Source organism: Emydura macquarii, unplaced genomic scaffold (genome assembly GCF_026122565.2).
Source record: "Emydura macquarii macquarii isolate MOO-44397 ecotype Brisbane River unplaced genomic scaffold, CSIRO-AGI_Emac_v2 contig_3108, whole genome shotgun sequence".
In the NCBI taxonomy this organism is placed as follows: domain Eukaryota; kingdom Metazoa; phylum Chordata; order Testudines; family Chelidae; genus Emydura; species Emydura macquarii.
Window position 1 is genome coordinate 715,377 of NW_027133245.1, and position 203,332 is coordinate 918,708.

General features: G+C 40.3%; 3 protein-coding genes across 7 annotated transcripts; 2 read left to right on the top strand and 1 right to left on the bottom strand.

The window, feature by feature from the left end:
* Positions 1–24,993: 24,993 nt before the first annotated feature.
* LOC137141605 (cyclic nucleotide-binding domain-containing protein 2-like) lies at positions 24,994–99,924 on the bottom strand. Its single transcript, XM_067530543.1, has 17 exons — positions 99,899–99,924; positions 98,427–99,181; positions 93,731–93,842; positions 92,763–92,837; positions 85,913–86,001; positions 81,418–81,580; positions 80,081–80,164; positions 65,571–65,635; positions 45,991–46,068; positions 45,284–45,344; positions 40,486–40,651; positions 39,386–39,450; positions 36,921–37,017; positions 35,635–35,684; positions 30,314–30,373; positions 28,424–28,471; positions 24,994–25,391 (listed from the first exon to the last, which is right to left on the bottom strand). Exons 2-17 carry the CDS (start codon positions 98,600–98,602, stop codon positions 25,164–25,166), a joined length of 1,617 nt encoding a protein of 538 aa, XP_067386644.1. The 5' UTR covers positions 98,603–99,181; positions 99,899–99,924; the 3' UTR covers positions 24,994–25,163.
* Positions 99,925–100,053: 129 nt separating this feature from the next.
* On the top strand, positions 100,054–125,248 carry EXOC1L (exocyst complex component 1 like). The gene is made up of 3 exons (XM_067530551.1): positions 100,054–100,148; positions 119,610–119,740; positions 124,850–125,248. Exons 2-3 carry the CDS (start codon positions 119,639–119,641, stop codon positions 125,111–125,113), a joined length of 366 nt encoding a protein of 121 aa, XP_067386652.1. The 5' UTR covers positions 100,054–100,148; positions 119,610–119,638; the 3' UTR covers positions 125,114–125,248.
* A 15,014-nt stretch (positions 125,249–140,262) lies between these two features.
* EXOC1 (exocyst complex component 1) lies at positions 140,263–195,951 on the top strand. Of its 5 annotated transcripts, XM_067530639.1 has the most exons (20): positions 140,263–140,477; positions 148,923–149,056; positions 150,712–150,842; positions 153,202–153,361; positions 156,490–156,677; positions 158,476–158,703; positions 158,866–158,998; positions 159,187–159,296; positions 160,336–160,389; positions 167,640–167,789; positions 170,823–170,928; positions 179,847–179,891; positions 180,799–180,962; positions 185,136–185,246; positions 187,529–187,605; positions 188,199–188,427; positions 189,651–189,834; positions 192,541–192,740; positions 193,813–194,007; positions 195,251–195,951. In XM_067530639.1, the coding sequence occupies exons 2-20, from the start codon at positions 148,933–148,935 to the stop codon at positions 195,401–195,403; spliced, it is 2,742 nt and encodes a 913-aa protein (XP_067386740.1). In that variant the 5' UTR covers positions 140,263–140,477; positions 148,923–148,932; the 3' UTR covers positions 195,404–195,951. The 5 variants fall into 5 exon arrangements, with proteins under 5 accessions (XP_067386740.1, XP_067386741.1, XP_067386742.1 ...); XM_067530640.1 differs by lacking the exon at positions 179,847–179,891; XM_067530641.1 differs by lacking the exon at positions 160,336–160,389.
* Positions 195,952–203,332: the final 7,381 nt, after the last annotated feature.

Below are 203,332 nucleotides of genomic sequence, written 5' to 3' on the forward strand. Positions count from 1 at the left end.
GTTCTGTTACAACTCATCTTATAACTCTGCTTGCTAGCTGGATGCTATTATATTTGAGTTTGCCTAATAAGGGTATGACATTCTGAGTCTTAACAAATATGTATGTTGAACTTACATGCATAAGACTTGACACAAATCATCATTTATTTAATTACAAACAACAAAACATTTTTAAAAGGTTGCTTGATACTTGCCATTATAATTAAGGTTACATTGGGATGTCTTATAAATCTCTACTACCACATACTGATATCTTCTTAAAAATTCTCCTTTAGGGCTGAAATTGTCCATGCCTCTTCTCAGGCTAGAGGTAAATGGACTTGGAAAGTTAGAGGAAATTCCCTTTCTAAGTGACTGCAGAGGGATATGTCATAGGAGGGGGGTGATAGTGACTCTTCAGTTAAGATTGCCTAATCATTGTAATAATCTATTTTCAATTGCTTATAGCTTTAACATAGTTTAACCATTCAGCCTGAAATGTTAAAGGAAGTAGTGATCCAGAGTAACTTGACTGACATAGCTTCAATTACTCCAGACCTACATCAGTGTAGCTAAGAGCAGAATTTGGCTTAGAGTCTATTGGATAATACAACTGAGGATAACAAAAGAGAAGATGAGAGTTAAATTTGTATAAAAGTCTGAAAATGTTATCCTGGGCTATTTGTGCTTCCAGCTCTTCCTTCATGTTCTCTGCAGCCTCAAGTTCCACTACAGTCACTCAAATAACCTTACAGAGGATCAACAAGCATTGAAGCACAATGTAAAAGAGCTACACTAAATTACACAAGCAAAGAAGAGTTCAAAAAATATCTGTATCGGTGTCAAACATAGTCCTCAGGAGCTCTCTATGCTTCAATATTATCCAGAACCTGTTTCCTATTCGGCATCCTGGAAGACATATGTTTTGCATTCACTGCAAGTGCTCCACTTATCTTAGTATGTGAAAGCTGCTTCCTAGCCTTTATTATGAAACCTTTTATCTACTGGTTGCAATGCACATCAGTTTGCTCGTATTCCTCGGACCCACATTATGGTAAATCCTAATTACAATCATTATTGTAACATTTCCCCCATCTTCTCTCCTGCAGCCAATACTCTAGCTTTGTCCTGGAGGTTAAAAGCCTCATCATTATAGCTCACAATGCCAGGGCTGCCATCATGTCTGTTTGACTATGATCAGCCTCCATTTTTTAAATGGAATCATTTTCTGCCAACACTCACACAGAAGCACAGCCAAAGGGGTGGAGAGGGGGGGAGAGGGAGCTTGTTTTATTTCTGTCTTATCTTAAATCCATTTTTTTTAAAAAAAGCAAACAAACAAGATTGCTTTGTAATAACTATTCTGAGGTCAAACCCGAAAGCCATTTCTTAGTTTTGCCTGAGTAAAAACTATCATTGGCTTATATGCGTGTTTTGCCTGAGTAAGGACTTAAGATTCTGAAATATGGTTTGATCTTGTATGAGTTATGTATATAGCTAACTTAATAAACTGTGTCTTTAAAATATGACTAACCTTATGCTGCAAGGAGCATCTCTTATTGGTAATAAATATTCTACTTCTAATTTAATAGTCACTATAACTCATAAAACTCTTATCCCCTTACAATCAATGTATTTTGATGCATGTTGGTTAAAGCTCCTTCAATTCATTACTTTGCACGTAACTGCAAAAAAAAAAAATCTAAATTATAAACCTCTTCAAACAGGCCCCTGTAAGGCCAGAGATGTAGGTATCTGTATGCCATGCACATGACTTCATTTCCTGGAGGGAACATTTCCTATGGCAACTGGAATTGGTTTTATTCTTTCTCAATCCTTTCACTTGGTCCAAGTGCACAGAGACATAGTCTGGAAGATTATGGGTTCAGCTGCACCTGGCCTTGTGCAGGTGCAAACATGGGAGGTGAGGAGAAGACACAAGGCACCATCTCCCCTATTCCACTGTACAGAGAGCACAATAACTCCCTTATGTCTAGCAGTGACAGAGTCCCCTGAGGTGTTAGGAAGAGATGGGGGTGGGGGAGAGTGACTTAAGGGGTAGGGCCCGCTATAGAGCAGCCAGCAGCCTTAGCACTGTGCAGGGTGGGGAAGAAAGGTGCTCTTGCCATAACCTGACAGAATGATTGAGACAGTACTCCCCTATACTCTCCTCGAGGTATTATGCCTGCACAATGCATCCTATCTCCAGGAGCATTGCCCCCAGCTGAAGCCTGTGCTTTAAAGATGCTAAGGTATTTTAGGGCAGAGTCCTTTACTCTAAGTTGTCCAAGGTAACAAAAGTCCAACTCATCCTATGACATGAAATTGCTTGTAAAAGTTAAAGGCAGAGACTGAATTATCCAAACAAAAATGTCTACAGATACCATCCAATATTGCTAAGATTGTGTTTGATAAGCAAAATGAGAACAGACCCAGAAATTAATGGGACAAAATTGGTGTGTTGAAATTAGGCCCAATTGATGGATAAAAGAACAAGGGAATGGACTATTTCACCCATCATCCTCTTTTGGGGTCCTTAAAAGAGAGACTTTGGGGAGAATCAAACTGATCAGCTAATGGGTAGACTGAAAGGAGTGAGTTTCATCATTATGGCTGCTACACACACCATATCCCAGGACTTTGAGCTTCACTATGACACCACTGGCTCTTTGTCATCCTGAAGAGGAAGACATCCTGACCAGACTGAGCCAGAGAGAGTGAACTGATGACATCACCACTGCCACTTGCTTTGGCTGGATCTCTAACATCACCTGGGATATAAGACTTTAGTTCTTGTTGCTGCTCCTGCCCATGTGTGTCCTTTTCCTTCTCTACCTTATTTCTTCTCTTTCCTTGCTTTCTCTTTTTGCCTTCTATTTAGTCAGAATCTGGCTTAGTTGGCCAACACTGTCTCTTTTGCAAAACTGATGTGAGTTAGTGACCAAAGAGACACCTAAAAACAGTATCCTAAACAGCCAGATGCTGGTACAAAGTATACCAGGTCTTAGAGAGAGAGGTAAGACTGTGTGCTAGGCCAGTGTTTCTCTAGCCCCTTTTCCACTGCCCTTACCCCAGCCCTCCTGGATTACAACCCCTTCCAATACTTCCTCCTGTTCTCCTTTTAGCCTCCAACACCTTCTTCTCTTCCCTCAAATGAGAGCCTTGCAGGAGGGAATCAGATCTGGCTTCCCTCCATATCCCCTGGGTTTCTTCTATACTAGAGCTGCAGTGCAGCTGCAGGCTTCCCTGAGGCAGCAACCATCTTGCACCTCTCACCCAAGTCTACAGCTGACCTTCTGAGGCTCCACAAGGGGGAATGAGAGAGCTAATTAGGCCGGGAAGCACCTGGGCATGATAAAAGGCTGGATAGCTCAGTTAGAGGGAGACTGCTGAGGAGAAAGGAAGCCCCTGAGCAGTAGAGCTCCCAGGACTCTGAACCAGGCAAGAGCTGTGCTCCAGGAGTAAGAAGCCTACATTAGGCAGGAGCCAGGCTCCTGCTGGATGGAGATTGAACTAGGCAGAATCTGTGCTCTAGAGCCAAACAGAAACTGTGCTCCCAGGATAGGAATTTGGGTTAAGCAGAAAGCAAGTTCCTAGGGTAGAGAGACTAAAGGGGGATTCTGGGAACAGATTGCTTCCTGGGGAGCCTACTAGGCCAGGGAGCCTGGAAAAAATACTTCAAGACAGGGGAGGGTTTTAGTGGGAGAGTCATGGTGGGTACACAGCCCAGAGGCCCCTGCCTAGTATTTGGGGTGATCCCTGTAAAAGTCCTCCATGGACCCTAATATCAGAGGGAGACTCCACTCAGGCAGCATCAGGAGACTTGAGGCGATAACTAGCTGAAGCACTTGGCTGGAGGCAAATACTAAACTCAAAACAGATGACAGACAGATTAGGACTGACTGACTGAGTCCCTACCTTAGGAAGCTGAGAGAGAACAATGTCCTGTATGCCTGCAAGGAACACTGCTAAATAAAGGAGATCCTCCAGGCAGGATGCTTTTTAATAACAAAAACTGGTCTGCACGTGTTCATATTCTGGGTGAAAAATCAAGGCAGGACTCACCTGCAGTACCACAACTGACTGCATGGGGATGTGCTGGTGTGTGCTATAATGTTTGAAACTCTGGCCATAGCTAAAATACTAAACAAGCAGACTCGTTTTATTCTAGCTATGATACTGCAGGGTTTTCTGAGTAGTGAGACTAATTTTAAAAATTATATCAAGTTTCAAGAGGCACCATCTACTTCTAGAGCTGCATTGTAAAAGAATTAGACTCCTTAAATCTGTTTCTTCAAGTAGCTGTTGAAAGGGCTCAGTGGAAAAAATTATTTGGCTTTATTTAGTTCTCTCTTCTTGAGTCGTGATGTTATATATAGGGGGATATTAGAGTAGCGTGAGTGTGACTTTTCTTTTGGCCTGTCTCTTACAAAATTGAATCTGTTTTTCAATATTCTATGGCTGTGAAGCACTTTAAAAAATAAATCTGACTTTCTAACCCCAATAGTGCACACGTCATTATATCAAATGTGACGGTAGAGTAGCTTCTAATGGCTATACGTAAAGAATCAGTTTCACTTGCCTTATTCATGGGGCAAAGGCATATTATTCATTCATAATGAAGAAAATTGAATTTCACTCTTCCCTTGGTCTGTCTTTTTCATAAGAAAGTCTGTTTTGCTCTAGTCTTGTCTCCAGGGTGGCAGCAAATTGCTCTTTATTTTAGAGACAGTAAAAAACTAGAAGTTTCATGTATTTCTTAATCAATCAATGTAGATTGAGTGGGTGTCTCCAGCTTATAGCCCTGGGGCTACTTGTTGCCTTTGAGTCTCAAAACTGTGGCCCTTGAGGGCAACTGTGTTTAAAAGAAGACTTTAATGCATTATTGCCAACCCCCAACATTAAAAATTATGAGTTGGGCCCCCAAAAGTCATGAGATGGGCTTAAAATAATGAAACTTTTTTAAAAAAAACATTTTTATTTACCTTCACATTTTCAAGCTTTTCTCTGCAACCATGAAGACTACAAACTTGCTTTGGGTTTTAATGAACGCTGAGATCCTTGCATATGCCCAGGACTTCAGTAGCCAGGGCTTTAAGAAGTACTTCAAATATCACAAGAGTTGGCAGCACTGAGTATGAATTGAAATGTGTTTCCTGAGCCAGGCCCTGTGATTTTTAAATCAGGCTCCACATCACCCCCAACCGGCATTTGCCATCTCCTATAGCTCTGGATTCAGTCTCTAAGGCCCATCCCCACAAAAGGATACAACTATAATATATACAGTTTTCTACTACATGCAATGGTGTTGTCTCTCTAATATCCTGGGACAAAATGGCTACAAGGTGGGTGAGGTAAATATCTTTTATTGGATCAACTTCTGTTAGTGAAAGAAACAAGCTTACATGGAGCTCTTCTTCACGTCTGGGAAATCTACCCAGTAGAATCAATGTGTGGGGTGGGAGCATGTGTGGTCATGTTCCCCTCCCCCCCCCCCGATTTCTGCCAAGGTTTGCTGGCCGGGACCCCTCCCTGTGTGCCAGCTCCTGGAGCTGGCGAGCTGTGGCCACAGGGAGAGGCAGCAGCAAACAGCTGGGAAGTGCAGGGAGGGGTCATTGATGGTAAGAGGGGGGAGGCATGCCTGAGGGAGGATGTGACTCAAATTCTTTGGGACGGGGGAGGGCGAACCTTTAAATTGGGCTCCCCCATTATCAGCAGGTATGAGTCATCTCTAGTACCCAGAGTGTCATGGCTAAATACAAGGTGGAACAGATTGTTTAGCATAAGCAGTTAGCCCATTTCAAGGTACCATTCTAGGTGAAATGACCATTAACACCCCTCCATTCATGGTGAATGTGGGAAGGGGGAGATGGGGTTAGTGAGTTAGTACCTTTAGAGTCAAGACTAGGAACCAGAACTCATGACTCTCAGTCCTACTTTTTAGCTGCTAGGCAGAGTGTCCTCTCAGAAAAGTATAACATAGACAGCTTGAACATCTTAAATAGAGGTGCACTCAAGATCCCAAGCCAGCCTCATAACATCCAAATACTCTCCCTACTACTGGCACAATACATTCAGTGCTCCTGTTTATACTTTAACACTTAATATATGTCCTAAGAGTAGCCTGCACACAAAGTAAAGTAAAAAGCAACCATCATGTGCTGGCTTCAGCTTATTTGATTCAGACCATCTGCTAGGCTAATTAAAGAGAATTGACCTCATTTTATCACAGGTACATTTTCACCTGTTCTATTTGCAAATACCTGGAACTTGTCACTTGTTCAATTTTGGCCCATCCTTCCCCAGATAATATCTACTAGGAAGTTAACACTTCTTTGCCAAGGGTTCTGCTTGTGTATGACCAGAGCCAAAAGAACATTTATTTCATACAGAAACTATTAATAGTATTCAACATGCATATCACACTTCACATTTTTTGAAGAAGTGTACAAAAGCTATGTAATCTTTACAGTCTTACAGGCAATTAAGTATGATTATACTTTACTGTACAGATGGGGAATCTGAGGCAGAGAAGAAAAGAAGCTTGCCCACAGCATTAGAAATTGGGTTCTCCAGATTCTTAACCCTATGCTCATCCCTTCACACCATGCTGCTTCCCTAAAGTAATAAACATACTGTTATACTTCCTTGTCTGGGATGGTTGTTTCTTGCTGTGGGGTATATACAAATTGCTATAAGCCTTTAAAAATTGAAGACATGTATATTCAATCATCTCTTTCTGCTATGTTTTACTGCCCATAAAATCTTTATAATTTAACATGTGATAATTCATTAATAATTTCATTTATGCATAATTTATTCTTAATTTAACAGTAAACTCTCTAGACAAAATCCATATTCAAACTTTTCTTGACAATTTTAAAATACAAGTTTAATACATATGCTAATTTGTTGAGAAGATATGCTATACTTCATTATGAATGAAATTAGTTTTTAATCAAATAAACCCACTCTGAGGTCATGATACACATTTCTTTTTATCTTGACTGTAAGGTATGCAAGCACACAATTTTAAAAAATCCTGGTCCATATGGATAAATTATTTTATTATATATGTACAACATCACTCTCTCTCTCTCACACACACACACACACACACACACACACACACACACACATGACTGTGACAATTATCGAGGTATTGCCCTCCTCTCCATTGCTGGGAAGATTCTTGCTAAGATCTTACTGAATTGTCTGCTTCCTCTTGCAGACAAAATACTTCCAGAGTCCTTGTGTGGCTTTTGACCATGATGAGGCACCACTAACATGATTTTCACAGCTAGGCAGATCCAGAAAAAATGTCAAGAACACAACCAGGAGCTGTATATGTCCTTTATCGATCTGACTAAAGTCTTTGACTCTGTCAACCATGCAGCTTTGTGGAAAATCGTGTCAAAGTTTGGCTGTCCAAGCAAATTTACCACCATTGTAAGACTCCCCCATGACCTCCATCCTGTGCAGTGGCTTTACCTTTGAGCCCTTTGCCATCCAAACTGGCATAAAGCAAGGATGTGTGCTGACACCACTCTCTTGTCCATTTTCCTAGCAGCTATGCAAATGCTTATCCAAGACCGTCTGCCACAGGGCATTGGTATCCAATATCAGACGGACAGCAACCTTTTCAATCTCTCTCACCTCCATGCCAGAACTAAACTACCATAGGCAACAATAACCAAACTTCAGCATGCATATGATTGTGCTGTAGTTGCACACTCAAAGGAGGATCTACAAATAGCCCTTAACTGCTTCTCTGAAACTTACAAAAGCTTAGGGTTAACCCTGAACAACAACAAAACAAAAGTTTTCCACTAGCCTGCTCCCAGTCAATCATCAGACCCAGCAAGGAAGATCCACATTGACAGAAAGGAACTGGAAAATGTAGAACACTTTGCCTACCTTGGCAGCCATCTCTTACAGAGGGCAAACATAGATGTCGAGATTTAGCACAGAATCTACTATGCTAGGCTTGCCTTTGGCAAGACTGTCTTGCTGGGTATTCAACAACCACAACATCAGAACACACACTACACTTTTAGTTTACAAAATGGTAGTAACCCCAACTCTCCTCTACAGCTGCAAGATGTGGGTGACCTACAAAAAACACCTGAAAAACCTGGAATGCCAGCACGAGCACTTTCTCCAGAAGAGCTTCAACATAAAGTGGAAGGATTGCCACACTAATGGCAGTATCCTCACAGATGCCAACATCTTCAGTATTGAAGCCCTGATTATCCAGCATCAGTTGAGGTGGAGTGGGCACCGTGTGCGCATGCCTACCAAAACAATTGCTCTATGCCCAGCTCACAAAAGACGAAAGGAAATGAGGAAGCCAAAAGAAACGCTTTAAAGACACCCTCTAGAAAAGCATAGAGAGATGTGTCATCGACATCGCACACTGGGAGACAGTAGCCCAAAATAGGGCTACTGACAAAGACTTGTCAGAGAAGGAACAACCACTTTTGAGGAACATCACCTTGCCCTGGTCGCAGAAAAATGCCAGAAAAGGACAGACAACTGTCATGCAGCAATCGTGGCCCAACCCTGCTTTGGCAATACCACCTTCAACATCTGCCAACGAGTCTGAGGCTCCAGAACTGGACTCCTCAGTCATCAGAGGACTCGTATAAAATAAAACCTGTGAAAGAGATCATCCTCAACCAACCAGGGATCGCCAACAATGCCATTAAAATTTGAGATGCAGCATCTTAATCCCCTCTCATCTTACTGCAATGATAGATCAATGAAGCATGAGAACATCAAGTCTTTTGTCTTGAATTATGGAGAATTTGGGGTTTCCCTGCAGTTTGTCACAGAAAATAAGCCTTTCTAATGGTTTGATGTAATGTACTAACTTTGTTTTACTACAGTTGTGTTCATTTCCAAAGGGAATAATACATCAGCTGTTATGTATTGTATGTGTGCGCGCGCGCATGCGCACACACACGCACGCACACACACACGCACCCTCCCACCAATTTCTGACCTAAAGAACTCACAATGAAAAGCCCTGATCCTGTAAGTTGTTCTGCATGGATGGACCCAAGTTTATGCAGAAACCCTCTTGATGTCAATGGGGCTCTGTATCAGCATAAATGTCCAGTGGTCCAGCGCAGATAGCAAGATCAGGACCTATGATATCCAAACACTTAACTGAGAAGGTATGGGACCCAAATGAGAACTTTATATTCGCCCCTCTCCAGATCTGAGCAGCCCTGCATTCTGGGAAATATGAGATCCAGATTAAACTGTAGGGGCTATGGCCTCTAATGTTAAGTTTTCACTTTGTAAGCCAGTAATAAAAATGCAGTGTGGTTTCTACCAAAGGTATATTTGGACAGACTAATGGATCTTCAGGTACAGACCCTATGTCTGGAAAAGGCACTGGCGCTTTCAAATGGTGCTAATAAACATCTAATGGGGGCCCCCAGAAAATGAGACCACTAACTCTGGAAGGGTAGGAGGCGGCACAAGTGAATTTTGATGTTCTGGGCTGTTGCCTTCTAGCTCTTTGCAGCCCTACCCTGGTAAGCCAGCACAGAGCTGACAGGCTGTTGGCACCTGTGGGAGAAGAGGCTTGCCAAAGACAGAAACCAGCCTCAAGAATACACAATGTTTGAGAGAAGGTCTAACTCCAATTTCCTTTAGTGTGGTGAGGAGTAACAGTGCAGCAGGCAGCAACATAACCCTCTCCAGCCTGCCATACCGGAAATATTCAGCTTGCCTGCACACTAAATACATCTTCTTCCCCTCAGTTCAAAGGTTCTAGAACTGCATTTTCCAAATCTATTTCTCATTTTTTAGTTCTCTGTTACAGTGTCTAGCTCCTACAATTCAGCATATGCATTGTGTTCATAAACATCATGTAGAAATTCTTTACTTACTGCCCCCTTCCCTGCTTAGCAATCTCAGCAGTACTAGCATTTTTTCCTTTGTTTCCCCAGTAGAATGGGAAAATATTACATATATCCAAACTCTTCTTTTGCATTCCATGCAAACTCACATCATTCAATGAGATTTGCAAAGCATATCAGTCAGGCCAAACTTTGGTTCATACATTGTATTTGTATATCGTATATATGGAGTTAGTTATTCTTTTGACCCATACAGTGTATATTAATACTTCTCTAGGTTCAACCCACTGCAAATTCACATACAATAACTGACTAGTGCTGATATGGTACTAAAAGGATCTCTCATCCCCAGCTGAAACCTTCTTCTCTCAAGGAAAGCTGGAGCATATGTAGTAGATGTGCCTTGCAGTATGCCCAGGTGGTCAATGCACTCATATTTGTTAGATCCGTGGGAAAAAGTAAATGCCATTTTGACTACCCTTCCCCAAACATCCTAGTTTATATGGAAAGTGAACTTGAGCAATCCAGTAGATCTCAAATGGCGTGGTATCACACCAAGGGCTCCTTCCTCAAACCCTCATTCATACAAGTAGTTGCCTTCAGTGGGACTACTCACATGAGAAAAGATTTTTAGGATGGAGCCCCAAGACAGAAGAGGTCTCTAAGCTACTAAGGGACAGCTCTTCAACTGGTGTGAATTGTCATTGCTTTGTCGCAAAGGAACTATGACAATTTATACCATTTGAGAAGCTTCCACCCTCACCACAGGTTTAAACCATGAAGGGTTGTTTAGAATGAAGCTAAGACTTGGAATGCACCTGGAAACCAACTGGCAGCCAATGCAGCCTCTAGTGTTGTGATATGACTTCCGTACACCCTGCTGCTGAGTAAGTGGGCAGATGCATTCTACACGTGCTAAAATTTGGAGTGGTCAAGCACAGATCCAAATTAAACATGGTGCAGTAATCCAGTCTGGAGATGACAAGAGTAGGAATGATTTATATTCCACTTGCAAAGCACAGCTGAAGAAGGCATTTTTGCTTCTGCAGCTATTTAGAAATTGAGAAGCAATCATTGATACAATAGGGCTCCTTTAGTGTATCTGTAGGCGTGTGGCCCGACCCAGCGGGGGGGTGGCAGTTGGTCCTCGGGCCCAGACTCCAAGGAAGGCCACAGCGCCTTAGTCTACAGCGGGAAAAAGCTAGCGATTGGTGAGTCTAGAGCCCCCGGCTTTTCAAGAGGCAGGGCTGACAAGCAGTCTGTTGCCCCCACCCTCAGGCAGAGCAGGGCAGGCAAAGTAGTCATAGCCCCCAGCCTTTGAACAGGCGACAAAGCTCAGTATCCTCTGGCAGGAAGATTCAAAGGAGCCAAGCACTCCCAGGGTGGCTAGGGAAGGGGGGAGATGGATGCAGGCCCAACTGACTCCACTGCGTCCCACCCAGGGCCCTATCAGTGGCAAAGCAGTTTGCCACTGCGTCAGCGGGGCTCCAGCCACAACACGCTGACTGGTTTTCCCACAGAATCAGCCAAACTATATTCGGCTATCCCTTGGCTACTTCCTCCCACCCTGTACCCGGGTACCTGCAGCCAGGGGGTCTTCTTCCGGGTCGCTGGGGTAGACCGCGAGCAGGAGCCCACGAGTCCCTCACTGTCGACTGGTGGCAGGTCTGGAAATGCCTCAGGGTTGGCAGTGGAGGGCAGCTCCTCCAGGTCACAAGGTCCCAGCGGGACCTCCAGTACACCAGGCGCATGCAGCTCCAGTGGGTCCCTGGCAACGGGCAGCTCCTCTAGGTCAGGGCTGGCCTCAGGGGGTTTCTCCCAATAAGTGGTCTCAGGTAGCTCTTCCCAGCTACTAGGGCCTGTCAGCTCTTCCCAGTCGCTAGGGCCCAGCGGCCCGGGCAGGCTTTGGAGGCTCCGGTCGGTGGAGTGCTTGTTCCGCACAGCCGCGGCGCCTGGGTCAAGCCCAGACTGCAGCCTCAGGGAAGGCACATCCTTCTCTGGCAGCAGCCTTCCCCTGACTGAGCTCCTAGGCCAGCCTTTTAAGCTTCCCTTTCCTGTCCTGGCTCCACCCCTCTGCTTCCAGGGTGTTTGCCCAGCAGGGCCTTGTTCTGCCCAGCAGTGGGGTTGCAGCTGTTCCTCAGGCCCAGGCAGAGGAAGGCCACAGCGCCTTGCTACAGTATCTATGAATATATCTATGCCTGTGGACACATATATAGATATATGGTATATAACTGACCCTTGGAATTTTTGTAACCAATCTGGAATGGTTAAAAAAGGTAATTGGATGTCAGTAATTAGAACTGTGCCATTCCCCCATAAGAGAGCTCACAACATCACTGACATCAAAGAGCAGCTGCAGCTAGCCAACATGACAGCTGACTGACCTAACACTTCCTGCTGGGCAAAGGAACGATCATCTTCCATGATGTATTCCTCTGGAAAGACAAGGCAGCTGCTGACCACCCATACTTAGTGCAAAGAGTTGCTACTCATCCAGTGAGATGTCACAACCTGTTAGTGAAAAGAGAGGTTGGACTGGACAGTTACACTTGGGCAGGAGACACAGTTGTCTTGCAGGATCTCACAATCTTCCCCACATATCACTAAGTCTTGGTCTACACTGGCAATGGTGGTTGACAGGAGATATACAAGCTACATAATGTAGCTTGCGTATCTCCTGTCGATATACTTACATTTACGTAGCTTGATGTTTTCACTGTGCTGCGTCAACGGAAGATGCCCTCTTGTTGACGCAGTCTTACTCCTTTCGCAGATGTGGATTAATGGAATCGACCAGAGAGCGCTCTCATATCGACTGAGTGGGTCTGTGTAGATCCATTCTATTGATGCTGCTGCATCGATTCCTGCTGCCGCAACAGTGAAGACATACCCTAAGTCATCAGTGGCTCCCTTTGCATACTCTCACTTATCACATCCATGACAACTGCAACAAAAAGGGGCTCAATGCTGACCCTGATGCAGGCCAACATTTACTGGAAATTCTGTACTGTAGCTCCATTAGTTTTGACTACGGTAATCTTTCCATCATACACATCTTGGATAAAACAGACATATGCTTCTGGCACTTCTCTCCATCACAAACTTTACAAAACTAGCTCTTTTGGTACACCACAATCATACACCTTCTTCAGGTCCACAAAGCCCATATTCAGTTGCCATCTCTTTTCTCTGAACTGCCATGAGGCTTCACAGTGCAAATATGGCATAAATTGTGCTTCTTCCCAGCATGAATTCATACTGACCCTTCTAAATGTTCATCCATTCCACACAGATAATTTTCAGTCATTTTTTCCCATACTTTCATAGCATGTGACATCAGCTAAATTGGGCAATAATTAGCACACTGTAATATCTCCTTTGTGTTTGAAAACGGGCACCACAAAGCTTTTACACCAATTATTTGGCATTTTCCTTTTCTAAGCATGTCATTGAACAAACTTGATGTTTTCCCTTTCCAATAGCTTCACCAAATCCATGAGTACTTCATCTGGCTCAGATGCTTTCTCCTTTTTCATTTTCTAAGTGCCTTTGCCACATTTTCCTCACGTATGCAATCTCTCATGCCCTGGTTTGACTTACATGTTCTTTATTCCTCCCTTTGGTTCTCCTCATTCATCACTTTTTCAAAATAATTACTCCAAACTTTGTTGATTGGTTCATCATTTGTTTGTAATATACCATATTCAGTTATAATGTAAGCCAACTCATTCACATCCTTCATTTGCTCTCGTGCCTTGGCAAGCCTATAGATGGTCTTCTGTCCCAAATATCCTCCGAGTTGGTTATATAGCTAAAAGTATGGCCTATGTTGAGTTGCCATAAAACTTAATTTGGCCTTCTCTTTGCTTCTATGTATACCATCTTATCACTGCTCAAACCATTGGCCTACCATTTTTAACAGATTTTTTAACTTGAGGATTCTACTGTCCAGTCTTCCTTCTTACCCTTTTTGGCGCTCCTAGGACCTCATGTGCTGTTTCCAACAAAATTGACTTTTGTTTGAACCAGTTGTCCTCTATGCATCTTTGTGTGTAGTCAGGAAGTCTATGTATTAATCCTTGTTTGAAGGTTTTTTTTAATCCCATCTTTAAGTTTCCACTACTTAGGCTTCTCCAATGCCCAGGGGTTCAGATGCTTCTGAGGTCTCTGCATTCTGAAGTCATAAGAGGAAGTCTGTACTGTTTCACACTGCACTCGCCAGGTATTACCTTACACATGATTATGTGTGATCTCTTATATTATTAAAAAGAAATCTATTTGGACTTGTGGCCTTGTGATGGAGTTTACAGACTCCACACTAAACCAGAGAAAGGAAAAGAGCAGTACTGGGCTAAGGAGGTCCCACTCCTCAGCAGCTGCAGGGCATGCTCCAGGTGGAGGGATAGTTTAAAATGGCACTGGTAGCCCAGGGGAAGGAGCTACAGGCTGCACCAGGAAGTGAGGCTGACACCTGGAGCTCTGAGAGGAGTGCCTACAGCATTCTTAAGGCTACTCATGAAGAGATAATCCAGATCCCCCCATCTCTTTGGGAGTTTGAAACTCACAACAGAGGGTGAGGAACGAGACATTGTCTCACTGGCAGACTAAGAGGATACTCCTAAATATATGACCAAGCCCCAAATGGAGGAGCCCCATGCCAATTGGAAGTGACCTGGAGGGAATATAACTTGGAGTGGCCCAACAAGTGGTCCAGACACTGTAACATCCCTCTAGGGTCTGGTTGGGACTCAGTAGAGTGGGTGTGCTTGAGTCCCCCTATCTTGCTCCCCCATACCTGTGCTCTGACAGAACCCTAAGGGGTGTGGAATGGACACTCGGGAGGGATTTAGGCCTGCTGCATACAACCCAGTTGGGGCCTTCTGTAGAACAATCAGGCTGGAAAGAACTGTGGAGCTAGCTATCTGACTGACTTGCTACAGTCCTGCACTGGCATAAGTTACGAGATGGTTTTCCCTTTTCTGAGTGTGTATGTTTGCGAATACCAAGTCTAGTGCCAGACAAGTGTGTAGGACCATTTCCTCCTCAGAGGTCCTGTTTCCAATGCCATGCCCTGGACTACTTCATATCCAGCTTTTGCAGTTCCAACATGTGTATTTAGATCTGCTCTGATAATTATCTTCTCATTGGATGGTATGTTTCCAATGAGGCACAACGGCTCCCCAAAAAAATCCTCTTTTACCTTTTGATCCTCTCCTAACTATGGTACATACCCACTTACAATATGGATAGCTCTCTCTTCCCAGCACAGTTTAACACTCATCAGTGGATCTGACCTTCTGGTAACCTGTATCACATGCATTTGCATGGTTTCATCCAGAATAACTCCAACACCATTTCAGGAGGTTGAACGCCCCGAGTAGTAGATTTTGTAACCCTTCACCAGCATCTTCACTTTGCAACCTTTCCTTCTGATCTTTTGTGCACATGCTATATTTACTGTTCCCTTCTTTAAGACCTGACATAGCTCCAAACTTCTTCCAGTTAGTTGTTTCTACAGTCCAACTTGCACTCTCAGCTTCTCTAATTTCAGCCCAGTTACAACAGTGAAGCAAGGCTGTCTGTAGGTTGTTTGTGGGGAATGCCTTCACCCTCTGCGGTACACTTAACATTGACATCAGGTCACATAAGCATATTTATTGGATGAGCTTCATATGTTGGCTGCCAAGCCTGACACCTTTGATTTGAAGTATATTTGAGAATAAGAGTGAAAATGAAATGTTTACAATATCTCTGTATGATAGGATTTTTGACAGGAGAATCTGCCTTTTATTACATATATTCAACAGTAACTGCCTGACTTAAAGCCCATTCAAGTAAAGGAGAACCTTTTCATATACTTCAAAGGGCTTTGGATCAGGCCCTGTTTCTATCCCCATGTACAGTATAGCATTAAGCCTTTTAATTGGTCATTTTAAAGAGCTTTCTTTCTAAACAAGAAGGATTTCCACTTTTTAAAAATGTCCTTCTTCCTTTAATTACTCTCATACGTCTAACTAGCCAGAAAAGATATTCTTTCCAGAGCACAATTACAGATGAGTGGGGAGCACGTATTCACAGGAGTACTTCTCCTGACATTAACAAGACCATTCGTATGAGTACGGGTTGCAGGATTGGTCTCCAAATGTGATAAAAGCCCTGTCTCGTTGTGTACAGACCTGATTCTACACCCAGTAACCACCCTGAGAGCAGGAGGAGACTGTGTGTGGAAGTCACAAGGGAGACTTAAGCACCTAAAATGGCGGTTAGGCATCTAAGTCCAAAATTTAGGAATCTCATAACCCCTGCTCAACTGCCCCCTATGTTTCCACTGGTTAAGTCCCCTACATTTCTGCTGGTGGGCATGTGCACAGCTACCTCAGTCCTGAAACCACTGAGCAACTTGGTGCTTAACTGACACCAGATTCACAAACTAGGAAATCCCCCTTCAATCTTACCTATCAAGCCCAAGTTGGTAGGTATGCTCAGAGCCAACCTTAGAGCCCACCTACAGGGTTGGGTCCCATTCAACAGCCAGATGAGGAGGAATTGTTTTATACCCAATAACCTACTTGTTAGAGCACTCACCTAGCAGGTGAAAGATGCAGGTTTAAATTCCCACTCTGTCTGAGGTGAAGCAGGGACTAGAACCTCAGTTTCCCTCATCCCAGGCAAGCACCCTAACTACTGGGCTATAGAGTCATTCTCTTGCTTTTATTCTGGCTCAATGAATATTAAAGTATTTTATACAGAGTGGAACAGATTCAACAGGAGAGACATCTCAAAATACCTCAGTTAGAGCACGCTTCTGAGAGGTGGGACACCCAAATTCAAGTCATTACTCCACAGCAGGCATAGGGAGAATTTGAACCTGGGTCTCTTATGCCCTGAGTGCTCTAACCACTCTGATATATGGTGTAAGGAGGCTATCACACTCCAGGGTGCAATCCAGACTAGTGAGGGATTGTGTCACCACCTGCCTTGCAAACTCGGGTGGCTCACAATGCTTTGCTGCCGTAGCTTCCAACCTGGACTGCTCACAAACAGCCAAACAGCATGCAGATCTGTGACAGAGTCTCACAGGAATCGTGCTCAGGGGTCCCCTCTCGACACAGCTAGTCAGGATTCTGGTGTTGCAGAGTCTGCCACGGTCCACCCCAGACCTCTACACACCAGTTTAGCCAGCCCCTCAAACTGGCCTCGGAGGGTCAGCCCCCGGCTCCACCGGGAACTCCCCCTGTGGGATCCCCCCTTGGAGGGGTCCTGGGGAGTTCCTCTATGCACCAAAGGGCCAGGCACCCCACCTTGCAGTCAGAAGTGATTCACAGACAGAGTGGAAGTCATAAGGGTTTATCAGTTCTCAGGATCACAGCACAGAAGAATGTTGCTAGCAGCTTAATTAGAGGTTATAGCAGCAACCACCTGTGGAAACTTGGAGCCACACTCAGAGGTCCTGCTCCCCTCGACCCCTCACGGGGCACTGCCCTTCCTTTCTGCCCCTTCAGACAGACCTCCCCTCTCTGCCCCTCCCTATTCCTTTGTCTCCTTCCTGGGCCAAATGTTACAACCTGTTGTATCTGGTTTGACCCAGGAGGGCAGAGGGGGGTCTGCATATGTGAGGCTGGGTGGGGGCATCCACCCTCTAGTGGTCTCTGCAATGATCACACACTAGGTCCCATCACCGAAATACAACACATAAGAAGGGAATACATGGATCACACACCAGGTCCCACCACCGAAATACAGGAGTAGATATGAAAGGAATACATGGGTAACAGATGAGAAAACTGAGGCGCACACTTCGCACTCGGAAAGGCATCCCCACTCAGTCACAAGGTCACACCCTGAGCAGCTGTGAATATCTGCAGCCTGCCAGCAACACGCCAGTATCACTCTTGCTTCCACCAGCGTTGGTTACTACTTGCAGGGTGGCCCCAACACACTCCCAGTTTCAAGTTTTTCCCAAAACATGTGCTCTGCAGCGTCCAGCCCTCTCCTGGGCAGTTTAGCTGTTAAAGGTCCATTGCCCTGTAAGGGGTCAATATACAACAGTTTGCTACTCTAATTGGAGTTACCAAACAGTTCATTTTAAACACAACAGTGGATTAGTTTTGATTAAAAATAAAAAGTGTATTTAATTATGAAGAACTAGATTTTAAGTAAGTATAAGCATAAAACAGTAAAGTCAGTAATGGTTACAAGAGAAATAATGATAAAATGATTTCTAGTAACTAAAATTTAACAAACTAGACTTAATTCAAGGTAAAATCCTTACCACATGTTCCCAGCAACAGAGCTGACCAAATTCTCAGGTTAGAACCCCTTCCAAAGTTCAACAGCTGGTTCCTTTGTCACTGTAGGTGTGAGTGAGAGAGATAGGGGGAGAAAGAAATACCTGCGGTGTTTTTGCCCCTCACTTTTATAGAGAGTTACCACTTTTCCTGAGAGTTACCCCTAGATAAAGTTCCTTCCCACTTTCAGGACAGAGACATGGAGTCTCACGTGAAAGAGGTTCTATGTTATTGTTTGCTAAAATGCTGATCAATCTGTTTCTGTCAGAAAATGTCCACTTGACCGGTGATTGCCAATCAAGTTTGATGACAACTGGCTAGAGGCATTAGCTTGTCCGTTGTCTTTGAGAAACAGGTTTACTTTTACCCCAGACTCGTCTGATAAACACATTTCAGTCAGAATTTCAGCTTATGTTCATAACTTTACACACAATGTTGCTACTTACATTTCACCATGATATTATTGATTAGTGAGCTATTTGTTTTCAAATGATATGTCACAAGGCACATTTGTACAAAGGTTATGACAATAGTGTGTTGGGCATGAATAGGGGCACCACCACCTTCTCAGTTTTTCTTCAAAAAGGACCAACTTGTTTTATGCCCCTAAATCCAGAAGATTCACTGTTGTCTCCCTCCAGCCCAGAGTTAGGCCTTGTCTACACTACAAATGCTTTCCTGGTATAGCTACATCATGTAGCATATGCCAACAAAAGGCGTTTTTCTGTGAGCGTAGCACCACTACCTCCTCAGATTAGCTATTGCAACAGAAGCACTCATATGGTGACGTCCATGCATTTTGGTTGAGGGTTTTGCTGACATAGCAGTGTCAGCTATGGCATGTGTTTTTTCACACCTCTGACTGCGGTAGCTATGCCACTGTGTAGGTTAGACCTGGCCTTAGGGGTATAACTCTCTTTGAAGGGAGGGGCTTAGGCCACTCTGCCCCATCAGCATTTCCGACTGGCTAGCTTAGGCAGCTCCCTGCTCTATCTGCTGGCCTCTGTGAATCCCATGTTTATGTGTAAGTGGAGAAAATGGTGCCGCTGTTGTGGGGAACTTTCCTGCCTTATACCCTACCCCAGTGGAATTGGCTAGTGGAAAGGTCTGAATCCTCAATCCAATTCCCTTTATCAAGACGCCTGCCTGACCTCAAGGACTCCATTTCCACTCTCCCCTGTGGCAGGGTCCTCATACCCCGACAAGGGTGGGCCCAGGATTCTTGTGGGGCTCGACCCCCATTCTTGTCGTGCTCACCTAGGACAGGAGCAAGGTGTCCCAACTCCGGGGCACTCTCTTCGCAATGAATGCTTCCCTGACTCACTGGTCATTGCACACAGCTCAAAGCAAATACAATTTATTAAACAGCAACTAATAAAAAATAAGGAAAAAAGAGGAAAAGTTAAAGGAAAATAAGTAACCCCACCCCATGGGCACAGAGATACCACACACACAGCATCTCTGGGATGTAGGGGAAGCTCAATCTGTTCCTCACGTGTCCCAGGCCCCCTGCCCAGGCCCTGGTGGTGCTGCAGGGATGCAGCGGGTCAGACACTTGCTCTGGTGGTGGCCACATGCCCTCAGGCTCTAAGTGTCAGGACCCTTCTGCCCAGCATCAGCCCTTCCCTTGCCGGGGGTTATGATCCCCCTCCCATTGCCATCTGCAAGACTTCTTGTCTAGTGGCATCTCCCTGGGCTGGGCCCTCTGCCCAGGGCCCCCCTCACTCTTCCCAACTACTCACGGCACTTGGCCCCAGACTACTCCAGCCCCAGCTGCTGCTCTGCCTCCAGCTCAGCTCAGCTCTCTAGACTGCTTCTCTGGTCCCTCTGGCTGCTGCAGCTCTGCTCCCAGCTCCGCTCAAGTTGCTGCTCTTCCCTTAACCTTGCCCCACTCTGGCTCAGGCAGCTCCATCTCCCACAGAGGATAGGACCCCAGGCTTCTGACTCCCTCATTGGTCTGCCTGTCCTGTCAATCTGTCTGACATGGAGGATTAGCCTGTCCCCATTGGCCCTGGGGACTGTCAGTCTCAGGGTCTTGATTTCTCATTAGCCCTCCCCCTTTCTTTTGGTACTGGGAGAGGGCCAACCAAAACCCGCTACTAAGTTTCAGTAAGGGGCCAACAGTCCCTTTATAGATGCACCTAATTGTCCCCATGCATTGTGTGGGGAGCCTGGGCACCTAACTTGGGGTTGAGAATTCCCTTTGGTAGCACGCCATCTAGAAGTTAGATGCTGCAGTGCTCAGCCTCAGTCCCCCTTGTGAATCCCACCCTATGTTAATAACATGCATGCTCTGGATTGTCAGTAGCAGTAGATGAACAGTTCTGCAATTCTGCACTGTGCTTAGGTCTCCTCTTCATAGGAAATTGTGAGGCTGGGAGTAGTCACAGGAGCTTGTGGTGTGCACTCCCTGATTTCAGAACTGCTCTATAACCACTTCTTCTAGCAGTTGTTGCTAAGCATCCTGTGTGCTTTTTCCATGGTAGCTACACATTGAGAGAAAGGCTTTAGAGATGTATATTCAGTTATCAGTCTCTACCTTGAGATTTGTACATATTTCCATTCAGCAACTGCCCTTTCCTTCATTTTTCTAGCTCAAGAAAATAGTTGCTCATATTAGAATACAAACAAACATCTGTATGTGAGGTGAATAAATACAGTCAATTATTTCACTTGTTGGAAGATACAATTAAAAGAAAAACAAGATTGGATAAAGAGTTTGTTTTTTATAGATGCTAGTGATTTTGATTTAATCGTCTTTTCAGAAGAAGCTGCAACCAAAATTACCAGCTGTAAGTTTCCAGATGGAGATAATTCGCTCACAAGGGAATGCCACATGGAAACATAATAAAACAAGAAAATAGTTTTGTGTGGTCCACAACACTGTCAATGGACAGCATAGGCAAGACTGTGCTCTCAGAAAGCATTGAAGTAATAATAGTCTCAGAGCCACAGCTTTGGGATTTCTTTTCTGAGGAAATCCAATAATTCTATACAGGGGCAGTGGAAGCAGTCAGCCAAAACTTGCCTATTGCTTAGGGGAAGAGAAAGAAGGCCAACAAAATGTCACTCATGTAATCAATGTTCAGTTGCAAAACTTTCTAATGGTTGGTTTTAGAGGAGTGATTGGGGAGCAGTGAAGGGCTATATGAGTGGACATTTTATAGCTGAGTAGCATCTTTTCCTAATTTTTTGAGGGGCAGCAGGGGATTCAACATTTCATATCTTTCAATAGATGGATGCTGTATTCTCCTGTGAATGTAATGGTGATTAAATGGTGATTACAATAATCTTGAAAAAACAACAAATGTGTGGGTAGCATTATGCTGCTCCATCACTGTAACAGGGCACTCACCTCTAGAGCACCTTCAAGCAGCAGGGTGTGGTACTACAGTCCTTTTCTCACGTCTGTTGCCCCCTACAGGATACCAGCTAATCTTGGCAGGGTCTTTAGTGGTTTTGCCCTCCAGCCAAATCACAAAGTCCAAATGAATACCTTGGTACTAAAGAGTCTAATAAATAGACAGTCTATTTGCCCTCACTATGGTCTTCAATGCTGGCTCTGGGCCCTTTAAAAACAGCCCTTTGTTCAGGCTGTCAACTAAGCCCCATCCCCTTGTTTATGCCCAATTTATGCCACTTTACCTTTGGCCAGTAGAGGAACCCAGGCCCAACCACCACTCCAGGTTCCAACCCAGGGATCTTATAAACAGTAGCCACATATTCCTTGATTCAGTTCACTGCTATTTCCCTGGGCCTCGTCCTGCCTTTAGCTTCACCCTTATTTCAGGATTAAGGTTGTTCGGTCCTCTCTCACCTAGTAAATCCAGAAATGCAAAATGCAGCCAGAAAACAAGCATTAGCTATCCCTCAAGCATATTTGGCCAGCACCCTTCCTTGTCCCTCTAGTCCCACCCAGCAACTGAACTATGAAGGCCCTGCAGCTCCTTTTATCTGAGCCTGCTGGGCTCTGATTGGCTATCACTAGCCCTTTTAGCCCACGGAGAACCAGAAAGGTGCTCACTTTTCCAAAAGGCAAAAGCAGGACCCATGCAATAGCCCTGCCCCCCTCAGTGGCCCCAACCCTGCTCCTTCTTTTTCCCCCCGAGGCCCCATCCCCTGGCCAGGCCATAAACCAGAGCCAGGTTGTGGTATTAGCAACCCAGGGAGTCTGGGCTGCTCTAGGGAGCCCAGAACCTCCACTGGCCCTCGATGGGAGGCTGGGGGGCTCCAAAGAGGAGGAATGGAGGGGGAAGAATGGCTGAACTTAGCAGAACTTCTCAGGTGTTAAGCTAGCAACAAAGGTTCTGCTATAGTGGTGTCCCCCAGAGATCTGTACTGGGACCGCCTGTTAACATATTCATAAAAGGAGCTCAAAAAAGTGGTAAACAATGAAGTGGCAAAATTTGCAGATGATACAAAACTACTCAAGATAGTTAAGGCCAAAGCAGACTGTGAAGCGTTACAAAGGGATCCCACAAGACTGGATGACTGGACAACAAAATAGCAGATTAAATTCAGTGTTGATAAATGAAAAGTAATGCACATTGGAAAACATTATCCCAACTCTACAAATAAAATGATGGGGTCTAAATTAGCTGTTAACACTCAATAAAGAGATCTTGGAGTCATTAAGGATAGTTCAATGTGCAGCAGCCGTCAAAAAAGCTGACAATGTTGGGAATCATTAGGAAAGGGATAGATAAGAAAACAGAAAATATATTGCCTCTTTATAAATCCATGGTACAGCCACATCTTCAACACTGCATGCTGATCTGGTTGCCCCATCTCAAAAAAGATGTATTGGAATTGGAAAAGGTACAGAAAAGGGCAACAAAAATGATTAGGGGTATGGAACAGCTTCTCTATGAGGAGTGAGTAATAAGACTGGGACTTTTCAGCCTGGCAAAGAGACGACTAAGGGGGGTTATGATAGAGTTCTCTAAAATCATGATTGGTGTGGTGAAAATAAATACGGAACAGTTATTTACTCTCTCTCATAACACAAGAAGTAGGAGTCGCCAAATGAAATTAACAGGCAGCAGGTTTAAAACTAACACAAGGAAGTATTTCTTCACACAATGCACATTCAACCTGTAGAACTCTTTGCTAGCGGATGTTGTGAAGGCCAAGACTATAGCAGGGTAAAAAAGAACTAGATAAGTTAATGAAGGATCCATCCATCCATCAATGGCTATTAGCCAGGATGGGCAGGAATGCAAAACGATGCTCTGAAGTGCCCCTAGCCTCTGTTTGCCAGAAGCTGGGAATGGGCAATGGGATAGATGACCTGTTCTGTTCATTCCCTCCAAAGCACTTGGCATTGACCACTGTCAAAAGACAGAATACTGGGCTAGATGGAACTTTTGCCTGACCCAGTCTGGCTGTTCTTATGTTGTCACTTAGCAACCTTGTGTTTTTCTTGAAGTTAAATGTTTTGATTTTGCCATATATGTCTGAAACTCTTATTTAAATTCTCCACTCTGTATGAGGAGGGTAACTTAAGTAAAGTTTGGGGAATAAATTCATCCCTAATTTAAAGTTGGTACCTACTTACACCAGGGCTACATTTCAGGCCAGTTGCTCTTCCCCCCAGAAACAGCAGTTCTCTAGAGATGGCTTTTACTCCACTCTCTTGATTTCTTCTGCTTCTGTCTCTTCTCTCTTTTTCTGAGTACACTCTTGAATAAGCATAATGCTGTCAGGAGCGCTGAGGGCAGGTGCACTGCAATGACTGTTGCTACACCGTTCAACAGGGTGCAGTGTTTGGCCAGCTTTGTTGGCTGAGATGGAGGGAAAGTTACCCCATGGTGTTTCTATTTCTGCATTTGACCACTGAGCCTGGTGCAATCTTGGTTCTTTACTCTCCTGTCACACAAGGTGAGGACAAGCTCCTTACATCCCTCTCTTGCCCTTCTGCACACTGTCACAGGACTGGGCCAGCTCTAGCAGTGCCATTCCTTTTTCCAGTCATCACAGAGTGCGTCTTTCCTGTGCACAGCAACTGCTGTAGAAAGAGACATGCTCTGAAGCAGAAGACAGTGCCTGCAAAGGCTTTGCAGAGATAAAAATGAATCCCCACAAGGCTGAAGATACAAAAAGGTGCAGGATAAAGAGATTTACTGGCAGCCATACATACTGTATAATACTCAGTAGATATAACACTTGATATGTTCAAAGCACTATACAAATGTTCATTAACTTATCCTCACAATACCTCTGTGAAGTAGATTGTTACGCCCATTTTACAGATGGGGAAACTAAGGCAAGGAAGTGAAATGATTTGCTTAAGACCAAGCAGTGAATTAATCGCAAGCTAAAACTCAGGACTTTCTAAGTCCCAACTCTGTAGTCGGAATCATTCCTTCCCATGACAACAATGGAAAGAAGAAATATAAAGTGTACACCAATACGATGCAGTATTCCTTGTTTTATTCTAGTAAAATTAATATCGGCCTCAGCTCTACCTCTTCTATTGTTCCATCCACTCCTCCTGGTAAACTGGCATCATGAGGTATTTGTCTGCTCCCCGACCTTTGTTTACAGGAGGCTTATAAATGTTTTTACAGTGTAGAAGAAGATTGAAACCTCCATTACAATGTGCTGGCTGTTTGTTTGCGCTGTGGCCATAGCGATGATACTCAGATACTGACTGTGGCCAGAGCAATGAGGCTGGTGGCAGAGCTGGAGTGGTAGAGGAGGAGCTAGGAATGTTGACGTATTATTTTAAAGAGAGGTGTAGGACAAATACAGGTGATTTTAGGCTCTGATCTTCAAGGTCAGCAACTCCCATTGGAGTCTTTGTTGGATCTTAGGATCAGGCCTATAGAACACAGAGACACTTACAGTTCTGTACAATGGAACACATTTTATTTCAAAGGCATGTCACATGTCTGCTCTAGCCTACCTGTATATATTCATGGACCGTACATATTTTCCAGTTAGCACACATTTGAGTAATATCATTATCTCATTCACTAAAAGAAGAAATATCGGGCCATAAGGCAGCTACCACAGACATCCTCTAAAAAGAAAAGTGAGCTGAAGTTGGTCTAGCTTGTCTCTCAAGCTGTTGTCTAACAAGTTTGGTTTTGTAGGTACTCCAAGCTTGGTGCCTTATATAGTTCTCTAGAATCATGCTCTCTGTGGGATAGCTTTTTACCAGCTCAAGAGCCATCTCTCTCGACTTGACAGGTGCTTTGTCTAGAAAAAGTTTTTTGGGAATAAAAATGCACTCTGTTCCTTCACTGATCTGTGGGAAATAAAAACAAACAACAGGGAATAACTGTGTGTTGGTTTCTAGGCAGTACAAAAACTTCATACTGTTATCTCTTCCTGTATCTGCACTGTAAATTATTAATCACAAAGAGTTTTATAAATGCATTTTCATTTATTAGTGCATTCTGTATTTACCTTAATGTATCATATTAGGAATTCTTTCAAACTCAGTTCAGAAAGTTGATAAAGACAACATATAAGAATTGCCCATCCATTAAGTTTCATTTCTGTAACTCACAGATGGAAAAGACCAAACACAGTATTAGCCAAAATATCTTTTCTTCACTTAGAAAATGTAGGGTTTATTTTTATTTTAAGGATCATGAAATCTGAATTCACATTTATGAATTTAGCAATAATTCCATTTAATCCTAGTGTAAACTATTATACTGTGCTCTGCACAGACAGCGATGCTGATTTGGTTGGAGCAATTGCTTGGATTTAAAATGATAGCAGGAAAATCAATATATTCTCTTTCGCTTTTAAGGAAAACCTGTCAGCTTTCAGACCAAATCAGATTTGTTAAGGCAAAATTATATAAGGCTTACAATGAACACTGATGATGACCTTAACTATGGAAAGAATATTATCCCTCCAAAACAAACTACTTAGCATGTGTGTAACACTTTGGTTTTTTAAAGCTCTTGTAGCAGGGTGGCCTACTGGCTGCATTTTCAGAGGGGTTGAGCACCTATCATTCCCAGTGAAGTCATCAGGAGTTGCATGTGCTCAATATCTTTGAAAATCTGGCCATATATTCTATTTATGATTTAATGGCAGTATCTATAAAGCATTGAGAAAGAGTCCCCTGTATACTGGATTCATGAAAAGACATTGTCTTTGCTTTGTTATTTAATTCGCAAACAAGTACCCCAAGTACTGATTTGCTTAACAACATGTTGATAAATACAATAATCACAAGTGAACTTCTGACTGTGACATAATAAAATAATTTGCTCATAACAAAAAAGCTCTACCAGTTCCAGATTGTAAGGATCTTAGTACAATTTTGTGTGTTTATATAAATGTACTGGAAAAAACAATAAAAAATTTACTGGGACAAAAATGATGGGTTTAGAAGCCAATGAGCAAGTGTCCTTGATCGCTGGTAAAATTCAAGCCCTGATTCTACAGCATGGATCATTAGTTGTCTCTGCATAGCTGTGTATGTACAACAGTACAAGGCTCTGAAGAGAGAGCAGAAATGTCAACACTTGCCAAGGAGGATGCAAATTGAGCAATTAAATCACCCCTATCTCTCCTATTCCTAGTTCCTACTTCAGTGTTCAGTCTATTTTCTTTATAGTTTATTCTTTCCCGATTCACGCTAGTTTGAAGAAATGACATTTCTTCGTGTTTACAGCTTTGTTTGAATTCATTGAGCAGCTCTTAGGCTGATGAGGAGAGAAGTATCTGTGGTTCTCTCTTTAGTACATTACTCATCATTAGCTTGTTTGCTAGTTATAAGAATCTGGGGAAAGTTACATGGTGAACACCACTTAGATTTTCTTTTAGAGGACAAGCCTGTGAGCAAAATAAATGTAAAGTCATTGGAAAATGTAAAGGTGAGGGGGAAAAAATAGACAAAGACAGCAAGAAATAAATAAATGTTTGCTCTTTTATAAAAGAGCAATAGAAAGGGAAAGGAGCTTGATATTGTCCCAGCTTCCAAGTGGTCAAAAAGAATTTGGCCTTCTGGGGTGGGTAAATTTCAGGTTGGGAGAGAAATGAGCGGACACAGATTCAAGAAGTTCTTTCCTGGTCTGTTTTTGGGTTTTGTTTTGTTTTTTTTATAATATGCAAAAAGTTCCTGTTAAAATAGTGTATTTGAATGTGATTGTGAGGAATTAGAAAAGTGCACTGTAGGTATCTAGATATTGGAATTTATATGGAAATTATTATGAAGAGTTAATTTGGTGTATGTTCTGATGTGTATGTAGTAAGGTCTGCAAGCTGGAGTTGGTCTGCATAGTAATGTTGGCTTAATGTGCCCTTTTCTTGATTTTTAGTGATTGTGTTGATATCATGGTTCAGTTAAATCCCTACTGGTAAGTTAAAGATTTTTTGGGTGAGATACATTATAAAGAAGCAAAAAGGGGCACAGAGTGGATGTAGCTAAAACTATGTTTTAACCATTTAGCAATCATGCCTTACCCCAGATTGACAACTAGGATAGAGCATATTTTTGGAGTGGTTTGGTCTCACCCAGATGTTTGCCAAAAATATACTGTAATCCAGTTTGGCCAAGACCAAGTTTATATCCTTCTTGAATATGGCTTGTGTAGAGAGGACTTTTTTTCTCTCCTCTCTTTCCCCACATCTTTTATTAAGTGGGATATAATGGTGTACCAGCATGCTATTTTGAAAATTGCAAACTATAATCAGGAATACCTTGGAGAACAAGAGCTGTCACAGGTAGCCAGAAGCCATAGCTTTGTCTATTTCAGTGACCATTGATGCAGATAATGGAGAGGATGAGGACCAACTTCCTCTTTCCCAACCACTGGGCCAGTCAAAGCCATCCTCTCCACATCTGCAAGATCACAAAGAAAGAAAGAAAAGAAAAGAAAGGAAGAGAGAGAGAGAGAGAGCGCACGAGCGAGCCCAGTGGCAAAGCCCACAGAGCACATAAGCAATGCACGCTGATGTCCTCTAGATTTTCTTCTTCTAGTTTTCAGGCTCATTTTTCTTACCAAAACTAACAGAAACATTCAGACTAAGTCCTACTTGGTGAATGGCGATTACCACACAAAACTTAACTGTGAGAGGCTTACAGCTATTGGAAAAGGCTATTTTTTATATTTATTTTAGAACTGAACATGAGCTCAACTCAAACTACAGCAGTTAAGTTTAGGACTGCTAACATTTGTCTAAATACAAATTTTCCACATTTAGAACAGAATGTTCCTACATTTAAATAATATGCTCAGTTGGTTGAAAACAAATAACAAAAAAAATATGAAAAGCAAAAATATTTAACCACCTTCCCCCTCCCGATATTCTTACCAAGCTGAATTGAAGGCCACAAAACTTGTCCATTGTTTCTGCCAAACCCTACAATGATAAAGACCTTTTTTAAAAAGTTAATATGATTTAAAACAGGGCTGAACTATATCACTTTTTCTAAGTGGAAAACATTGCAATTTAATACAGTGCAAGAAAAGTATAAGCCAAATGATCTACTCTCTGATGGAATGTCTACACCAGTGTAGTGGAATATTTCCACTTTTAAAAGTTGTTTTCTTCTCTTTGGTAATCCATGGAGACTTGTCTTGGTTAAGTGATCCCCCTACTTGCTTTCAGAGGAAGGATACAGTCAGTTATACTTCAGTGTGCAAAATAGAGACTGTAATTCAGGAAAGCACTTATGCACACACTTTACTTTTAAAAAGTGCTTTAGGCCCATTGACTTTAATGGGAATTCTTATGTACTTAAAGTTAAGCATATGCTGAAGTGCTCTGCTGAATCAGGACCTATGTATGTTGTGTGCATATATTTAAAAAATATATACATATAGATGTGAATGATCTATGAATGATTTGAAAGTGACCATTAAAATAATTTTAAAATATCCCATGTCTCAGAATAATAATCTCATTCATTTTAGAATAACCACAGTTGAAATTAACTCATTCTGGGTTGGTTGATTTGTTTGTTTTGTGGTGTGGTGGGATATGACAAATTCTTAAAGACCAACATAAATTAATTTTCAGATGACACTGGATCTTATAGAGAGAGGAAATTTGTACCAAATGGTGTGCAAGAGGTCTACCCTGGCATCTCTGGGGACTATCCAATGTGGTCCAGGCACTGCCTGTAGCTCAAGCATTACACAAGGATTGTCGTCAGTGCTAGCCTCTCCAAAGTACACAAGGAGGAGCCACATAGTGTTCAAAACATTACCATTCATTTCTGTCAGTGTTGCCTCGTTGATGTACTCTGTGATATAAAAAGTTCTCAGGCCAATTGAACAGTTAAACAGAAGTTTTTTTCTTATGCCATTCAAAGCATTATAAAGCAGTTTCTCCATATAGATGTGTCTTACCACTTGTTCTTTATCATTGTAATTTTCATAGCAGTACGGGCAGAAATTAAGTGTGATGAGTATTTCACACTTAATTACATCTTTGCCTGGAATGTGTATGGAATGTGAACTTTTAAAAACATATTTAAAACATTTATTTGTTTAAGTTAAAATGAGTTTTGCAAATATTTTGCTAAACTATCCAGTGAATTTTTGTATGGGTTGCCCAAACTCTAAACGTATAATGACTGGTATAAAACAGTGGTTTTCAAACATTTCGTATTGGCGTATTGGCGACCCATTTCATACAGCAGCCTCTGAGTGTGACACCCCCCTTGTAAATTAAAAATACATTGTTTATATTTAATACTATTTAAAATGCTAAATGTATAACCCTATTGTTTAAAATGCATTTCCTTTTCTCACTTAAGACAAACACATTATTGAATTATTGTTATAAGCAGAAAAGTTTTTTTTTAAACAGTTGCTGTTTAATATTGGGGGATGCAAAGAAACTTTGTCGATGTCACTTTTTAACGGCAGACTTAGCCCCCCCATTGCCACCCTTACATCTGAGCTGCTGCTGGCGGCGGCACTGCCTTCAGAGCTGGGTGGCTCACGACCCCCCCCCCTCACATAATTAACTCATGACCTTCTGAGGGATCGAGACCCCCAGTTTGAGAACCCTAGGTATAAAAGCTAAGAGTAAAGAAGGGAATATTAGTGGTTAGAAAAGGGGACTTGGAGTCAGGATTTCTGGGTTCTTTTTCCAGTTCTGCAAATGACTCACTGTGTCACATAGGGAAGGTATTTTTTAAATACACAAACACACACACACAACTTCACAACAGATTTAATCACAGAAACTCACAAAAATGCCACCTTGTTCCAGAGCCCTTATCTTCAGGAACTGTAGAGGTGATGAAGCCACCTGCAGAGAGAAGACTACATGAAACACTGATGACCATTAACTGGAAAGAGGTAAACCAGAGGTAAAATAGGAACATGCTTGACAAAACATCTGAGATTTATTTACACCATTGTAGACTGTATATTGTCAGCATTCTTCAGATGCTGCAGCCCAAATGCATTGCTATGTTAATAAAACCAGAATATTAAATCAAGGGTTACGGCTATGTATGCCTGTGGTGTTTTTAAACAAATGTGGGCCAGATTCACTGCAAACGTAAATCAGCATAGCTCTGAAAATTGTATTGGAGCCATGCTGGTTTACACCAGCCGAAGAGCTGGTGCTGTCTGTGGAGTGTCTGTACGGTACAAACTATATCGTTTATAGTACAAGGTAATCACCAGAGAAACTGATTTCTGTCCCAGAAGCTAAGAACCACTGCAGATAATTTCACAATCACACCAGTATGTAAACCCAATCTTTACAAATCTACACATCAGAGTCACTGTTATGTGCAGAAACCATCAATAGTACATTCTAAATCATTTGGAAAATGACAGCTCTTATTACAACCACTAGTGACAAACTTTCAGCTCAAAAAACATATTCTTAAAACTAAGCCATGAGGCATGTGATTTTCAAAACAGTAGGAGTAGCAATGTCAAATTTTGAAGTATTCTATCAAGTTACAGCAAACTATTCTTCCGGCACAGATTTATGCAATATTTTTAAAAATATCATTTACAAAACTAGCAACATTTCCAAATTTTAATTATATGATATTCCAGTAAGTAGGGTAAGGAAAGGAATATGGACAGAGGAAACACCGTTTTGTAGTATAGAAATAACCATAATGATGTGTCTAAACCCTGTGAAAGTCTTGGGCCCCTTTTCTGCAAAGACTAAACATATAGGTAACCCCATTAAAGTCAATGAAGCTGCTCACATACACAAAATTAAGCACATGTCTAAATATTTGGAAATGGGCTCTGTGTCAAGGAACAACTGTACTGTGATCTGGACACTCAAAGACTGTGCTTGTAATGCAGAGGGGGTTACTAAACTTGCAACATATTTTCTATCGTATCAGGTAAAAAAAAGGAGAGAAAATAACAAGTGCAAAAACTGGGATGGCAGCTTGCCAAGAGTAGTTATTTAAATATCCAGTGAAAGAAAGTTACCAAGAAAATTTGACTAAAGTGATGCAACAAATCCTAAGGAGAAAAGATCATTACAATGTAATTAGAGATTGAGGAGGAAAATTGTGTGCATTTCTTTTAATCATCATAAGTAATAGGAAGGAAATGTCTTGGGAATGAAAGAGAGAAGATTACCAGGAAACAATGATTTTTCATGTGGGAGAAGATGACGGTGCAGTTACTGACCAGACCTACAGCTCTATAAAGAACATTAGCATCACTTTTTAAACCTGGTCTGGGAACAAGATAATAAACTGGACTGACTGAATGCTCAGTATTAATGTTTGCAGGGTGCAGTATTAAAAGAAGAAAAAAATGAAACAGTTAAAATACTTTATGAATTTAGAGACTGGTACAAATATTAAGGTATAGGCTATGTTCCTGAATATATCCTGTAGGATATTAAGAATTTAGGTCCAATTCAGTGAAACACTTAAGTATGTGCTTAAATTAAATGCTTAAATTAAGCACATTTATGTCTATCACTATTAGGCCACACACTTAAGTATGTGGCTAAAATTAAGCATGTGTTTAAGTGAATCGCTGAATCAGGGCTCCTGTGATTAACAAATAATTTGTTGTTTTGTAAATAAAATTATTTTGAGATTATGTTGTGTGCTGATTTATTGCCCTCCCTTATTCTGTTGGTGATCTCCCATTAGGTAAGATCACAGGAAAAATATATGCAAATATGCTATGTTCTTTACAGCACTCTCAAAAGTTTTCCTCCTTTAGGAGATAATCCAGAAAGATATCACAGCAACAGCCAACCTAGGTTTGCACAATTACGTTATCATTGGAAACAGACTTTTCCCCCTCTCTCCAAGAATGCTACCTCTGGGAATGAGAACATTCAAAATAGTGAATAGTTGCAATACCAGTTTGGAGGCAATCATGGTAAAATCCCTGGTTGCTCCAAGCCAAACCTGGCTATATCCAAATCCCACGGATTTGAAATCAATGGAATGACTCCCACTGACTTCACTGGGTTTTGGAACTGACCCTATGGGCTCAAGCCTGTGGGGTAATGAGCACTCTAGCCCCAATCCAGTGAAGAATTTAATCATCAAGGGGGCCAATTACATGCTTAAGGTTAAGCATGTGCTTAAATGCTTTGCTGGATTGGACCTGAATGCTCAGTACTTGAAGAATTGAGCTCTACATGAAAATAATTCCAATTCCTTGCTGAAACAGATCCAAAGATTATTCTGTTAAACTAAAGAGCACCAGACTCTAAATCAGATAATTGATCTTTTAACTATTAGCAAGTGCCTATTCCAAATGAATATTTTTAATTTCACTGTATATTACGTCATCCAATCACAAACCATCGTTTCTATTTAGACCTTGTGAGATAAAATAACAAAATGTGACCCAGTGTAACAACAAACCATGCTGCAATGATATAGAGAAAGCTAGAGGAAAAAGGACATCTTAATACTTCCTAGTCACAACACATTTAGTATAGTTTATATTTTTTCAATTTGAACTTTCTCAAAGGTAGGTTCCGAGATGTACCTTACTATATAGCCATGGGTCAGAGGTTTTTCTACTACTGCCTTATTCATTGCGACTTATTTCTTATCAGACAGGAAAACAGAAAGCCTTTTAGACATGACTACTGTCAAATAAAATCGCTATATTATTTTAATTATTATGATTCCAGTTACACAGAACAATAGACTGACAGACAGCACAATTCACCAGCCTGGAAAAAATGAGTACTATAACAAGATATGTCTACTTAAAATTTTTCAGAAGTATTACTAATAAGATCAATAAGATACATCAAAAGAGAAATAGTCTCACTGTTCTTGGCAATAGTTTGACATGAAGACAGCACCTTCAAAAATAAATTATATTAACATTTAAAACTAATTTTTCCCACTAAATGCCACAGAATTTTCATATATTACTGCACATGGCAAAGTGATGTAATAAATAAAATGGAAACCAATCTGGTCAAATTATTCCTGTATTCATACTGATAAAGACAAATAATTTGAGAACACAGAATGATTAGTGTCTTACTTGCACTGCAGAAAGAAGATACTTAAACTGTGGGATTAACTCACAGCCTCAAATTGGGGGCAGTACCATGAGGGCACAAGACCTCCAAAAGTTCCCAGGAAGTGCAGCCTCTGTGCAATGTGCATTTACCTCCAGGGCTGGCCAGCTGGGTGCATGTCCCATGACTCCACTTCCTCCCCACATCCTTTGGACGGATGATTGATGTTTGAGGTACTATTACAATGCTTTTCTGGGATTTTTTTTTTAAACTGCCTTAAAAATTACACATTTATAAGTAAACATTTTTTTCTAAATAAGAAAAAACCCTATTTTTAACATAACAAATTAGGTGATGTGGTAAAATAGATATTTTACTTCAGAAATTCCCTATATTTTCAGAAATGACTTGAGAAAGCTGCTGTATACTAGGTTGGGAACTGTCAGTCCTCAATTGTAACACTAATTTTGAATTTGAGCACCATAAGACAGCTTTATGATGTGCTAAGCTGTATAATTATGCACTGTCTAGTGAAATGAATCAGAAACTGCTTAACTAAAATCCTTAAAACTTTAAAAAATATTCAGATGGCTAACAAAAATATTTTAATTTCTACTTTAATCTCATTTAGAAGATTCATGGGTCTCTGACATAAGGTTTGAGTCAATGTCACTCAATGTTGTGTTGCCCTTAATGACTGGCACTTTTGACTATTTTTCAAAAGTGGGGTGGTTTCATTTTGAGGGTTTACATGAAACTGAAGTAGGGCACAGGCTCTGTTGTGGCCCTCTGCATGGAATGAATTTCACCAAGTATTAACAATCTCTTTGACTGGAAAACACTTCACAGGACCTTGAGTGAAACTTGGTTAGTAATAAAAAAATAAATAAAAATTAAGTACACATTATAGCTGGGTGACTAATGTTCTGCGAAGTTCATAAGAATTCTTTCCTATGTAAAGTTAGACATGTACTTAAGTCTTTGCTCCATTGGGGCCCACGTAACTGTCTGGGACAGTTCGGTTAAAAATTAACTCCCAAGTTAGGAATTAGAAATGTAAACAATTTTGTATCTACTTAGCCATATATTAATCAAAATCTTTTTCTTGTATGTATGCATTGCATGTAGGATTTAGTTACTCAGACTAGCAAGCTATGTTTATTGCAGGTGCAGGGTTTACAAAATGGGATTTAAAAGATACCTTGTGATGGGTCTCTTACTGACTTGTGCATTGCTTGTGAATGGTTTGTTAAGAGATCTGTTAAGAATTCTGGGTTAAAGTCTGACAAACATCACAGTCATAAAGTAAAATACAGATGGTTACAGAATGATAGTAATAAAGTTAAATATCTGAATTTAACTTACATTGTGCATAATGGATCAAGAAATTATGATTAAATGTGATGAATTCAGTGATCAAGGTATGACTGGAGTGAGGATACCCACATGAATAAAGTTAGGCATATTCTCAAGCTTTTGAAGGATTGGGCCTCATAAGGCATGACTGGCACTTAATAAGGCCCTGTCTTATAAATTCCCAGTTTCAATACTGATAACAAAATTACCTTCCCAGTATAGAACAGAATTAGACACCAATCCCACAAAGATTTATGCACATGCTTAACATTACATACTGTTTGAGTAGCCCCATTCAAGCCAATGGAAATATTGATAGTGCATAAAATTAAGTACATGAATAGGTCTTTGAAGCGTCTTCAATAGGATACTACTTTTTGATAATACTTTAGTTATTGTATCAAATTCAATTATCATTTCATGATACATTGCATGCGTCAACTTACATTAAGATGTTTAACTTTCTTACCATCATACAACCATCTTTTGTTCTACTTTCTTTTATTTATTTTAAAGGTTTTCTTAACCAAAATAAAACTTCAAGATTTGGAAGAAGTCATAAATCCATTTCACAACAAAGAATTGAAGTAAATTTGTAAGAAAGTTTGATATGGTTCACTTATTTTAATTTAATGTTTTTAAAAATGTATTATTCTCACTTTCTCATTTAATGTTAAAAAACCAGATTCAAGAGGAAAAAAATGCTATATTTTACATGCCTTTTGTTTGCTGCCACCTCTCTTCATCTCAGCATCTTTTTCATCTAGACCTTAAAAAAAAAAAAAAAAAAAAGAGAGAAAGAAAAAAAGCTCACAATCATAAATCTACAAAAAAGACTAAAGATATTAGAAAGATGAAGAATATGAAATGTAGAAATAACCTCTAAAGTTCCTAGGTACCTCAGGTGTAGCATAGTAACATATACAGTTGGCTAGCAGGCTCAAGTAAAATCCAATAGTTTAAAAAAAAAAAAAAAAAAAAAAAACTATTTAAGAAGCACCAAGTCAGAGCAGTGAGTGGTTTGTTTTTTGGTTTTTGGTTTTTTTTTGCTTGTTTGTTGTTGGTTTTGTTTGGATTTTTGTAGAATATGCTGTTAAATGATAATCAGCAAAAATACAAAAAGAAGCTCCATTTGTTTTAAGGGTGTCATTCTTATTACATTGCTACGCTATAGCATATTGAAACTCGTTCATAGCATTAAGAGATTCTTGTTATTCTGTTAAAGAAAAGATCAACAACTTTTAGCATGTATAGATAAATGATCAGAGCAAGACTCCATCTACTTTACCAACATATAATCCCAAAGAAGACTGTACAATTTGACTGGTAAAATAAATATTTTAAGAGGCAATCAGATACCCTGGGGAGGAGCACAAGATTATAACAGAATAGAGATAACCAGATTAAGAAGCAGATTATAACAGAATAGAGACAACTCATGACTTTTAAATTCCCTTGTTTTCATAGGTTCTGTGAGTGAATTATTTGTGAACTAGAGATTTTTCAGAATAATTGTTTTAAAATGTGCAGAGTAGAAAACTAGATATCACTATTTTTGTGCAAAGGAATATTTAAAAATACAGAAAGGTACCTTTAGGAAAGGTAGATGACAGCTACAATTGCAGAAGAGAACATTATAACATGCAGGTGTAGAATCTGGATTTTTACTTTCACTATTTCCACAATTCCGACTTAGATTTGCTAACTTAGTATTTAAATTAGTAATTTACAAACTCCTACTTGTTTTTTATTAGTTTGTCTGCAGATATGTAGTAGCTATAAGAAAAAGCTGCTCTAACTCAGAACTTCTCTATATGCTTTTTAGCACTGTTTTGTGTTTTCTGACTAGGGTGACCAGATATCCCGATTTTATAGGGAAAGTCCTGATATTTGAGGCTTTTTTTTATATAGATGTTTATTACCCCCCACTGCCTGTCCCGATTTTTCACACTTGCTATCTGGTCACCCAATTTCTGACACACTTGTCACTTCAGAGAAAGCTTACCTTTTACTAGATTCAAATGCAGTGCCTCATTACTTTTTTGTTCCAGGTCACCAAAGGCCTTTCTGTCCCTGAACGAATAACATGATACTGCAGCTGTCTATTAAATCAATTAAGAAAGATGTTAAAGGAGCATGTTGCTTAAAACACAGGTTCATTTGTTTTAGGAAAGCATCCATCTTCTTAATTAACTTCGCCACTATATTTAATTAACAAGGGTTTAATGACAGCTGGTAAGTTATACATTAATTAACTTAGGAAATGATTCATTTTCTCTGCCTTTTTATAATATACTTGTAATAAAATCAAGTGTGGCATGAGTAATCTAGTTAAAGGCACACCATCATTTCATGCTGTGTAATATTTACAAGTTGAACACCAGGATAAAATCAATACATTAAAGCAGAAATGAGTGAATTATGCTATATATTCAGATGAGTAAGGTATATGAAAAGAAGAGTATTTTATTTTTCTTCTCACAATTTCTATACTTGCTCAGTTCTGAACAGCAGACTTTTCATTGTTAAAGTATTTTTGCATACTCAATGTTATCAAAAAGCATGCTTCCCAACTTACAATATGTTTAAGATATTATTGGATTGCAATTATTTGTTAGTAATTATTCACAACCTGTCTTTCATTTATGTGCACACTGTCGGTGCTATCCAAATAAACAAACAAAAAACAACATCATAATAATAATGGGTTCTTCCATGCTCCCATTATCTAGTTCTACCAGATTGGGCACAAAGGCCCAGATCCACAAAAGTACCTAAGTACATACTCGTGTCCTGTCTTCCAACAATGGCCAATGCCAGGTGCTTCAGAGGGAATGAACAGAACAGGTAATCATCAAGTGATCCATTCCATCACCCATGCTCAGCTTCTGGCAAACAGGAATCCCTGCCCATCTGGCTAATAGCCATTGATGAACCTATCCTCCATGAACCTACCTAGTTCTTTTTTGAAGCTGTTATAGTCCTGGCCTTCATAACATCCTCTGACAAGGACTTCCATAGGTTGACTATGCACTGTGTGAAGAAATACTTCCTATTGTTCGTTTTAAACCTGCTGCCTATTAATTTCATTTGGTGACCCCTAGGTTCTTGTGTTATGAGAAGGAATAAATAACACTTCCTTATTTATCTTTTCCACACCAGCTATGATTTTATAGACCTCTATCATAGCCCCCTTTAATCATCTCTTTTCCAAGCTGAAAACTCTTATTAATCTCTCCTCATATGGGAGGTTTTCCATATCACTAATAATTTTTGTTGCCCTTTTCTGTACCTTTTCCAATTCTGATATACAAGTTTTTTGAGACAGGGCAGCCAGATCTGTACACAGTATTCAAGATGTGGGTGTACCATGGATTTATAAAGAGTCAATACGATATTTTCTGTCTCCTTATCTATCCCTTTCCTAATGATTCCCAACATTCTGCTAGCTTTTTTGACTGCTGCTGCACATTGAGTGGATGTTTTTAGAGAACTATCCACAATGACTCCAAGATCTCTTTCTTGAGTGATAACAGCTAATTTAGACTCCTAACTCCCCACTATAAGTGCTTAAGTCCAAAATTTAGGCACCAGTGAGATCCTCAAAATCCCTGCTTGGTTGATGCCTAGCCCTGTAGGTGCCTAAAATTCCCCAGCACCTGAATTCTCTCTCAATGTCCCCTAGGCTCCTAAATTTCTGCCACTGGGCATGTGCACAATGCATATCTCATGCTTAAGCCCCTGCATGATCTTCAGATGAGGTGAAGATAGGTGGGGCAATGCTTATCTCACATGTGAGGTCCAATCCAGTGGGTGTGCTCAGAGCACATCTACAGGATCAGGCATCACACAAAAATCTATTTAGAAGAAGAAATGCCTTCCTTGTAATTTTTAGCCAACTGGTGAGAGCACTTACCCAGGATGTGGGAGATCCAGATTCAATTTCTATCTATCTGATGGGGAGAAAGATTTGATTAGGGATTTCCCACCTCTGAGGAGGGTGCCCCAACCAGTTGGCTATGGAATATTTTGATGTGGTGTCTCTCCAGTGGTCACTGTTCCACTTTAGATAAGTACTTAAATAGCCAATGAAGCAGGGGGACTGAGCCCTGAGTCTCCCACCCTCCGGTGAGTGCCCTAAACTCCAGACTATAAAATCATTCTCATTCTCTCTGTCCCAATGACGATTTAAATGGGGGAAGTAGAGAAGTTCTGTCAGCAGGTATCTATATTCAAGGGCTTTCATGGGCTTCTTTAAATCGGCTGTTGCAGTGTTTAAAAGATTATGACATCTTGAACTTCAGGGATAAACTATAACAGAGAATCCTCTTCACTGGTACATGCAAAGTTTAAAAGCTTCTGCAAATCTGCACAATAGAAATCTGCACTATAGAAATCTGCACCCACCCTCCTAAGAAATTACCCAGAAAAGGAAAATTCTAAACCAAGAGGTCAAAATGGTTTTCCTACTTGAGGCCTTGGTCTTCTGGGCATCTGGGTAAGAGGAATTCTCTGAGAAGCTGAATAAACAGATCCTAAAATAATCAAATATATTATTTTTTTAACAATAATTTGAGATGTTTAACATAATAGATATTATAGTAAATCCTTGAAACAACATCATTACAAAAGTCAGGGTGACTTAATTTTCTTTTGTTTTATTAATTTAATTCCTGCTCTAGAGAAAGAATTTGACAACAACTCACACATTATGATTCATAGTACTTCATTTGACATTGTTTGCTGGCCTCAGTATAATTTTGCTTTAATGAAAATGGAGATTTTAACAAATAAAATCAAGAGGAAAATAAAAGTAGTTCAAGGTCATTTACATTAGTGTTAGCATGCAAATTATAGCAGTAAGCATTGCCATCGTTTTCTTTCCTTCCCTTCCATGAGGAAATCTAGTCATTCAAGCCAGCATATGAAAAGGATGCCCTCACTTCCAGATACATGATTCTAGGCCATCTAACTAGCTCAGTAAGAACTTGAGGTTTTTAATCAAAATTTGAAGTACTGGCCACCAGTTTTCCCTTCAGAATTCTATAATCCATCCCAGCTCTGTTGAACTGCTAAAGTAACAGCCAATTCTTTTCCTAGACTTAAAAAGATGCTCCTTAGTCGATAGCCCACAAATCCTTGATGCTGTGACACTATTCATCTTTCCTCTCCCATCTTCCAACTCCCTGTGGGTGCTTCAAACCCAAGAATCAAGATGCAAGAGTGCTACTATAAACGAGCTCCCCATGTTACCACAACAGACAGTATGGAATGAACTAATTCATTCTGAATGTTTAGACTTTTTAAAATAACCTTTATTGTAAGGCTATAATATGTTTCCAAACTATATTGTGTGCTGTTGTAATTGCCATGTGTGGAATTTTCAAAGGCACATACATGACTTAGAAACACAAGTCAATGAGACTTGTAGTCCTAAACAGTTTAGGCTCACCTGAAAATCCCACCTCATATTCATAGCACTTTTACACAGAGAAAGAGATTACAATATTCAGAATTGCTGGTTATCTAGTCCCCAAATAAGGGTTAAAGTATTTTACACTACTACCTACCATGACAAAGATGCTTACTTTCCCAAAGTCTTCTAGTCAACTCCTTCTTTTCTTTTAATGATGATATTGTGATAAAATTATTATAAAGAGAGGAGAAATTTTGCATTTCATTGGAGTGGGCACATATTTTCTTTTGATCCAGTTGTGTCACTATAAGACATCGACCCTGGAAATGTATGGAGATTATAATTAGATGGAAATAATATTTAGAGATGTTTGTATTATTCTACATTGCCTAAATAGTCACCATTACTCCTTTGCATGTCGGACCTACAATTTTGTTTTGACAAGGTGCAGAATAAAACATACAGATTAAACCATCATACTGATCGATACTAGTTGACTGATTTAATACAATTGAAAGTTGACTGATTTAATACAATTTTCTGTAATAGAAGCTTTTGCAGAAGAAAATGCATCTACCAAGAATAAAGGGATACATTTTCAAAACACTACACAAGGTTTTCACTACGTGATTCTGTTTGAAGTTTAAATATTACAATAATAATGGGGGTTGTTATGCAACATCTATATGCACCATTTGGAAAATTTACTTCCTTTAAATTACTCAGGTCGTATGTCTGATTCCTCCACAAGTGAGTTTTGCTTGTAAGGAACACAAGTTTGTCAAACTTTCTAAAGCAGCTCCAAACAAGGAAGTGTTCTAAAAAAGTTCACATTGTAAAGGTAACTAAAATGCATTGACTGTTCTACTAAGCACTAAAATTTACCTCTGACTGTTCAAATGAAACATAAGGCAGCTTTTTCAAAATAACTTTCAGCTGTCTAAAACTGTGCTGATGAAGGCCCCAATTCAGGAGAGTACTTAAACATAGTATTAAGTGAGCTATGGCATAACCACTTATTTATACTTGTGCTTCTAGTACTATTCAAAACACTGATCTCCAGTAAAAGATATTAACATTTGTGGAATACAGCACTCTGGAAAAAGTTCTCACTTGATGCAAAGGGTAAATGTGTAAATCACATTACTGTTAATCAGAGTTGCATTTGCAAATCCCCACGATTTGATATAGGAACACATCTCCTAAATATTTCCTAACAAAGTATGATCTCTTTAATTAAATAATTATTGGGGCAAGAATAACAATCCATACAAGTTTTATTAAACCTTTTTTAAGGTTTTTGCCAGCATTTCAAACACAATTACTAAGAATAACAGTCCATACAAGTTTTATTAAATCTTTTTAAAGGTTTTTGCCAGCATTTCAAACACAATTACTTTTACCATTATTTATAAAAACAACTGTTCCAAAATTAGTTTCTCCTAAATTTGGTCACATATTATTGCAGTTTATATCAGGCTTGCTAAACCATCTGTGGGTCCTACTTTGTTTTCCCAAATCCGGCAGGGGAATTTATATATATATTTTCCACGGTATATTTAAAAGCACACCAGTAAATTTGAAATAAAAAGTCTTGATGTACAAGTTCTTACTTTCCACTAGGTTATGCATGACCAATTTATAAGATAGGATCGGAATTCTCCAGCCATAATTGGGATCGGATTTATAGTTTTCACATAACTCAAAGCTCTCTTTCAAATCCTGATCAGCTTTTGTATGTGTTTCCTTTCTAAACTTCCAATTTAGTAATGAACCATAGAAAAGATTAATTAGGTGGCACTCTCAGAGAGCAACATGCAAAACAGTTTGCAGCACATGAGCATTTTTTTAGACTATGTTAATATTTCCTGATTGATTTATGAATTAATCAAAACATGTAGAAAAACAAGCTTTTAGAAGGCAAAACACAGAGCCAGATTGCACCCTTTGATGCTCTGAATGCAGGAGGCCCTCTCTGCAAGGACTTCTCTTTGCCTATCTGGTAGGGGCAGGAATGCTGCTTCCATGATACCATCCCCACTCATTTGTCCCATGCAGATTCCCCTTCACTGTACTCTGAGATTTGCAGTGAGGGAGTAGTAGGCTGGGCTGTAGGAATGCACATCAGCCCTTTGGCAACCTACCCAAAATTTAGAAGGCTATTTTAACCTTTCTACTGAGACCCTTCTGCACTATGGAGGCCTCTTTTAAAGATAATTCCAGTGGCAGAGGGTGGAAACAGAAGTAAGGAAAAAACCACAGTGGGTTGGGAGGATGTTCAGAGGGTCTCCACATGGGTGGACCTGATCTCAAGTGGATCTTGGTGAATGCACATATTCTGGGGCATGTGGAGGGGGCGGGGGAAGTTAATCTCGTCCTCTTTACCACAGTGCAACAGTATGAGGGAAACTCTACAAGATGAACTTCACACAGTATTCTGTCCTCCTTCCACTCCACTGCTGGTGTGTTTCCCCACAAGACAGGCAATTTGGCCTTTAAATTTTTAAAGGTTTATTGTCATGATTTATAAACTAAATAATACTCAGAATTTGTATGGTGCTATGTGTTTTCAAAGCACTGTACAGACATTAACTAATCCTCACAACACCCCTGTGAGATAACTAAGTATTATTATCCCCATTTCACTAAAGCTGAGACAGAAAGGCTAAGTGACATGTGCAAAGCCATGCAGTGAGTCTGTGACAAAGCCTGGAGATGAAATGTGGACTTCCTGATTCCCAAGTCTTTGCTCATTCTGCCAGACTACACTGCTTTAAAATTCTGTTTGAGGAAAGGACTGATCTGCTAATAGAAACACATACATTAAATAGTGTTCCATAAACACGCAATCTTTTTAGGGCAAGGCATTATAAACTGTACTCTCTGAAAACATATCCAAGATTTATAACCTGAGAATATCATTTTCATGTTCTAGATATTTTTACAAGAACTTAACTGCTGGATTTGTACATGAATATTCTGGGCCAAGTTTGCAGCTTCTGTTTTGTGAGTGCACAAAACAAATACTGGCTGAAAATGTGGCCCAATATGACTGAGGTAGATTTAATCGTAACTATCATGACTGAAAAATATCTCAGACATGTAATGGATTGATAACATCTTTCAAAACACTGTTACAAAAAAATAGCATCCCCATGTTGCCTCAGACTAGAATGTGTTGTGTATTTTGTGTCCTGCCTAGCTTGCCGTAGTTAACAGAGGTAGACTATTATGGGATAACTCACCCAGTTCTGCTGGTCTTAGAGTAGGAGAATAAACTCTGCTATGTCTACACTGCAGCACTAATTCGAATTAGTTTAATTCGAATTACAGAAAGCGATTTATAGAAAACGCTGCAGACTGTCCACACTACAGTGTTTGTGCTGGTTTCTTGCGTCCACACTAGCCAGCCTTAATTCGAATTAGAAAGTGCAATGTGGGAAGCTATCCCATAGTGCAACTAACCATAGAGGCTGTTGTGACGAGTGTCATCATCCCAGGATGCAGCGCTGCTTCCCCCACCCTCTTTCCCCACTCCCAAACAAAGAGGAAAAGGATTTTCATGCTGTTTTTTTACTCCCCCGATCGCCATTGCTGCAGGCACATGGAGCCAGCTGAACTATGCTCTCATTTTGACCGTGACAAATACATCGCAGTTTATCCTGGATTACTTTAGAACTATATGCTGTTTGCCTTTTATGCTCCCCCCACCATCCCCTGTATATTGCTTGCCTTTGATTTTGATTCTACAGGTGTATGTAGAATGTAAGATAAATAACAATGGAGGCAGTTAGTATATTAATTCAGTGATACAAATGTTTCCATTTCACTGATGGAAAGCATGATATAATGTATCCACATGTAGCACTGTGAATAAACTCTTAAGAAAGTATCAATTTCCATGATTGGCCACTGAAACAATGTAGCAAAGAATTTCCTCTCACTGCTGGCATTTAAAACGCATTCACCACGCAGGGAAGGGGGTGGGTGGTGAAATCTTTCAAAGGGACAAACTTTAAAGGGCTAAACTTTCAAAGGGACAAATGTTAAAGGGATAAAGTGCAAAGGGCTTGCTGGGCAGTTAAAACGCATTCACCACGCAGGGAAAGAGGGGGTGAAATTTTCAAACCCTTAAAGAGACAAACTGCAAAGGGCTTGTTGTGTGGGGGGGAGGCGGGGGTGATCGCAGCTTGGATTTTAAACCCATTCACCGCAGGAAATGAAGATTTAAATCTTCCCGGGGCTGCTTTGGGGGAGGGTACTGAAATGGGGCATCATGGGATACAGTCTGGAGGCCAATTAATTCGAATTAAGTCCCATTGCATCCACACTCACATTAATGTGAATTAACTGATGTGCTTCAGGCACTAATCCACTTGCAGAGGTGGTTTTATTAATTCGATTTTAAAGGCTCCTTAATTCAAATTAACAATGCGTAAGTGTAGACACGAGAGTAATTAATTCGAATTAAGGGACTTTAATTTGAATTAAGCCACCAGTGTAGACCAGGCCTCAGTCTGTGTGTGTTTACATCTCCCTGTGTTCCTGTCTGCTGGTTTCTCTCTGAGTGCAAGTAACTTCCAAGTATCCAAACATAACAGAATGCATTTACAGTATGTTCCTGATCTTGAGCTCTTTTCTCAAGCAAAACTTCCCATTGAAGTCGAAGAGATGAAAGTGAAAGGAAAGACACTGAGACACTATTGTCTGAATTTGGAATGCAGGGACAGACACACAATGTAAACTAAAAAATGCAAATAGCTCCCTATTGGCTCTATTCAGAGATTACATCCCACAGTTTCATGGCTAGCACAAGTTTTCACATGCATCACACTCACAAAAGTTTTCTTATGTTCAGTTTTATTCCTTAATGTGACCTATAGTTATCTGAGCTTTTACAACAGGAATGATAGAATGTTATTTCTGCCATACGATGTCTTTAACATACTTACCGATTTTACAACTACTAGGAAGTAAGAGTTTAAACTTTCTGGGACAACAGTTGTTCCTGTCCTGAAGACAATAGAAAAATGGAATAGATGTCAATATGTCTACAAACTCCTTCTACAGATATTCTGAAACAAAGGAGACTCAGTGATGCCAATATTCAAAACATTCTCATAGCAGTTCAATACCATGTAAGTGGACAGTGCTGGAGCTCGGGAAACAAGCCAAAAGCTTCAGTGGTTTAACATAAAATGTTTACACAAATACTTTCGTTTCCCTTGCAGTAAAACTTAAAGCTTCACAAGTAGAAAAATACTGTTGTTCCCCTTTTTGTGACAGTGTTAAAAGTTATGTGTTATATATTCTAGCTATGTAGGAAACTACAGTTTTTAGGACCAGATTCTCCATTCACTTAGTCCAGTTTAACTCAGGAGTAGCTCCATGGGAGTCAATGGACTGGATTCTATTCTTAGTTACACCAATGTAAATCCAGAGTAATACAATACAATCAATCTTATTATTAATGTTTATACTGAAGTATGAAGACCACACAAATACAATCAAATGTCTACAAATACAGATCAAAACAAACATTTCTTGAGTTACTAAAATAGGGCTACATTTGCACCTGCCTATAAAATAACTCAACACCATTTATAGGAAAAGTATTCTCTATTCTTATTAAATTTTGTTGTAATTCCCTAACATCAACCTGTAAAATCTGTGTAGGGAGCAGTGAACAAGGAAGTCTATTTCTTCTGCCGACCATGAAGAGAATATTGTGAGTTTCCTGTAGAGAAAAGAAAAAAATATTAGAATTTTTAATAAACTCTTGCTTTATTTCTGGAACTCTCTGATGAAACTGTTTTTTCTCTTGAATTAGAAATGAATCACTTTGTTTAATTGGAACCTTTAGGTGCTACTGTAATAAAATAGTAAATAATACAGAAAACTGTACTTTGCTCAACAACAAAATACATTTAAAAATCTGCACAATAGCTTCCTCCAATGCATACACTTACTCAGTCCAGCTACTTAAACATACCAATATATATTTTGAGGTTTTTCTTTTACAGGTGAGAAAGGAGGTTATTTGTACTGTTTGGTTTTCTAATTACTAGGGAGGCAATCACACATTATAGGTATAATAAGGCCCATACAAGTACCTAGAGAGACACACATTGCTTAAAACTATGGAGGCAGCAGAGGGAGGATGACTTTGATCTTCACCAAATTGACCTGTTCATCCAACACTTTACAGGGTTTCTGGAACTGTGTGCATTAGGGTATGGCCCATGGAGAATAGAATCAGAGCACAGAATTCAACCCAGATTCAGCCTTCATTTAAGCTACAGACTTACAGTAGTGCTGAATTTGGCCTTCCATGTCATGTGTCTCTTCCCCCTGACTAATTCTTAAAATCATGAAGGAAACTATAATGAAATATTTGGTTTCCTACCTACTACGAGAAAACCTGGGAGATCAGAATCAGGATTAGACTCTGGGGACTGGGTTCTCCAGTTTGCCAAGTTCACTTTGCACACCATAAGTGAATTTAAACAGGCTAGAGATTCCCACGGAGAATTACACCAGTGCAGAGGAATCTCTGCCAGTGTAAAGCAGGCAGAGGTGTTTAGCCATCTTCTAAACCAAATGTCCTCTACCCTGGCAAAAGGGGAAAGAGGGCATGTGCCAAGGATGGACTGAGGAGAGAGTGCAGTGAAACTAAGCTCCACAGTGCCTGATCCTTCACTGGCACCCATTAAAGAGCTTACACCAGTGGAAGAAGATAGAGCAGGAGGAGGCCTCGTCTAACTTTCACCAGATTTGGACAGCTGAGGATCCGGGACTTGCAACTGGCTTCCTTCAGCACTCAGTCTACTACATGCAAGTGCAGCTCAAACATAATGGAGAATCAGGGCCTCAGTGTCCTAACCAATAGCTGGAAGTTAAAGCGTGACAAACTCAAATTAAAAATAAGGCACACATTTTTAGCAATTATGATTGCTTGAGTGGATCACTGCAGACTACCTGGCTCTGGGAAGAACAATAAAGGAGTTTGAGATGCAAGTGGTGTTCTCATCCATCCTCCCTCTTGCAGGAAAAGGTCCAGGTAGGGACCATCAAATGACCATCAAATTGCGGAAGTAAATACTTGGTTATGTAGGTGGTGTCGGAGAGAGGGGTTTGGAGCCTTCAACCATGGGATGTTATTCCAGGAAGAAGGATAACAAGGAAGAGACAGGATCCACCTAATGACTAGAGGGAAGAGCATCTTCGCAGACAGGCTGGCTAACCTAGTAAGGAGAGCTTTAAAGTAGGTTCGCCAGAGGACAGGAACCTAAGCCCAGAGGTAAGTGGCAAAGTGGGACACCAGGAGGAAGTGCAAGGAGGAGGGTGCAACAGCGGAGGCCTCCTGATTTGTACTGAGAAAGTAGGGAAATCAGCTAGTTATCTTAGGTGCCTCTACACGAACACAAGAAGCCTGGGAAACAAGCAAGAGGAACTGGAAGTCCTGAAACAGTCAAGGAATTATGATGTGAATGGAATAACTGAGACTTGGTAGGGTAACTCACACAACTAGAGCACTGTCTTGGATGGGTATAAACTGTTCAGGAAGGACAAGCAGGGGAGAAAAGGAGGAGTTGCACTGTATGTAAGAGAGCAATATGATTGCTCAGAGCTCCAGTAGGAAACTGGAGAAAAAACTGTTGAGAGTCTATGGGTTAAATTTAGAGGTGAAAGCAACAAGGGTGATGTCATGGTGGGCATCTGTCATAGACCACCAGACCAGGAGGATGAGGCTTTCTTCAGACAACTAGTGAAAGTTTCCAGATCACAGGTTCTGGTTCTTCTGGGGGACTTCAATCATCCTGACATCTGCTGGGAGAGCAATACAGTAGAGCACACAATCCAGGAAGTTTTTGGAGAATGCTGTAGACAACTTCCTTGTACAAACGCTGGAGGAACCTACTAGAGGTTGTGCTCCTCTTGACCTGCTGCTCACAGACTGAGAATAATTGGTAGGGGAAGCAGAAGTGGGTGGTAACCTAGGCAATAGTGACCACGAGATGGTAGAGTTCAGGATCCTGACAAGAGGAAGAAAGGAGAACAGCAGGATATGGACTCTGGACTTCAGAAAAGCAGACTTTTACTCCCTCAGGGAGCTAATGGGCAGGACCCCCTGGGAGGCTAATATGAGGGGGTGGGAAAGGAGTCCAAGAAAGCTGGCTGTATTTTAAGGAAACCTTATTGAGGGTGCAGGAACAAATCATCCCAATGTAAAGAAAGAATAGCAAATATGGCAGGTGACCAGCTTGACTTAACAAAGAAGCCTTCGGTGAGCTTAAACACAAAAAGGAAGCTTACAAGAAGTGGAAGCTTGGACAGATGACCTGGGAAGAGTATAAAAATACTGCTCAAGCATGTAGGAATGAAATCAGGAAGGCCAAAGCACAATTGGAGTTGCAGCTAGCAAGGGACGTGAAGAGTAACAAGAAAGGTTTCTACGGGTATGTTAGTAACAAGAAGGTGGTCAGGGAAAGTATGCACCCCTTACAGAATGGGGGAGGCAACCTAGTGACAGATGATGTGGAAAAAGCTGAAGTACTCAATGCTTTTTTTGACTCTGTCTTCACAAGGTCAGCTTCCAGACTACTGCACGGGGCATTGCAGAATGGGAAGGAGGTGAGCAGCCCTCAGTGCTAAAAGAACAGGTTCAGGACTATTTAGAAAGACTGGACATACACAAGTCCATGGGGCCGGATGAAATGCATCCGAAGGTGCTGAGGGAGTTGGTTGATGTGATTGCAGAGCCATTGACCATTATCTTTGAAAACTCATGGTGACTGGGGGAGGTCCCGGATGATTGGAAAAAGGAAAATATGGTGCCCATCTTTGAAAAAGGAAAGAAGGAGGAACCAGGGAATTACAGACTAGTCAGTGCCTAGAAAAATTATGGAGCAGGTCCTCAAGGAATCCATTTTGAGGCACTTGGAAGAGAGGAAGATGATCATGAACAGTCAGCATAGATTCACCAAGTCATGCCTAACCAACCTGATTGCCTTCTATGATAAGATGATTGGCTCTGTGGATGTGGGAAAAGCAGAGGATGTAATATATCTTTAGAAAAGCTTTTGATACATTCTTCCACAGTATTCTTATCAGCAAGTTAAAGAAGTATGGGTTGGATGAATGGACTATACGGTGGGTAGAAAGCTGGCTAGATCATCGGGCTTGATTGGTAGTGATCAATAGCTCAATATCTAGTTGGCAGCCGGTAACAAGCAGACTGCCCCAAGAGTCGGTGATGGGGCTGATTTTGTTCAACCTCTTCATTAATGATCTGGAGAATGGGGTGGATTGCACCCTCAGCAAGTTTGCAGATGACACTAAGCTGGGGGGAGTGGTAGATACCATGGAGGGTAGGGATAGGATACAGAGTGACCTAGACAAATTGGAGGATTGGGCCAAAAAAAATCTGATGAGATTAAACAAGGACAAGTACAGAGTCCTGCACTTAGGACGGAAGAATCCCATGCACTGCTACAGACTGGGACTGACTGGCTAGGCAGCAGTTCTTCAGAAAAGGACCTGGGAGGTTACAGTGGACAGGAAGCTGGATATGAGTCAACCATGTGCCCTTATTGCCAAGAAAGCTAATGGCATATTGGGCTACATTAGTAGGAATATTGCCAGCAGATCGAGGGAAATGATTATTCCCTTCTATTCGGCACTGGTGAGGCTACATTTGGAATGTTGTGTCATGTTTTGGACCCCCTACTAAAGAAAGGATGTGGACAAATTGGATAAAGTCCAGCAGAGGGCAACAAAAATGATTAGGGGCTGGAACACAAGACTTATGAGGAGAGGTAACTAGGCTTGTTTAGTCTGCAGAAGAAAAGAATGAAGGAGGGATTTGATGGCAGCCTTTAACTATCTGAAAGGGGGTTCCAGGGAAGATGAAGCTAGGTTGTTCTCAGTGGTAGTAGATGACAGAGCTAGGACCAATGGTCTCAAGTTGCAGTAGGGAAGGTCTAGGTTGGATATTAGGAAAATCTTTTCCACTAGGAGGGTGGTGAAGCACTGGAATGGGTTACCTAGGGAGGTGGTGGAATCTTCATCCTTAGAAGGTTTTAAAGGTGCGGCTTGACAAAGCACTGGCTAGGATGATTTCGTTGGGGTTGGCCTTGCTTTGAGCAGGGGGTTGGACTAGATGACCTCCTGAGGTCCCTTCCAATCCTAATCTTCTATGATTCTATGATGATTAACCATTGGAACAAACTACCAAGGGAAGTGGTAGATTTTCCATCTCTTGAAGTCTTCAAATCTGGACTGGACACCTTTATGGAAAATATGCTTTAGCCACACACATTATTGGGCTCAACACAAGAGTAATTGGGTAAAATTCTATGGTAAAATTCAGGAGGTCAGACCAGATGATCCAATGGTCCCTTCTGGCCTTAAAATATATGAATCTATCAATCAGCCCAAAACTGAAAAGCCTCTTAGATAAACAGAGACAAAAATTACTAATGATTTCTAAAGAAAGCAACAAAATATGAGGACATATTTCAGTGGCTCATCAAAATGCAAAAGGGGGAGAGGGAGTTACAACTATAGTATCATACCCACAAATCTACAGCATACAAGGTTTGCTAGGAAGAAGTGCTTTACGGCTGAATCATTGAGATCACATAAGATGCTTTTAAGGACTAGAGGCAGAGGCCTGAATTCTGTTTTACATGAGTGCCTCTGTACATAGCATAAATTTGTATTGCCAGGGTGGTTCAGAGGGGCCTTAGTGTAAACAAGAATCATACCCAGAGATTTTCCATACTATGGAATTCACTCACGCAACCCATAGGTACTGATCTTAAATGTGCTGCACAAGGCAAATCGTTTTGATCAAGCATTTGCTCAACTATGGATCATCACAAGGAACATTTCTTATGATGCAGGCTGTCTGTTGTGGGCAACTGAATTTAATTTGTTGGTAGTTTTAAACATGCCATATGGCCAGTTGCCAGACTGATTGGTACATAGAATTAAATAAATGATACAAGGTAACCTTTAGCTGGAACTTTTAAATTCTATCCCAAAATTATTTTTCACTGTATAAACAACATCTATTTTTCAAAACCTATCAATTTTACTATAATTAACATATGTAAATGTGTCAGAACAAAATACTAATCAGTTTTCCATATGACCAGTGGATTTCCAGCCAGGCTGCAGTGCCTGGAAATTATACAGTCATAGGATAAATTTAAAGAGATCTGCAGAGGAAGGATCAATGTTCTCATAAGGTGCCTGGTTCAATTTTTTAAAATGTCCAGAAGCCATTAAAAATTTAATTTTTCAGGGCTTCTGTCCTGAGAAACCCAGACATATTTCTGTTATAAATTAAATTGGACACGAGGAAAGCAAGAAAATCTCCTTATAAAGACTAGGCAGATAGGGAATAATGATAGAAATGATGTGACAAATGATTTATGAATTCTAATTTCATGATACATCTGCTGCTAAGCTAAACAAAATTGCATTATAATGCAAAGAGATGACAATTCAATCTGATAACCATTCTGGTGTCATTATTCACAAATGATTTCATACTCAACACACAGACAGCATGTTCTACAATAAAGGAACACAATGGCAACTAATACAGTCAACAGGCATATTCTTGAATTTCCTCAAGGGCTCACTCATATAGTAATTGTTATTATTTGTATTAATATAGCACTCAGGAGCCCCCGTTATCCACCTGGATCCCACTGTGCTGGGCATTGTACAAACACAGAACAAAAAGACAGTTGCTGCCCCAAAAAACTTAAATTGTAAATATAAGACAAGAGACAACACATATGTATCCCATCTGTCTGTATCTAGGTATTAAAATACTGTAGGATAAGCATAAAAAGTTCAGTGATGTTGAAACAGAATCTCCACCCCAAACAGCATGAGGCAAACTTCAAAGGAGAACCAGAGCATACAATGGAGAGTTTGTAATACTCTTTGATGACACTCATTAATACTGGTGCTTTGACTAGACAGAATTTTCAAGGTGGAGTTAAGAAATGGTGCTTACTTGTCTTAATTTTGATTGCATTCGTTGTATTGTTGCTATGTGACTAAATTTAGACTCTGATGACTTGCCTGGGTATGTGAGGGGGATGAGAAAGAAGCCTATAGGATACTTTTTTATACCCCCGGCGCAACAGCTTCTCATAATTTCACTCCCTGCATGGCCCACAAGGAGGTAAGGCTCCTGGGATAGACATTGCACCTATTGGTGGGAGTTTGCAGCACCGAGCCCTGAGATAGAAATGACTAGAAACAATAGGCAGGGATTTAAAATAGCAGATAGGAAAATCAAATAGGGAGATACACACAACGTGGCAATCAGAAAGTATAGATCAAACTAAAAAGACAAAAAAATATGGACAGACTAGGCAAGACAGAAAAAAAGGAAAATAGGAATATGAAAAATAAAACCCTTTGTTACAACATTTTTCCTTTTCCCTCTTTGATTGTATCTTTTGGGTCATGTTCCTGCAAACACCTATGTATGTGAGCATATATACTCATGTGTTTGCAGGGACAAATCCTAAAATAGGAATCTCTTTGGTGCAGGGTCCTGTCTTTTACATACCTGTAAAATCTCTAACATACATTTGGGTGCTTTATAAATTAGAGGATTAATAATAATAATAATACCTAACAACATCAGTTCTCCTAAACTGAAAGGCTAGCCACATTTTCTTAACACAGTCTAAACAATGGGAGAATGGAAAAACTCTTTTTTTGGAAGACGTTTTGGTTACACTAGTGTGACACTGAAAATAACTCAAGGTCTCTCACTATATCTAAATAATCTGAAGACTTTGCACAATATCCAATATATTTTAATAAACTCTCTGGACTGAAATTTGTCTCACATCCCACCCCAAAATATAATGAGTATAAAAATTTTAGTGGCTTCATATGCCTTTGGGTATCAACAATTAATATGATAAAATATATGTAATAAATCAATATTTTTGTCAAGAGCAGAAATGACAATGGAGCACATTCTTTTGGGGCCAGACCCAAAGGCCAACTTGAAATCAGTAGAAAACCTCCAATCAACATCAATAAGTATGTCACACTGATAGTTACCATGCAGACTTTAGGAGGATTTATAATATGCTCAAGTAATCAGTGTCTTTTCAAATGAACTGTGATGCTTGCCCTTGATTGGTGATTAGAATATGGCTATTACTATGCTTGTATATGATAAATGAAAGATTTTAAGTAGTCCCTGAAGTGATACATATCTGTGGCATTTCAAATGAAAAATCAGCTTCTTTAAATTTGCTAAATATGAACTTCCATTAGATTGCAACATCCAAACAAGACATTTTGGTTTAATAGTAAATTAAACATTTTAAAAGTTGTTAAATCCGCACTTTTATGATAAGCATACTTTTAATGCATTTACGTATTAGATATGGCAAATATATTTATCAAATAAAAAATATAAAAGATGTATTACTTAATAGTGGAAGGACTGTAAAGATCTTAATATTATAAGCTTGTATATGGAACCTAATTAACTAACAAATTTAAAAAAATGAACACTAAAATAAATTTAAGATAATAAACTTAGCTTGTGAAAATGCATTAGTATTTTGTTTCTGTGATCATTTACCATGTTCTTTTGAACAATCACTTATAGATAATGCTTATTTTTTGTTTTAAAAATAAAAATGTAAAATAAAAACACTCTCTCTTCATATAACTCCATCAAACGGGTTCATTTAAAAAATTAGAGGAAAAAAGTAGCAAAAAATTTCAGAAACACATGCAAGGTTCCACAAATGCAGATTAAAGGCTTAAATTCTATTATTGACTCACTCTGTTATGAGTATTATTGCTGAGGATATAGTTAATTTACAGGCAATCCTATACTACTAAGAAAAACACTTATGGTGTGAGTTATGCTAAACACCAGTGGTACACAATGAAAAATGCATAGGATAACAAAGGAAGAGGGAAAAAGTGATGGTTTATCAAGAAAAAGGAAGATGGAATCTGAAAAAAGAAAGAAAGTGAAAAACACGGCTAAGAATTTGACTATAATCTGTTTTGTTGAGTAATGACAAATGTTTTCCCACCATGATTAATTGTCCCAACAGAACCACATCTGAGAGAGGCAACACTTGGTGGCTCAAATTGAGTCTATGAAGACAATAGATTTACACCAATGAATTTAGCTCAGTCAGATTAATTCAGGATGAGATTTCAGCTTTAAGTCTGCACTTAAGGTATCTGGAAAAAAAATCCATCTTGCAGAAATTCAAGGATTGGGTGGAAGGAGTATGGATATTTACTTGGATACTGATATTGTCTCAGGACTTAAGTCGGATAAAATGCCCAATTATGGTGACATTTCTTCACCTGTGATCCATAAGTGCTTGTCAAATTTGGAGTCAAGGGGGAATAACATCCAGACCACTGAAAAACTGAGCAGAGACTATCCATAAGCGCTCAGATAAGATGATGGGTGGCAATGTAAAACCCTTAAGGATATGTCTTCATTGCAGAGTTGGCCTGGGCTCTAGCCTCGGTTACCCCAATACCCTTCCATACTCTTCTAACCCAAGCTTGAGTGTGCTTTAAGCCCAAGGTACAGGCATGGCTGAGAATATAGGCTTGAGCTCAGGTTTCACTCCAGCTGTGGCTGGCAACCTATTTACAATGCAGTGTAAATGCAGGCTAATCAAGCCTGGGTTCTGTTAATCTACCAATCCTATTCCACAGTTCCACTTGGGCTGTACAGTCTTGTCTATGTCCTCCTTTCTTCTGCACTAAAAAGTTACCTGTACCTGATCAGCATTTTAACCCCAAGTTTGCCAGCTCATTTTCTGCTGCACTTCCACAGCATTTGAATAGAGATGCCGTCCAAGAAATCCTCCTTCTGTTCTACCCATTAATCCAGAAGCTGACACCAGCCTTCTCATAAAGCTGTGGTGTGAGATCACTAAAGACTTATAATTTGGGGAAGTGTCCCCAAAATGATAATTTTATGTTCAGTGGACAGGAAAGAAATGGAGAGGCAGAGAAGCCAGTCCAGTACACTACAAATCACTTTATGGTTTCCAGACTGATGACATTCTCATTTAAAGTTCTTGCTGCCAAACACTGTTGGCTTTTGCCTTCAGAACTGTCTGGGCTAATAAAGAGTAAGTCCAGTTGGAAGTTATTTAGAAAAAGTATTGTTCTCATGTAACTACTACAGGCAGCAGTTCCACACTAGGGAGGGGAGAGAGCCCCCTGTGAATGAATTCACACAATAGCCAAGTTTTATGCACCGCTAAGAACCATGGGCTGTCCTACCAGAAATCCATCCCAGCATCCAAGCCAGAACAGCACCACTGTGAACTCTGTAACATGGGTCTGGCTTAGGCAGCACTTTGTAATGAGGATACTCTACCCATGCTGGACTAGCCCTGACTAACTTTGCAGAGAAGACAGATCCTAAGATAGACTCAAGTTGGCGTACCTTACGTAATTGGTTTCTTACTAATAAGGGAAGGGAGGTGAGAGGCAGTGGTGGTCTTCATTGTCTTTGTTTCTCCAAGGAAACACTCTTTAAAACAATGAGTAATAGGAGTACCTTTATCAGACAAGGAGGAAAAAATATGGTCAATCACTGCCATTAAAAGATCTAGTCAATCCACTTCTTCCTTAGCAGTAATACAGTCTAGTCCATTTAATACAAATGTTTTTTTCCACATAGCAAATAATTTAGAAGATGCATTTACTTTAGATCTGCCTATCACAATGTATTCCCAGGGTATCCATCACAATAATACCTGAGCACCAATTTACATTAAATGATTGATGATCAATTGACATTAAGTGATTTCCTGTTTAATGTCAATACAAAAATCACTAGCTCCCCGCTCTAAACAGAACTTCAAGTATTTCATGTGATGCCAAAAAATACGCAAGAGATGATCAGCTAGTAGAAGAAGGATTTTATTTTTTTCTTTCGTTTCCCAGGGGGAAAAAATTGGAAAATTCCAGTTAATGAAAAATATACTACTGGCAAACTGTTATGGATAATAAGGTCTGATTGTGCAACCATGGGAGCCGAGAACAAGCCAAAGCATAGAGTTATAACAGACTGAAAACATCTCTTCCTAAGACTGAGCCAGAGAAAATTCAGTGACAGAGACAAATAAATATGCATCCTTGAGGTCCATGGAGTAAAGGAAGTCCTCCAGGAACCAGAAGAGCAGAATAGAATGGAATGGAGGATTCCCAGCTGGAAATAAATCCTGCAAATTTAATTTCTGAAGAGGTTCAAGCCCAGGATGGGCCAAAATCTTTCCAACTTCTTTGAACCAAAACAGACCAGGGACCTACAGATCTCTAGCCTTGCTCCTCCCAAGAGATTATCACAGTAGACTTTAGGAAGTCCCATGCTGGAATTTCCCATTAGGGCTTGCCTATGAGAGAGATCCAAGGCTTGTTTAGGAGAAAATTTTATTAACCAGGCTGTCTCTCTAAATGTAAAAGGAATAGAACAAAGGACAAATTCTAGATGTTTCCTTGTGTAACCTCTCTACCCAGATATCTGAACAAAACCCAGGTGTCTGAGCAAGCTAGTAGGGGCTGTCCTCCTAAGTTTGGGGAGACTAAAAGGAAATTAATCATATCTGTGAGGCTTTTAATTAGTCATATAAGATTTTGGAGAGGCTCTTTTGAGCCTGGGGTAAAGACAAAAAAGTGCTGTGATAGGAGAAGGTGGTGGGTCTGAGTCAGAAGGACCTAGAATGCTGAATGAGATATGTGAGTAAGAACTCTTTGGCTACTTTCTCTAGGACTTCTCCAAATAGCACTCCTCTTTGAAGGAGAAAGCTGCTATAACAAGGCAGTGGTCTCATAAAGGCCAAGCTGAGTCTGGCAGAGCCACTCTGTTATTTCATCTAAGTCCCTTTAATGCAAGATATTCCATGGCTGAAGTCCCCAAGAGAGCATGTGATGTGACTGAGAGCAGGTGACTGAGAACAGGTGCCACAACTCTGTGCTCTGGATATAATCATCTTCGCAGAAGTCAAGCAAAGATATTCCGAACCTATTCTAATGGAGATTGTCCATGTCTCTGTTACAAAAAACAGGCTTGATACATCCTTGGCTCAGGAAGCTCTCTCTTCATATTGACAATATGGTTAAGATTATTGAAAAGATTGCAGCAAGACAATACTCACAGCATCTAGATCAGTGTTTCTCAATGACTGGTCCCTGGACCGGCACTGGTCCCCGAGATTCCCCTGACACAGTATAGGAAGCCTGAGATCTCCCTGACACAGTATAGGAAGGTGGTCCCTGGTATCAAAAAGGTTGAGAAACACTGATCTACATAATTCAGATTTCCTAGAACCTTGCCGTTCTGAATACCAACACCGAGCTGGATGCACTGGTTGACAATCTCCTACAGGCAATTAATTAAGAATAGATGTCCATACTGATATTACTAGGTTTATCAGCTGCACTTGATACTATTGAACACAAAGTGTTATTGACCCATTCCTAGACCTGCAGAGGGAGTGCACAGGATTGCCCTCAAATGCCTTTCCTCTTTTGTCCGAGTTTGAAGAATGTCACATTGGGCAGTTGCTAGTTTTTCCCCAGGGTGCTCTCATGTGGAGTTCTGCAGAATCCCATCATGAGACCCATCTGTTTCTTTCTCTTCCGAGCCAGAAGGTACCATTGTGTACCTTTACCCAGTGCCTGGGTGAGCATAAGTAGGGGTGAGAGTGAGTGGACTAAGGCTCACAGAGGGGCCTGATCCTAAACCCACTGAAGCCAATAGGAGCCTTTCCTCTGATTTTAACATGTTTTGGAGAAGATCTTCAATTTATATTAAACAGAGGGAATATGGGGTTGGGGAATACGGCGAGGATTATGTCTGACCGATTGTTTGAGGCTACTTGTATTTACAATTTGGGAGCCTAGCTAGATTCCCAGTTGCTGATTAGGCAAGACAACTCTCTTTTATTTGTATCAGGCTAGGAAACAGCAACTTTTTTTAGATGTGGACTTCACGATGATTCATGTCCTCATTGCATAAGATTGGACTACTGCAATGTACGCTACTTGCGGCTACATCTTACATCCACCAGATGCTGAATATGTAGCAGCAGCAGCAGTTTGCTGTGTATAATTAGATACAGTTGCTGTCCTCTACTTATATCCACTCATATCAGCAAATAATCTGATGGCAATATACAAAACCCCAGAAGATATAAGAATGTTATTTCCTTGTGAAATCACATGCCGGTGCTAGGAATGTACATACATTTATCCCATTTTTGTAATGATTGTGGTTGGTGGTCCCTCACTTACATGATAGTTTTCCTAACAGGAATTCTTTATGCTCAGCCCTCACACAATAAAATGCAGTAGTATATTTTTCCCTGCTTGAATATTATTTCATTAGCTACTACATAGCACCATCTGGTGGTAATTTTTCTATCTGTAACATAGAATTGTATTTTTCTTAAATAATTTTATTATAAGGCAAAGTTAGAGCTTTATTTGTTAAGAGGTGTGTGATCCAGTAGTTTGATCACAGGCTTTCCCAGGTTCTAATGTTAACCAACACTAATTCCCATTATATCACAGGGCAAGTCATTTCACTTCTCTGCCTCAATTTCCCCACCTGTAAAAAGAGAATACTATTCCTTGTCTACTTTTCACACTGTTGTTGAGAAGATTATTAGACAGTGGGCTAAATTCTATTCTCAGTCTCATTAACATTAATTCAAAGTAACTCAATTGATTTCAAATATTAGGATTTGGACCAATGAACATGAAGCGTGCTCTTTGGATGTTAATTACTTTTACCAAAGGCATAATAATCATCATTTAAAAAAAAAATTAACAGGTAAGTGGCATACCATGGGGAGCTCAGAGCTTGAGGAAAATAGGAAAAAAGAGCTTCCCATCAAAGCATGCTAGTGTTACTTGAATAATAAACTTTAAGTCACAACCATGTAGTCTTAGCTCAGCAACTGTAATCCATGTTGTGGAAGTGTTTCTACTCATCAGTGATGGAAGTGCAAACCCACTTGACCTATTCAGTAGAAGCCCAGTCATGCAACATTCTTCATGATGGGAAATAAATATATGTGGCAGGTGGGGCTGCTCCCTGTGGGTGGCCCTGCTTTGTAATACCCCCTGCAGGTGGCCCATGCTGTAAATGCAGTGTCAGTCTCTCAACATTAAATAACAAACTCAGGATTTGACTCTCTGTGCTTTTAAGTAAAGAAACATAAACCTTAAATGCAAGCCCTTCATTGTAGTGTTTGAACTCAAGGCCCTCACCTGGGCCTCAGTTTCTTGGCTAGCACTGAGGATCTCCTCCTTTGTTCTAGTCTCCCCCAACTCAACCACTGAGATGATAACATGCAAGCAAGTCTTATTTACTGGCTTGCTGACTCTTGATTGGTCAATATGTCCTCCAGGCCCTTCTAGGCCTCTGGAGGACTGTCTTGTTGGTAGCCCAGTTTGAATGGATTTTCCTTGAGTGAGGATGGCGGGGCATCGATGCCTCCACAGGGGGTTGGAGGATGTAGGGAAAGCCTGAAAAACCCTGTTACAAACTACAACAGGAAATCCACTGCTAAGTGAGTAGCTTTTCATTTTGGAACAAAAACAAATAAAAAAAAACGCTTGCCATATTTTTAGGTTCTTCATTCATAGCTCTAAGGAAGTGTCTCCAATTCATCTTCTCATTTAAACTTTTTAAAAGCCATTATGGTTAGACAGACTGCTGGAATGACTATGTATGAGAAGCCTTGCAGCTAATTAACCATGTTTATTAGTTCCTGATTAAAAGAATCAGGAAAAGCAAGATCCACTGAAGAGGAAAGCCTGCAAAGCATTCTATTGCAGTATTCCCTTGGTCTGAGTGCCAGCTGGCAATAAAACAGATTCTGGCTCTGAGAGCACCATGAGCCATGCAAACTCTCCAGACATTTGGTCTTTTTTGGGTTGTTGTTGGGTTTTGCAGAGTTAATTTCATAATGTTAGGGGGAGGGGAGAAATAGGAAGGTTTCAGTACCACTACTAGTGCAAAATTAAAGACAAAGTGTAACTGATTTACTGTCACTCTTACGTATTGCATTGCAGAGCTCCATAGACAAGACATTTGAGACCTCACCACAAACCATTAGCATCACTGACTACATGCATGTAAACACCTCTGGATTAGAGGGTTAGAAATGGGTCAGTAAGCAACAACTTGATCCAAATTCTCTCTCTCTGTTTCTCTTAGCCTCTCTCCTCATTTACAATACACAAAAGAAAAAATATTCCGAAACAGCAACTATACCACTTCTACTGCAAAATTTAAGGAGCACAACACTGAGCTAAATGTACATTGTTTATGTTCTCATATCTTTTGAAACAAAAAATATGAATTGCCCAAATATTTTACAAAAAATATTAAAATCATTAAAAGTATTATCTAAACAGTTCTAGTATGACAAACCATTACAAAAAGCCTTGCTATGTTAGAGTTATTCTTACAAATAAAAATATTTAAGAAAAATTCAGATATGGCAGAAAAATCCCATATATGAGTTTAACATCGCATTTCTAAAAATAACCCAAAGAATGCTTCATATTTTAGCTCAGCAAACCTTGATTATATTCCTAATCACAAAGACACATTATGTACCTTAAATCTTGAAGCAAAAATAACCTAGAAACATGATAATGCGCTACAACATGCCACAGAGGTGCTTAGTTTACTGTCCTGGAGAATCATGGTTCAATTCATAGTCTTGCCAAAATATCAGTTTTCTGAACTCCAACAAGTTTGAAAGGAGGTCAGCCATACTATACAGAAAAGGAAGTTCCAGAAAATGAATCTATGAGAATTGCCAGGAAATAAACTTACTGGATAACTGTATGCATACATTCTGATGAGTTTCAGAGATTTCATAACACTTTTGTACCAACAGCAGCACGATATGGGATAAGGTCCTGGGGAGACACTGGCTGGCGAGGAGCTGTGCCCAAGATCCAACCACCACCATTATCCTCTTGCAGGGGCAAGGCCTCCCTCACACACCTGCTCATGTTTCAAGCAGCGGTGGCACTGGCTAGTATGCTGGGTATGGTGGGTGGAGATGGATCCCAGTCTCAGCTCCATACCAGCCACTGCTGTAGTGCCTCCCCATGGGCAGAACCAAAGCTCTTAATCACTGCGTTGTCAGCACCGCTTCCCATCTTCCTGCCAGCCAGCCATGAATCAATGGCAGCAGCCTGGGCTGGAGAACAGCACTGAGTGAGCCCGGCCCCAATCCCTGCCTCAGGCTGAGCCAGCTAGCACCACGTGGTTCATCTATGCGTTGAGCTGGGCTCTCACTCCTCATCCAGGTGTGTGAGAGAGAGAGAGTCCACAGCATCAACCACCCAGGAATTAGGTGCTGGGTATGTGAACTGAAATTCTGAACCTTTAACAGGAACATAATACTTTTAATCTGCCCTTTTACAAGTTGGAGGCCCCTGGTGGCCAGGGTTGCTAGATTGTTTTGGCAGGTTCAAGTAAAGCCTCATTTACGAGCTTACTCAACCAGAAGTGACAGCATGGAGAATGTCCAAGAGTTTATGTTGAGTCTTATGGATCTCCTCCTGGGGGATTTGGAGGGAGTCATTGATCTTCTTCATAAGCTCCTGGAACTGCTTCAAATCATCCACATACAAGGAGGTAGAAGGGATCACCACCTCATTGGGTGAGGAGGAGGAGATATCTGTGGTGTAGCTTCCTCATCAGCCTTTTTCTCCTGTGATGAAGATGTGGAGGGGCATGCACAGCAGGTGATTGCTGCCTCTGGCACTCCCATGACTGTAGCAGGGTACTCTGGAGAATTGTTGCTGATAAGCAGCCCACAGGTCCCAATATGGCCATTGAAGGAGGCCATATGGAAAAGGAGGGGGTATCCATGATGGGTCATGCCAGGAGGAATGCAGAGTGACTCAAGTCTGTCTGTGTCTTGGGGGTTCTCTCCCAGAAAAGGTGACAGGAGAGGTAGATCTGGGTTGGTAATCACATGCGCCTGAAATGGAAATCTGAGTCAGAGAAGCTATATTCCTCTTAGTCCACGGGAGGGTGAGTCAGGGTGGTGATTAGGCATGTTGTCTGTCCTTTCTAGTGGGCACTGGGAAGCAAGGCTGTGTCGGAGAATGATATGGTACTGGTGACAAATGAGGCTACAAATACCCCAGGAGTATTTTGCACCCATAAGCAGAGGGGACTCAGGTTCATCCAAGACCAAGAAGTCCCTAGAGAATCAAAACTCCTGTGACCTGCTCAGAAACCTGGCAAGGCTTGGCAGTGAGAAATAGTGGTATTGATGAGGACTTTGGCTTCAATGGCAATGGACAGTCAGTTTGTGATTTCATCTTGTGATGCTAGATATCATAGAAGCAGCAGAGGTTGCAGCCAGTACTAGCTTCTTCGACACAGAGTCCTTATAGACCTGAGCACCATGATCCTACCTGGGTGGTACCATGGCTGGTTCAGAATCAAACAATGCTGAGTACCATAGGACTTAGAAGTACCTGAAGCCTTAGATGATGAAGGGCCCTCAGTACCAGGAGAGCTTTGAGCCTCAGCAGTGCCCCTTTTGGTACATGAGATCTCTGGAGCTGCAGGTCTCCAGGGTGATCTAGGCTTCTTGGAACCAGCTTCTCTCTGGGGGGGGGGGGGGGGGTCTGGAGCCCCTCTTTCTGGAAGTCTTGGTGCTATCTTCCATGGTTCTCTCCTGCAAAGGTCTACTGGGTGAGCTGGCTGTGGAGGTCAAGGGGGCACTGTGTTCACTAGAAGACCACTGTACAGGGGGACATTGAGGCCTGGGTCAGAGGCAGGTCGAAGGAAGTGCACCATCATGAGAAGCCCAAGCTTTATCTCCCTGTTCTTTCTAGACCTACTCATAAACCCTGAACACATTTTTACACTTAGATAGGACAAAGGCATCTCCTAAGCAGCCTAAGATAAATTGAGAGTGACTGTCACTAACTGGGTTGGAATCCCAGAAAGTAAGGCAAAGCACGCATCCAGGGATTTAGGCATAAAATAGCCTCCTTCAAAAGGAGGGGGAAGGGGTGTTTCCCGAAAAAGTTCCCCCTCAAAAAAACCTGCTAATATAATAAAAACTACAAAAACAGCTAAAAGGCTAACTAAAACCTAAAACCAACAATAGTTAATCTAGAAAAGCTATCCCCTAAGGTAAACTAAGCAGCGGGAACTGCAAAACACTCCATCTCAGGCAAGGTTGTTGAGAAGGAACTGAGGACAGTTTGTTCAACATGGCTCTATATATCCTTTGTACAGGGCACAAGGACAGCCAGGCTGCATGTATAGACTGAAAAGGCACAGCTATCAAAAGTTTCCAATCAAAAGCACAAAGGGCATATGTGCACCCAAAACAGAGCATCTGTATGGGCAATATCTGAAGAAGAATGGTACAAGGAGAGGGGGAGAACAAATAGAAAAGGCATAATTTATTATGGAAAAAACTGGAAAATAAACAATACTGTCCTAAAACAAATAGGAAGAATAAACATGTTTTGGAAAGACTGGTCACATACCACAACCTACAAAATGAGCATCTGAGAGGGAAGAAGCTTCTATTACCAAAAATGCATTCAAAGCATCAGAGTAAGCCAAAAGATTATACTTATTTTGGAAAGAAATTTTAAAAAATGTTTTCAGACAATGGATGAGCCTATTGACTAAAACCTTCCAGGATTTCAGTTTGGAGCTGCCATTTTATATTCAGTCAAATGAGTTGAAACTGCTGGACAATTCTCCATGTTGCCAAACCAGTGTTTATCATACAATTTCTCAAAGTGTACAATACTAATAGGAAGCCTCTGTACATGCAAGACTATACTGCAGGATCTAGCTGGGGCCTAGTAATGACAATATGAAAAAAAGGCAGACAAATGACATTGCCAGTACATACTCCCTCACACAATTAGCCAAAGTAAATGGTGATTCAAACAGTGGTTTAAGTTACACACATGGGTGGAAGTGGGTCAGAAAGCAATGGGTAGAAGCAAGTGATACTCAAATATGGCCAATTTTGTACACCTAGTGAATACCCAGTTAGTACAGGATAGACTGCTTTATCATTTAAACCCATTAAAGCCTGATCTACATATAAAATGGTATCAGTTTAAGTAAAGGTGTGATTTTAAGGGGATTTAATTAAGCCAATGAAAAACCACATCTGGATATTCTTAATTCAGTTTGCAACTAACTTATATTGGTTTAGCTTGCATTGATAAATTTACAGGCACAAGTTAAACCAAAATAATCAGTTTAAAACCAATATACGTGTAACTACACAAGTTGTACAAGTTTGTACAAGTTTAACTAAATCATTTACAATCCATTTAAATAAACTGAAGCAACGTGTTTGCAGAGCTAACACTTTTTTCCTGATCCACATGCATCCCACTTTAAATCACCCCTGAACCTGGCTCTGTCCCCCATGGAGTAGGCATCAATAGCATGCCTCTCTTTCCTTCTTTTCATTTATTTTGGCATAACTGAAATCAAACTCTCACCTAGGAAGTGCAGATAAAATAGATAAATGATAAGAGGCTAGAAGGGGAGTAGAATGAGTACAGCAAGAAATAGGTATAACAGGAAAACAGCTAACAAGAAGATATAAGATAAAATGGGTCTACTTTTACCCTTCCCTTTTAGCTGATTTTCCTGCTACAGCCCCTTTGTGCTTCTCGTAAAATACATTCATTTTGCATACTCACTGAATACCAATTTGGTGCAGGTTAACTTATATTATCACTTATTCCCATTTTCCAGCCCACTTACACTCTGCATGTAATTTACATCACGTCTTGAGTCATCAATCAATTTATCCCAGACACTTTCATGGGAGCGGTACCAGCTTATACCAGAGATAAATTTAACTCAATATGTGGCTCAGTCGATGAGAATATCAGCACCCTCCTGTCTGTCATTTAGGGCCCAGTCTGTAGCCCCCCGGGAGTCAGTGGAAAGACTCAAATTAGTTCCAGTGAGCTTTAGAACACACTCGGTGCATATAAATGCCAACTAAAAGAAAAAAAGCTAAAATATCTGAGTGTTTTATGAGCTTCATGATTCAGTTGAATTAAATCACATACAATTGAATCCCACAAATCCCCACTACTTCATCTCCAATACCCAGCAGTGACATTTAGGGAAAGAAACTTTACCTTAGAAAGTTACAAGTTGCACGGTATTTTTCATGTAGTAAATCTGCAAGGATGCAATCAAAATCCTACAATAAAAGAGATAAAAAATTGCATCTGAAAACAATATGCAACTGGAAACAAAGTATCAAGAAATCCATTAAATTAGAGACAAACTCAAAATCAGCCGCTAGGCAATCTGCCTCTGCACTCCACCCTGAGGGAAATTTTTCACCTTTGACCTCACAAATATTATTCAATGCACAGCAGCTTGATATGACCAAGGGAATATTTTCCTCATTTAGGTCTAACCTGCCATAAAGGCAGCACCAGTGAGCTATTAATCTGCCAAACACATATTCAACTGTCATTCTGCACCTGCTCAGTCTATTGTGAAGTGCTCCTTGCTACTGTCCATTTTTCCCGGTTAAGAATCCGTGAGCCATGGGAGTAAGGGGTATATTGGGTGTCTCCCAGGATCACTATGAGCATTTCAACATCCCCCATTGGAATCTTCTGGTTTGGAAAGAAAGTCCCTGCTTGCAGCTTTCTGTACAGGCCAGTGTTCCTGAAGATGCATGCATCATGCACCTTCCCTGACCACTGTCAGTGAAATGATCCCACTAATTCACAAGTGCCTGCAAATCATAGAGAAATACCCCCTTTCTATTGCAGTACTCCATCACAAGATGGTCCAGGGTCAAAATTGGGACATGCATCTATTGCCCCGCTGCAGTTAGGGAATCCCACTGTTGCAAAGCCATCCACCATTTCACGCATATTTCCAAGAATCACAGTCCTTTGTAGCAGGATCCAATTAATGGCTCTGCACACTTGCATTAGCACGATCCCAACGGTGGACTTCCCCAACTCCAAACTGATTTGCGAATGACTGCTAGCAGTCTGGAGTTGCCAGCCTTGACACAGTGATCGCCACACGCTTCTTCGCTGAGAGGGCAGCTCTCACTTGGTGTCCTTGTGCCGCAGGGCTGGGGCAAGCTCCACACACAGTTCCAGGAAGGTGGCTTTCCACATCCAAAAATTCTGCAGCCACTACCAGACCTACATAATGATGCAATCTCACCACTCAGTGCTTGTTTCCCAAGCCCAATAAAAATGTTCCACTGTGTGCAGTGAATGCCAAAAGTAATCTGGCATTGTTTCTTTCCATGGTGCACAGCAGGTCAGGCACCTCAGATTCCTGTTCAGATTGGGAGCTCATAACACACTGCCTGAGCAACAGAGGTGTTCATAGCAGTGACCACAACAGTAGAGAGCAGTGCACGATCCATCCTTTCAGGCAGAGATGGTGGGCACACAATAAACAGGGACCACTGAAAAATGGCACAAAATGCAGTTGGAAGCCCATGGAATGATGGGACAGGAAAAAACCTACATCATGGGATGTTGAGCCTGCACCCATGATACACTGTGATCCACTCTGCCTTCCCAGAACACCTAGCTGTAGAAGGTGGCAAGTAGCAATGGGATAGCTATCCATAGTGCACTGCTCTCACTGTTGATGCCAGAGCACCAACTATGTACCCACTCCATCAACAGAAGGAGCATTGTGTGAACATGCACAAGCGATACAATTAGAGTGGTTTATGATTGTCGGCATAACTTGCATCAACAAGTAGTAGTGTAGACATAGCTACAACAATGTAGTGTAGACATAGCCTTAGGCATATGCTTAATCTCCAACAGGACTATTCAAAGTGGGTAAAATTAATCATATGCTTAAATCTTTGGAGGATCAGTGTAAAAAGCCAGAGCACATAAGGACGAGACAAGACATGCACTTTTTTTTATGCTGTACCCACATTGCCAGTTTTCAGATTTTTTATTGACAATGCATAATTGCATCATGAAAGGTGACACAGGAAAGCTGGAGATTTGGGGAACTTGGTGAGGGACTGCTGGGACTTTTGGCATCTGGGGGAATGAAAGGCAATTTGGGATTGTGAGATAAGCATATTAGATGGATATTTTTGTTTAAATGACTAGAAGTGAAACACAAAATACTGAAGAGACAAGGTAAATGAGGTAATATCTTTTATTGGACCAACTTCTGTTGATGGAAGGTACAAACTTTCAAACTACACAGAGCTCTGCTTCTTTGTGGTAGCTTGAAAGATTGTACCTTCCACCAACAGAAGTTGGTCCAATAAAAAATACTGCCACACCCATCTTGTCTCTTTCATATCTTGGGACCAACACAGCTACAACACTGCTGCAAACAAATACAGATCATACTGATATTTAGGTTCCAGAGTTAAACAATTGAGATGAACGGGGCAGTTCACACCTCCTAGGGCTATGTTTTTAAGATTCTCTTCAGACGCACAAATACAGTATTGCATCAGTTTACACATTTCATATTTTCAAGGTGCTAGAAAGTTTTTGAAAATAAATTAAAATGGGGTTTTTTTTAGCACAACTCTGCAGCAAAAGACAGACAACTCCTATGTTCTGCGGTTGTTTAATACATGGGACATACATAAAGTTACCGTACATTAACAAATATATATATATGACCTTTCTGTGCATCTCGCAGTGCATTTTGCATTATCTGTACATTTAGATTATAAACTCCTCAGGAACAGCTGTCTATTGTTCAGCAGTCAGTGCTTAATGATAATAAAACAAACAATATAAATAATACAGCAAGGGAAATCTCAGTAAATCCTCTTGGAACCACATTTCTCTCACTCTCACACACACACACACACACACACACCCCATGAAATGTAATGTAAAGAGTCAATTACTTGCGGTGGAATAATAAAAAAAAATGCATTATTGCAACACACGGCGCTTTACATTTTCAAATGCTGTATAAACATTAAGATCCCCAGACTCCTCTAAATCCAAGAGCCTAGAAGCTACATGAGTCTGCACTCAAACTTTTCTCACCCTTCTTCGATTGGGGTTATGGGAGGTTGCACTGCTGCAGAAGTGGCAAAGGGAGTGATTCACAGATCCAATGAGATCTTGAGGGAGCCATCAGAGGCATGGGCCATCTTCTCAGATGCCCTGTGAATCTGCACTAGCTCTTGGTTACCTATAGTCCGCTGACAGCATGAATCCAATGTTACTTTGGGCTCTTTCGTGCAGCATGGCACCTTAACTCTCCTTTAAGTGGTAAGAAGATCAGTGTGAGACGGGGAACCTACTGAAGAAAATACTGATTCCATCAGCATTAACTTGTGCTAGTTTGCCCATGTGTTTGAGAGTGGCAGAACATAGTTGTGGATGACAACCACCTCCAAAACTTGCTTCCTCCTATCTCATCCCCCTCCCACAGAGCCTACATTCTGCTACATGGCTTCCATGGGATTGAGTGAGACAGCATGCATATTATGGAGCCAACAGCCCCACTACTGCACCCCGTCAAATTCCCCTTTGCTTACATGAAGAGATGGGAGCAATGGATCTTAACTAATTCATCCTCCAACCTCAGTGAAGTAGGGAAGTATTATTCCTATTTTATAGATGATGAAATGGGCACAGAGAGGTTCAGTGATTAGTCTAAGATACAGGGAATCAGTGTTAGAATTTGGCCCTTGCTTGGTCCACTAGAGCATGCTGCTTCTCGTTATCACTTCATTCATAACAACAATCCTGTGCATGCTTTTATCTTTAACATACAGTTGCACTCGCCCTGATTAGCATAACACAGTGGAAACCCACCCTTAATGTTCACTGTTCATATACATTTAAATGAGGGATGTGGTCTATGAACAAGAGTAACAGTTTGTACAAAGGGGAACCAAAACAACTAGAATGGTTTTAATTCACACATTTAGTTGTGTCAGTTCAAGCCTGTGGATGGACACATTTATTCTGGAATAAGACTATCCTTTTCAATTTCCATTATGTCATTTTTGTAAATTGTATTCTGGAGTATGGCTCTCCACAAACAGACATAATTAAAGGTGTGAACTAAAACATGATTTGGTTCCAATTTGTGTGTAAACTAGCACTCCATGCTAGAAATTCCTCAACTCAAAATCTGTCTCAGACTCTAGTTTTCTCTATAATCTTGGGCAAGTCATTTGACCTCTCTTTGTCTCAGCTTCTCCATCTGTATAACAGAGATAAAAATGCCTCAGAAGGACATTGTGAAACTTAATTAGTTTATTCAAAATGCATTAAAAATGAAAAATGCTATATTAGCATGAAGTATTGCTATTATATTTAGGACAGATGCTTGGGTCTTCATATTCAGACTTCATAATCCAAAAAGGCCACAAAATGCAGCATTATGTCGCATTGTAAGTTGTGGCCAACCACAGCATCGATCCTTGTCCACTTGGTTTGTTCTTTCATTCACTCCTTTTTCAAAAAAAAACACAAAACAAAACAAAACAAAAAAACAGACCTAGAGGTGAAAGTACTATAAGTACTTGAACAAAACCCCAAAATAAATCTTTGACTTAAAGACTAAGTGGAAGCTAAATTTTTACTTCTGCCAAACTCAGCCTGTGTGCCAGGTACCAAGACATGCCTTTCGTAAGACAGAATTCTTTACTTTTAAAATGTGCCATAAATTCTATTAGAGAAAGCATAAATAATTAAAGTTAATGCCTGGAAACTGGCAGCAGCTACCGGCATGATGACTCAACCTCTTGGAGCTCCATTCATTATATTCAGCTACAAAAGCTAGAAGTTATAAAATATGCATGAATAAACTCTATTAAGTATTAACACACTACTTCTTTAAATGTTCATTCTGATCCAGGTGGTACCGATAGGGATTCTCTCTCTTCAGGCATCTTTTTACTAATAACCCAAGATTATTGCTGCTGCCTCTAAGGATTAAACAAATTACTGTCTTAAAAATTATAGGACTCTCCCACTTTCTAAGGCACAAAATATAGTTACTGCGATTTCTCCACTGATTAAGAAGTGCTGGACTTGACTGTATAGATTATCTTCTTCATCGTTCTCCTTTAATTTTAAAAATTTTGAGCCAGAGTCTTCAGTCTGCTAAATTGACTCTTATGCAGACCAAACTGAACTAAATATGGCAAGAGAGCTGCACTGGAGAATTCCCCCTTTAAAAGGAAGAACCTTCATAGGCACAAAAAGCTTGCAGAAGCAGCTCCATGACCTGACTCTGGATTTTAGCAATAACCAAGTACCTTCCACGTAAAATTAATAATAATTGAGAAGTCCCTAGTCAACTCAATAGTGCGTCTGGCACTTCTCCCTTTTCAGGGTAAAAATTCTGCTTGGGGTAGGGGTTTTGTTTTTGATTCTTTTAGATTTAATTAATTTACATCTTGTTTTAAGTTGACTTCTTAGAGGAAAAGAAATCCAGACATTAAAGGAAACTCATGCTTTCATGTAACTGATCTGTACAGGTTATATAATAGGCCAGGATTTTCAATTTTGAAAAACTGTGCCATACTTAATTGCTGCCACCAAGGTTTAAAAAGACCTAGTTTTTCTTGGTTTTGAAAACAAATACATTTAAAAAAACATCTCCCAAACATACTATCAGTTTATGTTTTGCTATTATTATCATCCCAAACTTTCAAACCACTTCTCACCTCAGATGTCTCAAAACAGATCTTTTATTAGTCCTTATCCTGTTGGCTACAATTTTTTTCTTTTGATGACAGCTGACATTTGTCTTTGTCTGTCCCATGACAAAATTGCCACAAAGATGGGTATTTAATGCAATGCAAGAGTATTATCCTTTTTGTTAATACATCTATGACTCAATGGTTGTCAGCATATTTCAGATTATATGGGTCTTGTTCACATATTACATATCACACATGGCGTACAGTGTACACATTCTTTACATTTTAAAAACCTTTTTTCTCCAAAAACCAAATAAAGGGCCCAAGTTCACTGAGTGAACCTGCTTGCAAGGTGCTGAGCACTCTCAATCCCCACCAAAGGTAATGAGTTAAAGGTGCTGACTATCTTGCTGAGGGCATTCAACACCTCATTGGATGAGGTCCAAAATGAGGTACAGGAGAAAGGAAAGGAAATTTCTCTCCTGGGGGGAACTCCCTTTTTTACAAAACTCTATGAACAACTCTTCTTACAGCTAATAATATAATCTAAGTCAAATCCCTATATTGTGCATAACAATTCACTTCTTCTGGTAATCACAGCAAAAACCTTGTATCTCACTTAATATCAAGTAATTTTAATAATATTGTGTTTAACCATACCTCAAAGTCTTTGGATCCAAGTACCTTGCCGCAATACTTCCAGCAAAGAAGGAAACTATTTAAAGTGGGGTTCAGTCAGAAAAGTGGTTTTATAAGAATGATACCTTCTTTTCTGACAATACTGGTCCCTTTATATAATCATGTCACATCTGATTATTGGCAAAAATAAGATTTTTCTATGTTTTACTACTATTAGCACAACAGAACTAATACAGCCCAGGAAGAGTGAGTGAGATTTTTTTTCTGACTCCCACTTCTTCAGTACAATTTTTAACTCAATTCCAGTTGAAGAAGAATATAGGATGCATACATCAATTACACTTTAATTATGCTTGGTACACCATAGTAGGGGGCAGGTTTAATGGTAAGGATGTATGAGCCAGAAAGAATGCAATTGGATGTTCAGATTCCCAGGTGAGTTTGCATGACTGGCAGTTAGAATGAACATATTTTTACTTGTAAACTAAGACAGATTCTGCCATCCTAATTTACTAATTTATTTTAATCCAAGAGCAATCCCATTAGAGTCACTAGCGAGGTATTACTAGCGAGTTAGAGTTGCAGAACCAGGCCCATAACAATATTAGCACTGAGATAAAAACATGAGACCCCCGAAAAGCCTTCAGCTACTCTTCCGAATTACACTTTAAACCCATATGACATGGTTAGAGATGAGTTATATGGCATCCGTGACCAATTTTTAGTTAAGTGCCTTTAAGCGATGCTGTATCTGAACGTCTTAAAGAATCCACACCAAGCAGCCATAAAGCGCTGATTAACAGATCACTATAAAATGTATTGCCACAACTTGCTGTCAATTCAATCTAATTATTCCATAGGTCTTATTATTTTTAGAAGCTATAAGAATTACATAATAAAATCTACAGAAGAGTGACTTATTCCCTGACAATGTCCATATGTTTTTTCCACTACAGAATCAGAAATATGAAAACTGGTACTTAAAAGCATCATTTTAAAGGACTAGATATCTTAGAAAATTGATAAGATCTGAAGGCTTTTAGCTAAGTCTTTACCTTAAACGGTGCCCAAATTAAGACAGACTAAAATCTGTTTTCAGCTGATGGTTGTTGGGTGATGTAACCCGGTTGCATAGGTGGCACTCCCCTGTGGCCCTTCAGGGCACAACTTCCCCACTGCAGGTCCATGACAGTCAGATGTCACCCCTCATAGATCGGTGCCTCTGGCTAAGTCACACTGGAGTCATACCCCTTCAAGGATGTTAGAGTTCAAAACAAAAAGGAAAACAGTGAACTAGAAATCAGGGTTGTCTGAGATTCTTCGGCTGGATCCTGCTCTTCTGCTCTAGGCTTGTCTCCATGCAACTAGTCCCTTCTTGTCCATCTTCCTGGGCCTAATTGTCCCAACCACCAAATGGCTCAGTTAGGTAGCAAGCTGTCTTCAGGCATGTCTACATTGCAATTAAAAACCCATGTCCACTGACTCGGGCTCTTGGGGCTCAGGAAAAGAAGCTGTTTAATTGCAGTATAGACATTCAGGCTCAGTCTGGAGCTCGGGATCTGGGACCTCTCAGGCTCTTGGCTGGAATCAAGGCTTCCCTTGTCAAGCAAATAGCAGAGCTCTGCTCTCTTTCCTGGTCAGCCCCAAGCCTCCTCCTTTTAAACTCCCCTCTCCACTCCTGAGAATGGTTGCAGGTGGCAGTGGGGTGGGGTGAACTGGGCCCACAAGTTCTCTTCAGTCCCCTTGATCCAGTGTGGAGTCTATCTGCCCATCACAGGTAACCTATACAAAATGAGTTGGCGGACACAGTCCATTTATTATTGGACAACAACAACCACCACAAAGTTATAACTATACTAATTGGAATCTTTGTTAGCTGTCTTAATTAGGGATGCAATTCACTTTTGCCTCATTTCAAATCCACTTAAACACTGAAATTCAGACTATTTAAAAGAATTACTGGGCTCGTGTTTCATTTGGAACACTTCACTGAAATGACAGTTTTGATAAATGTAAATACCACAAAATCATATAGATTAGCTACACAGGAGTTACATCTAAGATATAGGTGAAATCCTGTGACTTTATTTCTAGTCATCGCATTCGGAGCAAAGTTCAAGTAAACGATACAATGTAAAATACCTCTTCCATACAGGAACAAGACACAACCACACTATAAATTAAGGGTGATATTTTCAAAAGCCCTGCATGATTAAAAACCCTAACTCCCACTTTCACTTCCCACTTAGGCACTTGAGGCCAGATTTTCAAAGATATTTAGGCATCTAAAGATGCAAATAACAATACCCTAACTCTTTACACAGTGCTTTGCATCAATAGATCTCAAAGCACTTTACAAAGGAGATTAGTATGATTATCACTATTTTACAGATGGGGAAATCGAGTCACATAGAGGTGAAGTGATTCTGCCATGGTCACCCAGCAGGTGAGTGGCAGACCTGAAAATAAAACCCAATCCTGGTGAGTCCCAGTCAAGTGCTCTAACTACTGTTCCACTCAGTGGCACCTGAACTGAATAGTAGCTAGGAAGAAATAAATACATAACATGACAGAAATAGTTCTATGATTCTGCTACCATTCAGGTAACAGAATTGTCTGATAAACTATCTATGGTCAGTAGTATATGTACTTAACGACAATGGAGCTATTTTTCATACACACTTTGGGACAGATCCAACTTCCATTGAAGTAAAGGGAAAAAGATTCTCATCTATTTCAATTGGGGGCTCAGGACCTTTAACAGTAATATAACTCTAGTAGATTAGATGTAGAATTAGATTAGAAATCACATATATAGCATAGTCAAATTACAGACATATTCTCTGCCCCACATTGCATAAAACCTAAGACAGAACAAAATGAGAATAAGAAAAAATACCCACCCACCCCCGTCTACACTATATATTTAATTGGATTCTGACATGTTCATCTGAGCCATTTTCAACAAACATGGCTGTGTTGCACTCATACTACAGCATTTCCTCCAACACAATGGTACATCAACTATGTTTGCTGCATCTTCTTGCTTTCATTTTTAAGAAGAGGTGGCTACATATGAGAAGGGATGTATATCTTTATGTTGCCAAAATGAATTGCAGAAGCAAGACTTGGAGCCAATCCCAGCTCTAACCAATGATGGAATGCTATTTGTAGCTGTCTGGACTGAGTGACTGGCTGAGAAATCTTAATTCAACTTCTCCAGATGGAGTTAGTGTTCAACCACCCATATGAGAGCTTCTGTGTCCCCGGACCAGAGAATTCATAGCAGTCTGCAGGTTGGGTCACAGCACCGATCACCACACTCTGGTGGGAAAATCCAGGGTCAATGCAATTGTTTTTAGGTGTATACTGTAAGGCATGCTGCATCATCACCATTGCTAAAGTACCAGAGAAGTCTATGTTTATTGTTTCCGCTCTACTGTTTATTAGCAGTTCCAAAGGTGATAAAATGAAAGCATTTATGAAGAGCCTCCCCCACTTTGCCCTCCAAGTCCCAGGAGCTGATAAGGCTTTTAAAGTATCTTTTTATTTCTTTATTCCATTATTCAATTCCCCTAGGTAGACAGACTCTTATGCAATTTAATCTTCAACCTCTTGCAATATAAAACAGAGGAGCAGAGGCACTGCTAAGTCAAAGATATTAACAACACATAAAAAGGTAGATGGGCAGCTATATATTTCTGTATGTGACTGGCAGGCACTCTGTTTTGAAGGGAACCTGCAAAATTAAAATATGCGTAAATGACTTCACATTGGGTAAGGGGAGGGAGAAACATTCTTTTTAAATGGTTAGACTATTGCTGACTGACATGAAAGTATGACATATTAGACATAGTGCAAAAGTGATAAACACATTATTATAAAATCCCAGAGGGCATTTTCCCTGGCAAAAAACGTGCTGTACCCAGGCCATTCCACTACCTCTGATGTTAGGCCACAACATTCTTGTATTTTGTTAAATTAGGCTCTTTATTAACATTTATTATATCATCATATTACCATATTTTCAGTGATCACAGTATAGCCTCTATAAACTCTGAAACGGAGTCTCTTACAGGGCTGGTAAAAATGAAAACACTAGCTAACGTGTTTCAATTAAAACATTTTTTTGGATATAAACTCCTCTTGTAACTTTAAAAATATTTGTCTCCATGGTGGGGAGTTGCAAAGTAGCTCAAAAAACAGGGAGCTCAGTGGCTTGGGGAACTGATCATTGTCATCCCAACTTGAACAACAACGTTTCTTCAGCCTCACGGCTGGAGTAACAGGCTATTTCAGGACTATTTTTTTAAGTGGTAGGTGGAGGTCCAAGGAAGTGGTGAAATGAACAGTCTGCCCTCAGTGAAAGGTGTTCTCAGTGACATTGTGTACTCCCCACTATTTTCAGGGAGTAAGAGGGGTATCTCTGGGTCAGAGAGACTTTCTAACTAACATATAGCCAGTCAATCCAGAAAGAACTCACCCTCCCTATCTTAAGGACATGGGAGGGAGGTTCATTTGCATTCATTCCCTTTACCCCAATTGTTATTTACAATGATCAGACTGTGCAGACATATTTACTCCTCTGAATGGAGCAGTCTCAAATGGTTGGGAAATGTCTGAACTCATAGCACATAACTGCTTCCAGGAGGTGGGTACTCCCCGCCCTCCCCCATCCCCTTTGAACCAGAAGCAGTCCAGCTCCTTGACAGCTTGGGGCTAAGCCATGGAGGTAATTTGGGCTAAATAAGTTTGATTTCCCCCAAAACACAAACTCTTCAAAGCCAGGAAATGCCAAGTTGCAGGACATTTCTTATCCATCCCTTAATGCTCAAGCAACCTATTTCAACTGACAGTGATAGATGTGCAATTTCACAAGGAGTTTCCTTCTGCCTCCAACAGGTAAATTACATATTAATCTCCTTCACAGTGTAATAAAAAACCCTGTAATTACAACCTCTGTGACATAAGCAAATATTTACTGCTGATATATGTACACAGGTAAAATATGCAGTTTGTGTTATGTCTGTGTGAAGAAGTCAGAGGTCGTAATTAAGTCTGAATGCTTATCCTTGTGTAGCTGTGCAATGAAACCTATTTTAGTAGACTATGAGGAGAGAGTTGCACTTATTGAACGTCCTGTCTCTCATACTCCAGAGACACAGGACATGCCTGACCTCACTCCAGAAGAGCAAAGGTAACACACCTTCTTGAAAGCTTTAAGAGCAGTTTAACCTAGGAAGTGTAAACAGATATATGGAAAACTGGGTTTTGTGTGATACTCTAAAGAGATACTGTGGATAGAGACTAGACACTGCAAATTAAAGACCAGAAGGGCAAGAAGTTGTCCCATCACACCTTCTCTTCCATTTTAGCAGGGTAATGATGAGTGTTTTCCAGAAGAACAAAATATCCATATGGTTTTAAAAAGCAGCCCTGTCATACTGAAGCACATTTCTAAAAAAAGAATGAAACTAGTGGCAGTGGAAAACAACTGTGCTGCTTCTAAGTGAACTGAAACAACAGCAGTGGATAAAATGCTAATTTTAAATGAATAAAATGAAAAGTGCTAGCAGAAGAAATACTGTTGCATTAACATAAACAAATGGTATAAAAGTTAACATTGGGAATAGGAGGAACCCTTCCAGATGCAAAAACGTGGACGACTTTTCTTCTCATATAAGAAACTAAATTTTTGTGCCTGTAAATTGCTGCTAAAACTCATTGAAAATCTTCACTGGCAAACATATAACAACACTGTTTGGGAAACTACATATACACAACAGCACATACTGTTTGCATATCTCCATTAGCACTCAGTTATCCTTTGAAAAAAAGGTCATTGGATTAATAGAACTCTCTCTTTCCTTTTCTATTTTATAAATAATACCATGAATATTATATTCCAATAGAGAAAACCACATCCAGGGCATGATTTTATTTATGGTGTATTTTTGCAGTATAACAGTGCTATTATATTACATTAACTATTCTCACAATTATTGCAGGTAATCAGGGCTTTTGTTGAGTTTTTTAAAAATAAAAGTGCTCACATTAAACCAATATGATCTCTGAGTGCTAAAACATTCAGGATATTTCCTTTAACATTTTCAAATTGAAATGTGTTACACTTGCGTAGCTCTACCATTATTAGGAGCAGGAGAATATCAGACTGATTTATCTTGGCAAATCTCAAAAATTGACTTTTATATAATAAGGATTGACAAAGGCATCTGATAAAAAAAATTCTTTTAACCTTTTTACACGCATCCAGATTTGCTTCTGTAAGAGTAAAACACCACATCATGGTCTTTTTCTCTCTGCTCTTTCCAGTTCATACTGGTAACCACACCAACACCCAAAAGCACTTTTGGGCTAGAGTCTAATGCCACAAAGCTTCCTACAGATAATCTATAATGTTACAGAACAGCCAATGTGTTTCCCTATTCTCCCACCCTCAACAGAGACAAATCAAGGCTGTTATTCAAAGTTCCCTAGAGAAGGACTGAGCAATAAATTCCACAACCCAGCACATCAAGATAGATAAACTACTGTCATCATTACATCAGGAATTCATGGTCTACACAGCTTTAGAAAGCCACTTAAAAGAGGCTTCTAACATTAGGTGATTGCGATCCATCTGTGCCTAGGGTAGCCCACCTGCAAATGCCAAAGTCAGGACAGGCTGCAAAAGGAGAGCAGATTCTCTCAAACTGGTGGCTAACACTGCATTTAGATTTCCCAACTTGTTGCAAACAGTGCTTCTAGTTATCAAGAAGTTTAAAAAAAAAAAAAAAATTTTTTTTACACAGCCCCCTTTTCTGCATTTCAGTCTCTGGCTCCTACTCAGCAACTAGGTCCAGTAAAGAGATAAGTTATTTAAAACTCTATTCCCTTTACCAAAATGTTCTCCTGATCCCAAAGGGCCAGCCATATTGCCAGATCAATATAAGTTTGGATCTTACACAAAACACCACAATGCCAGCCAATCTTTTAGTAACTAAAACTAAAGACAATATAAAAGGAAAGAAACAAATTAGAAGAGAAATGTTAAATGGTAAAAGCAATCAGATACTTACAAGTGACATTGAAGTCCATATAAATCAAATTCCCAGCAGAATTGTGGAGTTGGCAGGTTGTACAGTTCCTCTGGTGTACTTCCAGTACCTGGATGGGCCTCAGTCCTTTGTTTCACAGCTACAGTTGTAAATGAGTTGATTCAGAGGTAAAGCAGGATGAAGACAAGATGGGGATGGTGCAGCTGCCTTTTATAGTCTCTGGTTTGACCCCGTGTGGCTTGTTTCAAACACAAGCCCACAGCACATGGGCAGGGAAAGGCTCTTGCAGTCCCCCTGACCACAGGCATGTCTCTAATCTACATGTCCTGTTCATACATGCCATTCTGGCTTCTGTCCCTGGGCTCATTGTAAAGGTAATGGCCCTCCGTGAATCATCGAGACTGACATCCATCTGCCTAGAGGGTGTAACCCAGTAGCACCTCACAAGTGTTTGGATACAGATATATTACACCCCTCCATAACTTACAGTACCACGATGTTACATGTGCATAAACAAAATCATCATATTTAGCAAATTACAACCTTTCCTATGGTACCTGAAATAGCATATCTAATCTGAATTATTATAACTTTGCAATATTGATATCAGTAGTATTATGACTGGTCATTCATATTCCATATAGCATGACAGTGATCAGGTTGTGAATTAAGACTTACTGCTTCATGAGATTTACCTTGTATATATTTTTAAAATAAAGAGACCCAGAACCAGTAATAAAAAATGTTCTTTATTTATAATCTGTCTCCTAAAAATATTGAAAAACTTCAGCGATAGCCCTAGAGAAGCTTATATGCAAAATTGTGATGCAGCTGCCAATACGAATTTGATCAGATGGCTTTTCTGCTGTAACTTTACGATTCGGTGGTGCATCTGCTGCTATTGCTAGATACGACTTTCAGAGGGGTTCTAATCGAAAACATAAAGAAACCTCTGTAACAAGCCACACTATATATTTCCTAAAAAATAATACTTTGTAACAACTTACCTCAGGTGCCTTTTTTCTTCATCGAAACACTTTGGCTACTGGAACGCTGTTTGCATTATTTTAACACCTAATCATAACATTTTAAAACTATCCTAATACTGTTATTATACAGTCAGAGTTCAGTCCTTATAAATAATTTGTACAACAATTTACAAATGAAATTAAATACCAGAACGTTAATTGTTCATAGATTAATTTTTAAATGGCCATTTTTGTCTTCAAAGATGTGAAATGTATTAAAAGTATTTTAGCAGAGAATAAATTCAATTAAAGAAACCACTTGTTTTTCCAAGTACCTCTTTGTTTATCACTAGAAGTTCCACATCAGATTTACATATAATTGAAGCAGGTCGGTTTATATTAGACAAAAGACAGGTTTCCTGCAAAAACAAAAAAAACAAAAACACAAGAAGCATAATTCTTTTTTCAGCTTTACAGTTTACTTTTATATAAAATTCTTAAAAGTGCATACAGGATTGTACAACTTTTAATTAAAGGTATAAAGATAAATTAATAATAGGACTGGGTGCTTACTCCATCTACTTCCATTGACTAATATATTGCTTTATCTTAACTACACATTGCAATTAATGTCAAATGCACTCTGCTCAAGGACACATTTTAAAGAGCCTGAACATTCTAAAGTAAATTTTGGGAACATAAAATTATTGCAGGTAAAGAAATCAGAGGGCTCTCTAAATGTAAACTACTATCTAAATGGGCATTTCATTTCAAAGGTCTAAATGCTGCCTTCTATGGAAGATGCACACTTGTACTTCAGGACAAAATCCAGCCCAGTGTTTTTAGTGTGCAAAACTAAACAGAGTTACCATCAATTTTATTGTATGTGGTAAAACTCCTTTAAAATGGAAATAGATTTAGTCACATAGGTTCATTTTCCTTTAATCCTGTGAGGCAGGAAGTATGAGACCAGAATTCCCTCATAGCAGCATGTTGCATTGCTACTAGACAGTCTACTGGGCCCATCAAATTCATTTATATTAACAAATGTCTCAGGGCCTGATTGTCCCTTACTGAAAGAAGAGGCTAAAGAGAAGTAAGATAATTTGTGAGATTGTTTCCAGTCTTTCCTACATGCTGTTTCTGGTCTCCAGTGACTGCCTGCCTCCCTTGTCCCAAACAAAACAAAACATGGGAGCCTCGATCAATGGGATGTATTGTGGTGTGGGGCCACAGAAAGATAATAGGACCAGGAGCTGAGTTCTCTCTTTTCCCCACCTCCTTGTCCATGCCCCCCATCTGCCCCAACTTACCCCTTGTTCCTGCACAGATCATAGGATTCATGGAGTACTACTGGGAGAGAATGTTGCTGCAGGTCATCTTCACAGAAGTATGGTCAGGCCATAAGTTATTTAATATTCTAATATGATTTAACAGAAGCTAAAAATACTCATGATATACATTTTGTCTGACATTCACCTTCGGTGAAATTTTTACTACATTACTTTTTAACTTTGTAAATGTTATTAAAAACTTAACAAAAGAGACAAAGGTAATTAGGCATCCAGGTTCCACTGACTTTCCTTTTGTGTCTTTGGAAATACCCCCCTTAAGCATTTTTAACACATATTTTCTTTCAAATTATATTAAAAGTTTAAATGAGAATATTTACCCCTATGAAGTCTCCTTCTTCAGCTTCACCTAATATTTCAGAGGTGAAAGTTTGGGCTTTGAAATTTGCATCACCCCATACAACTTTTAACTTTCCAGATAGTATTAAGTAACATTCACTTGGAACGTGTCCTTGCCTTATAACTATGGTTCCAGCTTCACACCTAGAGAGAGAGAGAATTAAAAACCCAAAGATAAAAGCTATGTTCTGTCAGCAATAAACAATGACTGCTATATGCAAAATGTAAACAGCAAAACACATACATCAGAACATATCCTAGTAGACTGGATGAAAATTATTCCATAATTAGTGCTCCACATTTTCAGTTTTTATTTGGGGAAAAAAAAAATCCGGGGATTTTTTCGGTGTTTATTTTCCAAACATTAAAACCAGGATGAAATCAAGTTAGAAAAATCAGAGGGAAAAAGAAAAACAAAACATACTTTCATAATAGACACATTTTAATAAAATATAATTGAAACTTCTGACGTACAAAGGTATTTTTTGTCTCTCTCAGAGTGAGTAGTTTTTCCAGAAATCCTGGTTTGCAAATTCTCACAATTTTCTTCAAAGTATCCTCACCCATGTTGAACCTCTTGCTGTCTTGGAGGTAGTCCAACTTTGAAAATAAGCACTCTGCATCAATAGATCCAAGAAGTACACTCAAAGCTCTCCATGCCACTTTGTTGAAGTTGGGAAGTGTATCTTGATGACTGTTCCAAAAAGCCAGCACATCCCATTTCACATTGTCAGTTAGGCATGTTCACGTATATAGTAAATCCGCCTTCCAGATTTGAAATTTTATCTTCAGTGGCAAATGGTTGAAACACCCTGGCATAACGGCCATAGTCTGCTACAAATTCATCTTGAGGAAGGGGTGCAGCATCTAAGTGACATTCCAAAAAGAATCTTAAGCACCAAACACTTCGGGTTTAGATTATGGGCTATAGTTGTCTCCCATTTCTCGCTGAGCATTGTGTTGAAGGTTTTGAATGCTTTTTTGGTTCACTCGTATTCTGGGGTCAGAAGCATTTCCAGAAACAGCTGGGTTTTCTCACCATATGTTTCTCCTGCATCTTTTGTGGTCATTTCAGCTAAGATTTTGGTTGTCAGGATCTGGTAAACATCTGTATTGGCAAACATGTTGGCAGTGGTTGGAAAAAACTCCAGTGTTTTCTATGTATCACACGATTCCAACTTTTCAGCAATGAACGTTACCTTGGTGTGCAGGATCTGGTCATTTTTGTTATTTGCCAGTCTTCTTCAGAGTTTCTGCTTTAGAACCAACAAACTCAGGATGATCTAGGAGATACATGAAATGTGCCGATGTATTATTTACATGACAGGCTGAGACGTACGAGCTCTTCCACTGATGTGACACAACAGGAGTAGGTAATTGGCAGTTGGCTCTGCACTCATCTTACACTGTGTAAAATAAAGTCTTCAACTTTTTTCGCATGCTTGAAAATAGCCCCAAATCCAATGATGCAAGATTTCACATCTTTCATTTCTTCTGTAGCAGTACCTGCTGACAACAGATTAACCAGATGAGCAGGATAGGTAATACGTATTCGGTTTTTGATTGAGTTTAATCTCCCGTGCAAACTTAGCCATGTAGGAATCAATAGCTATGTTAGTTGTGGCCAAATTTTCCTAGAGTTAGTTGGTCAGTTATTGCTGTGTCGACAAAAGGGCTGTCAGCAGAGGGGACAAATGTCACATCAGCACAGAACAATGGGGGTTCATTCACTTTGAAATTAAAAAATGAAAACAAAAAGCCAATAAACTGGATGGTCCAAAGTATCAGGATACTCGTCAAAAATCAGACTAGACACCCTGTTTCCATCAATTCACGCCATCAGGTTTAGATACTAACGCATTGTCATTTTCTTTCAGATACTCACGAGTGAGGTTGTCTCCATTAGGAAGAAACTTTTTATGATGCAATGTTAGGTGCACCGTAGGTAAGGCTACTTTACAGTGTTCAGTTTTAACAGGAGCTTTAAATTACTTTGTAAAAATCTCATTGAAATGGCAGAAAACAAATAATAAAATATAAATTTTGAGTTCTACTTGGATTTTTTTCATGGTGGTTTGATGAAAAATGAATTGACAGAATAAATAAGAGGAGTTCCAAATCACCCCTTCTGGTGATTTTTTTGTCATTGAATTGTCTCACTTTCTTTGTATCCCTTTTGCACTCTAAGACACACTGGGACCTGTTCTTTGGCATTATTGTGGCTTCTTATGTGCTGATTCCTGGAGTATAAATTATGCATAGGTAGGGTTTGTCTACGGAGTGTTATATGCCTTTGTAGTCATAATAGAACATACATACATTGAGGAAAACCCACCAATATTTAATCTGGCAACAAATCAGCTGCAGACAAAATTAGAGAGAAAGAGACTCTCCACATACACTTGGAGCCTATGCCAGCTCCAGGAGACCAAGTGTTCAAAACCCACTTCTTATAAGTGTTATTTAAATTCCCATGTATTTTACTACCCCTATTATTGACTACAGCCATGAACCTCTGTCTACAAGACAGTTAAGGAAAAGCTAAATACTCACCCGCATTTTTAAAATAAATTGGAGTTTATGCAAGATCGCTAAAAGCCCAAAACTCTAACATGAGAAATCACAATTTTACCCAGTGCATCACACTGTATTTTAAGTATCAGACTATCCTATCTCTAGCCACTATAAACCCACATTCCTCTCCCAGAGGTAGATACAGAATCCAACATTCCTAATCACCAATATTTTACTGCTGACTAGTAAGTAATTGGGAACGTGTGTTTCTCTTACAACTCAAATAGTCAGAGTCTATGCTACGGATCTGAAGATCAAGAGATTCAGACCAGCAGTAGGATTTCTGTGGGCTGATGGTATGTTTATATTAGTTTCCACAAACTGAAAAGACCACTTTACAACAGATATTGCACCTTAACTATGATAACCTTAAATCATGCTGTTAATCACCAAAATATACGTTTCACATTTGCTGCACATTTTATTTTTGAAACCCACTGGTCGGTGTATGTAGGTGTCCCGCTGTGCCCTGTCCATAATGGATATAAACCTATGACAGTTCTCTACTTGTGAGCCTGGCTCTTTGGCACATTACAAAAACACTTACGCTTTTAGCTCTGGGGTTTATCATTTCAGTCCCTGATGTTGTCCAAGATGACAGCTGTCAGACTTGCAGGTGTCCCATGCTGGTATGTTTAAAGGTTGAAAGGTTTGCTTCAGAATGGCAGGGAAGGAGGAGAGCAATAGGCAGTAACATACTGGTGTAAATAGGCACATGCATTCTGATGCTATCATTGCTCCTGGCTATAACAAAGCTATTTCTATGCCAACTCTATTAAATTTGGCACCGTAAAGCAAAACCTCCTTTGATATCAATTTTATCAACAGATGAGGTCATCTGGATATCACACATTCCATGTAAGTGGGAAGTTATTTTGCCTTATCACTGCTGAGGTCACTGTTAAGGCTCTGAGGTCAAGTGCAAGTTTGATGAAGTTGGGGTACATATTCCTTTTGGCTATCTGTTAGAGATGAAAGTGAAAACCTTATAGAGCAGAATGTGTTAATCAGCAGAGCTGAAGGTGGAAAGACGTGCACAAGTCACGCTACTTAACTTTTTATTTCCACTCTTTTGGGTTGGGGTTTGGGTGGTATGCCCTGCCACACCTTAACTGTCACTAAAGGTAGAGTTTGATAATTATACATATTCCTTTGAACAAAACAGCATGCTTCCAAAAAAATCTTTCTGACACAGGACTGCATGTAAGAACATATTTATAATCTGAAAATGTACATGTTGATGTTGCATAGGTGGAAGGATTTGTTCTCAAATTTTAATGCTGTTCAAACAAAAGTTTAGATTTTATAGAGAGGATTAATATTGTCTCAGGGAGTGGGGGGCAGGGAAGAGCACAAAAGAGGTCTTAAGATATCTCTGAGTCCACGTTTATATTGTTCCATGGTATATTTCACATCAAAAGACCCTGCCTTTCCCTGTTATATCCACACAACAGTGTGATGTTGAGTTCATTACAGGATACATGAGGGCCAAAACATTGAAAGGTGAAGTGGCTTTCTAGGAAGACAGGCAAGACAGGACTTACCACAGGCAGCTGTTAAACTGCTTGGATCCTGGGGAGATCTTTTAATTTAAATAGTTATGTCTTTATTTTTGTATTTTCTTGGGAGAAGTCTTTTGGATTAGCACTTTGATGATCTTGCATTCCACCTGGATTTTTAGATCTGAGGCATGGAAGCTCTCTATTTCAGGACTCTGGTCCAAATCACCATATACCAGAGAAGTATTATATAGCTCTGCTTGTTAATATTTTACTTTAATGAGGTGAGTGTTTCTAAAACATGATTAATATTTAATTCAAAGAATTACAGTTTTGTTGAAAAATGTGCATGTTCTGAACTAGGTTTCTGAAGGAAGCTGTAGCATTTTTCTCTCTTACTTACTCTTGGTAAACTACAGCTTGGCAAAGTTGGAGCTGTGTTTTATCAGGTAAACACTGAAATGTTCTGTTCTTCTTCAGGCATGTTTGTATCTTGAAGAAAAAAAAAAAAAAAAAAAAAAGACAACACACTTTAATTTAATAACAGGCTCAGACATTGCACACCAAAGATGTTGCAAACTACACTGTGGTCAAGACTGAGCTGAGCCCCTACATGTGTGCCCAAGCAGAGGAAGAAGGTAGAAGAATCTTCTATTTCCTTGATCCATGTGCAGGACCCAGGCACAATTGTAGTGCTTGAACTCTGTGCAAGACTAGAACTGATGATGGCTTCCATGGCCCTGCCCCATTTTCCATACCCGCCAGTACAGAGGAGACTGGATGATTTTCCCTCCTTAAGGGTTGTAGAGTAACTGTGCTTTCCTTGCTCTCACTACAGCATCAAGAAGCATTGTGCCTACTTCAGGAACCATGCCTCCCAACAGCTGACCTCCACACCAGCTCCAGTTCAGGGCTTCGAGAGTCAAATGCCACACTCACTGTGGGCACTGAACACCACTAAACTCAGTGGGAGACAGGACCTGTGTGCATGTATATTGAGGACCAAATCTGTGACTGAGAGGATACTGCTAATAGAAAGTCTTCTTAACCTCTTTAAAGTAGGGTCTTGTTCACAAGGAACAAACGAAAAAGTCACTTTTTTTTTTATCCTGTTTCTTGCTGATGCACTGGGCTTTCTCTATATTAAGATTTTCTCAGAACTCCCAGCTCTGTTGTGAATGCCATGATTTAGTAACCACATTATTGTATTACTATTACCATTTCCTTTCCTCGCCGTCTGTTGTCTCAGAATGTGACTCTACTCTCAAGCTTGCCTGATAAATATCGGGCCAAGTTCTGACCTTAGTTACTCTGTATTTACACCACTAGTACCTCCACAAAAGACAACAGAGTTGCTCTGGATTTACACTGCCATAGTTGAGAGCAGAGTTTGGGCCCATGATGTTACTCCAGACTTAATTAATGGGCGCCACATGCACATAACTTACTATACAATTTGGCACTAAGAATGTTCACTGAAAGTCAGAATCTCACTTTCACCAGCACCAGTTAATTTCTCTGAATTAGAATATTTTTCATCTGTATAGCTTTTAACAAATTTGCTATTTTTTTTTTTTGCCATTCTGATATCTAGCAAGTTATGTGATGATCAGGGATCTTAGAAATCCATTTGCCACAGAAGAACACAGAATGTGTGTTTTTAGAGAGACTCTTTAGTTTTTACATTTTGTGAAAAAATAAAAACATATATTAACTAAATTTGACTGAAAGTTAAGGTGACCATGTTTCCCAAAGTGAAAATGAGACACCTCCTGGGGCTGGCCCAAGCTACCCGGGGCCAGGACTGACAGGCTGTGCCTCATTACCTAGCATCACCGCTTGCCCACCCCCAATGTTCCTCTGCGCCCCCCTGGGGAGGGGCAGTCCCCACCTTTCTGGCAAAAATGTGCATTTGTTTACAAGAGCAAAGGGAACAAATGCCTAGTTTTGCCAAAAAAGTCAGGACGCCTGGGACAGGCCTTAAAAAGGAGACTGTCCCGTCCAAAATGGGACGTATGGTCATCCTAGTTCAACTGATACCTACATATATTGTGGCTAGGGAAACTAAAGTTCAGTGTTTAATTTTAGTTGCAGAAAAATGCAGATGTTTATGGTTTTTTAATCAAAGAATTTTGGTTTTTTTATCACAGAAAACTAGGATCCCTGGTTTATCATAAAAAACTATGATACCTGGGATTTGTGGGATAGGACCATTTAATACACAAATCTGGAAGTTTCTAGTTAGGTCAAGTCTGGAAGAGAACCAAGTAAGGTTGGATTATAAATGGATCCCTGTGAAAGGGATCAGAATTCAAAAGTTCCAGTATTCAAGCACTTATAGTAGCTGGTAGCGAATCAGAGAGAAGCAGAAAAGCAACAGTCGGTGGCCACTTCATAGCTGGATTTTGCTGGTTAGCAGCCTCCTGGTAGGAGACCAAATTTAGGCTCAGGGGAGGAGGAAAAGTGAGCCAATACTCTCATAATTCTAATATTAGGAGGGCTAGCGGAGGCAGCAAGCCTCTTGGCTGATTGCTGCTAACCAAACACCTGATGCTGCTGCAGCAGCTTGAATAATGCAAGTAAGAGAGGCACTATGGACACTGTCTCCTCCCAGTCTTTCAAGTCCAGTCTTAGTGTAGGGCAGAAGGATAAGGCTGATGATGATCATGCTCACTATGCTGCCATTCTGCCTTGTGATAGTTCATGAAGCACCCTGTGATTAGTGAATTTCACTCCATCAGTACCTTAAAGAGACGGCAGACTGCCAGTTTTGATACGGGCTTGACAGAAAGAGTAAGACAAGATCAGCTCTGACTGGGTCCTTGAAGAAGGACATAGAGTAGGAAGGACTTGGCAAGATTGGGTTGTCTGTGTAGGAGGAAGAGCTGATAAGATTGTTGCCATCATGGGGAAGTAGAACTGAGGGACAGATGGCTGTCAATATAGGCAGATGGAGGAAAGTGTCTGTCTGGGAAGACTCTAAAAATAAGGGGGATCTTGAAATTTTAGTGGATTGAGGAGCTTTAATCTATCCCTAAGGCCAAGCTATTACTAGAATGCCAGACAATGAACTGGAAGACACTACAGATCCATTGTCAGTCCATTAATGAGGTTTAAACCGTTAGCAGATTTATCAAATTAAGAAAAAATGTTATATTTTATTTTATTATACTGAGAGTAACCAGTGGCTGGCAATGACTCAGATCTGACATATGTTATGTGAAAGGACATGTGAAAGGACTGGTAGCTTCTCAGTCACCTCCATACTGTATAAAGCAAAGTCACATGATTCAGTCTTTCAAAGGGGGAACAAATGTCGATATTGTCAGATGCTTTAGAATGAGCGTTGTGTTCACATAAAAGCTTTTTATATTGGAACAATTAAACAAAAATCTGTGACTTCTAGAAGACCTGTTTATTTTGTAGCTAGTTAACAAAATGACATGTAGGTTTCTTTGTCCATTAGTATGTGAGATATGATTATCCAATTTACTTAGGGATATTAAAAACTTAAAAGTGCATAAAAATATTATCCTTCCCTTGTATCACTCCTTGCCCCCAACCAGTTCCTAAGAAGAAAAAAGTCTCTGAAGTATTATCAAAGTCTAAATAACTACATTTTCCTAATGGAATTTTGTCAAATACAGACATTCATCATCATAGTATCCACGAACTGTTTTCACAGTTCTTTAATTAACAGATTACTGTTAACTCTCACCTTTGGTGTTTGACCTAATCCTAGAACCTTTAGCTATTGCTATCTGTACAAGTCAACATATACACAGCATCAGGATAGAAAAAAGAGAGCACAAGATCACACTTTATGCTGATGAGGCTCTTGTTCTTGTACCTAAACTTGAAGATTTTTATTCCTAACCTATTAAATTTAATTAATGCATTTGGACACCTCTCAGGATATAAAAACAATGGGATAAAACTGGAAATTCTGGGCATAAGTAAACAAGCTCAGAGGGGAATCTATGATAATTGGAATTTTAGCAGCAACCCAAACAGATGAAATATTTAGGGATACTCATTCCCGGTAAAATAGAAAAACTGGTCAAACTTAATTTAGAGCCTATTTAAGTCCAGGTAGTGAGAGTTTGGAACATATGGAGAACCCTTATCCTTTGTGGTAAAATTAATGTCATCAAAATGAATGTGTGCTTCCCTGAATATGGTGTATCCTGAAAGGTCTCCCAGTTTCTATTCCAGAGTTTTATTTTAGGAAAATTAACATTTTCAAAATCTTTCTCTGAGGAGTGGGCAGGAAGACAATACTGGCTTTGTTTAAACTGCAACTCTCAACCACATTTGGAGGCTTCCATTTCCCCAACTTGCAGCAGCACCATACAGACTTATCCGCAGCCAGGCAGGCCTATGACTACAGAGCATAACAGAGCAGATCTCTCCCTGGGCAGCTGGTGGAACAGGAGTTAATCCATCGCCTTCCGTTGGCAGGAACACAGGGTTCAGCCTATTACCATTTTGACTGTAAAATGTCCTAGTACAATATTAGCTATCAGACAACAATGGGCCAGTTTGGCTAGAAAATGTAAATGCCATCCCTTCTCACACATTGATGCTACACTTTGGGGCAACCCATTGCAAGAAACCATTAATGTGGAAAGAGTAGATGGATAAGAAGATAGTTTAGGTATCTTAATTGAGGATCAGTTTTTACCATTCCAAGCACTGCAAAAAGAATACCCCCTACTCAGTGTAGCTGCATGGCGTTACCTGCAACCTAAGCATCTCTCAAAGGACATATTTGGTCTTGATGCACTGGGAGCACCAGAGACTCCTGAATAGTTGTTGACGTAGAGAAAACTTCACAGGTTCACCCAATCATCCGTAGCCTATGACTTCCTGGCCCAAAATATACTCTCTAATTTAGATTGCCTGCAACATGCCTGGAACAAAGATTTGCATATATCCTTGAACTCTAGCCCCTGGGGAAGTACCTTGCAAAAAAATTAAAAACCTCTTCTACAATTACGGCTGATACAGCAGAAAACAGTATTTCATTCACTCTGGTCCCTGCATAGGTTACAGTGCATGGCCTTACCAAAACAGACTGCTGCTGGAGATAAGGGGCTCCCAGAGCCACCCCGGCTCACATTTTTTGGGACTGTCTTAGGACACAATCCTTTTGGCTAGAAGTAGGCAGGAGGATTAACATGACCATGGATAGCGCCTTAAAAATTACTTCCCAGACTGTGATACATCCCATCACCTTGGAAATATTGCAACTTACAGAAAGCTTGGGTCTCTAGAGCAGTGCTTATAGCCAAAGGGCTCAGACTGAAGAGCAGACTGCCTCTAGGGAAGCTTGGCACAGCAGCTTGGCTAACCTGACAGCTGAAGTGCGCCTAATGTTTTGGAGAAGAGGAGCCTCTGGCAAATTTGAAAAGATTTGGTCTGACTTTTTAGAAATCTTTGATTAATTCCTTTCAGATATAAACTGAGATGTTACTCTCCTTTCTCCTCCCCTCCTTTCCTTTCCCTCCCTTTCCATTCCTTTATTTTTGTTTTTGTCTTTTTTTCTTCCCTCCCCTTATTTGATACCAATCACCTAAACTACTGCAATACTTTTGAAGTAGGAAGTGGATCTGATTATCTGAATTTACCTGCATAAGTTTAATAGTGTAGTCCATAGGGCTAGCTTGCCTTTATTATATTATATTAATTATATTATAATATATTATTATTATATTCCAGGGGAGGCCAAACTTATTGACACCCTCCCCTCCCCCTCAAGATCTCCTTCCCCGCTGGGCAGAATCCTCTAGCCCCACCACCCTGCCACAGGGCAGAAACTCTGAGCTTCTCCCACCAGTCTGGTAAGACAGAGAATGGGGAGGCATAGGGGGCTCCGCGAGCTGCATTTTAACTGTAAAAGAGCCGCATGTGGCTCATGAGCCATCATTGGCCATCCCGGTTATATTCACTGTTTTGCATTACATTCAGCAGTAATGCAAGGAACCAACAAGTCTGTATCCTGTAAGACATTAGCTTCAGCAAATTAGCATAAGGCTTGAGGCCTATGAACTTTGAACAGATAAACGGACCAACTGAAAACCCCAAGTATCGGGGAGCTGAAAAAAGAGTGTTTAAGGGGAATTTCTGACTACAGGAACAAGACCCAAACAAAGGGTGTTAAGGCAACAAACTGACATATATAACAGGTACATGAGCTACATACACAAGGGGGCCATTCAATTGTTAACGAATTGACATATATGATAATAAGTTGAGATCATTGATATACTAACGTATAGGAGACGGACACTCCAACATTAGTAAGAAGAGGAAATACAAATAAGGAAAAGGAGAAAAACCCCTACTGAATATGAATCGAACATAATGGCATCAGCGTATTGTATTATAAAAAAGTTACATTACATTGCAACCTAGGGGTAGTAGGAAAAAGAGATATAGCCCTTGGGGGTGCCAGAATGATGGCCACTGGTGATGAGGGGAGGAAGGTGATGAGGAAGATGATGTCTAACATTTCAGGTTGTTCTGCAAGGGATGGTGCGAGTATATGGATGTGCAGATGTACATACCATACTATCTCTATCTATCTTACTGAGTTGGGGTGTTTGTAACTGTGCTAAATGTATTAATAAAACTATTGGTAAATATAGAAGAGTTCCAATTCCATGAGTGTTGCAACTGGGCACATCGGAGTTCCCAACTACGTAATAATTTGAATAATACTGGGCCTGATCTTGGGACAAGAACCTGTTCACACTCAAAGTGATAAATGGGGATTCTTAAATATTCAATATTTTATATAAAATCTATAGATTGGGCTACAATAGCATATAATTTTTGCATAATCAAGTATAACCAGATGGGTCAAGTTTCTCCAGGGTCAGCCATATAAACTGCCAAGATAGTGTGCCTATATTGTAGCCCTGTGATCTGCTGTTCCTTAACACCATAGCAGAGATAGCTGGATGGAGTTTCCTCATGATCTGGAAACTGACGACAGACAGATTAGCCTCAAATATTCCCTACCAAATAGACCAGAGGAGCAATCACAGTTTCAGGTGACACAGTCTATAAATTCAGTGCAATCACTAATTTTGCATGCTGTACTAGCACAATTGTTTTCTTCTTTCTAAATTATATTTGCATACATTATATGGTTATCTACAAAGATAAAATGGCATAAGAAAATCAGCACTGTGTCCTAGTATCACTGGATTAATTATTTATTAAACAAAGCGCTTTATTTTCCTTACCTGACTGAGATCTTGCTGGCTTCTTTCTTTAGGGCAAATATACAACAGACGCTTCAGCTTTTCAAAATCTCTCCTCTACAACAAAAGCAAAAATGTAAATATTAGTCTATGTATTCCTGTTGACTGTATTCTACTTGTCCCCATGGACACTGAATGTACTTTAAATAGAATAAAGGTTTCTACAGTAGTCACAGATATCTATTTGAGTCGTGTATTTATTTTGCTTTTATTTTTGTTCCACAAATGTAGTCTAATACATTTGTAAAACACATAAGCATTAATTAATATAATTCAAAACCACTGTAAAACTCTTAAGAAAATCATTTTATTTGAATGCACTGAAATATGAAAACAACAATTCTAACAATAGCTACATTGTTCTTCGAAGAATTTGGCTGGGTCTTTCATCCTACTTTATTGTTAGTTAGTTATAAGCATGTTCCACTCTGAGCATTCTAATCCCACTGAAATGACTGGGGGGCAAAACCTGTTGAAAACATTCTTTTTTCATCTTTTAGAGGTATTTGTACTGTAGTCTATCTTAAAATACTCATGATAAATATTAGATTTTCAGTTGTTATCTTAAATGAAAAAAGTTTTAGTATACTTAATTAAGCTTTAAGATTTTACAGGAATAAATAACTAATTCTAATTAGACAAAGATATACAGGGTAAAAAAGCTCAACAGTCCCTCATTAGAACTAGTTTAATAATTATAGACGAAGGCCTGATCCTTACATACCCAAATGTCCTGCAGAAATTAATAGGAATTTTTGCCACAAAGAACGCACAGGCACCAAACCTGCAATCTGACCTGCACAGGCAGGTCCTTACACCTATGCAGAGTCCGAGTGAAGTCCATGAGGCTATTCATGGATACCCAAGTCCATGGGCACATCTAAAGGCAGGACTGGGCTCACAGTTACCAATTATGGCAGAGTTATAACATATATATAAAAAATACCAACAAGGTCAGTTGTAGAATAATCGCTGATGTTGAATAGGAGATCACTTCCAAGATGTGTTCGTCTCTTCAGGTGAAATATTGCCCACTGAACAATTGGACTCTTTCCAATATATCTAGACAAAAAACACAGTATACAAAAAGTTTCTTAAATAAATTAAAAATTTATTCTACAGCCTTAAACACTTATGCATCTGCTTAATTTTAAACATATGAGTAGTTTTGTTACTTTGATGGGATTATTCATATGGTTAACGGTTAAGCAGCTTGATACGGACCTAAAAGATCAAGGAAATAAGAGCCATTTCAGGTACGTTCCTAGAACATTTATAGACTCCGTACAATACCTAATTGTATAATGCACGCCAACATGAATTTTCTGCAAGTTTTTCTAAAATATTTTTGTATGTGGCTGGTGTGGTGAGAGCTCCCCCTCCTGTTGCAATATACTTAAAATGTGTTTTGGAAGTATTCATCACATATGCCAGGTTGTTAGTCTAGCCAGAGCAATGAAATAATTTTTTTTTTTTTTTTTTTTAATTATCATCACTTGGCTGTTATCCATTTGGAATATATTGCAAAAACCAAGTAAAGGCTGAACTGGCCCAAATTAGAGGCATTCTTAAGGAGATCAAAACTGACAAATTTGTGGACAAGTATTTCATGATGGACTTGATCATCATTATAAGTGATGTGTTTTACTTTTCAAGAAGATGATCTCTTGTTGACTGAAGTTTTGCAAAACCTATAAAGTGCTATGCTGGAATGAAAAACATTGGTGGCCCTTCTATTCATTTATCCTTAGGAAAAGACAAATTTAACGGTGACAAATTTAAACATTTCTGGATCTCTAGAGGAAAACCAATAGAAAAACCAGATCAATATGCTTGAAGCTGAATCTGGTGTCCATGTATATCAGGCTACAGCAATCATTCATTCACATTGTTTCAATGTTTTGTCTTCATACTGTGGCCTAGTATTTTAAAAACAAGTGTTGCCCATTCATTGCTATATACGCAACTGACATATTATTAAATCACTTTAATCAGATACTGGGAGAGTAGGAAAAGGTGACCTGCATCAGTGATTTCCCTCTGAAATCACATTTAAATACCAACAAATTAACAAAAAACAGCGCACTTGCACATTTAACAAAGCTTTGAATGACCAGGCCACCTGACCTTCAGGATAAATTGCTTTTGATGGAAATATTGTTCTCACTGTCTCAATTTCTGCAGTGCTGTGTTTCCCACAACCAGTGTAATCAAAACAAGCCTATGGATATATACGCACAAAAGCACACTCACAGACTTGATGCATATATGGGCAAATGGCCCAAGTGTACAGGCTTTCCAGCTCCTCATTCTCTAACAGCTTGAAGAGGGGGAATCAAGAAAAAAACCATTTATGGGCAAAGTCACAGTTATCACTAAACAACACAGATAACACTAGTGAAGAATTAGACCAATGCTACTCTGTATGATCAGATCTAGGTTTTAAACCAGATGGACACTGTCCACTAAATTATTTAGATATTTTAACTTTTTAATTTAAACTAAATTATATGGATTTGCTTCTGACTCACATTTCCAGATTATTGGTAGAAACACATTTTAATTTATATTAAAACTCAACCTAGAAGATTAAGTGACAGTCGGATGCACTAAAACCCAAGAGGATGAAAGTTAGAATCCCTGGCACAATCATCCAAACCAGAACAAGCAGAATGCAGAGAAATGCCCCTTGATCAACATACGCAGCAACAATACTTCGTTTTAATTTTCTTGAGAGAAAGAGCCCACAGCTCTGATAAACAAATTTGAAGTCTTAGCTGCCACTGAACAAATAATCATGATTATTTATTTATTTGTATTACCATCGTGCCTAGGAGCCTTAGCAAAAGGACTATGACCCCATTGTGCTAGGCACTTTATAAACTCAGAACAAAAAGACATTCCCTGCCCTAAAGAGCTTACAACCTAAGTATAACACAAGTGATAACAAATGGATGCAAATAGACCAGGGAGTACAAGGAAAAAATGAGACAACATTGGTCAGCATGACGGGAAGTGATCTCAGCATGCCAGCTGCCTAACTGTTGTCAAGTGTTTTGTATACAGTGTTGTTGTAGCAGTATTAATCCCAGGATACTAGAGAGACAAGGTGGGTGAGGCAATATCTTATATCGGGCCAACTTCTCCTGGTGAAAGAGAGAAGCATTCAAGCTTACATAGAGCTCTTCTTCAGACCTGAAGAGCTCTGTGCAAGCTCAAAAGCCTGTCTCTTTCATGAACAGAAGTTGGTCCAATAAAAAAATGTTACCTCACCCATCTTCTCTTGCTACCTTTTTGTAGGCATCAAAGGAGCGTTCTAAGGAGAGATTTGAAGGAGGATAACCAGGTAGATCAAAAACAAAATGTTTGTTGAGCCTGGTCGTTCTTTCAGAAAAGAGGATGCAACTGTGGGTTTGCAAAATAAAATGAGAAAATACTTTAGCACTGCAGTTTTTGTTTTTATGAAAGAAAAGTAATTACAGACTAATTAACAACTTCTATAGAGATGCTAATATGGAGCTTGTTTGGATTTCTTCTTCAGTCTCTATAGCAGTAAGTTTTAAAGGACACTGCCAAATAATTTAGTCCTGAATCTAAATTCCTGGATTTGGTCAAGAGAAATCTCTTATTATCTCAGTATTTGTGAATTTCTCAGCAGCAGAATGATTCATTTTAGCAAAAAAAAAAATTTTTTTTAAATTGGTAGGGCAGAACCTGACAACAGTGGCAACATGTGTTATTCTGGCAGACACGATCATCCCCCAGTTACTCTCGCCTACTGATATTACTAATTAAACGCCAGCAGTGCCTGGCCGTTGTAAGTAATGCTTTTTCAGTTAGCCTAAGTAACTCCATTTTGTCTAGCTGTCCGCAAGTAACCCAGGATTGTAGAAGGGCCCTGTTATCAGCTAAAGAAGAACTGCCCTGCCAGATCCGGATAGTTCCAGTTAGCAGGCAAAGTAAAGTATCAGCAAAATTAAAACAATGAACTAGTACAGGGATCAATCACCTCGTGTGAAATGGTCTTATCTTCTTGTAGCCTTGTAGGTTGCCAAGTATGCTTATGTAGGTTAAGCTACTGCGCATGGGTGTCTTCTGTTTCATGCTTGTATAAAATGTAGTAACAATTATTTTTCAGGGTCTTTGTTCACTGGTCGCCTGTGGCTATGTGACTGACCTTCTGCAGAATAAAATCTTGGAGATTGCCCAGATTCCTGTGTGGGTTTTTTATCTATGCAGGGCAACGAACCAGACTGAAATTTCTCAGCACAATTTGGTGACTCCGCCGGGACTGACTCTGCATGCCAACCACGAGTTCCTGCTCTGGACAACGCCTCAGCCGGCACCGGGTGAGTTCACCCTGAAGGTCTTGAAAGGGGAGTGGAACTCGGTGGAAGGCTGTAAAGCAGTCGAGACCCCTTGAGTCTCGCAGTCTCCAGGAATAACAGGTACCTCTCTTCTTTTTTCTTCTTTGTTGTTCTGTCTGTTATTGTTGTGTGCATATGTTGTCCACGGGGTATGGTTATGAGAAATGCATGCTAGTGTTAAGTAACTAGGATAAGGGCTTGGATCAGATTACCTGACCTGTTCTTAAAGGGACAAAGCCAAGGCTGTGTTAACACAGGGTGAGAGTGGTGTGGTGTGTGAGATGAAAGGATTGTGGACGGGAGAAATGGGAATTGGAGGAAGTAAACCCTCCAGGGATAGTCCCTTAGGGATGTTGTTAGCAGCATGGTCTGCGGGAAAGTTACCAGTACAGAAAGGTATGACCAAGACTCGAGCTAAAGAACTGTGCACAGAATGGCAAAAGTATTATGATAACAGTCCCCAAATGTGGCCTTTGCAGGGTACCTTTGACTATTGTAAACTAAAGCAGTTAAGGGTTAAGTTGGAGAATGTGGCGCCTAGACAGAAGGATTACTGGTACTGTTGGGCGGCTCTTTCTGACAGAGACTGCTTGATAGTAACCATGCCTGTTACCAAGGAAGGAAACCTGCCCCCTATAATCCCGACTTCTTAGTATTGAAAAGCCGGCAAGTAGAGCCCCCTGAACCTTTATACCCCCTTCTGCCGCCTCCACCGCCTTCAGCACTTCCTCTCCCAGAGCCTGCCATAATAGATTTACCAGCGGCTGATAGCACAGCTCCGCCCCGACTGACTCCTGTCCGCCGTTCACTAGAAGCAGGGCTCAGGCAGAATTTCACAGCGCTGAGGAGCAGTTTATTGCTCCGTTAAGAGTGTAAACGCTAAGGACTGAGACATGAGCAGCCGCTCCTGATCGCCTTCTGCCATGAGCCTTTACACAGCGGCCTGGCTTCGTCCTGCAGCACCCTTCCCGCCCTGGGGCGGGTTCAGGGGCCAGTCCTGCTCCCATTGACCTCAATGGCCAACATCCCTTGCACTTAGCAGTGCAAGGCTGAGGCCAAAGGAGGAGCTGCTGCTGCTGTCGCCGAGCTTCCCGCCAATAGTCCCTCAGCGGGGTCCGGCTCGGGGCGGGCTCGGCCGATGGCGCTGGGTTCAGGCGCGGGGGTGGGACCCCGGGCTCGGGGAGCGCAGCAGCCTGCGGCTGGGTCAGGCAGGCGCCCACCGCAGCCTAGGGCCGAGAGCGCAGGCTGAGCCGTGACCCCGGCGCTCGGCCCCAGTTACCTTTTCCGCCACAAAGTCAGTCCGCAGAGATGCGCCAGGGCTCGGGCCGCCCTGCGGAAGCGCCGCCGCGGCTCGCCCGCTCCCTGCGAGCTACAGGCACCGCTCAGCCCGGCCGCCCCTGCGGTCGCCCCGCGCAGCGCACGGGCAGCGCCTGCCTGCCCCGGCACGGAGGCCATGAGCGTCTGGGCGAGCTCGGCGTGGGCGAGCTGCGGGGCCGGGCAGCAGCTGGGCTGGCGATGCTCAGCCAAGTGCTCGCTGCCTCCTCCCTCTCTGCCCCGTCCGGGCTGGGCTCGCTGTGGGTGTTGGGTTAGCACCTGGGAAACGCTCAACGCGGCTGATCATTCATCACGAGCAACTCGGCCGCGTTACACACCGGCTGGGCCAGGGAACCACCCCAGGCAGCACCCTGCCCCCTTAATATTCCGCTTTTACACACGGGAAACCAAGGCACAGAGAAAGGTCCTCCCCAAGTGCCACAGCGAGTCAGTGCAGAGCGGGAACGGAGCCGAGCCGAGCCAGCCTGCCTCTTTGCCCTCAGCCCCTGCCATCCTAGCTGTCGGGGTTTGGTTCATTCCATGTATTCTGTCATGGAACCATGCTGGGCCTGCCCACTAGGGCCCACCTCACAGATCAGTTTGCAGGTTCAAGACAAATTGCCAAAGTGAAGCAGTGTTTAGGTTCGCAGGAGGAAATCACTTCTAATTAGGCCTTGAGTATGCCACCCTTTGACTTTGGTATGTGCAGAAGAAAGATGCCTGTAAATTTCAATGGGAGTTGAATTAGAGTCTAATATTAGAGTTTGAATCTTATTTATATCACACCATAATCGTGCATAGCTCCATACAAAACTCAGGGGGTCCACCCAGATTCTCCACACTGCCTTGCACCTTAGTAGTTATCTACAGATAGGCACAATGGGCATAAAATGCTTTTTGTTCTCATTGCATTTTACATTCACTTTGCACAGATGTAAATAGTTCCACAAAGTACAAAGCAGTGGAAAATCAGGCCCCAAATCTTTCATCCAGCTTTATACTATGATGATGATGGAAAGAAAAACAATTAATGCTATTTTACTCACCTGTAAAAAAAAAAAAGGCGAGAAAACACATACAGGAAAATACTAATTTTACACTTAGGAGCATTTCTTATCTGAGGATTTAAAAGCACATTATAAATATTAATTAAGCCTTATGCTTTCTCTGTGATTTATGTAGTATCTGTAGAAGACGTGAGACCCTGGAGGCATGGAAATCTTCAAAGACTACTATATTGTGACATGCCAAACACTATGGGCACACAGAATACCCTTTTGTGTCAATAAGTGTTTATGTATCTTTATATTCCCATTTTGCTAGATGCATTTCCTGTGGAATCTGGAATCTTTAGGGGGGTTTAATGCAAAGTCCCAATGCCAGTTATGCAGTCTCATACAGTGATAAATTGTTAAACTTAAAGAGTAATATACCCACCTTTGCCTTACTTATGTGAGTAATCCTTTGCAGCTGAGCCTCCTGGGGAAAGGGGCATTGACTGGTTTTACCTGTTTCAGGAGACCTGGGAAAATACAGGCCCCCCAATCTGCATAAAGAGTCATGTGAATTGACTCAGCTCCCTCAAATAGGCAGGAGATTTTATCCAAAGTGGCAAAATCCTGCTGAAAGGGTTTGAAGGACTTTGAAAACCCACTAGGGTCTCCCTGTGGAAGATGAGTGACACATGGTAAGCATAGTGTGTGTATGTGTAGATTATTATTTTATATTTTTTTCTGTAATGCTTTTGTCCTAAATAAATCTATGCTTTCTGGAAGCTGGCTGGTCAATGGTAAACACTGTCCTGTCCTCTGGTAGACAGCCAAATAACAGGTACTGATTGGACTAAGGGCTGACCTGCTGGGATGAGCAGAGTGAATAGTGAGGGAATTGCAACCCTAAAACTCTCCTCTGGATGGAGAGGAATGAGGGTTCCCACCCCTAAAGAGGTGATGGCTAGAGCCTGAAATCTAAAGGAGTATCTTTGAGGAGAACATAAAAGGAGCAATGGTGAAGTTAACTCCAGAACCATGACAGTATCATTCCCATTTTATGAGTTGTAGCCTATGAGCTTGTGTTTGGCAATAGGTGGGTTAGGAGTGGGGGAGAATGTATTAGTAATATGGAATAATAGGTAACAAATAAGTGGGGAAACCACTACAGAAGTGTAGAACTGACAGGAATGTATTAATGTAGCATACAGATAAGGTATTGAGATTAAATAGGGCTGAAATGCATGCTATACAGGCCTCAGACCTGTCAGATATTAGCTTAGCTAGACATGCTTTTGGCATAAAAGAAGTTAAGTCATTAATGACTACATAACCTTGTGAAGTGCTGATGTTTGTGGAAATAAAATAATTGCAAGATCCCAATTAAGACCAGTTCTAATATGTTGGGGATTTTCATTGAAATAAGATGTCAGCAATGTATTAACCACATGCTTCTATGGTGATTGACAGGTGTTAAAGAGTAAAAGAGGAATTGATTGAACCTATGAACATTGGGGCATGCTAAAATTTGTGGGATGTTGAAGTACAAATAAGGGAAAGAGGTGTAAATTTCTCTGCATATTCATAAACCTCAGGGTGTATCAGCATATCCCATAATAAAAAGATGTTAGTGGACTTGTGTGTCGGGGAGACACCTCAAGAGATGCTTAATAACCACCTGATGATCATCCCTAAGAATATTGTTAGTCAGTGAGGCACAGTTATTGTATAACTATGGCAGATTATTAAAACTCCCTGTATGACTGTACTGATCAAATTGAAGAGGGGGCTGTGGGAAGAATAAGAAAGCCACACAACAGAGCTAAATAAAGACACCCCAGGACAAATTTGAAATATATTAGGGAGAACTGTTAGCTTCATGGATCCTGGTTCATTGCTCAAGTCTTGTTTTGCTAAAGCTAGGAGCCTGGACTAAAAAGCCAGAAGCTGCCTAAAGAGACAGGCTGACCGAGACTTTGGGAGGGATTCTAAAGAAGTTGGTTCTTCCCAGATCCAGGGAACTGTAAACGTTAGGGGGAAAAGCAAAATATGCATATAGTCTGTTTCTTTTGTTTAAGATTTTCTCTGAAATGTTGTGGTGCTAAATGATACTTTGCTTTAAGGAAATTCTTTGGTCACTACTTAACACTGTCATTGCTCTCAGAGGGAACAGAACTGCAAGGGCTGAGCCAAAATCAGATTGGTGGAGGTAATCACTTTAGTATAAGGCAGGGGTCCCCAAACGGCGGGGAGTGCCTCTCTAGTGGGGCATGGAGGAATGTTCAGGAGGCTTGGCAGGGCCCAGGCAGCCCGCATGGGGAGCACAGAGGGAGCGCCACCCAGCTGCAGCCCCTTGTACCTGGAGTGGACCCTGGCTCAGCCACAGCCCCAGTGCCTGGCTGCTGGCTTGGCCTCAGCCCTTGGTCATGGCCCGCAACTAGGTGCCCAGCCGCCATCCTGATGCCCAGCCTCAGCCGCTGGGGCCCGATGCGACCCCACACCCAGCCTCAGCCCTTTGCTTCAACTGTAGCACTATTCCCAACCCAGCTCAAGCTGGTTGTGGGGAGACTGGTAAGAGAGGTGTGGTGAAAAAAGTTTGGGGACCACTGGTGTCCGGAGACTGTGACCAAACCCTAGATTGGAATGAGAGAATCACATGATTCCACTCAGAGCCAGGTGACAGTTTGAGACCTGAGAGAGACCTGAAGAGGGGTGCTCTCAGAGAGATCAGGAGGGGTCAGAAGTAACTGAACACTCATTATAACCGGTTATTTTGAAATTGCACCATAAGGGATGGTATTCATTGATTCAGAGAGTTTAAGGCCAGAAGAGACCATTAGCTTATCTAGTCAGAACATTGTATATCACAGGCCATTACATTTCACCCAGTTTTCATCTATTGGGCCCAATAACTGGTATTTGGGCTAAAGCATATCTTCCAGAAAGGCAATAAAATGCATTTTAAGACAGAAGTATTAAATGTGTATTGATCTCCCATATACAATATAGTATATATCATGCATATTACCTCGTTTTATGGTTTCCTGATTCTTTATGAAACTTTTAAAAATGTATTGGATGCCCAATACAAGCTTAGTGTTTAGAGAGTGCTTTGCCCCACATTCATTTATTGATTTTAAATATAATTCATCCGTATTACTCTGAAGTCATTTTTCCATTAATAATTTCACGAGGGAAGAAAATAGTTCCTGTGCCAAGATACATGATTTTTATCTACAGCGCTACAGTAAAAATGTTCATTATTAAAAATTAGAGACTTGTTACTGTATATCTAATAATGTTACCCATGGAAACTGCAAAACAACATACATTTGCCCAAATAAAAGTGTAAGCAAAGGGAAAAAAACGAGGAAAGTTTTAGTTAATTTCATAAACCATTCTAATTTGCTTTGTTTATTTAACGGAATATTAGTGGTCTTCCTTCTCTGTTATATTTTTTCTTTAATGAAAAGTGCCATAAAATTTGAGGTTTACACACAGCAGATGGGAATTTGATCCAAGATTATTTTAAAAGTGGGTGCTTGAACCTAGATTTCCGGCTGCCAGGAGATCAGCACTCACTTAGGTGCTTAAATATAGACATAGGAGCCTAGCTTTAGGCACACATTTTTTTAAATCTTTGTCATAAAAAAATCCCCATGCAGAAAACTTCATGCAACTAAATTTATCTACTTTAAAAAGATAGAGAACTGAGCTGACCATGCCAATATTTGATCCAAGTAATTATCTATGGCTCCAATTCAGCAAAGCATCCCTATTCAGCAACTAACTTAAGCATGTGTTAAAGTTGTTTGCTGAACTGGCACTTACATGCCTAACTTGATTTACTCCAGTAAAGCCCAGTTCTGCAAAGACTACGTACATAATTAGCTCATTTGAGTTCAATGGGGTTCCTCATGTTTGAAGATGAGCATATATGTAAATCTTTTCAGCAGTGAGGCCTAGGTTATGCACTACTTTAATAGATTCCATACACTTGCCATCATCTTGATTAGTCTCTAAAAATGTTTACATGTGGGGAGCAGAGTGGAAGACTTTTGGAAAGGGAAGTGCCACAATAATGTATTTCTTCAGATGTGAGCAAATTTTATTATATTTTTCCTCAATGTACCATATGTGCTCATGTAAAACTTGAATATAGGTATATATACTGACACGCCACAAAATACCCCTATAAAAAGGATTTTTTTAAACTCAGATGTTACATCATAATATAGAAGCCTCTCATTTGTCTTTTAAAGTGTTCTGATTTACCAGAACTGATGAGTTCCTGAGTCAGCCAGCATTTCTGCATCCATAAACCTTGTGATCTTTCCATCACTCTTAACAGGATCTCAAAGGGCATGCTGTACTAAAGCAGATAGCTGAAAACACTCTTAACCAATTGATATCTTCTCCTTCAAGTATTCCCATACTTCTACTTTAGGAATGCATGAAACAAGTTCAAAATTAACTTGTTTAATTGTGATTTCACTACTTGAGCATGAAACAATTTACCTCATTATTTCTTAGATTTCTCAATACATCTAAATTAGTTTATGCTAAACTATAGCTATTAATTATTAATTCAGATTCTAACCGCTTACCATTAAGTAGCCATATAATGGGTTACGGGCTTCTAGAAATGAGTAGGGGAAAGTAGTATGATTGAGAAAATGAATCCATGAATAAATGAGAAGGGAAAAAATTAAATTATGTGACTACGCAGAAATGTGTAGTTTACTGAAGTCCTCTTAAAATTTGTCTGGAGGGCTGAATTGAGCCAGCTTATGGTAGCAGAGCAAATCGGTGGGTTTTTTTTGTTTTGTTTTTTTTTTTAAAGTAAAGATTTCCATCTTGTGCTCCAGAATGTAGCCTTTTAGTTAAAAGAAAGTAGGTCTTTAGCACTTACAGCTGTGAAGAAATCTTTCAAAGTGTAAATTGATGAATTGATGTCTAACTGCATCTGCAGACAGCCTGAAACCAATAGCTATGAGAGAGGTAAAGCCTAATGATGATCACTTAAATGATAAAATGATTGGGTTTTCCCCCCACTTTCAGTATGTAGGGATCCTTTATAGCTTAGACAGATTCTTGAGAATCTTACAATTTATTCTCCTTTCTTTACCCCCAATAGCACTATCTTTCCAGGTAAGGAAAAATGGACAGAAATCTTCAGTCTCATTCAACACTGCTTTCCAAGGGCCTGGAATGTCTTCCCTTAAAGTCAATGGGAGTTTTTCCATTGCCTCCAGTGAGATCAGGGTCAGGTCCTGTATCTGTAGGGATTTAATATTGAACAACACAGGCACTTCATCCTGTCTTGAGCTATGTGCGTTCTCTGTCCCTATCCAATTCAGAGAATAAGAGTCTGGCTGGAAGAACTGATTGTAGGACTCTCACTCCTCCTTAGCAGCACAAAATAATCAATCTCTAGTATATTGGCTTAGGCCAGTGTATGTTTGTTTGTTTGTTTCAAGGTTACTTTTTCCTTAAATTACTAGATTTTTAATGTATATATTAAAAGTAGTAACAATAAGCATTGAAAAAATCTGTTTTTCTTTAGTCCAGAATGAAACATTCCTATTCACAACATATTTTGCTGCTCCATTAGGGCCTTATCAAAACTCCATTGAAGTCAATGCAAGTCTTTTCATTGGCTTAATAGTTTTTGGATCAGGCTCCAAGTAATCAGTTAAATGTATATACTAATGGACATTAGTAAGTCCAAAGAAGCTATATGGACACATCATAAATATCTTTTCTAAAGCTGATGAATTGCTTTTTCCCAGAACAGTGTGTCTGAGAAACCATAAAAGCTTAGAATAGAGACAACATTTTATTCTTTCGGGGCTTGCTTCTGCTCCTGTTAAAGTTAATGGGAGTTTTTGCTGAGCATAATTAACAAATATATACAAAATCAGATAAAGTTTGCAAAATATAAGGCAAGAAAAGAGAACAGAAGTAATTAACACATGGCCACAGGGTTTAAGACATTCTCGTCCTCCACTTCCCTTTTGTCCAGTAACCAGACTAAGTAAGGCACAATCAACTGGATTGTTGATTTTACTGTAAGTTTTCACCCATTGCTGGCTGGTGATGAAAGTGAACTCTGCACGGGAGTAGGAAGTCCAGAAGGTTACATTCTGGGGCAGGGCATATTTATTCAGGCCACCTCTGTTACTCACAACCCCTCTCCATTCTGAGATGTGCTGGTCAATCACTAGAGATCTAAATATCTTCTTAGTATACACAGATGGCTGTCTTCCACTGGCCTGGAACAGAAGATCACACTTCCATTTGGGAACCTCCAGAATATCAATGTTCTCCACAGCTTGTCTGACTGAAAGGACTTAGAAACTAGAGCTCATGACTAGATGCCTTTATAAATCCTTTCCTCCCCCAAAAATGAAGGGGATGTAGCAATTATTTCAGCTGAATTTTGTGTGTGTTTCTTACCCTAACAGCTTTCAGTGCTGCTCCAAAGAAGTCTGATGTGGCCAGTGTTTTTTGGTGTGAATAAAATAAAGCCCATTGATAGAAAGTAATATCTTTTGAGCTTGAATCAAAGCAGCCCCTGTGATACTGTAGAAGATGTATTTTTTTATCGTGGCCAGATGACAGTGTGCTCTTTCACTTTCCTTTCAAGGGCTTTCCACCTCTGCAGAGCAAACACACAGCACCAGGAGGCTGGGGAAACAGAATCCCTACTGCAAGCCAGGGGAAAGCATCCAAGATTAGCTGATGGGAGAGAGTCTAGATAAAATTCCTCAGCAGATGTCCTTCCAGAAGGACAAGACTGAGTATCAGAAGAATAAAGAGGCAAGAAGGGTGGAGAGAGAGAGAGGCTGAAAAGCTCAAGGAAAGAATGACAGATTCATGGAGTATGACTGCAGGTTGAGGGAGGAAGACAGAACAGCAAAAGGAGCTGTTCAAGCGATTACAGCTACCAGATTGCAGACTCCACTGCACCTTCAGCTTCTGCTCCAGCCCAACACCCTGAGTTCCATCCATGCTATCATGTCCTGCAAACTATGCAATCCTTGGACAATTCAGAGGCTGGCTGGATTTGGTCACAAATAATGAACGCTAGCACATGGAACAGAATGCAGATAACTCATGCATTCGTCCCCTCCAGTCTAATCATGAGCCACATGTGTAAAACAAAAGGCCAAGGAGAACAGAGGAACAGGGGAGACCCAGAAATATTTGCACTTTTCACTGTTTTGGCTCAGAGTTTGTTTATTGTATTTTGATGGCAGCTGATCTGTCTTCCTGGTCCATGTAGGTTGGTAGTCCATTGCTGCTGCTGATGATGATATTATTGCAATTCTCATATATGGCTATGCATATGACTCTGATGCATGGAGTCAGCCAGAGAGAGGGCATGGGAAGTCCATATCTATGATGTTTGACGATGCAATGCTGTGGGATGATTATCAAATAATTGTGGCATTGTAGACAAGACATACAAAATCACAGAAAAGTAATAATGGGCGTTTATTAATTGCGGTAATTTGGAAAAGCCAGAGAAGACCTCTTTGTTTAAGAAAAATTTGCTGGAACAGTATAAACATTCAAATATTATGTTATGCCTGCTAATTATTTTGATAACCAGACATTTTGCTGCAACTATATTAGTCATTAATGCATGGAGCTCTCAGACCCCCACATGGTGGGGCTCCCGCTGACAGCCTGAGCCCCAACCGTCCGCCGCCCAGGACTGACAGTGGGAGCCCCGCTATGCACGGGACTGACAACAGGGCTCCTGTCATCAGCCCTGGGCAGCTGGCAGCTGACAAAATTGTAGTGGCAGCCTAATATTGTGCGATCTGCAATATCACAAAGTAAGTAGGGCCTTAGCTATAGGGGTATGGAATAGTGTCCATATGAGGAGAAATTAAAAAGATTGGGGCTGTTCAGCTTCAAAAAGACAATTAAGGAGGGATATTATAAAGGTGTATAAATCAAGAATTGTGTGGAGAAAGTGAATAAGGAGGTGTTGTTTACCTCTTCACATAACACAAGAACCAAGGATCACCCAGTGAAGTGAATAGGTAGAAGATTTTAAAACAAATGAGGAAGTACTTTGTCACACAACACACAGTCAATCTGTAGAACTCGTTGCCAGGGATGTTGTAAAGGCCAAAAGTATAACTGGATTCAAAAAAGAATTAGATGAGTTTATGAAGAACAGGTCTATCAATGGGTATTAGCCAAGAATGGACAGAGGTGCAAGCCCATGCTTTGGGTGTGCCTTAGCCTCTGACTGCCAAAAGCTGGGACTGGACAACAGGGGGTGGATTACTTGACAATTGCCCTGTTCAGTTCATTCCCTCTGAAGCCTCTGGCACTGGCCCCTGTCAGAGACAGGACACTGGGCTAGATGGACCATTGGTGCCCATTTCTGGATGCTACCCATTTCTGGACTGCCATGGTTTCTCTCAAGTGGGTGTTGTGAGGCTAGAAGGCTAAATCAAGCTGAACACAAACCTCCAGGAACATCTGCTTCTTCACATGAAAAATCTGGATCCGCTACTGGTCTTCCCAGTCCACGTGATGATGTGATCCCACCAGTCTCTGCTTGTGGCCCTGCTCCAGAAGCACTGGCCTGCATAAGGGGAATCTGCAGCTAAAGCAACAGGCATGAGTAGCATCAGCTGGTTTGCATCCCCCTCTAAGAAGTGCCTTTGGGAGGTCAAAAAATGTCACTGAAATGTCCACCAGCATGTTGCAGATACGCTCCCTACTTCCCAAAATAGGACAGAGAATGAGACAAAGAAGTTCATCCACTGGTTTGTGATCCATGTTGATGGCTGCAGCTGCTGTGAGCATGCAGGCACAAAATAGCTTGGCTGGATGCGTTTGCAGATTAAAACCACCCAACAACCCTTCCACTCACCTTCTGCAGGACAGACAAACAAGTTCTCCCACGATCCACTATGAACAAAGTCCTAAAGAGCGTGCAGCTGGCTAGGGTGTTAGGATCCCTGGTATGTGATGGTAGATGTCCACAGAAACTGAACTTCTGACTTGGGTCTGCATAGTGCAGTATGGATGCATCAGCAGGGTTGTGAGGCCCATGTTTCCAAGGCAGGGTGGATGCTCAAACATGGGCTTGGAAACACCAAGTCTTCAGACATGGGTCACACAGACCTAAGCTTACTATGCTGTTCAGACATACCCCTTCTAACCCCTAGACACTCTAGCTGAGCTAAAGAATTGTCCATTCAGTTGAGGTTTTTTTTTTGTTTTGTTTTTTTAATATGTTGACAGCTATGCATAGATCCCATCATAAACTGCTACGCTCCACTTCTACAGCAGAGGAAGCAGGCCCAGAGATCCATCCAACCCTGCCTGTTTTGTATAAGGAGTCAGTTAGGCTGGAGGGAAAGAAAAGAATTTTACTGACCATCTCCAAAATCCTAAGGTCTGTTCTGTGCACAGTAGTGTGATTATGAGTAGGGCCTTACCAATTTCACAGCTGTAAAAAATGTGTCACGGACCGTGAAATAAGCCCTTCCCTGTGAAATCTGATCCTCCCGGTGCTGCTGGGAGCGTCCCAGCCAGGGGCCCCCCAGCTGATAGTCCCAGCCGGGCTGGGGCACTCCCATCAGCATGGTGGAGATCACACTCCCTTCTCTGCTGCCTTTAGAACTCAGCTTTGAAGGCAGCACAGACGTGAGGGTTGCAAGCTTGCCACCTCCTATAACATGTTTGTGGCCCCCCGACAACCCCATTTTGGGTCGGGACTCCCACAGTTACAACAACAAGAAATTTCAGATGAAAACATCTGAAGTTGTGAAACTGACCAATTTTCAAATCCTATGGTGGTGAAATTGTCTAGAATGGACCCTGAATTTTCATAGGTCCCTAATTATGATGGACCAGAAGTCTATTAAGTAGAAGGGGGAGGCCAAAAAGCTGTTTTGTAGGCATAGCTCTATATGCTGAGACTGGCTTTGCGATCTACCTCCTCAAAACTATCCTAGAACAATAGGATACAATGCAAGAGAGCAAAATTCAGTGGACGAGAATACCTGGCTGCCTCTTAATAAAACATCGCATATAAAAATCCACTCAGTAAGCCTGTTAATATTGTCAAGGTGGTGTATTTAATGCGGCATTTAAGAATCCATAAAAGCATGTTCCAGAAGTAATTTAATCCCTGTGTTGCTTTTTGATGAAAGAGAGCTGCAAAGAAACTACTCAGTAGTATAACAGAATGAGGTCTTGTGAAATTGGAAAGAGATGGCATGGTGCTTTTCACCACTGCACAGAAGTAAATACATAGAAAAAGATTTATTAAAATATTTTTAATGTTTCTCCCCTTTGAACAGAAATATTTTATCCAACGGTGTTCAGCACTTTCACCCTTTTGAAATGGATCTCCTTCCCCAAAAGGATTTCTAAATACAGAAAATTGAAATGTATATTTCAGTGTAATGAATGTGCCTGACAGGTTTTAATAAACATGAAATAACATAGGAACTGATGAATGTATTGTAATGAGCCTGAAATTTGGCCCAAGTACACTGACATTTGCAAGTTTTAGGCCTGGATTCTGCACAGATGGGCCTGTCTGCCCACACAGTGAGCTGCAGGCTCAGGGCCTTATCTAGCTAGGCTTTTCTAATAAGTCAGTTGCCATGATATTTCAGTACCAAAATAATACTTTTCACTCAAAGAACACAATGGGTATCAAAATATTGATGCATTAAATCTCACTACACAACCGTGAAGTAGATATTATTGCCCTCATTTTACAGCTGGAGAAACTAAGGCACAGAGACATTAATTTTTTTTTTTTTTTTTTTTTTAAGTTTTGCCTACTTTTGAGTCAAAGCCACAAATCCTTCCCTGAGATGCAGGAGGAGGAAGGATACTGCTGGAAATTATATATTATATGCTTAGTTCTGTTGCTCCCTGAATAGGCCAGTAAGAAAAATATGGCTTTGACCCAAAACTAAGAATTTTTTCCTAGTTTTGGCTGAATTTTGCTCAAGTGACACTTAAAGGAACAAGTCAGCCACAGCCACAAAGGTTTTCATTCTATCTGAAAGTGAAATGTAGAGGGCACAAATCCAGGCAATCTGAAACTAAAAGGAAGTTTGCTGTGCCTTCTTCCAAAAGCTTGTGAGTTTTCTTTTTAATATTTAATTATTTTGTTTTTATGGAATTTTATTTTAACTGTTCAGCATCCCGAATGCCTTGGCATTGAATCTGGGCATATATATAAAAATTTCATTTTTTTAAATATTTGAAGCTTTTTCAAAAGATCCATATATGCTTTTTAAAAGGTATTTTGTATCTGTAAACCCATGGCTTTGAAAAGTGTCACAAAAATATTCCCGGCACATTGGATGGTGTGTGCTCCATGTAGTGTAGCTGAGTCAGACAAATAATAGTTTCCTAATGAAGACTCTGGCACTGACTATGAACCGCTGAAACCTCTCATCATGACACTATAAATACAGATGATGATGTCTGAGGCAGCAGAAACTTCAACACTTTCTTGACAGTTAGATGGATTCAAAGGCTGGGCAGAAAGAGTGGGAGGATTGCAAGTTGTTTTTTCACATCATGGCTGCACTCTACAACACCTCTGAATTGTCAGGCTAAAAAACGGTTTCCAATCCAAAAAACAGGAACAGTCAGAAAAGGAATAATAGGTACATCTGCAGAGTCAATCATTTTTTAAACCTTCCCTGAAGTTAGGGGAAAGAAAGTATTGCCATGGTCCACCCAGTGAGCATGTAAACAGCCTATCTAGGGGCTCTTGCTGAATCTGCACCAAGAATTGTAACTGATATTCCATTTGCCCTATATAGCACGGGAGCTCTGTGTGTGCAAAAAGAAGGAATAATCATTGTAAAGTTTCACCATGCAAATCTGTTAGGACTCAGAGAATTTTGTCAGTGTGCAAGACCATGTACTGAACAGACAGCAGCTGCATTTGTAACTTTTAATAAGTTCACTCCACAAAATCTCACCATGTAATATTGCATGTTTATTATGCGTTTGCAAATCCCATATCTGATGGCTTAATCAATATCTCAGATATTTTAAATTCTGCCTGGCGGAGAACAAAGCCATGCAAATTGTCATCTCAGAGCATTTAAAAAAAAATCTATAAACAGCTTCATTATTTGTATAGTGCCAACAAATTTTTTTTGAAACTTTTGACAAGATCTAAACTAAAAAACCGAGGGTTTTTTTTTTAAAGTCAAGGCCTTTTAATAATTTGAAACAAAACCAATGTGTTTATTAATCTTACTATGTAGTATCAGTACCTCCTGCAGTCTTTATGTAGAAAAAAAAGTCTCCCAATTAAATGGGGAGACCTGAGTGCCTTCTCACATTGGTGAGAATCAGAAGTAACTCCCTTGAAGTCAGTGGAGTTATACTGGGGTCAAGCCAATGCAATTGTTTCTGAAAGTAGTATAGCTAAGGGATTTTCAATGGTAAATTCTTCTTCTTATTATTTTATTGATTATTATCATCATCTCATAGTGCCCACATTATGACAGGAGCCATTTTGTGGTCTATGTAAATACATAGAAAGACATAACCCTTACTCAGAGGACTTTCTAGTCTAAACCCTAATTCTGTGCATAGCACCAATGGCAGAGTCTGGGCATAGAACTGGCATACCAACCACAGGAGGATTACTCCCATGAAAGGGCATCCTCAGATGGTCAAGATCCAGTATTCATGGCTCCTACACTAGCCCCATCGCAGCATCCAGCAGAGGGTGGCCAGGGAACTGAGCATCCTTATGCCTTGCTTATCCTGTATCAGCCTTAGGCATCTCTAAGCTATGTCAAGGGACTGGCCTAGCATACAGAAGCCCAGGATCAGGGTGGTACAGAAGTCACCACCTTTGCACTTCTCCCAAGCTATGCTGTGCTTTCCTCAGCTGTAAGCAAGAATCTGGTCTTAAGAATTGTTTTGTTCAAAATTAATCCAGTTTAATGTTTCAAGACAGTCGCATACTAGGAAACCAGGTCATGGATGATCAGGGCTAGTTGTCAGAGCAGGAGTCAGAGTCCAAATGCCAGAGCCAAGATAGAGTCAGAGCCAGAAATCAGAACCAAAGGCAGAACCAGATTATCTGGAGTCAGGAGCAGGGCTAGTTCTGAGGCTGGAACAGGACTAAAACAAAGTCAGGTGGAGGTCAGGGCTAGGTACAGGGCAGAAAGAAGGCAAGCACCAGGAAACAGAGATTCCAGGGTATATGCATTGAACAGCCAGCAAGCTACTGCCACTGCAGAGCTTAAGAACGGGTCGCTAGCTTCCATCAGACAGCCTAGCTTAGAAGGCCTACCTTATATGACCCAGCTTGTTAGGGCTCCTGGAGACTGAGCAGGTGCAGTTACTGGGCCTTATTCCTGACACAGCAGAAATATATCTGTAGACTGAAGACACACAAATATTTTTTCAGAAATGTGGAACCAACAAAATGCAGATCAAACCTAAACAATTCAAATGTCCTGGTTGGTTGTTGTATCTTTCCTCCTTACCCCATGCTTAGCTGGCTTATTGTTAAAGTACACACACACACTAGTTTTACACTAGGATAACTTAATTGGAGTTACTCCCACTTTACACCAGAGGAAGCAAGAACAGAATTAGGCTTGGAGAATGTTAGATCCTGCAAGTTAGGGGCTGCATCTTATTTCATATCTGTGAACCACCAAGTATATCTGTCATGCTATAGAATATTAATAATAAAAACAAAACTATTTTTGGAAAATATTCTTCAGATTCATAACATATCTGCAAGATCCTCATTGCAGGAGGCCAGAGGCAAAAATCAGAGGGGTTACTACAGATTTATATTTATACTAAGTGAGATCAGACTCTGGTCTCATTTTTCCTTGCAACAGTTAGTGACATTAGAAACACAACACACCCTGCCGCAGAGAGCAGCTGTTGTAATCAACATCATTTTTAAAAGTAAAATTAAAGCATCAGTGCACACAGGGAAGAAGGACTAAGCATCTCCACTCCACTCTCCCTTTCCCCCCCCCCCCCCAGGCTGAAAAAAATGTGGTAATAAAAAAGCACAAATGTGATTCCCGTTATTCTCAAGGACAACAGGATAGGGCAGCCAGAGCACCCTGATCGGTTTTCAACATGCTTTCAGAGCTTTGTAAATCTCAGTTAAAACTCCCCGCTTCCAAATAATAAAGACTTTGCAATGTCTTCTCAGTTACAAGTTTCTCCATGCCTCTTACCGTACTGCGCAAAAGTAAAGGCTGGACAAGTTGTACCATTACCTGGGGGTTTCACACGTGCATATTGCTGAAGGGTCAGGAGAGGCCTTAGTTCATTAAACGTACATTATTTTTCATTGCTAGAGCAGAAAAGTTCCAGTAGGAGCAAAACCTTCTCTATTAAAAATCCCTGCCACTTTTAGATTACAAAAAGTCCCACTCAGGTTCAGAAACTAGTGTACAAAAAAGTTTATAACCCCTGTAAACCGAGGCTGATAATGACAGATTTGACACACCATTAATGTGCGACCTGATTTAATTTTGAAGACACGGGAAAGTACATCCTAGGAGGTGATGGATGTGAGACTCTGAAAACCACAGCACTGATTGCTGCAAACACTGTGTGTGATAAAGGAAGGATTAAGTTTGGAAGATCAGATTTCCAAACCCTGGGCCAGGTCCTGCTGGATTTTCCCTGGTTTAGCCGAGAGCACGGCCTGGAGAGCAGGGCTAATGTGAAAAGTCACTTTTCGGTTTGGATCCAAGAACTGGCAGGCACTTTCCTCTGAAGCAATGCACGCAGACCTGTGGGGAAAGTTAAGTGTTCGGCAGCATCGCTACTGTCGGAGGGGAGGGAGAGAAAGGGTGGGTAGATAGCCCTGCTTCTACCTCTCCTCTTGCCAGTGGTAATATTATTCTTAATGGAAGATGATCCCAATCGATACCTCCGTTCCGCTGTTAACTGATGGGTATAATGGAATCAAAGCGAGGTAGCGGGGCTTTACTGAAGGTTTGATATTTAAAATGACTGCACAGGGTAATAGCCCGGAGGCTATAGCTGAATGTCTGTAACACCCAGCTGAACGAGTGCGCCACCCCACCTCCAAACTCCGGACGAGGCGCAGAGAGTCAGTGCTGGGCGCTGCAGATCGGCGGCAGGCTGCAGATCGTCTCAGGAGGCGGGGAAGTTGAAGGTTTGTCTGAGGCCTGATCCGGGGGTCTGCAGAGACCGAGCCCCCCCTCCTCGGGGACCTGATCTGGAGGGACCCACCGAGAGACTCATCATCAGCCTTGCCTGAGGCGAAGGACATGTCCTCGCTGGTGAAGGAGGACCTGGAAAAGAAGCTGTTCCAGCCGCTGGGGCAGAGCCTGGATGAGTTCATAGCAATGGAGTGCACAGCCCAGGACAGGTTTTACCTCTGTGCCGCAGGTAACGCAGGGGCGGCGGGGGCAGGTGTCTCTGGCTCTAGGAAGGAGTCCCGCGCTCTGCGAGCAAGCGGCGAGCTCGCCCTCTCCCACGCGCAGCCGGGCTGCGAGCTCCCTGCGAACAGCGCTGGCTCCCGCTGGCCAGGAGCTCGGGCACTGATCTGCGGGTGTTGGTAGCCGCGTTTCAACACCTGCATTGTATTGTCACTCTCTGACATGAATGACAAGTGGCTTTCCACGGTGTCAGGAGCTGGAGGGGAAGGTTTGCCCTCGCTTTGCAAAGGAGGCTGGCCGGGGCCAGGCATCTCACCTTGCACTTACAGCGTGGAATGGGCATTGCACTAGTTGGAGGAAGTTGTACCCAAAGGGCTCTAATTCAAGCTCTTTCGCCTCGCAGGTCCGTACTCCTGCCTTACTAGAGCAGAGATCCTGGGAATAGCGAGGAGGGGACACGCCGGTGCCCTAGACTCTGAGAGCTGCAGGAGAGGTCCTCTCAGAAAGATTTCACACGGCTGATCCTGTTTGCAGCTTAGCCGTTTGGCCTGGTATAATTGAAATCGAAGCTGCGCGCTTATCCGGGGCTGTCAGTCTCGGCAGCTGAGATGGAACAAAAGATAGTTTTGATATTTCATGACGTGTGGATAAAAGTAAGAGTGTGGCCCAGAAGCCTCATGCATGAGACTTTATGGATCTCTTCTTGGTAAAGTAAAACCAAGATGACAGCGACCTTTGCTCCGCGGGCCGCCAGACAGGCGATGAGTGTCTGAGGCACCATTCCAGTCTGGATCTGTGTTGACACGAATAGATCTGACATTTGAGGATCGTGCCTGCGGCACTGTGTGAAGGGTTTCCCGCATACAGGGGCTGAACGATGCTTTTACTGCAGGCTGAAAGCCTCACTTTCATTAGTTCACAGTTATGTGCAACGGCTTATAGCTGTAATAGTGTGAAGGAGCTGAGATTTCCACATGAAGAGGTCTAGGAATAGCCTACTGACCAGCACACCGTCATGTATTTAGTAAGCAGGGTAATAAAGGGAGTGTCAATGCAAAGCAAGAACTGGATAGCCCCTTGCCCACATGCCTTTTCCAAATGCATCGCTGAGATTGGATGCAAACTGTTTACACCGCAGGGAAAGGAGGGAGACAGTAAAATTTGCCCTGAGTTACAATAGGGCAACTCCACTGAACTCAAAGGTTTGAACAAGAGAAGGTAAATCAGTGAAGAATTTGGCCCTATGATGTCGGGCGATAATACATATATGTAGGGCTTGATTCCACACTCTCAAATGCAGGCATAACTCCCATTGACTTCAGTGGGAATGTTGCCTGAATAAAAAGTGGGGGAGTGAGTATATATAATACGAGAATGTATTTGAAATAAGTAAGGAACAACTAACAGCAACAGTTCCTCCAGCTGTAGTTAATGGCATTAAATGGGTTGGAATCTTTTGGGACAGGCGAGTCTGTTGTCAAATTGCTGTCTCTGCTGTCAGTCTCAATCAAGCAGTTCCTTTGCAATCTTCAGATGTGGACATGCATAGAGCTAGAGGAGCCTGAAACCATTAGCCTTGTCTCAAGTATCTCCCTGTGTTTCTTATTTGCATATAATTCGGGGCATTTCCTTGTCTACAGCATGAAACCTACTGCATTGCTGAGAATAACTGCAGCTTTGGAAAATTGTAGGCAACATGTTTAGGGATTTGAATATAGGGTTGTATGCATTTTCTCCTACTCCAGACCAGTTCTGAAAATCAAGAGATACTTAGCTGTTTATAATACAGGAAGAAATATGAGATAGTCAATACAAATGTTAGAAAACTATTCATAACTTGCAAGTATATTTTGTGTAGCTAATTTGCCTTTAAAAGACTGATGCAATTTTATAATAATAATAGTATCTTATAATAATCATAAAGTGATTTTTCAGTAAACATTTGTTCTCTTGGTCTTTTTCTTTAGAGTGTTTGCACTCTCCCTCCCCCTCATTGTGGTTAAGTATGATAATAAAAATTTACAATCCCTTGGCTTAAACAAAGATGTAGTGTAGGAAGTGAATAACAAGAATCTATTAAAAAGTAAGATTGTTCAAGGTGGCATAACGTTATTACTTGAATATTTACAAAAAATAATTTCAAATGTGTGTCTGTTATATAACTTTATTAGTTAGGCCTTGACAAATATCACCTAGTAAAATAAAATCTCATGGATTTTTAAGTGTATGGGTTTTATACCACTGAAAGTTATCCAGAATTATGGAATTTATATTATGATTAGAAGGTAGAAGTGAACATTTCTTTCCACTCCCTTTTTATTCTTGAAGTTCAAACCATGCGCTACATATAGGCTTCAGGAATTTTTATGAAAGTTGATAGTTTTACAAACTATGACAATTATCAATCCAAATATGTTTCTAAAAACTCAGACTAAGGTTCTGTTACTCTTATGGAACATCCAAAAGAAAGAGCAAAAGTAAGAAATATTTGAGTGCTGTTTCCACAGAGAATACAAAGATCAAACCAGTGAAGAAATCATCTAAATAAATTCACCTAATGGAGGATCTCTGTAGACATAATGGAAAATATATATTGAAAACTAATAATGTGTGTATGTGTGTAATAACCCACTCTAGCACAGTTGGGTAAGTGGTGGGCATAGAGTAAATCTGATCCTGAAAGTTGGTGAGCATACTCCAATTCCTATTGCTCTTTCTTACAAGCTATTGACAGGCATGGTACAGGTTAAAACTAGTAACAATAAATTGAGATTACATTGCAAGGATAAGATTTTAGTTAGAATATTTAGATCTTACGCTAATTGTGCTGCTAGAAACATACACTTGCCACCTGTAAAGAATTAGGAAACATTTGGTTGTATTTAAAGTGTATTAAAACAGTACAAATAATTTTGTTTTAAGAGGTTTCGTGCCTGTTATTTGTAATTTTAAGTGCACAAAAATACCAACCTGTTTTCAGAGTTGGCAAAAAAATTGTTAAAATAGAAAATGTAGTCAAAAGTAAAACAAGTTCGGTCTCCTTTCCTCCGAATCCCTTATGCACAAAGCCAGCACTGGGAGGCTGGGAATTCAAGTTGCTCAGACCTTGGCAGGATACAGTCCTTAATCCTGACCTAAACAGTCCTTTTTAGTCCTGGAAGTTTCTTGAATAGAGATGACCAGTTCTATCAAATAATGTCAGAATGTGTGCTGGCTTCATATGATTTCAACTCCTAGATGGAGTGTGGAGCCTAGCACCAGAAAAAGTAGTAATTAATTGTATTTCCCAACAAACAGGGTCAGGAAAAAGTAGTTTACTGAAGAAGGGGAAAAAAAAAAAAAAAAAAGCAACAAGCCATCCAGTTTTACTGTGCATTTGCAGGAAAAAGTTTTCCAGAGTATTTTTTGTTTTGGGTTTGTTTGTCTCTGCGTTTCAGGATGAGATAGGGGCTTGACCCCCTAAACCGTTGCTCATGGGAGTTATTCCTATGGGAGTAATCCCATTTGTTTAAATGGGGTTATGTGCCTTGCTAAGGATTTGCAAGATCAGGCCCCATACTTATTTTAAAAAAATAGATGCAGAATTTTTTAAAAGTACGGTAAAATGATTCACAAAAAAGGGTAAAACGTTATCCATTGGAACTACCAGTTTCTTGCTAACGAGGCAGGACATAAAAGAAATTTGGAAAGGAATGGAAGAAAAATTATTGCCAGATGATCTCCAGGAATTCCAATTTAAAACATACTATGCTCCTGAAGTATGCTGTGCCTCTGGTATCTGTCCTTCACCCCTTTTCTGCAGCCCTCTACTGTCAGACCAGACCACTCCCTCAGAGGGTATGTGATGATGTCTAGTGGTGAGGCTAGGCCGCAGGAGCAGGGGAAGAATGGTTTAGGAATACTGTGCTGAAGGAGCAGGGAGATAGATCAGAGGCTAGACATGTACACCACTTCTCAGGAGGGTGCAGGAGTTACAAATCTCTGTGTGAAGCCATAGACACCATCTGACATTTAAAAAGAAAAGAAAAGAAACCTGATATAGATGTTCAAATTCCAGTGCTTTTCTCAGTAATTAATTAATATTGATGAGGATTATGAAGAGTCTATTTCAATCCTTCTTGCACATACTCCCTATTAACAGGAAAACAGTGGTAGCCTCTATGAAAGAAGCCTAGAGATAACTACAGACAAGTTGGAACTTCAAGAAGTATTTCTTAAATAATACATATTATTTTTGTTATGTAGTATATTCATATTTTATAGGAAAACACAGAGATCTTCCATTCATGGGAAGCATACAAACATTAATGTAAATGCAGAGACTCGGTACTGTTTTTGCTCCTAATCTGGCAGGCGCATGGCACGCAACTGAAGTAACTAGGATTCCGGACACATGGGGGTCTACTTGAAGAGATTCAATAGCAGGATCAAGGCCTTAATGTGTATTCTTTGGTACACTTAACAACATAGCTTTCTCATAAACAGGATTCTCCTTTACAGGCCTGGTTAGGGTGGAAAATAAATCTATTAAAAGCAAATAGTCTTTACAGTCTGTGAACATTGAGCTAAATTCTGCTCACTGTGCAAAAAACCCATCCAGTTTCATATAGCGCTAGCTGTTGTTCAAAATTAAATAATTTAAAAAGTTATTGTTTAAAATACAGCTTGGTGAAGTATTTCATTTTCAGATATTTTGGAAAGCAATTGTCTGTCTATGTAAACTAGTTTTTTGTCTTGCAGTGACTAAAGATGAAGAAGTAGAAATTTCTATGGTGAAACACTTTAGAATAGGTCTGGATGAGAAATATGAAATAACTGAAAAGTGGTTTTTGAAAGATCTGGAGATGATTGATGGAAAAGAAGCAGACACTGTAAGTGCTGTATTTTATTGTAAGTTTATATTAACACAATGCATTTGTTATGTTGCTGTTTGTGACACAACTGATGAGATGCAGTGCTACTAGGAAAAGTGATTTGTTAAAAAAAGAAAGGCATAACGGGGATACAGATTTATCATTTGTCAGAGATTCCACATCACATCTGCTTTGCTTACAATATTTTTTTCTTTTTGTCAGTTCTGTAAACTCACCTTGAGATCTGAGAGTCAAGATGGCTTATTTCTGACTTGTATGCTATTCCAATAATAGAGATTATCCAAGTCGCTTTTGACCTCAACTACACCAGTGTAAATCTGGAGTAATTCAGTAGATTAACATTGTTGTAACTAAGAGGAAAATTTAACTCATGTCTTCAGCTGAGTTGCTTACATGTAACTGAGGGCAGGATATTACCCTGCAATTTGAACTTGGAATAACCGGAGTAAAGAAGAGAGAACTTCCAGAGTTAAGTTTCAACTTGCAGAACTTTATATAAATTCTTTCACTGGTAGAAGTATATTTTATCCCCACATTCTAAAGAAGCAGCCTGGGATTCTGTTCCCTTAGCTCACAAATTCTGAAGTTCACATGACTCTCAGCAGATCTGCAGGAGGGAAGAGCCTCTGCTTAATGCCGTGCTGCCAGGGGATCCCCAGACCATATCTAGTCCCTGAACATTCCCAAGTTTTGCAGAGTGGAGGAGTAAGTGGCACAAATTTATGTGCACACAGGCCCACCAACAGGGGAGAAGAGGCAAAGGGGGCAATTGCTCAGGAGCTCAATGATTTTAAAAGGGGCCTGGGCCATAGGCAGCAAGGTAAAAGCTTCTGCTCTGGGAGGTTAGCTCCCTGTCCTGTCTCTTCTGCCCGTGACCCCTGCCCGCAGTCCACCCTAAGCCCTGCCCTAGCTGCCATGCTCACTGTCACAGTCCCTCTGCACCAGCTCAGCTCCCTGCTTGGCTCCCCTCCTCTCTCTTCCACCCCTCCCCCCACTCGGCCTCCCCACAGCTGTGTCCTCCCTCCATGCTCAGCCCCTTCATTGTCACTTACTACTTGTGTCCCTCCTCTCCTTCCCTGCTCGCTGCATACCTCCTCCCCACTCAGCCCCTCCAGTTGTTGCTTGCTGCCTGGGGGAAGGGAAAATGTGGAGAGAGGAGGGGGACTGAGTGATGGGGGGAGGGAGATGGCGGGGAGCGGGATGGGAGGAGAGGAGAAGGGGCCTGGGGTGGAGTGGGGCAGGGCCACGGGTGGAAGGGGTGGGGTGGGACTGTTCTGCCCTGGGACCCGGAATTCCTGTTGGCAAGCCTGTGTGCACAGAAGGGAACGTGAACTTACAGACATGGAGCGGGAACATGGAGCTTTAGCTAACAATTCTATTGATTATTTAATTTTGCTTTTTAAAAAACTTACATTGGTTTAACTAAATCAGTTAAAAAGGTTAAACCCATGTGCATCTTTACAGGGCCTAAGACATTTTGCTTTTTAGTGATGTACTCTTTTTAAATAGATGTAGTGACCTTACACTATTTTATTACACTGGAGCTTTCCCAAAAAAAACACTCTACAGATGTAATGAAAAAAGGTGGAGCCAAAGACTTAGAACTAGCAACTGCATTCCCATGAATTGCAATCTTCAAACATTTGGGGCCATATCTTGTTCACAAAGTGCACAGCTTGTGAGATATGGAGGGGGAGGACTACAAAAACTTACTCTTTTCTGAGAGAATTGTTTGTTGTTTATAGCTTCTAAGGTTTATAGCTTCAACCCCTCCCAGAGCTTAAGTCACCAGATACAGCTCAGAATAGCCCTGAATGTATTCTGAACTGCATGGGCCAGTTCATCACAGAAACAACTTACAAAGACAAAAGCTATGCATTAAGATTGCAGGGATCAAAGACCAACAACCTTTTCAGCTGCAGTTTGGCAGCCATGATGGGCCTGGAACTTGATGACAGATTTGATGAGAGTGGACTTTTGAAAGGAGATCCAGTATAAATCAACTTAAGAGACAACGTTGAACCATACAGTGTACAAGTACCCCTACCAGGGAGACCTTGGAAGAGACTAGCTACAGATTTATGCAAATTCAGAGGACATCATTACCTGGTCATAGTGGACTATTGTAATGAGGAGGTGTGGTCTCCCTCTAGTCCAGAGGGGGAGGAGCCATCCTTCCTACTCAAGAGGGCAGAGCTAGACCAACCTCACCTGTCCTACCAGAAGTGGGTGAGTGGGACAGGAAGTATAAAAGGCAGGTCTCCAGCTCAGTTGGTGCTAAGACAGCGAGGGAGACAGATGCATCTGGCTCACTCCAGGCTGATGCCTTTGCTGACATGCCCAGTGGGGGCTGCAGTTCAGCTCTGTTGGGACCTGTTCCCTGGTCAGCACGTTATGGTTGGATTCCCCACTGACCCAGTGGTGGAGCACTCCCCCACTGTTAGTGCCCTGGGCTGGGGACGCAGTGGAGTCGGGTGGGCCTGCATCTCTCTACCTCCTGCCACCCCATTTCTGGGGTGGCAGCACCCCACGATCGGCCGCAAGGCCTGCATTTGCTTATTGTGTACATGAGCCGACCCTGCCTAAGGGCTTAGGCTATAGACTGCTCTCTGGCCCAACCCTGCCTGAGGGTCTGGGTAATAGACTGCTCCCATGTCCGACCATGCTGGAGGGCCTTGACGATAGACTGCTCTTTTGCCTGACCCTGCCTAAGGGCCTGAGCTATGCCATTTGGCTCTGCCCCTGCCTAAGGGCCCAGGACTTATAGACTGGGTACTTGACCTACCCTGCCTGAGGACCAGGGACTCAAGATTGTGTACTTGCCCTGCCCAGCCTAAGGGCCGAAGGCCATCGACCGTGCACTCACCCTGGCCTGCCTGAGGGCCAGAGCTCCCGTATTGGCCCTATTGGCTAATTCCCCCTGTCAAGAGATGGTGACCTAGTGAGGTGGTGTGGCCTCTCTCCGACCCAGTGGGTCAACTCCCAATGCCCAACCCGACGCCAAACTACAGCTATTTTTCCAGGTATATAGAAATAATGTACTTGAAAGACATAACATGTCACAGCATTATCAAGAAATTGAAATGAACTTTTGCTCACTTCGGTATTCCAGAAAAACTAATGACAGACAACAGATCATAACTCACTGCAGCAGAATTTAAGTCTTTTTGAATAAAATATGATTTTGATCATATTACTAGCAGCCCACATTACCCACAAGCAAATGGAGATGCAGAGGGAGCTGTACAGACAGCCAAGACAATCCTATATCAGAAAGATCCATTGCTTGTTCTTCTGAGTAACAGATCAACACCAATAGCAGCTACTGGATACAGTCCAGCACAACTCCATATGGGAAAACAACTCAAGTTCTTTTCCAAAGCTGGAACAGTAGTTCTATCTCCAAAGTGGCCAGACATGCAGAAAGTAGCTAAATAGGATAAAAAGACTAAAATAGCTTATGAACACTTTTACAACAGACATCATTCGGTTAGAGAACTGTCAGGTTTAGAATCTGGTAACCGTGTTCATGTCTAATTGGATGAAGAAAAGGGATGGACAACTCCAGCTGTTGTAAAGAAAAAGAATTCAGCACCCAGATCATATGTGATCAAGACCAACAGTGGAGAGTTCAACAGAAACTTTCAACATCTACAGTTTACATCTACAGCCTTGGAAAGAACAAACAATGGAGCAAACTCTATAGAAGGCAGATGCAGAACATAAAGATGAACACAGAGATTCCAAACTAACCAGACAGTCGTTGCAATTAATGGACAACCAGTTGACCAAGTTGTTACGCGTTTGGGTCATGTAATTAGAAAATCAGTACAATTCAGAGACACTTAACAGAATGATCCATATTGACCATCAAAGACATTGTGATAGTGTAACTATTGTAAGTGTTGGGGATGTAGAACTTACAGGGGGAGATGTAATGGAATGCTAAACTGTATTATACTGTTCAGTCACTAGCTGGCACTGTGTGTAAAATACCTTATTTAAACCAATTTCAGTTATACCCTGCAGAGCATTAAAGAATCATATGAAGAACACATTTGTGTGTATAAGCAAGCTCTGTAGCCCATCCAGGTCTGGTAGAGGAAATTGACACTCCTCACATGCCCAAGAAGGGGCAGGGTCAGTCACATCCCCGTCCCATACTCTGTGGAGTACTCTCTGGACTCTGTGTTTATGGTAAATCTGAGGAGGTAAACCAGGAGGCTGGGAAGGATGGCGGGGGTGAAGGACATGTCCAACCACTCCCCGGCCCTCCTGGCTCCATGCAGCTTAGGCCAAAAATAACACAGTTAAGGACTGAATTACCTTTGCTCTGGAGCTCTCCACATCCCAGAGTTCCCATGGCCATGGCAGCCAGGAGGGTTTGCTCATAGCATGGCTACAATGAACTCTACTCTCATAATGCAATGATGTGGGGGAGCTATCTCCTAAGGGAATCCTCATGGAAATTTCCACTTCCAGAGTCTCCTCCCACAGATTTTTTCCACAAGAGGGTATGATCAAGGCCTGGCTTATTTCTGATGAAAAAACATTTAATCATAAAGTCATTAACATCAGTATAAATGTTCATAATAAATTACAGCTAATGACATTCACAAAGTTTAATTTTAAAGCCATTGTTAGCATTAATCAAGCAGAGGAGCCAGTAAGCATAGAGATCTGCAATATAAGCAAAGAGGGCAATCAATACTCCTAATCTGATAGGGAATGTATTTATAATAGGAGGTAAGTGCAGTATATTTTGGACAATACTACAGTATTGTACATTTTAAAATCATGCCTTATAATTGTAATAAATTTTAGTGTGCTTACTTGGCCAAATCCTGAACCCCTGCTGACATCATTGAGAGTTTTATCTGATTAAGGACTACTGTTTTGGTGCCATTCTTGGTGAAAGTGTAATAGGGCCACCCCAGTAAGAATGTCTACAGATTGTGAAAATATTTCTGAAGTCCAGTGCTAGTATTTTATTGATCCATTATAGTGAGACAAAGATTACAAGATGGTTAAGCATAAAACAATAAATGTTGTTATTCTAGTGCCTGTAAAGCTAGTGATGATTTAATTCTCTCCATTTTTTTTTAGGATAATCCATACTTTGATATGCACTTTGAGAAGGTCTACCATTGGGAAGCATATAGCTGTGCATCTAAATATACCTTTGTTCGAACATTAAACAAACTGAGTTTCATGTACCTTAAAAAGGACTTGAAGATTGTGAACTTTGATATAACCTACATAAATGATGATTCAATCTGGTCATCCAACAATGGGGACTGTTTAGTACTTATGAGGATATGCTTCTATGCTTCCAACCTTTTGTGTCTGTCCCTGTGTCCTATGCCATAAAGATGGATTTTAGAACAGTAAGATAACTAGTTGTCCTTCAGTGCCAGATTCTGACAAATCATCTGATATAAAAGATAAGTGATATGCAGTATCTACTTTTTAATTTATATATCAGATAAAACCAGAAACCTCATTTTTATATAAACAATTAACTGTTCCTTTCAGTAAGAGCCAATCCTGCAAACACACACCTCTTTAACTTTCAATAAAGAATAGTAATAACTCAGTTCTGTGGGACTACTCATGTGAACAAAGTTCAGCACATGCACAAGTGTTTGTATGGTTCCATTAATGACCAAAAATATTTTAAAACCAGTATTGCCAGCTAATTTGTGTCTTCAAAGAGGGGAGGGGAAAGTTGTGCAGCTGAGCAATGCAAAATTCAGTTTCCAAATGAGTTAAAATATTGGATTCTTTTAAAAAGATCATATCAAGATAAATACAGAGGCTGAAATCCTGCCCTATTGAAGTCAATCGGAGTTTTGCCACTGGGTAAAATTCTGGTTTCACTGTTGACAGTGTGGGAAAATACATGTTTGTCTATAATTAATTTTTAATAGAGTGTCAAATAGTTGTTCATTTTTAACTTCCGTTTCCTGTGGTACCCTCTTAGAAACTTAAAGTTAATATTTATTTCCTCATTAATTTTGCCTTTTTCTATTTGGCAAATTTGTTCGAGTTTGTTTCTTTTGGAGCACAAGTGAACACAAATTTTTTTTTTTGTTCACTTCATTGTTTGTGAATCAATTTTGATGCTGGCCTATTTTGGGGAACAGAGTTGGTTAACATGCATACTTTCTTCAGCTCTGGAGCAAAGGTGATGCTAGATGGAGAGAGCTCTGAGTTACTACACAGTATTCTTTCCCAGGTGTCTGGCTATTGTGTCTTGCCAAAATGCTCAGAGTCCAACTGACCATCATATTTGGGGTCAGGAAGGAATTTTCCCCTGGGTCAGATTGGCAGAGACCCTGGGGTGTTTTTGCCTTCCTCTGCAGCATGGGGCACAGGTCACTTGCAAGTTTAAACTAGTGTAAATGGTGGATTCTCTGTAACTTTAAGTCTTTAAATCATAATTTGAGGACTTCAGTAACCCAGCCAGAAATTATGGTATTACAGGAGTAGGTGGGTGAAGTTCTATGGCTTGCAATGTGCAGGAAGTCAGACTAGATGATCATGATGGTTTCTTCTGGCCTTAAAGTCTATGAGTCTATGAACAGTAGATCCTATATAAGCCATGGCTGTTGCTTACAGTTTCTTTGTAAGAGAGTGAGATTTTTAACAGATATATAGTTAGAATTCAGAGGACAATTTTCCCCAGATTCTAACAATTTCTGAGCATATTTTTCAGTATATTACTTAAAAGCTTATTAATTAATGCCTTTACTTAAAATTAACAATTTAAATAATTGGGTGGCTTTTAAAAAAATGTTCTGCATTGGACCAACTCTGCTTCAATTGAAGTCAGTTATTTTATTGAGTTAAGCACTGGCCTAATTGCTGCCTCTGAGTGCTTTTGAAAATTCTTCTCATAGTAAATATTCAGGGCTGGATTGCAACTCTCCAATTCAGCATCAGTAAAGGATATTTCATAGCTGTGTTGCCCCAGGAGCAGGATCACAGAAGCAGAGTCAGTTCCTGCTTCCCCTTTGTTCCAGGGGAAGTAATCTGCAGCAGTCTTCTTACTAGCCCTATTGACCAGCATTTCCAAATTAATTTCAGGAAGATTTGAGATAGGAAACCCTGGGGAAGGATTTGGCTCCCAAGGGTGGGAGGCCCCTGAATGCCACTGTATACTTTTCTACTAATCAGACACATCTTTAGAAATATTATTGCCAATGTATAAGATGAGATCTTTAATCTGACTAGGGCTACTATATAAAATCTGTATTCTATAAAAATAATTACACTCTGGATGCACTGATTCTTCCCACCAACTAAGAGCTAAAGTTTTAGCAAATTAAATCTATATATAAGGTTGCTTATTTCAATTTTTTAAATTCTTTATTTTTACTTTAATTCTCCTTTTGCAAACATATGGGGCGGTGAGAAATCTTTATATTAAATTTTCATTACAAAGCACACAGCCTTTGAGATATGGATAGGGAAGACTACAAAAACTGACTCTTTTCTGAGAGCATCACACAGCCTCCAAAGAATTTCTGGTTTAAAAGATCGGGTGGGGAAAAGGGACTTGAGGATGGAGGAAATCCCCCAAACCCTATTATAGAATTACAGAAATGTCAGACTGGAAGGAACCTCAAGAGGTCTAAGTCCACCCTCTGCATTGAGGCAGGACCAAGGAAACCTAGACCATCCCTGAAAGGTGTTTGTCCAATCTCTTCTTCAAAATCTCCAGTGATGGAGATTCCAGACTCCCTAGGAAGTCTGTTTCAGAGCTCAAATACTCTTAAAGTTAGAAAGTTTTTCCTAATATGTAACCTAGATTTCCCTTGTGGCAGATTAAGCCCATTGCTTCTTGTTCTACTTAAGGGGACATGAAGAACAACTGACCATCATCCTCATTATAACAGCCCTTAACATATTTGAAGACTGATATCAGGTCCCCCCTCAGTCTTCTTTTCTCAAGACTAAACATGCCCTTTAAAAAAAACCTTTCCTCAAAGGTAGGTTTTCTAAACCTTTATCATTTTTGTTGCTGTCCTTGGGACACTCTCCAACTTGTCCATATCTTTCCTAAAATCTGACACTGAGAAATGGACAGTTCTCCATCTGAGATCATAGAATCATAGAATCATAGAATATTAGAGTTGGAAGGGACCTCAGGAGGTCATCTAGTCCAACCCCCTGCTCAAAGCAGGACTAACCTCAGCTATATCATCCCAACCAGGGCTTTGTCAAGCCTCATCTTAAAAACCTCTAAGGATGGAGATTCCACCACCTCCCTAGGTAACCTATTCCAGTGCTTCACCACCCTCCTAGTAAAAAACTTTTTCCTAATGTCCAACCTAGACCTCCCACCCTGCAACTTGAGATCATTGCTCCTTGTTCTGTCATCTGCCACCACTGAGAACAGCCTAGCCCCATCCTCCCTGGAACCCCCTTTCAGGTAGTTAAAGGCCGCTATCAAATCCCCCTCACTCTTCTCTTTTGCAGACTAAACAAGCCCAGTTCCCTCAGCCTCTCCTCATAAGTCCTGTGCTCCAGCCCCCTAATAATTTTTGTTGCCCTCCGCTGCACTCTCTCCAACTTGTCCACATCCTTTTTGTAGTGGGGGGCCCAAAACTGGACACAATATTCTAAATGCGGCCTCACCAATGCCGAATAGAGGGGAATAATCACTTCCCGTGACCTGCTGGCAATGCCCCTCCTAATGCAGCCCAATATGCCATTAGCCTTCTTGACAACCAGGGCACACTGCTGACTCATATCCAGCTTTTTATCCACCATTACCCCCAGGTCCCTTTCTGCAGAGCTGCTGCCCAGTTCGTCGGTCTCCAGTCTATAGCTGTGCATGGGATTCTTCCTTCCTAAGTGGAGGACTCTGCACTTTTCTTTGTTGAACCTCATTAGATTTCTTTTGGCCCAATCCTCCAGTTTGTTTAGGTCACTCTGTATCCTATCCCTACCTTGCAGGGTATCTACCACTCCCCCCAGCTTAGTGTCGTCCGCAAACTTGCTGAGGGTGCAATCTACCCCATCCTCCAGATCATTACAGTGCTGATTAGATAGGGACAATTATCTTCCGTGTCTAAAATATAACATTCCTGTTAATACACCCTATCATTATATTAGCCTTTTTCACAGCTGCATCACATTGTTGACTCATATTCAATTTGTGATCTATTATAACCCCACATCCTTTTCAGCAGTACTACAACCTAGCCAGTTATTCCTCATTTTGTAGTTTTGTCTTTGATTTTTTCCTTCCTAGGTGTAGTATTTTTCACTTTATTGAATTTCACCTTGTTGATTTCAGACCAATTCTACGATTTGTCCAGGTTGTTTTGAATTCTACTTCTGTCCTCCAAAGTGCTAGCAACCCCATCCAGCTTGGTGTCATCCTCAAATTTTATAATCATACTCTCCAGTCCATTATCCAAGTCATTAATGAAAATATAGAATAGTACCTGACCCAAGACTGACCCCTGCAGGATCCCACTAGACATGTTCCCCCCAGTTTGACAACAAACCATTGATAACTACTCTTTCAATCATTGGTGGACCCACTTTATAGCAATTTAATGCAGACCACATTTCCCTAGTTTGCTTAGGAGAATGTCATGTAGTGGGACTGTGTTAAAAGCCCTACTAAAAATCAAGATATATTATGGCTACTGCTTTGCCTTTAACCACTAGACCAGTGACTCTTTCAAAGAAGGAAATTAGATTGATTAGGCATGTTTTGTTCTTGACAAATCTATGCTGGTTATTCCTTATAACCCTATTATCAAACTAGGTGCTTACAAATTGATTCTTTAATAATTTGTTCCAGTATCTTTCTGGGTATCAAGTTAGGCTGACTGGTTTATAATTTCCCAGGTCCTCTTTCTTCGCCTTTTAAAAGATATCTACTGCTTTTGCCCTTCTCCAGTCCTCTGGGACCACACCCGTTCTTCATGAATTCTCTAAGGTAACTGATAACAGTTCTACAATTGTGCCAGCTAGTTTTTTAAGTACCCTACAATGAATTTCATCAGGTCCTGCCAACCTGAATATACCTAACTTATCTAACTATTCTTTAACATGTTCTTTTTCTATTGTGTCCTGTGTTCCTTCCCCCTGGTTGTTAATATTAATTGTGTTGAGTCTCTGGTCACCATTAACCTTTTTAGTGAAGACTAGCGAAATAGGCATTAAGCATCTCAGCCTTCTTGTTATTAACTTTTGCAGAGGGTTTCACTTGACGGCATGCCTAGTGAGCAGGCCATGGCTCAACAGTCACCAAAGTCCTGGGTTGGCCTTGCTGGGCAAGCTGAGGACCTGGCAGTCAAGTTACAGTCCATAATCCCCAGGGTTCTCCTTTTTCCTTTACATTTTCTTCCCATGGGACCTTACCTACTAGTTCTCTTAGTTTGTTAAACTCTGCTTTTTTGCTGTCCATTGTCCTTATTCTGCTGCTCTCATTCCTTCCTTTTCTCAGAATCCTGCAATCTATCATTTCATGATCACTTTCACCCAAATTTTTTTCCACTTTCAGATTTGCAACCAATTCCTCCCTGTTGGTCAGAATCAAGTCTAAAATGGCTGCCCTCCTGGCTTCCTCCACTTTCTGGAACAAAAAGTTGTCTCCAGTACATATCCAAGAACTTATTGAAAATTGTGTGTATTGTATTACTTTTTCAACAGAAGTCTGGATAGTTCAAGCCCCACATTATTACCAGTCTTGTTTTGGATATTTCTATTATTTGTTCTAGAAATGCTTTGTCCACTTTCTCTTTCTCATTTGGTGGCCTCTGATAGACCCCTAACATGAGGTCACCCCTATTTTTTCCCTTTTTATCTTTAGCCAGAGATTTTTAACTGATCTGCCTCTTACCTCCTTCTGTACCTCAGAAGAAGTGTATATATTTTGATGTGTAATGCAACACCTCCTTCCTTTCTACCCTACCATTCCTTCCTGAACAAGCCATGCTTCTCTGTACCAATATTCCTGTCATGAGATCTATCCCAAAATGACCAAATCTCAGCATCCCTATGAACTGAGATCCCAGCCCATCAATGCCCCTCCCCACCCAGCTCAGCCTGCCACCCACAACTCTCAGGGCCTTCAGAGCCTGAGTCAACCCATTTTCACTCTCCTTTCAGCCCCTTCCTCCCATCCCAATCCAAGCCCCTTCTCCCTCACTGCCCAGCACCGAGTCCCCTGCTGGGGAAGGCGTCAGGCACCTCTACCCCTTCCCCCCCAGCATGCCTTGCTCTTCTAGTTTCATGTGTTGTGAGCCAATGGACCGGCTCAATGCTGAGCTGTGTGATCCAAGATGGCAGCACTCATGACCTTCCATTTCAGCAGCAGAAGAAGCTCTCTTGCCCCAGTGAGTGGGCAGGGTTCTCGTCCCCAATGCCACACCCCATTCCATCCCAGACCTGGCACTGTCAAATCAACTGCCCCAAGTTCCCTTTCCTGCATTGCAGGAGATAACATTATTAAATTGTGAGTCAGGAGTTTTTTGGTTATAAATGGAGGTTTCCTTGATGTGACGGGAGACTTGGTCAGTCTGTTGCTAGCACAATTTACTTCCCCCTTTGTGATGAATCTGGTGCACGAGCCAGTGCACTGGTGGGGATGAAGTCACTTCACAGTCCTCCTTGCTCACTCCCTATACACTGGGTGGGATGTAGAGTAGCTGCCTGCCAGTGGCCGCTCTTCTCTACTGCCTATAGAAGCTCAGGTAGCTCATGCAAGGCATAAGGAGGCTGTTGCCTTTATTCTCCTGCTGAGGTGCACATGAGGGCCCATGATTGACCCCTAAAGGAGAAGAAGCATGACCCTGAAGTTAAGGCACAGAACTGGGAGCTGAGATCTGGTTTATAATACCCAGTTCTGACATTAACTTGGTTTGTGACCTTGGAGAGGCCAATTAACCTCTCTGAGCCTCAGTATACCTTATCTGTAAAATGGGAATAGTAATACAGGGATGCTGTGAGGCTTACTTCATTAATATCTTTAAGCCCTTTGAGATCCCTGGATTGAATAAACCTATATAAGTGCATATTTTAATCAAGTGGAACAAAATCAAATAAAAGAATAACTATTTATAACAGATTATATAAAATGTACAGCTTTTTATTTTACTTTTTAAAATATTTCCCACCTTCCTAACTGATATGAAGTCCAACTCTTTGACTATATGCTAAGTACATACTTAATTCAACAATCCAAGATGTATGTTGTATACAACACTTCTTTTAACATGAATCTTTGTTATAAGGGTACCCTTTAACTTTAAAGTACTGTAAATCACCATGATTCTAGGTCATATGTGAGCCACTGAAATCCATTACAAGCTTTCTCCTTATATTAGGTATCTAGCTGTACACAGCTTTACAGAGAAGGAACACTGTATTTATAAATACAGTTTATAAAACTATGTTGATACTTTCAGAATCTAAATGCCATTGGGATAATCTAAATGAAGTATTTTATATCTTATACCATTATGAGCTAATTTGCCCACCACCTAAGCTGTACAAAACCATCTTTAATAGCCAGAAATTAAGGCAGTTGTTACATGTGATTTGTTGTCTTTTTTGGACTGTGTGTTATGGTATAGGTCATATTTTCCAGAATACTCACAAACTCTGTACTTTATAGGTAGAAGGAGATGTTGTCTGGGTCGGCAAATTCCCATCATTAAGACTGTAGTCAACCAAAAAGGATTAAACACTTAATAATAAATACTCCATGACATTCCTTTTGAAGATACGTACGGGTAACTGAATTTCTGATCAATGATTTTCTGCATTGTGCTGGAAACTGATTAGATATAATGCTAGCTAAATTTGTATATACTTTTCAAAGATACTTAATGCACTTGGATGAACTGTTTATATCTTTAATCATTGTACTGTATACCTTCACTCTGATTATATGAAAAGATAAAGAAGCTTGTATTGTATGTGGAATACATGGAATAAAAACCTGTTTGGCATGTAATTTGCTCGATAAAAGTATATACCTCATCCATCCCTAACTGAATGATCAGATCGAAAAAGAGGAAAGGTGAGAAAAATGGGAAGTTTCCATTTACATTTCTTTAAAATTAACAATGATTAAAAAATTAAATAAAAATAAAATAAAAACCCTGGGGGCCTTATCTAAGGCTCATTGAAATCAGTGTAAAGACTCCTATTTACTTCATTGGGCTTTAGATGAGGCACCAAAAAATGGGACACTCTGTATTGTCAGGCTGATCTAGTGGCACTGTGAAAGCTCTGTGTTCTGAGATGTAGGCGACTATCACTCTCAGGTTAGTAGAACACCATTATGCCATGGAGATATAAAATCAGATAAATTATAAATGGAAAAGACTTGACAGGTCATCTAGCCTATTTCTCTGCTAATGCTCTAATTGTTCCCTAGAGTACATTTTCTGGTGTTTTAGACATATAGTGTATTTTAAAACGTGACAGCTGGTGTTTCCACTAATTTCTGGTGAGACTATTCCAAAATCTAATAGGCATGGAGACAGAAGTGACAGACACTTGTAATGGGAATTCCTCAGAGTAGCTGATGTACAGAAAGGCATTTATATTATTCTTATAAAAGGCTTTTAGTGGTGAAAGAGAATAGAAAGGAGTTCAAAGGAGAAAAACATTGCTTCCCAAAATGAGGCGAGAGTTAGTGCCTTGAACTCCACCTTAGGGGACCAGATGTCCCTATTTTATAGGGATAATCCGGATATTCGGGGCTTTGTCTTGCATAGAAGCCTATTACCCCCAACCCCGTCCTGATTTTTCACATTTGCTATCTGGTTACCCTATCCCATCTGGTCAACCCTTGGAACATAGGAATTGCCATACTCAATGTAAGGGGTCTATTAGCCCCTTCCTGAAATTTGGTGGGTCTTTTTGGTTGGCATCTCTTGAGGAAGTAGGACCCTGAAATAGACAGCCCTCAGGGCCTGTGGGGAGAGGCCAACTCAGGTCACCTGATTGACACGGCGGGCAAGCCAATGCGGGAGCCAGGAGGACAGGGGGTGGATCCCATCCTCCCTGTGAGCTGCAGCTATCTGCCTGTGCCTGCCTGGGCAGAGAGCCAGTCGAGCTAAGGACAAAGCAGCCAGTGGCTGGGAGACAAAGAAGAAGGCCAGGGAGCTGAGCTGAGCTGATCAGGGCCACAGCACCAAAACCAGAGGAGCCGCCAGAGAGCCAAGCTGAACAGAGCGGAGCTGGAGCCGTCTGGAGCTGGGTGCAGAGGCCAGAGAAGAAGCTCAAAGAGCCGAGCTGAGCTGACCCACAGCAGCAGAAATAGAGGGGCCCGAAGAGTATCCCAGAGAGCAGAGCTGCAGTAAAGCAGTGTGGGGCTGGAGCTGGGGCTGGGGCTGGCTGGCTGGGGCCAGGTGCAGTGAGCAGATGGGAAAAGCGAGGGGGACCCTGGACAGAGACTTGCTGCAGGGAGACGCCACCAGCCAAGAGGCCTCGGAGGGGATTGTGACCCAGACACTGGGCAAGGGAGACTTTGGGGAGAAGGGCCCTGTTCCCTAGAGCCTGGGGGCGTGTGGCCACTTCCAGAGCATGTGCCTGACTCTCTGCATCCCTGCCGTGCAGCCAGGTAGGAGGCCTGCGACGTGTGAGAAACAGACTGTAAACAACGTCCCTTATGCCCCAGATACGCTATGTGTAGAGCCAGGGGGCAGCCTTATGTGTTTTCCTTTAACATTTCTCCTCTTGTCTTTATTTTTTAAATTGATTGTTGTTTAATAAATTGTATCTGCTTTGAATTGTATGCAGTGATCAGTGGGTCAGGGAAGTGTCCAGTGCAGAGTTAGTATCCTGGAGTGGGGACACCTAAGCCTCTGCCCTAAGTGACCATGACAAGATTGGGGGGTCAAGCCTCCCAGGAATCCTGGGCCCAGCCTTGCTGGGGTTATGGGAACTCCACTACACAGGAGAGTGGAAGGGGAGCCCTCGAGGTCAGGCAGGCCTCTGGGTGAAGGGAGTGGGAGCAAGGAATCAGATCGTTTTGCTAGCCAAATCCACTGGGGTAGTGTATGAGCCAGGAAAGTTCCCCACAATAGCGGGACCATTCCCCCACTTATATTAAGGTCCATTATGTCCAGTCTCTGACAGTAGCCAGTATCAGCTGCTTTAGAGGAAGGTATAAGAATTCTATAGCAATAGACAGATGTAAAACAAGAGACAGTGGACAAGAGAGGTTCACTCTGATGCATGGGAAATAAAGAGGAGGAAAGGATTCTGCCACCATTTTAAAAAATTATTATTATTTTATTTATTTGTTGTCATGAGAAGTGTTCTTTTTTTAACTTTTGAACTAACATTAGAACTGAGACTACATGGGAAAGCATACCTACACAAGATTAAAGGACTTTTGCACACTTTTAAAAAATGTAACAATTTATAGCATATTTTATCTCTCCTCCGTCTATTCACTTCGACACAGACAAACTTTAAATATCAACAAGAAGTTTATACAGGGCCAGATCTTCAAATTATATAAATTGATGTAGTTCCACAGAAGTCTGTGGAGCTGTGCTAATTTACAGCATCTAAGAATCTTCTCCATATATTTAAAAATATCTTAAGGGACAATGTCAAGTAACTTTTTAATGCCCCAGTTCTGTTCCCACTGAAGTCAATTAAAGTTTTGCCACTGTTTTCCGTGAAAACAGGATTGGGCCACAAGTGTTTGTTTCTAATTTGACACAGTTTGTAATACACCTTAGGAACTAGAAACAGTATTTCCCACTACCAATTCAGTCCTTTTCCATTCAGCAAATATTGATTTCCATCCTGTGCCTGCCTGCCTTTATTATTTTCATGGAACAAAACCCAGGCATTTAAATAGTACATTAAATAGAAAAATAGTGTGGTGCACAGTACCAGAATAGATCTGAGTGCTGTTAGCCAGTAAAGACAAGACAAATTATTGGGCCAAATTCTGCTCCCAGTAACATGAGTGCAACCTATTTTTGTAGATCCAATATAATTGGATTTATATTGTGTTTTTCCTTTCATGTCCAAGTGATGGAGCGGCACCTTTAAAAGACAAGCAAATGAAATTACATTTTTAGAATCGAGAAGATTTTTCCCATCTGACATTAAGGTCATATAGGTCAAATTTAGCACCTTAAAACCTTAATTAATTTGTCTCTTTAATTACACACTGAAAATACTGGCATACAAAGAGCTAATGTAGTGTCTATTTTCAATATGGATTATATCTCTTTGCATCTCACATACTGAAGCAGCGTCCCTACACACAAGAAACTGCTGCAGTTAAACAGTGATCTTATGGGATTGCAAATAGGAGAGGAGGTGGTCTATGTATTCCTAAAACACCATAGATAGAGTTGTCAAAGTACAACGTCAACACAATGAAAATCATAATGATTTCAGAATGGCATTGGGATTGCCAAAGTAACTTCACCATTATGTAAAACAACAAAATTCATTCCCTTTGGACCAAATCCTCTCCTCCTTTGGTGAGTGAAAAGTGCTCATGCTATGTCATTGCCCAATACCGTCCTCTTTTCCCCATTGGCTATCCCCACAGTAAACCTAATGTGGATTCCCCTTGAGGATTGGACTCCTCAGGATTTCAGGGCTCCCAGGGGATATCTCTGTGTGTGGGAGACCAGGATGGGGTGGGAGGTTGCAATGGTGTGGTCTGGCCAGTAGCAATATTGCACCTACAGGAGCTGTACTGCCAGGGGAAAAGGGATGTTAGAGACGCAGTGTGGAGGAGTCAAGTGTCCATGGGATTTTGGGTTCCCTTCCCCTTCAGTCCTTGAGAAAAAAAATTGTAGGAAATCCTCAAAGGTGAACCTCATGGCTCCTCCCACATCTCTCCCTTCCCCTCCCCCCCAGCAATAATGCTATTTGATTTATGAACTTGGAATAATTCCCACCCATTCTTTTGGTGTGTTTATTGTTCAGTAATGGCAGTACATGATTATGTCAATTAGATAAGACATTGAAAGTAAATATATACACCAATGTGCTCGAAGTTTTAATCCCTCTCTTCCCATTAACTTTCAAACATGTTATAGCAAAATGCTAGTGATTCTACAGTTAAGGTTGCATTGGAAAAATTATAGCAGAGGTTATAATTTCAACTCCTTATTTTTTATATAAAATGTTTTTAGGATGAAATTTGTCATCAACTCAGTAGAAGGAGGATTTTTCTAGAAATTTTGAAGGGAACAAAGACAGAAAACTATTAGATGATGTTTTCCTTTTGTGTTCAAAATGATCTTATGTATTTTTTGCTCTCTGGTAACTAAACTCTCTTTGTATTTTAAATTAAACTAATATGGAGTTGCACCAGCTATTCCATAGTTAAGGTTGCAACGGAGTTTCCATGGTAAACCTGATATTGCCATTCTCCCCTCTAAAATCCACAAAGAAATAGTGGGATAAATCGGATAGTGTGAGTCTTGGATTGAGGTAGAATATTTCTATCACATTTGAAGTGAACTGAACAATGGAAGAGTCCAAGTTGCTCTCACCAATCTTATTTCAGGTTCTTGTTCCCCATTGCACATGAGATCAGATTTATTTCATCCCACCTACTCTCTCAGTATGGTTCAAGGCTCTCCCCCTTACTACTTTTCTTCCTATCATGTGAATACTCCCCTCCACACAATTTCACAATACAAATAAAAGACTTCCTCCTATCTTCTCCCAACATAAATTGAAGGTTGTACTGTGTCATTAAAGAACATATGATCACCAGGGGCAGAGTTAAAATTGGTATTGCAAGATGTAAGGACCCCTCGGTCCACCTGTGGAATGAGAGCATGGGTGGAGAGGTAAAAGTGTTGGGCATGCTTTGAAAGAGACTCTCATCGTGTTTTTGTGTTAAAATCTGTAACCCTGTGCATTAACACATTCTGGAGGTGGTTGATTAGATTTTGCTGTGAGAATAGAATTAAGAGTCTGAATTTAGAAAAACTGGGAATTAAAAATAATGATTATATGAGTAATATCCTACTGAAGCTGCATGCAAATTCTATTCAATCTTTTACAGGCACTTTGGCCAGTCTGTTATAGATCCTACCAGAGACAGTTATATTTTGTGGTTAGAGTGAGAAATTATCAGATTGTAAATTCTCTTTTAACCTTGCCCCTCATGAATGATACATTATAGAAGATGTACACAGTATATTATTTTGAGTTACAAACGTAAGATATATCCACCTAGAAGCATATCCCTTGATACTGCTTCAGTATGTTTCAGTCGATTAACAAAACACTGTACGAATGATGAGGGTTGTAGTTTTACAATGTCCACATGTATTGACAATTAAACCATTATAAGAATAAGTCTCGAGGTACTTAAAGCTCAGCACAAAATATTTACTGCTGTTTACTAGTCATAGTCTCATCATATATCTCTGTAGCTGGACCTTTCGTGCAGTGACAGAAGTAATGCATTATTTAAAACTATTCACTCCCAGTGACTTGGAAGAATCTCAGTCATATCTCAACTCTTCATAAATGAGAGACTTGCATAGCTGTGATGATAATTTATGCAACCAGTGCTAAATGTGAATGAGGTTTATTGACCATGTAGAGAAGCTCACTCACAGTACAGATCAAATTGCAATTGCCTCATGAAAGGCTATGGGTGTTGCATGCAAGTGTCTGAAGCAGAATTTGGACATCATCTCTCATTATACAACTGTGAGCTGTGATCCTGTCAGATCTAATTAGCTATGCATGCTTGAGTCTGTCTTTGAAAGGCCAAAACCCAAATCCTAGATGTTCCAGGTGTTAGTGATACTGTGTCACATTGTCCCCTGAATTAGTACTAGTGTTAGAGTACAGTGAGTGCTGGAGATGCTTTCAGATTAGGTGAATAGCCAATGTCCTGAACACTTATATTATTACTATGGTACTTTTTGCAAAAAACGGGTTATTAAGTAGTAGCTGAAGTACTGACCAAATTCCAACTCAAGTAATTCCCTTGCAGTTTTAATGGGATATGGAACTCTTCTTCACTTCCTGTCCTAAACTGTTGTGTAGTGTTGCAAAGTGCTGTTAAATAACTTCTGCATTCAACCCCAGATGATACCTCTGCTTTTCTGTTATGTGTAATGTGAACCCTATTCCCCTTACTTATCTGAAACTGGGATTGTGGGGCTTAATATTTGTAAAGTGAATCGAGACCCTTATAAGGTGATAGAAGTGCATTATCCACCCTGTGTTTTTAGGCAGTTTCATGTTAAAAACCTATGTCATACTGTGCATTATAAGTATTATATTAACCCAATTTTCAGATCAACTCTACAGAGAAGTTGTGCAATATGTTTTTCACATGCAATTTACCTAAAATTACCTCAGTTTATAATAGCACAGGCTAATTAGGTTTATAGGTAATACATGCTGCACTTAGAACTGTGCCAAAAGGCCAAGGGCTGAAAAGCCTAGGAAAAGTCCAGACTTGATCAGATACTGCTGTTTCTAACAACTCTGTGTTGCTTAGTTTTACATTTCACCATTTATCAATTGTATTGAAATTTAGTTGTTCAAACTTTCACTTTGCTTCTGAGGAAATCACCAAATATGAGAAAGGGAAGTGATATTCAAGCCCTGTTCATACTCCCAAATTCCACTTACAATACCAGCCTAGGTGGATGTTTTATTTAAGTTATCAGCAGTTAATTAATTAACATTGTTACTTCAAAAACACATCTTCCAGAAGGTATAAAATCTCTCAACTTGCCATCATGAAGCCAACTGATGATATTCAAACAGACATCATACAAGTCAACGTGCAATCAACTTTGCTTTTGTTGCATCCTATGTTACATCCCCCAGTGGTATTTTGTCTACTTGGTGGCAAACTCTTGGGGGCAGGGACTTTGTCTTTATATTTGCAGGTAAATCAGCTAGTATACTAATAGTGCGGCATACAGAACACTGGTAATAATATTTAACTTGCTGTTATGACTCAGAGCTAACCCTCCAGTGAGATAAAGGGGTCAGTTTTCCTTTCTGAGGGTGATGATAGTGTCGGCCTGCAGGCAGGCTCCAGAGATGGCAGCCACTCCAGTGTCCCGTGCCAAAGGGCTTCCAGTGAGCAAAAGGGCTAGAAACTTAAGTTTTAAAACATAAATTCTGTAAAAAGCAACAGTGTTGCTTACAGATGCCCCACTGGCCGACGGTGGCTTGGCCCGGCCCTGATGATCCTGTAACCCCAGTTTAGTTCCCCCCACCCCATGCAGAAGTCAGGTCCCCTTCCCCTAGCCCCACGCTGCCTCCTACCGTCCCAGGTGAGCTCCAGCTGTGCCCTAGCCCCAGGTGACCCCTCGTGGGTCAGCCCACGCCCCCCCCCCCCTCCGGCCTGCCAGGGCCCCTATTGGCTCGCTCCTTCGCCCCCACGCCCAGTTCCTTGCAAAGAACGGCGGTGATTGGGCTTTTGCCTCGCTGAGAGGGGACGCTCTGCCCAGCCGCGAGCGCGGCAAGCCTCCCTCTCGGCTGAGTCGGTTTCCGGGCTGTGGCGGCCTGTGTTACGTCACGTCACGTCACGGGAGGAGGAGGAGGAGGAAGCTGCCGCGGTTCTTCTTCCGAGTTGCTTACGGCAGTGACGGGCCGGGTAGTTGCAAGAAGCGGCGGCAGATGGGCCGGAGGCGGAGCCGCTTCGCCTGAAGAAGGAGACACGCCACAGCCCAGCCCAGCCCCTGCGCCCGCCTGCCCGCCGACCCGCCCGGGCCCCGCGGTAAGGGGGAGTCGGCTCCGGCCAGCCCGTATCTGCTCGGAGACCGGGCCCGGGCCTGGGCCCCGCCCCGGGCTCTAGCTCCGGCTCCGGGCAGCCTCCGCCTCCTGCGTGGTGAGGGGATGCTGCCCAGTCCCCGGCCCGGCGGCGCCGTGTCTGACTCCTCGCTCCGGCGTGGCGATTCCCCTTCCCCCCCCATGGCTCCACGGCCGCCAGGCTCCTGGCCCAGCTCTCAGCGCGGTTTTGTTCCCCTCCCTCCCCCGTGGGGTCAGGGCGCTCACAGGCCCTGACCGCGGCCGGATACCGCGAGCGAAGCCCGTCGTTGCCTGCGGGCGCCTGGTCGCGGCTGTTGCAGGTGCCCCCTGTACTGCCCGGCGGTGGAGGCCATGGCGCGGTCCCCGTCGGGCCAGTCTGACATCGGGCTGCCCAGTCCGCCTCGTAGCTGCCCACCATTGCGCTTCCCGCAGCAACAAGGGAAACATACGTAAGGAAAGGGTGGTAAAGCCAGCGGGGTCCCGGGCCCGCAGGATACTGACGTGGCTGAATGTTTCTCTTAAGTGGACTGGACTGTCTGTTGCCCGTGTTTCTCTGAGTGGAGACAGGACTTCACTACTCACATTGCAGCCTCGGGGGGGGAACCCTGTTTGTGCTGGGGTTGGGACGGATCCTGCTACCTGCTCAGTGTCAAGAACAGGACATTCACCATGGGAGTTCAACATATGTAGTTGTCAGGGTAGGGCGAAATTAATAGTCAGGAACAGGCTGTTGATTTTACATTTTATATACTCTTCTGCATATGTTGCAGACAAAGCTGATGTTTCAGAGACGAACAGAACCCTTGATGCATGGAACCTAAACACAACTAAGACTTGGGCTAGGGCTACGCTCAGATCGATTTATCTGGATGACTGAGCGGTCAGTGCAGACCCCTTCAGTAGATCCAGAAATCGAGGTATTAAGACCAGCTACATAAGTAGCACAGCATAGTGAAGATGGAGTGCAGAAGAGAAGCTCAGCAGTTGAGGGGAGTTATGCAAAGTATGCAACAAACCTGTGTAACTCCCGTCAGCTGCTGCTGAATCTCACAGGTAAGTGTAGACAAGACCTTGATCTATACCTAAAACTTAGGTTGACCTATGACCTACCTGTGTTATGTATGGGTTTGAAATATTGACACCTGAGAGAGAGAGTTAAGCTGACCTCAGCCCTGGTATAAGTGCCACTAGGTTAATGGAAGAATTATTTCATTGACCTAGTTACTACCTCTTGAGGGGGTGGATTTACTACAGAGACAAAAAAAACCCTTCAGTTGCTGTAACAAGTGTCTATGCTACAATGCTGCAGCACCGTAGCTGTGCCACTATAGCACTTGTAGCGTGGACATATGCTAACTTACTTGAAGGCTTCCAGACCAGCAGAAGTACTACAAATGTTTGCCTTGTAGCTTTTGTTGTTGTGGTGTCTAAGTACTTCCCCAATAAATTAGATATATGAGGTGATGCCCTACTTGTCTTCATGTAGTCATCTTTTCATCATAGGAGGCTTCTAGTTATTTTAGGAAGGCTTTATCAAATTCTGGATTGGTCTCAGTTTCAGAGGAATTTTAGGAGACTTAAAAAGCTGGCTTGTTTAATGTACCAAGATGAAGGCTGAGAGGGGGATATGATTGTTCTGTCTAAATATATCAAGGGAAGAACCAGGGAGGGAGAAAAGCTATTTAAGAGAAAGGACAATGTTGGTGCAAGGATATATAGCAGGAGTGGCCAAACTGTGGTTCAGGAGCTGCGTGTGGCTCTTTTACAGTTCAGGTGTGGCTCATGGAGTCCCATATGCCCCCGCCCCATACTCAGCCTACCAGACTGGGGTAGGGAGATGGGGGCTTCTGCCTGCAGTGGGGTGGTAGGGCTAGAGGCTTCTGCCCCTTGAGAGGCACCAGCTGGAGCTCAGGGCTTCTGCCTCATAGGGTGCGCCTGCTGGATCTTCAGCCCTGCAGGGACAGGGGCATCTTGAGGCTTCTGCCCTGTGGGAGGTGCCTGCTGGGGCTCAGGGCTTTGGCAGGCACGCTTTGGGGGGCAGAAGCTCCACCACAGGGCTGAAGCCCTGAAGCCTGGCAGGCATGCCCCGGCTCTTGAACTTCTGAAGATTGTTGAATGCGACTCAGAGGATCAGTAAGTTTGGCCACCCCTGACATATAGATATAAACTGGCCATGAATAAATGTAGGTTGTAAAGTTAGAAATCTTTTATTACCATTAGAGGAGTGAGGTTCTGGAACAGCTTCCCAATAGGAGTAATGGGTGCAAACAACCTAACTAGTTTTAAGATGGAGCTTGATAAATTTATGAATGGGAGTATATGCTGGGGTTGCCTGTGATAGCAGAGGGTTTGACTCAGTGACTCAGGAGTGAGGTCCCTTCCAATTCAACTCCCCTAAAAGCTTGTTACTCAGCCAAAAAATGCTTCATCTCCAGCTTTCTCATACTTAATTTTAGCCATTGTCAGATGCACTGTCCCAGAAAAACACAGCTGTTCTGGTGGTCCGTATATAGAGTTGAGATGTTTGATATAGTAGAGTATTCCTGACCCATTGATGGCTTTGAAGATTAGGACTAAGGCTTTGAACTGGTAATAGAAGTTGGACTGTAAAGCCAGTGGAAAGATTGGTTCAGAGTTAATGTACTCACCATGGTCACATTTGGTTGAAGAGAGAGGCTACTACATTCTGCACAAGCTGGAGAGTCTGTTTTACTTCCATTTCTAGCCTCAGATACAGAGTGGCATTAATCATTTTGGAGGTGATAAACTTGTGGATTCTTGTGGTCAAATCCTTATCCAGAAGGAGGGGCTCCCACTTCTTAGCCAGACGAAGGTGGATTATTTTGCCACTGGGCGTCTAGATCTAGTGAAGAGTCTAGGAGGAGTCAAGGTTTTTGCACCATTTTGAAGAGAAGGGAACAGAGGCAGGGTCAAACTTCAGAAGAAGGGGAAGATGTCTCTGTTATTACCTCAAAGCAGTTCCCCCTTTCTGATCAGTATTACTTTGGTTTTGCCTAAATTGAGTTTGTCATCTTTTCTTCATTCAGAAGCTTGTGTACGCATCCTTCTGGCAGCATTGATTGTGTCTGTGGAAAATGAAGATATATATCTGGGATTAATCTGTGTGGTGCTGGCAATGGAGTCTATGGCATCTCACTAGACATACATATTGAAGTAGAGAAGGAGGACAGCTCCTAACAAGACTGTTCAGATAAGATGGTTATAGAAGAGAAGCAGCTGCTGATTGCTACATTAGGCACCGTTAGAGAGGAATGATTAGTGTATTGAAGATTGTTATTGACCTTTGTCACTGTAGTGCCTACAAGCCAGAGTCATGGATGAGGATCTATTGTGCTAGATGCTGTACAGACACAGTACAAAAAGACAGTCTGAGGAGTTTATAGTCTAAATACAAGATGAGACAACATATGGATGCAGACAGATGGAGGACAAGGAGACAATATTGGTCATAGGCAGTGGTTACAGCACACAAGCATCTTGTTCATTTGTGGGGTTTTTTTTGGCATCGTAGCAAGGGGGAGTTTTCAGGAGGGATTGGAAGGAAGATAACGGGGTAGCTTTGTGAACGTTTATAGTAAGCCCTACCCAAGTATGAGGGCAGTGTGGGAGAAAGCACAAAGATGCTTATTTGAAAATGTAAGAAGTGAGTTATGGAGGCTGGCACCATGGGCCAATTGGAGGTGAGCATCGATAGCAAATGGAAAAATAGGCAGGGTGGTGGCTGACTGTGAAGAGCCTTGAAAGTAAAAAGGAGCAGTTTGTTTGTTATGCTAGAGGAAGGGGAGCCAGTGGACCAATGGAAAGAGTGGTAACATTGCCCGCGTTGTAGTGCTACATTGTCTCCTTCAACTATGTCAGATTAACAGCACTTTATGGTGAACCGCATCAAAAATTGCAGAGAGGTTAAGTAGAATGAATATTATATCTTTCCTACTGGCTTCCCATATAATACTGAGTCAAGTTCCAGGCACTCAATCTTCAAGGCACTTAATGGCCTAGACCTAGCATATCTAAAGGGTTGCCTAAAATTCTAATATGAAGAAAGTGGTTCACAACTCCTCTCCTTAGACACAGTAGTTAGTTTTTCAATTTCTCTCAAAATCCAGGAATTTGTTTTTAGGTGCGGGATTTTTGAAGGGGCGCTCATAATCTTGCAGTACCATGAAGGTATCCAGCATTTCATTGACAACTATAAATATCGCATAATATCAGTACTGCATAACTGTGGTAGCTGAATGCAGGCTGAATTTTGGAGTGAAGGCAGTGGCTGGGACTGTAATGAAGATTACCTTCAGCTTGGCATTAGGCAACAATTTAAACTGTCTCTGAGATCCAGTAGCAATTTCCTGTCCGTTCTGAGATGTGTGGTTGGAGCTGATGAAAGACTCAGATATTGTCACATTGATGAGATGAGCTATATGAATTTCTGGATCATTTGAATTCTGGGTCAAAGCCCACAACAAGCACTAGAAGTAAAAATACTGGTTTTTTTTAATACACTACTTAATTGTCTAGTGGCATCACCTACAAAAGCAATACACTAGTGTTCGTGAACATTCAACAATAAAAGCTATTAATATTTGTGTGGTTTAAAAAAATAATTAATGAGAAGCAAACTTGTTTGCAGCAATCAGATGTGTAATAGTGCAGAATGGCTACTTATATTATATAAGATTTTTATTTCATTTTCCCCTCACTCACCCATATGCTCTCTCTCACTTTTGGCTGTCTTCAGAAGTTATGTGGTTGGACCATTCAAAATTGTTTGAAATGCGTGTATCTCGTGTCTTTCGTCACTGGAAAATTAAAGTTCTTTCCTTGATCAGGAGGAGAATTAGACAGCAAATAAAATATTTGTTCTTTGAATGTGTATCTGTGTGGATCTTAGTCTAGGTGTGCGCACACCGCATGTGCGCAACATTGGGATCTTTGAAAAGAGGTGTCCCTTCAGCCAGGCCTGCACTGTATATGCCCTCATGCCCCATCACCTGAGGGTATAGAGGGCAGAGTGGCTGCAATCATCCCTCAGTTCCATTTACCATCTGTGGCAGCAAAATGGAACAAGCAGTGTGCATCCACTACTCCTTAGCATAATTCTCTGTCTTCTAGTTGGTTAGCTATTGTTAATTCCCAACATATTCTCTTCTTAATTTTATTTTATTCCTCCCAAAAAAGATTAAAAAAAAATTTTTTTTTGCCTTGATTCTTTGTGACAATGCTTCAAGCTTAAAATGGCAGATGCAAAGCCCTTGGACTTCAAACCATGCCCATCTTGCAGCAGACTCTGTCAGCTTAGATGCTGCCATAGAGCCCTGTGTCACCCCTCTGCTCAGTGTGCCATTCTCTTTGGACCAGGAGAAGAAAATCCTGGGATACTCGGTTGAAGTTGTACCTTCTTGAATAGTCAATATGACAAACTTTAGTCCTTAAAGGAATGGATTTCCTACAAAGACACTGATCATAGATGCATCAGGAACAGGTTGAAATAAATATGTGGGCAACTTTTAGATACGAAGAACTTGGTCCCAAAAGGACACGAATAAACATATAAACCTCCTAGAATTATGAGCAATCAAACTTGCATAATATTCCTACCAGTTCTAAAGAATTCCACCATGCAGGTTTTCAGACTAGGTAATACATTGCAGATGTGTTAACAATCAGAGTTGCCTATTGATTGCCCCCTGTGCCAGGAGGCCCTCAAATTATGATTATGGTACTAACAAAATGGGACAGCCCCTACCTCCTCTTCATCTTCCAAGTGACAGCAACTATCTAGTGGACTTCCTAAATGGACAATCCATCACCAGCCATGTGGTCTCTGACGAGCTCCATCATCAAATCAATATTTCACGAGTGGAAAAATCCCATTATGTACCTGTTTGCCACAAAAGAGAACACACTGTGTCTAGGCTTGCTCCAAGGGAGGCATAAGCCTGGAATTCTTCTTTGTCCCAGGTGATCAAGGTCCTGTATGGATTTCTGCAGATTACTCGGATGCTCAGGCGGGTATGGCAAATCAGACCGGATGCAGCTATAATGATCCTGATAGCTCCATATTGGTTATGATAATTCTGGTTAACAGATCTCCTTAGAATATCTGTTTCGCCTCTGATAGCATCTCCAGACTGCCCAGACATAGTATCTCAGACCCAACATCAAATACTTCATCCAGACCCAAAATCATTGCATTTGATAGACTGGATGTTGGCTGGTTGAATGCTACTGATAGACAGTTTGCTACAACGTCACAAAATCCTATTGCTTCCTATTCCTTCATGAGGAAAACTTATTCCTCTAAATAAAAAAGATTTTCAGTTTGGCCAGCCCAGCACAACCTTGACCTATTGAAAGTCCCTATCTAAAATCCTTGATTATATTCTGCATTTGAAACACCCTGGACTTTCTTTTGATTCCATTAAGGTTTTCCTTCTAGCAAATTTGGCATGCTAACCCCCACACGTAGCTGATTCAATGATGTTCAGTTTTCTCTCCAGTCTATTCAGATTTTTAAAAGGGTTACTACATACTTACCAATTAAAGAAAGTTCTCATAGACTCTAAGGTCAGAAGGGACCAATATGATCATCTAGTCTGACCTCCTGCACATCACAGGCCACAGAACTTCATGCACCTACTCCTGTAATAGATCCCTAACCTAAGACTGAGTTACTGAAGTCCTCAAATAATGATTTAAAGACTTCAAGGCACAGAGAATCCACCATCAAGTGACCCGTGCCCCATGCTGCAGATGAAGACGAAAAGCCCCCAGGGCCTATGCCAATCCACCCTGGGGCAAAATTCTTTCCTGATCCCAAATATGGCGATCAGTTAAACCTGGAGCATGTGGGCAAGACTCACCAGCCAGTCACCCAGAAAGAATTCTCTGTAATAACTCAGAACCCACCCCATCTAACATCCCATCACAGGCTGTTGGGCATATTTACCGCTAATAGTCAAAGATCAGTCAATTTTTAAATTAGGCTGTTCCATCATAAATTTATCAAGCTCAGTCTTGAAGCCAGCTAGGTTTCTTGCCCCCACTGTTCACCTTGGAAAGCTGTTCCAGAACTTCACTTCCCTGATGGTTAGAAGCCTTCATCTAATTTCAAGTCTAAACTTCCTGGTGGCCAGTTTATATCTATTTGTTCTTGTATCCACATTGGTGCTGAATTTAACTCCTCCCTCTCCCTGGTATTTATCCCTCTGATGTATTTATAGAGAGCAATCGTATCTCCCTTCCACCTTCTTTTAGTTAGGTTTTCTGTTATGGGATCTTAATATTTTTCTTTACAAACCTCATGGAGCCCCCTTTTTGAGCCTTTGTCTCAATTCTCTTTATACTGCTTTATTTTCAGGATGGCCTCTTTGGTTGCTATTCCATCAGCTAGAAGGCTCCGCAAACTCCAAGCTGTCATCACTAACCCTCCTCACACAATATTACACAGAAATAAAGTGGTGTTGAGACCTCATCCCAAATTTGACACAATTTTAGGAATAATTTATTTTTCTCTTTCTTCCTTTCAAAAATCCCATTCCTCTCCATTGGAGGAAAAAAAAACCACACCTTGGATGTTTCATGGGCCTTCTTATGTTTTGATAAGACAAAGCCCTTTAGACAGACTTCCTGTCTTTTTGCTGCCATAAATAGAACTTCTAAGGGGCTGGCCTTTTATCCCAAAGGGAATACCTAAATGGGTTACCCACTGTATTTCAGTCATGTTTGGAGGAAGAGGTGTACCAATGATCAAAGAGCACATACCACCTCCTCTGCATGCTTTAGAAATATTTCCCATGTCTGAGATCAGCAAAGAAGCTATGTGGCGTAATCCCCTTTTGTTAAATACCATGCCCTTGACCTGGCTGTAAAATCAGTTGACAAATGTGGTAGGAGTATATTACAATCACTGTTTAGTAGTAGTTAGGAATCTTCAATGCCACCATTCAGATGGGACACTGTTTGTTACTTTCAAGATAAATACTGAGAGAATGGTTACTTACCTTTATAGTGACCATAGTTCTTCAAGCTGTTTTCATCCGTATAAATGTAATGACTCACTCTCCAGCCTCACTTTTTTGCCACCCCCTTTTCCTGTGATTCTGAATTAGCGAGGGAACTGAGAGAAGATGAGGCAGCCCTGCCCTTTATATCTGTGGGTAGGTGGCACAAGGACATGCATAGTACAGACATTGCCTAGTGGGCACCGCTGTTCAAAGATTCTGATACCATGTGCATGAGGCACTTGCACACAGAGTGAGATCCACATAGATGACAACCTCTTGAAGAACCAGTTACTATCTGGTAAATAACTGTTCTTTTTGGTATTTAACTTCATAAATGTGCTTGAACATTACATTGTATTCAGCAGAACTTTTTTAATCCTGTTTTTCAGCTGAGAGAAAATGACTGCAATCAAGCATGCCTTACAGAGGGATATTTTCACTCCACATGATGAACGTTTATTGAGCATTGTGAATGTGTGTAAAGCAGGCAAAAAGAAGAGAAACTGCTTTTTGTGTGCCACAGGTATGCATGTTGATTGAGACACATAGCAAAGTATTTTTCATTGTCTTTGAATATAGTGAAATTAATAGTTTATATTAATTTCTTTAAGTGGCAACTTCTTTTAATTCTCATTCTTTCCCTTTCCTATATAGAGAACATGTACTTCCATTTATTATAAATGGACAGAATCAGTTATGGCATAGAGTCATGTTTTCTTAACAAAAAAGTTTTCTATTAAAGCCCTGCTGGACCCTACTCCAGGCGTGTTCTTAGAATGGGGGCTTGTCAAGCCAGCCAGTGACCTGAGGGTTTAGGGTTTAATTCCCAGCTGGGGTTTAGAGGCCGTTAAGAATAGCATTACTGACTGGGAATTAAGTGCAGCATAGCTGTTTAGGCTCAACACCTTAAATAATGTTGGTTACTTTCAAAGAGAAGGGAGAGGACCTGTGGTGTGTGGCTGAGAAGCTGTGGCAGGAAGCTCTAGGGAAATGTGAGTGCTACCTCTGTATGTTTTGTCTTTGAGTTGCAGTCCTTCCAAGCAGTAGGGCAGAGATCCCCAAACTGTGGGGTGCATCCCCCAAGGGGGGCATGGAGAAACATTTTGGGGGGTGTGGTAGGGCCCAGGCCAGCCCCCACAGAAGGGGGTGGGGTGGGAGTGCCACCCAACCCCCCTCTGTCCCAAGCTCTGCTCTGGTTCCACCCCTTCTGGTTCCCAGCCATGGTTCCTGGCCTGGCCACAGCTTTAGCACTTGGCCTCATCTCCTAGCCACAGTCTCTGTGCCTGGCTGCGGCTCTCACTCCCAGCCTCAGTCCCTGACCGCAGTCCCGCTCCTAGCCCCAGCTGGGGAAGGGGGGGGGGCCTGCAGGCACAGACAAGGATAAAGGGGGGAGGGCGTGATCTAAAAAGTTTGGGGACCACTGCAGTAGAGACTTTTTTTGTCAAATTTGTTTCAATTTGTACTAACTCAGAATCCCTGCAACAAAAAAACCAAAAACCCAACATCTCTTCTCTAGCCCACAACAACCCTAATCAGAGACGGCAATTTTATATTCAAGCCTGATCCTTCAATGATTTTTTTTTTAACTCTGTTTTCCACCCCACCCCTGTGATAATGTAACTATGAATAATACTGATTGGGCTACCTGTGTTGTAAGTTCTTTAGGGTAGGGATTGCCTTTTGTTCTGTGTTTGTGCAGCACATAGCACAATGTGGTCCTCTCTATGACTGGGGCTCCTAGGTGCTATGATAATACAGATTAATAATAACAATAATATGTTATGTCAAGCCTCTATTTTGTGTGGGGTTTAATTATGGTTGTTGTATCAGTCCTTGGTTCTGTTTTACATTATTGCTGCAGCTTTGCTCTTTAAACTCATCACTTTATTTTAGGTCTACTATAAGAAAACAAATGAGGAACAAATGCCTCCAGAGTACTGTAGCTGATTATAGAAGTTGTGTAGTGATACCTATCTATGTATCTGAGATAAAAAATGAGCACTTGGTATTCAGAATGAAGCCTGTGTCTGAAAGGATCCCTTTACAACAGATAGCTTAAAGTTTCTAACTGTCTGAAAGGGAAAATCTTCAAAATGATTCAAATGTAGTTGAGAAGTTGACATTATTACTGGTTAAAATAGCCCTATGACTTTGCTGAAAGTAATTCTGTACTTACAGTGACAACAGAACGTCCAGTGCAAGTAAATGTGGTCAAGGTGAAGAAATCTGATAAGGGAGATTTCTATAAAAGACAGACAGCGTGGGCACTTCGAGATCTTGCTGTTGTTGATGCCAAAGATGCTACTAAAGTATGTATGTATTTATGCTTGTGTAACCTGTGTTCAGAATGTGTCTCCCTAACTATACAGACACTTTACAAATTTTGCATTCAGAGCTCTGAGTCCAAGTTAACTTCTTAACAGTGAGCTACACACAATTTAGATTCTAACGTCACATGAGGTTTGGGAGCTGGGGTGCAGCCCATCTGCCTATTTTGTCTGTACCCTAATCATCTTGCCCAAGGGTGTATCAACTCCTATGAAGGGAAACTAAGTCTGAGGAACCAGCAGAGCCCATGTGGTAGTATTCTCAATGTCTACACAATCTGTCAGAGGCATCTCAAATGGGTGGAGCTTGGTTTGTGTGCAGAACTTGAGAACCACTATTTTTTCCCCAATTTGAGTCCTGCATAAAATCTTTACTCTCGTGAAATGGACTACCTATGTAGAATGAGAGCATCACTGTTGATTTATAATTTATACTAGATTATAAGTAATGCTCGTATCAGGAGATACTCTGAAACCATGGCGATGAGCTATATATAAGAACCTAGACAGCAGTATCTAAGACAAATAATGTACGTTGTAATGAGAGACATTTTTAAAACCACTCACCAGAAATGACCATTTGTTGAAAAGTATATAACCCTGAGGTATTTTGCTTCTTCGTAAATCCTAGATTGTGCATGTCCACAACAGTAACTTGTTTTTGGCCCTGAAAATCATCTCTGCTCCATAAAAAATAACATTTCCTTCTTTCTGTGAAATATTTCATACTTCAGAATTTGGTGTGTTACTGGAGATGGGAGTGGTGGGGACAAAACACAAATTTCTCATTCTTCCCTTAATGTTCTGCCTATTGGCATTAGATATGAATAATCAACAAAAATTATTTAGATTTACCTGTTTGAAGAAAACTCTCAGATTTCCATCAAGAACAAGGTGAATTCACTTAATTTTATTACTCCTCTAATATATGTTTACTCAGTTGAAGATAATACATCTCTGAAGTCTGTATGTTTTGTCAATGTATGTCATACTTTGTAAGCTAGTTATAAAACATTAAAAGAACATGGTTGCAAAGTCAAGGAATCAAAAGTTATGAAAAGTCAGAATTAAGGTTGACTGTGCAACTTTATTTCAGTTTCCTTGGGGGAATGCATTATGAAAGGTTTAATTACAGGATCATGTACTATTTTTTTCCACAGGACCCTTGCCTTTCATATCAAACAGTCTATAATGCATACCACTCATAAAATTGTGTGTGTACACACTTTTCATAATGTGGCATTAATCATCACACTTGTCAGTGTGAGGTGCTGAGGGAACTGATATTCTTTTATAGTGCTTTGTGGGAAATAGTCCTAATGAAGATTTCATTTCCCGTCATGTCTAGTTTCATGTGCCAATTGTTTGTAGGAGAAACATTAGCAGCAGCACAAGTAATATGTAGCAGTAAATGCAAGTCTTAATTTGTACAGAATGTATAGCATTAAGAGAATATGAAACTCTGAAGATATGAAACTTTCACTAGAGGAAAGGTGGGCATTCTAAAATGCTTGGACTATGGACTTTAAATCAGGCTATGTTCTGTGCAGTTGATGCTGGATATATAGATAGCTATGGAAAGGAAACTTTTAATCAAGTGTAGTCAAGACAGTGTTCTCATTGTTGGGTATAACAAGAAATGTAATGATACTAAAACTGAAGTTGTTTAATTTTTGTAAGTGACTTGTTACATGGAAGACTAAAACCCTTAGCTGCATTTATAAAAATTACAGATCTGGTCTCTATCCACCAGTGCTCAAATCCTACAGTGATGGGTGCCACTTCAAAGCTCTAAATTACAGAAAATGTCCATAGTCCTGCTCAAAATGCAGTAACAGATGTGTTCCTATTGGACTGGAGTAAGGATCTACTATATGCCTTCCCACTGATTCCATTGCTCTTTCAGGTAGTCAGAAAGTAAGACAGAAAAAGGCCTAGGTCATTCTGATTGCACCACCTTGGGCCGGACAGTACTGGTAAATAATCCCTTGGACCTGTCACAGAGTCTTCGTATCCTATGAGACTGTCATCAGATCTAGCTCAAGAAAGTGGCCTTGTTTTTTTATCTCAATCTGTAATCTCTTTACATCACGGTTTGAATTATGCTTTTCTCCCATACAATCTATTTCGGAATATTTATATGAAGTCTTTGAGCTTCTCCTTGATCAAAGTACACTTGTCTGCCTGCTATCTCAGCACACCACCCTCTAGTTGACAGCAGTAAAGCTTTCACTTGCCCCACCATCAGAACACTTCTTTAAAAATTAGATGCCGTTATTCCACTGTTCAGAGGACCAACCGTAACTGATGAGCCTGATGACCTTTCTCTTACCTTTTGCAGGAAAATCCTGAATTTGACTTGCATTTCGACAAAGTGTACAAATGGGTTGCCAGCAGCACAGCAGAAAAGAATACTTTCATTTCGTGTATCTGGAAACTGAACCAGAGATATCTTAGAAAGAAAATTGACTTTGTTAATGTTAGTTCCCAGCTTTTGGAAGGTAACATTCAATAATGGTGTTTTTTAAAACAAACAAAACTTACTATTTTACACAATCATGGTAAAAGATATTCACTAAAATATATAAGAAGTGCAAGATCTGATTTTGGGATACTAACTAATTCAATTAATGGATTTAATACTAGGAACTATGTCTATCCAAATTTACTACACTATTGGTAAAGGTAGCTTCAAAGGAACAAGTATGTATTGGGGAAAACAGGTTCATTATTCTAACAAACAAAATGACATTTTCTACAAATGAAACAGTCTGTATGCCGGAGACACAGAATACTTAGTGAATATTGAAATATTCATTAACTCACTAACACCATAAAGATAATATGTAAGATTTTATATAGTAGGTCTAAAGGAAGGAGATTGCACAAAAGGGAAGTGAAATGCCAGAATTAGCAGTTGTATAAGCCTTACTGTGTTATACAAATGTGTGTAAACTTCATTTTTGCTTTTTTGTTTAGGATTATTCCAGGGTAATCTGATACTCCTATATAAATCTTGGAATGCCTGTGTAGGATTTAATTGCATTTATTGACTAATCAGTTGTCTTTGTGCAGTCTTTGATGTATCAGACTAACAGGCTATATTTATTTTGTATCAGAATAATCTGACTAAAACTGTAAAAGGCAAAATCCATTTACATGGCTAAATCTTGTATAAACTGCAGTGAAATGACGACCTGTCAAAGATTTCTTCAATTAGAAATGGCAAAAGTCATATCCTAGTATTAAACAATTAAAATGACTTGTGTGAATACACGTGAGTTCAAATCATTAGACTCAAGTGTTTGCAGGTGAAAAACTCATAGGGAAGCTACTTTTTTCATGTAGAACTCGAACTTTTCAAAACCTTGTGTAGTTAATAACATTCAACTTTGTTGCGAATTTAAAAAAAAAAAAAACCAGACAATGTTCATGCTCTGCCCAGCTAATATTCTTTGCTTCCTTTCCTCTGCTTTTTTCATACCTTTTTATTCTCCAGAACTGCCTAAAGTTGCAGAAGGTGCGTAACACCTTTTCCTTCTTTCTTCTTTTGTGTAATGATTATTTTTTATAATTAAGTTGCTTTTGTTCTGTTGAAATAATTCATTGAATATCTTTTCAGATTGATAGACAGTAAGTTCCAGGTGTGCGATAAAAGGTGTATGAGACTACATTAATGTCTTGTATGCTATTTTAATCAGTCTCTGAAGAGCTGTTTCTATGACCTTACTGTTGTGACAAGAAAAGAACACTGAAACCTGTGGCAGGTTTCAGCTAATATTTTTTTTTGATTTTTTTTTTAATCATTATTTTGAGGTGTAATCCTCATTTTCTTCATTGTTTCCTGTTTGTGGGACATTTCTGTTGAGCATCAACTTCACTCCTACTCAGTGAATTCAGTTTCTATTTATAGAACAATTTATTCTTCTATAATTACTCTTAGCATATTTTATAGGCCAACGTAAAAATTTACAAAATGAGTGCCTAAGGTTGGGCTCCTAATTACTAAATAAGTGGCTTGTTTTTTGTTTTTTGCGGGTTTTTTTGGAAGGGTGCTGTGAACCCAACAATTCTTACCAACTTCGGTGGGATTTGTTGGGTGCTTAATTCCGTGGAAAATCAGGCTACTTATTTAGGTACTTAACTTTTTTAGGCTTTAAAAAACAACCTTGCTCATAAAATATTTACAAGTTCAGGACTAATGCAGCACTAATAACATGTATATCAAGTTAGAATTCATTTTGCTATCTGCATTTCTACAAATTTCCAGTCATTATTGCTACAAAAAATGACACATTACCACTTTTCATTTAAGGTAATTACCAATTAAACAGCACTGCCAACCTCAAACATTCAAAAATCATGATTTAGGCATAAAAAACATGATCTTTGGATATGAGATTCTTGAAGAACATTTGGGAGCATCTGTGCATTTTCTTCCCACTTGTCCAACAAGATCAGATGATTGGGGCTCATTTGGTTTTGTGTTAGTGGCTGCCATTTTGGGATTAGCAAGATGCCTTGTTGGGCTTCACTGGATTGTAGTTGGTGAGCTCTGATATGTTGGGGGAATTGTTTACATCAACCTGTGAGCTGAACCTTTCCATCTAATGGTTAGTAAAAGCCCGTGCAGGAGATTTGAGACCTGTTATTTAGGATTGTGAAAGTAGGATATGGCCCTGCCAAAGAAGCAATGTCTTGACATTAGCTATCTTGTCAATTACTATTCTTTATCTAACTTTCCATCATGGGTAACTGAATGAGTCCCATTGCTTCTTGAACTCGTAAGTGGCCTTCAATTCTACTAATTGGGTTTCAGTATAAATATGGCGATATTATCTATAGTTGATCTCTTTCTGGAAATCTAAATCAATAATATCCTGGCTGCTTCTGGTAGCTATATGAGCAGCCACCATGAGGCTTTCTTGATTAGCTTGTGGAGTTAGGCAGGAATGAATTGGGAAGGCTTTGTGATGCATTTCTTGTTCTGAAAGATCTCAAAGGATGATAAATACTTGTTCTTTCTTCCCAAGGGCTATCACATATGAGGTTCTCCAAGGTTGTTTCCCATCCCCAACCTCGCCATTGAAGTCAAATTAATTCTTTTGACAGATCTAACATAGATCCTGTTAACACTTTACATTAATATTTATATACATTAATAGAATATCCTAGAAATAAAGTTCAGTGACTATTTTCAGTGCCATTATCAAAAAGCTGAATGAACTGAGGCAACATGTCCCTGAAAGTAGTGATTAAAACTTAAAATAAAGGAGTTATTGACACTAGTACCTTTACCTGTACCTTGCCTAACATTACTGAAGTTCTCCAAACTTTCATTGTTCTGAAGGTTTGACTGACGCTTATCACTAAAACACTACAAAAGATTTTGAAGTAAATATAGGGCTTAGACTGCATGCATGCTTGTTTGTTTTTGTATCGTATTGTTTTTGTATTGTGTGTTTCCTTTCCTCTATTTGATGTGGTCTTGTCTTTTAGTCTACTGTAATTACTTTTATTAAAGGAGGTTGAATATATCTATCTGCATTTAAAATGGCAGCACTTTTTTTCTGTTTTTGGATGACAGAAATGAATTCATTGTGAGCTTTTTTCCCCTTCCCCTCATAAGAATCTGTTCCAAGTGGAGAAAATCAGAGTGTAGCAGGAGGAGATGAAGAAGCGGTGGATGAGTATCAGGAGTTAAATGCACGAGAGGAACAGGACATTGAAATAATGATGGAAGGCTGTGAATATGCCATTTCTAATGCTGAAGCCTTTGCAGAAAAGTTATCCAGGGAGCTGCAGGTGTTAGATGGGGTAAGGATTTCTTGTAAAAAGTAAATGAGGTTCTACTATATAATAGTTATGAACACCTTGACAATGGAGGTTGTTCATAACTCTGAACAAGACGTTATGGTTGTTCTTTCAAAAGTTTACAACTGAATATTGACTTAATACTGCTTTGAAACTATACTAGGCAGAAGAAAATGCTGCTTTCCCTTTTTTAAATAGTTTACGTTTAACTTGGTACTGCACTGTATTTATTTTTTTTTTAATCTGTGTTGTTGCCTGATTGCATACTTCTGGTTCCAAATAAGGTGTGTGGTTGACTGGTCAGTTCATAACTGGTGTTTGTAACTCTGAAGTTCTATTGTATAATGAATTTGCATATCTTGTTAAACACAGTTTAGTGCATTTTTGCTTATGACAATATAATTTAACTAATAGCTGAAAGCTTGAGCTGTGCACAGGTATCATTCATACTTTTTTTTAAGAGGCTAAAAATGCCTGAAAACTTAAATTGTATGGTACCAGACCATGAATCCCAGTGATAATTGAACCTGTTCCTATTCTAAACAAAAAGAGTTCTCAGCCATGTTGGTAGCTACTTCCATCTCATCATCATGCTGTTTCAACAGATATTTTTGGCTTCAGAGTGACACACAGGAGACAATCCTGGAATCTTCTTATATAGACTTCTGCTTTATGCATTAGTTACGTTTTATGTTTGTCTGAACATATACAGTGCATTCTAAAGTAGAGGCTAAAGGGCATCCTCCTGCATGTGACAATTAACTCAATGCATACATATTACTATCTTCGTGCAGAACAATTGCATGTTCACTAATATCTAAATTAAAGAACTTTAAAACTATTTCCAGGCCTTCTAAAAAGCTGAATGTACTTTCAGGCCTTCAGTTGAGGTGTAGAGAAGGAAAAGGAAGGCATTCTAGAGGATGTTTTCTTCTCCCAAAAAAAGAAATTAAGGAAAATTCAGATCTATAAGTATCTGTTCAATAAAGAAATTATGAAATATGTAAATAGACTAATAAAAAGATAAGCAAACTGTGAGTTCACTATAAAATGAGAACACTATAAAATAAATGGAGACAATAGCAGAGGAGTTAACTTTTAAAATAATATTCTGCTCACCTTAGGGTAGGGTGACAAACCAAATCCCACAGTTGACACGGATTAATGCCACAGTGTTGCAGACTTGGGTTGTGATTGATCTTTGACAGTGACATATTTTAAAAAAACAAACTGCCAATGCTTTGTCACATAGTGAACTGCATGAAAGTGGGGCTGACTCGGTGATTCCAATAGTTTTGCAGAACTGTAAGCTTTCCAGACTGTTTAAACTATATTTTTGCCTTAAGTTTGAAATATGTTTTTTTCTGACTTATGTAGGAAACATGGCTGTATAACCAGTTAAACAGTTTCCCTAACACCAGCTTTCTCTTTGGTCCCTGTGATGAATATTTTATGTTTTGGCCCAAGTGTTAAAATTATTCTGTGACTATAGACTTTTCATGCAGACTAATATTAGAATACTGTGGGGAAAAAAATTGGAAAAACTAGAGCAAAACTTTATTCTTACTGAATTTTTCATAAGAAGAAGATTCCACACACTGCTGTGGCCTAATGCACCTACTCTCTGGTCAGTAATACTTAGTCTTAATATTTTTAACGTACTTGAAATTGGAGAGAGTCAGAAAAATCTAACATTTTGAGAGATACAGTATTTGATAGTAATAAGGGTACCATTTAAAAAAATAAAATAAAATTGTTATTCACAATCAGGCTATAAAGCAAATAACTATTTGCTCTGCAGGCAAACATCCAGTCAATCATGGCTTCTGAGAAACAGGTGAACATCCTGATGACACTGCTAGATGAGGCTCTGAAGGAAGTGGATCAAATTGAGCTGAAGCTGAGCAGTTATGAGGAAATGCTACAGAGTGTAAAAGAGCAAATGGATCAGATCTCAGAAAGCAACCACCTAATTCATCTCAGCAACACGAATAATGTGAAGCTGCTGTCGGAGATAGAATTCCTAGTTGTAAGCATGTTAATTATGGCCTGAAATCTGAGATCTTTTGTGTTGGGAAGTAACTATTTTTTAGCAGCATCTTATAATATCAGTCTTCTTCCAATAGAATAGCATGAAACTAAACTCCAAGCCAGTGCTTTGCTTATGTACTATATTTGTGTTATCTTGTAGAATCATATGGATTTGGCAAAAGGTCATATAAAGGCCCTCCAGGAGGGGGATCTGGCATCCTCTCGAGGCATTGAAGCCTGCACTAATGCAGCTGATGCCCTTTTGCAGTGTATGAATGTAGCTCTTCGACCAGGTAATGCTTTTATTAAATCAAATAAGAGAAAATGTAACTCTGTTACAGTAGTACCTTTCCTTTCAGTTTCTTGGATCGTTTTTCTACACGTAGGGAGCCTTGTCCCGTAGCTGCTGCTTCTCCCTAACAAAAAAAACAAAAACAAAAAAAATGCCAGTCTTAAAATATTTTCTGTTATGATTTTTTAGGACATGATATGCTTTATGCAGTCAAACAGCAACAGCAGCGGTTTAGTGACCTACGTGAGCAATTTGCACGGAGACTTGCCAGTCATCTGAACAATGTGTTTGTTCAACAGGTAACTTACTTAGCTTCTTTAATCCTGATGTTTGCAGCTAGATGGCCTTTTTGAAAGCTTTGAAAACAAACCATAATGTGCTTGGATTTCACATCAAAGTTTATTTTCTGATCTGCATAATAACTTAACTGGTTTTGACCCATTTATTTACAATGGTCTAATACATGTGTATAATATTCAAGTAGAGAGATTTCTAATGGTTTCAAACAACTGTGGATGCCACAGAAATAATCGTCTGTACGTCTTTGCACAAAATAATCTATATTAAGTTCGACATATCTTACGGTTCAGTTTTGTGATACAACCATAGTAATTTATTTTAGCCTTAAAGTTCAATAGATAGTTAAAACAACAAAGAGTAATAGTCACTGAGAGTCAGCCTGAGTATTAAAAGGTGTGCCCTTCCCTTCCACAGAAGGGCCCATCTCCACTACAAATACAATTGCATCAAGGAAATTGTATTATGAGTGTTCCCAAATCTATTGGTACACCATTGTTCCAGTTCTTCATGCAATCTGGTTACAAAGCATGGCTGAATTCCAGTCTACACAGCAAATTGGAACTATGATGTAAGCATGGATTTGGATATATGGTGTATAGGCTGCGTGATATGATGAACTTACTAAAAAAACCTACACAATTTTGGTAGGGCTTTGATCTAGATATTTCTTGTAGTGGAGAGAGTGGAATACTGTTTTGTAGTTGAATTGTTCTAAAATTGTAAGTGAAATAACTTTAAAATTTTACGACATGAGTGGAGGAGGCTTGAATTGAGGACTTGTAGAGAATGTTGGATTAACGTGTTTATAGAGCTGGTTTCATGCAGAGGAGACTAAAGCTCTTGCTTCTAAAATTCTGCAGTTTTTTTTTATGGATCTTTGCAGCAAGTAGAATTTTATTGCTGCAGTTTTGATCCTTGTTTATAATTTAGAATTCATACTGTACTGAGATTGTTTCCTGTATGGGGTTGTATGGGTTTTTTAGCACCTTTCACTTTTCAACATTTTTTTTTAATTTCCTGTGTTTTATCTCCAATTAGTTTACTCAGACCCTTCTTCATCTCTATAACAGGTCCTACTATCTTTCAGTTTCTGTGAGTACATCAGGTTTGATTCAAGCTTCTCTAATTTTATTTTGTTTTTAAAAGCTTGCTAAATCTAACTAGTAGTTACAACTTTGGCTTCAGAAATAGGAAACTTGCCTTTACTGATTGCAGGGTATAAGGGCTCCTTCACCAATGTTTGTATCCGCTCTCAAGCTGTGTGTGTCTATTGTTGGAGATACAATATTTACCTGGCCTCTGAAGCATAACTAAAGGTAGTGCAGTGACAAGTTGCATGAAGGAAAACTATTACATTTACCACAAAATGAAAATGTTTGTGCATAACCAATACAATCAAACAGCACCAAATACAAAAAGCAGGGTTAGATGCAGAAAATAGAGGGTTTTCCAAACAAAGTAATATTGAATTATCCTGTGTGGACATAACATTGAATTTGGCTCTCCCTGTTATGGCAAATTCAGATGCTTTCTATTTAAAGTATTTCTGTGTGCTGTAGAAGAATAACTTGCTGGATCTGCTGAGATTTTCATTGTTAGCTTCCACTCTTTCTAATTTTTTTTAATCCTCCTTTACATTTAAAAAAACCCCTAAACTATGGCACTCCTGCTCTTCATATATTAGGGCTTGTCTATGCTGTGCGGCTCCGTCGATGCGTAGTGTAAATTGCGTACCTTGTAAGTAATGTCTTGCATTGAGTAGCTGTGCTGTCTTCACTACACTATGTCAATGGGACTCTCTCATTGACCTAGCTTATGCTTCTCCTTCTGGTGGAGTGCTAGAGTCTATGGGCAGAAGTTCTCGGCAATCAATCGAGCAGGTCTTCACCAGAACAGCTCAATTGATGCTGCTGCATCTATGGCTGTGGCGCCAACAGAACTGCACAGTGCAGACCAGTCCTTAGCGTCTCTAAATTAATAAGTAGAGACAATGGTGTTCAAGTCCTATGTAAGTTCTTATCCGTGAAGTTGGAATGTTGGACTTGCTGGAGAATGCAGTAAGAGGATGATAGTGCATTTTAAGTGCAGCTTTATTGAGAACATTCTGATTTTATGCTCCATATTTAGAGAATATTATGCTTTCTTATTTAGAGAGTCAACTCTTCTTACTACGATGTAACACTGTACATTGGTTGTATTCATCTGATATATCACTTAGCTAAACCATATAATTATTTCATACTGGCAGAAACGTCAGAGGAGAACATATAAGGAAACAGTAAATTTATTCAGTCAGTCATATTCTGCGGTACCTTTGCAAAGATATCCAATCCTTGTGCCTGGATAAGTGCTGATACCAGTCCAGTTTCTTCTTTTGCTTAATCCTGCAGTGAAGACATTGTGAGGGTGCAAACTCAAAATCTGATATTGCATACAGCAGATTTCACTACAAGTTCAAATAGTAAAAGATGGTGGACTGAGAAGGAATACACCCTTGTTTAAACTTTTATCTGCAAATATAGCAACAACAATAAAAATATACTTTAAATGTAGCATGTTTGAAAGTGGCCCCAGGAATGAAAGTCTGTCATGTTAAAGGTATTGGCTTACAAGATGGTTTACTGTTTTACTAGACAGTTGGATGAATTGAATGCAGATGTTGCCCATTTAAATGTATATGAAAAATGTCTTGAAATGGCACATTTTCTCTTGTCTTTAACATCTTGTTGAGAGTTGCACTTTTTTGTTTAGAATTACTTACATGATTTATTTGACTTTCTCCTAGAAGCACTTGTCTTGTTTCATTAATAAGCAGTCCTAAACCAGAAAAGGCAAGTGTGAAAACATGAAGTGGTTCAATCTTCTGCTCATACGTACAATCAATTTACATTGTCAGCTGGATTTATTTAGACATGATAAAGGGAGAACAAAATCTGATGGATTTATCCAAGCTTCAATATTTTAACCCTGAATTATAAAGCAGCTTTTTCTATTTTAAAAAACCCTATGGTTTAAAACAGTTTTAGATACCAGTGCATTCACATCTTTTTGTTTTAAAAGATTTAAACAAGAAATTATAGAAATTGGATATTTTAAACTGAAAAACGCAACTCCAGATTAGAGCTCATTGCATTTGCAAAAAGTCTGCCGTTACTATCACTAACATTCAGCAGTTGATATGGTTTAAGCATTTACTTGTCTGTGTTCTTGTTTTCTAAACTTGTATTTTACTTTATAAATTATCTGTAACTTTAGGCTACCATGGTCAGGTTCAGTTAGTAAAGAAAACATAAATCAGCTGGTCTTTCTTTTGAAACAGTCCTAAAGGACAATGAATAACAAACTTGATAAAAGCTTTCAGTACAATGTGATGACAAAAAAACCACCCCAGTGTAATCTTGTATTATATTGTGGTGTTATGTATCTAGACACAGTATGCTATGAACCAGAGATGGTACTCCTTTTTATGTGGCATTGTTGGGGAAACATTTATCAGTTCTGCACCCCTTGATACTAGAATTTAAACAAGCTGGATGTCATTTGGAGTAGAGCAACAGAATAAATTTAGATAGAGGGATTGATTAGGAAGAAAATGAGAACAAAGTTCGCTTTGCTAGACAATAGCTAAAGCGAGAACATGGTCAATTGTAACCTTATGAAGAATGTTAATACCAAGCAGAGAGGGAAATTCTTTAAAGTGGTACAAGAGGGGCATGAGTAGGAATTATGGGATGAAATAAGTAAAATAAATTTTGGCTGAATATCTGAAAATGTCCTAACATCAGGTAAATTGTACGATAGTCTTGAAAGAGAAGTGATGGAAGCCCTGTCAATTGAGTCTGGACTGAACAAAACAATTGAAATAAGTATTGTAGGAAACAAGGCTATGTATGTAGGGGGATGACATAGATGACGAAGAGGTTTTCTGTATTGAAGTTTTCTGAAAAGCCTACCTTAAAAAAGGGGGGTGGCACATCAAAGAAGAACTGAGAATATTTTGCTGTTATTGAACTGATTACAACCTTTTAGCAGTGTTAACTCCATAACAAACTGGAAGATTAGTGCTGCTGTTGATATAATACATTACTTACTCTTGTTTGTTTAAGCCCAGCTGATCCTTGATTTTTAATTGTCTTTATTGCTGCATATTTATTTTAAACAAAACAAACAATACATACTTAATATGATCACATTCATTAGGGGTCAAGTTTGGCCTGCACCTATCTGCACTTATAGCAACGTGTGTGGCCTGCCTCTTGCAACTCTCATGGTCACTAGTTTGCATTTGGTAAAGTCAAATTTCGAGGTTTCATTTGGGTTTTGGATTAAAAAATAACTTATCCAAATGTGTGACTTTACTCTTTTCTGGGACAAGCAAGAAGTCATTTTAGTTAATCTTTTTAATGTTATCTGCTACCTCATCTGTATACCAAATAGAACATGTAGTTTACTAGCAACTTATATTGTGGTGGTGGTAGTAGTAGTAATATCTTAAAAAACAACGAGAGTTCTGTGGCACTTTAAAGACTAACAAATTTAATTTTAGCAGGCATTAAATTTGTTAGTCTTTAAAGTGCCACAGAACTCTTGTTGTTTTTGCTGTATACAGACTAACACGGCTATCCATCTGGAACAATAATACCTTAGTTTGTTTAAAGCATTTTGTATACATTTGATTTGTTTGGATTGCAGTGCTAAGTTAAGATTATTTCTCAGTTAATGTTTATATGGAATCCAGGTTTGTCTCTTCATTTAAATAAAGCGTCCTTAACAACATCAGAGTTAAAAACTACAAAGATTTTGAAGTCTACACACTTCTTTTACATAGACTGGACCTAATTCTCAAGTCTAGCTGATCTGTGCTTGGTACAGTGGGAAGTGGCTATGGGGGAAGATGGCCCTTAAGTCTTTTTTTTTTTTTTTTTTTTTTTTTTCTTCTGTGTTCTCGGTGCCAAACTGCACTACCAGAAAAGCATAAAAGTTATGGATCTAAGGGCCAAGATCTGGCCCATAGTTTAGTGTGAACGAGAGGAAAATTTTCCTCCTTCATAGTGCAACATAGTGCAGTTAAAAAACTGAAATAAAATATATGAAATACAACCTTGAATTGAGCTAATAATCATGGAGCCTACTATGACACCAGAGTTCATTTGTCATCTCAGCTTATATTAAACATACAAAAAACTCCTACTTTAAGAAAACATTAAGGTTGCAAAGACAAGCACTCAGAAATTAGGAAATGCCAGAATTAAGGTTACCTCTACAACCTTAATTCAGCCCCCTTATGCATTATGATACAGTTTTAATTACATGATTGCATACTATTTTTTTTCCACAGGCCCCCTATCATTCAGTGTACAAGATGGACCATACTCAAGGATGAATCAGGGTTGTGTAGTAAAGGAGGCAATTGTCTGTAAGATCCCAGTTTCATTTGTTGCATAAGTCAGAAGGTGTGTAGTGAATGAGGCAGAGGATTGCAGGAAGAGAGAGGATGGCTAAGGCAGTTGAGTGCTGCTTTGGAGAACTAAATTCTATCCCTACCTCTGCCACAGACTTCCTGTGTGATGCTGGATAATCACTTAAATTAGACTTTTCACAGGTGGTTACTAACTGTGTTCCTCATTTTGTGTGTGTCTGACTTGAGACTCTGAGAGTCTGTTTGCAGAAGTGCTGAGCACTCACAGCTGCAGCTGAAGTCAATGGGAGCTGTGCTTTGACCTTATTAACTGCTATATAATGTAGTATACTTTTGAAAAATCAGGTCCTAGATGTCTCAAATTGCGCTTCCAAAATTAGTGGACACCTTAGACTAATTTCTCTGTGCCTTAGTTTCTCATCTGTAAAATGGGAATAACATTTGTGAAAATAATGTAATGTTAGTGAAATGCTCACATTCTATAGTGATGAGTGCTGTGGACAAGCCTTTGAGGAAACTACTAATTCTGTCTTCAGAGCAGTGTTTGAACAGTGTGTAGTAAATAATGTCTAGGGTCACACATTAAACAATGAGGAAAAAATATTGACTTGTTCGTTATTTGAACACCATCTATCCTTTGAACTGAATGAGGCAGGAGTCCTGTGGAAAAATGTGATCATGTAATTACAGAATGTATCATAATGCATGCACAGAAGGGGGCTCAATTAAGGTTTCAGACACAGGCAACTTAAATTCTGGCATTTCTTAACTTTTGTATGCTTGACTTTGCATCCTTAGTGTTCTTTAAATGTAGTTTTGTGTGTAATTTTCCCAGGATTTACAAAAAACTAAACTGAAAAAACAAATTCCATCATGTGGCTTCATATTGACATCCACCTTTAGATCTATTGCACAGACCTCTGCCGTTTGAGCTAACAGAGTAACTGATAGAAGATGACAACTTACTATTGTAATATGGACCAGTACTAGATGGGGCTGAGACACTTTGCCATTAGGTTTCACGGATATTTGCTGACAGAGGAATGGTGAGAATGGAATCTTGAGTTCCATTCCAGACTCTGGAGGGGAGTGTGCTCTAGTGGACACTCTTCTTCCGTTACCTCTCCCTCTAGGCTAGACCCCTTCTTCCCCCTCCCTTCCAAAATGTCCCTGTGCCGTCTTCAATACCCGTGGCTTCTTGTCCCAGTCCCATTATCCTCACCCAGCCAGTCCCAGTCTCTCTAACTCAGGCTTCTCATCCTAGTCCCAGTCTCCTTGCCCAGCCATTCCCATTTCCCCCATCACCTCACCTTCTTGTTCAGCCAATCCCAACTCTCCTTCTTGGCTCCTCATCCAAGTTGTCTCCCCACCTTCTGCCTTAAGTCACTCCCTCCCCCCTCGCATTCCCTTTCCCCACTGGCTCCCAGTCCCAATTTCCGTCATAAGACTCTTCATCCAATCTCAATGTTTGCCTCGCCCCCACTCCTCTTTGCCCAGCCAGTCCAGTTCTCCCGTCACACCCTGGCTTTTCATCAACTGTCTCCCCAATTCCCATACCTCATTCCTACCCCTCTTCCCCCCAACTCCACCTCATTGGTTGTCAGTCCCAGGCTCCTTGCCTAAATGGTTCCTGTCTCGTACTTGTCACTCCTCCATTGCCCTTCTTTTCTAGACAGGCACAGTCTCTCCTCCCTACCAGTCTGTCTCTCTCCACCCACCCCCCAGCTCCTTGTCTCAATCTAATTATCTCACAGCTCCAATCTGACTCTTGACCCTGCTGCATTCAAATCAAGTATCTTCCTCTATACTGCTAGGGCTTTAGCAGGAGGAGCATTGAGAGCACAGGAGAGACAGTTTCTTGCTATTCAGTTGCCTGCAGCAGCAATTGCAGGGAAAATTTTGCACCACCCCTTGTAGCCCAAGGCTGGAGCATGCTCCATTGCTCTGTGAGATGGTGCATGTGCAGTTTAGACAGCATACCGAAACTGTGAGGGGCTAGAGCATGCTCAATACAGACAGGAATCTTCAGTGAGTTCAGATGCTAAATTCAATCAAGTCTCTACTAAGTATATACAAATTGCCATTTTTCAGAAGTTTATAACTTAGCCAAATTTGGTTTGATATTTACAGGGACAGTAAAAGGCAAATCCCTGATACAGAGGCCACGCCCTGCCAAATTTCAAGTGCCTGCTCCACAACATGGGGACACTAGACCTTATCAAAGAAAAGTCACCACAATTTTTTAACAAGGCAAAATAACATAGTATTTTCTGACCTTGTTCTTTGCAATGGGTGAATGGTTTTGGCTGAAATTTTCCAAAAATAAAATCAGCTTGAGGCAGACACCTGGTATAGCAAATTTCAGCCCCAGTAGTTGAAGTATGTTACAGTTTCATAGCAAATGAAAATAGGGTCTTCTAATGGGAGGTTTTGGGTAACTTTAATAGGCAGTGCTCCTAGCCCTGACTATACTAAAGTAATGCCTCAAAGTGGTGGTGTTTGTATTATACTAGTCCCTAGAGGCCCCAGCTGAAATCAGGTCCTCAGTATAATCTGGCTTTTATACAGCATTTTTCATCAGTGAATCTCAAATCATTTTACAGAGGTCAATATCATTATTGCCATTTTACAGCTGGGCTAACTGAGGCACAGAGGGGAAGTGACTTGCCAAAGGTCAACCAGCAGGCCAGTGATACAGTCGGAAATAGAACCCAGGTCTCCTGTGTCACAGTCCAGTGCTCTAGCCACTAGGTCACTGCAAAATATCATTTAGGGTATTAACTGCAGAAAAGTGACAAATGAAAAAAGTAATTTTCAGTTTCACTTTTCTGTTTTTTCATTTTTAGGCTAATCAGATAACATTTGTTGTGGTATGTTGACACACATTGCTTCTTCAGTTATTTTAATGTTTTCTTTTATCTAGGGTCATGACCAAAGTTCCACTCTCGCCCAGCACTCTATTGAGTTGACATTACCCAATCACCATCCCTTTCACAGAGACTTGCTTCGTTATGCCAAACTGATGGAGTGGCTAAAAAGTACAGATTATGGAAAATATGAAGGGTTAACAAAGGTATGTGACTCAGATATTGGATAAATTCTCTCTAGTGCTGTGTGTTCCATTATTTTTGTACAAGTGTCTTATTCTCAATTTGAAAGTTAAATTGTGATTTAAAAAAAAAAAATAAATAAATAACAGCTCAGTTAGCTGTTTTAATCCCTGATTTTTCTTTCCGTACTTTTTTCTTGGTGTTATCTTCATTTACTGTGATACACCGTAAATTCCTGCACGGATATGTGGTGTTTTTAATCTCTGTAAAGCACCATACAATGTTATGGCATTACATAAATATTAAAAAATGTAAGTAAAAATTTTTTCCACCATGTCCTAACAGTATACGTAATAATTTTTTTTTTTTTTTTTTTTTTTTTTTTTTTTGAAAAATAACTCTAGTATAAATGGCCTTCCTAGTTCCACAGAACCCACTGTTAATCATTATTTGTTTTTTTGCAAAACACTTTAGGGTATGCTTTTAAAATTGAGATTCTGTTTTATTTAATTATTTTTAAAAATTTGGTTTTTAAGTTTTGTACAGGTTTTTCAAAAACATCATGACGTGAAAAATTAACTACAGATTGTACAGAAATTGTACAAGTATAACTGAAGGCAACATTTGGCCCATAATGAGTTTTGCTCTTATTACATACACTATTTTTAAGGCAGATACAGTAGATGCCAATTATTAGCCATTCTGATATTGACAAATTTTGGTTATGAGCAACATTTTGCTTGGAACCAATCCAGTCTCATTGACTTTAATGTTAATGGCATTCGGATATCAGCACTGTCATACCACTTAATGACCACTTGTTTTTGCCGTACAGCCCCATAGGCCCCCACTTCCTGTGGAAAGCCCCAGATGCAGGCAGGTTTGCATGGCTGCTGCCAGGGGTGGAAGCACTGGGACATGCTGAGCCTGGGCCCCTGGAGCAGTGCAGGAAGAAAGGCCCAGTGCCTTTGCTTCTTGTGGAAAGCTATGGCATCTGGGCTGCAGCCCCTCCTCCCTGTTGCTGCCCTGCCTGCAACTCACCCTTCCAGCTTCCCTTCCCATTCTGTAGTGCCGGGCCTCGTGTATTTTCTCCTGTGTTGGTCGTGGGTCCCTAGCCGTAAGGCTGCCCTGTGCTGCGGTTTTGGGCGTGGGCTTTTTGGTTATTAGCAACTTTTTGCTAGGAACTGAGAGGTTGCTAATAAGCATAATCCATTGTAAATTCATTCAGTGTTAAGTATTAGACTGAATGTAGTAAGTATTAAGAGTTTTAAAGCAGATTCCTAAAAATGGTTCTGAAAAATTCAGTTGTCTTTCATGTCATATAAGCAGAAGTTGGTTAAATGCCCAGTAGAAGAATCATGTCTTTTAGTATCTTAATTACCTTTTTAGAAAGAAAGTAATTTGGTCCCCACTTTAGTGAGCATTCATGTAAATTAGGTAGTGCATGTATGGCCTATTCGACAATTTTTGTACAGAGACTGAGTGGTAAATTCCTAGAACATTTTCATACATTTTATGTATACTTGAAAGGTATTTGATATTCTTCTTTGGCGTCCTATTTTAATTTTCCCTCATTCCTTCAAATTGTTTGAATGTGTCTGTAAGCTAAAGTTAGGGATATACTCAGAAAACAGTCCTTTGATTGGAATGCTTTCTTTTGAAGCTTTGTAGTTAAAGTAGTGCTTTTGAATAATTAATATAGTATTCAAATGAGCAAATAAGTCAATAACACTTTCTGTCTAACTGTGAGTTCAATGATTATTAGTGATGTAACTTAAAATGTAATGAATTATTTAGGTTTTTTCATGAGAATGAAAGTAAGTAACCTGTGGCTGCCTGGAATACTTATTTTGTGCTTGTAATATGTTTTTTGATAGAAATAATAAAATGCAGTAACTTTCAAGAACTAAAACTAGATTTCCCCACTATAACACTGGCTTGTGGCTATTGAAAACTTATTATGCTTTATGATCTAATTTGTTTGACATGATTACAGAGAAATAATAGTAAAAATGGACTGAACACTGTTGTGAAAAGTAGTAGTAGTTACCATTGTATAGCAATTTTGGAAAAGGGCTGAATTCCTACTGCTATTTCTTCTATTAGACAAAATAGAGGGTTATGGGATTGTGTGTGTGTGTGTGTGTGTGTGTGTGTGTGTGTGTGTGTGTGTGTGTAAAATATGCTCTTGTATGGGCACACGTACAATCCTAACTATAGGCATTTGTGTGCCCTTCTTGTTTTGCACATATGGTTTAGTAGGGAAAGGGCATATGCATTTATTCTTCCAATATGTTCTTGTTATATTTCTGCACTGATAGTTAGGAATGGATTAGCAATTTATGGAGGGATTTATGGACTCTTTATATCAAGTGACTGAGTGAAGAAAATAAATACCTACAGAAGCCACTTCCATTTGTGTTGCTGAGTAAGAAATTAAGATTCTTATACAGCAAATGAGAATTAAATCACAATCACAGTCAAATAATTTATACTTTAGTTGTGAGACACTTCTTGCTTTTGAAATTTAAACTTCTCAACAGTGCAAGCCAAAATTAAAGCAAGTGCACAGTAAAGAAGATATATACAACAAATAAAGAGCCAGAATCACTGAATCTGGTGGCAGGGGGTGGAATTTACAACAGCTTGAGCTCTCTTGGCTTTCGGTTTCTCAGCAGGGATTCACCCTGAGGGAGGGCAAACTTTCAGTGTATTTGACTAGGGAGTACTTTTTATTTGCTGTTAGAGGCTAAGTAAGAGCCCCATTAGCAGAGGCTGTAGAGGGGCTGAGTTGAATTATCATGTCCCTCTGCCACTCTGGTCACCACCAATAACTATGGGCTATGCTGGCCATTTATACTCTCACTATGGAGGGGAGGCTGCAGCATTCCTCTGATTTGTTGTTTCATCGCCTCTGCTAGACCTAAGGAATTATGCAAGTCACAAAGAGCATTATCCTGTTCATTTTATTTGCAGGTTGCCATTTATAATTCTGGATTATTGCATTTGTTCAGATTATAGTATATACGCTAAACTGATTTTGTTTCTCATTTAAGAATTACATGGATTATTTATCACGGCTATATGAAAGAGAAATAAAAGATTTCTTTGAAGTTGCCAAGATTAAGATGACGGGCACAACCAAAGAAGGAAAAAAGTTTGGTAAGCTTCCAAGAGACACATACCTTTGCTTTAGTATTTTTTGTTTGTGTTGTAATAAATATTTATGGCAAATCATCCAGTGCCAACTTTGTAAAAGACTGTTCTGTGCCTGAACTGGAAAGATGCTACATTTGGCAGACAAGGTGGAAGTTGGAGGACAAATATAGATAGGATAATCAAATGTATTAGGTACACAAAGTGCAGTCTTCCCAAAGGCCTGATCCTGCAGAAGCCCTCTGTGTGACACTTGCAATAAATTAAATAGGAGTTGAATGAGATGAAGAATGAGGCATGAACACTCTATACTTCACTGTGAGTGCAGATCACTGTTTGAGACTTGAGAACACATTTATTGTTTTAAAAACTTTATTTAGTGAGATTTTAACACTGGAGCAAATTTGGGGAAAAATGTTATCCTAAGAAAACTGTTTGGGCAGTATTTTTGTTAATTATGCTGCTGAGAGATTTGTATTTTAATAAGTACTTATGAGGGATTTTGAGAAAGCTAACTTAAACACTAATTCTGCCAGTGGTGATGTACATGCATGGGCTTAAAAGGGAGCTATGTATATGCATCTGAGATTGGAAATTGTATTTAATTCATCCTTGTAGATTTTTCCTTTGATGGGTTCATGTATCCTCTTTTGGGAAAAGGAGTTCATGCATGCATGTGAAAGGGAAACTATTCCAAAAATAACATTGGTAACTAGCAGCAAATAATAAGGAAAAACATGTGAACTGTAGATAGATTAGTATATAAACTGTACTGTATTTTAATATTTGGTATAGACATATGGCCTTTAATCTCCCATCATTTTACAATTGAAATGAAAGAATGCAATTAATTCTGCTTTCTCTGTTTTAATATAGTGATTTATATCTTTGATGCAATGTTCCATATGATGTATTCCATTAGTTAATATGCCTAAATATGCCATGACAGATGATTGGTTCCCTAGAGTTTTCAGAAGAGCTTGGGGCAGCAGGACTCCTGAAATCTTGAAGTGTTAACTTACCCTATTGATCACTTGTTTAAAATAAATAAAATACCCAACTTGCCTCTTAAAATAACCCTATATTTTTTTCCATTATTTTTTACTATCCTCTGGGGATTCACTTTGGGAGGAAGTAATATTACCCATAGTAATTATGTTCTTAGCTTATGACATGTTACTTGTGAACTGTGGATAGTAGATCTTTGTTTTAGAGGAAGTGTTATTCACATATGTAAATTAAAAAGATCCAAGAAAATTTCTATAAGATTCATATCTTTATGTAAACTTAGAGTACATTTTTTTTAAAGCCTAGCAATCTTTTCAGTCTATTAAGAGGGTGGAGAAACTTTCTACCAATTTACCTAATGTAAGAATAATTACTTTTGTAACCGTTCTACTTAACATAGACATATTTTTATAGCTTTTCATGTAGCAAAACAAAAGGCCTTTTAAATGTTAGCTGATTTTTTTTAAATGAATGTAAAAACACATTTAACAATGCTGAATTAAAAAGACCTGTGCATTTGAGGAAGTTAGTGCATATTCCTAGAAGATGTTTTTTTTTTATTTTAATGTGCACGTCTTTAAAATGAAAAAATTACCATGTAAGGAACACATGCATACTTTTTACAGAGTATAATGTCAGGGATCAGACACTGCCAGTCTTTGAGCTATGTTGGTGTTTTCTTGCCTTTTGTTTCTTTGTAGTTTCTGGAATGAAACTTCAGTTTGAGCAACTCAAACACGGAGTCTGCAAGGAGAATTATTTTGGTGCTGTGTACTAGTGGAAGGCTCTTTTTTTTGGCACACAGTCTCAAACAAAAAAAGAGCAGTAAACTTCTGGGTCAGGGGATGCAGTGCAGATTCTTGCCTTAACGGGACATACTTTTCTTCCACTGTTGAAGCAAGAATCTTGTTACCTTCAGTGCATTTAAATACAATGAGCTGGAGGTGAGAAAGAATCCTAGAATTTTAGAAATTTATGGCTGGAAGGGATCTCATGAAGTCCAGCTCCTTGTGCTGTGGTAGGAGCAAGTAAACCTAGATCATCCCTGACAGGTGTTTGTCCAACAGGTTTTTAAAAGATATCAATGATGGAGACTCCATAACCTCCCTTGGAAGCCTATTCTAGTGCTTAACTACCTTTACAGTTAGAAAGTTTTTCCTAATATCTAACTTAAATCTCTCTTGCTGCAGATTAAGCCCATTACTTCTTGTCCTACCTTCAGTGGACATGGAAAACAATTGATCACCATCCTCTTTATAACAGCTCATACACAACATGTTGGAAGACTATTATCAAATCCCCAGCTCAGTCTTCTTTACTGAAGACTAAACTTGCCCTCTTTTCACAACCTTTCCTCAGAGGTCAGGTTTTCTAAACCTTTTATCATTTTTGTTGCTCTACTCTGGACTCTTTCCAGTTTGTCCACATCCTTCCTAAACTGTGGTGCCCAGAGCTGGACACAGTACTCCAGTTGGAGTCTCACCAGTGCTGAGTAGAGCAGGACAGTTACCTCCCATGTCTTACATTCAACACTCCTGTTAATACACCCCAGAATATTAGCCTTTTTTGCAGCTGATGAATCATATTCAATTTGTGGTCCACCATAAACCCTAGATCCTTTTCAGTAGTACTACCACCTACACAGTTATTCCCCATTTTGTAGTTGTGCATTTGATTTTTCCTTCCTAAGTACAGTACTTTGCACTAGTCTTTTATTAAATTTCATCTTGTTGAATTCAGACCAATTCTCCAATTTATCAAGGTCATTTTGATTTTTCAACCTGTCCTCCAAAGTGCTTGCAAACCCTCTGTTTGGTGTCAGCTGCAAATTTTATAAGCATACTCTCTACTCCATTATCCAAGTCATTAATGAAAATATTGAATAGTATCAGATCCAGGAATGACCCTTGTAGATCTCCACTAGATATGCCCTCCCAATTTGGCAGCAAACCATTGATGACTACTCCTTTGAGTACTATCTTTTTAATGCTAATATTTAATGTACCATGTAACAGCATGTCTTACCTACCAGACGATACTTCCATAGCAGCCCCACCATTTACATTCCTTTGTCCAAGGGTGCTCCTTGGCTATATTTCTTCATTCTGCAGCGCCAGTCTATGGGGTTGGGGATTAGGAGGCCTGTGAAGAAACCAAATATCCGGTGCTGTAGTAAAATAAAATAGTGTAGATAAAAATTAAGCTGGAATTAAATTTGAGTCTGACATCCTAAAACTGTCTGCATTGATGCCGAGTTGAGAACTCTATATTGAAAAGTATTTTCATATACACATTTGCAGCATTTGAAAGTAAATACCCAACTTCTTAAAATAGAACCAGCTTGCCCGCTCTACTCTGCGGTGGTGGTTCTTCCAGGGATTGTACACCTATACATTCCACTGTTGGTGTATATGTGCCCAGTGCATTCGAGTCAGAGACTTTTGCCAGCAGTATTACTGGTGCACGTGCTTTTGCTCTCTTTGAGCTCTCAGGTGAGGGCATAAAAGGGGCATGTCTTCTGCCTTCATCTCAGTTGCTTCTCACCACCCATGACAAGAGTTGGTGCTTCCTATAGCATTTGCTTCAATAGCCAGCTTTTAGAAATGTTTCGTGTGTATGTGTAGTTGTATAGTTAGTATATGGCATAGTATAGTTCAGTTGTTAGTTACAGTTCATACTAGTATCTGGAGGATTTTATTGTGGAAAAAAATCTTCAGGTTTTAAATATCCTGCTATGTGTAGGGCTGTTATCCTTGTTACGGATAGGCACTAAAGCTGTTTGATTTGTTTTGATAAGTGTTATGTGAGGGACATATGCCCTATTTGTACCTCCTTCCCTGCCAGGACTGAAAAACAGACAGTTGTCTTAAGTTTTGCCAATCTGACATGTGCTTGAGCCAAGACCCGATCATGACTTAGGGGACTCTGAATCAACCTGGAACGCCTCTTAGCTGCTTCTGAGTTGAAGCACAAGTCTCTTATTTGTCTGGTTCAGCACATTCTGACTTTGATAAGACTTCTAAGTCTTCTCCCAGAAGATTGTTTGGTAACTCCTCTGTTGTCAGTTCGAGGTTTCACAGATCTAAGCACTCACCAGTCCTGTCTGAGGTGACACTGTTGACTCTGGCTCTGTCCTCATCTGTTCTGTTTTTTTCTCAGCATATTCAATGTACTTCAGCTTCACCAGCACAATTGGCACCTGTATGCTTACCTGAGATGCCTTCTACTCCCAGGCTTTCTTGGCAGCAAGGAATCTTCTTTGCTTTTCCCTATCTGACTCTTCTTTGCTGCAGCTGACTCCAGGACATACACTGCTGATGCATGCGACTCAGCTGACATACCCGGCAGCAACAATGCACTTGGCTCCATTCATGCACTCAATGTTGGTGATTTACTCAGCACGGACAACTCATCCAACACTGATTGACACACTCTGTGGGTATGCCTGAATTGCTGATCTTTGTTGGCTTTCCAGCCATTGCAACCATTGCTTTTTTGGAATCTGGTATTTCTCTGATACCTAGGCCACCTAAAACCCCAATGAGAGCTGCTCCCTGTCAGTCCTCCGAGATCCTTCATATCTCCCTACAGGCTTCTTGCTCTCAGACCTAGAGACCAAGACTGGTTCCATACAAGGAATTTGCAGCTTTGGGGTCCCTCACCGTGGATGGCTCAGTCTATACAATATCCTCCATGGCTGTATTAGTCTTTAGCTGCTCCAAGAGACTCCAGATCCAGTCTCCTTCTCTTTCGAGGAGGAAGTCATCTCCTTTCTCAGTACAAGAGGTAACATCTCAGCATTCTCTTGCCATCCCCCAGCCTGCTGCGATGAAATCCGTGGAGGAGGGAGAATTATTAAAGGAACATTTTTGGTGTTTCTGCCTATATTTTTCCTTCTTTACTGGATGAAGTGGTTACTCGGTAGTCATCTTCTCCCTTCAGCCCCAAGGATTTTAAAGTTTTCCAAGATCTCATGAGGAAGATAGCTACTTCTCAAGGAGTCTAGATGTGGACTCTGCCAGAAAATCTGCACACCCTCTTTGATATTTTGCAGGATTGCTTCCCCAGCAAAGGTGCTTTGTCACACTCTGGCCTCTATGCCTTCTACAGTCAAGTAAGTGGACGTGCAATACTAGGTCCCTCAGCGAGATTGAGTATTTCTTTACTCATCTGGTTCCTGATTCCTTGGAACCACAGCCGCAAATGAACAGTCTCACCAATTGTATCCTAAATCTACTCCAAAGGAACAGGGGTTTAAGAAACTGGATTTATATGGTTGTAAACTTTATTCTACTCCCATGCTGCAAATGAGAGTTGGCAATTACCAGGCTTTTAGGTCAAATCACAATATGGTTAATTTTCTGCTATTTCTAAGTTTGCTGATAAATTACCATAGGAATTTAGAGACAAGTTTCTAGCTTTGGTTACCAAGGGCCATCTGTTACAACGCAAACATCCCTTCAGGTAGCAATAGATTCGGTTGATACTACCTCGTGTTCCATGGCCACTGCAGTCTGTATGTGGCGTTCTTCCTGGCTGCAGGCTTCTGGCATTCCAAAGGTGCTGCAGAGTACAATAGAAGGTTTACCTTTCAAGGGGTCTAATCTGTTTTCTGCACAGACAATGCTGTGCACACACCAAAAGACTGTTGTGCAATCCTTCGCTCATTAGGATTTTACACCCTGGCTACAAAAAGGAAATAGCTTAAGCCACAATCTTATTCTAGATCCTCTGTTCATCAGAGGCCTCAGTATACCCCAAAAAGAGGTCAAGACCTCTTCAATGTCACCAGCCATCTTCTGCTGTGGTAGGCTCTTCTTACCAGTCATCTGCGACTTCAGAGCAGTCATTTCTGATTTTTTTGATCGAGGACAACACACTGATATCTACTCCCTTTGAATCATGCCTGTCCCTTTTTTACTGTGTTTGGGAAAGCATCGTGTCTGACAAGTGGGTAGTCAGCATAGAGCAGTGTTTCTCAATTGGTGTTCCGCGGGAACACTGTTAGGGTTCCGAGAGCAGCTGCTCTCTGTGCTGCCGAAAAAGGGAAGATGTCTCGGATTTTCCGGCGGAGAGTATCCAGTGTAAGTGTAGTTTAAGAAAGAAATGCTGACTTTTGCTTATTTCGACATTTGAAGACTGTTAAGAGTTTGGGGGGTTCTGCAATTATTTATGGAGTTCAAAAGGGTTCCGTGGCCAAATTTAATTGAGAAACACTGGCATAGAGGAAAAGGCTTCTACTCCTGGTAATTCCTGGTCACAAAGAAATCTGGTGGCTTCTACTCTATTCTAGAGCTAAAAAAGCAGAACTCTTTCATCAAGAAAATCAACTTCAGAATTGTCATTCTCACTGCTGTTATCCCTTCCATGGAGACCGGTAATGCTGCCCTGGATTTACAAGACACATACTTTCATGTGGTAATATACCCTGGCCACAGGAAGAACATTCAATTTGTGGTGGGCATCAATGATTACCAATACATACAATAGACTAAAGGGAAGCATCATCTTCAGCCCCGAGGGTCTTCACCAAGTGCATGTTGGTGGTAGCTGCTCATCTCCGTCATCTAGGTATTCAAATATTCCCTTACCTGGATTATTGGCTGGTTCAGGAAGCATCGAGCAACCAGAACAGCATCCTTGTCATCACACAAGTGTTCTTCTGTCTGGGCCTGAAATTAAATTTGGACAAATCGCAATTATAACCAACTGCTTAACTTCCATAGGAGTCCACATCGAGACCAGGACAGTCATGGCCGATCCTCCAAATGAGAGGTGTATCAGTCTATAGCCATCCTTTCCAAAAGCCTCAAGACCAATCCGATGACATCAGTGTATGCCTGTCTTCATCTCTTCAGCCATGTGGCCTCATGCATGTAACTCCACGTACCAGACTTCACTCAGTATATCACCTTTCCAGGCATCTGGACATGCTGATTTGGATACCTGCATGAGTGCTTCAGTCTCTGGATTAGTGGTCGGATTTGCAAAACGTGCGCAAAGGTATTCTGTTTCTGTTCCCAGAACTGACAGTGACTCTGGTTACAGATTTGTCTACCAAAGGCTGGGGTGCCTGTCTTGGACATCTTCAGACATGCTCTTTGATCACTTTAGGAAGTTTCCCTCCACATAAATATACTGGAGCTCAGGGCTGTTGTCAGGCCTGTGAGATTTATTTCCAACATCCAGAACCAGATGGTACAAGTTCTTACAGACAACACCTCTGCCATGTTTTCCCTGAAAAAGCAGGGAGGTGCAAGATTGTCTCAACTGTGTTTACTTAAAGTGGTGCAAAGGAATGGTGAGGGAGACGGCACATATGCCCCTTTTATGCCGTCACCTGAGAGCATGAGGTGAGCAGGAGTTGAATGTGTATGCACAACACATATGGAAGAACAATAGTTACTGTATAGGTAAGTAACCATTTGGATTTTTGCAACTGTAGCTTAAATTTATGCTTGCCAGGTAGGGATGTAAAAGGTTAGCCATTTAAATAGTAATCAGCTGTTTAAAGGTTTTAAACAGCTGCTTACTGTTTAAAGACGGCAGCTGGGCTGACTCTTGCTGGTGGGGAAGCACAGAGCCCAGCACTGCTCCCCAAGCAGGGGGAGAGGCGTGGAGCCCGGCGGGTGGCAAGCTGTGGCAGGGAGGATCCCAGCGCAGAGGGGGGAGGAGGGTGAGTCGCAGCTGGGCTCCGCTCCCTGCAAGCGAGGGGGGAAAGGAGGAGGCGCATGGAGCCCAGAACCAGGGGTGGGGGGTCAGCTACAGCTGGGCTGTGCTCGGCTTGGCTCAGCTCCCCGCCAGTGAGAGCTGTCCAGCCACTGGTGGGGACCCACAGCTAGGCAGGTCTCACTTGGCAGTGAGGAGTCGAGTCCAGCAGGGCTCCCCCTCACCCTGCTAGCATTTAACCATTTAAGCATTCTATTTTTAGAACATTTAAATGGATTTTTAATTAAACTAATTTTTACATCCCTATTGCCAAGAATTGTTGGATCCTACGAAATTTTGTTTCTAGCGAATGTGTGCAAGTGCTTTCCAGTGGTGAACTTAAAATCATTTACCACAAACACAGGGAAATATAATCCTGTCACAGGGTACTCTGAATTTCTTATTTAAAATCAGTTTTGTGCTTGAGGAAGCTGCTTATTTTTTTCCAGAGACCAACAGGATATTCAGGTTAAACCTTTTAAAAATAATTTGCATCTTTTATGTTAATGTTTTGTGTAAATATTTTTGTTGGTATTTGATGTTTTTCTCAGCCTAATTACATCTGCAAATTGGGAAATTCTTATGTAATCTGAATGAAAAACATACTACTTCTCACTGTGAAAAGCGCAATTTAGTTGTCAGCAACAGCACTGTACAATAAGCTGGCTGGTCTTATTAGAGAAAAGAATATTATTGAAAGGACTTTTGCAGTATTAGTGGATTTTTAGTTAGGACTGGAATATGATGTAGGCAGCACTGATTCAGTCCAAGTATACACAGGATTAATCTGTGCATTTCTTTTTGTTTGGTATCAATATGATTTTCAGTTTTTATACAGTGTTCCTGTAAACTGTGACTCATCTAATATCAGTTTTTGTAAATAAAACTCAGTAATTTGGTGGGCTTTTCTGTTAGAGAGAATTTGATGTATAAATGTTTAACAAGTCAGTTTTCCTACATATTTTGTTCTAGGAAAAATGAAAGTTTAATATTTTGAAACTTACACTGTTTTCCATGTAGCTAAATACTGAATTTCTAGAACTGTACCTCCCCAACTAAATGTGTTTGCAACTGTAGTTACTTGCTGCTTATAGTTCTCTGCATGTTTCTTTCCAGCTAGTGCTTAACTTGCATCTTGTGCATGGTTTGTGCAAACTGCATTTTTAACTTGTCTTTGTCTTTGATGCTTGCAACCTAATCCATGCCAGCTACACTGCCTCGAAAAGAAAGTGCTGTCAAACAGGAAACAGAGAGTGAGTATGACTAGTGCATTAGTAGATATTGTCAATGCATGTGTGTCTATGTGTAGATGTAGTTATATATAGTGGAAAACCCATTAACCCTAAAACTGACTGTTCAGGGTGTAATAAGCATTTGTAAGCAAAACCCATCCAAAAGATGTTGAACATGGTTGGCAGTTCTATTAGATGGAACATACAGGATGAAATTTAATATGTGGTTTCTCTGTGGTTGAAATTTATGAAGATTTACCACAGCATTTTTACTTTTCAGTTTGAATATAGCAGTGGGTATTTCTCTTAACTTTTGTTTTTGTACTGAGGTCTCTCATTATAGCAAGAGCTCTTCCTTAACTCCCATGTCTCCCCCTCCCCCCCCACTTCATTCCCAGTTGACATCAGCCAAAACAGTGTTAATTACGGAAAAAGCCAGTCCAAAAGAATATGGAGAGTGTTTTGCTTTACTATTTTCCTTTCAGAATAATTCCCTCACTAGCTCTTTACTTTGTGTGCTACTGGAAGATGCTCTTAAAGCATCACAACTCGATTTCCCATCCAGCTTTCCTTTTAGGAAGGAAAATATCTGCCCCAGCATATTTGCTATATGTGCTGGTTCCAGGTGCAACCTGGATTTGGTTCCTAATGTTGATTTTTCCTATGTTGTTCTACAACGCAAACTTAGATAGCTGTATTGTAATGAACTTTGAAAAACACTTAAATATTCCGGTTAACCTTGTAATGAAGAAACGTGTATACAACAAAATCATGTATAGATTTGGTGCAAACTATTCAGTAGAAAGAATATTGACAATCTCTATGGGGATCAGGAGTGCTGTTTTGGATAGATAGATCTTCCATTGTTATCTTCAAACTTATTTTATTACATCTAGGTCACCATCTTCATCGTTTCATTATTTCATAGGTCTTCATGGAAGTTCTGGAAAATTGACTGGGTCTACTTCTAGCCTAAATAAACTCTCAGTTCAAAGTTCAGGAAATCGCAGATCTCAGTCATCCTCACTGTTGGATATGGGAAACATGTCTGCCTCTGACCTTGATGTGGCTGATAGAACTAAATTTGATAAGGTAAAACAAAAGAATGTAATGTAATATTCCTCCTTAGTTTTGAACTTTGTCATGAATACACATTTTGTTTACAGTCAGAAAACATTAATTAATGCACAGGAGTCCATATATGTATGCTTTAAAGTCCTTTAAAATGAATACATATATGTCAACTCTTAAAATTTATATGCATTGTGCATTTGCTCAAGACTCTGTAGCAGATTTATTTGTGGGAGAGTCTAACTTTAACCATAATTAAGGCTGCAGTTGTTTTCATTAAAAGCTCAGTTTTGCTGCCCCTTTCACTTAAAAGTTCCCAAACAAAGGAATGCTGGCCAAAAACTTGGTGGGTGAAGTCTAGGACCAACTTATATTTTTTTTCCAACCAAATATGAAGTGTATTGATCATGGGATTTCTGAATTATGAGGGGAGAGGTGTTCACAAGAGTCCAAAAAGTATTGTGACATGTTTTGTAAATTTGTTGGCAAGGTGAAAAGAAGGAAAGAGCATCTAGTTTATTAGACCATCTAGTCAAGATCTAGTGCCCAAGACCAAAGAATAATTTAAATACCAATTTCTAAAATTAATCATTTAAACATCCACTTTGGCTGCCTTAAACTATGTCACCAGATGATTGTTGAAGTCCTCAGCCTTCATTTAAAAAGAAAAAGTAAATCTCGAGCCTTATTCTTTGTAGAAATAGACCTAAAATGTAAACCAGTCTTTAGGAAGGATTCTCAATGGATAAGGGAAAATTTTCCTACCAAAACTGTATTTAGTCTTGCAAAATACTGTAAAGTAAGATATATTTTGAAAAAGGTAGAGGGGAACCGGTTATATTTTTCTAATACTTTTTTGCCATGTGCTATTGTGACAGTGGAAAGTGGGGAAACAATTAAAATTAAGTTTTATTGGATTAATTTAATTGAGGAGATGAATCTTGTTGTTGTTGCCTGGCACCACTGATCCTTGCTAACTTTCCTGTTTTCACTGTTGTTTTTGGGGGTAACTGCAGTGTTCCTGAAAGGATTTTTACCTCTAAGTTACTGATGTATTCTTGCAGTCATAACAGGTGTTTCTGAGTAGCTGAATTAAAATCATGGTCCTTTCTGTGAAAATTTGTAATTTTTGTTGAAGTAAGAATTCTAATATTCTTTTACAAGTGAACAAATACATATTCCTTCAGATGGTTTGGTTTTTGTTTTCTTTTTAAAATTATTTTAAAAAGTGTTCAGTTCTGTATTTCTGCATGTAATCGTGTGTGGTGAAGAAATGTATATGTAGAGTTACGTAATTTGTTGTGCTTGCCCAGTAACTTTTTGGATAAATCTTTGCCTAAGGAGTTTCTAGTATATGGATTTACTACTTAATCATGATCATATGGTAGGCTAACAGTTATCATGCTGTTAGTCCCTAAATACATGCAAAGAAACTGATATAGTCTTCTATATGCAGATGACACAGTAGACTAAAAATGTCTTTGAAAGGCCTGGTCTACACTTTCCTGTTGACTGCCGCCAAATTTCAAGGTGTTATGCAAGCTACGGAGAGTAGCTTGCGTAACTTCCGTTGACTTCGTAACGCCTCTTCTACGCGGAGTCTTCATTGTGCTGCGCCGATGGGAAATGCATTCCCATTGATGCAGCGCTACACCACTTGAGGGGGTGGTGTTAATGCGTTGGCTTCCGGATCGATTTGAGTAGGTCTTCACTGGCCGCTCAATTGATCTAGATAGATCGATCTGACGGCAGCGAATTTGCCGCCATCAGTGAAGATGTACCCAAGAGTCTTTATGGATTGCTGGATGACTAATCATTTTAATAAATTAAAATGTATGCCAAAAAGTAGCTTCACTACTTAATTCGATTATATTTAAAAATAAGTCAAGATCACTTCTGTATTCCAAAAGTGAATACAAAAACCTATTTACCAATTTCACCAGATGCTGATACTTAATGCCTAAAAATCTTTAATGTGAATCAGTTAGGGTTGGCACATACACAATTGTTATACTTATGAAATAAACAGCAGGATCTTATTCAGGGGATAAGGCAGTATGCCGCGTTTATTATGAATACAGAAAAGAGAAGCATTTAAAAAAAAAAATTGTATGTCTGTCTGTGTGTGAATGAGAGTTTTGTGTTAGGCAGAGTTCTGCAGGAGAGATATAGTTACCAGTCTCTTGTTGCCCGTGCTGAATCACTGGCCAGGTAATTCAGGCACGAGATTGGAGCCAGGCCCTTGTCGGTCGTGACACGATGCTCCTTGGGGTATACAGAACGAGCCCAAAGTCCAGGTTTCGTCTTTCCACTTTTATACTTTATCCATCCCTATTCGGGTCTATGGATTTGTCATGTCAGATGGTCGTCTTGTTTGATGTAATCATCAATTACTTTGATTCTGCAGGGGTGACAACTTTCCCATCATTCTTTCATTCCTGTTTTACACCTTATCTTGTTCCTGTTCTGGGGTTGTAAACTTCCCCCTGTTTTCTGGGGTTCCTTATCTTGGTCTTTGGCCATCTGGGTCTTAAGGTGTTTGTTTATTTAAAAAAAAAACAAAAAACGTTGCTTCTCTCCCCTGGTCCTTGAAGAGCAATTGTTTTTCACAGTCTATTTCACCATTCAAACCGCATTCATTCCTCATTCGTGCTTACTACAAATCATTACATTCTTATTTTATTACATTAGTACATTATCTTGTACTTGCTTACTAACATAATAAAATCCTTATACCTACGTCAATTTTATTAATACCATTTTACTAAAAGAAAATATAAGGGATCTTCTTTGCCCTCTCACTGCCCCATGATTTACACATCAAACCACATTCCTGATATGCATTGAGCACTTCTCTTTACTTGCAAATTATTATAATTAAGTTTTAACATTTACTTAGGGATGTTAACAAACAGCAGGGCCAAAATTTATCATAAATGTTAAATCACAAAGTGTTTAGGCAGGATGTTCTTATTTTTTTTCTCAGTGTAAGAATTAGCCCTTAAGCTTCACATAGTATCCATGGTTCAGGCTTGCTTTGGTTCAGGCCTATATTACAGTATCCCAGCGCAGGAGCCCGCTGGGGCCTACACAATACATCTGACAGAAACCCACAAAGAAATGGTATGTAAAGCCAATTAACATTCCCTCTATTCCTCCACTCACAGACACACATCTTTCAAGTTTCCCAACCACAGTACCATTTGCTACAGATCATGCACCACAGTCTTCAGTCATTGCACCGTCCCACTCAATCTGTTCTTCTGAACACAACTCTTTACCAACAACCTGCCTTGTGCCAATAAAATACACTGATATACTAAATGTCTACAACTAATAGTATTAAACTGCAGCATAGTATTTGAAATTGAAATTTAATTGAAAGCAGCTAACACAGCTTCATCTACTGTGGTTAAAAACTCTTCCGTGAACTACTGCCTATTTTCTTGTTCCTTGCAACTACATCTATAATATGATTGCGTAACAGTTTATAACTATGCCAGGTATGGATGCAATCTGGTTATAACCTTATTTGAAAGGCCTTAAAACACTGTTACAAGTGCTCAGGTGGTCAACTATTTAATGGCTTTTGAGTTAGTAAATATGTCATTCTGTAGTCTTAGAATTCAATTGGCAAATCCCTCCCTCTTGTTCTCATATTTAAAGTGGATAACAAGGAATTGTTTCACATGGTAATAAAACTTTTGTAAATCTACCTTTTTAAAATGACTGTTTTACTGTTAGAACTTTTGAAAATCATATCAGGCTACGGTTCCTATTGCTTTTATACATTAGGTAGAAATCTGACTTCAGAGTTTGATTGCAGAAGGTGGTATATGCAAGAAGCTGTGATGCTTCTTGGGGTACCTAGCACTGAGAGTTACCTTGTTACCCCCTTACCTCCAGTGAAAGAGATTTGTTGGTGCTTAATTGGGTGTCAGTTCCCTGACACCTCCCCTCTATTAGCCACTTGAACAATCTCCTCAGGGCTATGCCAGCCCTTACTTTAGCTTGCAGGTTAACAAAAGGCATACCCCAATCACTGAGCCCCTTTGAAGCACTCTCGTAGTGTTCAGTCCCTAACTACTGGACACTTGCAGAAATGAGCAGGTTTGTTAATCCCTAGGTAGATTTTGTACACTTCAGCCTGTTTGATGTCTGTGTGTTTAATCAAATCATTTTGGTTTACTTTAGATCTTTGAGCAAGTTCTAAGTGAATTGGAGCCCCTGTGTCTGGCAGAACAGGACTTCATTAGTAAATTCTTCAAACTACAACAGCATCAAAGCACACCTGGAACAACAATGGTATGTCTTACTTCAATTTAGCTAAAATTATATATAATCTATGTCTGATAGTTAACTACAAAATTGTTGCATTATGTGTTGAAATAATTTTGTGGGGGATGAAGGCCCAATTGCTACAAATACACACGATTACTCCCATTAAAGTTAGTGGAGCTACTCATATGAATAAAGTTGTTCAAGTGCATTTGCATTTGAAAGCTTGGGCCTTAAAGCGTGAATAATAGTCTGCAGAATTTTTGTAGTGTGCAAGTTAATATCAAAGAAGTCTAGAGTGCACCATGGATTTTTCCTAATACTATAGTAAAGGGAAGTCTGACTTTCCTTTATAATTAAACAGTGGAAGAAGAAAAGGAGGTAGTAAGTTAGATCCTGTCTTTTTATTTTGAATTTTTTTTCACTCTAAATGTATTGTTGAAATGCTAAGGAACATGGTATTTGGAATAGTGGTGGTGAATAAAAGGGGGGAATCTAAAATGTAGACTCCCTTTATTACTATGTGTGTGTGAAATAAAGGTAAACCTTCATAGTACATTGTTTTTTGGGAATGTTCCTCAGTGCACAATTCTACAACTGTTGGTATTTTATAATTATTATTAGTGAGATTCTGTTGCTAATCACACACCATTTTTTTCTTTTTTTCCCTTCAGAAGTAAGTGATTTCCCCCTTTAAGTATTTTATCTCTTTCTGTGTCTTCTACTAAAATGGTTAGATTTTCAAAGTTTCTGAAGTTTTCTTAAGCTTTCATATGAGATGCTAATTCTTAAATGCTTTTTTTAGAAAATGTCTGTACTTACTTAAAACGTCCCAGTTGCTTCAAGAGATCTTTTAGCTGTGCTAGGAAGATGTCTGCCACAGAAAACTATCCATATGTAAACTGGGCTTCAAACTAAATGAAGGAACAATCTGTTTAACTATTTTAAACTATTCAAACTAAAACAGTCTCTAACAGGGTTTGGCTGGCCTGTGAAGGTGAAGCTAAAGCTAAATTATTTAGACTGAGTTTAGAGACTGACTTTAACCTAGGTGATTACATTTGCATGCATGGCTACTATAATTGTTAATACAAATTGGGGAGTTGTGCATACAGACAGGTAGCTGGACAACTGAATAGAAAACTAAATATGCACTTGTATGTGCAACTGCCTGACTTGCAGACAGAGGCATGGTAGGTGTCGGGACTTATTTTGAATAGAAGGCAACATGATTAGTTGAGGCTGTCCTTGCTCCTGTCTTGATAGTCCTTGTCAAGAAGAAATGTCATGTTACTTTGCAGAGAAAGTCAAGCTGACTGTGATTTTAAAAGTTTACTTCTGTGGATGCACATTGCACAGTCATAAAGGGTGAAATGCTGGCCCTATTGAAGTTATTGGAAGTTTTGCTATTGCCTTAATGGAGCCAGAATTTCATCCACGGTCTTCTCTGCTTGAGTTTAGTCTAGTGTTGCTTATTTATGTACCATACCTTACAGATTTTGCAAAGTTGTTGCAATGGTGTTGGCAATAGATAAGCACTACAATTTATGCTTTGAAGGCTAGTAGGAAACTGGGTGGAGATTATCAACACCTCCCTTCAGGTGGTACGTTGTTTAGCTTCAGTTAAGGAAACCGTTGTGTAGCCTGGCTGTCAGCATCAGGTGGATATTTGTTTTGAATCTGGCCAAATATTGCCCATATTTAATCTTCCACCTTCCCATTTCTTGAAAACACATTAGAGAGACATTGAGTATATCACTGCCTTAGATTGTGTCAATGTGAATACAGATCTGGGTATGAGACAGGTTGCATAGGTGGCTTTTGTGGATGATCTCTTTCTAGAGATAGTGAAAGATGTCCATGCTGTTCTGTCAGCAGCATTTGATATAATTTATTATAAGATGTTTTTGACTAGCTTATAAACACTAACAGTTGGTAAGGCAAAGTAAAAACAATCAAGGGAAGATCATAGGGTGGGACAGTGTTTTGCAGAACTTAAGGCAATGACAAAACCTTGACTAGAAAATGTTGGCTATTTAATGGTGACCACTATGTTTACCATCTGCTGAGGGGGTGATATAGTGGTTCAGAATGTTACGCCATGGAGTGTGCCCAGATGTCTTGTTTTGTAATAGAGGATGAATGTGTGTCTCCATGGTAAATATAACCTTCAAAGAATTATGGTAATTATTTTTCTTAGACATATCTACCTGTTTAATTCAGAATTTTAGTATGATAGGGATATAACCTAATTAACTCCTTGCTTTTAAGATTCGTATTTATGTAAAATACCTGCATAACTTTTGCAGAATGAAGCAGAGGAAATGGATGGAGGAACTTTATCCCGATCTCATAATTCTGGTGTTCCACAAACTATATTATCTGAGTATGTGTTAATATTTCGTCATTGTTCATTCTTGAGTCTAGAGATTTATTTTCTCTAGTGAAGTATAAATCTTATTTTTTTACTCATAGTGATAAATCAACAGTTACTTTGTTTCCTGCAGTTAAAATTAATTACTTCTAAGTTTGTCAGTTAAACATTGAATAGTTAACCTGTATAATGTCTACTTAATTTTAAATTTATTACAGTTACATTGTTTTATTATAATGTAGGCAGACATATTTAACAAACAACTCAGTATGCTTCCTGCTTGCTTAATCTACAAAGAAACCCACCTCTGTGTTATGTTTGTAAACATACCCAGGAGAGTAGTCTGAACTTTGGCAGACTCTGTTTTGGAAACCAGATAGACTTTCTAGGATATAGCAGGCTATGTGAAGTAAAACATGTTAAAGTGTAGTTAAACTGTAGTTTTTTTGACCTTAGCAGTGACCCATTAAGACTTGGCAAAAATTACTTTATTTTTCCTTTTAGCCCTGAAAATCTTGATACTCATTAAGTTTAAGTAAAAATGAGACTGACAGAAAAAATGTATGGGTATTTAACAGATTTATTTTTATTTATTTTTTTAACAGGAAAGACATGATCCGACAGATGATGATAAAAATATTTCGCTGTATTGAGCCAGAGCTAAATAACCTTATAGCTCTCGGTGACAAGATTGATAGCTTTAATTCCCTTTATATGTTAGTTAAGATGAGTCACCATGTATGGACAGCACAAAATGTGGACCCCGCTTCCTTTCTCAGCACAACGCTTGGAAATGTTTTGGTGACTGTCAAAAGGAACTTTGACAAATGCATTGTAAGTTCTTAATTACTTAGATTAAAATAGTCATAATGTTAAAGGCAGCCAACTGCTAGCCAGTTTAAATCTAAAACAACCCTACATCTTAGATGTCTTTGGCATTAATTTAAAAGTGAATAAAAAGAATCTTATCACTATGTATTGCTTTTTAAATAAACATAAAATAACTTGGATGCACTTGCAAAAATAAAAATAATTGGTGGTTAGCTCTGTCTAATGAGCATTCAAGAAGGAACTGGAAAAATTCAGCCACTTCTGAGAACTCAAATCCTTAGTATTCCAGTGCTAAATCCTGCCTACTTTTCTCTCACCAGTAATCTCTTGGAACTACAGACATGAGCAAGGCAAGCAGAATTTAGCCCTTGGGTCACCTCTGACTTGCTGAACAAAATTGGGTTTATTTTAATAAAGAAATTTTTTTATGCCCATATCAGAATCAAAAAGTACATGTGTGAAAGAGACAGATGTCTATCTACAATAGCAAAGGTTTGCCAGTATAACTGTACAGGCAAACCTTCCTAATGTAAACACAGTTTCTACTGGTGAAAACAGTTCCATGAATAAAATAAGCTATATCATCAATCAGACTTTTTTGTAATAGTATAACTGCGTCTACACTAGGTCTTTCCTGGTATAAAAATGTCATTAAAAAAACCTCAAATAAAAAAACCAAACCCCAAACGTATCCCTAACCAACATTATTACACTGGCAAAAGTTTCCGGTGTAGACCTAGCCAAGGATGGGAGACAAAACTTACTGATGATCCCATTTATGATAAGAACTAAGTAAAGGAAGAACAATGTTTAATTCCCTTCTTAGGTGTTTTAAACTTGGCTGCCTTTGAATATAAAAGTTAATTTAATAAACAACTCTCTTGATATTTGTAAATACTAGTATAAATTGCTAATTGCTTCTAGTAGGCATCAGAATGTGTGTCTCTTTACGTAAACTAAGAAGGAAAATAAAAGCTCAGATATTTGGTATACACATGTTTTCATTTATAGTGTGTTATCCTGATTTATTAAAGGTTTGTTTGAGTAAAAAGTAAAAAAAAAAAAAAAAAAAAATTAGATCATACAAAAATAAAAGGAAAATTATTCAGGTCTTGTGAAAAAACTTACTTATTTTTCAATATGTTTGAATATTTTTCTTATTTCTTCTTTCAGGCCAAGTTTCAGAAAAAATATGGACTAACTAATCTTTTTGTTTTTAATTTAAGAGTAATCAAATAAAGCAGATGGAGGAGGTAAAGATATCAAAGAAGAGTAAAGTTGGGATCCTTACGTTTGTTGCTGAATTTGAAGAATTTGCAGCGCTTGCTGAATCTATTTTCAAAAATGCAGAGCGTCGAGGAGACCTAGATAAAGCCTACATAAAACTTATTAGAAGTGTTTTCATCAATGGTAAGGTCTGTTGCAATGCCCACCATACTTCCACAAAACCCATTCTTTGCCTGACATACTTTCTCCTTGAATTAGGAGAGCAGAATATATGGTCCCCCTAAAACTAACATTAATTAATAGCTTGCCATAAATTGGCAGATGACGAATGCCAAACAGCAATTTGGTAGAAAGTATTTATCCTGCAGATCCAGCATATCGCCCATCGTAAACCGATCCTGATGACAGCACTATTGGGCATTGTAGTTCCAAAAATTTGAAAAGTGCATTTATTGCTATAAAAAAGATCTTGTCACAAGCCTTTGACACCAAACCTAGGTTGAAATTTTGGGTATCACCGTTTTTCGAAAATGTTAATTGAAATCAGTAACATAATAGTATGTGTAAAGTGAACTTAAGACAGAGTTGCTTTTTTAATGTCTAAAGCAGACTATTTTAAAGAGAATTTCTCTTTCACGCACCTGCTATGACCAGAGTTCAGGGCTGTGCATGGGGAGGAGAGACAAATATTCAATATTTTATCATAAAATATATATGCATTTTAAACTTTTATATATGCATATATAGTCTGTTACTGAGTGGCACTACTAAAAGCTTTTATAAACAAAATAGTCACCTTCTTAAAGGCTGTAAAAGAGCTTGAAGACTCCAATTAAATATTGAGACTTTCACTTTTGTTTCAGTCATCACGTTGAATTATAGCATCACAAATGTATGTAGAACATTACAAAACAAGTGAGAAGACAATTGAAGAGTTTACAGTCCAAGAGACAAATCCAAAAGAGCAAAAACTGAGGCATTGGAGGATGTGGTGGTAATATTGGTGAGATTATCAGGACAGGAAGGATTCACAGAAGGGGGTTTTAAGAAGGTATTTGTGTGTGTGTGGGAGAGAAATAAAGGGGAAGAGGGGGAGGGGGATACTTAGCAGAAAAGAGGGCAGACTGCTCCCAATCAGTGGGGAGAAGCCTCAAAGAAAGCACAAAGTTACAAATGGGAAAAGGAGACGAAACAGAAAGGACGACTGAGAATGATATTAAGACAAAATGACATCCGAGATTTAGGCAGTCTTGAACCTGAGGTGTTTGAACTTAATGCAGTAAGGGATTTTGTTTGGAAGTGGTCAGGGCAGCTCAGGGCACGTACACTGATGGCGGCAAATTCGCTGCTATCAGATCGATCTATCTGATTGAGCAGCAGTGAAGATCCGCTCAATTGATCCAGAAGTCGATTCAATTAAACCACCTCCTCAAAAAGCGTAGTGCCACATTTCCCGTTGGTGCAGCACAGTGGAGACAGCATGCTAAAAGGAAGCTAGGAAGTTGATAGGAGTTACACAAGCTACAGAGAGTAACTTGCGTAACTCCCGTAGACTGCTGCCAAATTTCCCAGTAAGTGTGTACTAAGCCTCAGAAAGATGTCTGTAGCTGCCATGCTTTGGATATAATGGAAGAAAGGAAGACCAAAATTGGCAGGCACACATCTGATGAAATGGGTTGCAGCCCACGAAAGCTTACGCCCACAGAAATTTGTTAGTCTTTAAAGGGCTACAGGACTTTCGTTGTTTTTGCTGCATACAGACTAATACGGCTACCCCTCTGGAAATTTTCCTAATGACTATTCAGTGGTCTGTCTGAAATGAATTGATGGTCTCAGTTAATTTTCTAGAGCACAGGAATTCATGCCACAAAAATTACTACTACAGTGGCATCCTCACTAATACTTTCAATAGAAAGTCTAATGGATACATGGGTATAGAGACTTTACTACACTTGGAGTGGTGATCCAGAAGTAGGTTGAGGTACAATGATGGGGCAGTGTGTGGAAATTCACACTAGCATTGGCTATGCTGAATCTGTTCTGTGGACAAAATGAATGCTTCCATCATCGAGGTTATCAGTCTGGCACTTTAATGGGCATTCCTGTTCAAAAAGAAGAGACTGGAAGAACAAGGTAACTTTGGTAATAGGGACTGATGTCTTACGTAAAAATTGTTTGCAGTAAGAAAAGTTGGGATATGCTGACTAGAGGTCATAGTGCAACACAGTAATCTTCAATAACTGAAAATGGAGACTATGAATACTTTTTTATATTACCTTTTTCTTCAGTTTTGAGACAGTGCTTAAATCTCTTTTTGAAGGGCACAAGATTATATTTGTAAACCTCCACAAGTGTAGTAATCATTTGGTTGCTTTTTTTAAAAAAGCATCAGTCATGTAAATAAGTGCAAGTGAAATCGTCACCTTGTGTCAATTTATAATATGAATAAATGTAAGGAGTTTAGTACTGTAGTTTAGTACTAAATGTGAATGTGCTGCTGCTTTGAATATTCTTATGTACTCACTTGTTCAGCAATGTAAATCAATTTGGCAGACTTTCCAAGTAGAAAAGTCATGTGTGAATCATCTCTGCTTAAAAGGACGGATATAATATAGTGGGAAATCTTACTATTTGTTTTTTATCCCATGCAGTTCCCTAAATAGGTAATTTTCCTAGAGAAATTTAGTTTGTGGATTTTTCTAAAATTAAAGAACTCTAAAATTATACAAATGACTGTTCTTGACATGAAAGCCAAAGACACTTTTCTGGAACTGTTTTTATAGTTGGCTCTTTTGTGTTAATCTTACAAGGCTCTCTCTTTTTTTCCATAATTTGGTCAGCTTTTAATTATGTTAAGAGATTTGTGTTGAATCTTTTTACTGCTTTTAGTGGAGAAAGTAGCAAATGAAAGCCAGAAAACACCCAGGGATGTGGTTATGATGGAGAACTTCCACCATATTTTTGCAACTCTCTCTCGTTTGAAAATCTCATGTCTTGAGGCTGAAAAAAAAGAAGCCAAACAGAAATACACTGATCATCTGCAGTCTTATGTCATCTACTCACTGGGACAGCCTCTTGAGAAATTAAATGTAAGCATATTTTGATTTAATTGTATTTCTGATGCAGAATACAACTGTCTTTTTCCAAACACTATTTAATTTGTATGTTTTGAGTTTATGGCACCAGACTTGTGAAGAGATGCCATTTCTTCTGTTAACTTCCAACCAAAGGGCTCTCATCTTCCCCCAGGGCAATGATTTAACACCACCACGGCTGCTGACTAGCATATAGCAAAAATTTTATCCAAATATTCATGTGAGGACAAATATTCTTTTCCAACACTAACTTTAATTACTAATTAGGAGCTTGGGGATGCTGTTCCCCACCCCTAGAGCATTATTACCCTGTTTCTAATGAGTGTTTGGATTTTTTAAAAGTAGTTTAATTCCCAAAACCAGATCCATATATAGGGCAGCACATTTTGCTTTAAGTTGAGTTATTCAATTGGATAACATAGTGAGCCTTGTAAAATATTTCCGCTGTGCATATCAAATGTAATTTGATATTGTTAATTACGTTTTTGCTATAGTCACATAGTGCGCGTGCGCGCGTGTGCGTGTGCGTGTGTGTGTGTGTGTGTGTGTGTGTGTGTGTGAGAGAGCGCGCGCTATAATGCTTGTCACCTAATGAGAGTCAAACTATGACATTCCCTACATACATTTTTGTAAGCCTGCTCCTCTCTGGAATGCGTATTTTAGTATCTTATGCTTATGTGCACCACTATTGCTTCTTTTATGTTTTCTGCATTAGACGTCCAGTGCTTGTCTGCTATATTTCTTCAGGCTATGATCTTGTTAGTTTTAGGCTGGATTAGCACTTGACAGAAGATTTCAAGGGAAAACCCAGATGCTGCAAGAAGTGGTCACACTTCTCCTTTTGAGTTATTACTTAACCAGCGCTCTAGTGCGGTGGTGCTGGACACCGCTCTGTTTAGCGGAGCGGAACCAAATTCTTAGCTCATGTAAATCAGTATTGTTCCATTGAAGTAGGGTTTTTTTTTTTTGTCATGTGGAAATAAGACATGCCAGCAGATCAGTATTCCCACCTTTATGTGAACTACCCTAGATCTATGATTATATTAATAGTATAATTGTATTCTAGCATTTCTTTGAGGGTGTTGAAGCTCGTGTGGCACAAGGCGTAAGAGAAGAGGAAGTAAGTTACCAACTGGCTTTCAATAAACAAGAGCTTCGCAAAGTTATAAAGGAATATCCTGGTAAGGAAGTGAAGAAAGGATTGGATAATCTCTATAAGAAGGTGGACAAACATCTTTGTGAAGAAGAAAACTTACTTCAGGTAAAACTCAGATTTGTTATAAAGAATAATCTGAAATCTCAGGCCATGTCTATACTGACGGTGGCAAATTCGCAGCCGCCAAATCGATCTTTCTGGATCGATTGAGCGGTCAGTATAGACTCGCTCAATCAATCAGAAGGTCGACTGAGTAAAACCACCCCCTCAAGAAGCATAGTGCTAGCTCGACGGGAACAGCAGCGCAGTGTAGACAGTGTGCAGAAGGGAAGCAGAGCGGTCGACATAAGTGTAGACCAGGGCTCAGATTGTTTTAATGCCTGTACAAATGTTCTACTACTTGTAGCCGTTAGTCTGTTTCTCTAAAATGAAGCTTTACAGGAATGAGAGAAAATGAGCATCTTGACTTGCACCAAAGGAATGCTATGTAAACTACAGCTCTGTATTCTGTGAAGTAGTAACTTGCCATCATAACTTCTTTTGGCATGTTTGTTGTTGCATATTCCCACTTGAGGGATGCACCTTGAGCTTCAGGACTCTTCTGAAAATCAGTGTTTGCTGGAACCCTACATGAGCCCTCTCAAAACACAATGTTTTGAGGGCTGGGTTTTGTTAAAGAGGTATTCACCTCCAGTTGCCTCCACTCCTTTTGACAAACTGAATCAACCACTAACGAGAGTTAGGACAAAACTTCCCTTGAGGGTATTCCATAATTGTCCATTATTGGGTTTCTTGCACTCTTGAAACATCTGGTGCTGGCGAGTGTGGGATCTAGTATATCAGACCAGATGAACCACTTGTCTGGTCTGAAAATTCTTCTATTCCCATACATAGGTTTTGGCACAGAATACTACCTTCAGTTCATTATCTCTTCCAGTGCTGTGAGTGAGATTTTTAAAAGTGCTCAGTAGTGGCCTAATTCTTTTCCCAAAGTAGTAGAACTTTCATTGACTTCAGAGGGAGCAGAATTAGGGCATTGCACTGAGGATTTTGTAAAATCTCACCCTCTTATCCCATGTAACTAATTGAGCAATTTGTACTTAAACCTTGTCTCTATTTAAAACTGACAAAACACAATTTAATATTTAATAAAAAAAAATAAAAATAAAAAAAAAAAACAACCAAAAGTCTCTGTCTTTTACTTCATAGTTTTGACTGTTAGAAGTTGTGTAAATGTTTATAGAATGACTTACAGGAATTCTATATAACAAATATCTTATTTATCTGAATTCTTTGTCTCTGTTTCTGTAAAGTGTCACTTACTTTAGTTTGCTTTCCTTCTTCACAGGTTGTATGGCATTCTATGCAAGATGAGTTTATACGCCAATACAAACACTTTGAAGGCTTGATAGCCCGCTGCTATCCTGGATCAGGTGTTACCATGGAATTCACTATCCAGGACATCTTAGACTATTGCTCCAGTATTGCACAGTCTCACTAACATCTACAAAGGAAAATTTAACAGAAAAGTGCTTGAAAAATATCAAGAACTATCTATATGTGTCACTTGCTTTAAGATGAAATTACAAGTATATATATATTCTTAAATGTCTAGTCATATTTCCATCTCAGATGTATTTCAATGCAGAATGAAAAGCCTAAATAGCAGTATTGCTTTCCTACTGGATTGAAGCACTGTTTTAAAGCATTAAATTCATAAACACTTAATATTTAATTTTTCTTCCACTGATGCCATTTTTTTAAGTTTGTTACTCTTTCTTGCTAACAGCAATTACCTTTGTATATTCAGAGCACCTTGAAAGGACACTACGGTCATCTGACTTCACTAGTACTTTGCATCCTGGAAATTATGTAATCATTAAAAAGATTGTATAGAACTGTTTTTTTTGTTTTTTTCCCTGCCTCAAGCTGTAATATGTGGGTGTGGAGTTCATTCAATGAAAATACTAAATTCATGTTTTGAGAATTAATGTGACTATGTGGCTGTAACTCTTCAGATCGTAAGTAAAACTAATCTTTCAAACAGTGTACCCATAAACTTTGTTCCGGGTAGTCATTAATTCTTCAGCTGTACTTTCCCCACAGCAAAAAGTCACACCTCTCTCAAGTCCAAAATGAGGTACCCAAGACAATGCAGAAAACAATACATATTTTTTATTTAAGCATACATTTACTTTTTTAATTGGTGTTTACTAGAGCATGACTGAACTTCAGAACAGCCATACATTAAGCAGAAAACCTGCTCTATCATATATAGCTAAAACCTTTTTTTAAATGCATGAATTCCAAAATGTTAAGGCCAAGATTTACAAAATTGTATACCTAAAAACAAGGTTCTTAAGTTACCCAAATGGGAGCTTCTGGGTGCCAGTCACTTTGAAAATGAGGCCATTTGTTTAGGTCCCCAAGTATGGACTTAAAAACCTAACATTAGGCACCTATTTTTAAAAATCCTTAAATGTTTATACTGTAATATTAACTTGTGCACATTGCATAAGCGTGAATACAAACAATAAGTTGTCAATAACATTACATTTATCAAGAAAAACCACTCCAAAGAAACCATCTGAACATATCCCCACTTTTGGATTCATGTAATTACATGCAGACATGGCAGGAACGTCTCCTACTCAAATTTCTAAGCCATTGGTTCCACTAAGATATTTCTTTTGTTAAAATGTCTCTAATGCACCAACGATAAATTGCTTTCTAACCGTGATAAGCAAATAAGCTTGCATAGGATTTTTGTTCAAAGATGAATTGCACTTCAGTATTCTTTGAGTGCTTGTTAATGTCCATTTTCAATTAGGTGTGTGCACGTGCCACATGCACTACTGCTGGAAATTTTTCCCCTAGTGGTATCCATAGAGCCATCTCTAGCGCCCTCTGCAGCAGCACATGTATGTGCTAGTATGTAGAGTGGTGTGGGCCCTCCTTCCCCTCAGTTCCTTCTTAACGGCCTGTGATGGTACTGGAACACTTTTGCTATGGTAAGCTGCTTTCAGTCTAGTGGACTTTTGTTCTTAGTGTATATAGTTTTAGTTTACAAAATGTTTGAAAAAAGTTAGGTAGAGTTTGTTTGCCCAGAGATGGGGCATGCCTTGGTCTCTGGGTTTCAAACACCGCACTTATTGCAAAAGGCCTATGCCAGTTAGGGACCTGCACCTAAGCTGTTTAAAGTCTTCAGGAAAGGCTCATATGAAGGAGAAGTGTAGGATTTGTAAAAGTTTCCAGCCCCGTACCAAGAAGGACCAGGGACATTAGATTAAAGGCGCTTTTGATGGAGTCAGCATTTAGACCGGCATTGGAGCCAAGCTGGTCGGACTCGATGCTGAGTATGTTAGTTTTGGCATGGAGTGCCCCCCCAGCACTGTCATCTTTACAGCACTGATCAACATGACCAGTGCTGAAGAAGAAACCAAAGACGGCCCACACTGAATGGGGTCATACATCAGCGCTGAGGAAGGACAGAAAAGGCATGAGAGACAAAGTGAGACCTGGGGCATCCTCCTCACCCATGTGGGTCTCGAGCTGTAACCCGGCCCCCCCGCCAACTCCTGGGAGTGGCTAGGGGCCTCGGCACCTAGTGATTCCCACCACACTGGAGGCTTTCCAAGCCACAAAAGACGTCTTGGCCATTCCAGTGCCCCCAGCGCTGTGAGATGGAAGGTCCCTGCACTGGGACCACCTTCGTCTGCAGGATTTTCAAAGGGGAAGCCTGCAATGAGACCACTACAGCATTTCCCGATGCTGAAGCATCAGTCTCTGACCTAGCAGTCTCTAGACCCATGGTGCCGATCTGTAGAACAAGCTGTGAGCAGTCAAACTCCCAACAGTGATTGCCCGTCCCTTGGCACTAATCTATGGAGGAACAGCATCGATCCCTGGAAACTGTTGGTCTCCTGAGCCCCAGCACTGGGCTGTGGGCTCCCAGTACACAGGAGCATCCACACTCCTGCCATCGTGCAAAGGGCAGCCAGCTTTGGCACCCCCATGGTCACTGAGGAGCAATTCAGACTCAAGAGGAGGAGGTGATCCTGCCCAATGGACAGTTTGTTGCCATAGCTGCAGGCTATCCCATGACACCCCCAAAGGGGGCATAGCGGCAAAGCCGATCGGCTGTGCCTCGGCAATTTTGGAACCTGTGAGGCTTCCCCCTGGCCATTGGTACCCAAGGACATTCCCTGTCCAGAGCCTTGGTGCCGCTATCGTCGACGGCCATTGGCCCAGCACCAACCCTGGACATGGAATTGGACCAGGAGGAGGGCCCTTCAGCGGGCCCGGGAGGGGCTACGCTGGGCTAGGGAAGTTGATCCTGATCCTCTGCCCTTACTAGCCTCCCCTTCCTCCTCCTCACCCGATGAAGCGGTGTTAGGACCTTCCAGCATGGTCCCACTCAACGAATTCAAGGTTCACCAAGAGCTGCTCAAGCAGGTAGCGTCGAACCAGGGCACAAGGTTGACAAGTTAAAAGAACCTGTGGATGACCTGTTTGGCATCCTGGCAGTGGTAGCCCCATCCCGGGTGGCCCTCCTGGTCCATGAGAGCATGGTAAAACTTGTAAAGACCCTGTCGCACCCCTCCCCAGGGCCATTGGTAGTAACAGCAGCCAACAAAAGGGACAGGTGAGTTCCACCCTGAAAAATAGACACGAAAAAGCTGGACCTTTTTTGGATGAAAAGTTTATTCCATGGCAAACCTGCATATATCCAACCAATAGGTCCTGCTAGATGGATTTTAATATCTGGCAGTCATCGGAGAAATTTTTGGACTCCCTGCCATAATCTTCCAGACAGGAATTTTGAGGCGCTCGTGGAGGAAGGAAAAGCGGTAGGCAGGGCTTCCCTTCAAGCATCCTCAGACATGGTGGACTCTGGCCAGAAACATCTGTGGTAAAGGGCATGGTGGCTCCAATCGTCGGGCCTCTCGGTGGAGGTCCAACAGTCCATCCAGCATCTCCCTTTCGATGGAACAGCCCTGTTCTCTGACCAGATGGATTCTAGGCTGCATGGGCTGAAGGAATCCAGGGCTATTTTACATTCCCTGATCTGTACACTCCATCATCCGCCAGAAGGCACTTCAAGCCCCAGCAACCACAGAGGTTTGGGGGCCAACCTAGAGGGGACCCCTACAGGAGGAAAAATAGGGGATATAAAAGATGCCAGGGCCAATTCCAGGCAGGGGCCCCTCAAGTGGGCTTGAGCCATTACCACCTGGGGTGGGAGGAAACAGGTCACCCTTGGACGCACCTTCAAAAAGTCTATCAGCCATTTCCCAGGATCCAGCTCCTTATTGTTTTCAGATCTCCTCACTCCTTTACTCCTGGCCTAGGCTACTATAACATTGGACTGTTGGGTACTCAACACAGTAGTAACTGGGTATCCCCTCCAGTTTACCTCACTCACCTTCCCAGTTCCTTTTCAGGGACCCTTCTCACAAGCAACTCCTCACCCAGGCAGTACAAGCCCTCTTGCAGGTGGGAGCTGTGGAAAATGTTCCTGGAGAATTTAGGGGGAAAGGATTTTATTCCCACTACTTTCTAACCCCAAAGGCAAAAGGAGGTCTGAGACCCATCCTGGACCTGCGAGGTCTCAGCAAACACCTGAAGAAGTTGAAGTTTCACATGGTGTCTCTAGCCTCCATCATCCCCTCTCTGGATCCAGGCGATTACTATGCAGCCCTCGATTTAAAAGATGCCTCTTTTTAGAGTGCTTGCTCATGTCCATTCCCAATTTAGTGTGTGTGCACACCACGTGCACCGGTGCCAGAAAATTTTTTCCTCTACTGGTACCCATACAAGTCAGCTCTAGCGCCCCCTGCAGTGGTGCGCACATGAGCCTGCATATAGGCGCTGCTGGCTCCCCCTGCCTCTCAGTTCCTTCTTGCTGCCAGTGATGGTGCTGAAAGTCTCTTGCCTTCACAAGTTTTCTTTGCTAAACCTAGTGGTTTTCATCATTCTAGTCTATATAGCTAATCGTTTGGTTAGTTAGTCCTAGTTTCTTAGCTGTTAGAATCCCAGGGTTGGGTCATGTCCCGTTCCCCGGGATTTAAACCCTGTGCTTTGTGTAAAAAGCCTATGCTGAGGAGCGATCCTCATCAAAGTGGTCTAAAGTGCCTGGGGGAAGCTCACATCTGCAAGAGGTGTAAAATTTGTAAAAGTTTTCACCCGTGGATTAAGGAAGACGGGGATATCCGTCTCAGAGCCATTCTGATGGAGTTGGCACTTAAACCAGTGTTGGAGCCTGGCAGTTCGGACTCAGCATCGAGCACAACGGCCTCGGTGCGCAGTGCCCCTCTGGTGCCCTCTTCCTTCTTTTGGATGAAACTAGATGATCATTATGCTCTTGAATGAGCTTTCAGAAAAATAAGAAAATAAACCCACCACCCTATCAATGTGGGCAAACACTTTTCACAAAGTGATTGTTTTATATTTGATCTCTCAGTCCTCATCCTCAAAGGAAACTTGCACAGCACCTTCAAAAGATGAACTTGGGAACTTAAATTCCTAACTGCTAAACTTAAATTAATAACTGCTAGATTCATAACTAATGGACACAATAGGGACACTAGTTTTATGTCCCACTACAACAAACTTTCCTTTATTGTATGACTAGAGGTTTTAATTGCTCATTTCATTTTGAATCATCTCATCTCCTTATGCTTAACAATCTGTTCCATCTTGTATTTAGTTGGGCTCTCTGATTACCTTTCCCAGACCTGAAGAGCTCTATGGAGCTCAAAAGCTTGTCGTCTTCAACAGTAGTTGGTTCAATAAAAGATATTACTTCACCCACCTTGTCTCTAGTAATTGTCATATAGAAGAGCAGTAAAATGAAGAATGATTTACAGGATTATAAATGTGCCTCTTTAAAAGAAGGTGAGGAGCTGTACTATGTCAGAAACGGTCAACATTTAGCTGTTGATTGATTTAATTAGCATCCCACAAAGAACTTCCTCAGTGGTTAATCACCAAATGAGTGAATGAATAATGGCAAAATAGTTAAGGATGTGTGAAACTTCTCAAAGGAGGAAGTAAAAAAAGACTTAGAGCCTAAGATCTGGTCTACACTGCAGAGTTAGGTGGACGTAAGGCAGCTTACTTTGACCTAACTCTATAAGCGTCTACAGTAAAATGCAACTCCCAACAATGTAGCTTGCCTACTACACCACCTTAACTCCACCTCCACGAGAGGTGTAGGGCTTAGGTAAGATGTAATTAGTTCGATACAGTGTAGATACTGGGTTGCTTATATCGACTTGCTGCCTTTCAGAAGGCATCCCATAATGCCCCACAATGACAATTAAATCGGTACAAGCTCTTGTGGTGAGGATGGTGCACCGCCAACAGAGCATAGTGTAGACATGCAAAAGACATTTAATTATTGTGGAGATTGTACTTCAATATAACTTAAATCAACTTAATTTTGTAGCGTAGACTTGCCCTAACTTGTGTACTCAATGAACTGCTTACAGTGGGCAATGACTTTGGGGAAAACAGATCACTGTCCTTTAGGTGGACACACCTGGGACTATCACTTTAAGGGAAGGCTTTCTGTATCATAAGCCTATTGAAGGAACTTAAAAGGTATAACCATACATGGAAGAAGTCTGGGATGGGAGCAATGGATTTCTGTTAAACCAGAATCTTGGCCTGGAAAAGTTCGGACAGTTCTGCTGACAGACTGAAAGATGTTGGATATTGCTTAATACTTGTACGTTATCTAAAATTAGCTTTTGCCAAATTTAAGACTAGCTGTTATGTAAATACTTTGTTTTTGATTTGTCTACTGATTCTTGTTTTCCTAGGGACCTTTTGACTCTTAGCCTGTGTGGTGAATTTCATTCCTCTTCCAGAAAGAAAAATCCCTTCATAAGGGGAAGGATGGCTGGGGCCTGCCTCATTTGCTTTTTTGATTAAAGGGGCATGGACTAGAGGGTCTGCTCATAAATTATACTGATATCAGAACTTCAGTCAGAGGGAGGTATGGGAAAATCATCTAAAGATGACAGAGTTGTAGTGAAGGTGATAGTGTGGGGGTGGAAAATGGGACACCACCACCAAAAAAAGGGACTTTTTTCAAAATTTGCCCAAATTTTTTTAAGAACACATGGGAAATATTAACCTAAAAGATGAGTGTTCTGCACATGTAAAAAGAGAGAGAGTAGATTGGAAACTTTTACAACCATAACATCTGAGGCTGCAATTACTATAATTCAGAGAATTCAACAACAATCTAAACCAAGATAAAGTGACAAATTCTAATTGCAATCTACACAACTGCTGAATGAGTGCCCTCTAACAAAGTTTAGACATGAGAAAATTGTTGATGAGGAAAAGAAATGACCATAAAACACATTAAAACTACTGATTGTAGATCAATAAGCATCTTTTCAATCTTTTTTTAAAAAAGCTCAATGATACTCAGTTTAAATGTCTTTGATTTCATTCCACTATACTTAATACTTCATTGCATCATGCAGGGCATTCCTAGGAGTTTACAGCCTTCAAATGCTCGAAGAGCTGAATGTCTCCCACCTTATTCTTAACTTTGCCAAACTCATATTTTTAGCTCATTTAATTTTTTTATAAGCCAATTGCACTATTCTTCTAACCATCTTTCCCATTTTATCTGAGCCCCATCCAATTTGACAAGTCTCTAGAACTAAAGTACCCAGACCATTAATGGGAGTTAGCAAAAATGGTCTCTCTATAAGACACCAGGTTTTATTGTATTCATTCAAGAAAGCTCATTTGTGCTGCTTGAATTTCAATGTGAACTACTAAGAGGGGAATGATTGTATAGTAAAGGTAGGTGTTCTAAAGAAGAGAGTTTTTTTAAACAAATATTTGTAGATGATTAAATTTAGGCATTTGTCCATTTTAATCAAAGAATATTTTTCCTTCCTCAGTTGTAGCAAATTCCTACAATTAACCCAGATACATCTTCTGTCCCTGTGACTCACTGATTTAATGGGTTTAGTACAGAATGTTTGTGTTATGTTAATATTGAACTAATAAATTCATCTAAATTTTTTTATGAAGTTCACAGGGATGTTGATAGATATGAGAATATTAAGTACAATGAGGAAATACATTTTTCAATGGGATCAGGAAACAATTAGAAGTCTCATATCAATTTTAGTTCTCATTAACGATTTAAGTAACACACGAATGATCATTTAGCCTAAAACAAAGTAACTTAGACTTATCATATAATTATTTGAGTGCTGACAGCATGCTTGATGCTTTGTACAAACCAATGATTGCTACATGGGCAGCTATGACTCTATTTGCCATATGTGAGAGATGTTAGTGGTGGATAAATGTTTTTGCCAACTACCAAAATTCAATTCACGTTTGTTTTCATCTTAAAAATCACATATCCTCTAGAGCCATAAAGGGAGTGACA

Bases quoted from the DNA above. Each gene is read 5' to 3' on its own strand.
- LOC137141605 (XM_067530543.1), bottom strand. From the start codon at position 98,602: ATGGCCTCCGTGCCGGGGCAGGCAGGCGCTGCCCGTGCGCTGCGCGGG. The intron at 65,636-80,080 runs GTACTTGGAAAA...CTTTTATTGTAG, and splicing joins TTCTAGTGATAAACAAAGAG to GATTTTGATTGCATCCTTGC. The intron at 45,345-45,990 runs GTTGATGTTAGG...TATTGTCTTCAG, and splicing joins TCCCTACACAGATTTTACAG to GACAGGAACAACTGTTGTCC.
- EXOC1L (XM_067530551.1), top strand. From the start codon at position 119,639: ATGGTGAAACACTTTAGAATAGGTCTGGATGAGAAATATGAAATAACT. The intron at 119,741-124,849 runs GTAAGTGCTGTA...ATTTTTTTTTAG, and splicing joins ATGGAAAAGAAGCAGACACT to GATAATCCATACTTTGATAT.
- EXOC1 (XM_067530639.1), top strand. From the start codon at position 148,933: ATGACTGCAATCAAGCATGCCTTACAGAGGGATATTTTCACTCCACAT. The intron at 188,428-189,650 runs GTAAGTTCTTAA...TTTTAATTTAAG, and splicing joins GGAACTTTGACAAATGCATT to AGTAATCAAATAAAGCAGAT. The intron at 194,008-195,250 runs GTAAAACTCAGA...CCTTCTTCACAG, and splicing joins AAGAAGAAAACTTACTTCAG to GTTGTATGGCATTCTATGCA.